General features: G+C 48.0%; 1 protein-coding gene across 2 annotated transcripts; it reads left to right on the top strand.

Moving 5' to 3' along the window:
* The first annotated feature begins 88,181 nt into the window (after nt 1–88,181).
* Nucleotides 88,182–287,197, top strand: LOC146871846 (macrophage colony-stimulating factor 1-like). Of its 2 annotated transcripts, XM_085651964.1 has the most exons (10): nt 88,210–88,543; nt 247,767–247,889; nt 263,904–263,966; nt 273,347–273,544; nt 273,981–274,152; nt 275,223–275,327; nt 276,768–276,898; nt 280,831–280,886; nt 282,179–282,228; nt 284,034–285,275. In XM_085651964.1, exons 1-9 carry the CDS (start codon nt 88,502–88,504, stop codon nt 282,222–282,224), a joined length of 936 nt encoding a protein of 311 aa, XP_085508090.1. In that variant the 5' UTR covers nt 88,210–88,501; the 3' UTR covers nt 282,225–282,228; nt 284,034–285,275. The 2 variants fall into 2 exon arrangements, with proteins under 2 accessions (XP_085508082.1, XP_085508090.1); XM_085651956.1 differs by having other exon boundaries at nt 88,182–88,543; nt 275,223–276,898; nt 284,034–287,197.
* Nucleotides 287,198–288,358: the final 1,161 nt, after the last annotated feature.

Raw genomic sequence — 288,358 nt, 5'->3', positions numbered from 1 at the left:
GTTCGATCACCCACACCTTCTGGCCAGGCTCCAACTCCACCGGATGAGCATTGTGGTCATACCACGCCTTCATCACTGCTTGGCTGGCTTCCAAGTTGTCAGAAGCTTGCTTCCACAACTTAGCCATTTGGCTCCGGAAGGCCAGCATGTAGCTCACCACGTCCTGGGGAAGCTTTCTGGGAGTTCTTTCCCATCCGTCTCTCACCAGGTTGAGAGGTCCACGTACAGGGTGCCCATACAAAAGCTCGAAGGGGCTGAAGCCCACTCCCTTCTGTGGCACTTCCCTGTAGGAAAACAATAGACAGGGTAGGAGGACGTCCCATTTCCTCCGCAGGCTTTCAGGCAGACTTCTGATCATGCCTTTCAAGGTTTTGTTAAACCTCTCCACCAGACCATTGGTCTGGGGGTGGTAAGGAGTTGTGAACCGGTAGGTCACTCCACACTCCTTCCACATGGCCCGCATGTACGCTGACATGAAGTTGGTCCCCCTGTCGGACACAACTTCCTTGGGAAAACCCACTCGGGTAAAGATTCCCATCAGGGCCCTAGCCACAACAGGTGCTGTTATGGTCCTCAGAGGTATTGCCTCTGGGTACCGTGTGGCATGATCCACCAGAACCAGGATAAACCTGTGACCAGCTGACGTTGGCGGATCTAACGGACCCACAATGTCGATGCCCACCCTTTCAAAGGGGGTGCTAACGACAGGAAGTGGTTCCAGGGGAGCTTTCAGCTTCACCCCTGTTTTCCCACTGGCTTGGCAAGACACACATGTCCGGCAGTAGGTATCGGACGACACTTTCATTTGAGGCCAATAAAAGTGTGGGACAAGACGGGCGAAGGTCTTGTCTTGCCCCAGGTGTCCTGCCAATGGGATCTCGTGAGCCAACTCCAGAAGGAAGGCTCGATAACGTTGAGGGACTACCAAGGCTCGTGACGATCCGTGTAGGGGTGCCTTGGGTTCACTGTAGAGGAGGCCATCCTCCCAGTAAACACTGTAGTTCCCTTCAACGTTCCCTGCTGCCTGGGCTTGGGCCTGACGCCTTAGCCCCTCAAGGGTAGGGCACTCCCTCTGGCCCTGGCAGAATTCCTCCCTGGACGGGCCTCCCTCCACGTGCCACTCAGCCGGGATGGGTAGGTTCTCCAGTTTGGTAACGTCCCCCACCGCAGACTCCTGGTCCACCACCTCCGGTGGCCTATCCGTCCTACGGGGTGTGGACGCCGAGGCAGGCTCCTCCTGTCCTCGGTTCTTCCCTTGACTGGCAGCTGGCTGGGCCTTTGTTCCAGGCTCCAGCCGAAACGAACTCCCTCTCCGGGTAGTCGCGGACCCTGTGCTCACACAGGCCCAGCATCTCAGTATGAGTCCGGTATTCCACCTCCTTCCAAGCATTGTGCTCCATGTCATTCCCCAGTAGACAATCGACTGGCACGGCAGGGCTTACGGCAACTCGAAGTGAACCTGCAACCCCCCCCCCCATTCAAAGGGAACCTCGGCCACTGGATAGTGGCCTGTTCTGCCGTCAGCCATCGCGGCTGGGTGGAGTACATCGGGAATTACCTGCTCTGGAGACACCAGTTGACTACGTACCATAGTCATACTGGCTCCTGTGTCTCTCAGAGCCTCCCCTCTTTGGCCGTTGATGGTGACCCACTGCCCATACTTTACGGTATTTGCGGGCACCTGGATCTTAGGAACCATCTCCCGTTCTCCCAGGGACACTAAAGTGACACCCGCCCACTCCCTTCCCTTAGTTAAGGGCATCTCCTCCCCGAGCACTGCACTAGCTACTCCGGGGGTCTTTCCTCCAATGGGAGGGGGTGGTCGTTTCAGGCACTTCGGATCTCCCTTATAGTGTCCAACGCCACCGCACTCGTAGCAATGGACAACCCTTGGCTGCTGACTCTGGCCAGGATTAGGGTTTCTGGGTGGGTTAGCCCTAGGGGTGAATCCTGTTCCCTTTCCTTGGAAATTATTTTGGGGGCCTTTGGAGAACTCCTTTTTCTTTTCCCCTCCCTCTTTCTTCTGAGGGGCGCCCTGTCCGGCCTTTTGAGTATCCCCTCCAGTCCCCCTTGTGGACACCCGGGTACTAGCCCAAATGTCCGCCTCCTCAGCAAGCTTCCGGGGACTGGTCAGCTTGCTATCCACCAGGTGTTGACGCAGTTCAGGGAAACATTTCTCGAGCAGGTGTTCCTTCAGTACTAGATCAAACAACCCCTCGTAGTTCCTCACTTCACTGCCCTGAATCCAACCCTCTAGTGCCTTCTTTGCATAGTCCAGGAAGTCCACCCAATTCTGTGTGCCCAGTTTGTGACTACCCCTGAACTTCTGTCTGTACTTTTCGGGTGTTAGTCCAAACTTTCTTATGAGCGCCAGTTTCATGGTGGGGTAGTGGGTCTGCTCATCCTCCTCGAGGGCCAATAATGCATCCCTACCAGCTGGAGGCATGTACTTGTACAATCCCCCTCCCCAGTACTTCTCTGGAACCCCATGGGCCCTTAACGAGACCTCATAGGCCGCTAGCCACTTGGCGATATCGTCACCCACCCCATAGCTAGCTACTATGTCCTTTGGCAGGTAGGGTTTGGGTTCCCTGGTGTACTCTCGTTCTTCGCTGCCACCGTTAGGTACAGGGTGTGCCCCGATTCTCAGGATCTGAAGATCTATCTCTTTCAGCCTTATCTCATGAGCCATCCTCTGTTCCTCCTTCTCTTTCTCCAGCCTTGCTAAGTCCCATGTGAGCTGTCTTTTCTCCCTCCGGTCTGTTAACTCCACTTCAGACAAGCCACCGCTAGAGGCACTGCTGCCCTTCCTGGAAAGTGTCCTGGGCCCCGCTAACAGGTTCCCCACCTCAGGTTGGTACAAACCAGCTCCCTCACTGTCGGGCTCTCTATCCCTGTCCTCCTCCTCAGCCTTGCTTTCTCGGCGTGCCTCCCCCCAAGCCCTTAAGCTGGTTTGGAGTGCACCCTTCTTTGCTCCTGGGGGACAATACACCCCCTCCCGCTGACAAAACTCCCTGAGTTGGGCCACAGTGTAAGTTTCTAAATTCTCCAGTACAAACTCCATCTTGCCCACTCAGGTCAGAGGACAGTTATTTGCAGTAACTATGCAGGGGGGTACCTTATATAATACCTCCTCCCACCACCAGAGTAAATTTGGAAAACAAAAACTCACAATTAGGAAGGCCGCTTTGAGAAAACTCTCGGTGTAGGCCTATGGACTACCCACAGTTATTGTTGAGTATACGTAGGCACAGCTCTATCCCACCACTGAACACCAATTATGTTGGAAATACTCCACTCCCACACCGGAAAGGGTGGTGGTAACGGGGTCTCTCCAGACATACACAGTGGTAGCTTGGCTCGAGTGGTCAGGAATCAGGCACCGTGCTAAGCATACGTCATACCCATACAATAACCATGCGTGCATCCGTTCCAAAAAAGACTCTACACCGTAAAAATTATGAAAATATCTCTGTTTATCTTCTTTTTCTCTTAGTTGCTGATTAAATAAATAATAACACAATCACCATATACAAGGCTTTTTCTGTGGAAGGGTACGTCAAATAAATACTGTCTTAATGATTCAATAAATAGGGGAGATCATAAATAATTAAGGCATAAATATAAGTGCATTACATACAGGCAATTAAATATTATGAGGCAATAAATACTGCAGGCCAATAAATATTGTGCGACAATCAATACTGTGGAACAATAAATACAGTGAAGCAATAAATAGGTTAAATACAATAAATACAGTGCTCTCAATAAATAATTGAAAGCTGACAGTGACACTCATAGAATCAGATCACATTTAGATTTCTATGGGCTGATTTGGCCCAGTCACAGCTTGTGGTTAGATGGATGGCTTGAGGGTGTCTACTCCCTGGCTTGGACAAGGCTGAGGCCTAAACTGAGGTAGATCAAGGGGGGGGAATTCTAGAGACCTGGCTCCCTCACTCTACACAACCCCTCTGAATTAGTCTCAGCTCACCCCTGGCACAATCAAGCTGGTTCCAGCACCTCTCTAGCCCCTAGGGTAGTCTCTCAGGATTCCACAGGGCCTTAGGCGCCCTCTATTCCACTTACTGCCCTTTTTCTGAAGCTCCGACGCCGCTGGAGTCGTGTCGACGCCGTGAGGCGGTTCCGGTTCGATGTCGGCGGCCTCGGCGCAATGTCAGTTCTTGACGACGCCGGTAGGCGGTTCCGGTTCGATGTCGGCGGCCTCGGCTCGATCTCGTCCTCCGGTTCGATGACGTCGGTCAGTCTTGGCTTGATGTCGACTTCAGGCGGCTCCGGTCCGATGGCGACCTCAGGTTCGATGACGTCGGCCGGCCTTGACTCGATGTCGACTTCCGGCGGCTCCGGAGTGCGATCCCCACTCCCGACCTCCGGTGCTCCTCTCCTCAGGTTCCGGCGACTCCGGAGTGCGACCTCCACTCCCGACCTCCGGTGCTCCTCTCCTCAGGTTCCTGCGACTCCGGAGTGCGATCTCCACTCCCGACCTCCGGCACGCTTCACCTCGGTCTCCGGCGACTCCGGAGGGCGGACTTCACTCCCCCGTCGACGCCGCTCACTCGACCTCGGGTGACTTCCTCCTCGACCTCTGGTACTCTCTACGACCTCCGTCGGCGCCCTCTCTCGACCTCTGGCGGCTCCGGGTACGACGTCTGCTTTTCCAGTCAGCGCCGCTTCTCCACCTCGGGCTCCGGGTCTCTAGGCTTCTCGACGTCGGACTCCAGGAAAACCAATAATCAGGTCAGGACTTTGCTGTTCTTTGCTTCTAAGGCCTGTTCCTGCTGTCCAGGTCCTTAAGATGGTTTTTCTTGCTTCTTCCCACACAGGGCTCCAGGCTGGGCTCAGTCAGTAGGGACTAGTATCAAGGGTGGGTTTATGGACCCCACTCCAGGCACAAGTTTCCACCCCTGCTGCCTCACTCCTTCCTCCTTCAGGTTTCTGCTGCTCTCCCTTCACCAGTCAGGTGCCAACTGCCAGCTCCAACTGTCAACTCTGCCTTAGCTTCCCAACATTCCAAACCGCCTCCAACTGTCACAGGGTTCTGGAATGTTCTGGAAGGTGCTGGTAGGTTCCAGTGGGTTCTGATGATGTCACAGGTGGCCACCATTTTGTGCTCCAGGCCCTCAGACAGAAGTTCCAGGGGTAGGTAAAATGGCTCCCTGAATCTGCATCAATACGAAAAAGTCTGGTGGTTCCCAAAAAGGAAAAATACTAACAGGGTTTGAGGCAAAAGTGGGACAAAATAAATAATGATGAGGAGGGACCACCCAAAGGGCTGACAGGTCTAACACCCCCCCGCATAGCACACCCAAAGGATTCGGGGGAGAAGCAGGGCACCAATCCTGTGTGGGCCAATCCACATCCCCACGCGGCCCGAAGGTGCCGCTGAACCCCCGTACAGGTTCGTGTGGGTGGGGGGGAGGAAGAAGAGGAGGGTCCCAAGCGGCAGAGAGGCCCCAGACAATTCAAGACCTCGGGCCTTCGGGGGCCTCGGGTGCCACCCGCGGGGCTCCCAGGCAGCCAGAGCTGGACGGAGCGCACTCAGCACATGTCCGCCATGATGGCTTGCTAAGGAATAAAAATGTTTAACTGAAAATTTGTGTTAAATTCTGGTCCGCATGGGGCCCTAGTGCTTGTGGGGCCTCCGGGGAACTACCCGGCGTGACTATGCATTAAGATGACACTGAATAGACCCCCCTACCAGGTTGCCTACCCTGTAAACACACTACACCCAGCAAAAGAACAAACTATGCAATCAAACTCTACACAGTGACAGATAGACAATGGAAAATGCTTAATTAGTTTAGGTTCAGAGTAATTTAAAGACTGTGCCAGTCTCCCCATTGAGCCCGACTAGGAAAACTAAGCAGCTGATCAAACAAACTCTTCAAACTGTTGAAAAGTATGACACCTGCCCTGCAGATTACAACATTGGAGTTTATCTCCTAAAGTAGCCCATTGTCCCAAGAGGACCTGCCACCTGTGAGAGTGACCCCATGGCATGAGACAAGCATTGGCAAAGCCAACTGGTTGCATGTGAGTGCAGAGATGTTGGCTTTGACAAGGCTTCTTTGTAAAACATTGTTTAGAAAAAGAAAAAATAATTCTAAACAGTGAAGGAAAAGAAAATCACATATCACATGATAGCTCAAAAATGTTTCACCCAAGAACCTCAGAATAGAATGTAAAAAGAATAAGGAAGTGTCTGAATGTAAAGGGAAAGGCTTCCCAAGACCGAAATGTAATGTCCACGGGATTCAGCTATTTGCCCCTGTGCACTAGCCTAGGAAGCAGATGAATTAGCCTCCAGGACATCAGCAGGGTGAGTGACGCTGGCAGCCCTTGCACCAACATCATGAACGCCTTTGTGTGCCAAAGCTTGGAGTTTCCTACAATAAGTGGAATGAAGGAGCTAAAACAAAAACAACCCTTAACCGCCGCTATTCAGCCATACCTCTGCAATAATATCCCTTTGCTGTGCTTTTACAGGCAAGTTGGGAGGGGTAGGAAGAAACACGGCGAGGAGTGCAGTAGTAGAAGAGGGAAAGAGCTAGCAAACGCAAGCCCGCTTATGGAGTGCTGAATGGAAAAGAAACAAGCATTGGCATAGCCAATAGGTCTCGCTTTTGGGACCTTCTAATTATTTAGTTATGCAGCACAATATCCTTGGTGCAACGACATCAACTTTTGCGTGGCTAAACACTTATAAGGTCCCAAAGGCGAGACCTATTGGCTACGCCAATGCTTGGTGTGGTTGTGTATGGTTGTGTGTGTGTGAGGTTGTGTGTGGGTGCGGTTGTGGGTGCGGTTGTGTGTGTGTGTGTGGATGCATGGTTGTGTGTGGGGTTGTGTGTGTGTGGTTGTGTGTGTGTGTGGCTCTGTGTGTGTGTGGTTATGTGTGTGTGGTTATGTGTGTGTGGTTGCGTGCGTGTGGCTCTGTGTGTGTGGTTGTGTGTGGTTGTGGTTGTGTGTGGTTGTGGTTGTGTGTGGTTGTTTGTGTGTGTGGTTGTGATTGTGTGTGGTTGTGGTTGTATGTGTGGTTGAGGTTGTGTGTGTGTGGTTGTGGGTGTGTGTGGGTGTGTGTGTGTGTGTGGTTGTGTGGTTGTGTGTGTGTGTGGCTCTGTGTGTGTGTGGTTATGTGTGTGGTTGCGTGCGTGTGGCTCTGTGTGTGTGGTTGTGTGTGGTTGTGTGTGGTTGTTTGTGTGTGTGGTTGTGATTGTGTGTATTGTGTGTGGTTGTGTGTGTGGTTGAGGTTGTGTGTGTGTGTGTGGTTATGGGTGCAGTTGTGGGTGTGTGTGGATGTGTGGTTGTGTGTGGGGGTGTTTGTGTGTGTGTGGTTGTGTGAAGTGTGTGGTTGTATGTGTGGTTGTGTGTGTGGTTGTGCATGGGTGTGATTGTGGGTGTGTGTGTATGTGTGGTTGGGTGTGGTTGTGTGTGGTTGTGTGTGTGTGTGTGGTTGTGTGTGTGGTTGGTTGTGTGTGTGTGGCTGTGTGTGTGTGGTTTTGTGTAGTTGTGTGTGGTTGTGTGTGGCTGTGGTTGTGTGTGTGGTTGTGTGATTGTGTGTGTGGTTGTGTGTGTGTGGTTATGTGTGTGTGGTTGTGGGCGTGTGTGGTTGTGTGCGTGTGGTTGTGTGTGTGGTTGTGGGTGTGGGTGTGGTTATGTGTGTGTGGTTGTGTGTGTGTGTGGTTGTGTGTGTTTTTGTGTAGATGTGTGTGGTTGTGTGTGTGTGGTTGTGTGTGTGGTTGTGTGTGTGGTTGGTTGTGTGTGTGTGTGGTTTTGTGTAGTTGTGTGTGATTGTGTCTGTGGTTGTGTGCGTGTGGTTGTGTGTGGGTGTGGTTATGTGTGTGTGGTTGTGTGTGGTTGTGTGTGTGTGGTTGTGTGTGTGGTTGTGTGTGTGTGGTTGTGTGTGTGTGGTCATGTGTGTGTGGTTATGTGTGTGTGGTTATGTGTGTGTGGTTATGTGTGTGTGGCTGTGGGCGTGTGTGGTTGTGGGCGTGTGTGGTTGTGGGTGTCTGGTTGTGGGTGTGGTTATGTGTGTGGTTGTGCATGGTTGTGGTTGTGTGTGGTTGTGTGTGTGGTTGTGTGTGGCTGTGTGTGTGGCTGTGTGTGTGGCTGTGTGTGGCTGTGTGTGTGTGGTTGTGTGTGTGTGGTTGTGTGTGGTTGTGTGTGGGTGTGGTTGTGTGTGTGTGGTTGTGTGTATGGCTGTGTGGTTGTGTGTGTGGTTGTATGTGTGTGGTTGTGTGTGTGGTTGTGTGTGTGTGGTGTGTGTGTGGTTGTGTGTGTGTGGTGTGTGTGTGGTTGTGTGTGTGGTTGTGTGTGTGTGGTTGTGGGTGGGTGTGGTTGTGTGGGTGTGTGTGCGGTTGTGTGTGCGGTTGTGTGTGTGTGGTTGTGTGTGTGGTTGTGTGTGTGGTTGTGTGTGGTTGTGTGTGTGTGGTTGTGTGTGTGGGTGTGGTTATGTGTGTGGTTGTGGTTGTGGGTGTGGATATGTGGGTGTGGTTGTATGGTTGGGTGTGTTTGAGTGTGTGTGGTTTTGTGGTTGTGTGTGGTTGTGTGTGGTTGTGTGTGGTTGTGTGTGTGGTTGTGTGTGTGGTTGTGTGTGGGGTTGTGTGTGTGTGTGTGGTTGTGTGTGTGTGTGGGGTTGTGTGTGCGGTTGTGTGTGGTTGGTTGGTTGTGGTTGTGGGTGTGGTTATGTGGGTGTGGTTGGGTGTGGTTGTGGTTGTGTGGTTGTGTGTGTGGTTGTGTGGTTGTGTGTGTGTGTGTGGTTGTGTGGTTGGGTGTGTGGTTGGGTGTGTGGTTGGGTGTGTGGTTGGGTGTGTGGTTGGTTGTGTGTGTTTGGGTATGGTTGGGTGTGTGGTTGTGGGGTTGGGTGTGGCTGTGTGTGTGGGGTTGTGTATGTGTAGTTGTGTGTGTGGTTGTGGTTGTGTGTGGTTGTGTGTGTGACAGTAATACTAAAAGCATATCAAAATAAAGGAGCACAAACATCGAGTTTGTGGAAAGACAAAGCACATTGTAAGTCAAACGGGCGCAATAAAGCATTAACACAACAACATGTTCTTTGATGTTTAATGTTCTTTGATTGAGAACATCAAATGGGCGCCGCGAAAGTGATCGCGGCCAAAAGTGAAAGTGATCGCGGGCGCTTAATGAGCATGATGAGGTTTGTCCTATGGTGCCTCTGCTCCTAAGCGCGCGTCCGCGCACATGCACTGTAGCTCTAGGCTGGCCATGGTAGCATTTTTTAGCCCTCACTAAAAGTCTCGCCAGGACAGCGCATGCGCTGGGTCAGGCGAGACCTAAAAAGTAGTTCCTTAAATGCGAGCAGTGGAACGATACAAGACAGCCAGTCAAAAGAATCGTAACGAGGATCTGCTTGAGAGTAAGGAAATATAACATAAGTTATATTAGTTGTGTGTGGTTGTGGTTTTGTGTGTGTGGTTGTGGTTCTTTGTGTGTGGTTGTGTGTGGTTGTGTGTGGTTGTGTGTGTGTGGTTGTGGGTGTGGTTATGTGTGTGTGGTTGTGTGTGTATGGTTGTGGTTGTGTGTGTGGTTATGTGTGTGGTTGTGGTTATGTGTGTTTGTGGTTGTGTTAGGTTGTGTGTATGTGTGTGGTTGTGTGTGTGCTTGCGTGCGGTTGTGGTTTTGTGTGTGGTTGTATGTGTGTGTGGTTGTGATTGTATTGTTGTGTGGTTGTGTGTGTGGTTGTGTGTGGTTGTGGTTGTGTGTGGTTGTCTGTGTGTGGTTGTCTGTGTGTGTGGTTGTCTGTGTGGTTATGTGTGTGTGTGGTTGTGTGTATGGGTGTGGTTGTGGGTGCAGGTGTGGGTGTGTGGTTGTGTGTGGTTGTGTGTGTGTGGGTGGTTGTGTGTGGTTGTGTGTGTGTGGTTGTATGTGTGTGTGTGTGTGTGGTTGTGTGTGTGGTTTTGCGTGGGTGTGGTTGTGGGTGCGGGTGTGGATGTGTGGTTGTGTGTGGTTGTGTGTGTGTGTGTAGTTTTGTGTGTGGTTGTGTGTGTGGTTGGTTGTGTGTGTGGTTGGTTGTGTGTGTGGTTGTGTGTGTGGTTGTGTGTGTGTGTGGTTGTGTGTGTATGGTTGTGGGTGTGGCTGGTTGTGGGTGTGGCTGGTTGTGGGTGTGGCTGGTTGTGGGTGTGGTTGTGTGTGTGGTTGTTTGTGTGGTTGTGTGTGTGGTTGTGTGTGGTTGTGTATGTGTGTGTGTGTGGTTGGTAGTGGTTGTGTGTGTGTGGTTGTGTGTGGTTGTGCGGTTGTGTGTGTGACAGTAATACTAAAAGCATATCAAAATAAAGGAACACAAACATCGAGTTTGTGGAAAGACAAAGCACATTGTAAGTCAAACGGGCGCAATAAAGCATTAACACAACAACATGTTCTTTGATGTATGATGTTCTTTGATTGAGAACATCAAATGGGTGCCGCGAAAGTGATCCCGGGCAAAAGTGAAAGTGATCGCGGGCGCTTAATGAGCATGATGAGGTTTGCCCTATGGTGCCTCTGCTCCTAAGCGCGCGTCCGCGCACATGCACTGTAGGTCTAGGCTGGCCATGGTAGCATTTTTTGAGCCCTCACTAAAAGTCTCGCCAAGACAGCGCATGCGCTGGGTCAGGCGAGACCTAAAAAGTAGTTCCTTAAATGCGAGCAGTGGAACGATACAAGACAGCCAGTAAAAAGAATCGTAACGAGGATCTGCTCGAGAGTAAGGAAATATAACAGAAGTTATATTAGTTGTGTGTGGTTGTGGTTGTGTGTGTGTGTGTGGTTGTGGTTCTTTGTGTGTGTGGTTGTGTGTGTGGTTGTGGTTATGTGGGTGTGGTTATGTGGGTGTGGTTATGTGGGTATGGTTGTGTGTGTGGTTGTGTTTGTGTGTGTGGTTGTGTGTGTGTGTGGTTGTGTGTGTGTGTGGTTGTATGTGTGTGCAATTGTGGTTGTGTGCGTGGTTATATGTGTGTGTGGTTGTGATTGTATTGTGTGGTTGTGTGTGGTTGTGTGTGGTTGTGTGTGTGTGTGGTTGTGTGTGTGTTTGTGTGTGTGTGTGTTTGTGTGTGTGTGTGGTTGTGTGTGTGGTTGGTTGTGTGTGTGTGGTTTTATGTGTGTGGTTGTGTGTGGTTGTGTGTGGTTTTGTGTAGTTGTGTGTGGTTGTGTGTGTGTGGTTGTGTGTGTGGGTGTGGTTGTGTGTGTGGGTGGTTGTGTGTGTGTGGTTGTGTTTGTGTGTGGTTGTGTGTGTGTGTGGTTGTGTGTGTGGTTGTGTGTGTGTGGTTGTGTGTGTGTAGTTGTGTGTGTGGGTGTGTGTGGTTGTGGGTGTGGGTGTAGTTGTGTGGGTGTGGTTGTGTGTGGTTGTGGTTGTGTGTGGTTGTGTGTGGTTGTGTGTGTGTGTTGTGTGTGTGGTTGTGTGTGTGCGTGGTTGTGTGTGTGTGTGGTTGTGTGTGTGTGGTTGTGGGTGTATGGTTGTGGGTGTATGGTTGTGGGTGTATGGTTGTGGGTATGGCTGGTTGTGGGTGTGGCTGGTTGTGGGTGTGGTTGTTTGTGTGGTTGTGTGTGTGGTTGTGTGTGTGTGGTTGTGTGTGGTTGGTTGTGGTTGTGTGTGTGTGGTTGTGTGTGGTTGTGTGTGTGGGGTTGTGTGTGTGGCTGTGGTTGTGTGTGGTTGTGGTTGTGTGTGTGGTTGTGGTTGTGTGTGTGACAGTAATACTAAAAGCATATCAAAATAAAGGAACAAATCGAGTTTGTGGAAAGACAAAGCACATTGTAAGTCAAACGGGCGCAATAAAGCATTAACACAACAACATGTTCTTTGATGTTTGATGTTCTTTGATTGAGAACATCAAAGGGGTGCCGCGAAAGTGATCGCGGGCAAAAGTGAAAGTGATCGTTGGCGCTTAATGAGCATGATGAGGTTTGCCCTATGGTGCCTCTGCTCCTAAGCGCGTGTCCGCGCACATGCACTGTAGCTCTAGGCTGGCCATGGTAGCATTTTTTGAGCCCTCACTAAAAGTCTCGCCAGGACAGCGCATGCGCTGGGTCAGGCGAGACCTAAAAAGTAGTTCCTTAAATGCGAGCAGTGGAACGATACAAGACAGCCAGTCAAAAGAATAGTAACGAGGATCTGCTCGAGAGTAAGGAAATATAACAGAAGTTATATTAGTTGTGTGTGGTTGTGTGTGGTTGTGGTTGTGTGTGTGTGTGGTTGTGTGTGTGGTTGTGGTTGTGTGTGTGGTTGTGTGTGTGGTTGTGGTTGTGTGTGGTTGTGTGTGTGTGTGGTTGTGGGTGTGGTTATGTGTTTGTGGCTGTGTGTGTGGTTGTGTGTGTGTGGTTGTGTGTGCGGGTGTGGTTGTGGGTGTGGGTGTGGATGTGTGGTTGTGTGTGGTTGTGGTTGTGTGTGTGGGGGTGTTTGTGTGTGTGTGGTTATGTGTGGTTGTGTGTGTGGTTGTGCATGGTTGTGGGTGTGGATGTGTGGTTGTGTGTGGTTGTGTGTGTGAGTGTGTGGTTGTGTGTGTGTGGTTGTATGTGTGTGTGGGTGTGGGTACGGGTGTGTGTGTGGATGTGTGGTTGGGTGTGGTTGGGTGTGTTTGTGTGTGTGGTTGTGTGTGTGGTTGGTTGTGTGTGTGTGTGGTTGTGTGTGTGTGGTTGGTTGTGTGGTTGTGTGTGGTTGAAGTTGTGTGTGGTGTTGTGTGGTTGTGGGTGTGTGTGTGGTTGTGTGTGTGGTTGTGTGTGGTTGTGGTTGTGTGTGTGGTTGTGTGTGCGGTTGTGTGTGTGTGGTTGTGTGTGTGGTTGTGTGTGTGGTTGTGTGTGTGGTTGTGTGTGTGTGGTTGTGTGTGTGGTTGTGGTTGTGTGTGGATGCGGGTGTGGTGGGGTGTGTGTGGATGTGTGGTTGTGGGTGGTTGTGTGTGTGTGTGGTTGTGTGTGGTTGTGTGTGGTTGTGCGTGTGTGGTTGTGTGTGTGTGGTTGTGTGCGGTAGTGTGTGCGGTTGTGTGTGCGGTTGTGTGTGCGGTTGTGTGTGTGTGGTTGTGTGTTTGTGGTTATGTGTGTGGTTTTGTGGTTGTGTGTGGTTGCTGTGGTTGTGTGTGTGTGGTTTTGTGGTTGTGTGTGGTTGTGTGTGTGGTTAGGTGTGGTTAGGTGTGGTTGTGTGTGTGGTTGTGTGTGTGGTTGTGTGTGTGGTTGTGTGTGTGTGTGGTTGTGGGTGTGGTTGGATGTGGGTGTGGCTGTGTGTGGTTGTGAGACCGGCCCCGTGGCGTGGGCCCTCCCGACCAGCAAGTTACCCTGCAACCACGCCGAACCTCGTTGATACAGCCTTCCGGCTCCCGCGGGCCAACATCCCGAGGGCCGACCAGATCCCCAACACGCATGCCCGGCCGAGGGAGAGCGAAACCCCCCCCCCCAAACCAGACTGAGAGGCGCCGATCCTGTCACACCTCTGGTCTCTCCCCCGAGGGAGGTTTCGATCGACCACCAGGCTCCCGGGGAGCAGGCGCCTCGCCCGCTGGGTGTCTGGAGTCCCTCCCGGACCCACCTGAACAGATCAAAGGGCCGAGCGACAGGAAACCCCGACACACCGCTCCCCAGGCACCAGACCCCTCTCCGCGAGGACCCCGGACTTCAAAGAGGAGGGGGAGTATAACAAGGGGTGCTGAAGGGACGAAAGCAGAGAAGACCTGGACTGACGAGAGCCTGCTGACCTGGTCGCGGCTCGATCGCTCCCCGAACCGAAGAACGCTACCCGAACTCTGAACCATCTGAGCCCTGCTGACGCTGTCGCGGCTCCCCGAACTCTGAACCATCTGAGCCCTGCTGACGCTGTCGCGGCTCCCCGAACTCTGAACCATCTGAGCCCTGCTGACGCTGTCGCGGCTCCCCGAACTCTGAACCATCTGAGCCCTGCTGACGCCGTCGCGGCTCCCCGATCTACGAACCTCCGGTGCCTGCTAAGTGACTCGCGGCCCGCTCCTCCAAGAGAAACGGCAGAGATTGCCGAGAGAAACAACATCCCCTCAGCTCGAGGATTGAGAGCTGTGCGCCGGATACCTCGCAGAGACACTGATTCAAAGACTGTCCCGCTACCCCTTTTCCCTCATCACGAGATCGCTGCCGCTTGTGGCATCAATTCTGCACCTGCCTTCCGGATCATAAAGATCCCTGACAACTACCGATAAAAGTCTATTGCCTTACAACGAATTACTGTGTGGTGTCCCTCTATCCGAAGAGAGAGTAAGCGCGGCGTGTGCGATCCTAGGTACGAGACCCTTCCAGGAAGGGCCTCCCCGCTCTTGCTCGGCATAACTCTGGGAAAGGTGGGCCTCCGGGTGGTCAGGAACGCATTCCGAAGCCTCCCCGGGGAACGCCTTCCAACATTTGGTGGCAGGCGACGGGATCCGAGCCAACACCTAGAGATCGTGCAGTAGACGGCTTACGCACTACCAAGAAGAAATGGAAGGAGAAACTTCCCTAGGTGCCGCAGGCACCAACCCGAGCACGACATTCCAAAAGGACCTGTTAGAATCTTATATGCACCGAGAACTGAAAAAATTTTGCAAAGACCTTGGAATCGCTACCACCGGACTAAGCACGAAAGAGGACTTCCAGGGGGCATTAAAAACCTGGGTCGAGGCGGGAACTCCCCGGACACAAACAGAAGGAGAGCCTCCCAACGAACTCGAGGAAAAGAAACGACAAAGAGAACACGAAGAAAGAAAACTCCAACTGGAGCACGAACGTAGCCTGAAAGAGATCGAGCTCAAAGCGAAGAATGCGGAGGCCAGACCCTCGGAAACCCAACCCCTCTCCTCCACCGTGGAACCAAAGGTCCACATCCCCAAAGACGTGGTGAAAGAATACTATAAGAACGACGACATCCAGCAATGGTTCAAAGCCTACGAAGTCGCCATGACCTCCCACCGAGTCCCGCAGAAAGACTGGGGGGCTGGGCTGTGGGGCCGGTTCCTGAGCGAGGGGAGAGATACCCTGCTGGACCTGCCCTCCGCGGTGATGAACTCCTACAGTCACATGAAAGAGGCCCTAGTAGCCAGATATGGGCTCACCCCTGAAATGTACCGGCAACGGTTTAGAGACTGCAAGAAGATACCCGGTACCACCTGGGTGGAGTATGTGAACTTTTACAGCCGGGCCTTGGACGGGTGGATCAAGGGCAGCAAGGTCTCCACCTTTGAGGAGCTGTTCGACCTAATCGCATGGGAACACTTGTCCGCTAATTGCTTTGTAGAGCTGCGCCAGCACCTCCTGGACAGAAAACTCACAGACCCTCGGAAACTGGCCGTCGAGGCTGACCGGTGAGTAAACACCCGGGCCTCCCGGGGCCCCGTGGGAGACTACAGTCGCCACAGTCAGGGACCCCCCCGCCAGAGGGGCGGAGGGAATCAAGGCCGGCCAAGGGAACTCCCTGGGGGATCCCCGCTCAGCCCCCCCAGAGGACAACCTCCGCCCTTTCCAGCTCCACGTCCGGCCAGCACCGGGCCACCGGGGAGGCCGGGGCCCCGAGTGAGGATCACCTGTTTCCGCTGCCAACAGACCGGACACTATGCCAGCGACCCTCAATGCCCCATGTACCAGCGAACCGCCACAACAACCCCGCCGGCTCGACAAATGGCCTCTGTAGCCCTGGGGGAAGAGATGGAAGACTCCGAAGAATGGGAACCAGCCGCCATGGCCTTGGTCTCCCTAGGGGACCGGGAGATGGTCCCCGGAACGTCCCTGCCCGCCAACACGAAGAAGTACCGACAGCAGGTAACGGTCAACGGTCACCACATCGAGGGCCTCCGGGACACGGGGGCGAGTGTCACGGCGGTTCATTGTCACCTGGTCTCCGAAGATCAGATCCTACCCGGCGCCTTTTGTCCCGTCATATCGTCAGACAATTCCGAGAGCTTCTGCCGGATGGCCCTAGTCCCCTTCGAATGGGGGGAGTCACCGGCAAGCTAAAGGTGGCGGTCCGAACCTCCCCGGCCGTGGACTGCCTCCTGGGCAACGACCTTGAGAACTCCCCGTGGGGACAAGTGGAACGAAGAGCCCATCTCGAGATGATGGGCCTACCCGAATGGGTATGCGCCACCACGCGCTCAATGACTCTCAGAGTGCCTTCCTCCGAGGGGGGAGAAGCCATGCCGCTAAGCACCGCCACCATCCCCGAGGTCCAGAATACGCCACCAGGGGCCAACGACCCCCTCCTGGACGAAACGACCGCTCCCGACGAAGGGTCCGTGCCTTCCGACCCCGAATCCCTGACTGAACTCGGGGACCTGCCAGAACTGGCCCAGTGGCACTGCGAAGGAGGCCCCTCCCGTGAAGAATTCTGCCAAGAACAATCCACCTGCCCGTCCCTCATTGGACCCCGACAACAGGCCGAGGCCCAAGCAGCAGGCGACCAGACCGGCACCCACTGGGTATACTGGGAAAACGGCCTCCTGTACAGCGAACAGAAGTCGGCCGAGTTGGGATCGGCCCGAGTACTAGTGGTACCCCTGCGCTTCCGAAGTCTCCTCCTGGGCCTGGCCCATGATGTACCCCTGGCCGGACACTTAGGCCAAGATAAGACCTACCAACGACTCATCACCCACTTCTATTGGCCCAAGATGCGAGCAAATGTGGAGGCCCACTGCAAGTCCTGCCCCACGTGCCAGGCCAGCGGAAAGAGTGGGGGCAAGCGCAAGGCTCCGCTACAAACCTTCCCACTCGTCAGTACCCCTTTTGAGCGGGTAGGAATCGACATCGTGGGACCACTGGACCCCAAGACCGCCCAGGGCCACCGGTTCATCCTCGTCCTGGTGGATCATGCCACCCGTTACCCCGAAGCCATCCCTCTCCGCACCGTGATGGCCCCCGTGGTAGGCCGGGCCTTGATGGGGATCTTCTCCCGCGTGGGGTTCCCCCGCGAAGTCGTGAGTGACCGGGGTACGAACTTTATCTCCCGATACATGAGGTCCCTCTGGCAGCAGTGCGGAATATCGTACAAGTTCACCACCCCGTACCGCCCCCAAGGAAACGGCCTAGTCGAGCGCTTTAACAAAACACTGCAAGGAATGATCATGGGCCTCGAGGAACCCCTACGCCGGAGGTGGGACGTCCTCCTCCCATGCCTCCTGTTCGCCTACCGGGAGGTTCCACAAAAATCCCTGGGGTTCAGCCCATTCGAACTACTATATGGACACCCCGTCCGGGGACCCCTGAGCCTGGTCAAGGAAGGGTGGGAAACGACTCCCCGGGGGACCCCTCCGGATGTGTTCCGATACATCCTGGCGCTCCGCAACCAGACCCGGAAATTCCGAGAACTCGCAGAGGCGAACCTCGAAGCTAGCCAGGAAGAGATGAAGCGCTGGTATGACCAGAATGCTACGCTGGTCGAGTTTCAGCCGGGCCAACAAGTCTGGGTCATGGCCCCGGTGAAACCCTGCGCCCTCCAAGATAAATGGACTGGACCCTTCAAGGTGGTCGAGCGGAAGAGCCAAGTCACCTATCTCGTCGATGTGCAGTCCCCGCGGAACCCCCTCAGGGTCCTCCACGTGAGCCGCCTCAAACCCCACTTTGTACGGACAGAATTGAGTTTGCTCCTGGCCACCGACGATGGGGCCGAAGAAGACACCGAGCCCCTTCCAGACCCCCTGGGGGCGAAAGAGACCGATGGTTCCGTGGAGGGGGTGAGACTATCAACCACCCTCACAGCCCAACAGTCCGACGACTGCCGCCAGCTACTAAGGCAGTTCGCGGACCTCTTCTCCCTAACCCCTGGGGTCACCAACTGGTGTGTCCACGACGTGAACACCGGCGACAGCCCGCCAGTAAGACACCGGGCCTATCGGGTCCCTGATCGGGTCCGAACCTGCATCCAGACCGAGGTGGCGAAGATGCTGGACCTCGGGGTGATTGAACCCTCCGACAGGCCCTGGGCCAGCCCGGTAGTCCTGGTTCCGAAAGCGGCTACCCCGGGTGTCGCCCCCGAGCTGAGGTTTTGCGTGGACTACCGAGGGCTCAATGCGGTCACCCGAGCGGACGCTCACCCTATCCCCCGTGCCGACGAGCTCATTGACCGCCTCGGGCCGCTCGCTACCTCAGCACCTTCGACCTGACTAGTGGATACTGGCAGATTGCCCTCACCGAGGGAGCCAAGGAGCGCTCCGCCTTCTCCACCCCGGGTGGGCACTACCGCTTTAGGGTGATGCCGTTTGGAATGAAGAATGCCCCGGCCACCTTCCAGCGGCTGGTGAACAGGGTCCTGTCCGGACTAGAGGGGTTCAGCGCAGCATACCTCGACGATATAGCGGTATTCAGCTCCCAATGGACCGAGCACCTCCAGCACCTCCGACAAGTCCTGCTGGCTCTGCGCCAGGCCGGCCTCACCATCAAAGCCAGCAAATGTCAAATTGGGCACGGTTCCGTAACCTATCTGGGGCACCAGGGGGGAAGTGGACAGGTCGCCCCCCTCCAACCGAAGATCGACGCCATCTTGTCCTGGGAACCCCCCACGACCCAAACGGAAGTCCGGGCCTTCCTGGGCCTCACCGGTTACTACCGGAGGTTTATTAAGAACTATGGCAGCATCGCAGGCCCCCTCACAGAACTAACCTCCAAAAAACACCCCAAGAAAGTACACTGGAATCCCTCCTGCCAGAAGGCGTTTGACACCCTAAAGGCCGCCATGTGCGCGGCGCCGGTGCTCAAAGCACCCGACTATGCCCAGGAGTTTGTGGTCCAGACGGACGCCTCGGAACACGGCATCGGGGCAGTCCTCTCCCAGTTTGACGACAAGGGCATAGATCGGCCCATAGCCTTCATCAGCCGAAGGTTGCTGCCCCGAGAACAGCGGTGGAGCACCATTGAGAGAGAGATCTTCGCAGTAGTCTGGGCCCTCAAAAAGCTACGGCCCTACCTGTTCGGAACACACTTCCGAGTACAAACGGATCACCGACCCTTGCGGTGGTTGATGCAGATGCGAGGGGAAAACCCCAAGTTGCTACGCTGGTCCATCTCCCTCCAGGGGATGGATTTCACGGTGGAACATCGCCCCGGGACGGACCACGCCAACGCGGACGGCCTGTCCCGATTCTTCCGCTTCAGCGAGGAGAACCCCCAAGTGGATGGGTAGTTCTCCCCGCCTTTCAGCTGGGGGGGGCATGTGTGAGACCGGCCTCGTGGCGTGGGCCCTCCCGACCAGCAAGTTACCCTGCAACCACGCCGAACCTCGTTGATACAGCCTTCCGGCTCCCGCGGGCCGACCAGATCCCCAACACGCATGCCCGGCCGAGGGAGAGCGAAACCCCCCCCCCCAAACCAGACCGAGAGGCGCCGATCCTGTCACACCTCTGGTCTCTCCCCCGAGGGAGGTTTCGATCGACCACCAGGCTCCCGGGGAGCAGGCGCCTCGCCCGCTGGGTGTCTGGAGTCCCTCCCGGACCCACCTGAACAGATCAAAGGGCCGAGCGACAGGAAACCCCGACACACCGCCCCCCAGGCACCAGACTCCTCTCCGCGAGGACCCCGGACTTCAAAGAGGAGGGGGAGTATAATAAGGGGTGCTGAAGGGACGAAAGCAGAGAAGACCTGGACTGACGAGAGCCTGCTGAGCTGGTCGCGGCTCGATCGCTCCCCGAACCGAAGAACGCTACCCGAACTCTGAACCATCTGAGCCCTGCTGACGCTGTCGCGGCTCCCCGAACTCTGAACCATCTGAGCCCTGCTGACGCTGTTGCGGCTCCCCGAACTCTGAACCATCTGAGCCCTGCTGACGCTGTCGCGGCTCCCCGAACTCTGAACCATCTGAGCCCTGCTGACGCCGTCGCGGCTCCCCGATCTACGAACCTCCGGTGCCTGCTGAGTGATTCGCGGCCCGCTCCTCCAAGAGAAACGGCAGAGATTGCAGAGAGAAACAACATCCCCTCAGCTCGAGGATTGAGAGCTGTGCGCCGGATACCTCGCAGAGACACTGATTCAAAGACTGTCCCGCTACCCCTTTTCCCTCATCACGAGATCGCTGCCGCTTGTGGCATCAATTCTGCACCTGCCTTCCGGATCATAAAGATCCCTGACCACTACTGATAAAAGTCTATTGCCTTACAACGAATTACTGTGTGGTGTCCCTCTATCCGAAGAGAGAGTAAGCGCGGCGTGTGCGATCCTAGGTACGAGACCCTTCCAGGAAGGGCCTCCCCGCTCTTGCTCGGCATAACTCTGGGAAAGGTGGGCCTCCGGATGGTCAGGAACGCATTCCGAAGCCTCCCCGGGGAACGCCTTCCAACAGTGGTTGTGTGTGGTTGTGGGTGTGGTTGTGTGTGTGGTTGTTTGTGTGGTTGTGTGTGTGGTTGTGTGTGTGGTTGTGTGTGTGGTTGTGTGTGTGGTTGTGTGGGTGTGTGGTTGGGTGTGTGGTTGGGTGTGTGGTTGGGTGTGTTTGTGTGTGTGATTGTGTGTGTGATTGTGCGGTTGGGTGTGGTTGTGCGGTTGGGTGTGGTTGGGTGTGGTTGTGTGTGGTTGTGGTTGTGTGTGGGGGGGTGTTTGTGTGTGTGTGGTTGTGCATGGGTGTGGGTGTGGATGTGTGGTTGTGTGTGGGTGTGGGTACGGGTGTGTGTGTGTGTGGATGTGTGGTTGGGTGTGGTTGTGTGTGTTTGTGTGTGCGCTTGTGTGTGTGGTTGGTTGTGTGTGTGTGGTTGTGTGTGTGTGGTTTTGTGTGGTTGTGTGTGTGGTTGTGTGTGGTTGAGGTTGTGTGTGTGGTTGTGGGTGTGTGTGGTTGTGTGTGTGTGTGGTTGTGTGTGTATGGTTGTGTGTGGTTGTGTGTGTGGTTGTGTGTGTGGTTGTGTGTGTGGTTATGGTTGTGTGTGGGTGCGGGTGTGGTGGTGTGTGTGGATGTGTGGTTGTGGGTGGTTGTGTGTGTGGTTGTGTGTGTGTGGTTGTGTGTGTGTGGTTGTGTGTGGTTGTGTGCGGGTGTGTGTGCGGTTGTGTGTGTGGTTGTGTGTGTGGTTGTGTGTGTGGTTGTGTGTGTGGTTGTGGTTGTGTGGTTGTGTGTGTGTGTGTGTGGTTGTGTGTGTGTGGTTGTGTGTGTGTGGTTATGTGTGTGTGTGGTTTTGTGGTTGTGTGTGGTTGTGTGTGTGGTTGGCTGTGGTTGTGTGTGTGGTTTTGTGGTTTTGTGGTTGTGTGTGGTTGTGTGTGTGGTTGTGTGTGGTTAGGTGTGGTTGTGTGTGGTTGTGTGTGTGGTTGTGTGTGTGTGGTTGTGGTTGTGTGTGTGGATGTGTGTGTGGTTGTGTGTGTGGTTGTGTGTGTGATATGTGTGTGGTTGTGTGTGTGGTTGTGTGTGTGTGTGGTTGTGTGTGTGTAGTTGTGGGTGTGGTTGGATATGGTTGTGGTTGTGTGTGGTTGTGTGTGTGGTTGTGTGTGTGTGTGTGTGGTTGTGTGGGTGTGTGGTTGGGTGTGTGGTTGGGTGTGTGGTTGTGTGTGTTTGTGTGTGTGGTTGTGTGTGGTCAGAGGAGCGACCTCTGACCCTGTTTACCAGGCAGGTCGCTCCCCTCACCGCCACGCAGCCCCCTGTGTGACCGCCAACCGCTGCTGCATTGTTTCTGCCTGCATTTGAGTGCCAGTGTCCTCCTTCTCTTCTGTTCCCTCGTGTGAGTGCCTGCATCGCCCCCATTGTACCTGTGCCTTGTTGCTGCCTGGAATTGTTCCTCCTTCTCTTCTGTTCCCACGAGTGAGTGCCTGTAATTGCCCCCATTGTACCCGTGTCCTTACTGCCTTGAATTGTTCCCCTCTCCTTTTTTTGCCCAGATTGTGATCCTTTTTTGCCTTCTGTTCCCCTGCGCACCGCATCTCCCCCTCGCCGCCTGTTTCCTGCCACCGCGTCCCGTAGCTCCGCCCCCCTCGCACCCCATTGGCCGCCCCGCACCCACCTCCCAGCTGCTCCTCCCTCCCTCTCCCACTCTTATGGAGGCCGCGAAGCGGCCGCGCCGCTGGCGCGCCAAAGGCGCGCCTAAGGCAAGCCCGTCTGCGCCCGTCCGCGCCTGGCCCGCGCCCAGCGCCAGACCCCCTGGCCCCCGCATATGCCAGCCCACCCGCAAGTCCTACAACACCGCCACTCTCATCGCACTCAACTCCGGCCGGATCCCCCGCTGCTGCAGAGCCACCCCAAGACGCACCCACGGACCATTCAGCTGCCATTCCTGCAAGTTCTCCTGCATCCGGCCCTGTACCGCACCCGCCAAGCCTAGCACCAGCAGCAACCACCTGAAGTGCATCCTGCTCAACACCCGCTCCGTCCACAGACACGCCGTGGAACTCTGGAACCTGATCGACACCACATCTCCAGACGTCGCCTTCCTCACGGAAACATGGATGAACACCTCCTCAGCACCCGACATCGCCATCGCCATCCCTGACGGATACAAGATCACCCGGAGGGACCGCGTCAACTAGACAGGAGGAGGCCTCGCCATCGTCCACAAGAACACCATCCGCATCACGACCAACTCCGACGACACTCTCACAGCTGCCGAACACCTTCACTTCCAGATACACACCAACCCCAAGACCACACTCAGCGAAGACATCACAGACTTCATCAGCCTACACGCCCTCCCCTCCGCTGACTACATCCTCCTAGGGGACCTCAACTTCCACCTGGAGAACAACAACGACAACAAAACCACCACCCTGCTGGACAACCTCGCCAACCTCGTACTCAAGCAACTGGTGAACTCCCCCACCCACTACGCCGGACACACTCTTGATCCAGTCTTCTCCTCCAGCAAGGACATCTCCTTCAGCCACGCCACCGGACTCCACTGGACAGACCACAGCTGCGTCCACTTCAGCTTCAGAAGAACCACGACTCACCACCACCCGCAACAGGCTCCCCGCAGGAACTGGAACAAGATCACCACCGACCAGCTCACCACATCACTGAGCCAGAACCATCCCGCCAGCTCAACGGACCCCAACCAAGCAGCCAACAACCTCACACAGTGGATCACCAACTGCGCTGACGACCTCGCACCTCTGAAAAACCACCCCAGCAGGCCCGGCAGCAAGAAAGCCTCCTGGTTCAACGACGACCTCAAAAACTCCAAAAAGAACTGCCGTACCCTCGAGAAAGTCTGGCGAAAAAACCCGACTACAGACAACATGACCGCCCTCAAGCACGCCTCCCACAAACACCACCAGCTGATCCACACCACCAAGAGGACAGCATTCAAGGAACGACTAGACAACAACGCACACAACAGCAAGGAACTCTTCAGCATCGTCAAAGAGCTCTCCATCCCCAGCGCCGGAAACAACGACATCACTCCCTCACAAGACCTCTGCGACTCCCTCGCCTCGTTCTTTCACCGCAATATCGCCGATATACACAACAGCTTCGGCGCACAGACCACGCACCCAACCACCGAACCGACGACCCCCACCACCACCCTCCGCGCCTGGACCCCGGTCAGCACCGAAGACACCATCCACACGATGAACACCATCCACTCCGGATCACCAACCGACCCATGCCCCCACCAAGTCTTCAACAAGGCCGACTCCGTCATCGCACCCCAACTCCGGGACATCATCAACTGCTCCTTCAACACCGCCACCTTCCCGGAGAGCTGGAAGCACGCCGAACTCAGCGCCCTCCTGAAGAAGCCATCAGCAGACCCCTCCGACCTCAAGAACTACCGCCCCATCTCGCTCCTGCCTTTTCCTGCCAAAGTCATCGAGAAGGCCAGCTTGCCGCCTTCCTCGAGACAAACGGATCCCTCGACCACTCGCAGTCCGGCTTCCGAGCCAACCACAGCACCGGGACCGCCCTCATCGCAGCCACTGACGACATCCGAGCCCTGCTTGACAACGGGGAAACAGCGGCCCTCATCCTCCTGGACCTCTCCGCAGCGTTCGACACTGTCTGCCACCGCACCCTAGTACAGCGCCTCAGCAACGTCGGAATCCAAGAGAGGGCTCTAGATTGGATCATCTCGTTCCTCGCCGGAAGAACCCAGAGAGTTCGCCTCCCCCCGTTCAGATCCGAGGCCACCGAAGTCATCTGCGGCGTCCCGCAAGGATCATCACTCAGCTCCACCCTCTTCAACGTCTACATGAGCCCCCTCGCAGCCATCGCACGCCAACACAACCTCAACATCATCTCCTACGCCGACGACACTCAGCTGATCCTCTCCCTCACCAACGACCCAGCCACCGCCAGAACCAACCTACACGAAGGGATGAAAGACGTAGCCGAGTGGATGATGAACAGCCGCCTGAAACTGAACTCAGACAAGACGGAAGTCCTCATCCTGGAATCATCACCCTCCACCTGGGACGACTCCTGGTGGCCCCCCGCCCTGGGCTGCGCACCCAAACCTACGGACCACGCACGCAACCTGGGCTTCATCCTGGACTCCTCCCTCTCGATGACCAGACAAGTCAACGCCGTCTCATCATCATGTTTCAACATCCTACGCATGCTCCGAAAGATCTTCCGATGGATCCCCACCAAAACCAGAAAGACGGTCACCCAGGCTCTCGTCACCAGCCGACTGGACTACGGAAACACCCTCTACACCGGAACCACAGCCAAACTACAGAAAATACTCCAACGCATCCAGAACGCCTCCGCACGACTCATCCTTGACATCCCCCGACACAGCCACATCTCCGGTCACCTGAGAGACCTGCACTGGCTCCCCGTCAGCAAGAGAATCACGTTCCGACTCCTCACCCACGCACACAAGGCCCTCCACGACCTGGGCCCCAGATACCTCAACAACCGCCTGACCTTCTACACTCCCACACGCCAACTACGATCGACCAGCCACGCCCTCGCCACCGTTCCACGCATCCGAAGAGCCACCATGGGAGGAAGATCCTTCTCCTACCTGGCAGCCAAGACTTGGAACTCCCTCCCCATCCACCTCCGCCTGACCCAAGACCACCTCTCCTTCAGGAAGCAACTCAAGACCTGGCTGTTCGAGCAGTAGCGGACCCCCCTCCCCCTAGCGCCTTGAGACCCTCCGGGTGAGTAGCGCGCTTTACAAATGTCTTGATTGATTGATTCATTGGTTGTGGTTGGGTGTGGTTGTGCGGTTGGGTGTGGTTGTGTGTGTGTGTGGTTGTGTGTGTGGTTGTGGTTGTGTGTGGTTGTGGTTGTGTGTGTGACAGTAATACTAAAAGCATATCAAAATAAAGGAACACAAACATCGAGTTTGTGGAAAGACAAAGCACATTGTAAGTCAAACAGGCGCAATAAAGCATTAACACAACAACATGTTCTTTGATGTTTGATGTTCTTTGATTGAGAACATCAAAGGGGCGCCGCGAAAGTGATCGCGGGCGCTTAATGAGCATGATGAGGTTTGCCCTATGGTGCCTCTGCTCCTAAGTGCGCGTCCGCGTGCATGCACTGTAGCTCTTGTCTGGCCATGGTAGCATTTTTTGAGCCCTCACTAAAAGTCTCGCCAGGACAGCGCATGCGCTGGGTCAGGCGAGACCTAAAAAGTAGTTCCTTAAATGCGAGCAGTGGAACGATACAAGACAGCCAGTCAAAAGAATCGTAACGAGGATCTGCTCGATAGTAAGGAAATATAACAGAAGAGGAAGGTGGGCCATTTAATGAGTAGCAAGCCAACAAGATGGACACTAAAGCCAACCAGCGGTAAGAGATGGCTGGCTCTAAGTCTAGTGTAAGCGGACAAGAGATGTTTCGCAGCCAGACACATTGTGCTGTCTAACAGGCTCAACCTCACAAAGGGAGTCTATCCTAATTGAGTATTCACCTCTTTCAATGATAATTGGTTTTCATGCAACAGGCATTTTTCACTCATTTGTCACTCCCAACACGAGAAAAGTAAACTCAGCAAAGGAGCTTATAGGTGGGCTGAGTCTAGAAATGCTCTTGGGGGTTGGGGGTGGGGATAGGTATTCCTTCCCTCTCCATTATTTAAATATTTACATCAACACAACAGAGATTGCTATGAACAGAACACACATGGGGAGGAATTTATTCTACTTTGGGATTTGTTAGCTTACGGCTGATAATGTCTTTAGGAATACCATGCGTTGCATTCACAGTGTCAGCACAGTGTTTCTGCTCTCAATGGGAAAAAGCATGCCTTAACATTTTCATTTTTTCAGTATACTTATGAGTGACATTCAGCAACTGTGAGTGACACTTTCTCGCGAGCAAAATAAAGCAATAAAGACCAGGGAAACATATAAATATCAGAATTTACACCCATTTGTGCAACCAAAAACTCACACATTATTGTACCAGTCGGTAGAAAATTAGAAAAAGAAAATCACAAAAAGTCAGTTTTTTCTCGCTCATTAGTTCATACTACAAACAGCAGGTAAACGTGCTTTAGAGCTTCGCGTAATGATACCTGACTGATACGTAAAATTTTAAAAAACTGAAAAGTCATGTTAAAAGTGAATACAAATGGCTTTATGTGTACATGAACAAATGTTAATATCCGGTATATTTTTTCAATGCTCACAATCCTTCCTACCTTGAAAAGTCAGGACCTGACCGACCTGAGAGGAACCAGTAGCTGCATCTGGCTTTGGGCGCCGTAGATAGAAAAGCACTGTATGAGCCAGACGACGGCTGGTGAAGGGCTGTTCCCAAGACTTTCCTTTCTGTCTGGGCAGAGAGTTCTGACCCACTCCGAACTGGAGGGGCACTGGACACTGTGGCAGGGTCTAATCAGTGCATCCATTGCAACAAAGAAAGCCAAACAGTGAGCACAGCTGGAACAGGCTCAGCACAGTGACGATGATGCTTTATAATAGCTTTAAAATAATTTTAAGCACATACATTGCACTTTTTAGGTCTCGCCTACGCAGCGCGCGCTGCATAGGAAAAAGACTTTTAGCGGTCGCTTCACTTTTGCAGGCAAAAACGTGCACGCGTTGCATTGCTTTCAATGGCAACGCGTGCACGTTTGGCGATTCCCTTGTGGGAACAAGCTTTGACAGATGGGTCCTGCTCGCTCCCGCAAGGGAATCCGGCGCAGGCCCCCTCCTCTTTCCCCTCCCCTGCTGCCTCCTCCTCTCCTCATCAGCGCGAGGCTCGCGCTTGTTGTTTCTTGATTTATCCCTCGTTCTAGCTTTTTGTACTTTTGACAGAAAGCAAACTTGTAAACTAAATATACATTTTTCTGCAGCAAAGGCAGTGTTTCAAACTTTGAAAAAGACTTTGGTTATCTGCTGGCCCCTTTTATTAGCTGGTCACTTGCTTTTTCATAGTTAAAAGTTACCAAAATGGAATACCCTGCTTTCACAATCAAGCAGAGGAAGTTGTTTTGTCAAAAGTTCAAGACCTGATGGTGATGAGGAAGGTGTGAAAAGCTGAGTGGTAAGTGTGGATTTTTTCAGTTTCACCACCTGCCATGGAGATTTAGTCTTTTGATGAAACAGTGTCTAACGATGCCATACCAGGTGTTCGTGTACGATTTCTTTAGCTTGTTTAGTTGTAGTTGTGGCAAATACAACACGATCTTCAGTGACAGTGGCAGTTCCTAGAACGCTATGTGCAAATTGGCCCTTTTTTCATGCTGTATTTCTTCATACATGTTATATTAAACTTTAAGCGCAGTAGACTTGTGTGTTTATAGTTGACGCGCTAAGACTGAATCTTGTTCTGCTTAGCCCCTTTCAGACGAGAACAGTTGTGATGTCTGCGGCTTCTGCTCTCAGTTGATTGAAAACAGTAATTTTAGGAGGCATTGTTGCCCTCTCTTCTTGGTGCTTTGACAGACTGATGAAAATGATTTCAGAGTGGCACCAGTGCAGGCTTCCAGCTAAAGCCTCACATTGTGCTCCCCGCATTCCGCTCTCAGGTGCAATGATCCCCTGGATTAGGTGGGGTTTCACTTTGCTGACAATTCAAAGGGAAGGTCTCTGGTTTGAGAGTTTCCTGAATAGGAGGTAAATCCCCTGGCTTTCCGACTATTACTACTAACTAACTTAACAGACACCACTCTTTTTCTGTGAATTTCTTGGAACCTTTGAATACTCGTATCCCTGAGCATTGCTCTGTTGGGTACCGAGACCTAGGCGCGACTGGCTGCCATCAACAACAATAATGTTTGACTTTTACAGGACTTGCTTGCTTTTGTCAAATAGTGAACCGTGTCACATCTTCCAGTTCGCATAATGAAAACAAACCGGAATTGGGTGAGAATGCAGGCTGTAGAAACAAGTTTTAGCACTAAAGCAAAGTGCCTTGAAACTGTGATCTACCATCTGCTTTATGAAGGATTTGCAGAGATAGTTGTGTACATGTGCACTCGGAGTGCGGGACTGAGGAGTGTTACCAGAGAGGCTGAGGTAATTTTTTTCTTTAATGTTATTACTTTTCTGTATAATTTGCAGATTTTTTGGCTACTTCCCTCTGCAAATCACCCTTCTACCGTGTAACTATGGGGATGTGTTTGTGTTTGGCTTCCCTTAGCTAAGACGTCATTTTGTCAGTTTTGTGATGCTATGCCAGAAAGATGTCCGAGCTCTTGTACCCACGTCCATTTATTTCTCCCTGCTGTAAGCAAGCAGGTGATATATAATATATATATATTTTTTAATATCTGCCTAAAACTGAGATAGTCCTGAAGATTTTCTGCTCATGGAGGTAAACATCACCGTGCTTTTTCAGACTCCCACGGCATCCTCTCGGAGCTATGGTTAGTGGAGCGGTTACCATTACCCCTAAAAAATGTGCACAGACCCGGAACTACATTAGTTGGGAGATTTATCTCAGGAAAAAAGGCAAAGGCTTTTGCATACTCCAAGGTGACTTGAATTATGCAAATTACTCCACACAAGACAAGCAACCCCACACAAGTGTCTGCAGGTGACAACAAGCAATCCTGATGCCGCACTGAGGCAAAGTGGACAAGACCAACAGTTTGGTCCATACTGCACTTGTTGAGACTTGGTTAGGCTGATGCACACAGTGCTCATCCTCCTATGTAACGGGACAAGAGAACTTAAAAAAGGAATTAATAAAAGGTAAGTGTAGTCACTCTGCATGGTCTAGATGCATTTTCTCCAGACGCACCTGCTAACCTTTTATTTTCAGCACGTGTTCAGGTTTCATGCTAGATTTAAGTTAAGGTGTCTGATTCAGCCCTATCCAGTTCATGTTATATGCCTATAGTGCAACCTCCACCGTAACCCAAGAAGGTTCTCTGAATTCTGGGACTATCTCGTATTGTAGACAGGACCATGGATTGCGATGTCTATTCCTGTTAGGCTGGGCCTGGAACAGGAGGAGACTCCTATGGATTCCCATTTGCTGGACCCATGAGTTACTTGATGAACCAAAGCTTTCCAGTAGAGCCTGCAGGACTGCGCTGTGTGAAACTGACATGTGCTAACTTTGCTAAACTGCTCGCTCCTTGTGAAGGGTTAGTTTATCTCCAACCCACTCCAGAGGCTATACTGGTGGTTCCCTCGTATCCTCTTTGTGTTCTCCCCAGTGGTCGAAGTGGGGGTTAAAAAGTTGGGGAACTGTGGGTGGAGAATGAGAGGGCGGGAATAACCTGAGAACTGGATCAGTGGGCGGAGTTGGAGGTGTGGCCAGAATGTACAAAATATCCCACTTTTTAGTATTTGTTTGGAATTTCACTGACCAGTTACAGCTTATTAAGATATTTAATTCAATCAATGGATACACATAATTATTTAATGTTTAATATGAGTTACTGACATTAAAATACAATCACAGATATGTTTCCAATCAAAGACTGTCCCAAATAAGCTTAAAAGTGGAAGCACAAGCCATTTGTCTCTGATCCATGGAGTTTCTGTCATCAGCACTTCTCCCATTTTCCACAAGAGCAGTTCAAACATGAATGGGAAAAATATTCTAGTTTGAAAAAGTTTTCTAAATAATTATGGCTCTGCCATATTTGCCACTTAATACAACATCTGCTATTTAATCTGACAATTTTAACTAATAAATTGTTTACAGCTCAAACGGATCAAAAGTTACAAAAAAAGTGACGTGTTGCTCCGAAGTGGACGGCCCTTTGCAAATGTTGACTGATCACCTTTCTCACTGTTGCGTTTGTATGTTACACTGGTACTAATAAGGTAAAATCTTTCCAGAGACTGTTAGCATATGTAAAAATGTCAAAATAATAAAGTGTCAGAAAATATACTGCATTACGTTGCAGCTTTTTTTTGCTGCATAATTTAGTCATCACTTTGGCGTAATGTTGTCTTCTTTTGCTGCATAATTCCAGTGGCCCAAAAGCAGTCAGCACATCTTAAAAGTGCTTGCGCATGAAGCAGAGAGAATGTGAAGTTTGCAAACTTAGTTTCGTGTGCGTGCAAATCCTGCTTTGCCAATCCCTGGTGAGTTGCAGCTACTACTGCTGAAACAATGCCAATGGAGGTACTAATGGGTGAGGCGGACTGGCCTTAAGGGCAGGGCTGGCTTTAGCGCTGGTGGTGCCCAGTGCGGCAATGTTTGTTGGTGCCCCCCAATGACCTCCTCCGCCACGGATTCCCTCAATTCCACCCTTTAACAGTGCCCCTCAAGTCTCCATAACCACACTCTCTCTGAGATGCATTTAATTTGAATTACAGTGCCACTCATACCAGTGTATGGTTTCGGAGCACTTTACATCACACGCACTACACAGAGGCAATCAATTATACGTGTGTAAATCACTGTATAGGAATGTTACATAAGACAAAGGCCTAAAAGGTGTAGAAGTCACATGACAACCATACTAGTGGGCAGTATAGTTTAAAAGTGATTGGTCTGGACAAACACAAACTCAGAATTTAAAACGTAATACCATGGTTTCGGGTTCTCTTTAATAATCAAAATTGATTTCTATTCAAATGAACACTTTTTGCAACATTAGGATAATCAAAAGACTGGGGGAAATACAATAACGCTCTAATTTATACCTTGCAGTTGACATGCAGCTCTTAGATGACAATAGCTCACTGTTCTATGTTAGGATTTTAACTTCTAAACTGCAAGTAACCAAAGATCTGTCAGACAAAAGCAGTAACCCACTGACCTATTTACATTATGTGCACTTTGTGATCTGCATGGTACATGTTCTTTGCAGCAGACACATTAACCCCCTGCGCAACCTCTCCATAAATCAAAACTTCCACTAGACAAAACTTTGCTCTCTCTAGGAAGAACATTAATCAACGGAGTTATCATAACATTTTTATAGTTGCCAAAAATTGCTGGAGGCCAGGAAGGAGGCAGCAAGCACTTTTAAAACCATAATATACTTGCCACCCTTAAGTCAGCACCCAGTGCGAACACACCGGTCGCACCGCCCTAGAGCTGGCACCTCAAGGGTCCTGTGACCTCAGTGACAGAGTCACTGTTGCTATACTGTGTGCTGCTTCATAAGCCTACCCGCAAGACTAGAGGTGAACTTCAGTATGGGTTGTGGTGGACAGGCCTCCAAGGTTAACCCACACTTGCCCCCACTAGGGCAAACCTGCTGGTGCTAAGACACCAGGGCTTCTATTGTCTTACTGGGCCTTCTTAGGCCTAGCATGGGAATGTGCTCCCTCAGGAGAGAGGACTGGTCAGGAAGGCTGAACCTGGTTCCCCAGATCCATATTCGGCAGTTCTGACCATAGTGCCACATCCTCTCCCCCAATGAATACCATACTGCCCCACTGAGAGAAACTCGCATGGCCTTCAAATACAACCCAATTGTGCCCTGCTATACATACCTGGATGCGACTCAGTTCAAATTACGCTCTAGACAAGAGCAATACGCTGCCCAAAAAAACTTCACGTAACAAATCTTCAAAAAAGCAAACCCTCATAGGGAATGCAATATTAAGTTAAGCATATGAAATGTAAGCAGGAGCAACATGGTTATCTTAACACTTTACACTCACTATTCAGAAATCAGTAAGTGCTTGTGACTGAAAAGTTAAGGACATGCCTAGAGGGCCCGGAAGGGACCCACTACAATGTCCATTGCTTATATCCTTACAAAGCGCAAGCAGTATGGTTTAAAAAGAACACATCCATGAACACCGAGCCGCGGTACGCATTTTGTTTTGCAATCCACCCATCAATCCGGCATTGCGGTATCTCCAGGAATGGTGCACTTACTCATTCAGGGAAAACAATGCTGTTCAAAGAAAAGATGAAACAAAAGTAGCGCTTCACTGGCAAACTCTGTATAGTGGTGCTAATGTGTTTGGGTGTGAATAAAATCAATCTGGCTGCTTTGTGAACACTGTCTTGCTTTATTTTTCATAGTTGAACCTTTTATTTCTGTCCGTCCGGGAGGCTGTACTTTGGAATAGATTAATGTCAGAAAAAGACAACATTTGCAGCAAAAGTATTTTTCTTTTTTGGTTCACAAGGGAACATACGAAAGGAGGAAAGAGAGGATGAGAACCGGTTTTCAGTGAGGAGGAGCGATACAGAAAGAGGGAGTAAGAGGAAGAAAGGGAGGGGAAGCAGCTGCCAGCGCTAGAGCAAAAGTGGACACTGTCCTGGTCTTCTCTGGCAAGAAGGAAAGGACAGAGGGGCATATCAGCAAGGCGAGGCGATAAAATTATTGCCGCTTTTGCGGACGTTTTCGGCCGAAAAGCGGCGATAATTTTATCGCCTAATTAGCAAGCTCACGCTAATGCGTGAAAACTTGCGTTAGCGTAGGAATTCCTAACGCCCAGCTTTGCATCTCTAATGAGATGCAAAGTGGGTGTTCCTGACCTGACATGACAGGAGAAATGTCGCTAAGCGACATTTCTCCTTTCATCAAGCCCCACGCTACAAAGCATAGCGGCAAGAAAAATAGCAATAACCCCGGTTATCGCTACTTTCTTTACGCCTGCTTCAGGACTGACTTAGCCATGATATCCTATGGAAGGGGGATATCATGGCTAAGTTTGTGAGTCCCTATCATCAAGCTAACGCCACATTGCGTGAGATTATCGCTGGGTTTCCAGCGATAATCTCACATTAGGCAGTTAGCGTGAGGATTTGTATCGCTTTTGAGATAAGCGTTGCTGATAGCATGCTATCTCAGCGATAAAAATCCACGCTAGCCGGCGATAATTATCTTAGCGCTAAGTGCGCTTAGCGATAATTATCGCCGGTTGTTGCTGATATGCCCCACAGTCCTTTTCCTTCTCTGCCCACCGCCCGTCCCGAACGGCCAGGAACGCCGATCCTTCTCTGCCGTCCTGGGACGCATTATTAAAATGGAAAAAGTAGGGGCACGGGATCTATTGATTTATAGAAGTAGGGGCACGCCGTGCCCTCTCGATCCCGCCCACTTCGACCACTGGTTCTCCCTGTCTCATGCTTTGCGTCCCGGTGCAGTGCTTGAGAGCGAGAGACACACAGCAAATCATATAGAGCTTTAATGCTAAGACCCTGAAAAAATTAAACATTTTCAAGCTGTGGGGGATTTTCTCCAGGCAACTACGGTAAACATTGTCAAGGCTTTTGCATCGGAAGAAACTCCGGGCAGAGGTATAATCAAGTGAGAACAAAGAGAAATGCTATCTGTGTAAACTGGGACTTTATTCCAATATCTCCTTTTTATGAAACATTTATCAGAGGATTAGCCAGCGGGCACCCTTGCCCTGGTATATTTTCTGTATAAGCTTTTGTTTTCATCAAAATACTTGATACTGTGTACAAAATAGTCGTAGAAGTCCAAGTGCCCTTGGCATTTCTCAGTGCCTGAAGCATGCAGTTAAAAAGCCATTTTGTCAGACTTCTGTCCACGCGGAGGCCACAAGCGCCTTGAGTCCGTGCCTGCTAGGCATGGGCTCTGTTCATCCTTCTGTAGCATAAGTGCATTATCAGTCCGCTGTTCGTTTTCTGCTAGTCCTATTAATTAGTTCCTCTCTACACTGATGTTCGACTTTACAGGACCTGTAGAATAAACCTTTTTTCTCAGAGATTTATATTTCTATCTGTAGAATAAATTCTGCTTCCCAATACTTCCACCAGCTCTTTGAAGCATCACTCAGCGTCACCACAGCATCACTCAGCGCCACCACAGCATCACTCAGCGCCACCACAGCATCACTCAGCGCCACCACAGCATCACTCAGCGCCACCACAGCATCACTCAGGGCCACCACAGCATCACTCAGGGCCACCACAGCATCACTCAGCACCACCACAGCATCATTCAACACCACCACAGCATCAGTCAGGGCCACCACAGCATCAGTCAGGGCCACCACAGCATCAGTCAGGGCCACCACAGCATCACGCAGCGCCACCACAGCATCACTCAACACCACCACAGTATCACTCAGCACCACCACAGCATCACTCAGCACAACCACAGCATCACGCAGCGCCACCACAGCATCACGCAGCGCCACCACAGCATCACGCAGCGCCACCACAGCATCACGCAGCGCAACCACAGCATCACTCAGCGCAACCACAGCATCACGCAGCGCAACCACAGCATCACGCAGTGCCACCACAGCATCACGCAGCGCAACCACAGCATCACGCAGCGCCACCACAGCATCACGCAGCGCCACCACAGCATCACGCAGCGTCACCACAGCATCACGCAGGGCCACCACAGCATCACGCAGGGCCACCACAGCATCACTCAGGGCCACCACAGCATCACTCAGGGCCACCACAGCATCACTCAGGGCCACCACAGCATCACTCAGGGCCACCACAGCATCACTCAGCGTCACCACAGCATCGCTCAGCGCCACCACAGCATCACTCAACACCACCACAGCATCACTCAGCACCACCACAGCATCACTCAGCACCACATCAGTATCACTCAGCATCGCCTTTGCACTTGTACACCACCACATCATCATCACTCAGCAAGACCTGAGTATCATTCAGCATCACCTCAGCATCGTCTCCGCACCAGTCCCCACCACCACCACCACCACCACTAACACTTCAGCATCACTCAGCACCACCTCAGCCTGCTCTCAGAATCGGACATCTGTTGATTCTTCCCTAGCGTCTGGCCGCTGCTAGTGTTATAATACAGGTACTAGTTCCCAACCTTCACCCTCTGATTGTTTATGCCCCCTCAAAAAAAAGCTTTAACAAACAACCATTGGAATAGGCAGAAACAAGTTGCCAGCATTGCAAGAACAAAAGAAAACGGAAATTTTTTATAGTTAATACTTTTTTTAATATGGTCGTTCAGTTGTACATAATGCCTTCTTGGTCATATATAAGGTAACAAAAATGCTTCTGACACTTTTTTATTATAACTTTTCAGCATGCTGCACATCAGCCACACTTCTCTACAGCACAGCTTGAAGACATTGGCAAAGTCAATAGCTCTGGCTTAACACTTATAAGGCCCCAAAGGCGAGAACTATTAGCTATGCCAATGCTTGTTAATATTAGGGTGATTTTGTCTGTTAAGGAAGACAAAATAAGCCTCATTTAGAAATTAAATACCAAACTGGACGTTGTAGACTCTCGGCGAACGGTGCAGCCACGCAATCTTGTATTTCATAAAAACAAACCACAATTTTGTAAAGGTGAATGTAGATCAAACTTCTACACCTAACACGGGCGCTTACAGCAGAGCGCCATTCTGTGAAATGTGCATTCTAGCACGTTTGAAGTTGAACTCGGTAATAGTTTCGAGGCTTCTACTAGATCTGTTCCCCTTCGCAAGCGACAAATAACTTCCGATCTGGCATATGCCTGCGTAGTGAGTTATTACAGCGTAGCTGGTAATGCTCTGGTAACAGGACGTAATTGCGTAACCGGAAACATCCAACAGTTTCTTCCTGCCACGTGATCTAGTGTCAGCCGAGGCTGTGTGGAGATGTTTGGAATCAGGCTGTAGCCGAACATCTCTTGCATAGAGCTGCTACGCGAATGGTAATAATGGGGCCCTTGTTATCAGGCATTCTCTGCAGCCTGTCGCGTCCTCATTTCCAGGGCCCGAGTTAAGTGCAAGTAAAGATCTGTGACATACGGAAATACGTGAGTTTGCATTTCAGTGCGGTGATGTGGACCACCACACTGAAATGCGATAGAGTCACTCCTGATGTGTGATACTTGGCAGGACTGAAGGAGGGAGAGAGACAAAGTGAGGGATGAGAGAGAGGGGGGAAGAGTGTGGGTGTGTGAGAGAGAAAGAGACAACGAGTGGGGGAGGAGAGAGAGAGAGAAACACGAATGTGTGTGATCTTGTGTAATGTAATTGGACGCTCATGTAAAGCGCTCCAATATCTTTCAGTAGAGGTCACACTATTTTGTTAAAACGGGAGGCCGGTAAAGGAGACAAAGGGAGCGACAGGGAGGAAGAGATAGAGATATTGGGGCAGTAAGTGAGAGACCCGGAGAGAGAGAGAGAGAGAGAAAAAAAAAGAGGGAGACAGGTGGAAAGAGACGGAGATAGAGGAGGGCTGAAGTGAATGGGATCGGATAAAAACCAGAGTTCCCCCTGAAAAACGTACCATAGCCATTTTTGCCTTCCCTTTGAAGTGTGGAGAGGAGAAGGCGTCACCCTTCATAACCACGAACGAAGCAAGATAAATGGATAGCACCCTCACTGACAACAGGAATCAAACCCAGAGACACCACTAAACAATATAAGAGGCCAGTAAACAACATCCTCCTCCGAGCACTCACAGCATCTCTGAAGCCACAACAGTTGAAAAAGATGGAAAACACGATGACCAGCTATGGACATGGTTCAGAAACAACTCCAAGGAAACTAAAGCATCGATCTGACCTCCACACAAGGGCCCTGTAAATCGCGAGTACTATGTCCAACATACTTGGGGGAAATAAATCAACCTAAAGGAACAAGAAAAACACAGCAGATAGCAAACTGGCCAGATCATCGTGGGAACTGCAGGACAACTGAAAAACAAGCAGCAAGGGGGATCTAACTATCCAGGATGGTTGGCTACATGGCAGACTGTCCGGAGACCCTACGCAAACACACAGACGCATTCCTCGTGAAACTGACTCTCCTGGGGGAAATTAACAAAGCCTAGGCGATTCCACACAGACAAACAACCACCAAATGGAGCCTAAAAGAAGCCATTAAGAACGAATTTGCACCAAAATAAAAAAAAGCACAAGTGAAACTATGTAATATACAGATTACAAATGCACCACTTCTCATCTAATAGTTACATTGGAAAATCGGAGCTACTAACAATATAAGCAAACTTTTTTGAAGACTTATCAATAATAGAACAATTAAGCAGTAACATTTTACATGTGAGCCAGACAATATTCCTGGCAAACATCAAACAACACATCACATGCCCTCCTAACAAACTCTGAGGATTCTTGGCTTTTTTGACTTACAAAAATCATTTCAATCAGTTCGGCCCCAGGTCTAAAAATGAAATTATTTCAGACCCCAAGTTGGGGTAACATATTAGAATGTAGGTATAACTCAGTCAGGTCTAATGGAGGGGGGCGGTCTTCTAAGAGAACTGTAGGGAGACCTCAGCCCTCCCCAATTTTTAAAGTGAGCAGTGAAAAGGGGCCACCGCACTAGAACTGTGAATGTTTAGGGGAACCTCCTGTCGAGGGGACGGGTGATAGAGACGTAGCAAGTACTCGGGCGCGTCTACAACTAACTCTGAAGGAGACTGGCCTAGAAACAAACTAACCAAACATCATCCATGTCTCTTTCAGAGAGATGCAGAAGAGCAGCAAATACTGAGATAGGTAGGGAGGGTAGACTAACTTCTCAAAGATTGACAATTCATAGCTCGCCTTGTGCCGAATCAATCGGTAACACCAGGGAGGTGTTCTTAATTTGCATCACAGTGGCACAAAACAAGAACTATGTCTGAGGGCAATTCAAACAAGGATGCATGCTACCATGGAAAGATGGCGACAATAGCCAATGTGGATAATATCTTCCAAAGGTGAGACTGCAGGTATGAAGATTCGCACTATCAGTATATTTGTGAAACAACTTTTTAGAGAATGACAATTTATTGAGCCAATAGCTATCTGGTTCGCTCTCCAATAGGCCAGATGGTGTAAACATGACAAATTAGAAGACAAAGCAGCCAGCACAGGTGGCTTCCACTGACAAGTTATGTAAATACATTTAGGTTCTCCTCCTCTACAAAATAAACAAAATAAGTCAGGTCAGATGTGGTTGCTAAACATTATTAACTGTGCCATGCGATTCCACCCCAACTAATCAAGGGTTTTCCCTAATCCAATCTCTTTGACAGGCATGTAACCCATCCTATGATCTTTAAAAGCCACAGAGTCCATGGAAGGCCCAGCCCAGAAGGGCTTCTGAAACAACTCACACCAGATTATGTGCCGGTCATAACCCATTTCATGGTCACCCAGAAGCAGGACTATTTGGAGACCAGTTGCCTCTAATGTAAAGAAAAAGGGTACCCTGCTACAACAATTATTTGCCCAAGGCAGGGATAAAGCAATTAAAAAATAATAAAAAAGTCAGGCAACTAATGATTCTATCTGAAAGCTAGAGGCACATACTAGGGTCATCAGAGAGACAAACAATACATTGAATAGAAAAATATATTATTTTTTATGGTAATAATAGAGGTGGATATAGCGATAAATCTATAATGTACAAATACATGATCTTAGTGATTAATAATGCAAACAACCATTCAAGCTCTACCAAACTCACACAATCATATTAATACACATCTCTCTTACATACTTGTGAAAACAACATTCATTGTAAAAATATACATTACAGCAGACTGATTATTTAAAAAGATGATTACAAAGTAGTGGCCTGATTTATATATTGTTCATTATTCTATGCATTTTTCGGCACATTGCCTTCATCAGGAAGCCACAAAATAAAGCAGTCTAATATATTATCTTCAAACAATAGAAACAGCATTGTATACTAGTATATGCCTCCAAAACTCTTAAAAATTCCAATTTGAAAAATCTATAAAGGATACAAAATACGGTTTGTGTGTAGAAAAGAAAGAGCCGCTAACCAAAGTCCAAAACTCTTTTTTAGCATGGTACACAATTCCATGCAGGTGTTACTCTGCAGTGATCCTAATAGTAAAACCATGCCAGAATGTTAATACTAGGGCACCAGTGCACATGCATGTTCATTGTTTCTTTGTGCACTTAATTTTTATGTGAGAATAATCCACATGCCAATCACCGTATTTAATCCCCCAATTAACTGTATATCATCTTTATGTGGGAGCAATTATCATACAAATCGCAGTGCTGGGGCCCTCTTGTGGGGTTATATAAGGGCTATAACAACGTTTCTCAGTGCACTCGAGTATTCCTGGATATTCTGCTTTAGGATAATTGAGGTGTAGTTAGTGTGGTGTCTTAAAGTAAGTGGATTAACAAAAACGGTGAAATAATGTAACCGTGATGTTTTACAGTCTGGTTTTTTAAAATTGTGAAAGTACTAAGCTATTTCCCGCGGCTTTCCTAAAACATCGCATGCTGAAGTAAATACAACCGTACTGCCTTTTGCGCTTGTTTAGTACATTGCATAGACCAGTAAACCACAATGAATAACGAATAATTTTTTTAAATGCACGAAGATTTGTTTTCGCTTACCTGGTCAAGTTAATGAGAACTGTTTTTTACCTTCATATTCTGGTTAAACTTAGTAGTCTGTGTTTCCTGATAAGAATGAAGTTTATAATCAGATCTGTTTTGATTTATACACGATATTTGATCTGTGCTATTCATGTATTTGTTTTCAGACCCCTGAAGAAGGGTAGCACATGACCCGAAATGCATTAGGTGGAAATGGAATTATAATTGAATGTTTTTGCTTCTGAGAATACAAGATGCTAAAAAAAGAAAAGTTCTTTATTTAAGAAGGAAATTGAATCATAAAATAAATGGTGGAGATTTATAAAATGTATGAGGACTCACATTGAAGTTATTTGATTATCAATAAGAGGAGAAAAATTTTGTTTCAATTTGAACGTGCACACATCTAAGGTAAAGGAGTTCCTGCCCCGCTTACAAATGGTTATATAAGGGCTGACATGGTAATGAGCTTAATACGTACCTGTATATTTTTCAAACTTACATTTCTTGGAGTAAGGTTATAATGATTTAAGTGGCTGAAAGTTTAAATTAGAAAAGCATCATCAATATGGAAAAAACGATGGAAAACTTATTGTTCAATAACGGACAGATTATTGCCTATTGCAGAACAATTACCCTATTTAAATAAAGATAATACTCATAAAATGGTCCGAATCAACTTGACTCAGGGGATGTGTGTGTGAACATATTCTTTACTGCTCAGAAGTTCTAAAGGATAAGAGAGGGAACCCTGATACATTTGATAATTTATAATGTAGATCACTAAACGATATTTATCAATGTCTAGAAAGTTATTCTTACCTACTGGTAGTGTACTGCAAAGATGTATCAGGAGGAACCATGCGGGTAGAAGCTGGCCAAGTCCTAGGAGGCCCTAGGTATGGAAGCACTATCTGTGTACTCGGAATTATAGAGAATGACTATAAGTAGCCATTCTCAATTGACAAGACTTATTACATTTATAAACAAAAATGGGGGGAGATGGAGATGCATTATTTTCTTTAAAAAAGTTACAAAAATGTATTGAAGAACACATTCAGCATCAGTATCCGCTAATCTTACCGAATGGTAGCGAAAGGCCAGTACACAATCGTAAAAATGATGAGTATTCAGAGGAAAATTGTTTTCTGATCAGTTCAATCTATATTATCGTAATAAAGAAAAAGAAAAAATGGAAATAAAGTCGGATAAGAGACACATATGTGTAGGTGTTGAACACGCACCTACTAAAGGTAATACTCAAGCTAACAAAATGTATTGTTTATTTGTTGAAAGCAAAAACGTCACCCAGTCCTGCATACACAAAAGGTAAAAAAAACGTATTCCAGGAGGATACTAGCCCAAATGAGAGCATATGATTTAGAAAAGTTTAAAAGTATATCTAAAATACTGTGAACAACGGACCAAAGAAACGTAAACATCATTAATTGGCAATCGCCCATGCGAAGGATATACACAGAGGCAATGATCTTAAGAAATTAAGTGCAAACACCAATAAAGCCACTGAAATCCCAGGGCCATAGTTAGGTATGCTTACTACACAGGTAACAAACGAAAATCTTGCACCGTTAACCGGCTTCTAGATACCCACTCCTGAGCCCAGAAAGTCCAAATATCACCAATCATACACCTTACTTGACAATAGCGTAAATCCAGTTCCTTTAAAAGAGTGCTCTGTACAAGTGCGAGTACCGTCGTGTAGGAGCGGTAACAATTGAATGCTAGGACGCCCATATATATATGTCTTCGGCGTCCAAATAGAATTTCCGGAAATGGGGGATGACGTCAATACGCAAAAGCGTAACCTGACGAAATACCCTCCATCTTAGACTAGTTCCGGATTACGTGTTTGTTCTGAATATGACATACGACAGAACGAATAAGCATTCAAACTTACTCACATAACGTCTAACTCCAAGAATGTAAGTACCTTAAGCGCCCAGATAGATGTCTCTTAATTCTCATTCTGTGCCGAAGTAAAGTCTCCTGAGTTGCGGGATATGGCATCAGAATAGACATTTCCGGAAATGGGGGATGACGTGAAAAAGCTAAAGAGTACCCTAGCGAAAAGCCCTCCATCTTAGACTAGTTCCTGATTAAATGTTTTCCTCTCAGTAAGACCTACGACAGTACGGCTATACATTGGTATAGTTGGAATAACGTATGGCTCAAAAAATGTGCAAATACGCAAGGCGCCCAAGAAAATGTCTATTACTATCTATTCGGCGCCAAAATAATATGTCCGATATTACGAGATGAGGTGAGCAGGCTATAACATCACCCAATAAAGATTCCTCCATATTGGAATGGTTCCGAATAAACGGACAGTTATTACACTTTCATAAATTACATACAGCAGTAAATGACCAAAACCACAATGGACTGTCAACATGGTAAAAGACATTCCAATTATGTCCCAAGACAGTGAAATTTTCCATTTGATAATGGTAAAAGATAAGGTTAGAGACCGGAGTTGCATGAGTGGGATGTAACCGGAACTCAAGAAAAACGATGCTCCATATTAAGGTAGTCACCAAAGTAAAAGGTGTGTGGAATGCCAAATAACAAGTAGACGAACAAGGCAACAATAAGTCCTATATCCATAGATGAAATAAATATACATTAAAATATCCAAACTTTATGTAGGCAGGGTGGACGTACTAAGCTTGAACGTAACAAACATAGGGTAAGCGACTAGTTATCAATCCGAAAACATAAATGAAACACAACGTGTATGAGCACATCAAGGAGACATTCACCCAAACGTTTACTAAAACAAGATAGCATTTAAACATTAACGACCAAAACAACGATCCGTTCTCAATTCAAAAGATGGAAAGACAGAAAACAGACAGGATCATATAGAGGAACAGCATGGGGAAATCAAACCCGAATACTTGGTCCCAAAGAGATGGAATAGGGACAGAGACATGTTATGGTTTGGCACATAGTGTACAGGTTCACTAGAACAGATTAGAACAGTACTTAGTGGACACAGTATAAACATGACAAATAGCTATAAATCAAAGACAAAAAACACACCCAAAGTTTTCAATTCATATTAACATATGCAAGTTACACAAACATAAGCGAAAAACATATAATTCGGGTATGAGTATTTAAGACTGAAAGGTATACAAAAACAGTTAATACATTGCAACACAGTTTTTTTACTGATAAGGAAGTCATCCAATAGAAAATGAGAGCAAATGTTGCGTTCTGTCAGATACACTCAGTATTTTAAAGAAAATAATGCATCTCATCACTATTGAAACCCTGTGTGACTGATCGTAGAGTACAAATCCATCTCGCCTCCAATTGTCTCAATCTGAGCTCTCTATCCCCACCCCTTCTGGCGGGCATACCAACATCAATGCCATGAAAACGAAATCTGGATCTATCTACACCTTCAACACAGTTGTGTGTCACTATCGCATATGTAGTATCACCATGTAGGGCAGCTCTGCGATGTTCCTGTATGCGAATTTTTAAAGGTCTAACAGTGCTGCCAACATACATTTTGCTACATCCACAAATCAAGACATAGACCACAAAACTGGTGAGGCAATTGATGAAATGATAGATTTTATGTTCTTTGTCAGAGTTGTAACTAAAAGTTAAGGTCTTGTTACATCCCAACGGGCAAATGTTGCAAGAACTGCAGGTAACCAGCCAGGCTTAGGTGGTTGAGATAACGTGTAGCTAGGGCAAAGATCGTCTCTAATTGTTCTACTTTTTCTGAAGGTCAAAGTTGGTTTTAGTGTAATAATGCTGTTGACACCAGGTGCTCCCTTGAGAATGGACCAATGTCTGTCTAGGATCTTGAATACCTCATGATTCAGGGTAGAATGAGTCGTGATAAAAGCAAGTCTCTCTTTTTGTCTGTGAGCAGATCTATTGGTGTTCTTAACATTACACTGGTTTCTCCAAATAAATTTAAAAAAAAAAAATTTCAATACACATTGGTGACATGTTATTTCGGGCTTCAGTGCTAGGAAGACTTCAATTCACTCTTATCTCTTTCTCACTCTCATTCAATCTTAAGTCTTCGGCTTGACAGACATCTAGGTTATGGTGTGTTGTCCTTCTTTGCTTTTTCATCATCTCTATCTCTTGTTCATTTTTCTACTTCTTCTCTTTACCTTTATTATTATGTTTGCGAAATAAAATATTTCATTATATAACATTTTGTAATGATTCGTTGTATGATCTCCAACAGCCTTGAAGAAGCCCATGTTTGGGCGAAACGCGTTGGCTGTGAATGTGACAGTATCGAATCATGGAATAAAGAAAATTTGAAACCTTACAAGTCCTGTGTGGATTCCACAACCTTCTTTGTACTACATTGTCTCAGTTAAATCGGTTTTGTGTTGCCTCTCATACTTTTGTGCGTATATTTATCCTTTATGGTCTTTTAAGCAGCTGGCCATTTGAGGTGGGCAATACTCTCACTACTGAAAAGTGACATGTCCAGGCAGTGCATACGTGCTTAACCTAGCTGCTTATTCTGTAAATTGTTAAATTATGAACACATCAAAAAAGACCCCACAGAACGATTACGAATTGGGATTACCAGCATGATTGAAGAAGCATTAACACATGATTGGGTTACTAAGAAAAAAGGAGAATTCATGACCAATACCCAACGAGTCGTACCCTATTTCTACACTATCCTAAAAATGTATAAGTCACTGGAAAACCCTCCAGGACGTACCATGGTCTCTGGTATCGGATCCATCCTAGAACCACTTTCAAAATTTGCAGGCACCTTTCTACACCCCCTGATACAAAATCCAATACCTGTATGAAAGCAGTACTTTGCCTACTCAAGGATCTCAACTTTGACCCTGCACACAACGTCCTCATTGGGTTAGATGTAGAGAGCCTACACACAAGCTTACCACACAAGTTAACCCTAGATATCCTAGAGGAGACCCTATATGGAGCAGAATGGCCCTACCGTACAACACAAAATATAGTCCTTGATTGCTGTAAATGGGCTTTGACTGAGAATTTTTTCAGGTTTGAAGACATCCTGTTCCAACAACGACATGGGACCAGCATGGGGAGTAGCTTTGCTCCAAGTGTGGCGGGTTTGTATGTTTACCACTTAAAACAACACAAGATTTTGTCAGACAACAACCCACACTGTGAAAAAATACTGGAATGGAAGAGGTACATTGACGATATCCTTATGGTATGGAAAGGCGACGAATTTGAAGCAAATTAGTTCCTCCAATGGCTCAATCTACAGGACCTATTCCTAAAATTCACACATACCCATGAGTAGATCAGAATTGGTGTCCCTAGATCTCAACATCTATGCGGCAGAAGGGACTTTTAAGACTACCACTCACATTAAACCCACTGCCAAGAACTGCCTACTGCTTTATGAAAGTTTTCATCCTCGCCACCTGAAAGAAAACCACCCTTTTTGCCAATTTTTCCCGCTCAGGAGGAATTGCTCAGAAATAAAGGATTATGAAACACAGGCAAAAGACCTATCCGAAAACCTCAGGAAGAGAAAATACCCTGCTAAGACCATCAATAAAGCAAAGAAAAGAGCAGTCAATAATCACAGGGACTCTCTTCTGGGAACATATGAAAAAGAGGACAGAGAAAAAGACAAAAGGCCCATCTGTATAACAACATTTAACATAGCATCGGACAAAGTCTCTAAGATAGAAAGAAAGCACTGGTGCATCTTTAACAGCGGGAAACTAAATATCCCACTACCCATGTTCTCACATAGAAGAGGAAAGAACCTCAGGGACATCCTAGTACACACTCGCCCAAAATCTCAACTCAAGAACAACCAACAGGTAATCAGTACGTTACCCACAGGCCATCACCCATGTGGTAACTGCAGTGTGTGCCACCTAGCAGCTACCACAAAGAAGGTGACTTTCAACACAGGAAGAACTTGGGAATTAAGAAAGTTCACCACATGCAACAGCTCAGGGGTGATATACATGATCACATGTAGCTGTAACCTACACTATGTAGGCATGACTACTAGAAAGCACGAGAATATGTGAGCACTGTAGCAACATCAGGTGCCACAGGGCAAGCACCAGGATGACGGCGCACTTTAATGAAAAGAAACACACCCCAAATGACATGCGATGGGTAGTGTTAGAACACATAACGGACAATTTAGAACAGAGGCTGCTGGAAAAAGAACAAAGATGGGTGTTCAAATTGCACACAGATACGACAGTTCTGAATGATAATATCCCATGGGAACAGTTCACAAGATGAAGTACACCTTGGGTACATTGGAGATACAGATATAATAATCCCAATACCACTCCGGGACTGTTTTGTTTACATCACAGATGAGGACCGGCCGGTACTCAAATCACTTCCAAGAAAAGGACCCACGAACAGACTCCCACGTGAGACCCCACATTGCTTTTGTAACTCCACTGGCATGATGCAAGGATCATGCTAATACTGAACGACCGCATCCACAGCCACACAAAAGCACAAGTCTAAATCCTACTTCCTTGCTATCAAACATAGGCTTCAGAGTAGTTTCTCCTTTCAGGAGACACCACACTAACTACACTTCAATTGATAATCTTTTAACTAAATATTGGAGGTGGACCAATTCAGGTCTCTACTTCCAATATGGCGCTCGAACCTTGCCAATAATGAAATGGCCATTTTCCACAACCTTGGTTCATAGTCTTTTTTTCATGCTCTTTTATGCATAGTCTTTTTTTCAGTTGCAGTAATCACCTCAAAAAATGGTGAAAAATTATTATTTACTCATCCTCCAGTGTTTACAATGCCACGAATTGAATTTTTTTCAACATTGAAAATGATCCTCCCAAAATGGGCCGGGCAATGTTCCGAAACACGGCGGCCATTTTCTTACAACCGCGGTCTAGTCTACTTAAACAACATCGGGCTGAAGACACGCTAATATGTGGTTCGCCCGGGTACGAGTTGGTGTCATTGACGGAGGAGTGCTGAGCCAAGTAAGATCTTTTCTTCCCTAACAGGAACCCAGGATCCAAGTAAAATGCTCATTTTTCCTCCAGGCCACGCTATGGGGAATAACTAACCAGTATTTCGCATTTACCCATGGCCCTTTCCATGACTCAAATACTTTATATACATTCTTCTAGGGTGACTACAAGCCCCTCCACCCTGGCAGTCCATGAGGCACAGAGTTGCCAAAACAGAAGTATGTTCTTTTGTGAACAGTATGTTTATATGATTGTTTGTCTTTTGATATTTGCTCACGAGTTTTTTCTCTTTTTGCCAATGTTTTTAACGATTAACCATGCTTTCTCACAATAAAGTAGTCCGATGTGTTCCAAGTTGTCACATTGGATACAAGCACTAATTAAATATTTTACTACTAAGAGCACCAACACCTACTATAGAGGAACGCATTGATTTAAGCACTGCATATGGTATGGACCTGCCCAGGTGAGAGGTGGGCAGGCCTTGTCACTTTATCTCCTTGAACAGATACTACGAGTCTGATATCAACGTATGTATTTAATTTTGGTGCTCACACATTAGGTGTGCACCTGTTCTTTATTATATTATTTCTTTGGTATAGGATTGTTTTTCTCACCGAGTGGTACGCATGGGGCTGGTTCCCATGTGGTCCTGAAGAAGAGGTTTAGGGGACACCTCGAAACATGTCGACCAAATACTAGGGATAGTATACACATAACAGTTACACTTCCTACTATTAACCCCTTTTTATCCATACCAACTAGAAGAAGGAATAAATGAATCACTCACTAGCTAGGTATTTTAGCATCACCATCACCACTCCCCCAACACTGCGCTACACATTTTTTCACAAAAAGTGCTCCTATTTAGTTCCGCAAGTTGCAGCACGCCCCAGACAGTAGCTGTCTGGCATGGCCCCAATGATGAAGCATGTCACCTTGGGGCAACCCTTGGTGAATGAGGGGACTCAAGAAAAGAATTTCCTCTTCTTAGATTCGGGCGTTGTTTCGCACATTTAGCGGAAGCCCTTCCCTTTGGTTAGGTTCTCAGATCTGTCATTTACAGATTCATTAATAACTGATTACATTTATAGACTATAGATTCCGTACCCGAGCACACATGAAATATCAAACAATAATTGTCATATAACAATATGAAACAGGACAGATTCGTTGGTGGTTGCACTTTAATTTTCTTTCTTCCGTTGGTCCAGCCAACACTTGTTTTGTCGCCCGGGAGTACCCGCGACTTCCTCAGGGCTTGTGAATATAGTACGGTGAAGATTCCACCTACTTGTGACCAGTTATAATTCCATCCCGGCCAATAGGCAGGGAATAAAAGTTGATTCCGTCAGGTCAGGGTGTATCCTGTGCATATGATATCACTGTGTAGTTGCTGCGGTGGTCTAATTCTTTCTTGAGATCCTATGGTCAGTAAGTAAACACTTTCGTGCTTTGGCATGTGTTCACGTCAATCCCCGGTCTCCAATGTGGCCGCGGCGTATCATAGGGTAGCAGAGAAGAGGCAATGTGCCACATGTCAGAAGATAGCTGCACTAGTTTTTGGTGCAGGATTGTAGTCATTTAAAAAATGGGGCCTTTTTGTTCAAATGCATTCACAAGCTTTTATCTCCATTGCTGGCAAACAAAATGTAGATTAACTCCTGCTCAAAAGTCTTAGGAGCTAAGATAAGATGCTACTCTCCATCCCCACTATAAGGTTTATTCTAAGGGTGGGAGTGCATTGTATGTCCTGGGTCCCATGATGTGTAATTCGCAGCAGAATTCAACCATTTATCCATGTTGTCCACCTTTAGATAAGTGTTAAAATTCCACTTACGCTAGGGGGCACATCTAAGTCCACATCAATAGAACAAATGCTTGGAGCGTACACATTTTAAGCGTACTAATCTATTCAGATTTGTTCAATAGGGGTGCAGAGATTGTTCTTCTTGACGTTCAATCCGCAATCTATGAATTGCTGAATAAAGGAAACATGGCAGTTTTAATGTGTTTAGATTTATCCACTGCCTCAGACACTTATTTACTATGGTGAAATGAATAAAAGGATTAAATATGTGGTGGTGTTGATAGAGGGGAAGGATTCATTTTTATCTTAAACAATCACTTATCGTAATTGTAGGCATAGGTATAAAGTTCCATAATGACGCCACTAATCCTCATGTGATTTCCACTAACTAACAAACCTGATGCTGATCACAAGTTTAAGTCAGACAGATATAGGGGTACAAAACCTTCCTATGCCTTAACAGAGACAATACAGAGTTATAGAGTATGTGTACAGAAAACACTCCTATGAAAATAAAGGGCAAGTATTGTGCTTTTGAAGTAGGAAAATAGTATCAAACCAAAAGAAAAGGTATATACATTAGGAGTAATATCTGGCTCTTCTCTTTCGGTGAGGAGCCAGGTTAATACTGTAGATTCGACTATCAATCAGAATCTACGGTTACTCTGTAAAGGTAGGCTTTCAATGGTTGAGAATGACCATGCAACCATCACCAGGGAAGTTGTGGGCTTGAAACTAGACTTTTATAACTCTATTGGTAGGAGCAACCAAACACACATTTTATATTATTCTGAAAGCAAATGCTAAGGTGGTGACAAATGTTTCTAACTGAGAACATATTTTCCCAACTCAGAAAACATCATTGGCTCCAGCTCCTAATAGTCATAGGAGGAAAATATAGGCCTATGGTTCAAACACTTACATTTATTATGGAAATTTTCTAGGCTATCTAAAAACGGATCCAACTTTATCAGCCAGAGGGGTTTCTTCGATTTTGCTTCAAAACCTGGATACCAGGGCTGAAAGCATGAAGGATATGGTGAAGTCTCCCCTCCCAGTTAGAAAGAGTCTTAAATCCCATCCTTTTGATGATTTGTCAGTGTATCTAATTCATCTTTTTCAGCAACACTCTAGTGCCTACCGGACTTTAATGAGTGGTTGACTGATAGCCGTAGGAACCCACAGAGTGGTTTGAAAGAAATGTTTAATGACTGCTGAGGCTCACCTTTGAGATCGCTGAAGGGGCAGACTCAATCCAAAATACATTCTGCCCAGGAAATGTGGTTGCTTCTTTCACCTCAAGCCATTTCTGAGGCTGGATGGGATAATGGAGTGGTCATGGGTTCATAACATGATGAACAGGTGTAGGAGAATCCATCATGGTGACACGCCCCACAACCAGTAACCCTACATGTTGATTTGGGTGTCAGCCAGAGCCATAGCCTTGTGGCTTTAATGAACACTGTCGTTCAGTCCGTTCTCTGAGTTATTAACTCATTTCTAGGTCTCGCCTACAGATGCATTGTTTAACATTCAGTGGGCTTACAGCCCACCCACAGCATACAATTAGATTTTTTTGTTGTCACTCTTATTTGCAAACTTTCAATTGCTTCACTCCCATAGGCTTCCCTTCATTTGTTCTGATAGCTCCTCCCTGGAGCATGGACAAAGTACATCTGTTCTTCTTTGTCTTTGTTTTTCCTTGTCTTTTGCACTATTTTATTTTATTTTATAAGCGTTCCATTATTCGTGGACATGCAATGTGCTTTCCTACTTTTAACGCGGCTTCTTATTTATGTTGATTTTACCACATCTGCCATCTCATTGCAACTTTAGTTACTTACACCCACAACTGGAATACTCTACGTCACTCTACTCTATGTCGCTCCAGTCTATGCGATTCCACTCTATGCCACTCTCCACAACTCCCCTCTAAACCACTCTACGCCACTCCACACCACTCCAATCTACTCTATACCACTCCACTCTGCACCACTCAATGCCACTCCACACCACTCTACTTCACTCTCCACCACTCAATTACATTCTACCCCACTTTTCTCTACTTTATGCCACTCTGCTGTAATCACTCCATTCAATTGCACACAATGCCAGTCTTCACCACTCTACTCTTTGCCACTCTACTTTAATTCCACTCTATGCCACTCCACTCAACTTCTTTTTTTTCTTCTTTTTTTCTTGCTTTTCAAAAAATACAAACAAACGAATATAATCATACTTCACGATATCACCATACAAAAATAGTCAGGAATATCATCCCCACTGCAATAGCAGCTAAACAAATCATCAAATTAAAACAACAACAAAAAATAAAAACCCCATGTCTCCATTGAGCAATAACATATTGGCATATGGAGAGACGAGGACACCACCGTGTCATTACACACATACTGCGGCCCCAACTTACCTGGCACTTCACCATGTACCAACTAGTCTAGGCCACTCTGTTCTTCCGCTGTTGCTCTCTTCTGCAGAAACTGCCTCAGTGGTTCCCATATATCCTTTGGCCTCGATACTGTTGGTAATTCCTCTGCATATGTTTCCAATACACCAAGTCTTTGATCCAATGTTCTATTTTTGGTGAGCACTTCCCTCCCCATGTGATGGCCACTCTGCGTTTAGCCATGAGCAGCGCTAGCCGTCCGAATCTGCCTTTCACCCCCTTCACATGTGGAACACAGCACAATAGATATACAAGTGGGGTGCACTGCAGCTCCAGCCCTGACATTTCCACTATATCCCACACCACAAAAGTCCAATACACAGCCACCTTTCTACACCCCCACGCAAGATGCAGTAAATCAGCGTCATGTTGACCACATCTCACACAGCAGCTAGATTCACGTAACCCATATCGATGCAACCTTGCTGGTGTATAGTACACCTGATGTATATATTTAAAATGTATTATGTGTAAGTTTCCATTCATGGCAAGTTTGCCAGTTAATCCACATATATATTCCCAATCTTTCTGTGATATCGGGGAAAGTAGGCAATGATTCCATCGCACCCAGCTTCTATCTGGCTCACTCTCACTCTTTTCCCGTATAAGTCTATATAATCTAGAAATCAATTTCTTAATGGTATGGGCAGTGAGTACCATCTGTAATGAGCGTAACGTGGGAGGCTCAAGTGGATAGGTGACATAGTGCTCTCTAACCGCATATCTAAGTCTATGCATCGCGAATCGAAACAACAGCGTGGGATTACTTATGTAGTGCAGGGTGTCTGTTGTGTGGAACGACCCTTCTGGGTATAGATCTTGCATCTGCTGTAGACCTGCTTCTTTGAGAAGCTGCATCGAGCTCACTTCGTGCGTCACTGACAGCGCAGCGTGATGTTCTATGTGCATGGCCGGGGCGTATATGGGTAACTTATGTGCTAGTCGCCCTATCGTCTACCATGTAGCGACCATTGGGTCTACTGCGTTAATTTCCGTTTGAGATTCCACGCTTCGTGTGTGTGATAATACTGTGCAGAGGCACTGGATAGGCATCTCAGTCTTCTACTGCAACATGCAGGGTAAATGCGTGCGGTTTTACCCAATAATACGCATACTGGGCCTGAGCACTGAGATAGTAGGCATACAAGTCCGGAGCCCCGAACCCCCCTGTATCATAATCGCTAGTAAGAACAGACCAGCTCACTCGAGCATGTTCGCCTCCCCAGACGAACTGAAGTAGACTTCTGCGGAGGGTGTCAAAAAATCCCCTCGACAGCACAATCGGAATGTTCATGAATAAATACGAAAACCGCAGCAGGACCACCATCTTTACTAGTGCGATACGGAGATAATGGCAAGGTCACCCAGACATCGACTTGCTGATCTAACGTGATGCAGGCCTGGCCATAATTTTCGCGTATAACTAAATCTGGATCTCGATTAATCCATACTCCAAGATATTTAATAGGTTCTGCGGACCATACCAACGGGAACTCCACATCAGGTTGAGTCGTGGATACCGTTAGGGGGACGATGCCAGGCCCGATAGTAAGCCAAATTGAACATATTCTCTGAGCAACTGCGCTAACTATCGAGAAGGCTCTTGAACGAACAGCACCATGTCGTCCGCGTATAGCGATATGGCTAATGAGCGATAGTTAAAATTCAGGGCCGTTTCTCTATGTCTCTGCCGTATAACGCATGCTAGTGGCTCCACCTCGAGTGCAAAAAGCAACGGGGATAGAGGGCAACCTTGTCGGGTGCCCCGCTCAATGTTAAATGGGTCGGACGTCAAACCGCACACCCGTACACAAGCTGATGGCTGTCCGTACAGTAGCATAACCCATTTTATAAAAATTAATGGAAACCCCATGCGCTGTAGTACGAAGAACATATATTTCCACTTGACCGAGTCGAAGGCCTTAGCGGCATCCAACAACACTGCCACAGCCGATAGACTCAGCTCCAATACATGAAGCATTGCGAAAATGGTCCGCAGATTGTACGATGTAGATCGGTCAGGTATCAAACCTGACTGGTCTGGCAGTATCAGGCATGGCATCAGAGGCTGTAATTTAGCGGCGAGAATTTTGGCAAAAATCTTCGCATCTATATTGATCAGCGAGAGCGGTCTGTAGGAGTCACACCTATCAGGAGGTTTATCCTTTTTGAGCAATGTTATAATCAGCGCTTGTCGAAGCGAGGGCGGCAGCACCCCAAAATCTTGCGCTTCGGCGTATACCTCCAGTAGGTAAGGGGTAACCAAGTCTGCATATGTTTTATTAAATTCAACTGTGTTGCCATCAGGCCCCGGTGCCTTCGCACTTGGTAGGGCCAAAATTGCGGCTTTAAGATCTTCTGCAGCAATTGGCTGGCTTAGGCATTCACTATGGGCATCCGACAACCAGACGCACGCCACATCCTCTAAACTCTCCATCTCAGTTGTTGTAGACACCCCCCCCCCCCCAGAGGTATATAGATGAGCATAGAAAGCATAAAATTGCTCAGTGATATCTAGTGGATTATAATGATCGGTTCCGTGAGGGTCCGTGATCTTATCAATATGAGGTTGTTCCAGGAGGTCTCGGATTTTGTTTGCTAGGTTGCGACCTGGCCTCCGCCCTTCTTCATACCTACGAGCCGTGTGTCTGCGCGATATATACCGTATCTCGGACTCAGCCAGTATTAGACCTGTCAGCCGTAGGGTGGTCTACCCCGTTTTTTTGCCCTTGTTGCCTCATTTTTTTCCGCCATCTTTTTGTTGGCCCTAGGTCTCTGGGCGCCTTACCACTACTAAACAGTGCTGAGGTGCAGGTGCTCTCTCCTAACAACATGGCTGCCACAGGCCCCTGCTACTGCGGAGTGGCCATTGCATACACATACTAGTGGTTAGGAGCAGGCTGGGACATTCTGATACAGTATCTTTTTCCATCCCGCCTTTCTGTCCCATAGACTATTATGTAGAAGCTCCTGGAACCTTCCAGCCCTGGGAGGGATTATGCTTTGCCGCCTTTGCAGGAGGGTCACCTGACCTGGGGGTATAAGAGAAAAGGAGGGAAACCTGACTAGTCAGTTGGGGCACCACTGGACCTGGGGGAACCTCTGCCGGAGCGTAGGCAGTTGGGCCTAGGGGAGAAACCTACACTACTGGGACTGACTGAGTCTAGGCCCTGCTGTACCCAAGTTAGATGAGGCACTCTACCTGCCTGCTGATCTTACCTGGTGAGAGGGCAACCCGGGGGACCATCTCCAGTGTGCTGCAGGGACCCACCCTGCCTCTGATGCTTGCCAACTCAACCCCCTCCTCCCCCTAAAAAACCTGCCAGGGGAACCTGCCATCTACTTTCCCCCTCAGACCAGTGCTGACCTGGACTGTTGCTGTGGGCCCTATACAATTGCAGGTAATGCGCTGTGCCCCCCAAGCGCTAGGCTGCCCGACCTGGACTCCTGAAGACGAAGCTGACTGGGCCTTAAGCGCGGGATGCCCCAAGCGCTGTGCTGCCTGAACTGTGCCCCTGAGGAAGAAGTTGCCTCCCTAGCGCTGTGCCTCTGCCCATTCAAACTCACCGGCACTGTGTGAGCTATTAGCGCTATGTCAACCTACGATTCCTGAATTACTGGGCCCTTGGGTGTGTGGCGACCTCCTTGCGCTGTTGTCACCGAGCGCTGCAAGCCCTGTTCACCGCCGCCGCCCAGGGATACGCGACCTAGCACTGTGGTGGTGGAAGCGCTATCTCCCCATCAACGCTGCCGCCGGCCCCTGCCCCTGCCCCGCTGAACAAAACCTGCTCCTGCGCCCGCCATCTGAAGAACCGGGGTTTAACCCAGCAGCGTCAGGGGCACGCCTAAGATCTTCGAGTTCACCTGTCTTGGTATACAGAGACACGGAATACTTCTGGATGGCATCAGAGACCAAGTTTATTAGCTGCAGCTAGTAACAGTGATCCTAGAAATACATCACGGTGTAAATTCTCAGGAGACTGCTCATTTTACTAAGGCGAGACGTCTCCTTTTATACCCAATATTCACATTATAAATGTACACCCACTGCACAAAATTCTAGCCAATAAGGTACATTTTCAAACAAAGTGTCACATAACAAAAACTCAATTTACAGTATCCCAACCCAAAAGTTAATTATTAGGAATGTCCCAAATTCAATCTCCACAAGCAGGACAAACCTATAATTGAAAGCATAACCCATGTAATGAAGAAACATAAAAAAAGAAACGGTAACAGATGCTGAACAAGATAAGGCATGTGCAAGGAAACTAAAAGTTAACGATGTCCTGAACATTGATGATGCTGAACAAGATAAGGCATGTGCAAGGAAACTAAAAGTTAACGATGTCCTGAACATTGATTGGCAATCTCAGACAAAGATCTATCAGGGAAATTGGCTTTGCGGAGTCAGTTTCAGGTGCAGAGGTCAGTTTCTTACAGTTCATTTCAGAGTCAAAAAGAAACCTAGTTAATGTATACATGAACTAAGAAGGCCAGGCCACTTTATTCGCCAGGCTACCTTCACAGGCCTACGTGAGGGCAACACAAAATGGTGGCACAAAACAAAATGGAGTCAGACTCGAGAATTACAGAACCTCAGACCCTCCTTTTGCCATTACGTAGGCAATAACCTAAGACTCATGTTAAACTAGGTCTATGTCGATATTCATTAGGTCATCAAGGTGTTGCTGTAGCATCATCTTATTATTCTCTACTTCTCTCGGAACAGGTCTCCGAACACACATAGTAGCACAAAGACTAGAAATGGCGGGACCACACTGGATGCAAAGACAACAAGAGAAAAGGATGGTTAAAACCACACCAAGGAATGTCAAAATCTTCCATCCCCATTTGGACAGCAGTCCCCAAAACCATCCCGTCAATGACCAGTCTCCTTCGTCTACATGGATAGACTCAGAGATTTTATACAACCTAGAGATGGCTTGGTACACTGTAGGGACATTATCTGGTATGTAAACACAGCAACTGGATCCAACCAATTTACATACTCCTCCTCGATCTGCAAGTATGATGTCTAATACCATACGGTTCTGCAAAGTCATAAGGCGGTCCGCTTGAAGCTCAGCTGTAACATTACTAAGAGCACCTGCTGTCTCATTAATAGTAGCTTCAACAACGCGGACAAGCTGTCGAATATGCCTACTATTGATCACAGGACCCCAAAAGGGCAAGAAGCCCTTGAAGAAATCTACTTCGTGTGCTGCGGTATCTTCCTTATTGAAGACACCTCTACCTTATCTCGTTCTATGATAGTCTGAAGCAGTAGTGTATGTAGGGGGAAGTAGAAACGCCACATAACACGTTCCTGAAAAATCAGGTGGCAACCATGTGTAGGCTCTGTCATGACAAACAAAATATGTGCCTTTAGCTGGCACAAACGGTGGAGAAGTCCGAGATGAATAGACATAGGTTTGAGCACACACACTCTTACCTAGCTGAGCTTTCGGATTCCGACCATTACCTTGAAAACAAAAGTGGCCTCGGCGGGGTACAATCCAAATAGGGGGAGACCTTTTTCGTCTCTCCTTCTCTGTCAAACTGGTACTATATCCAGTCACGTTCCAACCAACGTAAGCCTGCACCTCATCCTTAGGGATAGCATTATATGCATCAATATCTCGGATCATAGCTACTATTCCCCTTATTAAGGCACTATTGCTCGAGTTATCTTTAAGGGAACGCAAGGGGCGTACCTCATTTGCATAGATAAACGTGGTCTGAAAAGCCCACACAGACCCATTAAAAGAAAAAGGCAAAACCAAATATGGCATACCTTTATCTGTCGTATGAGGCATAAGACCACAAACCCAACGATTAGTGGTATTTACTACTAACTGATGCTGATGCAACAACTGTATAAACGAGTTGTTGACAAATTCTGATCTCCTTGTCTGTTCATGTTCAGGCAACGTATAAAACTGGTGCAAAGAAACAGTAGTGAAAGAAAGCATAGGTTGGGAGGTGGGTGCAGATGTCTGTTGTGTAGCATAGACAGTCCAACCCAAACAAGCTAATGTGATACTTAAAAACATCAAAAAGCACAATATTATAAAACATTTGCTATGTATCAATGTACAAAATCTTGTCTTAAGATCTATTCTCTCAACATCTCTTTCAGTTACAACAGACTCCATCCTCTAACGTGCTGCTCGTGGCAATTTTCCTTCTTCACTCAAGTGTTCGTCCAGGCGTCCTAGACGTCCCTAGAACCGCAGACCTTTCGTCAATACGCAATTATACCGCGACCCTGCAGCTGAACCCAGATGGTGGTTCGAAAAAGAAAAATAGTCTCTTGTCTGAAAGAGTGTAATTCACAAAAAAAAATCAAATTTTATTTGTCCTTTTTACACCTTAAGTTGTAGCGTTCTTTACCAGGCACAGTTTGATCCTGAAAGAGTGTCTCTGGGTGCGTAGTATCAAGTCTCAAGCACGGCGGCACAGCTTCTTGCAAGACTTTATCATCCGCACGTTCTGACTGAGTCCATTCCAGATGTGCATCGCTAAAAGGTACAAATCTCGGAACCCTTTCACTCTCGGAATTGGCAACACCTTCCCGGACCCACTTATCGTACGGTAAGGGCAAAGGTATCTTCTTACAATGGGTACCATGTACCCAGTTTTTCTTGCCGAGCACCTTAATAGCAGTCCGAGTTGATAACAGGCCTTGGTATGGACCAGTCCATCTTAGTTCCAAGTTTTTGACCTCTGGAAATTCTTGGTTAGAACCCAGTCGCCAGGTTGAATCGTGTGGCCTGCGTCTACAGAAACTGAAGGCAAAGTTTCATGGACCTGTTGGTGAAGAACACGCAATTTAGCAGTCAAATCATGTAAGTAGTCAACCAACATAGGGTACTCGATATCACTGTACTTCTTAGGCCTCGGCACACCCCAGACATTCGCCGGGCGTCCAAAAACAATCTCGTATGGGCTAAGTCCCACGCGAGAATGTACTGTCGTTCTTGTGGACAAAAGTGCCAATGGTAAGGCATCGGGCCATGTAAGACCAGAGCTTGCTTGCACCTTGGCCAACTTCAGCTTCAGAGTGCCATTATAGCACTCAACCAGGCCTGCTGACTGGGGGTGATTCGCAGCGTGAAACTTCTTTTTGATACCCAGACCCGCACATACTTTCTTCATAATCTGACCCACGAATTCACTTCCATTATCACTCCATACCATCCTCGGCAAGCCATATCTGGGAAAGAATTCTTTGAGCAAAACCTTGGCTGTAGACCAGGCAGTATTATCCTTTAGGGGGTAGGCCTCTATCCATCTGGAAAAGGCACAAACAACCACAAGGACATACTTCAAGTTATTGCATCTTTCCATATGAATATAGTCTATCTGCAGCACCTCGAACGGATACGTTGGAGGAGCAAAATGACCCGCTGGAGTTGGGGTTCCCTTTCCAGGATTATGCATCAAGCAAATCATGCAGTGTTTAACCAAATTCTCAGCACACTTAGGAATTCCACCATTCTGCCATACCGGAGCCAACAACTTACATATCCCTTTTGAACTAATGTGAGCCAACCCATGAGCCATAGTAACCACCGGAAGCACATATGCATCCGGCAACAACCATCGCTGGTGCTCTGACAACTCAACCCAACAGCCTGTTGAATCCAACATTCCCGTACTCTCTCTCCACATACTCAATTCTTTCTCAGTAGCTTCTGCCTGAATCATCTTCACACTTTGTTGTATCTTCACACATTCCTCCTTCCACAACCCATCTGGCAGGACCTGCAACATACATCCGACTCGTCACATCTTTCGCCGTTTCTCTCGCTACTTCATCTGCAAACGCATTCCCTTGACCCACATCATCCGTAACCTTCTTATGCGCACTACACTTCACTATCGCAATTTGGGTCGTCAAAGTAAGTGATTCAAGAAGTTCACTCACTAATTGATCATGCTGAATTTTCGTACCATGGGAAGTAAGAAATCCTCTCTCTTTCCACAAGCGACCAAAACTGTGAGCCATGCCAAATGCGTATTGACTATCAGTATAAACATTCACTCTCTTTCCTTTTGACAACACACACGCTCTAGTCAATGCTATCAACTCCGCTGCTTGCGCTGAATTCTGTGCAATACGTGCTGTTTCAACAATCGTGTGCAAAGTTGTCACAGCATATGCTGCAGTCGTCTCTCCATTCGGAAGCTTAAAGCACGAACCATCTACCCATAGGGTACCATCAGGATTCGAAAGAGGAGTATCTTTCAGATTAACTCTACCCTTCGTTTCCTCCTCTGTCCAGAGAAAACAGTCATACTGTTCCTGAGCATCTGTCTCTACAAAAACAGCAACAATGTAGCTAGATTCAATGTGTTGCACCGCTTGATGTGCACATGGCTAGCCAAAAGCGTCAACTCATAACCTGACAAACGCGCACTGGTAAGATGTTGAGTCTTCGTTCTATTCAATAGGGTATCCACTGCATGTGGGACCATCACAATCAATGTATTATCCAATACCAAACCAGCAGACTGTCGAATAGAAACAGCCGCTGCCGCTATAGCTCTTAGACAACTAGGCAACGTCCTAGCTACCGGATCTAAAGTAGCTGAAAAATACACACATGGGCGCTGCTTGTCTCCAAATTGTTGCGTCACCACTGACAACGCACAACCTTCTCTCTCGTGTACATAAAGTGTAAAAGGTTTACTGTAGTCGGGGGTACCCCACACCGGAGCAGAACACAATGCATCACACAATTCGGAAAAACTCTTCTGACATTCGTCAGACCAAGGAAGAGGGTGTGGTGTGTCCTTAAGAGTAAGTGCCAACAAAGGTCTCGCTAGCAAAGAAAAATTCGGAATCCACTGTCTACAATACGAGGTGATACCTAAGAAGGCACGCACCTCTCTCTGTGTACATGGCACAGTCATTTGGGCAATCGCTTGAATACGCTCTGGGGTCAATCGCCTTCCCTCCTTCGACAAGAGATGACCTAAGTAGGTCACTTCTTGGCGGCAATACTGCAACTTCGAAGGTGACACTTTATGATGAAGGTCAGACAGGTGTCGCAACAAAGAAAGAGTAACTTCTTTACAAATCTCTTCATCATTAGCAGCAACCAACAGATCATCAACATACTGGATAAGAGTAACACCAGAAGGCAATGCAAGAGTATCAAGCTGAGTTTTCAAAGCCTGACTGTAAATGGAGGGACTCTCACAATAACCTTGAGGAGCGAGCTTAAACCGGAAACTGTGGCCTCCAAAAGAGAAGCCAAAAATATCCCTACTTTCCTCAGCAATCGGAATACTGAAGAAAGCGTTCTTCAGATCAATAACAGAAAACCAAGCAGCTGAGGCAGGGATCATAGTCAATAAAGCAGTAATGTCCGGGACAACAGGAAACTGTGGCACAACGATCTTATTGACCTCTCGAAGGTCGATCACAAACCGATACACAGGTGGCTGAGAAGAGTCAGTACGCTTAAGGACAGGCAGAACAGGACTGTTACACACATTACCTCTTGTTTCTTCAACCACACCTTTCTCAACCAAATCATAGATAATCGCTAAAAGAGCTCTTTCACCATCACTGGAAATTTTGTACTGGGGAATGCGAGGTAATTTAGCATTCAATTTAAGGGTAACAACGTAGGGTGGAATCTGCAAGAGACCAACATCATTGGGACCTGTAGCCCAAAGTGCATCAGGGAGAGAACGCAGTTCCAGTGGAAGGCGATCCTTAGACAGATACATCGGGGAAATCACTTTCTTACCCACCGTAAGATGTACTCCTGAAGTAGAACAATGTAATGTCGCATGCAATCTTTTCAACAAGTCCAAACCCAACAGATTCTCGCCACAGCCCGTCGTTAGAATAAGGGGAGCCTCCAATTCACAGGGACCAATAGAAAGGGGCAAAGGACAAGAAACCGGATTACGAACTGGGGCGGCAGAAAATCCTACTGAAACATTGGTCAAGCCAGACAAAGGTGCGCCGGGGAGTTTAGAGTGCACGATAGAACTCTTTGCTGCACCAGTATCCAAAAGAAAAGGTTTTGCCACACCTGATGTAATCACTTCAACATAAGGTCCACTCTGGTCTACTGGAACTGACACTACTCCCTCCCTTTGTTCATGGCTGTCCTAACTATCATTAAAACCAGCACTCTCACTTCCAACATAATAATCATCAGTGTAGTACTGAGCGGACTGGACGGTCGGAACATTATGTTGGTCAAAATAATTCATAGAATTCTGAGGGGAAAAGGAACGTTCATTCTGGGGAAACGTACCACGTCCCCTACCCCTAGGTACTTCTTGGAAACCACCACGACCTCTCAGACCAGACATACCATTCGCACGCTGTAGCAAGATCGGGCAACTATTCTTGAAGTGACCTTCTTCTTTACAATAAGCACACTGATTAAGGCCTAGCGGGAGTCGCGAAGCAAAAGACTCAGGCTTCTGCAACAGTTTCTGAAACTGTGGGGGTTGCTGAAACTGGGAAGGTTGCTGAAACTGACGCTGATTAGGAAGAGGCAGATAAGCCTGCTGCAGAAGAACTTTCGTTTTTAATTCTCTAGTCTTCTTCTCTACTTTATCCTTCTCATCTTTATCTCTATTCTCATAGTGTTGTGCAGTAGCCAATATCTGAGCCGAAGAAGAAACAGCCCATGAACTCTCAGAGTCCTTTAACTTATTAGAAAGTTCAGGAAGTAAATTAAAAACAAACTTATCTACAAACAACCTCTGACCACCTTCTGTACTCATATCCTGACCACTATGATCAATGAATGTTTCCTCAAACCTAGTGAAGAAATCAGACACACTCTCGTCTTTCTTTTGTTTGCATGCTGCTAACTTGTTCCAATTCACCCGCAGAGGACGCATCATAGTTTTCATTAAATTAATAATCCTACCAGGTAGTTCTGCAACTAAGGGTTCAGGTTTGGCACCTCCTACCTGCCGACCATCTGCAGCAGTAATATTAACCCACGTATCTCCTAACTCTGGCGCGTGATCCTCGTGACGGATCTTCACCCACAAGGGTTGAGGAACTACATTACCCATCAACATATCTATGTCAGCTAAATTCATAACACACGCATCAACTGTCTGAGACAACTCCTTATAATAACCAGCAGGATTTTTACGGGGGTCAGGCAAAGTCTGCTTAAGAGCCAGGACCTCAGCTCTCTTCCAAGGGACATGCACCCACAATCGCTGAAAATGAGCCGGTGCAGCCACAATACCATGAGCGGCATCAGCCACAACTGCCTCTCTCCATACAGGGGGAACCTCTCTCATATGATACTGCTTCACTTTTCTCCTAATAGAAGGGTCAGGTTCGAAGAATGACTGAGGTGGAAGTCTAGACCTAAAAGTGAGTAGTGTCTCTACCGCTTCCTCAACATCGGAACCCACTATCGTCCCTTTAGCAAATTCAGACTGAACATTAAGCAATTCCAGTGGAATTGAACCCAACTCATTACCTTCCCACTCCTGACGATGGAAGGTACACATGACATCAAAAACATACCTTTGTTTTGGTGCCTCCCACTGTAGGAAGATATCCATAACCACTTGTGGACTGTACTTGGAGGTATTTGAAACCCATCTACGAGCAAGGAGATCTAACACTGCCCGCTCTTCGGGACCAGGGAGCTGACTACGTCTCTGCTTACGTTCAGAAACAGGGGTCATATTCAGTGACCCAAAGAAGGGAGACAAAAGACTAGTGACAGTCTCAGTCATTCGTTGCCGAGCAGAAGGAGAAGAAGTTGACATGAGGACAGGAGACAAAGTGTTTTGAGGTGACAGAGACGTAGGTACAGAAATAAGAGAAGTCGAAGATAAAGGAGTGTAAGGCAAAGGAGTTTGAGGCAAGGCTGGCGGCCCTGGAGGGGGCTGCGTCGGGGGAGGAAGAACCACCTGTGAAGCAACGGGTGGCTGAACAACAACAGGGGGTTGAACGACAACAAGGGGTGCAACAACTGGAGGTAATGGAGGTGCAGTAGCACCCTGCACATAAGGGGGTGGTAATCTCAGTAAATGTGACATCAAAGGTTCCTTTTCAGGGTCTACAGTCACATTTGAAAGGGGAGGTGGCAAAGCCGGGTAACATTTGTCAATGGCCATGCAATGTTGTCTATCTGACACTTCAATCGCACGATCTTCTTCATCTTCCTTAAACTGCCTAGCAGCTTGCATTACCGATATATTCCTTTCCTTCCTATCTCTCTTAGCTTGCTTAATTTCTCGCTGTTTGGCTTCCTTACGCCAAAGGCGGAAAGAGTCAAACATCGCCTGCCGGGCTTTCTTCTTAAATAGCGCAACTTCTAGGTTATCTAAAACATCTGATTCAAAACTACCATGTTGAGGCCATCGTAAAACACCATCTTTCGTTGTATAACGGACCCATTCTTCATTAAAGGTAATGGGAACTACACCATGCTTTGAATAGAGCTCATAAGTTGGAGTTCCAACCGGAGGTATCGGACACGAGTCCTCCAATCGGGAATCCCTGTTACAACTACAACAAAACCATTTCCTAAATTTGCTAAAACCAGGCATCTTTTAGCTCACTAGTCTTGCTTCAAACTTCAAGGGGTTATCAAAAATGATACACTCGCAAATATACGAACCCACCGGCTTCGACTATTGCAATGGCCAAATCAAAACCAAGAAACAAAACAAAGTCGTGGGAGCGACCCACTTATACTTAACCAAAATGTCTGTCACGCCACCAGAAGACCGTCTAACGTCTCGCCTTACAAATCATCACAAGAGGGTCCAAGACAGGGCGACAGTCAGGGCAGCAGTCCTTCGCAGCCGTCGGAAAGGGGAAGCCTCGCAGAAAAAAACCTTCGGTCCACGTCGACATGCAGGGGTCGATGAAGTGGCGGCCGTCCTCCAGAATTTCCTCACGGGGCTCCTCACAATCTTCGGGCTTGGACCAGTACCGCTGAATTCGCCCAACGTTGGGCGCCAGTTGAAGAACCGGGGTTTAACCCAGCGGCGTCAGGGGCACGCCTAAGATCTTTGAGTTCACCTGTCTTGGTATACAGAGACACGGAATACTTCTGGATGGCATCAGAGACCAAGTTTATTAGCTGCAGCTAGTAACAGTGATCCTAGAAATACATCACGGTGTAAATTCTCAGGAGACTGCTCATTTTACTAAGGCGAGACGTCTCCTTTTATACCCAATATTCACATTATAAATGTACACCCACTGCACAAAATTTTAGCCAATAAGGTACATTTTCAAACAAAGTGTCACATAACAAAAACTCAATTTACAGTATCCCAACCCAAAAGTTAATTATTAGGAATGTCCCAAATTCAATCTCCACAAGCCGGACAAACCTATAATTGAAAGCATAACCCATGTAATGAAGAAACATAAAAAAAGAAACGGTAACAGATGCTGAACAAGATAAGGCATGTGCAAGGAAACTAAAAGTTAACGATGTCCTGAACATTGATTGGCAATCTCAGACAAAGATCGATGAGGGAAATTGGCTTTGCGTGGTCAGTTTCAGGTGCAGAGGTCAGTTTCTTACAGTTCATTTCAGAGTCAAAAAGAAACCTAGTTAATGTATACATGAACTAAGAAGGCCAGGCCACTTTATTCGCCAGGCTACCTTCACAGGCCTACGTGAGGGCAACACAAAATGGTGGCACAAAACAAAATGGAGTCAGACTCGAGAATTACAGAACCTCACATCGCCACCGCGGCCCAGGACCCGCATACTGCTGCCACGCCGCTGGGTGAACTCACTGGGTGAAGTTCACTGTCCCCGGCGCTACATCGCGTAGGACCCGCCGTCGCGGCCCCCTAAGCCTGGGAGGGCCGCCGCGGTAGCAAGGGAGGCCGCGCTAGGGCGGAGAGTGACGTCAGCCGTCCTCTGTGCGAGGCGCGTCCCCATTGGTCCTGGGGGCTGCGCCCTCTGAGAGCTGACCGCTGATTGGCTCCCGCGGCCCTGCCCCCAGACCGCAGTAAACCTACTCGAGCCTGGGCCGAGGGAAGGCTCGGGAACCACAGAGAGCATTGATGCGGGGGCTCCGAGGAAAGCGGCAGCCCCGATCTCACCCCTCCGCCTGGGACGGAGCCGCGTAGGCCGACGGAGGCCCCAAAGCAGCAAGGTAACTGCCCCCCCGGGGGAGGGCAGAAACCCTAGGAGATAGCGGGGCTGCTGAAGAGCCTCGGGAGTTCGGAGAGGCAGCCCCGTAACCGCCCCTCCCCTCAGGGGGCTGCAACTGGGCCCCTGCAGGCCCCTCTGAACCTTGATTGTAGAAGCGGTTGGGATGGGCCAGAAACTATACCAAGTGTGGATGACTAGCCCCGTGAAGTGGCCCCCATTCGTAAATGTGCACCCCACAATGCCCCATTACCAAGAACCTTGTTGCCCGGGGCCTGAAGTTGTAGAGAAGAGTTGATGCTTGTTGTGGGCCGCAATGAATTTGGTCACCTAGGAGAATTAATTGCTAGCCTGAGGTTGAATAATCCATTGATTATAATTACCTGATTGTTACAATGAAATGCACTGTGTTACTTGCTGGAATGAATTGTTCGTTACACTGAAATACACTGTTTTACTTACTGTGATGAATTGGTGGTTGCCCAGAAATGCACTGATTTATTCCCTGTGATGAATTAACTGTTGCCCTGCGGTTATCTGGAATCCTTACCTAAATGAATTCAAGGTTATTGTGATCGTATCTGCATTATTCCTGAAGTGAATTGATTCACCGCAACTTGAGATAGATAAAAAAACTTGTGTTTTTACTAAACTACCTGTTGTGGTGTCCTTCATTGTGTGCGCATGGTTGAATCCGTGGGAGTGAGTGCTGCACTAGTGCTTTACACATTGCCTCCGGGTGCCTTCCTACCTCGCGCCAAGCTACCACGTCGGAATTGGTGACCCCAGTTCTAACATTGGTGTTCAGCGGTGGGATTGGGACTTGTGCTTGTGCAGCACCCTACAGGGATTCGGTGTGCGCGGCAATTGGGCACCTATCCTAACGCAAGCAAATTGCCCTTCACTGTCTGCTTGAGTGTATTGGCTCCTGTTTTTGACCTGTTGCCTACGTCCTAGTGTTTTCCCTTGAATTGTCTGGGGCCCCACCTGTCAGGATGGAGTTCGAGCTGGCCAGATTAGAAATGTACACGGTGGCGCAGCTGAAGGAGTTCTGTCAGGGGATGGGGGTGTCCGTCAGGCGAGGCGCCAAGAGAGAGGAGCTTCAGAAAGCCTTGAGGGCATGGGTATTAGCCCACCCGGGAAGGAGAGGAAACAAGGGACAGGGGGAGCCGGGCGCTCCGGGGGATCCAGGCGCTCGGGGAGAACCGGGCACTCCAGGAGAGTTGGACCTACTGCAGGTTGACATTAGTGACAATGTGTTGCCAGGGAGACATTCCAGGGCAGGCAGTAGTGTGTCAGCAGGGACTGTGTCGGTGGAGGAGTATGAGGACAGGAGTGAGGAGAGGCAATTGAGGTTGGAGCTTGCTAGGATGGAGAAGGAGAGAGAGGAGAAGAGGCTAGCCATGGAGGAAAGGAAGCTTACGCATGAGCTCAGCCTGAAGGAGTTGGAGTTGAAAGCATTGCAGCTAGGGGCGCAAGGCAACAAGAATGGTGGCAGCGTACCCGCTGAGGTTCCACGAGAGCCTAAGTTCTACCTACCAAAGGAGGTGATGGCCAGTTTTAGTGTTGGGGATGACGTAGATAAGTGGCTGGCGGCGTGTGAGGTGTCCTTGGTAGCCCATGGGGTGCCCGAGAGTTACTGGGGGGTGGCCTGTACCGGTACATGCCTCCCGTGGCAAGGGACACACTCTTGGCCTTAGACCGAGAGGATCGGACCAATTACCCTGTAATGAAGGAGACCCTGCTTAGGAAGTTTGGTCTCACCCCAGAGAAATATCGTCAAAGGTTCCGCAACAGCCATAAGCTTCCCACACAGAACTGGGTGGATTTTTGTGATTATGCACGTAAGGCCTTAGAGGGTTGGGTGCATGGCAGCGAAGTGAGCGATTACGAGGGGCCGTACAATCTGTTTTTAAGAGAACACCTCCTCGATAAATGTTTTCCAGAGCTACGCCAACACCTGGTGGACCGCAAGCTGACCGACCCTCGGAAGCTTGCGGAAGAGGCAGATACCTGGGTTAGCACCCGGGTGTCCCACAAGGGACCCGGGGGAGACACCCAGAAGGGCGGACAGGGTGCACCCCAGAAGAGAGGGGGGGGGTAAAAGGAAGGAGTTCTTCAAAGGCCCCCAAAATAGACCTCAAGGGAAGGGGGTAGGTTCCCCACCCCAATCTGGATCACCGAAACCCACTTACCCTGACAAGAGTCAACAGCCCAGAACTGTCCGGTGTTATGAATGTGGGGAGGTTGGGCACTACAAGGGGGATCCCCAGTGCCGCAAACTGCCCCCAGCCCCACAGGAGGTAAGAGCCCCAGGGTGGCTAGTGTAGCGCTGGGGGAAGAGTTGTCCCTAGATGAGGGGGGTGAGTGGACAGGCCTGACCCTGGTTTCACTGCGGGATAGAGAGATGGTCCCAGTGACGCAGTTGCCCTCGAACACTGCCAAGTACCAGCAGAGGGTACGGGTTAATGGGGAGGAGGTGGAGGCTCTGAGGGACACGGGTGCCAGCATGACGATGGTAAGGTGTCAGCTGGTGTCCCCAGAGCAGGTGATTCCTGAAGTATTCCACCAGGTGGTAATGGCTGATAACAGCCCGAGTCATTTACATATACAATGTATAGGTATTTATATAGCGCCGATCACCACTACGGGTATCTCAGCGCTCTACTCATACCGCTGAAGGAACCTTTCCTGGCTTTCCATGTGAGGTGTCCACTCCTGGGCACCCCCATGGTGAGGCCAGGCATCCCAGCGCTGTTGTGGCCGTTGTGGAGATTAAGCAAGCTATTGCCCAGAGTTGCAGCGTGGGACCCATGATTAGAATAGGCACTGAGGCGAGAATATCCGGTCTACGGAATTTATAGCCCGAGACCCTGCCGCGATGGGAATCGAACCCTGGTCCCGGACCAGTGCTCTGCATCGAGGTCTGCCACTCTAACCATTGAGCCACACTTCTCCACAAATTACCCCGTGGACCAAGTTACCTTTGAGTGGGGAGGAGTCTCAGGTCATTTGAGAGTTGCCGTCAGCCCTGCCATGCCAGTGGATTGTCTGCTCGGAAACGCTTTGGAACATACCCCCTGGAAGGAGGTGGAGTTCAACGCTCATGCTGAGATGCTGGGGTTACCAGGATGGACTTACGTAGTCACGAGGTCCATGGCTGCCCGGCAAGGAACTCAACCCGGGTTGGAGCCTGGAACAATGGCCCAGCCTAATGCTGGTCAGGAGGACGTTGTGGGAGATGCACCCTGCAAGATGGATGGGGAGCCCGCGGAGGTGACCCCGGAGTCCGCAGAGGTGGATGTTGTTCCCGTGGGGGACTTGCCGACCCCTGCAGAGTGGCAGGTGGAAGGAGGGCCTATCCGGGAGGAATTTTGTCGCTTGAAGGTATGCGGCGACAGGCCGAAGCCCAGGCGACGAACCAAGAGACCGGCAATTATCATATTTACTGGGAGGATGGTCTCCTCTACAGTGAGCCTAAGGCTCCGGTGCATGGGTCATCAAGGGCCTTAGTGACCCCCCAATGCTACCGGGCCTTTCTGATAGAATTGGCACATGAGATACCACTAGCAGGACACCTGGGTCAGGACAAAACCTTTGCTCGGTTGGTCCCACATTTTTACTGGCCCAGAATGCGAGTTGCCTCTGACACCTTTTGCAAGACCTGTAAGACTTGTCAAGCGAGTGGCAAGACTGGGACCAAGTTGAAGGTCCCTTTGGAACCGCTCCCAGTTGTCGGTACCCCTTTTGAGCGGGTAGGCATTGACATTGTCAGGCCGATGGACCTGGCGACTTCTTCGGGACACCGGTTCATATTGGTATTGGTGGACCACGACACCCGGTACCCGGAGGCGATCCCTCTGAGGACCATCACTGCACCTCCGGTGGCGCGAGCCCTGATGGGGATTTTTACCCGTGTGGGATTCCCCAAGGTCGTGGTGTCAGATAGGGGCACTAATTTTATGTCGGCCTACATGCAGGCCTTGTGGAAGGAGTGCGGAGTGACCTACAGGTTCTCCACTCCTTACCACCCCCAGACTAACGGGCTCGTAGAGCGCTTCAACAAGACCCTAAAGGGGATGATCCGGAGCCTGCCAGAGGACTTGAGACAGAAGTGGGACGTCCTCTTGCCCTGTCTGCTATTTTCCTAACGAGAGGTGCTGCAGAAGGGAGTCGGGTTCAGCCCCTTTGAGCTGCTCTATGGCCACCCCGTTAGGGGGCCCCTCAGTCTTGTGAAGGAGGGGTGGGAGAAGACTTCTACGAAGCTTCCCCGGGACAGGGTCAGCTACATGCTGGCATTCTGCAGCCAGATGGCCAAGCTGTGGAAGGAAGCCTCAGACAACCTGGAGGCTAGTCAAGCCGTCATGAAGGAGTGGTATGACCGCAACGCTCGGACGGTGGAGTTGGATGGTGGACAGAAGGTGTGGGTCATGGAGCCCGGAGAGCTTAGTGCCCTCCAGGACCGGTGGACTGGGCCGTACAACATCGTGGAGAAGAGAGGCCAGACCACTTAAGTCTTTGACCTCAAGACCCCCCGACAGCCCCATAGGGTGTTCCACATCAACAGCCTGAAGCCGCACCATGAGTGATCGGAGCTTGCTCTCCTCATGGTGACGGATGGGAGCGAGGAGGAAGAGAGCGAGCCTCTTCCGGACCTTCTGGCGACTCAAGAGAAGGATGGATCGTGGAGGGAGTGGTCTTCTCCCCCATCCTTGACCCCTGAACAACAGAGGGACTGCCGCCAGGTCTTGGAGCAGTACGCCTCATTGTTCTCCCTCACTCCTGGGATCACGCATCTGTGTACCCATGGCGTGGACACACGCGACAGCCCGCCCATGAAAACCAAGTCTTACCGGCTGTCCGACAAGGTCAACTCCAGCATCCAGGGTGAGGTGGCCAAGATGTTGGAGCTGGGGGTGTTTGAGCCTTCCAGCAGCCCTTGGGCTAGTCCGGTGGTGTTGGTGCCGAAAGCGGCCCCACCGGGCACCACACCGGAACTTCGGTTCTGTGTGGATTACCGGGGCTTGAACTCCGTGACTAAGACGGATGCTCACCCGATCCCTAGGGCGGATGAGCTGATTGACCGACTAGGAGCAGCTCGATATCTAAGTACCATCGACCTGACGACAGGATATTGGCAGATTGCCATGGCCGATGGAGCAAAGGAGAATACTGCGTTCTCCACCCCCGAGGGCCACTTTCAATTTCGGGTGATGCCCTTCGGGCTCAAGAATGCTCCGGCCACTTTCCAGCGGTTGGTTAACCAGGTGCTTTCTGGCCTAGAGGCCTTCTCAGCTGCCTACCTGGACGACATAGCTGTCTTCAGCAGCAGCTGGGAGGACCATCTGGAGCACCTCCAGGAGGTGCTACAGGCTCTACAACGGGCTGGCCGAACCATCAAGGCTAGCAAGTGCCAGATCGGACAGGGATCTGTCGTCTACCTGGGACACCTGGTGGGCGGGAGTAAGGTGCAACCCCTCCAGGCCAAAATTGAGACCATCTTGGCCTGGGAGCCCCCCAAATCCCAAACGGAGGTCCGGGCTTTCCTTGGCCTCACGGGTTACTACCGCCGGTTTGTTAAGGGGTACGGAACTATCGTGGCCCCTCTGACTGAGTTGACATCTAAAAAGCAACCCCGTAGAGTCAACTGGACGGTTGCCTGTCAAGAAGCCTTTGAAACCCTGAAGCATGCGTTGTGCACCGCTCCGGTGCTTCGAACCCCAGATTTTAATAAGGAATTAATCGTGCAGACAGACGCCTCTGAGCATGGCATTGGAGCTGTGCTCTCTCAACTGAATAAGGAAGGCCAAGAGCCCTTTGTGTTCTCTCCATCAACGTGATTGTGGCTGTTCAACAGGAGAGCTACTGGTGGACCTACATCAGAGTGCAGGGTGCATGTTCCTGGTAACAAGACCTTATACAGCGGTCGCTTGGCGTTTACGAAGCTTGTGTGGAACAACCAGCCGGGACTTGAAATAAGAAGATGCGCTCTGAGGTACCCAGTCCTATTCCCTGTTGGTGTGCGAGACGTCAGGTCAGGAAGAGCCATTGAAGCGAAGTGTGGTTCAAGTGGCCGTCAGTGTGGTTTCGGAGAGGAGGCTTCAGGGTGTCTAAGACGTCATTCGTGGTTCTGTCAGCTGCAGCGACTAAGGCATCGGGCAGGGTGCCGTCCCGGTGCCTGACCTGAATAGGTGCGAGGGCTATGTGGCACTACTCGTGTCGTTATCCTCCGCATGTGACAATCCCTGTGTCCCCTCAGTGTTCGGGAAGCGTAGGGGTCACGATTCCTGTCATCGTTAGCGTATCCTGCTGTTAATGCCTGAGTGAAGAGGTGCATATGCGGATTTATGCAACGAATTTCTGAGTGTCACTCGGAGAGCCAACGCGAGTGGTATCCCCTGGGCCCCCTCAGAGAAAGGAAGCGGAGGGGTGAAGTATTCCTCTCAGAGGCAGCGCTCCACCGCCTGAGGGCTAGCGGTGTTCTCCCCTGCAACTCCTTCCGGGCATCAGCCACTAGAGGGCCGTGTGATGCTGAGCTTCTTCAGCGGCGCTTCAGACAGGAGGGCGCATATTGCTTCCTACGTGTACAGAGCTCCGGCGCCCCAACCACGTGAGGGCCGGGCAAGTAGTTCGTCAAAAGGCCAAATTCAGCAGCGGTGTGGTGTCCAGTTCGGAAAAAAAAAAGATTTGGGCCAAGGTACGCGCCGTGTCATTGTCCATATGTCAAAGTGGGCAGGGTGAGGCGCTGTCCACGCACACCATCCAGAATAGAAAGCGGCGGTGATCTGACAAGTAAGACTTGGTGGGGGGAATGCAGAGTGTTGGCCACTGGAAGCATTTCGCTCTCGTGAACTCCCATTTAAAGGACTGACTGAGCAGTTTCAACTTGTTAACCCCCAGTGATTTCAGAGTCTGGAAAGGTGTGGAAGGGACATCAGCTATGTTGTTCTTTGCGCTTCATGAGGAACTAGTCTAATTCAGGGGTAGGACTGCAGGGTGAACTCTAGCTACACTACCTTTTGCGCACTCTGGTCCTCGTTGTTCTGGGTTGCGGGCCAGGGCGGGGGTACCCATTTACCCATCCCTCAGAGTAGTGGGGGGAACTATTTCGTTTCCAGTATGGGCACCCCAGGTATCAACCAGCCACCGTCTTTCCTTAATGAGTGTGGGGATCCTGAGATTCATTGGAAGGATTGGACAAAGTTTTTTGAATCTTATCTAATTGCTATGAGCAGGGAGAGATTCTCTGCTCTCCGGAAGCAACACATACTATTGCATAATTTGGGTGTACATGGACGCAAGGTGTACGAAACGCTACCGGAACCTGAAGTGGATAATGATGATGAGCTTGATAATTATGATGTGACACTATTGAAATTAGAGACACATTTTGGGGACAAGGTTAATGTGGTTCTAGAACGACATAAATTCTTTAGCAGAGTGCAAGGGAAAAATGAGTCCATTAACAATTATATTGCAGCTTTGAGGGGCCTCACCCAACTATGTGAATTTGGGGATCTTAATGATTCGCTCATTCGCAATCAACTGGTCAGGTGCACGAACAATAGCAGGGTTCAAGAGAAAATACTAGCTAAAAATCCCATGCTTAGAGAGGCTATCTCGATTGCACAATCTATCGAACACACTGCAAAATGTGTAAGGGAGATGAAAGGAAAGGAGGAGGTAGTCTCCGTAGTTAAAGCGGAGGCATGTGACAAGAGTGTACATAAGATTTTGGACAAGCGCTGCAACAAAGAGAGTGCCACAGTAAAACATTATACGGAGGGGCATGCGTTGAAATGTTTTAGATGTGGTAGCAGCAACCACCTTGCTAACAATCCAGTGTGTACTGCACGCAGTGTCTTGTGTAAGAAATGCAACAGGAGGGGGCATTTGGCACGGGTGTGCAGAGAGGGTGTGAGTAACACGGTTAGTGTAATTAGTACCCAGGAAGAACCGCAGGCCAAATTTGTGTTCCAAGTGAAAGACAGTGATACAGAGTCGAAGCCTGACTATCCCAAATGTGTTGTGCTAATTGATAACAAACCACTGGAAGTGTATGCGGATTCATGCTCACCTTTTACATTGATAAATGTCAAAGACTTTGAGGGGTCTCTAAAAGGGTGTAAAATGATGTTAAGTACGCCGGACATATCTCCGGAAGGTTACACGAAAGAGCCCATTCCCTTGGTGGGTATGGCAAACAGCCACATAAACTTTAAGGGGAGGTCCACGGTGGGCAAGGTGTATGTGGTAGAGTGTGGGGCCAACTTGTTAGGGTGGCAACATCAGAAGGAACTGGGGATCATTTTGGATCCAAATGATAAGAATCAAGTACTGCTAGTCAACGTTCCTGTCAGCAATGATCACCTACAAGAGGCGTTCCCAAAGTTGTACAACGGTGTTACTGGATTTTCAAGAAAAGAGCGGATAACATGATCTTTTATGCTTTTTGCTCTCTTGAATGAGTGCATAGGTGGGTTTGGTTGTTCATTGTCATCAGATATGAGTGACCAATGCCTATTGATTACCTTCCTAACAGCATTGCTTTGGGTGCTGAACGTGGTCACACAGATCATCCTCTCCAAAGTTCGGTCACTCTTGTCTTTAACAGCAAGTAAGACTTCACGGGGCTAAATCAAGCTCTCTTCTGTGCTTTTTTGACGAGCCCCTGCTGTTGACTTGAGCCTGTGCTGTTGAGGTGAGCATTGGATGCTTCGGCCAGCCACTGCTTCTGGACTGAGCCCCTGTTGCTGAGGTGAGTCCCTGCTGCTGAGCCCCTGTTGCTGAGGTGAGCACTTGATGGTGCGGTGATACACTGCTACTGAAGAGAGCTCCTGCTGCTGAGTATCTTGAGAGTATGCAACCAGCAGGCCTGGCTTTGCAGAGAAGGGACTAGAGTGTCAGGTTCGTGGGAAACGTTTGACCTGGATAGAGACATACCTGAGGCTTGTATTGAAGGGTACATCTGAGAAATACCATCATATACTGAATATATATGGAATATGAGATATACGACGGAACACTTCTGAAAAACACCTCATATATTGAGAGATACATATATGAAATACATCACATGCTGGGAGAACCATATACTGAACAAATCATACACTGCAAGACACTGGTGTACACTACTGGAATACATCATATACTGGGGGCACAACTGAGGAATTCATTCTATGCTGTAAGACTCAGGAGGGCTGAGACACAATACAGGAGCACATCATATACATGGGACACAACTGAAGAATTCATCATATATTTGGGGGCACGGGTTTTCTGGGAGATACCTGAATCGCATACTGGGAGACAGGTTTACTCAGAGACACACCAAAGGAACGCATCACACACTGGAGGACACAAGTTTGCTGGGAGATGTGCCTGAGTAACATATCACATACCGGGAGACACAGGCTGCTGGGGTTCGTATTGGAGGAATACGTCATGTATTGAGAGACACGTTCGAGAAATACACCCTACAGCAATAGACACAGGTGCACTGAGAGACGAATGTGCAGAATACGTCGCTTACCGTAAAAGACGGGCGTGCTGGCAGACACACCTGAGAAATACATGACATACATGGAGGGCACAGGTGTCGTGGGGTTGGTGTTACATCTGAGAAATGCATCCGGTTTTGGGAGACACAGGTGACTGTGATTCATGCCAAATTAATACGTAATCCACTGAGACAAGTCTGAAAATACATCATATACTGGTAGACGTGTGTAGACAGGTGTATTGGTAGACGTGTCTGAGGAATATATCATACACTTGGAGACACAAGTGTACACCAAGACACACCTGAGAATCACATCATATAAGGAAGCGAAGGTGTACTGGAACGCACGTTTGAGGAATGCAGCACATACTGAGAGACACAGGTGTACTGGAAGACAGCGCTCAGGAATGCATCATGGAGTGTAAAACATAGGTGTACTGAGAGTCAAGCCTGAAAAATGCTTCATACGCCAGGAAATTTAGATGTACTGGGAGACACAGCTGAGAAACACATCACAAACTGGGAGAAAAGGGTATACTTGGAGACAAGCCTGAAAAACACACCATATACCAATGAGACGGGTGTCCTGGGAGAGACACCTGAGGAATACATAGTATACTGGGAGACACAGGTATACAGGGAGACACAGCTGATAAACACATCATATAGTCGAAGAGGCAGGTGTACTGGGGAACACGCCTGAGGAACACATCTGAACTGGGAGACACACCCGAGGAATACATCGTGTTCTGGAAGACACAAATGTACGTGGGGACACACCTTATAAACACATCCTATAGTAGAAGAGACAGTTGTTCTGGGAGACACACTTAAGTATATATCTGCCCTGAGCGACACACCTGAGGAAGACAACTGAACTGAGAGAAGCACACCTGAACTGGGGAACACACCTGAGGTATAAATCTGAACTAGGAAACACCTGAGGAATACAACTGGGAGACACCCCTTGAGGAATACATCCATACTAAGTGACAAACCTGAGGGATGCATTTGTACTGAGGGACACACCTGAGGCCTACAGCTTATATACTGGAAGACACAGGTATGGTGGGAGACATGTCTGAGGAATACCTCACAGGAGACGCTGGTACACTAGGAGATAATCCTGAGGAATCAATTATACAACAGAGGCACAGTTGTACTGGGTGTCACGTTTAAATAAAAGTTAAATCACATCAGATTTGTAAAGCATACAGCTGCCCAATGGGCATCGCAGCACTAGAAGTAGAGTGTTCGCCAAAGAAGATAGCTAGAGTAATACAGTTCAAATAGCCATGTTGTCAAAGGTCTTCTATACTGGTCTTCATTGGCAGAGGTCCCAGCAAAAGCAGCAGGCCATTCCAGCTTAGCCCCTGCTGCTGAGGTGAGCACCTGATGCTGAGGCGAGCCCTGAAGCTGAGGGGAGCACCAGATGCTGAGGTGAGCCCCTGAAGCTGAGGTGAGCCCTTGCTGCTGAGGTGAGCCCTTGCTGATGAGGTGAGCACTTGATGCTGAGGTGAGCCTCTGATGCTGAGGTGAGGCCACTACAGGTCTTGGAGAACAGGTAGGTAAATGAGCGACTGCCATTTGTTGTCAACCTAATCCTGGGAGTCTTAAAGAGGAGACCATCAGATGATCTTAGGGTTCTGGGAGGACAATAGTGAGTGGGCCTGTTCCTCAGGTATTTCAGGGCCATCTTGTTGAAGGCTCTGCGCTAGGTCCAGAGATTTAAGGAGAATTTGATTTCTAATAGTCAGTCAATGCAGTCTTTTGAGAAGAAGCGCTATTAATGTTCTGCAAGGAATCTTTAGCTCTCAAACTGGCGGCTGGATTCTGGGTTTTCAGCAGGCGATCAATACCATAATTATGAAAGCCCAGGTAAAGAGCATTGGCATAGTCAATTCTGGATGCAATCATCACCTGCACTATGGTTTTAGGGATTTCCATGGGAATTAAGTACAAAATCTTTCTGAAGGCGCACAGCAATGAAAAACAGGTTCCAGCCATAGACAAAATCTGAGGGTGAAAAGACAACTCTTTATCGAATTTTACCCCAGATTCTTTGCTATCACTGTGAGCTCAGGAGGGGTTCCGAATTCGGTCAGACACCAATCATTTGGGCAACTCTCTGTGGCCGATCCAAAAAGCAGAACTTCAGTTTTATTGCGGTTGCACGTCATGCAGCTCTGCCTCTTCTGTTTAACCACGGACACCACATAATTTGAAAGTTTGTTGGGTTATATCGTTCTTTTTACCCCAATGAGAAAATCAGCTGCCCATCATCTGCATACGAGATAACCTGGATGCCATGTGACTGAATGATAGTAGTCAATGGGGCCATATACATATATGACTTGAGGCTGAAATGAATCCTATACTGGGAGACACATCGTGCACAAGACATCAGACTTGGAGAACTCCTGACCTCAGTTTGAAAGACACAACTTCAAGCACTCAAACACAGATCAAACCACAAACCTGTAGCAGTGGTGCTCGAACAATATTCAAAGTGGGGGCGCTGCCATTAATGTTATATCTCTAAAGTCATAAAGATGGTGAACAATCCAAGCGTCACCCAAAAAACAAGGGTAGCAAATGTGCCACACCAATTCAGTAGGAGAGGGGAGGGGTGTGGCATGTAGCCAGAGGTGCATTTCAGAGCACTGGTGAGATAGCACACTGTTGTTTACAGACAGCTCATTTTCCATTGCAATAGCCACTAAATGTGCACAGAAGTAAAGTGGTTCTGTCGTGAACCGAATTGCTTTCTTATTTACTGAATAAAAAACCTATCTATATATGTTTCATTAATTGTAAATGACAAATATTAGCATAAGCCATTCTGTATACATATATAGATAGGGGTGTATTCAGTAAATAAGAAAGCAATTCGGTTCCTGAGAGAACCCCTTTACTTCTATAACTATACACCAAGGTTCTGACGCGCACTGGGTTACCCCATTATACCAGACGACTACATTTGCATAACCATGCATTTTTACTGGTAAAACTACATAGTGCACAAATGATAATGTGAGGAAATCTGGTTTCAAAGAATATTTAACATTTATGCAACACCAAGTAAAAGGTTTTTATTTGTTTTGGTCCTATTGAAAACTTTAAGTCCATCAAACTTCAGAATTACAAAAAATGTGCTTCATTTGTGCTTTGTTAATTGCTGATATATTTTGAAATATGTGTATTGGTCATTTACAAGTTTTTATATGTTGTCGTGCGTTAAAAAAAAACTGAAATCCTACAGCCTTCCGTTTCCTTCCTGTACCCCAGCAAGACTGTCTATAAGGTCACTTCTACAATCAAAGAAATAAAAGTAAACGCATGTTTCGAATAAGCAGCATTTTGTCAGGAGACAGAACCTGACATTTGAACTTTGTCTCTGAACACTCAGCAAACGTAACAAGATAAAGACAAAATGTTAAAGCATCTTTATTGATCATTTTCCCTGCAGCACCCCTACTTTCAGAGCCTAAGGCCTGGAGTAGTGTGAATCTGCCAAAAAATGATGTGTTAGCTTCATTTATTAACGCGCCAAATTGTAAGTAAAGAGCGCTCTGTAGAATTGATCCGCAAGGCAGCAAACTAAAAAAGAAAAATCTAGTCAGCTCTCCCAAATTTCACCATGCAACATGATGTCTTCACAGCTTTGACAACAAACAAAGCATGTAGGATGGTTTTGAAATAACACTAAAACCATCGTCTATTGAAACCTTGTGGTTAGAGATGCTGCTATTACCTGAGACCCTGGTAGCAATTACTCGATCTTCAGAAGGAGTAGGGTTGACAGACTTTTTTGGAGTTTCAGGAATGCCATCTTTCCGGTCTGAGATTACACTTGACTTGTCAGACCAATTTGGGTCTAAACTACCGTTCATAATCTTTGGATAGACACTAGAGGATGTTATTCCGTCTGGTCCTATTTCGTGAATGGTTAACAAGTGTCTGGTGGTGTCTAGCAAGTAGATGCAAGTGCATGGACAGTTTTTTCTCTATCAGCCACACAGAACATGCACCTAACCTAGAAACTACGACTGCAGAAGCAGCTCGGGTTTACACTCAAATATATGAATACTGGCCAAGTGGCACTTAAAATCGCCAGATCGGACAAAGAAGCAACTGACACAAATGATGAATTGTGCTAAATTGAGGGCCATCTCGTAGAACAACACATTAAAAAACAGAAATGTCTAAATTTAAGATGTAGACACAACTGCTCAGCATCTCCACATTGTTGTGGTGGCTGAGAATGTAAGATATTGCTAAACAAATGTATAGAGAAAATCAGGAAATGTGTACTCTTGTCAATAACCTGAGTGAGTGTAGGATTGGCCAAGAGGTGATCCCAGAGAGACTCAAAATGGAGATGTTGTAAACACAAGAGCAACACTCAAAGTCCACCCAGTCCATCAACAAGGAAGTATGTGCTCAATGCAGCTGGAGGAATAGGAGACTTTACCCTGCACACTTTTACTCCGTGTGCCAATACCCCGCAGTTTTTACACAGAAAATTATTTTACAACGCAGGGCTTTACAACGCCATCCATTACAACGCATTCTCCATTACAACAAAATGTACTATTCTAACTCCACCGGAGCGTTACTTAGGGGAATGCGTTGTAATAGTTTGCGGTGTGAAGCCCTGCGTTGTAATAGATTTTGCGATGTCAAAAATGTGGGGTAATGGCACGCGGAGTAACGCATGTGGGGTAAAGGATGTTTCCACAGCTGGAGGGAGAGATAGGCTTACTATGGGGAAAGCCATTCCTACTAAGGGAAAGTGAATGCCTGCTTTTAAGGGGAAGGGGGCTTGCCTGCTGACATTGAAAGGTGCACCTGTTGGGGAGGAAAGTTATTCCCTCTTAGGGATAGGGTGTATGCTTGCTGGGGGCGGGTGGGAGGGGTATTCCTAATGAGAGAAAGGTACAGATCAAGGGAAATGAATGGCTAATAAAGGGAACAAGACTCCAAAAGTAGGGGAAGGTCTATCTACTGGAGTGAGTAGTAGTGTTAATTCATGGAAAGGTATGCTATCTTGCAAAGCATTAATACCCCCTGGAGGGAACGCAATTACACAAAATGTAATGTATTCTCAGGGCCATGGTTTTCCTCATACAGGAAAAAAGGTATGCCTACTGGAGGGAACACTACTGTTTGTGGCCATAGATCTAAATCAATGAATGGAGTGGGAAGAGAGCATGAGCAGCCTACAATGGGGGTAGGTAAGCCGACGCCCTGCATGAGGGCCAAATTATTGCGAAAATTAACTGTGATGCAAGCACCGTATATGTCACTGCATTTTGATAGTTCATTTAAAATACACACCAAGTGACAATTTAAAGAAAGTAGACACTGACTGGGGAACAATTCAAGCAGTTCAGGCCAGAACTTTCGATATTTGCAAAGTAAGTAAGTGTGAAGTTTGCCTAAAGAAGGCCATTTTCTGCCTCCAGCAACATGAAGTGGAAAGGTGAGGGTTCAGTTAGGGGAGGCTTTTTTAAAGTCTTTATTGAACTTGCAGATCATTAATTAACTGTAGCATCAATAACACGTATAGATTCAAAAAGCATTATCTTCCCATCATCCCTTGAGTTTTCATGGCCCTTTACCCCTCACCCCTCCCCCCAACCTGGCTAGATATTTCGGGTCATCCAAGTTCGTACTAGCATTTAATTGCATGTCTTACTTTATTTGTATTGTGTAATATTTCGGATCCCCCGATATTCCATCCACCTGCTCCATATTTTGCCCCATTTCTCTTGACATCCCTGGTTACGCTGGACCACTTTTTCGGCTGCTTAATACCAGTTAAGATCATTTTCTCAGTCTGTGACCCTGGGGGGGGTAGTACTGCCCCCCATGCCCTGGCTATGTTCCTTTTAGCAATTACTGCGGCCAATAGTAGCCCCTGCCTGGTATATTTCGGCCACTTGGTCTACCCAGTTATGCAAAGTATGTGTCCTGCACAGTCCCAGAGCATATGATAAAATGAACCCACCGCCATGCAACCCCTCATACATTTATTAGTACTACATTTCCCCATTTAAAATAATTTAGTTCTAGTTGTGTATGACTTGTGTAGAATTTGGAGCTGTATGAGGCGGAATCGCGCCCTCATGGCTACTTCTCTGGGACTTTGTATTGCTTCATCCCAGTCATCATCTAGAGCCCCAACATCTCTCTCCCACGCCATCTTCAAAGCCCCCAGTGTTTCCGGTGCATTATTCATAATTTTTTTATATATGAGGAAGGTGGCTTTTGTGGTCATCGGGTCTAGGAGTATTCTGTCTTCTAATGATGCGTAGTCGGGTACTTGCTCTCCCGCCGAAATATGTACAATGGGTGCATGTTGTAGTTTTAGATATCGAAACTGTTCAGCAAACGGCATTTGATAGTCTGTTTGTAGGTTCTGAAAGTATATCATGTTCTGACCTTTCCAAACATCACCCAGATGTTCAATGCCCTACAGCGCTCATGCACGAAAACCCGGCAACCCTCGTACCTCTTTCAGCAAGTCACGATGCCACAGAGTTCGCTGCGTGAGTGTGCCTTCCCATCCCAGAAATTCCGTCGCCTCCCTCCAGATTCTTATGGTGGTTTTTGTATGTTCCGGTAGCTTACTAGCATGGCTCTTACTATATAGTGCATTGGGGTATCCCCTCTGGCCCATGGAATAGTGGTCCATTTGCGAAAACCCAGTCTTTCAGGGTAACAAGTTGTGCAGCCCAATAGTACTTATGGGTGTCCCGGACAGCCAGCCCCCCTTCATAGACCCTCTTTGCAACTTATGCAAAGTGATTCTAGAGTTTCCCCTATTCTATAACAGTTGTCTCACTTGTGTGTCTACTTTACTAAAAAACTCTATAGGAATTTTGTATGGGGTATTTTGGAGGATATAAAGAAGGCAGGGCAGCGCCATCATCTTAAAGAGGGCTGCTCTGCCCATGAGCGAAAGCAGCAGCGTTCTCCAGTGTGCCACACCCTTCCACAATCTATGCTGTTGGGGGAAGAGGTTGACCTCCAGGAAGTCCGCTTCTGTGCGTGAGATCACAATGCCCAAGTATTTAAATGTATCCCTCACCTCAATGACACTCCCACCGGGGGGCATTGTCAGTAATTCCCCAGTTAGCATGAATGCTAGGGATTTATCCCAGTTAATCTGGTAACTGGAGTAGCTCCCAAACAATCAGAATATATGAAGAGTACGGTGGACAGTTGATCTGGGTTCGGTGACATATTATATTATATCGTCCGCATACAGTGATATTTTTTCCTCCCACTCTCCCCTCATTGGTATGCCTTCTACCATCGGATCCCTTCTTATCCATTCCGCTAGGGGTTCCAGGGCCAACGCAAAAAGCATGGCTGAGAGTGGACATCCTTGCCTTGTACCCTTTTTTAACTCGATCCGCCCGGAAACCACTCCATTCACCTTCACCCGGGCCAGTGGGTTCATGTATAGGAGTTTGACCCAAGTGCAGAATCTGGGGCCCAATCCAAACCCTCTATACTATCGAACGCCATACGGGTGTCCAAGGATAGCAGCAACGCATTGAGGTTCAGTTCGTCCCTGGACGCCTGCAGGACTCCATAGAATCACTGAAGGTTTAGTTGGGTACTTCGGTTTGGCATAAAGCCAGACTGGTCAGGGTGGACCAGGGTAGTTCTCACTCTGGTGAGTCTGGTTTCCAAGACCTTAGCGAGTACCTTAGCCTCCACATTCAGCAAGGAGATTGGCCTATAGGAGGAGCAATCCTCCGGTGGTTTGCCTTGTTTCTGGATCACCACTATCGTGGCCAGTCTTTGGTCTTCCGAGAGGTCGCCCCGGTCCAGTGACTCCTGAAGCATATCTAGCATGTAGGGGGCCGCCAGGGCCGTGATTCCTTTCTAGAGTTCTGCTGGTAATCCATTGGGGCCAACCACCTTCCCCGACTATAGGGCTCTAATTGCACTGCTTTTTTCCTCTGCTGTGAATTCGTCATCTAGGTCATTTCTGTCTACCCGTGACAACCCTGGGAGGTTGGAGTCCCTGAGGAATTCTATGCAATCTAGCTTAGATCTTGTCGAGGAGGGCTGGTATAACTGCTCGTAATACCGTACAAAAGCTGCAGCTATGTTATCACCCGTGTCGCAAGCTTCCCCATTAGGTTACTTTATCTTTATCTCCCAGTTTCATTCTTTATCCCATTTTCCCAGCCATGCCATAAGTTTGGTGGCCTTATCCCCTATTTTATATAGCCTCCTTTATTATGCTGCAGCATAGATCCTTGCCTTTCCTTGTGCTATATCGTGCAGCTCCTGTTGCTTTAGTCTGAGTATGTGGCTGATGTGTGGATCCACCTCGCCCGGCATCCCAATCGCAGTTTCTAGATTGGCAAGTCTCTTTCGAGCGCTTCGTACCAAAGTTGCCGCCCTTTCTTCTGTTACCCTGCAAGTGCCTGTACGTGTCCCCTTATAACAGTTTTATATGCTTCCCATAGCATTCTGGGTGAGTCTACGGTCCACTGGTTTTTATGGAAGTAGTGTTCTGTCCGTTCCCTTATGCTGTCCACGATCTTTTTGTCTCTGAGCAACCATGGGTCTAAGCGTGGCATTAGGACATTAGTTTTAGTGATCCCATCACCTGCACCTCAACTGGTGAGTGGTCCGATACCTCTCACCTTGTGAACTGCCTCTCTAAACCTGTTGGCTGTATAGTCCAGCCATAAGTACCCTCCATGTGAGGCCGAGAAGAAGGTATATTGCTGGGCTAGAAGATTATGTTCTCGCCACAAATCTACCAGCCCCAGAGATGTTACAAACTTTTTAAGAACGTAATTCCCTGAGTCCTTCCCTGAATTTGACAGTCTATCTCCAGAGGGATCCATTACTGCATTAAAATCGCCACCCAATACCAACACTCCATAGGGGAGTTCCATAAGGGAGTTCCCTAGTAGTGCACTTAGGCCAGGTAGTGTATTAGAGTGCAGTTTAGGCGGCACGTTTATTGAGCACAAATTGACTGCCTGGCCCTCCCACGTCCCCGCAATGGCCACATATCTTCCCAGACAGTCCTGCCAGGTTTTCTGGGGTGTAAATGGTAGCACAGTACAAATAAGGACACCCACTCCCCTCTAGCCTGTGGTAAAATCAGCATGTGCTGCCAACTTGTATCCGAATCTGTTTAGCGCTTTACATGTGTTACCCAGCAGATGTGTTTCCTGAAGTAGGACTATGTCTGGGACGTGTCTTCGTATGCATTGCAGTACCATCGCGCATTTAACTTTGATTCTCAGGCCATTAACTTTCCATGTTATTATCGCATAGGTATTCCACATTATGCGGGGTTTAGTGGATGGTTCCATTGACGTCATATCAGTGAGTCAGGTGTATATAGGTTTCCTCTAGTGGGATTCTTGGGTATTCTGCCATTGCTGCCCAGTCAGTGGTGTGGGGAGAGGTGCTGTTTCCTCCCTTCCCCCACTTACTTTCTCATCGTACCCTAAAGTTTTACATCTGCTATATACTAAATTAAACGTAACAATTTCTAACCCCCTACTTTGGAACTCTCCCGCCCTGCTACCCTGCATGGTGGATCCGGAACTTCCCACCCCCCCAACTTGCAGAGCGCCTGTTGACCCCAAACGGAACTAATGGGCATCCGGTGGGCTTAAGCCATGTGTTAATCCGCCCTCGAGCCTGCCCCGGTTCCCCATGATACTGCCGTGAGGCTCATTCTGCATCACCCTGTAAAACATTCATGTATCCACAATTTTAGGGCTAAAGTAAGTCCATTAGCGGCAAATACAAATATCATGCTTATCTGTGTCTCAATAGTTTGTCTCCTGTGCCGAACTCTTGAGATGGCAGTGTTCATCTGTAGCACAGTGTCCCTGGAGTTGTTCTCTGTCTCCCAGCTGCTGGTCCTAGTCCTCCCAAATCACTGGTCATCTAGGCTTGTCCGAGAGTCTACGGGTAGTGGGGATCGTTGATCCGGTGCAGCTTGCATTGCCTGGTCCACTGTTGCTCTTCCGCCTCCGTGCACACGTTGTTGTCCTCCCGCAGTTCGCCATCCATCAAGCCACTCCCAGGCCTCTTCTGGGGAGTGGAACGTCCACACTTTACCCTCTGCCGTCACGCGAAGGGTTCACAGAAACAGCATGGAGTACTTGATCTCTTTGGCTCTCAGTGCTTTCTTAACATCAAGAAAGGTTTGTCTTGTCTGTTGCACCTTTATTGTAAAATCCAGGAATAGAGTGATAGTTGCATTGTCTATTTGGATTGATAGTGCCCCGGTGCCACCTGCAGGATTGCGTCTCTGTCCTGATAGTTGAAAATCCGGGCAATGATGGGGCGTGGTGGCGCTCTGGGTCTTGGTGGAGCACCCGGAATTCTGTGGGCTCTCTCCACGGAGAAGTATTTGGACAACTCCTTGGGTTTGAGTGTCTTTAGTATGAGACCCTCAACAAACAAGACCACCACCGGTCCCTCCGCCCTCTACGGGACACCTATAATGCGAACATTGTTGCGGCGGGAGCGTCCCTCCTAATCCTCCAGCCTCGCTTCCAGGGCTTTGGTTGTGGCGGTGAGTTCCTGTACTTTCCCTTAAAGAGTTTTTGTGTCAGTCACTAATGCAGTTGTGACTTTCTAAACCTCCTTCACTCTGACACTCATGTTTCTCTGGTCTGCTCTGATGAGTGTTACTTCAGAGGTCACTGTGTAAATTTTCCCAGCCAGGTCTGACCGCACTCTCTGCAGCGCCGTCATTATATCCGCTAGAGTAGGCACCGTCTCTATTGTTGGTGCTGACGAGGAAAGGGCAGAGTCCTTCTCCACCGCATTGCCGCCCATCAACTCCCTGGGCATAGTGTACCTGTCCAATTTTGTTTGCTGGCCACTGCTGGGTCCTTTTACTCTCGTCATTATTCTGCCTCCTGTCGCATGTTCACCAAGGGGGTAGGATAGGCTATCATCAGTCCTCTCTGCCGCCTTCCCAGACCGCTCCACGTGTCTAGCCGCTTGTCGGTATTCCTGCCATGGCCTCCCTGGTAAGCACCCTTCTGACTGGATGTGTTTCCTAGATTTGGGCACCGTCTCCCAATATTGTCTATGCTGGGTTCTCTGCTCCTCACCTGCGGGGGTGTTCCCTCAATCCTGTCAATTCTGCAGCTCTGAGGGGATCTAAAGACTCATCTTTTCAACTGTGATACCATCGACCATCGTGGAGAATGCGCACACCTACTCTTATCAACAAGGACCTCCCCCTCTTTCTCGCCAATGCCCTCTCTGATTTCTATTGATTCCTTACAGCTTCTGCATCCGCTGTTACTACTCAGCAAGGCTGATGTTCTAGAAATCCTACGACATGGTCAGTCATGGACAGAGGAAAGTTACTGCTGCTCTTACATACCAGGCGTAGTCTAGGCACCCATGAAAAATAACTCAATTTAACCTTCTATTTCCAAACATGTTGAGAGGATTCTCTTTAGATGGACCATGTAGTCCATGTGGTATTGATTGCTTGAATATAAGTCAGTAGATGTTTAATCAGAACTTGCATCTAATCAGTCGGGTAGGTTTAATCAGTCAGTTTTCGTGGCTGGGAAGTCATGATGACTTAACATCTTTGTAAGCGTCTAGCTGATGGGGTGCTGGGGGTAGTGGGGAGCTTAACCTAATCTGATGTTTCATGATCCCAAACAGAATAGTAATGGCAAAAATAAATGTCAAAATAGAGTGGGGGGCTGTTGCCTCCCCCGGTGGGCAGTGTTGCTTTTAGGAAAATAATGTTTCCTCACTTTCTAAGCCAAGCATTGACCCCACATCCTATCATAATGCTGCCCTCTGCTACACTACTTATAGCAGACAGTAGGTATCATCATACCCCCTGCATTCACAAGAGCAGTACCGGAGGTCGTTAGTTCTCATTCTTCGCACCAAAAACATGGCTAGGCCTCCCCAGCACATCAGAGTCTCTCCCTCACTTCCACAAGAAGCTGAAGACCTGGCTCTTCAAATTCCTCTGAGAGGACACTCACCTACTACCTGCTCAAGGCCTGGATACCCTCATGGGGAATTAGTGCCTATATACAAATAAACATAACACAACATAATTGTGGCCTAGGAAAGATGGAACTCACAGCTTTACCCTACACTACTGTGTACACAGGGTGGACTTTAGAGTGGTGCGATGGGGAGGCCGCACTGGGCGCTGACGTGGGGAGGGGGCGCTGACCTTAGGGTGGGGTACTGGGATTAGCAATAATTGAAGATTTAAAAGCACCTGGGGCAGAGTCCCTTGAAAACAATAAGAATGTTGAGATAACTCTTGTGATTAATGTTCCTGCTTGAGAGAAAGAGCAGAGTTTTGTCTAGTGGCAGTTTTGACTCACCACAAAGTAGCGCAGATGGTTAATATTCCTGCTGCAAAGAACAGATCCGTGTGTTATGTGGATAGCTGAGGGGTGTATACAACAAGGCTGTGGGAAAACCTTCCCAGTGCCTGGAGGGTTTGAGAGGGTCCTAGTTTGGAGTATGACCTCTCATGCCAAAATGCTAAATCACAAAAAAATACTCCAAAGCTCCCGGGGGAGCAAGTAGGTTTTCAGGCGGGGCAGGACCCAAGACGGAGGTTTGACTACTGGGCTACCCCATCATGCCTAACGGTCCCTTGTGAAACGATTTTCCTCCACAGTATGGATGGAGAACCACGCATAACAGATTAATTATCTGTTACATTCATACAAGGAGCAGCTACTCTGCCCTTTATTTACTGACAGGATAGGGACTCCCCTTTACTGTTTTTGCCAGGGTGGATGACCATTGCCCTGAAGAAAGTCCAGGACCTACAACGCCGACTAAAGGACTGAAATATGTTGGCACTAGGGTCATAGGGACATTATATTACCACTGACCTGTTTTTTAACAGTTTTTAATGACCCTGACAGACCCAAAAATAAAGGGAAACCGGGGGTCTGTCTGAGGTTTTTTATCTTTAATCCCCCTGGTCTTCATGTATGATAAGAGCTCCCAACACTGTGGTTGAGCCCACCCCGACTTGTAGGCGTCAGGGTGACCCGATGATGATAGCTGAGGGGACCAGCGAAGCCGGCCATTTACCAGGGTTTTAAAACAAATGAAATATATGTAAGAGGGGCTATGGAGAGATGAGGGGCAGGTTTGCTTGGTGGTAGTGAGGGAATCCGATGAGGTCATTGGGGGGCAAAAATGATTGTCGCACTGGGCGCCACCAGCGCTAAAGTATACACAAAGATAATTTTCCTGTACTCAAATCCCCACCGTCTGCAAGCAAAAGGAATAACTGTTGGTCAGAACAACAGCTATGGGAAACAGGAGACGGTGGAAACATCTGGCTGTGCAACATGTGTCTGCATGCGCCCCTGAGAGACGCAGCCCACTGGCACAGCCGGTGGTGTCCGCTGCTCGAGCCACTGTGGCGTAATGAGCCCCCCATGTGTGGCGTAGGGGCTCTCTCCCTACCTGCCTGACGTCTCATGCCAATCAAGTACTCTTGGGGGATAGGGGAGGTGAGAGTGTCATGGGGAGAGGGGGGCTTGAAAGAGGGGGGTTGGAAGAGCTCAAAGTGCGTGATTAGAGGGATGGAAGGATGGGGGTGAAGGGAAGGGGGAAGAAGAGGCGCACAGGAGGAGGGTGAAACTTAGTGGAGATGAGAAAGCAGGCGCGAGAAAGACCGAGGGGCGGGCTGCAGCCTGTTTCCCGGAAAGCACATGCCCGAGCTGAGAGTTTATAAGGCGGAGCGCGGAGCTCCGAGCTCAATGCGAGCCACTTCAGCCCGATCCCCAGAACTCACCAGATCCCCTCCAAGGAAACAAGGACCCTCAGAGCACACGACAGTGAGACCCTTCAGAACTTTCCAACAAGCAGGACTTTCGGGACCCACTGCTAACCCCTGAGCGCTGCAGAAACCGACCTGAGCGCCCCACACCCGGAAACCCCGACATAAGGAAGGACTCTGACGCAGCCCCAACACACCGGAGCCACAAGTAAACCTACTACTCGGACCCTCGGAAACCAGGACCCTCCGGAGCACTCCGCACACTCCCATCATGGACCAAAGCACCCGGGACCGGCGGAGGAGCCCCCCAAAGGTGAGTGCGGAGGGGCTACGTGGGGCAGGGCATTAGTAAGTGCCCTTTGCGTCTGTGCTGCAATGCCGTGATCTGTGCATCAAGTAAATAAAACGGTACTGATCTCGAGGTCTGTGGTGTAATGTGGGGTATCGTGCAGAGATGCACTAATACCGTCAGGTGCGCCCTGTGCTGTAATGCGAGGATCGGCGCCGCCTTTTAGTGCGTAGATCTGTGGTGTGATACAGTGGACTTTGTTGCAATACGTGGGATCAGCACTTTACTAAGGAATTTTTATTTGGGTGGGCCAAGGGTGCATTTGGGTGGGCCACTGTCGGCTCGATTTGTCATATATATGTCTAGGCAGGGCTGCTTCAGGGCCCTCCTTTATCTCTTCTTAGTCTTACAAGGCCCAGTAAAACACACACTTTTCCAAATCTCTTTCTAAATATTATCACTCTCAAAAAGTGTTTTTTCCATGTAATGTTCCTTTGAAGGGAAGAGCAGGTTTCTGAGGTGGGAGTATTAGGCAAGTGACACTTCTCGGGCTCCATCTGTGCGAGCCTTCAAGGAGAATCCCTCTTCATTACTACCTCCATCTGCAACGTACTCCCTTACAGGCTTGATTATCCACTACTCCTCTCCAGTGCACCTTATCTCACAGCTGACCTTGGGCCCCAGCCCCATATCAGGGACCATCGGGCTCCACTTTCATTTTGCCCTGTAAAAACATTAGTAAAAGCACCTTCAAACTTAAAACATTGAATATGGCAGTAAATATAATTAGCACGCACTTTAAAGTATGTTCCACAGTAGCCCGTATGACCCGACTGCTAATTAAATAAACAAAAACAAAAAGGCTGTGACAGGATCGGCTTTAGCGCTGATGCGAAAGTCTTTTTAGGCGCCGCACCAATAACCTCTTTCTCCGTAAATACCTTTACTACCACCTTCCAACAGTGCCCCTCATCCCTCCATGGCCCCCCCTATTGACCTCCTCCTTGGATTCCCTCACTGCCACATGCCACAAGTGCCCCTCGTCTCTGCCTAGCTCCCCCCTCCACACCATGACCTCTTCCTCGGAATCCCTCACTGCCACCCCCAACAGTGCCTCTCATCTTTACGTAGCCCCTCTCTCATATGCATTTACTTTGTTGCATAGCGCAACTCGTATCAGTGTAGTGTGTGTCAGTACTTTACACCACGCACACATTATACAGAGACAATGAATCATACAAGTATGTAAATCAGTCTGCAGGGAATTTCACCAGGGGCGTAACAAAGGCCCCCGCAGCCCCCGCGGTGCAGGGGGGCCCCAGGCTTACCCATGCTGGAGGGGGCCCCCCTTAGCCCCTTAGCCCCTGCTGATGTGAGTGTGAAGGGCCCCTTCAGCACATCGTGCAGGGGGCCCTCTCACGTTTTGTGAGGCCTTTGGCAGCGGCTGGGCCTGAGTATTTTAAAGTTGTCCTCATGGGGCTTGGTTTAAACATTATCTCTGCACGTCCGCCTCGCCACTTAGACGAGAAATTCAATTTCAGGGGCAGAACATGGTGCCTCTAATAAGGTAGACTCCCTCATTGCGTTGGAGTAATGTAAATGCAAGCCAAGCTGTGACCAATTAAACTGCGTCATTTTGGTTTGTTTGCATGACCAGCACTTGGGTGTTTTCTACTTTTCCTGCACAAGCACCAATTTCCTCCAGTGTTTCTTAGACATTGTAATGTCATCCTCCAAGGAAACAGTTTACCCTCTTTGCAGACATGCCCCTTTGTTCTGTGTGTGCCCAGGGCACAAATCCTAAACAAGCATTTGCAATACAATAGGTCTCGCATTTACACGAGTTTGAGCTATTGGCATTGTAAATGACAATGCCTTTTATTAATGTGTTGTTTTTAAAACATAAATAAAGGCATTGTTATTTACAATGCCAAACGCTTAAACTCATGCAAATGTGAGTCCTATTGCATTGCAAATGGGTTCTTGCAATACAAATTTGAAAAAGCATTAGGAGAGAGCATGTCCTGTCTGCAACAGCAGGCAGGACAAAGCTATTTGAGAAAATGGTGCTCGGAGGCTGTAATTAAAGCCTACTGAGTAACAACACATGTAACAGGGGGTGTCGCCATGGGAGGTTATAAAATAAGACTAAGGAGCAGCAGCGGTTTCTGCCTTTGGGCGCTGAGGCGTTGTGCCAGTAATATTCTGGCCCCCTATTCAGTTTACTTGTTTAGTAAAACACTGACTCAAATTTAGTTATGACTATTGTACCTTTTTTTTTATTTGCGACCGCGGTCGCGGCCTGTGGCAGTCATTGTTATTGAAGGGGGGGTAGAGCTTCAATCACAGACATGTGACTTCACTATAGGAGTGGTGGTGGGTGGCAGCAGCGAGTGCACAGCACAAGTGTGCATGTCAGGTCGGACAGAGAATTTTTCCGGCCAGCCCGACATGCGCACCGGAGACTTGCTCTCGCTGCAGATTAGGAGAGCGGGGGTTGATCCATGCTGCTTCCCCGGTCTCCTACTGAGCGTCGAGTTCCCTTGCTCAAGCCAATCCTGGCTTTGAATGGGAGCAGCCTCTAGAATAGCTGAAAGAGTCTTCCGGCTTCTAATTGGGTAGAAGCTCGTGTGTCTGGCTCTGATGCGCAGTTTAGCCAGTTAGGAGACGGAGGGAAGTGTGCGACTGGCCTACAGACAAAAAGAAAGCATGTTCATGTGGAAGAGGAAAGCAGGTAAGTTCTGTGCTTATCATCCTCTTATTTCGTATTAGAGTATGTTTGTCTCTGTGACAGAGGGTGGACGAGAATGTCTGTGGAACTGTGTGTTAGTGTATCTACATCTGTTCATACGTGCTCATGCTTTTAAATATTTGCAGTTTGAAAACATAGGATAAAATATAGGACATGAGGCCTGGTGAGGGGTGTATTTCCTTCTGTTTATATGCTTGCGGGCTTTTAAATGTTTGCAGTTTCAAAACGTAGTATAAAATATTGGACACGGGGCCTGGTGAGCGGTGCAGCTAAAGCCACTGCTGAGATGAGACTTTCTTTATGAGACTAGTTAAATGTCCAAATAATATCGCACTATTTTTGGAAAAGACATTGAATTGGTGTGAGCAGAGAAATCTCTTGCAGCGACGGAAGAAAGACAACAAAGGCCCCTTCTGTTGTGTTCACCATTGTAATGTCATTTATTCCTGAACCTACATATCTCCCTTGTGTCTGGTTTTGTCCCAGCTGTACTCTTACTGTCCTGTGCAGGCTGCAGCCTTTTAAAATCCTGTTTCTTAACGGGCAATTTACATAGGTTTTCCAGTATATCTTTCTGATATACTTTCAGCAATACAGTGTCAACAAACAAAACTCGACATTTCTGACAGCCTTTAAAGCAAACCTTTTTAACTGAGTCTGACAGAAGAGTCCAAACGTTATGTGAAATATTCTAGTTCAGCTGTTGCACCCTAAGTATGCCACTGTTGCATGATGTTGAAGTAGTCATTGGGCTCAGTGTGGCCATGTCTGGGTCACTACATAAAAGTCATGCCCAACTTTTACGGCCCACCACTTTCAAATGTCACCAGCGCAACTGCTAAGGAGGGACTTCTAAGCCTATTAACCAATGAACAGTCAAAGTTTACAATGGACAATGATACAAGCCAATGAAAAGTATGAGCGGAGAGTGGGCAGAGCTTCAAGTCTTTACCTGAATACAGTACGCCTTGCAGAGCAGCGCATGCGCTGCCCAGGATCGACCTAAAAAAAGCCGCCACACCATGTAGCGAAAAAAAGCCGGGCAAAGGGAGCAGAAAAGAATCGGTGCCATCCATAGGATCGTAATTCACGGGAAAAGAGGCTCAAGGCTGCCCTTGATCCTCTCCCTAACGAACACCAAAACCCCACCCTTTCCTAAACGGGTGAATCCCTGCCTGCCTTGGACTGCTTCACCCACTCGAAGCCCCCCGGGGGAAAGCTGTCATGGAGTCTCCTCCCACGGGCGCCTCCATTTAGACCAGACTCCTTTCATTGCAGTGCTATTGCGTGATCTGCAAATTTAACTTGTTTTAAATTTTTTTTATTACATTTGCATTGCGTTTTTGGAACATATTTGGCTCTAAATCGGACTACTGTCTATATTACGAATTTACGATTAACAAAATGTGTACTTGTGAAGGGCATCGGGCAGGTTTGTGAGTGTATGTATGCGTGTGTGCATGTGTATGCAACCATGTCTGTGTAATCTGTGTACATACACTGGTTTCACGTGCTGACAGATTCCATATTAAGAATCAATGAACTCGAATAAAATGCTTTACTGCAATACAGCATTTTCATAAACAGGCCACTCTCTTATGTTTCACTCTTTAGAACAATCTGACGTGCACCTTGAATGTGGCAATAGACAATGTGATATAACATGCATGTAATTGTTCGCGGAGGGGCAGTTGCAAGAGCAGTGACATAAAAGTGCAGAGAGCACGTTCAGGGCATTTAAAATATGTGCAATACTCTCCACGTGCAGCACATGGCGCCTCAGACAGCAGGGAAACAGAACTGTTCCAGAGGATGAACGCGATATCTAATTAGCAAACTTCATATAATAGCAATTAACCTTCAGAAAAGAAAAATGCTTTTGCAATATGGAATCAGAAACAAGGCCACTAGGCTAACTCGTCTAATAGGGCACCTTTTGCCATTAAGTGAGCAAAATATATTCCAACGCTGGCCTGCATATTCACATCAAATTCTTGTGCCAACATCAAGCAATGAGACCGACAAATGAACACTGCCAAGAGTCCGCGAGGGCTCAGTCTCTGGTTCTTCCAGTATAGCCTTCAATGATATCCTCCCATTTCCAAGTTTGGTCACGGGATAGCTTTGTGAAACAAGCCCCAGGAAGTATTTGCTGGAGGGCTCCAGCCCGGGACGTAAATCATCAAGTCGAACCCTCTACAGGTGTCCCGGGAGCTGAGATTCCAACCCACCATCGCCAACATTCAAGAAAATCATGGGCATCGCTTACTGTTACTGTCTCGAAGAAGGGACTCGCGTTACTTTTCGCGCTCAAACACTCATCTGGCCAGCAACAAATCTCGCACGCGCTTGGTCAAGATATGGGTAATGCGCTGCGAGTGTGGGGGAGAGATAATGGCGGCCGGAGATAGCGAGGGTTGCGAGGAGTGAGGCGGCACTGGTAGCGAGCAAGCGCCCTCCGTGTTCACCGTGCCATGGATGTTTATCGCACGGCGAGGGCTCTGCGAGAAGGCACCAGCTTTCCTTGGCACACTGACTATGAAAATATTTATCTTAAGATGCCCCACCCGGAAGGTGATGCCATACCGCTCTGTGAGCCAAGCCTGCCCCATCCCACGAGCTGTCCTGGATACAAACAACCATTTCACAACCAGCACGGTCCCAAAAGTGAAAGAGGACCGCGCTGCAGCCGGAGCATGGGGATCTCTTATCTTTATGGGGCTATGTGTTTGGCCCCATAAAGATAAGAAACTGCTTTGCGACAGCAGCAAAGTAGGCGAGCCAGTCCGGCTCGGAGACAAAGGGCGTGAACAGAAAACCCTTTATTTCCAATGGCAGGCCACCGTTTAGCATAAACGGTGACGCAAGCCAATGGAAATGAGGGGCGGGGCTTAAAGCTCTTTTCTGAAAATCCTCTCCTACAAAATCTCTTGCGGAGCAGGGCTCTGCCCTGCAACGCACGCGAGACCTAAAAAGAAGTGGGGGGACTAACCTAGTTAATCAAAATGCAAGTGGCATCACGGCACGTGACATCACTGTGTGTGACATCGTGGCACGTGACATCACAGTAAGTGGCATCATAAGAAGTGACATCAGATCTTGAGCCCTCACATTTATGTTTAGCAGGTCTATCTTGAGTACATTGGACCACATTTCGAGTACACAGGGAAACCCTCCTGATTTAGGCAGAAGATTCACACTTTTTAAAGCTGCACATAAAACAAACTTGCCTTTTGTCTGCGTAAACTTCCTCTACCCATAGTGCTTTCCAAGAAAAACAGTGGTACTAAATTAGATTTATTTTGTGTAAATACAGGGAAAGGCCAACACATCGGACATTCTTACAGTGCATGCATGTCTCCTAAACAAAGTGAAAAGCTGCCTCCCTTCAGTATGTGTGAAGTGCTTACAAGGTGTGAGCCTTTGTTTCCCATCTGCTTCATTTGCATCCGGTGTGAGGCTCCTGACTGCTCCCAGCCAGGAGACTCCAACAAAAGGAGGCCTGATGACCCCTCAAATTCGGCCTTTGTTATGGGCCCAGCAGGAGTCTGAACTAAGAAAGCTCCCTCCCCGCCTGACCGTTGTTGTGATCGAAAGCAGACAACAACGTGCAGGCGCTGCTGAATGTGTCCTGCTGTTTGCAAATTACACCGGGACGAATTCAGGATATTTTTCAGTGGGGTTCAACTTCTTGGCAGGGTGGACGGCGTCCACTCTGTGAAAATAGTGGGCGGACGCGTGTACCCTCGACTCGTGCCCTGTATGTGCCGAATGTGCAGAGTGATAGAGAATGAAAGTGCCAGTCCCAAGAATGCTTTAATCTGAGCAGCTATCGGGGCAGCAGCTGTCTCAAAGGCGGCGCTGTCTGAAGCAATCCCAGGCTATGAATCCTGTTAGAGTATACTTCCCTGCCACCAAACCCAGCTGCGCCTCGCCTCGGCTCCTCGTGGAAAGTCAAACCTCTGCCGAAGATCGTCTGTGGAGTCATGTGTGTGCACGTGAGCGATCAGAGAGATGTGAGTGTAGGGTGAGAGGAGTGACTGTGAGTGCCAGGTAAAAGTGCTGGTTGAGTGATGTGTATGTGAGTGGAGGCTGTGAGAGATGTGGCTGGGAATGCAGTGCGAGAGGTGTGACTGAGCGGAGGGTGAATGATGTACCTGTCTGAGCGCCGAGTGAAGTTTAAGCCCATGTGAGTGCAGAGTGACAGCTGAGCCGTGTGAATGCAGTGTGAAAGGGGGGCCTCTGTGAATGCACTTCAGACCTTGTGAATGCAGGGTGTGCCTCTGTGAGTGCCGGTTAAGACGTGAGATAATGTTTATGCAGGGTGAGTGGTATGCCTATGTGAGAGAGGAGTCTGTGTGGAGGAAGGGTGAGAGGCGTACCCATGTTAGTGCATGGTGAAAGGTGAGTGTGCGACAGTGCATGGTGAGAGGTGAGCCTATGTGAGTGCATGGTGAAATCTGAGCTCTTGTAGATGCATGGGAGCCAAGGAGAATGCAGGGGGATATTTGAGCCCTTGTAAATGCAGGATGAGAGATAAATCTTGGTGAGTGCACGGGGAGGATGTTCCCATGTGAGCGCTCAAGGAGGGGTGTGCCTCTGTGAGTGAGTAGCGGTCTACCCATGTGAGTGCCGGGTGAGAGGGGTGCCTATGTGAGCAGTGAGTGAGTGATGTCAGTGTGTGTGTGTGCAGGGTGAGTGGTGTGCCTGTGTGAGAACTGGGTGGGTGGTGTGCCCACGTGAGTGCAATGTGGGAGGCGTGCTCGCTTAAGTAAAGTGTGAGTATTGTGAGTTCAGGGGGAGTGTGTGACTGTGTGAATGCAGGGTGAGAGGCACGTCTGTCTGAATGCATGGAAAGAGGAGGGGCTGGGTGAATGCAGAGTGAGAGACATGCCTGTGTGTAACGGAGTAGCCAGAAAATTAAAATATCCTACCACTTCGAACCAAAGCTCCTCTGTCTGTTCCATCCAAGCATCTATTCCTTCATCCTTTCACCCTCCCATCCACCTTCTGCTATCAATCATTTCACCTTTACATTCTGTCATCCATTCATTATTTCATCCAACTTTAAATTGTTCACCATTCCATCCATTGGCCATTTTATCCACCCTCTAAGATTTTTCATTTACTCTACCATCTTTTCACCCTTCCTCAGATTTCCATTTACTCCGTCATCCATCCATCCTCTAAAATGTCCCTTTACTCTGTCATCCTTTCATCCTCCCATGTATCTATCCTCTCACTTAATTATCCTCTCACATAACATATGTATTTGTAAAGCACACGTTCATGCCGAAGAGTATCTTGGCGTTGAATAACAGATGTTTATTGTTACCCAACTCAATGGTATTAATTTTATCGACCCCAGAAGGATGAAAGTCTGACTGGACCTGCTGGGAGTTGAATATGTGCTAATGAGGTCAAACACAAACCCCTACAGTTGACGCATTAGTCCACTGAGCTACCAGACCCACTCATTCACCTATCCTCTCACCAGTAATATAACAATAGCCCCTGCACACCCAGTGGTGCGGGGGGCAAGCTTCAGGGGGCCCTGGCCTGAGAGCTCCTGAATGGGTCCAGAGTGTGGGGGGCCCCCTCTATGTACTTTGCAGGGGGGCCCCCTCAAGTTTTGTTACGCCACTGAATTTCACATAAGCCAATGAAGATAACAAGGTGTAGGAATCACGTGTCATCCATACCGGTGGGCAGGCTCACCGGGCTTCAGCACCCCCCCCCCTTCCCCCGTCATGTGTGTCAGCCCGGCTGAGACAGCCTCGCGGGCTGGCGTCCGTCTAATTGCAGCCGGACCGAGTACTTCACAGGTCTTTAAAAGACCATTTACTCGTTAATGAGGCTTTTGTTGTGTTTTCACTCCTTCTTACAGCCACTCTGCCTATGGCTGGAAGACTTAGGCCCCCCCCCCCGAAATCTTTTTCAGCCCCCCCCCCGAAATTTGACTCTAATTGCTCGCCTGCCGGTGGGCCGGATATTTTACAAGGGTTTGGGCTGGGGAAACACAACCTTAGGATTTAAAGAGTATTCCACGGGGGTCAGCTTTACTGATAAAAATGTATATCTGCCCAAACATACTCATTTTAGCAACATTAGAATAATGAAAGACTGAAGAAGTTCTATATCACAAAACAAAAAAAGCGAAGTTCTACCATTCATGCCATTCATGTTTGTATGCAGCTCTTTGATGACAGTTCATAGCTCACTGTCCTATGTTAGGTTTGTAACTTCTGAAATGCAAGTAACACAAGGATCTCTGTGACAAAGGCAGTAACCCACTGAGCTTCCACATAAAATACAGTTCATCTACATATAAAAACTACTAACGGACAAATGATTGCTCTCCAGCAGGATCATTAATGCACACTTGTTTCTGTGATGTTAACTGCTCATGCTTGTGGTTTATACTTGTTTCTGTGATATGCACTGCTCATGCTTGTGATGCACACTTGTTTCCTTATATCCACTGCTCATGCTTGTGATGCACACTTGTTTCCTTATATCCACTGCTCATGCTTGTGATGCACACTTGTTTCTCTGATATGCACTGCTCATTCTTACGATGCACACTTGTTTCTGTGATGTGCACTGCTCATGCTTGTGGTTTATACTTGTTTCTGTGATATGCACTGCTCATGCTTGTGATGCACACTTGTTTCTCTTATATGCACTGCTCATGCTTGTGATGAACACTTGTTTCTGTGATGTGCACTGCTTGTGGTTTATACTTGTTTCTGTGATGTGCACTGCTCATGCTTGTGATGCACACTTGTTTCTCTTATATGCACTGCTCATGCTTGTGATGCACACTTGTGTCTGTGGTGTGCACTGCTCATGCTTGTGATGCACACTTGTTTCTCTGATATGCACTGCTCATTCTTACGATGCACACTTGTTACTGTGATGTGCACTGCTCATGCTTGTGGTTTATACTTGTTTCTGTGATATGCACTGCTCATGCTTGTGATGCACACTTGTTTCTCTTATATGCACTGCTCATGCTTGTGATGCACACTTGTTTCTCTTATATGCACTGCTCATGCTTGTGATGCACACTTGTGTCTGTGGTGTGCACTGCTCATGCTTGTGATGCACACTTGTTTCTCTGATATGCACTGCTCATTCTTACGATGCACACTTGTTACTGTGATGTGCACTGCTCATGCTTGTGGTTTATACTTGTTTCTGTGATGTGCACTGCTCATGCTTGTGATGCACACTTGTTTCTCTTATATGCACTGCTCATGCTTGTGATGCACACTTGTGTCTGTGGTGTGCACTGCTCATGCTTGTGATGCACACTTGTTTATGTGATATGCACTGCTCGTGGTTGTGATGAATACTTGTTTCTGTGATATGCACTGCTCATGCTTGTGATGCACACTTGTTTCTTTGATGTGCACTGATCATTCTTATTGTTTTTCACTTGTTTCTCTGATATGCACTGCTCATTTTTACGATGCACACTTGTTTCTGTGATGTGCACTGCTCATGCTTGTGGTTTATACTTGTTTCTGTGATGTGCACTGCTCATGCTTGTGGTTTATACTTGTTTCTGTGATATGCACTGCTCATGCTTGTGATGCACACTTGTTTCCTTATATCCACTGCTCATGCTTGTGATGCACACTTGTTTCTCTGATATGCACTGCTCATTCTTACAATGCACACTTGTTTCTGTGATGTGCACTGCTTGTGGTTTATACTTGTTTCTGTGATGTGCACTGCTCATGCTTGTGATGCACACTTGTTTCTCTTATATGCACTGCTCATGCTTGTGATGCACACTTGTGTCTGTGGTGTGCACTGCTCATGCTTGTGATGCACACTTGTTACTCTGATATGCACTGCTCATTTTTACGATGCACACTTGTTTCTGTGATGTGCACTGCTCATGCTTGTGGTTTATACTTATTTCTGTGATATGCACTGCTCATGCTTGTGATGCACACTTGTGTCTGTGGTGTGCACTGCTCATACTTGTGATGCACACTTGTTACTCTGATATGCACTGCTCATTTTTACGATGCACACTTGTTTCTGTGATGTGCACTGCTCATGCTTGTAGTTTATACTTGTTTCTGTGATATGCACTGCTCATGCTTGTGATGCACACTTGTTTCTCTGATATGCACTGCTCATTCTTGTGATGCACATGTCTTTCTTTGATCTGGTCTGCTCATGCTTGTGATGCACACTTGTGTCTGTGATGTGCACTGCTCATGCTTGTGATGCACACTTGTTTCCTTATATCCACTGCTCATGCTTGTGATGCACACTTGTTTCTCTGATATGCACTGCTCATTCTTACGATGCACACTTGTTTCTGTGATGTGCACTGCTCTTGCTTGTGATGCACACTTGTTACTCTGATATGCACTGCTCATTTTTACGATGCACACTTGTTTCTGTGATGTGCACTGATCATTCTTATTGTTTTTCACTTGTTTCTCTGATATGCACTGCTCATTTTTACGATGCACACTTGTTTCTGTGATGTGCACTGCTCATGCTTGTGGTTTATACTTGTTTCTGTGATGTGCACTGCTCATGCTTGTGGTTTATACTTGTTTCTGTGATATGCACTGCTCATGCTTGTGATGCACACTTGTTTCCTTATATCCACTGCTCATGCTTGTGATGCACACTTGTTTCTCTGATATGCACTGCTCATTCTTACAATGCACACTTGTTTCTGTGATGTGCACTGCTTGTGGTTTATACTTGTTTCTGTGATGTGCACTGCTCATGCTTGTGATGCACACTTGTTTCTCTTATATGCACTGCTCATGCTTGTGATGCACACTTGTGTCTGTGGTGTGCACTGCTCATGCTTGTGATGCACACTTGTTACTCTGATATGCACTGCTCATTTTTACGATGCACACTTATTTCTGTGATGTGCACTGCTCATGCTTGTGGTTTATACTTATTTCTGTGATATGCACTGCTCATGCTTGTGATGCACACTTGTGTCTGTGGTGTGCACTGCTCATACTTGTGATGCACACTTGTTACTCTGATATGCACTGCTCATTTTTACGATGCACACTTGTTTCTGTGATGTGCACTGCTCATGCTTGTAGTTTATACTTGTTTCTGTGATATGCACTGCTCATGCTTGTGATGCACACTTGTTTCTCTGATATGCACTGCTCATTCTTGTGATGCACATGTCTTTCTTTGATCTGGTCTGCTCATGCTTGTGATGCACACTTGTGTCTGTGATGTGCACTGCTCATGCTTGTGATGCACACTTGTTTCCTTATATCCACTGCTCATGCTTGTGATGCACACTTGTTTCTCTGATATGCACTGCTCATTCTTACGATGCACACTTGTTTCTGTGATGTGCACTGCTCTTGCTTGTGATGCACACTTGTTACTCTGATATGCACTGCTCATTTTTACGATGCACACTTGTTTCTGTGATGTGCACTGCTCATGCTTGTGGTTTATACTTGTTTCTGTGATATGCACTGCTCATGCTTGTGATGCACACTTGTTTCTCTTATATGCACTGCTCATGCTTGTGATGCACACTTGTGTCTGTGGTGTGCACTGCTCTTGCTTGTGATGCACACTTGTTACTCTGATATGCACTGCTCATTTTTACGATGCACACTTGTTTCTGTGATGTGCACTGCTCATGCTTGTGGTTTATACTTATTTCTGTGATATGCACTGCTCATGCTTGTGATGCACACTTGTGTCTGTGTTGTGCACTGCTCATGCTTGTGATGCACACTTGTTACTCTGATATGCACTGCTCATTTTCAAGTCAAGTCAAGTCAAAAAGCTTTTATTCGATATGCAAGATATCTTGTAAGCACATAAAAAATACAATAGACACATGAAAATCACATTTACAAGAAGCCAGTATGAAATGCATAAGAATATAAAAAGGGCATAAATTTCCCATAATAAATTATCTAAAAAAAGAATTAAACAGCTACTGACAATCTCTTGCAGCGAATGAGCCAGGACCACTTTAAAAATTTCGCAATTCCACACACAAAGAGGGGGGAAGTGTCCGTAGTTAAAATACGCAGGGCTTCAAGGTGACTACGTGTGCCCATATTGCGACAGAGGGGTTTCAACCAGACACCCCTGGGCCTTGCATAGTCCGGGCAAACAAATAAGACATGTGCAATAGTCTCAACCTTGCTAGGGCAACTTGCACAGTTGGGAGAAATGCGGGGCACAGGTGACCAACTCGATACCAATGCACCTAGGGGGAGGCATCCAACTCTAAATTTGAAGTAAAGGGCTCGGTCATAAGGGAGAGTTATCAAGTCCAGGTAGGGTTCAAAAGCCACAGTGTCTTTAATTTGCAAAAAGGCGACAGTCGACTTGCAGTGATTAGAGGTTGTATTTAACCGCTCCGCACACCAGTTCCAATAATGCGCCTTGACAGCTTCTTTTGTAGGGGCTGAACGTGATGACCAGCAGCCTCCTAGACCGACATTCTCCAAAAGCTTTTTGGTATCTCTAAGCCACTTTATTTTAGCCCAGCCCCCCAAACTCATAATTTCGCCCAAGGCAACAGCATAAGATTTCAATTCTTCACCCCTCCAGATTCTTGTCCATAACAAAAGCGGGCGAAGCTGGGCCTGGTCTTTAATATTTTTGCAGCCCATGTCCAACCGGACAGGTACGGATGGAGTACTCAGGGGGACGGAGATAAGGGATTTCAATAACTTACTCTCCGCTGTCTCTAGGTCTTTCAAACAACAGTGGCCCCACAATTCTGCCCCATACAAGGCTGATGACACTACTTTAGCCTTGTAAATATCAACTACTGGGGTGAGTGATCTTCTTGGAGAGGCCCTGAACTCCCTCATAAGGGCACCTCCCACTCTCCTGTGACTGAGGACCATTTTATCAATATGACTTGCCCAGGACATCCTATCCGTAATCCGGATGCCAAGGTAGTCGAATTCGGCTACTTTCTCTAGGGGGATCGAATTTAAAGTCGGAGGGCGGCCCAGTTTCTTAGGAGGATTTAGGACTAGATATTTTGTTTTATCCACATTTATTGTTAATCCTCTTGCATCACAGAACTCCTGAAATCGCGTTAATAATTTCTGGAGACCTTGAGGGGTCTTCGAAATCAGGAGCGTATCGTCCGCAAATAACAGGGTGGGGATCCGGACTCCACCGAGGTAGGGGGCGTCGGCTGGTTCTTGCTGAAGATATTTTACCACCCCATTCACATAAAGTGAAAATAGGGTTGGTGCCAAGACGCAGCCCTGCCTTACGCCCCTAGAGACTGGAATCTTCTCAGTAAATTCACCGTTTTTACCCCAACGGACCTGGGCAAAGGTATGGGCGTGAAGGCTGATAAGAAGTGACAAGATGTAAGGGGGTAAGCCCAGCTCGAGGAGTACCCTCCAAAGATCCTCTCGGGGAACTAGGTCAAAGGCAGTCTTCAGGTCTATAAAAGCCAGATAAAGCCTGCCCTTGCCCAGTTCCACCACCTTCCACCCCAATAATACCAGCCTAAACACCTGCTCAATTGTCCCCATACCAACCCGAAAACCTGCCTGAAAGTCTGAAAGAATTTTATTCTCCTCCACCCAATGGAGAATCCTTCCAAGGATAGCTTTACCTGCTATCTTTTGGGTGGAGTCGATCAGACTTATGGGTCGGTAATTACCTGGAGCTTCCCTGCACCCTTTTTTATAAATTGGGACCACCACCGCCCCTTTCCAGGATTCAGGTACTGCCCCACCCATCATGATGTCATTAAGTAGCGCTGCTATGACCCGTGCCCATTCCGCTGGGTATGCCCTCATAAGGTCTCCCGGGAGGCCATCGGGACCCGCAGCCTTGCGTGGGGCTACCCACCCTATAACCCCCTCAAGTTCTAGCGGGGTAAAGAGATCGTAGGCATGCGGTTCAATTATATGCGTAAGAGCCATCCCCGCATTACAATCCCCATCTGGAGGGAGGTATAAAGACCCAAAGTGCTTTACCCAGCTTTGTGGCGAGATGTTACAGGGTCTCATAAGTGCATCGGGGTTATTCCGTGCACTTATAAGTTTCCAAAATGCCCTTAGATCTCTACTTTTGCTGGCCTGGAGCAGGTCATCCCAATATTTATCTTCCCACTCCCTCCTGGCTAGTTTAAGAGAGTTATTGTAGGCCCTCCTTGCTTCCTGTATCTCAAGACGGGACTTAGCTTTGATCGCCTCAACTAACTTAGCCTTTAGAACCCTACATGGTTGGGAATACCAACCGTCGGGGGTTTTTTTAGAGAGTTTATTACCCAATTTATTGTGGTGAAGAGTAAAGACATTAGTCAAGGCATCTGTCAGGGAGACGAAGAGCCCACTCGCTCTGCCCACACCTTCCGAGGATGTTCCAAGGTTTTATACAGTATGGTTTAGGAGAGATCTTATTTCTTCTACCTTCCCCTCTGATAAAACCAGTTTGGCCCATTTAATTCGCCTACCACAAGGGGAGACTTCCGATACCTCAGGTGGTACTGCTAACTGGTTTATAGAATCCTTACTTGAGTGACGCCACCACTGAGCCATACTTAAAGAAAGCAGGTTATGGTCGCTATCAGCCGAGGGGACCACCTGCATGTCCTTTACATATGGCCAAAGACACACGTCTACTAAAAGATAATCTAACCTAGAGGTATGTCCGGGCCTATTATACGTGTGTGCGCCCAGCCTATCCGAGGGTGTCCTCCCATTAGCAGCCCTTAGATTGAATTCAAGGCTCAGGGAGTATAACTGAAGCGCCACTTCTGACCACCTCTTGATCGGTGGGATTTCCAGAGCCGGGATCCCCCACCTAGTGTCCTCCTCCTCTTGGTCGAGGGAGACGTCCGAACCCAAAGGCTCGAACGTACAGTTCATATCACCTGCAACCAATGTACGAGACTTATATGGGGTGTTGTTTAACAAAGTCTCGAGTAAAGATATTACAGGAGACTTTCTCCCGCCCACGGTTCCCCGGGCATAAACGTTATAAACGTTTAAAACAACTCTCCCTCTTTGGTCTATTAAGGTTATGTTTTGAATGTCAGGAGAACCTGTGGGGAAATCCATAATTCTGCAATCAAGAGATGCCGCAGCCCAGATAAGGAGGCCGCCGGCTGGGCGCCCCCTCCCTGAAGATGAGACATGCGCAGGGGAGAAAAAGGAGGAAAAACCCACCCTGTGGACCGGCACACAACTCCATGTCTCTTGAAAGAGGCACAGAGAGTGCTCGTCGACCTGTGTAGTAAAGTCAGGCAGGGGCAGCTTTCCTGCAATCCCCGCGACATTCCAGCTGAAAACCTTAAAAGCAAGGTCCGTCACAGCCGGAGTGCTCCAGGGCACCGGAATGTCCCCGCCTGAAGAGCTCCTCGGGAAAACGTGAGGACAGCAAGGGTCATGCAAGGTGGGTATAAGCTCACCTGTCCCACTTGTAGGATTACTTTTACTAAGTGATAATATTTCCACTGAATCTACTCTCTGCCCAGCTTCCAGTCAAATGGGTCCCGCTGACCACAAATGTTTCTCCCTGGTGTCCCCTGGAACCCCATTCCTATTCTGGTCAAGAACAGGGGGACTTAAGCTTCGACCGGTAGAGTCAATGATATGCCTGGGGTAAAAGAAGGAAAGGTCTACCACTTTAACCCCCGGGACCCCCATATTAGGAACAGGGGTACAAATCGATGGTACCACTCTTGGATCTTGGAAGTTTACAATTATACAGTCCCCCTCCTGTGTTTTTTCCCCATGTCCAACCCAGTCCACTCTACGGACACTCAGAATGATACCATCCACACCTGGCGGGATTGGCTTATTTGCCTTTAGCCAGTGGATACACTTATTCTTAAGTGATTGATGATTTTCCACCTGGCCGTCCTTTAAGGGAGGCACATTAACCATGACTGCCGCAAAGGGTTGACAGTCTGGTGGAAGGTTTACTGGGGGAATTTGTCGTACTTGTTTACTAGAGGCAAGTGAAAGGGTTGATCTAGTGGTAGGATGGGGGACAGACCTAGGGAATTTCTCTAAGGCTAACCTGCTAGAGTTGGTACATGCCTCTTGTTTTTTAGGAATTTCCATTATGCCACTCACTACCTGTGGCTGCTTCTGTCGGGGAGACTTAGGCTTATTTTTGTCGGGCTCTATCTGGGTTTGAGGACCCTTTTGCTGAAGTCCTGCTTTGGGACTTGGAGTAGATGTGGAAGCTAGGTTAGATGGGCTATTAGAAGCTCCCTTCTCACAACATAGTGGATGCTTAGAAGCTTGCTGAGATGAAGGCACGATCCCGCTTGCAACCAGGTTCTTAGCTTCGGTCACTCTACTTGTTTGTTTAACTGCTACTTTAAGTGAGTGAAAGCCATCAAGGGTTGATTGCTCGAGTTTGTCAATCCTATCCCCAAGGCCTTTAACTTGAGTTAGCAACGGATTCAAGAGTCTATAGACCTTATCAAGAATATTTTCTACCGTCGCTAAATCCGTAAACTTTAAAAGTTTCACACTATTTGGGCCAGAATGTGGCTCCTCAGGAGAGTTAACAACATCCTCAGGTATGGCCAGTTTATTCACTATAGCTTTGGCCCTTATGGTTCTCATACCCACACCAAAAGGCTTTCTTGAGTTTTGATAAAGCGCGGCCTGTCTAACTGGGCAGCCCCTTTTACGTTTACGAACCTTTTTGCTTAAGGGCCTATTCTCCTGTCTAATGATGGTTGTTTGGGAATTATTGGGGGACCTAACTATCTCCCCTTCTGGTAATCCCAAGTGCGAAGTGGGCGAAAATATAGGTTCCGCAACACTAGTGGCTTCACTTGGGACATTGATGGAAGATGATGCAATCAGTTTACCAAGACCATCAGGCTCCATGGTGACTATTGGAAATAGAGCAGCCAAACTTTCTAGCCTGCCTATATTTTGTTCAATGTCAACCAACTGGGGTGGGTTTGAGGAAGTACCAAAAACACTAGACGCAGTATCGCCCTGGAACTGGGTGCTGGCAGTTATAAGTGATGATTGAGCATCGCCCCCCAGGGATGAACGTCTCGAAGGAAGGTAGACCTCAGATAAACGCCGCTCAGACAATGCAATCTCCTTATCAATCACCGCCGCCACCCTGGTAATGAAGCGGTCCATAGTTCCAATAATGGGGCTTGCTGCATTTTGCCCCCTTACGCCTTCATTCCTTAACAGTTTACCAGAACGGGTAGACATAGTTTAGTGGGTACGAAACCGGAATATGTACTCACAGGTCTAGCAGAAGCAAAGGACGTGGCCCAGCCCAGCCTCCTTCTGCCTCTGACGGCCTCAGACGGTCCGCCCTTTGTCCGGGCTTCGTCCGGCGCGTCCCGCTCGCGTTCCGCGTAGCGGTTGCAGTCACAACTTTAATAAGGCGAGTGGGCGGGGGGAGGCACAGGTGTTGCGCCGCACGGGCTGCTGGAAGTCAGAGTCCCGTTAGGCGTTCTCTCTCCTCGGTAGTACCCCTCGCAGTACACCCCTCCTGGGGCGATGGAGCAACAGCCAACAGTCAGCGTCCTGGGAGGTTTAGAATGCGATGCGGGACCCGCGCCAGCGGGTTCCGCGAGTCGTTAAATCCTTCGCTGCAGCACGTGGGCGGGGGGAGGCACAGGTGTTGCGCCGCACGGGCTGCTGGAAGTCAGAGTCCCGTTAGGCGTTCTCTCTCCTCGGTAGTACCCCTCGCAGTACACCCCTCCTGGGGCGATGGAGCAACAGCCAACAGTCAGCGTCCTGGGAGGTTTAGAATGCGATGCGGGACCCGCGCCAGCGGGTTCCGCGAGTCGTTAAATCCTTCGCTGCAGCAGGTGGGCGGGGGGAGGCACAGGTGTTGCGCCGCACGGGCTGCTGGAAGTCAGAGTCCCGTTAGGCGTTCTCTCTCCTCGGTAGTACCCCTCGCAGTACACCCCTCCTGGGGCGATGGAGCAACAGCCAACAGTCAACGTCCTGGGAGGTTTAGAATGCGATGCGGGACCCGCGCCAGCGGGTTCCGCGAGTCGTTAAATCCTTCGCTGCAGCAGGTGGGCGGGGGGAGGCACAGGTGTTGCGCCGCACGGGCTGCTGGAAGTCAGAGTCCCGTTAGGCGTTCTCTCTCCTCGGTAGTACCCCTCGCAGTACACCCCTCCTGGGGCGATGGAGCAACAGCCAACAGTCAGCGTCCTGGGAGGTTTAGAATGCGATGCGGGACCCGCGCCAGCGGGTTCCGCGAGTCGTTAAATCCTTCGCTGCAGCAGGTGGGCGGGGGGAGGCACAGGTGTTGCGCCGCACGGGCTGCTGGAAGTCAGAGTCCCGTTAGGCGTTCTCTCTCCTCGGTAGTACCCCTCGCAGTACACCCCTCCTGGGGCGATGGAGCAACAGCCAACAGTCAGCGTCCTGGGAGGTTTAGAATGCGATGCGGGACCCGCGCCAGCGGGTTCCGCGAGTCGTTAAATCCTTCGCTGCAGCAGATGGGCGGGGGGAGGCACAGGTGTTGCGCCGCACGGGCTGCTGGAAGTCAGAGTCCCGTTAGGCGTTCTCTCTCCTCGGTAGTACCCCTCGCAGTACACCCCTCCTGGGGCGATGGAGCAACAGCCAACAGTCAGCGTCCTGGGAGGTTTAGAATGCGATGCGGGACCCGCGCCAGCGGGTTCCGCGAGTCGTTAAATCCTTCGCTGCAGCAGGTGGGCGGGGGGAGGCACAGGTGTTGCGCCGCACGGGCTGCTGGAAGTCAGAGTCCCGTTAGGCGTTCTCTCTCCTCGGTAGTACCCCTCGCAGTACACCCCTCCTGGGGTGATGGAGCAACAGCCAACAGTCAGCGTCCTGGGAGGTTTAGAATGCGATGCGGGACCCGCGCCAGCGGGTTCCGCGAGTCGTTAAATCCTTCGCTGCAGCAGGTGGGCGGGGGGAGGCACAGGTGTTGCGCCGCACGGGCTGCTGGAAGTCAGAGTCCCGTTAGGCGTTCTCTCTCCTCGGTAGTACCCCTCGCAGTACACCCCTCCTGGGGCGATGGAGCAACAGCCAACAGTCAGCGTCCTGGGAGGTTTAGAATGCGATGCGGGACCCGCGCCAGCGGGTTCCGCGAGTCGTTAAATCCTTCGCTGCAGCAGGTGGGCGGGGGGAGGCACAGGTGTTGCGCCGCACGGGCTGCTGGAAGTCAGAGTCCCGTTAGGCGTTCTCTCTCCTCGGTAGTACCCCTCGCAGTACACCCCTCCTGGGGCGATGGAGCAACAGCCAACAGTCAGCGTCCTGGGAGGTTTAGAATGCGATGCGGGACCCGCGCCAGCGGGTTCCGCGAGTCGTTAAATCCTTCGCTGCAGCAGGTGGGCGGGGGGAGGCACAGGTGTTGCGCCGCACGGGCTGCTGGAAGTCAGAGTCCCGTTAGGCGTTCTCTCTCCTCGGTAGTACCCCTCGCAGTACACCCCTCCTGGGGCGATGGAGCAACAGCCAACAGTCAGCGTCCTGGGAGGTTTAGAATGCGATGCGGGACCCGCGCCAGCGGGTTCCGCGAGTCGTTAAATCCTTCGCTGCAGCAGGTGGGCGGGGGGAGGCACAGGTGTTGCGCCGCACGGGCTGCTGGAAGTCAGAGTCCCGTTAGGCGTTCTCTCTCCTCGGTAGTACCCCTCGCAGTACACCCCTCCTGGGGCGATGGAGCAACAGCCAACAGTCAGCGTCCTGGGAGGTTTAGAATGCGATGCGGGACCCGCGCCAGCGGGTTCCGCGAGTCGTTAAATCCTTCGCTGCAGCAGGTGGGCGGGGGGAGGCACAGGTGTTGCGCCGCACGGGCTGCTGGAAGTCAGAGTCCCGTTAGGCGTTCTCTCTCCTCGGTAGTACCCCTCGCAGTACACCCCTCCTGGGGCGATGGAGCAACAGCCAACAGTCAGCGTCCTGGGAGGTTTAGAATGCGATGCGGGACCCGCTCATTTTTACGATGCACACTTGTTTCTGTGATGTGCACTGCTCATGCTTGTGGTTTATACTTGTTTCTGTGATATGCACTGCTCATGCTTGTGATGCACACTTGTTTCTGTGATGTGCACTGATCATTCTTATTGTTTTTCACTTGTTTCTCTGATATGCACTGCTCATTTTTACGATGCACACTTGTTTCTGTGATGTGCACTGCTCATGCTTGTGGTTTATACTTGTTTCTGTGATATGCACTGCTCATGCTTGTAATGCACACTTGTTTCTCTTATATGCACTGCTCATGCTTGTGATGAACACTTGTTTCTGTGATGTGCACTGCTCATGCTTGTTGTTTTTCACTTGTTTCTCTGATATGCACTGCTCATGCCTGTTACTTGCTGTCTGTCTGGCGCACACTTTTTCCTGTGATATGCTCCTTGTTGTGATGTATAGCTTGTTGCTGGAATGTGTACAGGATACACAATGGATGATTGTATACTATGGACCAACAATGCCACCGAGGAAGTCTAGCCCATAATAAACCACAACACAGAAGGCCAAGTGTCCTGGTAATGTCAACAATGACCTCAGTTGGACACCCATTGTTTATCTTTTAAATTGCATGCTTCTCTGGGTGCACTTGGAATGAAGGTTATTGCAAGATGACAACTGTCATGTTATAAAACACCTAACTAAATTAATACAAATGTGCTTTTTCAGCTGTTACATTTTCATTGAAAACAATGAATGAAATACTGGACTATACTGTTTGATTAGCTGTAGTAACAAGAGCAGAATTATTTCATTTATATCATATAGTTGAAAAAAATAGGTCTCGGCCCCCACGTGTTTTGCTTTCTTAAAAAAATACCTTCTGTAAAATGTAGAGGTGTTTGAAGCTTCTGCTGCACGGTTCTGCAAATAATGAGACCAAATTGCAATTCGCATCTTCAGGAATGTTGACCTTTCACAAGAGGGGGCTGATTCAACAAATAGTAAAACTTAGCAGAATGGTTTGGCTTGTCGTTATTGAAATGTACTGCGATGCTTAGAGACTAATTAGCTAGAAGCAATGGAATTTGACTCGGACTAGGCCTCCAATGTAATACATTCCCAATTGAAACCACTGCTTTTGTGTAATAAATATAGTCTTCAATATACAGTTTTGTACTATGGCATAGGGTTGTTTCCTGCAATGTAGGGAGTGGTAATGTGCTAAATTATTTTTTCTAGGATTTGTCATTTGTTGAAGTGACACACACACACACACACAACTCTTCTAAGTAGTATTCTATCATATACTGCGCGCTGCTATGATATACCACACTTGCATGTGATATGTCGCTGGGTGTGGTGATGTGCTAGCTGTTGCTATGATGTACCACTTTCCACTGTGATATGAAGCTTTCTTCTTTACTATATTGCTTCATGCTTTGGTATTTCACTCTTTAGTTTATTTTCCAATTTTGGTGGGATAAAACATCTCATGATGTAATATACCAGTCGCTTTTTGTCATACACAGTTCTGTCCTTTTATGTACAGATCTGTAGCGTGGTTGACAGCATAGTGATGCCAAAAGCTGTAAATATGCATGAAAGGCAGTGCTGTAAGATAGAGAAATGAAGAATACCTGAGTGGTTGCAGGGCACAGTGCCTTTTTATGCATCACTGAGCTACAATTTGCAGAGCTGCAGCATGCGTAGCTTCTGAAATACACAGCACTGCAGTATGCATGACTGTACCGAGACAAACAGATCTATTGCAAAACACGGATGCCTTACTATAGACAGTTGTGGTATACTTGGATCCTAATAAACCAATTTCAGTGTAAAAGGTTGAGCAGTAATATACATAGATGCAGAATGCATGGGTTGCTGTGCAGTTACACGGAGAGTAGTGACATGCCTATTGGCCTTTGCTGTAATACCGAAGGGGGGATATGTTGTAATATACAGAAGTGCGTTATGCGTGTATCTGTGTAAGCGGCGGACACCACCGGCTGTGCCAGTGGGCTGTGTCTCTCAGGGGCGCATGCAGACACATGTTGCACAGCCAGATGTTTCCACCGTCTCCTGTTTCCCATAGCTGTTGTTCAGACCAACAGTTATTCCTTTTGCTTGCAGACGGTGGGAATTTGAGTACAGGAATATTATCTTTGTGTATACTTTAGTGCTGGTGGCGCCCAGTGCGACAATCTTTTTTGCCCCCCAATGACCTCATCGGATTCCCTCACTACCACCAAGCAAACCTGCCCCTCATCTCTCCATAGCCCCTCATACATGCATTAATTTGTTTTAAAACCCTGGTAAATGGCCGGCTTCGCTGGTCCCTTCAGCTATCATCATCGGGTCACCCTGACGCCTACAAGTCGGGGTGGGCTCAACCACAGTGTTGGGAGCTCTTATCATACATGAAGACCAGGGGGATTAAAGATAAAAAACCTCAGACAGACCCCCGGTTTCCCTTTATTTTTGGGTCTGTCAGGGTCATTAAAAACTGTTAAAAAACAGGTCAGTGGTAATATAATGTCCCTATGACCCTAGTGCCAACATATTTCAGTCCTTTAGTCAGCGTTGTAGGTCCTGGACTTTCTTCAGGGCAATGGTCATCCACCCTGGCAAAAACAGTAAAGGGGAGTCCCTATCCTGTCAGTAAATAAAGGGCAGAGTAGCTGCTCCTTGTATGAATGTAACAGATAATTAATCTGTTATGCGTGGTTCTCCATCCATACTGTGGAGGAAAATCGTTTCACAAGGGACCGTTAGGCATGATGGGGTAGCCCAGTAGTCAAACCTCCGTCTTGGGTCCTGCCCCGCCTGAAAACCTACTTGCTCCCCCGGGAGCTTTGGAGTATTTTTTTGTGATTTAGCATTTTGGCATGAGAGGTCATACTCCAAACTAGGACCCTCTCAAACCCTCCAGGCACTGGGAAGGTTTTCCCACAGCCTTGTTGTATACACCCCTCAGCTATCCACATAACACACGGATCTGTTCTTTGCAGCAGGAATATTAACCATCTGCGCTACTTTGTGGTGAGTCAAAACTGCCACTAGACAAAACTCTGCTCTTTCTCTCAAGCAGGAACATTAATCACAAGAGTTATCTCAACATTCTTATTGTTTTCAAGGGACTCTGCCCCAGGTGCTTTTAAATCTTCAATTATTGCTAATCCCAGTACCCCACCCTAAGGTCAGCGCCCCCTCCCCACGTCAGCGCCCAGTGCGGCCTCCCCATCGCACCACTCTAAAGTCCACCCTGTGTACACAGTAGTGTAGGGTAAAGCTGTGAGTTCCATCTTTCCTAGGCCACAATTATGTTGTGTTATGTTTATTTGTATATAGGCACTAATTCCCCGTGAGGGTATCCAGGGCTTGAGCAGGTAGTAGGTGAGTGTCCTCTCAGAGGAATTTGAAGAGCCAGGTCTTCAGCTTCTTGTGGAAGTGAGGGAGAGACTCTGATGTGCTGGGGAGGCCTAGCCATGTTTTTGGTGCGAAGAATGAGAACTAACGACCTCCGGTACTGCTCTTGTGAATGCAGGGGGTATGATGATACCTACTGTCTGCTATAAGTAGTGTAGCAGAGGGCAGCATTATGATAGGATGTGGGGTCAATGCTTGGCTTAGAAAGTGAGGAAACATTATTTTCCTAAAAGCAACACTGCCCACCGGGGGAGGCAACAGCCCCCCACTCTATTTTGACATTTATTTTTGCCATTACTTTTCTGTTTGGGATCATGAAACATCAGATTAGGTTAAGCTCCCCACTACCCCCAGCACCCCATCAGCTAGACGCTTACAAAGATGTTAAGTCATCATGACTTCCCAGCCACGAAAACTGACTGATTAAACCTACCCGACTGATTAGATGCAAGTTCTGATTAAACATCTACTGACTTATATTCAAGCAATCAATACCACATGGACTACATGGTCCATCTAAAGAGAATCCTCTCAACATGTTTGGAAATAGAAGGTTAAATTGAGTTATTTTTCATGGGTGCCTAGACTACGCCTGGTATGTAAGAGCAGCAGTAACTTTCCTCTGTCCATGACTGACCATGTCGTAGGATTTCTAGAACATCAGCCTTGCTGAGTAGTAACAGCGGATGCAGAAGCTGTAAGGAATCAATAGAAATCAGAGAGGGCATTGGCGAGAAAGAGGGGGAGGTCCTTGTTGATAAGAGTAGGTGTGCGCATTCTCCACGATGGTCGATGGTATCACAGTTGAAAAGATGAGTCTTTAGATCCCCTCAGAGCTGCAGAATTGACAGGATTGAGGGAACACCCCCGCAGGTGAGGAGCAGAGAACCCAGCATAGACAATATTGGGAGACGGTGCCCAAATCTAGGAAACACATCCAGTCAGAAGGGTGCTTACCAGGGAGGCCATGGCAGGAATACCGACAAGCGGCTAGACACGTGGAGCGGTCTGGGAAGGCGGCAGAGAGGACTGATGATAGCCTATCCTACCCCCTTGGTGAACATGCGACAGGAGGCAGAATAATGACGAGAGTAAAAGGACCCAGCAGTGGCCAGCAAACAAAATTGGACAGGTACACTATGCCCAGGGAGTTGATGGGCGGCAATGCGGTGGAGAAGGACTCTGCCCTTTCCTCGTCAGCACCAACAATAGAGACGGTGCCTACTCTAGCTGATATAATGACGGCGCTGCAGAGAGTGCGGTCAGACCTGGCTGGGAAAATTTACACTGTGACCTCTGAAGTAACACTCATCAGAGCAGACCAGAGAAACATGAGTGTCAGAGTGAAGGAGGTTTAGAAAGTCACAACTGCATTAGTGACTGACACAAAAACTCTTTAAGGGAAAGTACAGGAACTCACCGCCACAACCAAAGCCCTGGAAGCGAGGCTGGAGGATTAGGAGGGACGCTCCCGCCGCAACAATGTTCGCATTATAGGTGTCCCGTAGAGGGCGGAGGGACCGGTGGTGGTCTTGTTTGTTGAGGGTCTCATACTAAAGACACTCAAACCCAAGGAGTTGTCCAAATACTTCTCCGTGGAGAGAGCCCACAGAATTCCGGGTGCTCCACCAAGACCCAGAGCGCCACCACGCCCCATCATTGCCCGGATTTTCAACTATCAGGACAGAGACGCAATCCTGCAGGTGGCACCGGGGCACTATCAATCCAAATAGACAATGCAACTATCACTCTATTCCTGGATTTTACAATAAAGGTGCAACAGACAAGACAAACCTTTCTTGATGTTAAGAAAGCACTGAGAGCCAAAGAGATCAAGTACTCCATGCTGTTTCTGTGAACCCTTCGCGTGACGGCAGAGGGTAAAGTGTGGACGTTCCACTCCCCAGAAGAGGCCTGGGAGTGGCTTGATGGATGGCGAACTGCGGGAGGACAACAACGTGTGCACGGAGGCGGAAGAGCAACAGTGGACCAGGCAATGCAAGCTGCACCGGATCAACGATCCCCACTACCCGTAGACTCTCGGACAAGCCTAGATGACCAGTGATTTGGGAGGACTAGGACCAGCAGCTGGGAGACACAGAACAACTCCAGGGACACTGTGCTACAGATGAACACTGCCATCTCAAGAGTTCGGCGCAGGAGACAAACTATTGAGACACAGATAAGCATGATATTTGTATTTGCCGCTAATGGACTTACTTTAGCCCTAAAATTGTGGATACATGAATGTTTTACAGGGTGATGCAGAATGAGCCTCACGGCAGTATCATGGGGAACCGGGGCAGGCTCGAGGGCGGATTAACACATGGCTTAAGCCCACCGGATGCCCATTAGTTCCGTTTGGGGTCAACAGGCGCTCTGCAAGTTGGGGGGGTGGGAAGTTCCTGATCCACCATGCAGGGTAGCAGGGCGGGAGAGTTGCAAAGTAGGGGGTTAGAAATTGTTACGTTTAATTTAGTATATAGCAGATGTAAAACTTTAGGGTACGATGAGAAAGTAAGTGGGGGAAGGGAGGAAACAGCACCTCTCCCCACACCACTGACTGGGCAGCAATGGCAGAATACCCAAGAATCCCACTAGAGGAAACCTATATACACCTGACTCACTGATATGACGTCAATGGAACCATCCACTAAACCCCGCATTATGTGGAATACCTATGCGATGATAACATGGAAAGTTAATGGCCTGAGAATCAAAGTTAAATGCGCGATGGTACTGCAATGCATACGAAGACACGTCCCAGACATAGTCCTACTTCAGGAAACACATCTGCTGGGTAACACATGTAAAGCGCTAAACAGATTCGGATACAAGTTGGCAGCACATGCTGATTTTACCACAGGCTAGAGGGGAGTGGGTGTCCTTATTTGTACTGTGCTACCATTTACACCCCAGAAAACCTGGCAGGACTGTCTGGGAAGATATGTGGCCATTGCGGGGACGTGGGAGGGCCAGGCAGTCAATTTGTGCTCAATAAATGTGCCGCCTAAACTGCACTCTAATACACTACCTGGCCTAAGTGCACTACTAGGGAACTCCCTTATGGAACTCCCCTATGGAGTGTTGGTATTGGGTGGCGATTTTAATGCAGTAATGGATCCCTCTGGAGATAGACTGTCAAATTCAGGGAAGGACTCAGGGAATTACGTTCTTAAAAAGTTTGTAACATCTCTGGGGCTGGTAGATTTGTGGCGAGAACATAATCTTCTAGCCCAGCAATATACCTTCTTCTCGGCCTCACATGGAGGGTACTTATGGCTGGACTATACAGCCAACAGGTTTAGAGCGGCAGTTCACAAGGTGAGAGGTATATCGGACCACTCACCAGTTGAGGTGCAGGTGATGGGATCACTAAAACTAATGTCCTAATGCCACGCTTAGACCCATGGTTGCTCAGAGACAAAAAGATCGTGGACAGCATAAGGGAACGGACAGAACACTACTTCCATAAAAACCAGTGGACCGTAGACTCACCCAGAATGCTATGGGAAGCATATACAACTGTTATAAGGGGACACGTACAGGCACTTGCAGGGTAACAGAAGAAAGGGCGGCAACTTTGGTACGAAGCGCTCGAAAGAGACTTGCCAATCTAGAAACTGCGATTGGGATGCCGGGCGAGGTGGATCCACACATCAGCCACATACTCAGACTAAAGCAACAGGAGCTGCACGATATAGCACAAGGAAAGGCAAGGATCTATGCTGCAGCATAACAAAGGAGGCTATATAAAATAGGGGATAAGGCCACCAAACTTATGGCATGGCTGGGAAAATGGGATAAAGAATGAAACTGGGAGATAAAGATAAAGTACCCTAATGGGGAAGCTTGCGACACGGGTGATAACATAGCTGCAGCTTTTGTACGGTATTACGAGCAGTTATACCAGCCCTCCTCGACAAGATCTAAGCTAGATTGCATAGAATTCCTCAGGGACTCCAACCTCCCAGGGTTGTCACGGGAAGACAGAAATGACCTAGATGACGAATTCACAGCAGAGGAAAAAAGCAGTGCAATTAGAGCCCTATAGTCGGGGAAGGTGGTTGGCCCCAATGGATTACCAGCAGAACTCTAGAAAGGAATCACGGCCCTGGCGGCCCCCTACATGCTAGATATGCTTCAGGAGTCACTGGACCGGGGAGACCTCTCGGAAGACCAAAGACTGGCCACGATAGTGGTGATCCAGAAACAAGGCAAACCACCGGAGGATTGCTCCTCCTATAGGCCAATCTCCTTGCTGAATGTGGAGGCTAAGGTACTCGCTAAGGTCCTGGAAACCAGACTCACCAGAGTGAGAACTACCCTGGTCCACCCTGACCAGTCTGGCTTTATGCCAAACCGAAGTACCCGACTAAACCTTCAGTGATTCTATGGAGTCCTGCAGGCGTCCAGGGACGAACTGAACCTCAATGCGTTGCTGCTATCCTTGGACACCCGTATGGCGTTCGATAGTATAGAGGGCTTTGGATTGGGCCCCAGATTCTGCACTTGGGTCAAACTCCTATACATGAACCCACTGGCCCGGGTGAAGGTGAATGGAGTGGTTTCCGGGCGGATCGAGTTAAAAAAGGGTACAAGGCAAGGATGTCCACTCTCACCCATGCTTTTTGCGTTGGCCCTGGAACCCCTAGCGGAATGGATAAGAAGGGATCCGATGGTAGAAGGCATACCAATGAGGGGAGAGTGGGAGGAAAAAATATCACTGTATGCGGACGATATAATATAATATGTCACCGAACCCAGATCAACTGTCCACCGTACTCTTCATATATTCTGATTGTTTGGGAGCTACTCCAGTTACCAGATTAACTGGGATAAATCCCTAGCATTCATGCTAACTGGGGAATTACTGACAATGCCCCCCGGTGGGAGTGTCATTGAGGTGAGGGATACATTTAAATACTTGGGCATTGTGATCTCACGCACAGAAGCGGACTTCCTGGAGGTCAACCTCTTCCCCCAACAGCATAGATTGTGGAAGGGTGTGGCACACTGGAGAACGCTGCTGCTTTCGCTCGTGGGCAGAGCAGCCCTCTTTAAGATGATGGCGCTGCCCTGCCTTCTTTATATCCTCCAAAATACCCCATACAAAATTCCTATAGAGTTTTTTAGTAAAGTAGACACACAAGTGAGACAACTGTTATAGAATAGGGGAAACTCTAGAATCACTTTGCATAAGTTGCAAAGAGGGTCTATGAAGGGGGGCTGGCTGTCCGGGACACCCATAAGTACTATTGGGCTGCACAACTTGTTACCCTGAAAGACTGGGTTTTCGCAAATGGACCACTATTCTATGGGCCAGAGGGGATACCCCAATGCACTATATAGTAAGAGCCATGCTAGTAAGCTACCGGAACATACACAAACCACCATAAGAATCTGGAGGGAGGCGACGGAATTTCTGGGATGGGAAGGCACACTCACGCAGCGAACTCTGTGGCATCGTGACTTGCTGAAAGAGGTACGAGGGTTGCCGGGTTTTCGTGCATGAGCGCTGTAGGGCATTGAACATCTGGGTGATGTTTGGAAAGGTCAGAACATGATATACTTTCAGAACCTACAAACAGACTATCAAATGCCGTTTGCTGAACAGTTTCGATATCTAAAACTACAACATGCACCCATTGTACATATTTCGGCGGGAGAGCAAGTACCCGACTACGCATCATTAGAAGACAGAATACTCCTAGACCCGATGACCACAAAAGCCACCTTCCTCATATATAAAAAAATTATGAATAATGCACCGGAAACACTGGGGGCTTTGAAGATGGCGTGGGAGAGAGATGTTGGGGCTCTAGATGATGACTGGGATGAAGCAATACAAAGTCCCAGAGAAGTAGCCATGAGGGCGCGATTCCGCCTCATACAGCTCCAAATTCTACACAAGTCATACACAACTAGAACTAAATTATTTTAAATGGGGAAATGTAGTACTAATAAATGTATGAGGGGTTGCATGGCGGTGGGTTCATTTTATCATATGCTCTGGGACTGTGCAGGACACATACTTTGCATAACTGGGTAGACCAAGCGGCCGAAATATACCAGGCAGGGGCTACTATTGGCCGCAGTAATTGCTAAAAGGAACATAGCCAGGGCATGGGGGGCAGTACTACCCCCCCAGGGTCACAGACTGAGAAAATGATCTTAACTGGTATTAAGCAGCCGAAAAAGTGGTCCAGCGTAACCAGGGATGTCAAGAGAAATGGGGCAAAATATGGAGCAGGTGGATGGAATATCGGGGGATCCGAAATATTACACAATACAAATAAAGTAAGACATGCAATTAAATGCTAGTACGAACTTGGATGACCCGAAATATCTAGCCAGGTTGGGGGGAGGGGTGAGGGGTAAAGGGCCATGAAAACTCAAGGGATGATGGGAAGATAATGCTTTTTGAATCTATACGTGTTATTGATGCTACAGTTAATTAATGATCTGCAAGTTCAATAAAGACTTTATAAAAAGCCTCCCCTAACTGAACCCTCACCTTTCCACTTCATGTTGCTGGAGGCAGAAAATGGCCTTCTTTAGGCAAACTTCACACTTACTTACTTTGCAAATATCGAAAGTTCTGGCCTGAACTGCTTGAATTGTTCCCCAGTCAGTGTCTACTTTCTTTAAATTGTCACTTGGTGTGTATTTTAAATGAACTATCAAAATGCAGTGACATATACGGTGCTTGCATCACAGTTAATTTTCGCAATAATTTGGCCCTCATGCAGGGCGTCGGCTTACCTACCCCCATTGTAGGCTGCTCATGCTCTCTTCCCACTCCATTCATTGATTTAGATCTATGGCCACAAACAGTAGTGTTCCCTCCAGTAGGCATACCTTTTTTCCTGTATGAGGAAAACCATGGCCCTGAGAATACATTACATTTTGTGTAATTGCGTTCCCTCCAGGGGGTATTAACGCTTTGCAAGATAGCATACCTTTCCATGAATTAACACTACTACTCACTCCAGTAGATAGACCTTCCCCTACTTTTGGAGTCTTGTTCCCTTTATTAGCCATTCATTTCCCTTGATCTGTACCTTTCTCTCATTAGGAATACCCCTCCCACCCGCCCCCAGCAAGCATACACCCTATCCCTAAGAGGGAATAACTTTCCTCCCCAACAGGTGCACCTTTCAATGTCAGCAGGCAAGCCCCCTTCCCCTTAAAAGCAGGCATTCACTTTCCCTTAGTAGGAATGGCTTTCCCCATAGTAAGCCTATCTCTCCCTCCAGCTGTGGAAACATCCTTTACGCAAAAATACCGGGGGGTAGGGGGGTCGAGGGGAAATTTAGAGACCTGCACGGAAAGAATCCCCTAATCACTAAATTTATACCAACAAGGAATCTGTGGGTCTAGAGACACAAGACTGAGTATTATTCGCAAAAAGACAGAGTGCTACAGAAAAAACAATCCTCATAATGAGGATGAAGTCCCATCACCCACCGTAGTGGCATGCTTCATCATCTGGGGCCTCCTCTTAACCACACCTGGTGTGGTTAACGAGCTACAACTCCCAAAGGTGAAAAAAGGAGGAGCTCACGGATGTTTTTCTTGATACTAACAGCCCGGAAAAGCAACTATATACCAAGACTGAAGCTGCCTAATGTGTGGTGAAAAAACATATGAAGTGCAGTGTAGAAAGGACAGTGTATTAAAATTGATTATCTAAAGAAAAATATGTTTATTGAGTATTTTTAGAATCAAATGATAAAAGCATGGTCAACATGTTTCAGCCAAGGTTGATCCCCACTCTTGGATCATGGCTTTCTTCAGGACCAATTTTAACTACTGCAACAAAAAATGCAAGAAGGGGTACAAATGTATCCCAAAGCAAGCATGAATTGAAACGATACCACCTACAGATATACCCACTCTTCAAGTAGTAAGCGGAACTGCAAGGGTTCAAATCAGTCACCCCTAATGAATCGGGGATAATCGCCTCCACTCCTGGTCACAACTCAGGGCGTGAGGCAGCGCTCTGGCCGTCGCTACCCCGGACGGTCTTCCTGAACGTGCCGTACGGTGCTTGCATCACAGTTAATTTTCGCAATAATTTGGCCCTCATGCAGGGCGTCAGCTTACCTACCACGATTGTAGGCTGCTCATGCTCTCTTCCCACTCCATTCATTGATTTAGATCTATGGCCACAAACAGTAGTGTTCCCTCCAGTAGGCATACCTTTTTTCCTGTATGAGGAAAACCATGGCCCTGAGAATACATTACATTTTGTGTAATTGCGTTCCCTCCAGGGGGTATTAACGCTTTGCAAGATAGCATACCTTTCCATGAATTAACACTACTACTCACTCCAGTAGATAGACCTTCCCCTACTTTTGGAGTCTTGTTCCCTTTATTAGCCATTCATTTCCCTTGATCTGTACCTTTCTCTCATTAGGAATACCCCTCCCACCCGCCCCCAGCAAGCATACACCCTATCCCTAAGAGGGAATAACTTTCCTCCCCAACAGGTGCACCTTTCAATGTCAGCAGGCAAGCCCCCTTCCCCTTAAAAGCAGGCATTCACTTTCCCTTAGTAGGAATGGCTTTCCCCATAGTAAGCCTATCTCTCCCTCCAGCTGTGGAAACATCCTTTACCCCACATGCGTTACTCCGCGTGCCATTACCCCACATTTTTGACATCGCAAAATCTATTACAACGCAGGGCTTCACACCGCAAACTATTACAACGCATTCCCCTAAGTAACGCCCCGGTGGAGTTAGAATAGTAGATTTTGTTGTAATGGAGAATGCGTTGTAATGGATGGCGTTGTAAAGCCCTGCGTTGTAAAATAATTTTCTGTGTAAAAACTGCGGGGTATTGGCACACGGAGTAAAAGTGTGCAGGGTAAAGTCTCCTATTCCTCCAGCTGCATTGAGCACATACTTCCTTGTTGATGGACTGGGTGGACTTTGAGTGTTGCTCTTGTGTTTACAACATCTCCATTTTGAGTCTCTCTGGGATCACCTCTTGGCCAATCCTACACTCACTCAGGTTATTGACAAGAGTACACATTTCCTGATTTTCTCTATACATTTGTTTAGCAATATCTTACATTCTCAGCCACCACAACAATGTGGAGATGCTGAGCAGTTGTGTCTACATCTTAAATTTAGACATTTCTGTTTTTTAATGTGTTGTTCTACGAGATGGCCCTCAATTTAGCACAATTCATCATTTGTGTCAGTTGCTTCTTTGTCCGATCTGGCGATTTTAAGTGCCACTTGGCCAGTATTCATATATTTGAGTGTAAACCCGAGCTGCTTCTGCAGTCGTAGTTTCTAGGTTAGGTGCATGTTCTGTGTGGCTGATAGAGAAAAAACTGTCCATGCACTTGCATCTACTTGCTAGACACCACCAGACACTTGTTAACCATTCACGAAATAGGACCAGACGGAATAACATCCTCTAGTGTCTATCCAAAGATTATGAACGGTAGTTTAGACCCAAATTGGTCTGACAAGTCAAGTGTAATCTCAGACCGGAAAGATGGCATTCCTGAAACTCCAAAAAAGTCTGTCAACCCTACTCCTTCTGAAGATCGAGTAATTGCTACCAGGGTCTCAGGTAATAGCAGCATCTCTAACCACAAGGTTTCAATAGACGATGGTTTTAGTGTTATTTCAAAACCATCCTACATGCTTTGTTTGTTGTCAAAGCTGTGAAGACATCATGTTGCATGGTGAAATTTGGGAGAGCTGACTAGATTTTTATTTTTTAGTTTGCTGCCTTGCGGATCAATTCTACAGAGCGCTCTTTACTTACAATTTGGCGCGTTAATAAATGAAGCTAACACATCATTTTTTGGCAGATTCACACTACTCCAGGCCTTAGGCTCTGAAAGTAGGGGTGCTGCAGGGAAAATGATCAATAAAGATGCTTTAACATTTTGTCTTTATCTTGTTACGTTTGCTGAGTGTTCAGAGACAAAGTTCAAATGTCAGGTTCTGTCTCCTGACAAAATGCTGCTTATTCGAAACATGCGTTTACTTTTATTTCTTTGATTGTAGAAGTGACCTTATAGACAGTCTTGCTGGGGTACAGGAAGGAAACGGAAGGCTGTAGGATTTCAGTTTTTTTTTAACGCACGACAACATATAAAAACTTGTAAATGACCAATACACATATTTCAAAATATATCAGCAATTAACAAAGCACAAATGAAGCACATTTTTTGTAATTCTGAAGTTTGATGGACTTAAAGTTTTCAATAGGACCAAAACAAATAAAAACCTTTTACTTGGTGTTGCATAAATGTTAAATATTCTTTGAAACCAGATTTCCTCACATTATCATTTGTGCACTATGTAGTTTTACCAGTAAAAATGCATGGTTATGCAAATGTAGTCGTCTGGTATAATGGGGTAACCCAGTGCGCGTCAGAACCTTGGTGTATAGTTATAGAAGTAAAGGGGTTCTCTCAGGAACCGAATTGCTTTCTTATTTACTGAATACACCCCTATCTATATATGTATACAGAATGGCTTATGCTAATATTTGTCATTTACAATTAATGAAACATATATAGATAGGTTTTTTATTCAGTAAATAAGAAAGCAATTCGGTTCACGACAGAACCACTTTACTTCTGTGCACATTTAGTGGCTATTGCAATGGAAAATGAGCTGTCTGTAAACAACAGTGTGCTATCTCACCAGTGCTCTGAAATGCACCTCTGGCTACATGCCACACCCCTCCCCTCTCCTACTGAATTGGTGTGGCACATTTGCTACCCTTGTTTTTTGGGTGACGCTTGGATTGTTCACCATCTTTATGACTTTAGAGATATAACATTAATGGCAGCGCCCCCACTTTGAATATTGTTCGAGCACCACTGCTACAGGTTTGTGGTTTGATCTGTGTTTGAGTGCTTGAAGTTGTGTCTTTCAAACTGAGGTCAGGAGTTCTCCAAGTCTGATGTCTTGTGCACGATGTGTCTCCCAGTATAGGATTCATTTCAGCCTCAAGTCATATATGTATATGGCCCCATTGACTACTATCATTCAGTCACATGGCATCCAGGTTATCTCGTATGCAGATGATGGGCAGCTGATTTTCTCATTGGGGTAAAAAGAACGATATAACCCAACAAACTTTCAAATTATGTGGTGTCCGTGGTTAAACAGAAGAGGCAGAGCTGCATGACGTGCAACCGCAATAAAACTGAAGTTCTGCTTTTTGGATCGGCCACAGAGAGTTGCCCAAATGATTGGTGTCTGACCGAATTCGGAACCCCTCCTGAGCTCACAGTGATAGCAAAGAATCTGGGGTAAAATTCGATAAAGAGTTGTCTTTTCACCCTCAGATTTTGTCTATGGCTGGAACCTGTTTTTCATTGCTGTGCGCCTTCAGAAAGATTTTGTACTTAATTCCCATGGAAATCCCTAAAACCATAGTGCAGGTGATGATTGCATCCAGATTTGACTATGCCAATGCTCTTTACCTGGGCTTTCATAATTATGGTATTGATCGCCTGCTGAAAACCCAGAATCCAGCCGCCAGTTTGAGAGCTAAAGATTCCTTGCAGAACATTAATAGCGCTTCTTCTCAAAAGACTGCATTGACTGACTATTAGAAATCAAATTCTCCTTAAATCTCTGGACCTAGCGCAGAGCCTTCAACAAGATGGCCCTGAAATACCTGAGGAACAGGCCCACTCACTATTGTCCTCCCAGAACCCTAAGATCATCTGATGGTCTCCTCTTTAAGACTCCCAGGATTAGGTTGACAACAAATGGCAGTCGCTCATTTACCTACCTGTTCTCCAAGACCTGTAGTGGCCTCACCTCAGCATCAGAGGCTCACCTCAGCATCAAGTGCTCACCTCAGCAGCAAGGGCTCACCTCAGCAGCAAGGGCTCACCTCAGCTTCAGGGGCTCACCTCAGCATCTGGTGCTCCCCTCAGCTTCAGGGCTCGCCTCAGCATCAGGTGCTCACCTCAGCAGCAGGGGCTAAGCTGGAATGGCCTGCTGCTTTTGCTGGGACCTCTGCCAATGAAGACCAGTATAGAAGACCTTTGACAACATGGCTATTTGAACTGTATTACTCTAGCTATCTTCTTTGGCGAACACTCTACTTCTAGTGCTGCGATGCCCATTGGGCAGCTGTATGCTTTACAAATCTGATGTGATTTAACTTTTATTTAAACGTGACACCCAGTACAACTGTGCCTCTGTTGTATAATTGATTCCTCAGGATTATCTCCTAGTGTACCAGCGTCTCCTGTGAGGTATTCCTCAGACATGTCTCCCACCATACCTGTGTCTTCCAGTATATAAGCTGTTGGCCTCAGGTGTGTCCCTCAGTACAAATGCATCCCTCAGGTTTGTCACTTAGTATGGATGTATTCCTCAAGGGGTGTCTCCCAGTTGTATTCCTCAGGTGTTTCCTAGTTCAGATTTATACCTCAGGTGTGTTCCCCAGTTCAGGTGTGCTTCTCTCAGTTCAGTTGTCTTCCTCAGGTGTGTCGCTCAGGGCAGATATATACTTAAGTGTGTCTCCCAGAACAACTGTCTCTTCTACTATAGGATGTGTTTATAAGGTGTGTCCCCACGTACATTTGTGTCTTCCAGAACACGATGTATTCCTCGGGTGTGTCTCCCAGTTCAGATGTGTTCCTCAGGCGTGTTCCCCAGTACACCTGCCTCTTCGACTATATGATGTGTTTATCAGCTGTGTCTCCCTGTATACCTGTGTCTCCCAGTATACTATGTATTCCTCAGGTGTCTCTCCCAGGACACCCGTCTCATTGGTATATGGTGTGTTTTTCAGGCTTGTCTCCAAGTATACCCTTTTCTCCCAGTTTGTGATGTGTTTCTCAGCTGTGTCTCCCAGTACATCTAAATTTCCTGGCGTATGAAGCATTTTTTAGGCTTGACTCTCAGTACACCTATGTTTTACACTCCATGATGCATTCCTGAGCGCTGTCTTCCAGTACACCTGTGTCTCTCAGTATGTGCTGCATTCCTCAAACGTGCGTTCCAGTACACCTTCGCTTCCTTATATGATGTGATTCTCAGGTGTGTCTTGGTGTACACTTGTGTCTCCAAGTGTATGATATATTCCTCAGACACGTCCACCAATACACCTGTCTACACACGTCTACCAGTATATGATGTATTTTCAGACTTGTCTCAGTGGATTACGTATTAATTTGGCATGAATCACAGTCACCTGTGTCTCCCAAAACCGGATGCATTTCTCAGATGTAACACCAACCCCACGACACCTGTGCCCTCCATGTATGTCATGTATTTCTCAGGTGTGTCTGCCAGCACGCCCGTCTTTTACGGTAAGCGACGTATTCTGCACATTCGTCTCTCAGTGCACCTGTGTCTATTGCTGTAGGGTGTATTTCTCGAACGTGTCTCTCAATACATGACGTATTCCTCCAATACGAACCCCAGCAGCCTGTGTCTCCCGGTATGTGATATGTTACTCAGGCACATCTCCCAGCAAACTTGTGTCCTCCAGTGTGTGATGCGTTCCTTTGGTGTGTCTCTGAGTAAACCTGTCTCCCAGTATGCGATTCAGGTATCTCCCAGAAAACCCGTGCCCCCAAATATATGATGAATTCTTCAGTTGTGTCCCATGTATATGATGTGCTCCTGTATTGTGTCTCAGCCCTCCTGAGTCTTACAGCATAGAATGAATTCCTCAGTTGTGCCCCCAGTATATGATGTATTCCAGTAGTGTACACCAGTGTCTTGCAGTGTATGATTTGTTCAGTATATGGTTCTCCCAGCATGTGATGTATTTCATATATGTATCTCTCAATATATGAGGTGTTTTTCAGAAGTGTTCCGTCGTATATCTCATATTCCATATATATTCAGTATATGATGGTATTTCTCAGATGTACCCTTCAATACAAGCCTCAGGTATGTCTCTATCCAGGTCAAACGTTTCCCACGTACCTGACACTCTAGTCCCTTCTCTGCAAAGCCAGGCCTGCTGGTTGCATACTCTCAAGATACTCAGCAGCAGGAGCTCTCTTCAGTAGCAGTGTATCACCGCACCATCAAGTGCTCACCTCAGCAACAGGGGCTCAGCAGCAGGGACTCACCTCAGCAACAGGGGCTCAGTCCAGAAGCAGTGGCTGGCCGAAGCATCCAATGCTCACCTCAACAGCAAAGGCTCAAGTCAACAGCAGGGGCTCGCATCAGCATCATGTGTCCGCTTCAGCAGCAGGGGCTCAGTTCAGAAGCAAGGGCTCTCCTAACATCAGGGGCTCACCTCAGCAGCACTGACTCACCTCATAAGCAGTGGCTCGCCTCAGCATCAAATCCTCACCTCAGCAGCAGGGCCGGGAGTTCAGCAGAAGGGGCTCGCCTCATCAGCAGGGACGAGAGTTCAGTAGCGGGGCTCACCTCAGCAGCAGTGGCTTGCTCCAGCAGCAACAGGAGTTCACTTCAGCAGCAGTGGCTCGCCTCAGTATCAGAGACTCGCCTCAACATCAAGTGCTCACCTCAGCATCAGATGCTGACTTGAGCTTCAAGTGCTCACCTCAGCAGCAAGAGCTCACCTCAGCTTCAAGGGCTCACCTCAGGAACAGAGGCGAAGGACAGCAGCAAAGGCTAGTATCAGCAACAGGGTCTCACCTCAGCATAAAATGCTCACCTCAGGAACAGGGGCTAAGCACAGCAGAAAAGGCTAGCATCAGCAACATGGTCTCACCTCAGCATCAAATGCTCACATCAGTAGCAAGGGTTCAGTTAAACAGCAGGTGCTTGCCTCAGCATCAGGGCCTGGCCTCAGCATCAGGACTCACCTCAGCAGCAGGGGCTCATCCCAGCTTCAGGGGCTCACCTCATCATTAGATGTTCACCTTATCAGCACGGGATTGCTTCAGCATCAAGTGCTCGCCTCAGCAGCAGCAGCCGTGGATCGCCTCAGCATCAAGGGGTCAGCTCAGCATCAGGGGTTTGGGCTTAGCAGCAGAGCCTCGCCTCAGCAACAGCGGTTCACCTCAGCAACATGGGCTCAGGTCAGCATCATGCGCTCACCTCAGCATCAGGGGCTCAGGTCAGTAGCAGGGACTCCCCTCAGCAGCAGGTGCTTGCCTCAGCATCAGGATCTTACCTTGTTCAGGGACATGCCATTTATTCTCACATTTCCCGACAATAAATGAAGTTTACCCAACTAAAGTGCTCTATAGGACTAGTGGGAGGCACTGTATGAGATGGATCATTAAACATTTACAAAAAGAAATACAACATTTTAAAAGGAGTTTACAATCAATCATAAATATCACTCAATTTGAGCATTGGAAAAGTTCTTTTTTTTTTTTTTAATTTTTTTTATTGTTTTGATCAGGGAAACCAAGAAAAACATTATTACAAAGAAAAAATCAAATAATCACTGCAGATTCCACAAATTGCTAAAGACGACTATAAATCCCGTAGTACAAGGTAGAAAACACGGAGGGTTACAGCTTCTACATTAAATCTCATCAATTTCCCATATCGGAACCTGAGACCTCTTTTTTTTGCTCTTTTCCCTTTACAATTATAAAGTGCCTTCTCTAAGTTAAAAACATGGTGAAATCTTGCATACCATTCCTGAAAGGAGGGTGGTTCGGCATCCTTCCAATGAGTTGCAATAATTAAACGAAGAATGGCAGAAGCCATGAAACAAAAATAAACTTGGGAGGAATGCATATATAAGCTATCATCAATCCCAATTAAAATCAGAGTAGGAGTTAGCCGTGCTAGGCCACCTGTGACTTGATTAAGAAAATTCTCTATCTTTAGTTTCAAGATATCGAGCTGACTACACCCACTAAACATGTGAATCATATCTGCCGGGCCCTGATTGCATCTAGGACACCGATCGGTTTCCCTTTTCCCCCAACTAAAGAGTTTAGCAGGGGTACAATAGAGCCTAAACAGAGTTTTAAAATGTTGAGCTTTAAGGTTAGCTGCGAGAAATATTTTTTTTGACAAATACAGGGACCTACAGATGTCCACGTCTGGGTCCCCCAGCAGGCCTGCCCAAACGCTTTCTGAGCTGGCAATATCGTCCTGGTTGGCATTCAACATAATTGAATATAGATCTTTTACCCGTGGCTGCTTATGCCCAAGCCAATCGAGTATCGGAATATTATCGAGTCGAGTTATTTGGGCCATTGCTATTTTAATAATCTCCCTGAATTGTAAATATTTGAAGAAGGTCTTAGTTTCTACCCCAAATTGGGTTTGAAGGTCTTCAAAGGATTTTAGCTCAGATTGCTCGAATAGATCTCCGATTACATTTATGCCAGCCTGTTCCCAAGTTTTCCCTAAATTATCATAAAATAAGGATGGGAACATAGACGAGCGCCAAATAAGATGATACCTGTGCAACTTAGGGATTCTCAGAAGTTTACTTGTTTTATTCCAGACATTCCAGGCGGTTCTAACAATTTTGAACCGCGTTTTTTTATAATAGCTCCCCTCTAGTTCCCTTAATAAAACACCTGATGCGCGATCCCCTAAAGCCAGCTCATAAATAGAAGGAAGAGACTCCCTGCTATGAGTCGCCGAAATAATTCCTACTCCGGTTTTAGGCCGAAACAAACTAATCATTTGCTGTAAAGTTACTGCCCAAAAATAATATTGCATATGGGGGATAGCCAAACCACCACGGTTTTGTGGCAAAGTCAACAACTTTATTGATCTTCTGATCTTTTTATAACTCCATATAAACTGAGAGAATATCCCTTCAATTTTTATAAAAAACTCTTTGGGGGGTTCAATTGGGATACATCTGAAAAGATAAAAAAATTTAGGGAACATAGTCATTTTAATGGTATTAGCACGTCCTATAATAGAAATGTATAATTTGTCTATACGCTTTAAATCAGTGCTAGTCTTGGTTAACAGCTGTGCTAGATTAATGTCCCAGATAGTTCCTACCACCGCATTTATTTTTATCCCTAAGTAAGTAGCCTCCGGGGACCTCCGAGCATCATAAAACAGGGTGTTATTCGAGCAGACAATCTTGGTTTTAGCTGTTTTTAGCCTATAACCAGATTGGCTAACAAATTCTGATGCCAAAGCCTCAATACGGACCAATGCGGCCTGGGGGTCAGGGGTAACTATGGCGATGTCATCCGCATAGGCTAACACTTTGGTATCAAATCCCCTAACTACAATAGGTTTGATAGCCTGATCGTTGAGCATAGCTCTAATTAAAGGATCTATATACAAAGCAAAAAGCATCGGGGAGCATGGGCATCCCTGTCTGGTGCCGCGAGCGATCTTAATTCTCCCGGATTCCATCCCCATCATTTGTATTTTTGCGAAAGGTTGAATATACATGGCCTTTATAGCTGTCCGAATGCGGAGGCCAAAACCATTAATACTTAAGATCTGCCATAAGAAAGCCCACTCAACCTGATCAAAAGCTTTCTGAGCATCTAATAAAATCAAGGACATTTGACCCCCCGTCTGTTCGGTGATATCGAATAGAGAAATCACCCGACGCACATGGTCAGTTGTTCCGCGAGCAGGAATAAATCCATGCTGCCATGGACTAACCAAGGAAGCTATTATTTTTGCTAGTCTACTGGCTATAACTTTAGAATATAATTTCTCGTCCGAATTTATCAAAGATTGGTCTGTATGAAGCTGGATCTTCGGGTGGTTTACCTTTTTTCAAAAAGACAATTATATTAGTGTCCTTCCAAGAGTGAGGTGGGGTACCATGATGCTGTACTGCTAAAAACAAGTCCAATAACATATACGCTAGCTCAGGCTGCAAAGCCTTATAGATTTCTATCGGGATTGCATCTGGGCCAGCAGCCTTGCCGGATGTCATAATCTGTAATGCCTAGATAACTTCTGCTAGTGTGATATCTTTTTCCAATTCCTGTATAATTGTTGGAGGAGTAATTAAGCGCTGCCCCGCTACCGTTTGAGGATCAATCTCAGATTTATAAACATCTCCATAAAATTCAGCAAAAACTTGAAGAATATCCTGTGGATCAGTTACTCTGTTCCCATCCCGCCGTTTAACCTCCAGGATATTATTAGTAGCCGTCCTCTGTTTCAATTTTAGTTCAAGGTGTCTTCCGGACATCTCCCCGTACTCATAGTTATCCCTAGCCCGTGTTTGCTATACTTTAGCATTCTTTTTGTTATATATCCCGTTTATTTTAGCTTTAACCCTAATCACTTCTAATTCAATTAACCTCGCTGCGTCCGTCTGTTTACTTTCGATAGTTCGCAGATGTAATTCCTCGTTCATAGAGAGATCAGCTATGAGTTGTTGGACAGCCACCCTATGCTGTTTCCTAAGATGACCGGCAATACTAATAAATTCCCCCCTTAGGCATGCTTTAAACGTATCCCAAACAATTTCCCTTGATGCACTATAACGATTTACCTCAAAACAAAAAATTGCTTGGTCCAGCTCCTAAGATGATCAAAAAATCCTTCAGTTACCAAAAGTTTCCTATCGAAGGACCATTTTATAGGGCGGTTCAGATGTTCCAGGAGCTCTAACTCGAGTATCAGAGGGTTATGATCTGATAACAGCTTGGGGAGTTTCCGTATATTGACTCGATCTATAAGGGAGGTAGATATAAAGAAGTAATCTAGCCTAACATATTTCTGATGGGGACAGGAAAAATAAGTATAACCAACATCTCCTGCTGCTTTTCGAGTCCACACATCGACTAATCCATGGCTCCCTGCTAAGGCTTTAAGGGCCTTAAATACCCGTGGCTTCCTCCCATCATACCTCCCAAAGAGATATCCGATATGCCTAAGTGGATATTAAAATCCCCACAAATTATAAGTGGAGAAGGCCAGGCTGCTAACTCAAGCTCCAACTCGACCCATAGATCAGCGTCATCAAAGTTGGAGCCATAAATTGTGCATAAGGTTACCCTGCAAGGTAAAAAGGCTATAGCCCATCTCCCGCACTTATCTGCAAGGGTTCGCTCCACCACAGGCATCCGAGTGGAGGTGTGGATAGCCACTCCTCTTATAGTGGTAGTCTGCCGTGAGCAGATCGCCTGCTTGTACCCAGGAATAATATTTAACCCTCTCTTCTGGAAAGGTATATGGGTCTCTTGTTGGCAGATAACGTCCACCCCCCATGAGCGAATAGCTTCTGCAGATCTGTATCGTTTACCAGCATCGTTCAACCCCCCTATGTTCAAAGAGCAAATTCTCAGCCTACCCATTGTAGTAATTTTTATTCCAGCGCAGTGACTTTAAACATTCCGATAGCTCAATATCAAACAAATTTTGACTCTTTTCTGATTTCCCTGAACTTTTTACTCCCCACCCTTCCCTGCTCACCCCACTCCCTAACCCTCGACTCCCCAACCCCCCCCCCCCATCCCTCCCACCCTGTAAGTGAAAGCAACAGACCTGCCAGGTCTGTGGTGGATGAATATTGTGCTCTCCCAAAAATGAGCAAATCTTGACTTAGCTAATACCCCCTATTTATCCAAAATAACGTCTCCCATAGCTATATGGCCCTATGTTTCTCCATTCTGCCCGCTCTGCGAGAAGAAAGAACAAGGAGGAGGGGGGCAGGGCAGGATATAGTGCTGGATCAGTTACACCTAAGATTTAGCCTTCCCTCCTGTATCCAGAAACTCTTTTGCCTTTATCTCGGACGTAAAAAACATTGAGAGAGATTGTGAATGATGGGAGCAAGATGGCGGCTGAGTGAGGAGCGACAGCCGGTTGTGCTCTCCCGAAAAAGATGTAACCATACTATGCGCAATGTAATGCAATGCCGATACCTCTAACTCAAGGATGTGGGACCCCTCCAAATGTTATCGCACAAATAATGGCTCTGGGATAACTGAATTCAGTGAGGATACTAGCAACTTACGCAACTGGGCTTCAGCATTAGCCCGATATACGGAACAGCTGCTTCTTCGTCTGGAGCGCGTTGAGAAGCTCTGTGCCTCTCTTGTGCCGGCCGCTGCTTCAATCTCCGCCTGCGCCATGGGGCCAAAGTTCATGGCAAAAAACAGACCTACAGCGGATCGCCAGGGCCCACCAGCATTACCCTCAGAGACTGACATCCCGGTTCGCGGACGCAAGCTGAAGCCCGGCGCTCACACGGAGGACTCGGCTGACAGGAAGGGGAAGGGAGGAGGCTCTCAGCCCCAGCCACACCGGTCCTCAGTGTCAGTAATCGAATTGCTCAGAGGACAGGCTGCTCAGGTTGCTGGCGCTCCCGGTCCCTCTAATAGGAAAAGTAACGGGCTAGACGGAGGAGATGGCGTCCCCAAAATGCCGGGCAAGGAGTCGAGCGGGGGCGAAGAGGGGCAGAAGGAGCCTGCGTCCAATATGTTACTGCATACGGTATTAGGTTTGGATGGTCAGACTAAGGAAGCACCCATGCCTTCAGATGAGGGGAACTGTCTACGGGAAGGAATTTTACCTCGAGACCCTCGGACCTATGCTTCGGTGACGGATAAACAGAATTTTTGTCCTGATCAGGCGCAGGAAGCCAGCCAGGGGCACTTGGTGGAGTCACTGGAACTCGGGGAAGGTGGGGGAGGTGGGGAAAACTCGCACTTTATACCCTCTGATCAGAAAACAGGGCTCCAGGCGGGTCTGACCGAAGTGTTGTTGGAAAAAGCTCAGAGCACTCCCCCTCAGATGACAGTCCAGGGGTTAAAATATAAAGGGAGCTTTAGGGGTCATCGGACCCCACGACGGGACTGGGATAAAGATCTGGATTCAGAGACAAATGACTTTTTTTCTTTATCTGATGCAACTTGGTCAGATGCTAGCTCAGACTCGGGCGGGGAGACCGTGTCCAGCGATGAGCAGGCTTCACAACATAAGGTTAAGCCACCCTCCGCCTCGGGGTCTGCAGCAACGGTTCGATCTCAGAATCTTTGTCCTAAGAGACTTGAGGGCCAAAAACAGGTGACCCTGAACTGGGATTATGCACTTGGAGACCAATTGATGGGTACTATTAAACCTAATTTAAATAATGGACCAGAAGCGGGGCTCAATCCGGCTCCTCCAACTTTAGAGTCAATTATGCAGTGCGTGGTTGCACACCGTGAGGAATCCCGGATCGAAAGCAAGAGGTCACAGAATGCCTACCGTAAACTTCAAGGGGTAATCAGGAAGGTCGCAAAGACTTGTAAGGATATAAGTGATCGTATGACCGATATCGAGTCTCGGACAGAAGTTTTGGAAATAGAGGTTGCAGGCTCCAAAGGTCAAGTGGACGCTCATGAGGCACGAATTATGGACATCCAGTGGAAACTGGAGGAGGGGGAAAATTACCAGCGTAGGAATAACCTGAGATTTCTGGGTATTCCGGAGGGAAGGGAAGGGTCTGATCCTCGTACCTATATTGCTCAACTATTGCAGGCCTCTTTGCCGGATCTGGTTGGCTGGGACTGGCATAAGGAGGTACAAAGGGCACACCGGGTCCCATTTTCCATCCGTCAACCTGCTCGACCCGATGCCAAACCCAGGGCGTTACTGGTCTATTTTGGGAATTTTTTGTTAAGACAAAGTTTATTTGAAAGAGCGAGACCAGAGGCCCAATTAAAAGCGGAGGGGTTTTCTTTTTTTGTCAGACCTGACTTCTGTCATGTCACTGTAGAACGCCGGTGGCGCCTACGCCAGATGATTAAGCCCTTTCAAGAGAAGGGAGCTCAGGCCTTCCTCTTAAACCCCGCTCGGCTAAAAGTAATTTGGAGGGATAATACGAGCATTGGAAAAGTTCTATATGTATATGATGTCCATGTATGTCCCAAGAGGGCATTTCAAGTGATTTCAATTGTCTGGGAGTCTTTCAGGTGGTATACTACCCATGTATTATCTTTTTGTCCATATCTCATCCCCGAATGCGTGGGGTCCTGCGCATTGGGGGCTGAGATACAGACAAGAAAGATAATACAGGGGTACCATACCACCTGATATTTGAGATTTGGTCGGAAGAAGAGACTTGACAAGGGACATGTGTACATACAACATGGTTATAAGTGTTTCAGGAATTGTCCTAACCCTGATGCAGTCCTAAGAGATGAAACACATTGGCTGGGCTGATTGCAATTTGTATAAATTACTCAATAAAATTGGATTTGACTATACACACAAGACTGCTGGATAATTGAATTCACTAGAAATGCCCTCTTGGGACATAGATGGACATTGTATACATATGCAACTTTTCCAGTGCTCAAATTTAGTGATATTTATGATTGATTGTACGCTCCTTTTCAAATGTTGTATTTGTTATTGGATTAAGTGTGGCTCCTAAGCACTGGGGTCACGAAAAGTTGAGCATAGTAGTACATGTAACATTGAAACAACACACTAGTGCAACATCAAATGGCACACTCAGCTTATGTTTAATATTTACAAAAGATAATTAATCAATGGTAGATGTTTTATTTTCATTTTGTACTGTGAACTGAAACCGAACATAATCGGAATGTTGCACCTTACATAGAGCCTTTGTTTTAATATTACAATAATTAACTCAGTGGGGAGTCGGCATCGGCTGCTATGGGCTGGTTTTAACTTTTACGTCTGCGGATGCTGTGCCACTAAGATAGCTTGGCTTGTTAATGCTCCTGCTTCATTGATGTGGCCCTGACTCAAAATGTGTCAGGTTTGAATTCTATAAGGTAGCATTTCTGCGAGGATTTCGCTCCTTCTTCATGGGAAGACAAGAAAGATCAAAAGTGATTTGCAGCTAGGGAGCACCTTCCATTCACACATCACATTAGCACCCCCCCATCCCGGATTGCTGAGCCACTACTCCTCCTAGCTCACATCCCCGAAAATAATGCTTCATGGAACATATTCAAAACCCTTGATGAAAAAAACACTCTAAAAATTCCTAATAGCCCTAAAACACTCAAACTACCTTAGCAACCCTCTGCCAGTGAATGTCTTCAGTGAGATCAAAATGTCTTTACTCCCACTCTGGACCAAGATAGTTAATGCCTCACTACTCCAAGGAACGATCGCAGACTGCCTTAAAGCTGGGCAGGTGTTAGACCTGGAGTACTTGGCTTGGTCTCCCATGTCTTTTTGCCTCTTGCTCCTATATTTTTGACTGTGTGCTGGACTATGATTTTGGTGGTTTGTGTATTCTGGGCACTTTACCACTGCTGAACAGTGCTAAGTGCAAATTGTTCCTGTGTAAATTGTGATCGTGATTGGTTATTCATGACTGGAATATTTGATTTTCCTGGTACGTCCATGTAAGGCACCCCTAAGGGCGCAGTCTATGTGAAAGGTAGTACATGTGCCGGTGTATTCTTCATGTCCTGATAGTGAAATGCTGCCAATTTCATTTTTCACAATTGAAAGGCCTATGCTCCCACAGGTTATCATTGGAGCTGTCTTGTAACATCTTTCAATTGTAACTTTTAATTGAGAAGAGATGGAGATTTGGAGTTTGGGCTCCCTGAGCTCAGAATAAAATATATATATATATTCTATTAAAGGTGTTTTTTAAATTGTGTGTTTGAAAATGCCACTTTTAGAAAGCGGGCATTTTCTTGTTTTACTATCCTGTGCCTCTACCTGCCTGTGGAATCAATGTCTGGTTTAGACTTACAGGGGCCTGTTTCTGCATTCACTCTAGACAGAAGCACAAAGGCAGTTGAGGTGTGCCCTGCATATCCCGATGACCCATCAGCAGGCTGACGGGTCTTCCTGAGTTAGAGTGGTAGAAGGAGTTGTCACTGACACCTGAATAGGGCTGTGCCTAGCCTCTCACAGTGATGTCTCCACCCCCCTGGAGTGTGTCTGGAGCTGAGACAGGACAAGGCAAGAACTTGTGCACTACAAAGACTATCTTTTGAGGTAAAGAGGTGTAAGTATTGGCCTAAAACCCCTCTCTTTTAGAACACTTCTGGACTGAGGACTCTGACAAGAAGAAGAGCTGTCAGGAGGAGTACTGCCTCTTTGCTGTGTGTTGCTTTGCTGGGTTGGCCTGCAGTTGCTGCTTCTGTCTGTGGGGAGTGAAAGCACTGGACTATCTTTCTATTTCACTTATCAAAGGAACTCCAAGGACTTGTATGTGCTTGTCTCCGGATTTCATAGAGATCCCCGGGACATCAAGAATCTCTTACTACCAACTGACTTGGGTGCTCTAAGTGACAGGAGGGTGCCAGTCGTGACCAAGGGCTGAGTGCGGTGTTTTCTGTGAGCCCTACACTCACTCGCTGCACTGAGCTGCCTTGTTGCCCTGTGGTTTTCCCTGACTTCTGTCAAGGCCACAGCACTGAATTGGCACTCACACACATTGTTGACAACATGCTAAAAAGGATCAGACAGAATCCTGCCTCCTTATTCTTCTTGACCTCTTGTCAGTCTCTGATATGGTCAAATATGACAGCCTCCTAGACCTACTTGAATGTATGATAGGGCTATCAAGGTCCGTCCTTAACTCGTTCGCTTAGTTTCTCCACAAAATAATTAAAAATAATCAAGGTCAATATGTCCGGATCCAACCCCACACAAGTCATATTACAGGTCCCACAGGGGTCCATGCTCTCACCCACTTTCTTTCACCTGTTTATGGAGCCTTTAACCGCATTGTTGGATTTATCTGACATCCACTGTTATATGTATGCCGATGACACCCAACTGTACTTTGAAATAATTTCCCCCGAAGATATTAGGTCTCTCAACACAACCATACAAAAAAAGAATTTGGCTGACATGTAACTACCTCAAACTAACCGCTCTCAAAACCGAATTCCTCCTTATCGTCCCACCCAAACCCTCTTCAGACATCGCAGAATGAATGAAACAACTAACAGCTCTAAACTGCATACCACCCATTATAGATTTAACAAACTGACTGGGAATAACGCTTGACAACAACCTGAACATGCCAGAGCACATCAGCTCTGCCACCAAAGAAGCAAACTTCCCCATGAGCATCTTAAGAAAAATAAGGCCCTTCCTACTCCCTGATTACTTCAAGTCAGCTGTTCAAGCCCTAGTAATTTCCAGGTTGTACTACGGAAGTGCAACCCTCTGCATCCTCCCCAGATTGAAGCTGGCGCCACTAAGGACCTCTCTTAACTCTGCTGCTTTACTCCTGATCTGAAATCGCTAAACTGGCTTCCATAGGAGGCTAGGATTCAATTAAAAATTGCCTACATGGCCCACAAAGTCATACACTTCAACACCGCGAGATACCTTGCAGAAAAACTGGAGCTATCGGGTGGCTGTAGAGCATCTAGAGGCACCAGCACCTTACTGCTGAAACCACAAATTCTATAGAAAGAAAACATATAACCAAGCCTACTCGGGTATTGCTCAGAGAATCTGAAACTCCCTACTCAATGAAATCAGATGGAACGGCTCAATTGCTTCATTCAAAAACGTAGTTAATGTGATACTGTCAAACAAATTTCTGCTTTAGAACTCACAAACTCTACTCCCGGACACATGTCTCATAGTCTGCCCTCATGTTTATTTCTCACATGTTATGTTTTTATTTTTGTTGCTTTGGACCCTGAGGTGGTCTCTCTGCAGACTCTGTTACACCTTGTTCCATTCTTGATGATGTTGTTGTCTATTCTACATGTCTTCTGATCATTGTAAGGTGCTCTGATACCAGCAAGGGTCATGTTTGCACTATATACAACTATATAAATAAATACATTAATATCTGGTTACCATGTCTACAGCGAGATCTTTACAGTGAAGGTCCGATGTGCCAGTCCCTTTCATACAGATTCGGTTGGTAGGTGGTGATACAGTGCCTACTGTGAATATATCCTTGTAACCTGCCGGTATATATTTCAGTAGGGGAGCTTGCCGCAGAAATCAGTGTGCTTCCTGCAGACAAAATGTTTGAATTCCTACTGGGGAGAATTTGTTTTCCTTTACCATTTTCAGTCTACAAAAAGTATTTTAGAACATGATAGCAATGTCGGCTGTTTCCAAACAGGGCATTTGTACTGCTGCTGAGTATTTAATAGGATTACTGCCCCCCACGACACTCAGCAAAAACAGAAATAGGTACCACCCAACATTCAGCAAAAAGAATAAGAAGAAAATTATAGTATGTTCAGAATTTATTAAGCATCACTATATGGAGGGCCCAGTGTACACGCCCTAAAGCTTCCATAAAACAAACATTGGAAAAGCCAATAGGTCTGTTCTTAACAGGCCTGTTTTTTTTGCAAACATGGATTAGGCATTAAAAGTAATTTTGTTGACGAATCAAGTTACAATGGAAAATACTGGCGGGAGTTTGCAAGCATGGACAGTGGCAATGAAACACCCTTACCCATTGGTGTCTCGTGAGCAGCAGCAGTGCTGGGCATACCTCACAACAGAGGCAGACATTCAACATTGGACTGAGAGGGACTGAGACCTGATGCTAAACGACATCTAGAAATCTCAGAAAGCCCCCACTCCCACTGAATATTTTATTGTAAGAGCAGGGCAGATGTGGTGGGAGACATCTGGGCTTCAAGTGCACCCTGGCACAACAGGTAGATAGTTCTAACCACGGTCTCTTTCAACGCTTTTCTAGTTCTTTTGATGCAAGTGGCCAAGCAGCCCAAAAATGATGTTATGGGCGATATTGGTCTCTAAAAGAGGCATCCCCATGATTCAATCACCGCTTCTGATGGACCATCATCAAGTCTAGGCTTCCATCTGCACATCACCAGCTGTAGGTACATCCAAGGCCATACCTGTGCTAGTGACCTTCCCACTGTGGACCTCAATGGAAGTGAAAAGGGAATGGGCCATTGTTTACACACTCCTGAAATACTGATACTGGGGGTATTGATAACTCTGGGAGTTAAAACATCTGACCCTTATGAGTTCGACTCTGAGGGTCTCCTAACAAATGAGGAATTACTAGGAGAATGTGTAATTCCGGGTCTGATTCTCCTGGTAATTCTCCATTTTTGACCAACTTTTCACCTGGAAATTCCAGCTGCTTTTTCAGCCAAAATCCCTCAGTGAAAGATATAGATTCACAGTGTTTCTGCAGGTCTCATAATTTTGATAGGGCTACTGACTGCATTTTCGACTCCATTTGAATCAAGTGACCTCTTGCAATGAGGACCTATGTCTTCTTAAATTATATAGAGGCAAAACCCATCAAGTGAGCCAAACCAACTACGTGAGCTTTCGTATACCATCAACACTGACTCTTACAAACTGTTTAATTCCATACAAGATTTTAAGGAACAGTAAATTAAGACCCACGATGGCCTGATGTAGCGTCTGCTCCTCTCATAGGCTGTGTCGACTCTCCAATGTCAACTGACCCATGGGTCTTAGCTAACTCTCTCAGACCATGTGTGGGGCGTTTTTATATTATATCTTTTGTTCAAAAGTTTATTGTTGCCAAAAACACAAATACTGTAGGAGTTTGATTATACATATTAAAGACTTGAAATAGAATCCGTAAAAAGTGGAAAAAGATCATGCAGTATTCAGAAAAACATCAAACCTTTAAGATAAAAACAAAAAAATAAAATACAACAAGACCCAAACAGTGATCAAAAATGTACCTTCACCCAAGGCGACTACAAATTGCACACAACATAGGAAGAAGGAAAGACAAAAAGATGTAAGAAGAAGGATATGTGGGTGAAATTAGAGAGATGCTAGATTAAGCATAGTAAGAGAGAAAGTGAAAGTTAAAAACCAAGTAAGCATTACAAGACATCTAAAACAAAATGAAGCAACGCAATGTTGAAACTGATTAGAAAAGAAACTCTAAATCCAGAAACTTTTTATTAAAAATCTCATTTACTGGAATTGAAAGAAAAGAAACAACTATTGACAAAGCCAATAGTTCGCGCCTATGTGAGAACTTTTGGCTTTGCCAATGACTTTTAGCCATGTTGTACAGAAGCGTGGCTGCTGTTCAGCATGGCTTAAATATAGTGGCTTGACATAGAGTAGAGTGATGTAGAGGAGTGTGGCATAGAGGAGAGTGAAATAGGGTGGTATAAAGTGGAGTGGTGTAGAGTGGCCTGGCGTACAGTAGCATAGAATGGAGTGACGTAGAGTGGAGTGGCATAGGGTACTGTGGCACAGAGTAGAGTGGAGTGGTGTAGAGTGGACTGGTGTAGAGTGGAGTGGCATACAGTTGAGTGGCATACAGTACAGTTGGTAAAGAGTAGAGTGGCAGAGTGGTGTGGAGTAGAGTAGAATAAAGTGCCGTCGAGTAGAGCGGCACAGAATGGAGCCGCGTAGAGTGGCATAAGGACAGAGAGTAGAGTGATGTAGAGTAGAGTGGCATGGAGTTGAGTGGCATAGAGTGGCGTAGCATAGAGTGCTGTAGAGATGCATTGTGTGGTGTGGAGTGAAGCAGCATAAAGTGGAGTGATATAGAGTAGAGTGGCATAGACTGGCGTGGAATGAAGGGGAGTGGAGTGGCATAGAGTGGAGAAGTGTAGAATGACGAAGAGTGGTGTAGAGTAGAGCAGCATAGATTGGAGTAGAGTAGAGTGGGGTTGAGTAAAGTGGAGTGGCATAAAGTTGAGTAGTGTGGAGTAGAGTGGTGTAGAGTAGAGTGTTATAGAGTGGCGAAGAGTACAGTGGCATGCAGTAGAGTGGCATCTAAAGGCATTGTGTAGAATGGAGTGGAGTGCGTAGAGTAGAGTGGCATAGAGTAGAGTGGAGTGGTGTAGAGTATAGTAGAATGGCGGAGAGTGGAATAGAGTGGTGTGAAGTGGCGTGGAGTGGTGTACAGTGGAGTGGAGTGGCATAAAGTAGAGAGGAACGGTGTAAAGTAGAGTGGAGTGGCATAGAGTAGAGTGGCGTAGAGCATAGAGTGGCATGGCATAGAGTGGAGTGATATAGGGTAGAGTTGCGTAAAGTGGTGTAGAGTGGCAGAGTTGAATGGCGCAGATGGGAGTGGCATACAGTAGAGTGGTGTACAGTACAGTGGCAAAGAGTAGAGTGGCATAGAGTAAGGTGGCGTAGAGTAGAGTGTCATAGAGTTCTGAAGAGTGGCATAGACTGGCGTAGGCTGGAGTGGAGTTGTAGGGGTGTGGAGTGGAGTGGTGTAGAGGAGCCTAGAGTAGAATGGTGGAGTGTGGCATAGGATAGAGTGGGATGGAATGGAGTTGAGTAGTTTGGTGTGGAGTAGAGTAGAGTAGGGGTGAGACGAGTGAAGTTGCAGAAAGTGGACTGATGTGGGGCAGAGTGGGGTGGAGTGGATGGCAGAGAGTGGAGTGGCATAGAGTGGCGTAGCTTAGAGAGGCATAGAGTAGAGTGGTGCATAGTGGCAATGTGTGAAATGGGTTGGAGTTGGTCGCGTGGTGAAGAGTGGAGTAGAGTGGTGTGTATTAGAGTGATGTAGAGTGGATTGGCATAGAGTGTAGTGGGTATATAATGACATAAAGTAGAGTGGCATAGCATGGGATTGTGTGGAGTGGAGTGCATAGAGTAGAGTGGCATAGAGTGGAGTGGCAAATAGTGGAGCTGAGTGGTGTGGAGTGGCATGGACTGGCATAGAGTAGAGTGGGGTGGCATAGAGTAGAGTGGAGTGCTGTAGAGTAGAGTGGCATGGAGTGGCATTTAGTAGAGCTGAGCGATGTAGAGGAGTGTGGCATAGAGCAGAGTGATGTAGTGTGATGTAGAGTGGAGTGTATTAGCATAGAGGAGCGAAGAGTGACATAGAGAGGAGTGGTATAGAGTGGCATGGCAAAAAGTAGCATAGAGTGGAGTGCAGTGTCTTAGAGTGGAGTGTCGTAGGGTAGAGTGGCACAGAGGAGAGTGGAGTGGTGCAGCGGGATGTTGAGTGGACTGGCATAGAGTGGAGTGGCATACAGTAGAATGTGTACAATACAGTGGCATAGAGTAGAGTAGTGTACAGTAGACTGGTGTAGAGTAGAGTAGAGTGGTGTACAGCACAGTGGAATAGAGTGGAGTGGCATAGAGTGATGTGGCATGGAGTGGTGTGGAGTAGAGTGGCATGGAGTGGCGTAGAGTAGAGTAGCATATAGTTGAGTGACATAGCGTAGTGGAGTGTCGAATAGGTTGGCATAGAGTGGAGAGGAATGGCATAGAGTAGAGTGGAGTAGCATAGAGTAGAGTGCCATACAGTGGTGTAGGTAAGAGTGGCTTGGAGTAAAGTGGCAAACAGTGGAGTGGCATAGAGAGCAGTAGATTGGCATCGTGGGGAGTGGAGTGGAGTGGCATAGAGTGGAATGGCATACAGTGGAGTGGTATAGACTGGAGTGGAGAGGCAACAAGTTGAGTGGCATAGAGTGGTATAGAATCGAGTGGCCTAGAATAGAGTGCCACAGAGTGGTGTAGAATAGAGTGGAATAGAATGGGGTGGAGTGGATTAGAGTGGTGTGGAGTAGAGTGGAGTGGCGTAGAGTGGCAGAGAGTAGAGTGGGCTTAAGTAGAGTGGAGTGGCATCAATTGAAGTGTTGTGAAGTAGAATGGAGTGGAGTGGCATAGAGTGGAATTAAAGTAGAGTGGCAAATATTAGAGTGGTGAAGACTGGAATTGTGTGCAATGGAATTGAGTGGTTACAGCAGAGTGGCATAAAGTAGAGAGGAGTGGGGTAGAATGTAATTGAGTGGCGGAGCGTGAAGTAGAGTGGTGTGGAGTGGCATTGAGTGATGCAGAGTGGAGTGATATAGAGTAGATTGGAGTGGTGTTGAGTGGAATAGAGTAGAGTGGAGTGTTGTGGAGTACAGTGCTTTAGAGGGGAGTTGTGGAGAGTGGCGTTGAGTGTAATGGCATAGACTGGAGTGGCATAGAGTATGCCAGTTGTGGGTGTAAGTAACTAAAGTTCCAATGAGATGGCAGATGTGGTAAAAGCAACATAAATAAGAAGCCGTGTTAAAAGTAGGAAAGCACATTGCATGTCCACGAATAATGAAACACTTATAAAATAAAAAAAATAGTGCAAAAGACAAGGAAAAACAGAGACAAAGAAGAACAGATATTCTTTGTCCATGCTCCATGGAGGAGCTATCAGAACAAATGAAGGGAAGCCTTTGGGAGCTAAGCAATTGAAAGGTTGCAAATAAGAGTGACAACAAAAACATCTAATTGTATGCTGTGGGTGGGCTGTAAGCCCACTGAATGTTAAACAAAGCATTTGTAGGCGAGACCTAGAAATGAGTCAATAACTCAGAGAACGGACTGAACGACAGTGTTCATTAAAGCCACAAGGCTATGGCTCTGGCTGACACCCAAATCAACCTGTAGGGTTACTGGTTGTGGGGCGTGTCACCATGATGGATTCTCCTACACCTGTTCATCATGTTATGAACCCATGACCACTCCATTATCCCATCCAGCCTCAGAAATGGCTTGAGGTGAAAGAAGCGACCACATTTCCTGGGCAGAGTGTGTTTTGGATTGAGTCTGCCCCTTAAGCGATCTCAAAGGTGAGCCTCAGCAGTCATTAAACATTTCTTTCAAACCACTCTGTGGGTTCCTACGGCTATCAGTCAACCACTCATTAAAGTCTGGTAGGCACTAGAGTGTTGCTGAAAAAGATGAATTAGATACACTGACAAATCATCAAAAGGATGGGATTTAAGACTCTTTCTAACTGGGAGGGGAGACTTCACCATCCTTTGGAAGTTCATTCCAATGACAAGGGCAAAGAAAGCAACGGGTTGCCTTTCTGTCCATATCCTTCATGCTTTCAGCCCTGGTATCCAGGTTTTGAAGCAAAATCTTAGAAACCTCTCTGGCTGATAAAGTTGGATCAGTTTTTAGATAGCCTAGGAAATTTCCTTAATAAATTTATGTGTTTGAACCATAGGACTATATTTTCCTCCTATGACTATTAGGAGCTGGAGCCAATGATGTTTTCTGAGTTGGGAAAATATGTTCTCAGTTAGAAACATTTGTCACCACCTTAGCATTTGCTTTCAGAATAATATAAAATGTGTGTTTGGTTGCTCCTACCAATAGAGTTATAAAAGTCTAGTTTCAAGCCCACAACTTCCCTGGTGATGGTTGCATGGTCATTCTCAACCATTGAAAGCCTACCTTTACAGAGTAACCGTAGATTCTGATTGATAGTCGAATCTACAGTATTAACCTGGCTCCTCACCGAAAGAGAAGAGCCAGATATTACTCCTAATGTATATACCTTTTCTTTTGGTTTGATACTATTTTCCTACTTCAAAAGCACAATACTTGCCCTTTATTTTCATAGGAGTGTTTTCTGTACACATACTCTATAACTCTGTATTGTCTCTGTTAAGGCATAGGAAGGTTTTGTACCCCTATATCTGTCTGACTTAAACGTGTGATCAGCATCAGGTTTGTTAGTTAGTGGAAATCACATGAGGATTAGTGGCGTCATTATGGAACTTTATACCTATACATACAATTGCGATAAGTGATTGTTTAAGCGAAAAATGAATCCTTCCCCTCTATCAACACCACCACATATTTAATCCTTTTAATCATTTCACCATATTAAATCAGTGTCTGAGGCAGTGGATAAATCTAAACACATTAAAACTGCCATGTTTCCTTTATTCAGCAATTCCTAGATTGCGGATTGAACGTCAAGAAGAACAATCTCTGCACCCCTATTGAACAAATCTGAATAGATTAGTACGCTTAAAATGTGTACGCTCCAAGCATTTGTTCTATTGATGTGGACTTAGATGTGCCCCTTAGCGTAAGTGGAATTTTAACACTTATCTAAAGGTGGACAACATGGATAAATGGTTGAATTCTGCTGCGAATTACACATCATGGGACCCAGGACATACAATGCACTCCCACCCTTAGAATGAAGTTTATAGTGGGGATGGAGAGTAGCATCTTATTTTAGCTCCTAAGACTTTTGAGCAGGAGTTAATCTACTAATCTACATTTTGTTTGCCAGCAATGGAGATACAAGCTTGTGAATGCATTTGAACAAAAAGGCCCCATTTTTTCGGTCTCGCCTGACCAAGCGCATGCACTGGTCTGGCGATACTTATTGAGAGGACTCCAAAAAGTGCTACCAGGCCAGCCTAGAGCTATAGTGCATGCGCGCGGGCGCGCGCACCGCGCTTTACCGCGATTACTTTCAATTTCACGGCCGCAGGGCCGCTTTGATGTTTGATCGCGATCACTTTCACTTTCGCGGCCGCTTGGCATAGCCAATAGGTCTCGCTTTTGGGACCTTATAAGTATTTCGTTATGCAACTGTTGCATGGCTAAACACTTATAAGGTCCCAAAGGCGAGACCTATTGGCTATACCAATGCTTGTTAAATGACTACAATCCTGCACCAAAAGCCAGTGCAGCTATCTCCTGACATGTGGCACATTGCCTCTTCTTTGCTACCCTACGATAGGTCAGTGTATAGACTCTTGTAATAATCTAACCTGGAATTAGTTGCGGGCCACCACTTCAGCTCTGTAATTAGATGATGGTGGGAATGATGAAAACACGATTGCATGATGCAGAGGCAACCGGTTCGCGGCCCAGCGATTATCCATGTTATGCCGAATATTCCAGGAAGGAGTGACCGCGTTTAGGTAAGGGTCATTTATAGTCTATAAATGTAATCAGTTATTAATGAATCTGTAAATGACAGATCTGAGAACCTAACCAAAGGGAAGGGCTTCCGCTAAATGTGCGAAACAACGCCCGAATCTAAGAAGAGGAAATTCTTTTCTTGAGTCCCCTCATTCACCAAGGGTTGCCTCTAGGTGACATGCTTCATCATTGGGGCAATCCCAGACAGCCACCGTCTGGGGCGTGCTGCAACTTGCGGAACTAAATAGGAGCACTTTTTGTGAAAAATTGTGTAGTGCAGTGTTGGGGGGAGTGGTGATGGTGATGCTAAAAATACCTAGCTAGTGAGCGATAAATTTATTCCTGCTCCTAGTTGGTATGGATAAAAAGGGGTTAATAGTAGGAAGTGTAACTGTTATGTGTATACTATCCATAGTAGTTGGTCGACATGTTTCGCGGTGTCCCCTAAACCTCTTCTTCAGGACCACATGGGGACCAACCTTTCCATACTATAAGGACATCGTCAATGTACCTCTTCCATTCCAGCATTTTTTCTCGGTGTGGGTTGTTGTCTGAGAAAATCTTGTGTTCTTTTAAGTGGTAAACATACAATCCCGCCATACTTGGAACAAAGGTACTCCCCATGCTGGTCCCATGTCATTGTCGGAACAGGATGCCTTCAAAACGGAAAAAATTCTCAGTCAAAGCCCATTTACAGCAATCAAGGTCTATATGTTGTGGTGTACGATAGGGCCATATAGGGTCTCCTCTAGGATATCTAGCGTTAACTTGTGTGGTAAGCTTGTGTATAGGTTCTCTTCATCTAAGCCAATGAGGACGTTGTGTTTGCAGGGTCAAAGTTGAGATCCTTGAGTAGGCAAAGTACTGCTTTCGTATCCTTTAAATATGTATTGTTGTTTGTATCAGGGGGCGCAGAAAAGCATCTGCAAAAAGTGGTTCTAGGATGGATCCGATACCAGAGACAATGGGATGTCCTGGAGGGTTTTCCAGTGACTTATACATTTTTGGGATAGTGTAGAAATAGGGTACGACTCGTTGGATATTGGTCATGAATTCTCCTTCTTTCTTAGTAACCCAATCATGTGTTAATGCTTCTTCAATCATGCTGGTAATCCCAATTCGTAATCGTTCTGTGGGTCTTTTTTGATGCGTTCATAATTTCTTTCGTCTGACAGGAGCCTCAGGCATTCACTTCGGTATGCCTCTGTGCTTTTAGGACGATGCCACCGCCTTTATCAGCAGGTTTTATTGTGATGTCCCTGTTGTTGGCCAATTCCTTGATGGCTTCTTGTTCCTTCTTGGTGGTATTATGAAATGTTTTTATGGTTCTTGGATCCATCTCTCCTACTTCTTTTAGAACCGCCTTTTCAAAGCCTAATAGTTCAACCGGTAGTGTGACTGATGGAGGTGTAAATTTGGATTTTGGATATAAGCCAGTCACCTCTTTGAATTTCCATAGTTGGTTTGTTTTACAAAAAAACACCTGTAGCTTAATTTTCCTTATGAATTCATTCAGCTCACAGCTAAATAAGAACTTATTTAAAGTTGGTGTAGGTACAAAACCGAGTCCTTTTTCTAGGACCATCAGTTGTGTTGTTGACAGGGTAGTTCCTGATAGATTTACTACTAGACTGGGTTGTTGCTGGTTGTCGGATAGTTCGGTGGGCCCATACTCCTCGTGTTCATCGTCATTTGTTCCAGGGGTTGTGGCCATTGCACTAATTAAATATTTTACTACTATGGGCACTGACACCTACTATAGAGGAACGCTTTGATTTAAGCACTGCATATGGTATGGACCTGTCGACGTGAGAGGTAGGCAGGCAATATGTATGAATCTCCTTGTCACTTTATCTCCTTGAGCAAATACTGCGAGTCTGATATCAACCGTATGTATTTACTTTTGGTGCTCACACATTAGGTGAGCACCTGTTTCTAATTATATTATTTCTTTAGTATGGGATTGTTTTTCTCACGGAGTGGTACGCATGGGGCTGGTTCCCATGCGGTCCTGAAGAAGAGGTTTAGGGGACACCTCGAAACATGTCGACCAAATACTAGGGATGGTACACACATAACAGTTACACTTCCTCCCTACTATTAACCCATTTTTAGGTCTCGCTGAGGCAGCGCATGCGCTACTCTGCAGACATTTAGTATATGGGTTCTCAAAGTGCTGCCACAGGCTTTTGGTGGCCTAAAGCTTGCGCACGTGAGTGTGCACGCGCGCAGCCGCCATCTGCCTTTCTGTCATGGCTCATTAAGCCTTCCAGCACGTGAATCATGCTCCTCCACCCCCTTGCTGTCTGCTCTCACTACCCCACTCCCTTCTGCCCCCTCCCTTCTCCCCCTCCCTCCTCGTTAGCTTGTTATTCCTAACTTCGGAAGCATCTGATGTGAATTCTTCAAGGAACAATTCACTTCCGACTAAGACAATGCCGCCTCAGACAGTAGACATTTTCTGGTGCTTGTTAGGTCTCGACTGGCGAACGCAGCGCGAAGCGCTGCTGTCCGCCAGCAAGATCTATTGTTGCTGACTTGCCTCGGAAGTGGGACAGGAGATGGGCACGCGCAGGCTCTTGGCGGAGTTGAGTTGGTGTACTCGCTTACAATGATGTGTACAGCCACGCGGTGTGCACATCTCCTGTCCTCCTTCCGCCCTCAGCAGCCTCATGCACTTTCACTTTTCATTTCCCCCGTCGGCTCTTACATTAAGCTTCGTATCTGTATTTAACAAGCATTAAGCACTCTGTCTTTAGAGGCGAAGATACAAACATTTGGGTAAGGCGGGGGGGGGCTAGAGTTACGAACCGTTACATCCCACACTCGAGCTTCTTCAACTGAGATACTCTGGGGATGTGGCAGCCTTCGTGGCCTGCTGTCCCATCCCTGCACGGGCGGAGGTTAACTTGTGGGGTGAACATGTTAGTGTACCAAATCTCCCCACTTGACGAAACAATAATTCCTTCCAGCTCACTCCCCTAGGTTTACATATTCATACAGCGCCACATACACATCTTTCGGAGACACATATGGAGTCTTTCTTTCCACGACACCCTGATCAGACGCGGATGTCAGGGGCTTTCACTGTCATTACTTTACCCACCCCTAACCTGTGTTAACTATAGAGAATTCCGTACGAACACCCCCCCCCCACTTGTGCTCCAACGGAGGGGAGATCAGACCCTTTCCCGTCAGTCTTTTCGCTGAGGGGAGGAGTGACCTTCGCTTCTTTGTATCCGAGGAGTCCTGCTATCCCTCCACCCAAGACCTTCGGAGAGGACACCTTAAGCCCTTGATTTTCCCAGGGGTCTGTACTCACTTTGGCCAGGCTCCACTGCCTCTCGGAAAAGCTGAGCGTGCTGGAAAGCAGGCCCGCGGCCTGCTCGGGGTATATGGGTTAAGGAGGAGGAGTCCAATCCCGGAGAGACAAGTCAGTCCGTCCCCAAGAACACGCTGCTTATGCCCGCCCCGAGTGCAAAGTCCGCCCCGCCAAGAACCCGCCCACCATCTTCCCAACTCCATAATGGGGGCAGCCCCAAAACGTGAAAACTCCTCCCCCGGCTCAACCCAGCTGCCTGTTTATGTCCTTGCATCCAGACAAGGGACCTCATACCTACAAGTCACGACTATTGCCTTTGTCAATGCTTGTTAGTTGCATAAGATAAATAAGCAGCAAGTAATACTTGTTGGAACTGCCACTTGCGCCTCTTCCCTGTCTCACTGATGACCGGGCTGACATCTCACTTTAGGGGGAGAACTGCGCGCCGCCCTGTGAGCTCTTTTATGGTTGTTTTAAGAATGTTTGAGGGGCGAAGCAAGACACATTTTGACTCTTTTTGACCAGTTAAACCTATACTCTAGTTTTGTGTGCCATCATGGAGGTTGAAATAGCATAAATGGGTGAAAAGATTCTAATAAGTTCCGTATGGCGCCCCAAACCATGTCTTACTTGGGGCCCCGCGGTCCTTAAGATGACACTGTGTCGCTGCTGCCCCCCTCCCCCTCCGCCCGCAGTTGCTGGACACAGCAAGAGGTCAGACCTGTCCATGGAGCACAGACTCAACGAAGCAGAAGGAATGAAGGCCACAGCCCGAAGCCCGTATCTTTAGGACAGAACCAGTAACTGGACAATTATGTGACAATAATCTAGTGATTTGGGGGGGGGGGGGCTATGCCTAAATAAACACTGTGTAATTGCAATTACATGTACATAGCGCTTACTATGCCTGACGAGGCATTGAAGCGCTGTACGGCGATTAGCACACTACTCTGAACCCAAGTAAGACCCCCCTGCTTTAAAAAGGCCCTCGTGTGCACACACAACCACAGGAGCACACAGTGTATTGCCTATGCACTGTGCTGCATCTACGGATCACATTCTTGGCCCTGGTTCCGAGTGTGGAGCAGAGCCCCGGTCCGTGGACCCGCATCAGAAGTCCGGTCTGGGCGATGATTAACTTGGTGCTCCTGCAACCCCTGCGGAGATCTGTCTGGTAACCAGCAGCGCCGGAAACTCAATGACATGTGGGATTTTCAGTAAATGATTAGTACCAAGAGAACATGACCGTGTGCATTCCTAGGCAGTAAACCCACCAAGCGCTGCGAAACCAGACGCACTGCTGATGCCAGCTTCCGGGGCTACGGCGCAATGGAAGATGATGTGGCCACCCCTCCCCTGTCTGGCTTCCTCCCTCACCTCCCCCCCCAAATTAAAGAGGGGCCCTGAGTCTCCAGAAAGCCACAGATATTCCTAGTGCTGTTGATCTAATCAGGCAGTGTTTAGGCGCTAAGAAAGACGTGGGCACCAGTAAAGCGATCGGTGAAACCAGGCAGTGACATTTCAGGCAAAAAACACTAATAATACATCTGTCTTAAAATAACCCCTATAATGTTTGAGCACCCTTTGCGAGTTGGACGTGGGCAGGGTCTTTCTTACGTTTTACAACAGGACGCTTTGTTTGGGTCAAAGTGCGCTGACCAGGGCTATAACTTAGAAAATGAACCATTTTATGAAGTGGCGCTTCGATGCGCCTGGCGAGGCGCTGAAGCGCTTTCACTTAAGAGGTAACATCCCTCGGGTGTTTTAAGACAAGGTAAAACATACATTTCAACTGATAACTCAAAGTTTAGAGGGAGCACGTTTTAAGCCCACTGAGAGCGACCGAGTTTATTTATACGCTTTTATATAGCGCAAACTTTACCCGAAGGTGTCAGAGCGCTTTACAATAGAACACGTTGCATTACATAAGGACTTCAGAGGACATGGATAACATAAAAGATACAAACAGATACACTCTAACGTCCCATAAGAATGGTAGTAAGTACATACGTCTACTCCAGATACTAGTGGTTAGACTAACATATATACAAGTTGCAAATTCACTCAAGATTACATTTTAAAAAGCGTGCAGCTGCTCAAGGCGCTACAAAGTTAGCTCAGCGTGTTGAGAGCGTGCTGCAACAAATGTGCGTGGTGCCGGTGGGATCACCGGCCAACATCTCACCACTTAGATACACAGTAAAAAATAAAGCTCTGACAGGTAACAATAAATGAAATATACTGCTATATTGGAAGAAGGTATCACCCCTGTGCTTGGATGCAGGTGCCACCCCCCGCCCTCACTCTTGGTTTTAATGTCTCCACCCTCTGTGCTTTTAACCTCAGTGTCCACGCCTTTCTCACTTAGACTTCACTGTGCTCCTTCACTTCCCAATTGATGTTTTTAGTCTGTGTAAGTTAATTAACTCAGCCTAGCCACTCATGAGAACCATTATCCACAACAATATTTGTGATGTCACACTCAAAAGTGCTTTCCAGGACCGTGAATTATTTATTCACTAGCTGCAGCCTGTTTCTCTGAAAGATCCAAACGCCAAGAAGGTATGGATAGCTGCATTGATTTGCTTTATTTTCCCCCACATTGCCGTTTACAGTGTATAAGTAAGGCAGGAAGGGTGGTTCAGGGAGGAACGGTGGAAAAGGAGAGAATGACGAAAAAAGGCTTAATAAGGAAGGCACATAAGGGATTGTTTATAGAATAAACACTCCATAAAGCATTTACAATGCAATATGGCATTGTAAATGACAATGCCTTTTATGTATGTGTTAAGAAACCTGCAAAGTGCTTGTTTACGTGCACCACTTGCAGGTTTTCAATAACACATAAATAAAAGGCAGGGTCATTTGCAATGTCAATAGCTCAAACTCTCGCAAATGAGAGGCCTATTGCATTGCAAATGCTTGTTTTTATCTTGTCTTCAGTTTTCCTTTTTGCTTCTACTACAATATCGCACGTTTTACATTCTTACTCGCGCATCGTGTTCTGGTCATTCTTTGGACACTTGGCATGTTTTTATTACCCTAATAACTTGTGTTTTAGCCCTGCCTGTGCACACCGGTATATTCTGTAATCATCACTTTTTTTGCTATATTTATCAAATATATCGACCACAAACGCTGTGTCTGATGTTCGTTTTGCTTCTCTCGACCCCCGCAGCACTGAATGCATATAAAGTGTGTGCTTTATGGCTCTAGCACAACGACACATTTTTATTTTATGTATACTTTGATAAAATTACACTGCTAAGCCTGTTATGCTTTGCGATTCTGCGCAGCTGCACACAGTCTTAGGAACTGCTTACAGTTTATACTTTGCTCGATGCACATGTTCACCCTTGTTTTAATATATTATATTTACTCTCTGTTCAGTCCTGGTCATTGGCTTTATGCTGGCTGCCTTTATGTGCAAATAGACACTGTAACGGTTTTATGTAAGCAGCGTGTTTTGCATAGCGCTGACATCCAACGTTTCAGACACTTCAAGGCGCTTTGCCTAAATCACAGTGGCCAGTGGCAAAGAGACACCTTGGAAACGCTCGCTGGCGGCACCGTGTACATTTTCAGAGCTGAGGAGCTAGGGATGGGAAGGGGGTTTGTCTGTGGTCTGTATTCAGTCAAGATACTGGACTAGCTCTGTGAAACAGGTAGAGTTTAGAATGGTTGTTTTTTGTGCACACCAATAGTTTTGCGCCTCTAGCTCGTAGGTATTTCCTTCAGTAAGAGTTGGAGCCCATTCCTGGCATGTGACACGTGTCACTCTGTCATGTGGCATATGCCACAGCTCATGTTACATGTGCCACAGATTTTTTACATTCTATTTCATGATTAACTGGACATAATGTCAGTTAATGATTTTCAAAGGTCTATCTTTCACTCTACTAAGATAAATAAATAAATAATAATAAAAAAACAATATACATTTTTTTTTTCTCATTTGGGGTTTGAATTCAACCTGTGTGAAACGGTACGCATAGCCCCTGTTATCTACCACTATGCCATGGGCTCTACTATTGAAATCTTTCCCCAAAAGAGTTTTTGTCATACAAAAAAGGTGCTGTCCTACTTTTATTTCCATGATCTTTTGCTTTTACATGAGACACATTCACTCTTGATTTCCATGCTTTATATACAAATAGCCCTTCCTTTTTTTCAGTCTGCTACTTGCCCCATGCATTTCTTATTCTTACACAATCATCCCCAAATTCTCATTCCACTAAATAAGGGATTTCTTTTATAGCAAACCTGTCCCCCCTCCCACATGCCACAGCATGCCATCAATGCCTGACATGCACTATGACTAAGGAGGCCATAATTCTCCCAGACAGTGCTAGGGGGTGATTAACAAAGGCACAGCTTTCATTTGTGGAATTTAGAAAACAAATATAAAAAAATTAAAAAAAGCGATTTTCCCCAGCTGGGGTTTGAACCCTGGTCAAAAAGCACTCAAAGCCCCTGTGAACTGCCACTGTACCATCTGTTTTGCTGGAAGTTTCAGCAGCCCAAAGCCTTTTTGTCATAGGAAACCTGTGCTGGTCCTTCTTCTATTTTCATAGTGTTTGGATTTTACATGCCAGAAATCCACTCTTGATTTCCATGCTTTATATACAAATAGGCCTTCCTTTTTTCAGTCTGCTACTTGCCCCATGCATTTCTTATTCTTACACAATCATCCCCAAATTCTCTTTCCACTAAATAAGGGATTTCCTTTATAGCAAACCTGTCCCCCCCTTCCACATACCACAACATGCCATCAATGCCTGACATGCACTATGACTAAGCAGGCCATAATTCTCCCAGACAGTGCTAGGGGGTGATTTACAAAGGCACAGCTTTCATTTGTGGAATTTAAAAAACAAATATAAAAAAATTAAAAAATCGATTTTCCCCAGCTGGGGTTTGAACCCTGGTCAAAAAGCACTTGGAGGCCCTGTGAACTGCCACTGTACCATCTATTTTACTTGAACTTTCTGCTGCCTGAAGCCTTTTTCTCATGGGAAAACTGTGCTGGTCCTTCTTCTATTTTCATAGTGTTTGGATTTTACATGCCAGAAATCCACTCTTGATTTCCATGCTTTATATACAAATAGCCCTTCCTTTTTTTCAGTCTGCTACTTGCCCCATGCATTTCTTATTCTTACACAATCATCCCCAAATTCTCATTCCCTAAATAAGGGATTTCCTTTATAGCAAACCTGTCCCCCCCTTCCACATGCCACAGCATTCCATCAATGCCTGACATGCACTATGACTAAGGAGGCCATAATTCTCCCAGACAGTGCTAGGGGGTGATTTACAAAGGCACAGCTTTCATTGTCTGCAGCCCGAAGCCTTTTTGTCATGTGAAAACTGTGTTGGTCCTTCTTCTACTTTTATAGTGTTTGGATTTCACATGCCAGAAATCCAACCTTGATTTCCATGCTTTATATACAAATACCCCTTCCTATTTTTCAGTCTACTACTTGCCCCATGCATTTCTTATTCTTACACAATCATGTATTATTTTTTTTTTAACTTTTATTTAACGTTTTGCACATTACAACCATACCATGACACAGCATGAGTATATCGAGTGACTTATACATCTAACAAGAGATCACAGGTCTCCACACCGTCTGGGCACGTATTTCCGTCAGAGAACCACGCCCTTGTTCAGTTCTGTAAATGATAGATGACCCCCCTTGTCCCCTGGGCCCCCTTCCTGGGGATAGCTTAATAGTGTTATACAACATAGGAAAGGCATACTTCTTGTAGACTTCACATTCCATCCCCGCAACCCTGATATGCAAATCCGATCCCCCTCTCTAGACCCCTGCCTCCCGCTCCAAAGCTGGGGGGTCCGCCGCCTCCGCGGCAGTCAATAAAAGGTAGTTCTGAAGGGGTCCCCAAATATCCTTCGGTCTGGACATTAACGGAAGGGTCTCGGCGTATGTAGCCAACTGTCCCTGGCAATAGGTCAGGTCATCAATCCACTCTTTGTATTTAGGAGCCCTTCCTCTACCCCACCTACAGGCCACCCTGCGCCTGGCCAAGAGCAAAACCATACCAGTGAATCTACGATGAGCCTTAGGGAGGCGCGCTGTGTAACCTAAAAGTGCCAGTACGGGGTCCCCCTCCACTGCTGCTCCCACCATCCTCCCGAGAGCCCGGAATACCTGTGTCCAGAAATCTTGTACCCTCGGGCATTCCCATGCTAAGTGTAGAAAACCTGCTCCTGGACGGTGGCACCGTTCACACCTATCGTTATCCGCCAGTGCGAAGCGAAACTTTTTAGCAGGCGTGTAGTAAAGACGCTGTAAGAACTTGTAGTGAATGACCCGTAGTCTACTACTAGCAGATACCCTTGCAGTTTGCAGGCAGCAGTACTCCCATTGTTCGTCCATCACCTCCCTCCCCAGCTCCTCACTTCATTGGGTCCGCGCCGTGCATTGAGGTCCCAAGTGGTGTGTGCGTATGGTATGGTATAGTCGAGACACCAGATGTTTGCCATCAGCCGATACCAACATCTGGTGTAGAGGCGCGAAGATCTCGGGCTCCTGCGGGAACCCTGGAAGAAGAGCACGTAGGCCCTGCCACAGCCGGATATATAGAAATGTATCTAAGGCCGAAGGAGAGGCCTCACCAAATATTTGAGCAAGCGAGCCGAACTTACCGCTCCGAAAGAGGTCTCCCCAAGTGGCAATCTGCACCCGGGCGCACAGTTGATGAAAGACCTTTTCCCGCAGAAGCGGCATACGTGGATGATAGGAGAGCAGAAGCTTCGGGGAGTACAGGAACGGCGAGCCACAGAGTCCCACTACATCATGCCACGCGTCCACTGTACACGTTACAGTGGTGAGCGGAATAACTCGGGTACGCCTCGAGGCCAATATCATTCCATCTAATGGGAGGGGGTCCGCCAACCAGTGTTCTGCAGCCACCTGTGGCATGAACGGAGGAGGACAGATCCAGTAATAGGCATAGTGGGCCTGCGCACTCAGATAATATATTTCGAAATCAGGAATGTCAAATCCCCTGCGAGCGTTAGGTTGGGTTAGCATGGACCATTTGAGCCTAGGCTGTTTGCCACCCCAGAGCAGCCTAATAAGTTCGGATCTGAGGGTTTTGAAAAAAAATCGCCCAGGGTGGTAAGGTATATTCAGGAACAGATACAAAAATTGCGGAAGCACCACCATCTTTATCAAGGACGCCCGTCCCGCCAGCGACAGAGGCAGGGAAATCCATCGGGTGACATTATCAGAGAGTCGTTGCACCGCAATGCCATAGTTAAGGCGGAGCAGCTCATCTCGATCTCTAGAGAGCTGTATTCCGAGGTATCGAAGATCAGAGTCGCACCAAGTCAGCGGGTAGTCTAGATCAAACCTGGCGGCTGCCGCGGTCAGCGTGAATACCTGCGATTTCCCCCAATTAATATGTACCCTGGATAGCCTGCCAAAGATGATAAATTCGCGGAGCAGTGGGTTAATATTCTGCTGAGGGTCCCTCACATACAATGTAATGTCCTCCGCATACAGGGATACCTGTATCTGACGCTGAATACACCGGAACGCCTTGTCACCGTGGCACTGTCTCAGCCTGGAGGCTAATGGCTCCATTGCTATGGCAAACAGCAGGGGGGAAAGCGGGCACCCCTGTCGCGTACCCCGGGTTATGGGGAAGGCTTCAGACAGGCGCCCGTTGATTAACACCCTCGCGGTGGGTTTGTAATACAATAGTCGAATCCAGGAGACAAAGAGAGGGGGGAACCCCATCCGTCCCAGGATCCCAAACAGGTAATCCCATTCCACAGAGTCGAATGCTTTCGTAGCATCAAGGAACACCGCGGCCAATGGCAGCTCCGGAGCCACGTTTTGCAAAAGGGACAAGAAGGTACGCAGGTTGTGAGAAGTATCGCGTCCCGGCACAAATCCCGATTGGTCGGGAAGTATGAGCCTTCCCAGTAGCAGCGACACTCTGTTGGCAATGACTTTTGCCAGGATTTTCATATCGCAGTTAATAAGCGATAGCGGCCTATATGAGTCGCAAGAGTCACCAGATTTGCCCGGCTTCAATAATGAAATTATGAGTGCTTCACGCATTGATCGGGGAAGTGCCCCAGCCTCCTGCGATTCCTCGTACACTTCTTTGAGGACCGGAGCCATTACGTCTATGTATGTTTTATAGAATTCAATAGGGATGCCATCTAGGCCCGGCGCCTTACCCGATTGCGTTTTCATTATTGCCTCTCGTATTTCGTCGAGTTCGAACGGTAAGCAGAGAAACCCACGATGTGTATCAGAGAGCCAACCCAGCGCAACATCACCCAGGAACTCTTCAAGATCCAGCGAGCCACTGCGCTGTGTGGTGTAGAGGTTGGTATAGTGCGTCGTAAACGTATCTAGTATGAGGGCAGTGTCCCTGAGTCTCTGTGCCGTCGTGTCCCGAATTTCCAAAATATAGTCAGTGAAGCGTGGTCGCCTAAGCACCTCCGCCAATGCCCTTCCCGGTCTCTCGCCCTCACCATATCTGCGGGCCTCCCAGTATCGTCCCCGGAATTTTGCCTCGCGCTGAGCAGTTTCCTCATAATCTGACAGTAGTGCACGAAAGTCAGCCTGCTCCTTACCCGTCTCACCCAGTTCCATGCGGTGCTCTAAGGCTTTGAGGTTTGTTTCCAGGGTCTTCAATGTCCCTTGTATATCCCTGAGCAGTCCGAAACTTTTGGAAATACAGAACCCCCTCATTGTCACCTTAAAGGCCTCCCAAATCATTTCCACACTATCCACCGAGCCCCTATTCCGTTGAAAAAAGTCCCTTATCTCTTCCCCCAACTCATGCTGAAACACTGCATCTAGCAGCGCTGTTGGCTGCAATCGCCACCTAGGTCTGGGTTTGTCATAGCCCGGTGGAGAAAGAGTTATCCTCACTGGACAATGATCCGAGAGCGTTCTAGCAGGCTGTGATGCCGCACTTAGCGACGGCACCAGCCCTCTGGTAAGGAGGATGTAATCTATTCTTGCCCACGTGGCCGCATGTGCCGTGAAATGTGTGCCTTCCTTGGCCTGGGGGGGAAAGTGTCGCCAAGCGTCTACCAGACCCCCCTCCTTTAATATGTTCTGAAGCACCCCTTGAGTGCGGCTGTAGTGGTGGTGGGTAGGGTTAGATCTGTCAAGTGCAGGGTTAATCACCGCATTGAAGTCTCCGCCCCATATGATATGAGTTGATCCTATGTCTAGTATCTTACCCCAGAGTGTGGTGAAGAAATCAGGTGTGTCTGAGTTGGGGCCGTAACAGCAGGCCAACGTAACCGAGTCCGCTCCCAGCCTTCCCCAGGCAATAACAAAGCGCCCCTGTGAGTCCACCACAGACCCTGCCAGGTCAAATGGCGTCTGTTTTTTAATTAAGATCGCCACCACCCGTGCATAGGAGGAGTATGAGGAGAACAGCCTATGCACCGCCCATTTAGCAGCAAACGCATTGGGGAGTGTGGGGTTGACATGTGTTTCCTGTAACATAGCTATATTGATCTGATGCCGATCCAAGTAAGCTAACACCTGCCGCTTCTTCCTAGGGTCTCCTAGTCCCCGGACATTCCATGATATGATCCCTAGTCGTGACGTGGAGGTCCCAACGCTCATGTCCCCTATGTGAGGCGGGCTGAGAAGAATATTATTGCTCCCTCCCTCGATCCCGGGCAGGGGGCCGGAAGTGGCCTCTCTTGTTTATCGCCCCGATTTGTGACCGTGCTCTCCTTATCTGGTACGTGCCTGTCTCTCAGCTCGTAGTGCTGTGTCGCGTACTCCCTAGCTTGTGTTGAACCCCAATGTTGCCCTCCCACTGAAGCAGCCCCAACTTGCCAGAATCACGTTTCCCTCCCCCCTCCCTCCCTTCGAACCACAACTTCGTAAATGCCTTTCTTGACATGCAAACTAGAACCAAAGGGGTTTGCCCGCTGGGGGGAAACTCTAGGTGGCAATCCTGAAACCCTCCGCCCCCAGAGTCCATGGGTGATGAAGTAGCCGAACCCTGTAGGGGACCGGGGGGGGGGGGCCCAGCGCCATCCTGAATAATGAGCCCACATAAGCGCACTGTTCAAGGCAAGGTGCAACAACGAACCACTCCTATCTTATCAAGTCAAATTTAACCAGCAGTTCTTTATGCTAGTCCCTCTCGTCTCCTCCCCGCCCCCTACTCGGGGCATAGCTGGTGGTGATATATATCAGTCTGGCGAGGTAGAGGGCCGCGGGGTAGCCGGCGAGCCAGTGCCGCCCCCAGCGCGTTTGAGGTGCTTGAGAAACTCCTCCACCTGCTGCGGGTTGGTGAAAAAGCGCTGTTTGCCCTGGTGGGTGATCCTGAGGCGCGATGGGTATAGCAGAGCATAGTCTATCTGCGCCTGTCCTAGCTTATTCTTTACTGCTAAGAATTTACGCCTGTCCTCCCGCACCGCAGCCGTGAAGTCTGGATAGATGGAACAAGTAACCCCTTCATAGTTGAGTTGCTGTTTGCTTCTAGCCACTCGGAGCACAGCATCCCTGTCCCTGTAATTAAGGATCCTTACGATGATAGGATGAGGCGTAACCCCCGGCGGCGGACGCGGCCCCAGAGAACGATGAGCGCGCTCCACAATGAAGTGAGGGGATATGTTCTCCGCACCAATGGCCGATAACAGCAGTTTCTCCATGTAGTATTCCAGTCGGCCCGTGTTGGTGGTCTCCGGTATGCCAAGAACGCGGATGTTGTTTCGCCGACTCCTCGCTTCTAAATCCTCATTCTTGGCAGCTATAATTTTCAATAGTTTGTCCATTTGTGCTACCTGTGTGGAGACCCTAGTGGAAGTATCCTCGGCATCCGAAATGCGACGCTCCGCCTCCCGTAGGCGATCCTCGTGTTTATGCAGTTTGTGCACAATGGCATCCATGCGCGTGGACATGCTGTCCATTTTGTCGGCAATGGTCGCAAATCCCTGCCTAACCTCCTGAAGGATCGAAGTCAATTCACCTGTCTTCTCGGTTGGGCCCCCAGCAGAGCTCAATTCTTCCGAAGCTGCCCGCTCCTCCTGCGGGGCGTGGTTTATCTTTTTCGCCTCAAACGTGAGGCGGGATTGTTTGGCGTCCGATTTCCCCATCGTGAGGGCTGCCCAGAAATCAGCGCTAGCCTCCACGTGCCCACTCCCACGAATTGCGACGAAGTCAAGCGCAGCAGCACGCAGTCCCCCACCACCACTCAGCCAGCGTGTTAGATCCGCAGTCCGGCTCCCCGCCAGTCCACACTCCGGAACTCCTCCCGCCGGGGGGGCAACCAACAATGCCAATCTCTGGGTTTTGTGGCCAGAGCGATCGGGGGAGCGCACTACGGGGCCCCGTCCATCTGGGCCGCGCCTTTCCCCAGTCAGCAGTTGCCACCCGTGTGCATTGTGCCAACAGGTAGGTCACCTTCGGTCCATGCAGCCCCACGCAGCGTTATGAGTCGCCGCGTCCTGCATAGCCCCCCCAGGGCGACCACGGACCTCCAGATAGAAGAAAGAATGGGGGGGAGGAGCGAAGGTCCAGAGGGCGGCGCTGCACCTCCAAAAGTCCACTCCTCTCCGTCTGCAGCAGCCAACTGTGGAGCCTCGACCCGCCGCCTCCGCCGCCTCCGCCGCCCGCCTCCCGGCACGCCGGCCAGGCAGCTCCAACGCAGGCCCCGAAGGGAGCTCTCAGTGCCGGGTGTCTCCCTCCTCCCTCGCGGATCTCCTCTCCCGGGTCAGTCCCGGCCAGTGGACACCCGCTCACCTGATGAAATCGCCGGGTCGAGCCAGACCAGGTCCGCTATCCGCCACCGGTACTAGGCCCTGAGGCCTCGCCGCCACGAGTGCAGCCGCGGCCTCGCGTTGGTCCTCCCGCCGGACTCAGCTCTGCTCGCGATCTCCTGTGAGCGGCGTCACGGCGCCCGCAGCCATTTCCCTGCTGCGGGAGCTCCCCAGCTGTCCGAAATTTCTGCCAGCCGCCCTCGGAGTGCCAGTCCGTAGGCACAATCGTGGGCAGCTCTCAGCGGTGCTTGTGAGCAGGATCTTTCGCGGATTTTAGGCACCGGCCGGCAGGAGCCACACGTCCGTGCGGCCATCTTGCGCGGCGCCACCTAGCGCCCCCCCTATTCTTACACAATCATCCCCAAATTCTCATTCCACTAAATAAGGGATTTCTTTTTTAGCAAACCTTTCCCCCCCTTCCACAAGACACAGCATGCCATCAATGCCTGACATGCACTATGACTAAGGAGGCCATAATTCTCCCAGCCAGTGCTAGGGGGTGATTTACAAAGCTTTCATTTGTGGAATTTAGAAAACAAATATAGAAAAATAAAAAAAATGGATTTTCCCCAGCTGGGGTTTGAACCCTAGTCAAAAAGCACTCTGAGCCCCTATGAACTGCCACTGTACCTTCTGTTTTGCTGGAAATTTCTGCAGCCCGAAGCCTTTTTGTCATGGGAAAACTGTGGTGGTCCTTCTTCTATTTTCATAGTGTTTGGATTTTACATGCCAGAAATCCACTCTTGATTTCCATGCTTTATATACAAATAGCCCTTCCTTTTTTTCAGTCTGCTACTTGCCCCATGCATTTCTTATTCTTACACAATCATCCCCAAATTCTCATTGCACTAAATAAGGGATTTCTTTCATAGCAAACCTTGCCCCCCTTTCCACGTGCCACAGCATGTCACAAATGTCTGATATGCACTGGCTTGACTAAAAAGGCCACAAATCTCCCAGACACTGCTAGGGGTGATTTACAAAGGGACATCTTTCATTTCGGTAAAATAGAAAAATTAAGGGAAATATTATAAAAACACATTTCTCCTGGTGGGGTTTGAACCATTGTAAAAACATATACTACACACAATTGTTTTTACACCACACTTTTTCTTCTTCCCATGTGCCACAGCATGTCACACATTTTTTACATGGATTGGCATGACTTAGGGGGCTCTTAAAAGCCATCGAACAAGATGGCCGTACTGCTTGTTAGCCCAGGACTATAAACCGCCAGAATACTCCTTCCTAAGTTGGCGAAAACTGCCTTTAAACACGTTATGCCCAACGTGACTCACCAGGGAGCTGATGAGACGAGTGCGGACTCGCTGACACCGTCTAAGTGATCACATGCAGCGCATCCCTGTTTTGCGGCCTACGACTGTTCAAGATGGCGGCAAAGATTTGAGCAAACCGGGTCTGCATTGCCTGGCCCTGCTGTACGGAATTGCTGCAGAGAGACCCCGGCTGCACCACTGCCAGGAACCAGGAGCTGCCCAACGCGGAGCTACACTACGGGGAGAGGGCCGCCCGCTGAGTGAGATCGGGACCGGCTGAGGTAGGCTTGCGCCAACGCTAACGCTAAGGCTGAGCTTGGCAGAGCCCACGCTGCTTCCCCTCTGAGACCTTGGGCCTCGGCTGAGGTGATGGGCCGCTCTGATGTGAGTTGCGAGATTGCTGATGCGGCTGGCTCCCCGATCCCCATTCGCACACTCACCTGGGGCCTGAAGGGGTCGAGAGGAGAACACTATTGCAACGCGCTGCTAGAAGGGCGCTGATAGACCTGTGCGACCTGTACAGCGCCGGGAGGCGGTGCATGGAATGGTGATGCCTTGATCCTGGGGCGCAGAGCAGCCTTGCTGCCTTGTAATACTCGGTAAGACAGGCTGAAGTGGACATTACCTGCAAAATCCCAAGCAAGACACGCTGCTTTTTGTGGGCCCTGGCCCTCTTCAGCAACACAAGAATCAGGGCGGAGGGTGAAGAGTTGGGCCGTGGCAGAGCCAGGGCTCGCCTAAATAACCGCACAAAGGCACAAAGGCACAAACTGGCCTGTATAACCGCCCAAAGGCACAAACTGGCGCCTGTTGACCTGAGTGGGATCTGCGCACCCTGAGGGACAAGAGGAGCTAGCTGCTGCATCCTGATCTTCCTGAGAGGCATACCGTGCCCGCTCATACCACGCAGAGGGGAGAATCATGGGTCCAACGGATGGCAAACAGGCCAAACTCCAATTCCCGGCCTGGAAAAGCACTACCAATACCACTGAAGACACAGACTCATGCCGGGAAGAGGAAAGCACAGCATCAACTACCCCACAAGATACAAATATAAAAGAACTTCTCCTCATGATGTGCCAAAGCCTCACTTCTATCGAGTCTAAAATGGACGCCATGAATATGAACATGGACTACATCACACAAAGGTTGGAGAAGCATGATGGCCGCATTACCTCTGAGTGCCGTGAACAACTCCAAGAGATGGATAAACTGTTAAAAATTATTGCTGCAAAGACTGAAGACTTGGAGGCGCATTCACGCAGGAACAACGTGCTTATAGTGGGGAACCCGGAGTCTATCGCAACTGGCTGCATGGAGGTCTGTGTAGAATGACTGCTGCTTGGGATCTGTGGCGCGGAGGCAATCTCCAGAGTTCTAGTGGTGGAGAGAACCCATCGCTCACTTGTAGCCAGACCGCCATGGGGCACGCCTCCGCGGCCCATACTGGCGCGGTTACTCAATTACAAGGTCCACAACTCGGTTCTGAGACTAGCAAGGGAAAAGCAAGAACTGGTTTACGAAGGGAACAAACACTCGATCTACCCAGACTTCAGCACGGCAGTACAAGAAGCACACAGGAAGTTCCTACCGGTCAAGCGGAACCTCCAGCAAACCAAGATACAGTACTTGATGCTCTAGCCCGTCAGACAGCGAATCCCCTACCATGGGATGACACACATCTTTAACACCCTGCAACAAGTTTAAGATTTCTTAAAAACTGTTAAGAGACGGTCACCCATAACTCGGGATGGTGATCCCGGCTCCCGACGGACGCCACTTGCTCCTGAAGAAGACTAAGGCTAGGTCATTGTATGGAATTGGTCACCGGCATCACTGGTAAGACTATACATTCCCTATTTCATTGCTAATCAGTTTGAAAATATGCGCCGGCCCTGGGGGGAATGGCCACACACGGACCCTGATGGATCCAGCATGGGCGGTGCTGCCGGGACTAATGAAATCGCCAAGCAATAATGACTTCCCGCGCATCCTCGCTCCTGCGAGGTGCGCTGACAGCCTCTCTGGTGCAGTCCCCCAGTGGGAATTCCCTGAATGATGTAGTGTGTTGAAGTTATGTTACTAATTGACTCAAATGTTAGTATTCTGCTTTCACCAGTCTTAGTTTTGTATAAGACACACCTCTTGCACGTTACTAAATTGTCATTAATGAGTCTTTTCTCCTGGCGGTGCCAACATCCATCCTTGCACAATACGGCAGGCAGAACACATAATGGGGGGTTTGGGAGGGATACTATTTACCTACGGGTTTGAGATGCCGGTATGGGTGGGGGGTGGTCTTACTTTTGATACACAGAGCGGTGCTGCACAGATTAATACTGAGCACATACAATTACAAAAGCATAGAGAACGATCCATACATACTCACCATGGCAGAACACATTGACCCCTCCAGTCCCAGAGAGGACAAGACAGATATAGCGGTGCCAAGAGCAGACAAGACCCACGTCTACTCTTCCTGAGATGGAACATTTAAGGACTCCAAGACCCTCGCAAACGCAGGCAGATCCTAGGATACTTAGACAGACACCAAGTGCAGGTGGCTATGTTGCAATAAACACACTTGGACCCTAAAGCAGCACCCACCTTTGGAAAGAAATGGGCAGCACACAGCTGCTTCTCCTCCTACTCGACATATGCTAGAGGTACAGCAATCCTCATCAAAGATAGCATAAGATACTGCACAAGATAGATACACTACAAGATACACAGGGCAGATTCATCGTGATGTGGGGCAGATTAGAGGGACACACAGTAACCCTTGTTAGTTGCTACGCCCCCAACATTGCCAGCTACTTTGACAAGGTATGGGGTCGCATATTAGCAATAGGTTCCACTTTCATTATATGGGGAGCTGATTTCAACTTAGCTCTACACTCTCTTTCCGATTGCTCACATGGCACCTCATCCTCACATCCACAGGCAACAAAACACCTCACGGGCATCATGGCAGATCACCAGCTATTTGACCCCTGGAGGTCCCTCCATCCATCATGAGGGGAGGGCACCTTCTAGTCTAGTGTGCACTCCAGCTGGTCCTCTATAGACCTATGGTTGCTGTCGAAGGGACTTAACACTTGGATCCAGGCTGTGACGCACTTGGCGCAAACCTCCCTAGACCATCCCCCCCTGCTCATGAGACTAAAGCCGCCGGACAATGAATCTCCATATCGTTCCTGGCGACTCCAGCCCACAACCTTGCTAGATAGAGCCTTCTGTGAAGAAATACATCAGGAAATTCTTCAAGTCTTCCCTCACAATAAAAACAGTGTCTCAACACTTGCATGTGTTTGGGAAAGCTTCATGTCACCAATCGGGGGCTATGTATAGCCATAAGCAGAGGGATCCTACGTTCCATCAGGGGAACACTAAATAGACTATAAAGAGACTTCAAACAAACAGAGGAGCTCATAACTTCCGCCCCTAGCCCAAAGAGAAAGGTTCAGCTTAAAGATCTACTAATTAAGTATTTCAAGGAGGCGGAACATGAATCTAAATTCCAATCTAAATATCATGTGGCCAGATCATTCTGTGAAGGCAGGCATCCCGGCAGGACTCTGTCCGACGCAACCAGACCCCCTAGATTCGCTAATCAGATTTTGTAAATAATAGAGGAGGAAGGCACTACGCATATCGAATCGCAGGAGATCCTTAATAATTTGACTGCCGACTATGCAAAACTCGCACGCATAGAAAAGTACCTCCAGACATAGCGTGCTACTTAGAGGACACTGCTCTTGGGTGGACCAACGACTCTCGCAGAGAGTTTCTGTCTGCCGATATATAGCGGATGACGAAATCCGGGCTGCAATAATGGGCCTGCATTCTGTCAAGGCCCCAGGACCCGATGGGCTCCCGGTGGACTTTTATAAATGTTACATAGACAAGCTAGCCCCCTTCCTTAAGCAGGTCTTCAAGGAGGCCAGAGAGATTGGAACTCTTCCCATGATATTGCGGCAAGCCATGATCACATCCCTGCTCAAACCAGGCAGAAAGGCCAGCAGCTTTAAGGCCTACAGACCCCTGTCACTCATCAACTGTAACATCAAGATCCTAGCTAAAGTCGTCACAAATAGGTTGACATTACTGATGGAGGGCCTGGTCCTCCCAGAACAAGAAGGTTTCATACCTGGCAGGGCCACCTCCCATAATCTGCGCACAACATTCGCATTACTGCATGACATTGACCCGGAGATCAGCGCAGCAGATATCTGCTTAGATGCCATTAAAGCCTTTGATTCCCTGAAATGGGATTACATGTTCATAATATTGGGTAGAATGGGCCTTCCCCAGCCATTCCTGGCATGGATAAAGCTGCTGTATGGCTGGTCTAAGGCCATTATACAGATTAACGGTCTATACTCCAATCCAACCCCCATTATGCGAGGCACACACCAGGGCTACACTCTGTCCCATTTGCTTTTTGCTCTCGCCATCGAACCCCTCGCGACCAAGGTACGGCAACATCATAGAGAGCATGCTATACCATACCCCTCACGTCAGATACTAATATCATTATATGCCGAGGATGTCACCCTTTATTTACGGGACCCATAGATTAGCCTCAAACCGATCCTAAGAGCGTTCATCAGATTTAGTTTCCTCTTGGGGATAGGGATCAACTGGAGTAAATCGCAGATTTTTCCCGCTCACGCCCAGCACTGTTCAGTTCCCATTGAAATGGTGCGAAATGGAAATAAAATATCTAGGCGTGATAATAACAAGAAATAAATAAGAAACGCTTCGCGTAAACTGTGGCACTGTGCTTGAAACCATCACTAACTGGGTGTCTCGATGGATCACGATGCCATTCCCATTGGCTGGCAGATTGGCCTTGATGAAAATGGTCCTATTACCTAAATTATTGTATATATTCAATAATATACCCTTTAACCCGCGACGCCTCTTCTTTGACACCCTCTGATCAATACTCATCAGACTAGCATAGGGCGATAAACAACCCCGAGTGGGATGGCGGACGGACCATGACGCAACCATGCCTAAATGGGGATTTGAGGCCCCAGATATGGAGCTATATTTTCTGGCTGCTCAAGCCCACTACACAATATATTGGCTCCCTCCGCCACCCTTTATGCCACACCTGGCTATCGAGCAGGGATATATGGCTCCTATGCCCACAACCTACTTTTTGGGAACACGCGTCCCTCGAGTAGCCTATCACACAGTAACCTGCACTAACCAAGCCTGGGATCGCCTAGCTAAAATAGTGGGCTGTATGCCACGAGATGCTCCGTAGGTGAGACCTAAACTGCTGGGGCGACCTTTACCGGGGGGTGTGTTCGGGGTAAGGCAGGAGTTAATGACTGGAGATAATGTCACTCCATTGGAGATATTTCTTTGCATAAGACTGAAACACAAACTTAGGGCCAATGTCCTGGGATTCCCTCAGGAACCCCCAACTCTATAAACACTACACACCCTATTCAAAGTGGCTGGACCGGAGCACGCGATTTCCTGCATATACTGGGCCGCACCGCTCGAAAGGACACAGCCAAAACACGGGGTCAGGGAGGCATGGGATCATGAGCTGGAGCTGTCCTTGATGGACTGGCGGTGGATATATTGCTGCACACAGACGTAAGCTATTATACACTTCAAATACTTGCATCAAACTTTCTATACACCCATTTGGCTGTACAAATACAAATTGAGAACTGACGACCTATGTGAGAGATGTCGTCATGCGGGGGCCGGCTTCTTACACCTTGCATGGCAGTGTTGCGCAGTTCATGGGTATTCGCATGAGGTGACTGCTGCTCTGTCCCAAACGATAGACACCCCTCTTGCCGTGTCCCCCCCTACTAGCACTTCTGGGCTACAAAGCTGAAGTACAAACATCATACAGAAAATTTGTAGCAATGAATCTGTTGCTGGCCGAACGGAGGGTGTCGTGCAGTTGGGGCAGAGGGCAGATCCCCAAATTTAAGAAATGGCAAGCAGGCCTTATGTATTGTAAGGATCAGTTAATGAACCATGCGGAACTCCTGCCAGCCTTGCCTTGTCTCGCCCAAGAGAAATCTGGGAGCCCCTGGTGGATTATCTTTTTAATTTTTTTTATGTAGCGCAAACTTGACCCGAATCCAATCAGGTATCAGAGCGCTTTACAGAGCACCAGTTACGTTACATGAGGACACACATTCATTTTTGTTAGGCACGGGGAGATTAAGTGATTTGCCCAGAATCACAGGAGGTTTAGTGTCGTTACCAAGACTCGAACCCAGTTCCCCCAGGTCCGAGGTCGAGCGCCCTAACCGTTAGGCCAACACTCAATATGAACCTGTGTGCTTTGGGTTTGGGTACATGAACTGGACATTCAGCTGGGGGCCCTGCGGGTGGGGAGGAACGCACGATAAGTGTATTTCATTTGTCTGTCTATGTCTCCTTAGGAATGTTGTGCCCATATCATAGTGAAGGTCTGTGCTTAATTAACAAACGCCTGTTAAAATGCTATTGCGATCCGCTGTAGATACTACATTGCAGAATTACCTCTAGTAGTAGGTATGCTTATTGTCCGTGCTGTGCATTTATACATTGCATTGATCTATGTTATGTTTCTATGTAAGTTGAAGAACCCAATAAACACATGTAAAAAAAAATGGATTGGCATAAGTTAATAGGCCACAAATTTCTCTGACATTGCTCGGGAGTGTTTACAAAGACATTCACTTTCACATCAGGAAAGTAATTAAGAATTTAAAAAATAGATGAGAGGCTAGTCCCCTGGTCAAAAAGCATAACGGCAAACTGAGGGCCCTTTTGATAAAATAGAGAGAGAGTAACAAGGGGAAATGACACAAGAAGGACAAAACAAAACTCAGTTCTTCCTCGGAGGGTCAAAACGTTTCATTATAAATTGGATTTTACTTAAATGTAGCAGTTTTATAATGATTACATTCTGGCAAAATGTACTTGAACAGACTGTAGTATCTTGTGAGTTAATGTTGACGGAACCCTTTTGAGTCCTGATTGTCTCCCTAGATACGTGAATGTACTCGTGCCCCTGGCTCCTGGGTGATCTATAGTTCCCTTTCTGAGGTAAAGGGAGGAAAAACAATGCACGGGAGACTTAGGTTTCAGGGACTTTTGGAGCCTTTTATTTTTAATCCAAAAAGAGAGGGGGGGGAAGGTTTTGGCTCTTGGTATTGATACTTGGTATTGTTATTCCGTAGTCCCAGGGTGAGCTCGGCATTTTTCGGATTGGAGAAACTACATAAAAAAAAAAAAGCCCTGCGGCCAGACAACAAGTGGGGTTCTTTCCTTAAATGTCTCTTGTGAAAGTTTCTCGGTCAGTAGATCTCTCTCTCTCTACTCTGGGTCCTTTGCTGTGGAGTCGCTCCAGGTCTGGTCAGCTTCTGGGTTCTGGGTGTCCGTCTCCTCAATCAGGGAAGCAAAGAAAGAATAAACAAGAGTATCAGGGCTCTCTCCCTCGGACAGAAGGGTCAACAGGGATTTGTGCTTCCGCCACCGGGTCCTAGCTGTGAGGTGTCTAAGTGAGGGAAGGCAGTATTGTGTCTTAGTGTGTTGTGCCCCGTATTCCCTCCCACCAACCCAGAAACCAAAAAGAACCCGGCACTTGCCTCAACCCACGAACCTCCTGGGCCGTGGGGAGGGGAGCCTCAGACTCCGCTTCCCTTGCTGGAGTACCGGACTCGAGGGCGCTGCTCCTAGAGCAGTAGTCTTTTCCGTGCTCCTCTTCCGATTCTGGCAGTCTCTCGACAACACCATAGCCATGACACTAAGGGGCCCATTACGATACGGCTCGGATTGCGAGCCACATCATAATGGGCCAGTTGGATTCCTTTCCAACCGCCTCATTTTGATGGAGGTGGTCGGAATGGAATCAGACCGGTCATTCCGGCTGGCTTCCGGCTGGCTTGGAGAGCCCGTCTGCCAGTCGGAATGCGGCATACAATCTCAAGGTTGGCTCTTTTTGCCCTTGTGATTATGATCATGGTTTCTGACATGGTTTCCATGCCGGTCTGTCGGAGATGGAAACCATGTTGTAAAGTGTGTTCGGGGGCCCCAGCAGGGCCCCCATTTGGTGCACGGCCTCCCATTTGAGGCTGCGAGGATCTCTTGAGGTGCCTACCAGGGGTGCAGGGATGAACACAGAACTTAACTACCGTTCCTTAGCGGTTTTATTGACACCAATCCATCACATGCATCACCAGGTAGGTGACACTGCCAATACAGAGGCTGGGTGCACAAGTCTGGGGCAAGTTCCATGATGTAACCTGTGTCACTTTATTTACTAGCATATGGGCTGAGGGTCGACAACACCATAGCCATGACACTAAGGTTCCCATTACGATACAGCTCGGATGGCGAGCCACATCATAATGGACCACTTGGATTCCTTTCCAACCACCTCATTTTGATGGAGGTGGTCGGAATGGAATCACCGGTCATTCCGGCTGGCTTCCGACTGGCTTGGAGAGCCCATCTGCCAGTCGGAATGCGGCATGCAATTGCAAGGTTGGCTCTTTTCCCCCTTGAGATTATGATCATGGTTTCTGACATGGTTTCCATGCTGGTCTGTCGGAGATGGAAACCATGTTGTAAAGCGTGTTCGGGGGCCCTAGCAGGGCCCATTTTGGTGCACGGCCTCCCGTTTGAGGCTGCGAGGATCTCTTGAGGTGCCTACCAGGGGTGCAGGGATGAACTACACCTTCCATTTTACTACGGGAGCATGCATTACGGCTGGTTTACGGACAAAATGCATGCTCCCATAGTAAAATATAGGAATGAGACAGAACAGTGTTTGGTCGCATCCTAATGGGGCGGTCGGGCCGACGACTGGGTGTCGGTCCCATAACTGAGTCAGTGTCAGGCGGAAGTGATAACGCCCAACATTCTCATGAGCCCCTATATCTTTTTGGAGTTTGGTGGGTGGCCATCAAAAACAATGTCCGCTGTTCACAATGCTTTTTGTACTTTCATAGGACCCATTGTGACAGCTGTTCCTCTAAAGGAACAGAGAAGAGATCATTGCTGGGCTGGAGGTTAACTCTAAATCTGGTCTGCTGTAGTTCATCATAGTGGCGTATGTAATTTCTTCCACCACCCTGACTGACAGACTACAGCCTATCAAACTATGCATTGGGCCCTTAAAGCTCAAAGATCTTTCAAATTAATACAATGTAACCTTTTCAGACAGGATACAACCAATATTCTCTCTGCTCCCGGACTAATACTTCATTCTAGGTGTAAACCCTGAGCTTTGAAGAACTTGTAATGTGCGTTTGCATAAAGTTTTGGAGCTTTTCTCTTCCTTGTTGTTTTGCAGAAGAGTTTAAAGTTGCTATGTGCTATGTGCTGGTGTGTGTAGGCAGGATTTAGGACAGCCTATAATAAACTTTCACAAACTTTGAGATTGTTGACAACTCTGAAAATCCAACAGTTGCATAGCAGGGTGAGAATTTAGTGTAAATAAGAACCGCATAGAGTACCTGTAAGACAATGAATTATTACTTTTGAGTTTGTAATGGGTCAGCAAAGTAATAAAGTCACAAACATTTTTGGTTCAAGCTAAGGTTTCAGTAATTTAAACCTAAACTAATCCCCTGGTAGATATAGCATGAAGCAAACAATGTCAAATTGAATTTGCAGGAAAGTGCATGCAGAAAGTGCCCCCATGCATGCATCCCATGGCCCTGGGGGAACCGGGGGCCCTGTAACACCCACCAAGTTGCCTCACCGCCACCCTTTATATGGGGGGGCTCACCACCGTGAAAACGTTGGATGTGAGGAAACTAGTAATATGCTTGTTGGTGCTGTAGAGGTACTGTCATCTTATTGTGGTCCTCAGGCCACCGATCCACCACCAGGGATCGCGGATCTCTGGTGGTTGTGGCGGTCCTATGGCGGTCTTACTGCCATCCTTGTAATACGGCAGTCCAACCACGGGTGTGGCGGTTACTGCACTGCCACCATGGGTTTGACGGTCCATCTAACCACCAAACTCATAATCCAGCAATAAGTCTCTTTTCTCAGAGGTCAGTATCCTCCATCAGAAAAGGCTAAAGGTTCTATCTGATGATGAGTTCCTCCAGCCTGGATACCTTCTCATAGAGGACCAGCAGAAACAGATTTCCTGCTGCAGAGAAGTTCCTTGCATGAGAAACCTTTTTCTTTAACCCAGTGAAGCTGCACTCTTGTGGGATTGGCTCAGATGGGTGCTCTCAGTTCTCCTATGGCTGGAAGTTCAAAACCATTCTATGTCCCAACTTTTCAGAGATTGCAGCAGAAGTCCAGTTAGCTGTCCCACAACCCCAGGGACAGCACTTAGAAGTTTAGGCTCAGACCTACTAACATTTTTCATTGTGGTTGTGCCACTTTTTAGAGCAGTCACAATTCAAAATGATATTTGAGATTTAGAAAGCCACTCAAGGACCAATTTGTGTCACCTTGCATGGCTCTGTAAAAAAACAAAAAGTGAATCACGTTGGTTCACACTGTGTCGGGTTGACGTTAAATGGGTGGACCATGAGCATTGACATACACCCACCCTTGTACTGTAATGCATTTATGATTTACTGAAGGTAGTAAACCTGATTTCATGTGAAAATCGTGCACCTACCTGTGAGAGCAGTAACAGGGTGAAATAGCTTAATTTTGCTTTTTTACTTCCTCTTTGCATCTGTGCTTTATTCTGCAGATCACATATTCAATCAATGAATCAAACAGGACTTTTTGATGCGTGCTACTCACACGTGCACAGGGGGAGAAATATGCAGCTACGTCTTACCCAAAGATCCAGGTCTTGAGGCTATTCCTGAAGGCAAGCAGAATGGGAGAACGTCTGATGCTGAGCGGGAGTTTGTTACAGGTCTTTGCCATGATGTAGGAGTAGGCTCTCCCACCCGTTCTGGCTCTGCTGATGCAAGGGGTTTCGGCAAGGGCAAGGTCTGCGAAGCGGTGGTTTCTCTTGGGTGCGTAGAAGGAGACTCTTTCGTAGAGGTACGGAGATCCGGTGTTATGGAGGGATTTTTAGGCATGAGCGAGTAGCTTGAAGGTCACTCTGTTCTCGACAGGGAGCCAGTGGAGGTTTCGTAGGTGCTGGGTGTTGTGGCCTTGTCGTGGGATGACGGGGACGAGTCTGGCAGGGGTGTTCTGGGTGGTCTGGAGTTTTCGGAGCAGGGTTTTTTTGATTCTGGCGTAGAGGGCGTTTCCATAGTCTAGTCTGCTGGTTATGAGTGCGTGGGTGGGTGACGGTCTTCCTGGATTCGGGGGGATCCATTTGAAGGTCTTACGGAGGATGCGGAGGGTGTTAAAACACGTGGGGGTGATGGCTTTGACCTGTCTGGTCATGGTGAGGGATGAGTCGAGTTTGATGCTGAGGTTGTGGGCATTGTCCATTGGTATGGGGGTTGCCGAGGGCGGTGGGCCACCAGGTGTTGTCCCATGTGGAGGTGGTGGGTATGAGGACTTCTGTCTTCTCTTAATTGAGCTTTAGGCAGCTGCTGCTCATCCAGGAAGCGACGTCTTTCATTCCTTCCTGGAAGCTTAGTCTAGCGGTGTCAGGTTCCATTGTGAGGGAGAGGATGAGCTGGGTGTCGTCGGGATAGGATACTATGCTGAGTCCGTGCTGCCTGACAATGGCAATCTTGGGGGGCCATGTCGATGTTGAAAAGCGTGGGGCTGAGCGAAGATACTTGGGGTGCTCCACAGCTGATCTCTGTGGGTTTGGAGAGTAATGGCGGGAATCTGATTCTTTGGGTTCGGCCGGTGAGGAAAGAGCAGATCCAGTCGAGGGCAGTTCCCTCTATGCCGGCATTGTGGAGTCTGTCGGTGAGTGTGAGGTGGGAGACGGTGTTGAAAGTTGCGGGGAGGTCAAATAGGATGAAGGCCGCCATGTGGCCCTTGTCGGGGAGAGTACGGATGCGTACACTTCTCCTTCTCTAAACCCACTGCACACACACCTACACCACACCCCCATGCAAGAATTGGAGCAAGGTCACTGAAGAACACCTCAACTCCACCCTCAACCACGTGCCCCCTCCCCCTACGACCAAAGTCAACTCTGCAGCTCACAAACTCCAGATATGGATCACCGACTGAACAGACAGGCTCGCTCCCCTAAGTAACTCCAACAAACAGTGCCCACGAAGGCCACCTGGTTCACCTACGACCATTTGAAAATCCAGACGCACCTGCAGACGTCTCGTGAAAGTTTGGAGAAACACCATGAGCTGTTCAACATCATACAGGAATTCACCAAACCCCCTAGCGAAGCCTCAGACGTCACGCCCGCACAGAACCTCTGCAACAAACTTGGCTCCTACTTCCATCTCAAGATCAAGGCCTTTTACGATAACTTCAACGAACAGATACCAGACTTCGAAACCTCACCTACCTCCAGCAATGCCAGCCAGCCTACCATTTCCGCATGGACCCCAGTCACTACAGAGGACACGATCATGAAGAACATTCACTCAGTATCCCCCACGGACCCCTGCCCACCGCACATCTTCCACAAACATGCCACCACCATAGCTCCTGAACTGTGACACATCATCAACTCCACCTTTGAAACCAGCATGTTCACCGACGACTGGAATCGTGCAGAAGTCAAGCCCCTTCTCAAGAAACCCTCCACTGACCCAACGGACCTAAAAAACTGGAGACCTATTTCTCTCCTCCCCTACGCAGCTAAAGTAACTGAGAAGGTCGTCAACATCCAGCTCACGAAGTTCATGAAAGCTAACTCCATCCTCGGCTCCTCCCAATCCGGATTCAACAGCAACCACAGCACAGAGACCGCCCTTCTGTCACCAGACGTCACCTTCCTCACAGAACGTTTGTTGTAGAGGTCATGGGAGGCCGTGACGTCTGAGGCTTCGCTAGGGGGTTTGGTGAATTCCTGTATGATGTTGTGGAGCTCATTGGAGTTGCTGGTGTTGACGAGGATCTTGTCCTGAATGAAGTTCCTTTTCGTGGATCTGATGCGTTGGTGGTATTCTGTCATGGCGTTCTTTAAGCTGGTCCATGCTTCCAGGGTTTTGGTGTTGCTCCAAACTTTCACGAGACGTCTGCAGGTGCGTCTGGATTTTCAAATGGGCGTAGGTGAACCAGGTGGCCTTCGTGGGCACTGTTTGTTGGAGTTACTTAGGGGAACGAGCCTGCCTGCGCAGTCAGTGATCCATTTTTGGAGTTTGTGGGCTGCAGAGTTGATGTTGGTCATAGGGGGAGGGGAACGTGGTTGAGGGTGGAGGTGGTGACAAGCTGCTTTAGTTCGATGTTGGCAAGGTTGTGCAGGAGGGCGGTGGAGTTTGGGGTCGCTGAGGTTGTCGAGGTGGAAATTCAGGTCTCTGAGCAGTATGTAGTCCATGGAGATGATGGTGTGGGGCACGATGAGGTCAGTGATGGTTGCGCCGAACGCAGTTCGTGGTCCAGGAGGTCTGTAGGTGAGGGTGCTGCATAGGGCCATTCTAGGGTTGGTCTGGATCTGGAAATGGATATGTTTTGTGGGAGTCCAGGAGTTGTTTGTGATGGATGTGGTGAGCCGGAGGGAGTTCTTGTGTGCAATGGCGAGTCCTCCTCCCAGCTAAGTTGAGAAGGTCCTTCCTCTGGATCTTGTATCCGTCGGGTATGGCGGTAGTGGTGTCGGAGGGGTTAAAATTATTATTCCCACTCCAGTAATTGCAACAGTAGGCAAAGTGCTGGATAGCGGGTAGGTAAAAATTACTATTCCCACTCCAGTGAGTGCAACATTAGGGAAAGTGTTGGATAGCGGGTGGGTAAAAATTACTATTCCAACTCCAGCGAGTGCAACAGTAGGGAAAATGTTGGATAGCGGGGAGGTATACATTTATATTCCCACTCCAACTAGTGTGACAGTAGGGAAAGTGTAGGATAGTGGGTGGGTAAAAATTACTATTCCCACTCCAGCGAGTGCAACAGTAGGGAAAGTGTTGGATAGCGGGTGGGTAAAAATTACTATTCCAACTCCAACGAGTGTAACAGTAGGGAAAGTGTTGTATAGTGTAACTGTGAAAAATAATATTTCCACTCCAGACAGTGCAACAGTAGGGAAAGTGTTGGATAGTGTAGGGGTAAAAATTACTATTCCCGCTCCAAAGAATGCAACAATGGAGAAAGTGTTGGATAGCATAAAGGTTAAAAATAACATAATTAATTTAAAAAAGTTTTTTTATAATTAAATAATGAATTATTAATGAATTAACAATACATTAATTAAAAATACCAATAAATCAAAATGTATTATTACTTTAATAACATTAGATTACTTCCCACCCTATTCCTCAATAAACACACAACCCACTCCACATAAAATGTCACATAATTAATATAATTATCAATAAATCAATTAATATAAATTAATTAACAATCAATAATTAATTAATAATAAATGAATTATCAATCTCCCAAAATAAACATTTATAATTACTTAATTACAATTAAATTACTTCCCACACTATTCCCATTTAAACCCAGAACGCGCTCCAATAATAATTAATACAATTAATATAATTATCAATTAATAAAAATGAATTACCAATTAATAATTAACAATAAATTAATTCTCAATACCAATACATAACATTTAGGTGCCGATTCCGATCCGGTAAAACCCGGGTACGAATGGTCGTACGGAGCGAATTTGCCGTCCGACTCGTACCCGGGAAAAACAGCTTACAAACTCGCAAGTACGATTCGCACAGAAATACCATTTCCGTACGAGTCGTAAAAAACACCGACCGGCAAAAAAATACATACAAATCTGAATCTGGACGGCGCATACGCGACGTCCGGACGGAGTCAGGCAGCGTTCTACGGACCAGCAAGTACGATTCGTGCCGACGTCACTCCGCAGGCAGCATTTTTTACGGGAGCCAAAAACTGCCGGGAAATTGAGGACGACGCGAACAAGGAGCCCCGGTATGCGACGGACAGCAATGGACCCCAACCTACGTGTCATCCCGGCCCTCATAGCCTACCACCTCGTGTACAGAAACCGACGCAGACGCCTCAGAAGGTCAGAACAACCCTCAGGGAAAAAGGGGGGGGGGGTGCAAGGGGCAGGAAATATAACCCACACCCCACAAATTACTAATACATCCTGCACATTCATTACCTCCATGGTCTGGTCACTTCGGGGGGCGTGTCCACCAATCCCACGTCCCGCCACAACGGAAGTGGACATGGACGCGTACCCGCCACCACCACAATGGTGGTACGGGACGTACCCACGCCCCCCAGAGCGTGGGTACGGGCCATACCACGCGTACCCCTACGTCACCGCCACAATGGTGGTACGGCCCGTACCCACGTTCCCCAGAGCGTGGGTACGGGCCGTACACGCGTACCCCTACGTCACCGTCACAATGGTGGTACGGCCCGTAACCACGTTACCCAGAGCGTGGGTACGGGCCGTACACGCGTACCCCTACGTCACCGCCACAATGGTGGTACGGCCCGTACCCACGTTCCCCAGAGCGTGGGTACGGGCTGTACACGCGTACCTCTACGTCACTGCCACAATGGTGGTGAGGCCCGTACCCACGCCCCCAGAGCATGGGTACGGGCCATACCACCATTGCAGTGGTGACATAGGGGTACGCGTGTACGGACCGTACCCACGCCCCCAGAGCGTGGGTCCGGGCCGTACCACCATTGCAGTGGTGACGTAGGGGTACGCGTGTACGGACTGTACCCACGCCCCCAGAGCGTGGGTACGGGCCGTACCACCATTGCAGTGGTGAGGTAGGGGTATGCGTGTACGGACCATACCCATGCCCCCAGAGCGTGGGTACAGGCCATACACACGTACCCCTACAGCCCCAACACATGATGGATACAAGGCGTACACACGCCACGGATGTAGGTGTACAGCTTGGTGCAGCACATCAGCTGTAAATTGGGGGTGGTGTATGGGCAGGACAGCAGTGTACCACAGCAAGGGCGCAGGTGGGTGGGTGGGTGCAGAGGACCCCCAGCAGTGCCCAGACATATGAGGGGTGGGTGCCCATCACTCCCAGGAGTGCCCAGACATATGAGGGGTGGGTGCCTATCACTCCCAGCAGTGCCCAGACATGTGAGGGGTGGGTGCAGAGGACTCCCAGCAGTGCCCAGACATGTGAGGGGTGGGTGCCTATCACTCCCAGCAGTGCCCAGACATGTGAGGGGTGGGTGCAGAGGACTCCCAGCAGTGCCCAGACATATGAGGGGTGGGTGCCTATCACTCCCAGCAGTGCCCAGACATATGAGGGGTGGGTGCAGAGGACTCCCAGCAGTGCCCAGACATATGAGGGGTGGGTGCCCATCACTCCCAGCAGTGCCCAGACATGTGAGGGGTGGGTGCAGAGGACTCCCAGCAGTGCCCAGACATGTGAGGGGTGGGTGCCTATCACTCCCAGCAGTGCCCAGACATGTAAGGGGTGGGTGCAGAGTACTCCCAGCAGTGCCCAGACATAGGAGGGGTGGGTGCCTATCACTCCCAGCAGTGCTCAGACATGTGAGGGGTGGGTGCAGAGGACTCCCAGCAGTGGACAGAGACATGGGGGGGTGTACATCATAATCAGATGACCACAGCTCCATGGGTGAATGTACGTATCCCTAACTTAGGACAATGAGGATAGTGCCATAACAACACATCACTGACAGCATTGTCCCACTCCCAGGAGGAAGGAGGTCTAACCCCCACTGCATGACACACCACATGTGGGTGTGAGGACAAATAACACATGCATACCCACCCCTGGCAGATGCAGCACAATACACACATTGAGATCATGCCACAAGACTGTATAGTCATGTCACTGCCTAACAAACTAAGAGAGCCAAAGAGAACACACACTGTCACGCACATCCCAGGACTGATAGGAATGTTCAGGTGCTGGCCTAGCCACCAAGCTGTTGTCTGTCATGGAAGGAATAGGGTGGAGTTCCCACAGATACAATGCCCACAATTGTGAGTCAGGTGTTCAAATACCCAGCAAAACAAGTACCATATGTGTACTAGGCTGGGATTACACACATGCATTGTGCGGAAAAGGGACCATTTATCCATGAAGGCATGGCAAAATACTCTATACACAAGTACAGTGAGTACCAACGATGGCACAGACAATGCAGGCGGACACATTGCTGAGCAGGCATGCCCAGAGTTGAAGGGATCCATCACCAGCCAAGGACATGTAGACACAGGGCAACACAACAATTGTGCAACTCTCTGCAGGGGAGATGTCAGGTGCCACAGAGGAAGGAACACCCCTTGGGACAATGTCTCCAAACACAAAGAGCATACACGACAAAGAATCTTTGCAGAGATCGCGTGATGGCACACAGATACCAGGTTCCACCCCATGAGCAGCAGACCACAACATATCCCTGAAACATAACACATGCCCACAACCCCAACTCCTGTAGCATCAGCATCAACATCAATACCTGAAATGCAAGACTTTTCCAAAGAAAAAGAAAATGCTTTATTCAGCATGAAAATAATAATGTGTAAACAAGACTATTCACAAAGGCCAATGGCCAGTCCATATCAGCAGTCCTAGGGGGGGGGACACATGGCCATGCGTCTCCCCTAGCTTGCCTGCACATCACAAGAGTGTTTCGTCGACTGGGGGGGGGGGGGGGCATCATGTGGGGAAGGACCAGGCACCGCAGGGACAGGAGGGGGAAGGGTAGATGTGGTGGGTGCAGGGACGGACGACTCCACCACAGGGGGTGGGGCAGCGCCAAAGGTGGAGGCGAGCTCGGCGCTGCACACTTCTGCCAGTTCTTCAAGCGTCTCCCCTGCACCCGGAGAAACAACAGGCCCCAAGGAGGGGGGGGGGTCAGAGGGATGTGTTGCAGCGCTACTGGGGGAGGTGGTGGACGGGCTGGGGGACTTAACTCCCCTACCCGTTGTGTGCCTTGACCGTTTGCGTCCAGGTGAACTAGTGGGGCTGAGGCCCAGCCCAGCAAAGTAGGCCTCCTTCTCAGAATCTGGGGCAGGGGAGCCAAGAGGAGTGACATCGGAGGGACTGGGGAGTGAGTCATGTGGACGAGGACTGTGGCTGCGTGCCTGCCTGTGTGCCCCAGACCCAGTGGGTGTGCCTGCTACCCCCTGAGTGTGCGTGTCAGGAGGTGTGCGCGTGCCCTTACGTGGTGGTGTGCAGCTTGTGTCTGGTGGGGTGCTTGTGTGTGGATGTCTGGGTGTGCATGTCTGGGTGTGTTTGGGACAGGCATGGGTGTTGGACTTGTGGATGGGCCAGGGGTAGGGGGGGGAGGCAGCGCTACAGGTGACTCGCTACTGCCGTCAGTGACGAGTCCAGGGACCTCAGCAACATCCGTTGGTCAGACATCGCTGATGACATGCCCTCCATGTACAACACCATCTGGGTCAGCAGTCTGGTGTGGCCACGGAGGACAGTCAGGATCGATGTCTGCCCAACTTGCAACTGCCGCTGAATGTCCACAGACTCGGCAGTGAGGGCAGCAGGGGGGACAGGGGCAGGGGGTGTGGTGCCTGGCACGAAGGAGACACAGTGTGGCCTAGCACGGACAGAAGGGACCCGAGCAAGTGGGAGGGCGGTTATGGGAATGGAGGGGGCGGCGAGAGATGTACTGCTGCTTTCAGCTCTGGGAGCAGCCTCCGCCCCCTCTGGGAGCTCAGCCTCGGACCCGTCTGCCTCGTAGTCTGTGTTGGTACTGGGCAGGTCCTCCGCCTCACTCCCCTCGCCCTCCGTGCCACTTGGTTCCGCCGACTCCTCAGCAGTGGTGGCACCACTGCTCGATCCCTCCTCCACGTCCGTGCCGGTGTCTCCCTCGGTGTCCTCCGATGATGCTGTGGGCAAGGTGAAGAGACAGGAAAAAATCAGTCACCTGTATACATCTGACATGAGTCCAAACAAAATAGGCAACAGTGCATATCAGGAAAGGCATCAGGAGTAACATCTAGGATACTACCCACATATGTAAGCCGTGCACTCCCCAGTTGGTTGACGCACCATGCCACTTGCAAACAATGAAAATTAGGACACAACAGCAAATGACTTGAATTCACAAGATCATGAGAAGCTAGTGTCTGGGATCAGTTGAGCACAGCAAGACTATGAAGGCATGCCACCTATTGTTCACTGGGAAACAAACAGTATTGTCGCACTCAAGGCCAAATACCACATGCCAATGCAGAAGGTGTCCCCAGACTCAGAGACCTGTGAGTACTTTTGACACCCCAAAGAAATACATTGTGACTCCTGGAGAATCACAACCCTTTACAAAATGGACATGTCTAGCATGTGTGAATGTGGCACTCTGTGAACACAACACACATGTGTCTGTATAGCAGAAGTCACACAAGGAGGTGCACACCAAACTACATGTACACAGTCATTGTCTGAGCTGCCAGACTCATTCAAATCAGCCACTGTTAGGAAGAAATGGCGTAGCGGTAAGTACATATACATGGCACCAGGGTGGCTGGATGACTTGACACTCGTAATTTTGTATCAGCAACAACCAAGGACTAACCCAAATGCTAGCACACTGTGGGAACATGTATATGTATGAACTCCAAACAAGTGTTGTCCAAACTGTGCATTACTGTAAAATGTGCCAGCGTGTCCCTGGAAAGTGTAAAGGTGGTGTCTTGTGCACTTCCCTGGGAGACATCTGTCATGCAGGCACATCATTGTCCTTCACAACCAAACAACAAGGTCAAGCATATGAAACATTGAGACTTGTTGTAGTGAGTGCCAATGGACATTTTCCCAGAGTAACAACTTGAATAATGTCATTTGTCACATGGCTATCCGTCACCTGATCACACAGATGGCTACACATATGACCTATTGACTGCCATCTGGAGTGGCACACATGTCCACACCCAGGCCAATGCATGAGCTAATGGGCCTGCAATTGTTTAGCAAAAAAGCCTAGCTGTACTGTGGGTTTCCCCTCATGGCAAGCCAGAATGTACCCACAGATGTCAGCACACAAAGTCACAATGTCCAACCAGGATACATGATTGCCAAGAACTGACACAGGCAAATGAAGCACCAACAGCAAGCACTGGCCAACATCACGGGGGCACTGCACGATGACTTTCTGTACTGCGAATCATCACACACAAGTCAGAACTGGCAATGAAACATCAGGGCGTGTACGCCCCTCCCGCGCACACCCACACATGCCTGAGTCAATGTGACTGATACCAATCAAGAAGTGAGAGCTCTTATTCAGGGTTACAATAACTGTGCTTGAAAAGTAGCTTCATTAACACGACATCACCTTGTAGGGCTGCCAAAACATATTGGTCACAAACAAACATCAACAGATTGTTGTGAATAGCCACACAGGCACTGCCCAGTGTGAGTATGCATAAGCAAACTGCTGTATCCCTGTCCAGTGGGCAAATGTATCACACATGTGAAAACTACTACCCAGGCCAGGGAACAATGCCACAGAGGCAGAGCCATTATGAACCCACAGTGAATGTGCACAGTGTTGGATGACACACATGAGTAGGAGGGCAGGCTGTGACAGGGGACTGTAGTGTGCACACTGCTCCATGGTCCTGGAATGAGCTGACTGTTACAGGAGCAACCGTCCCGGCACTATGCATATATTCCACTCATGCACATCATGTCTGAGGCCACAACATTGGTAATGCATGCAGCAAGTCTGTTCATTTGAAACCTCACACTCCTATGTTGGGACTCAGCATCAGTGGCAACAAATATGCACCCCCTAATGACTGTACAGGACAGGGCACAGGCAGACCACCCCCACACATGATGCTGAAAGCAGTGTGCACCTTCATAAACTGGCAGCCTAGATGACCATGTGCAATAGTGATCACACACAGACCAGGTAACACATGTCAAGGAGGGGATGGGAGGAAGAACAGCACAGGTTGACTGTGGGGGAACAGGATATGCACTGCACATATATACCCTGGTAGTGTCTCCAGGCGACTGAGCAGCAACAAAAGCTGGCGACACACAACAAACACACATGTACCTACCCCCTTCCTGCTGCTGTAACTCCCGTATCCGCCTATCCAGGTCAGGGAAGACCACCGCCAGGACACGCCGCATCTGGTGGGTCAGGTGCCGGCGCCCGCCATGCTTGCGAGGAGCCTCCTCCTTCAGCATGACCCGGGCGATCCTCCGGGTCCAGCACCGGATGTCCTGCCATCTCTTCCTCACTTGTGGCAGGCGCCGACTGTGACCCTCCGCCAATTGCACGGCATTGACGGCGTCCTTCCAGATCTTCCCCTTGTGGTAGGGGGATACCTGTGTGGATGACAAAGTGGGACAACATCACTACACCTGCACCATGTCACAGAGACACACATTTGAACATCTTAGATTTGTTGAACAGGGCATAGTATGCTGGAAAGTAATAGCACCTTAGTCATAGGGACTTTTTCCACTGGGGACGCAGCAATGCACTACATGGCATAGTAAGTACACAGGTGGCATGAGGGGTGCGAACCAATCCCTGATCATGGCACACACTGTGCATCCCAAGCAACACAAGGCTGATGGACAGCAACGCTAAGCAGTCACATGCGCCAGGCCACTGACGAAACATCAGCAGAGTACACAGACACACACAGGCACACATCAATCTCCTGCCATTGGCAACAGCGGATGCAAACCTCATTCTGCACATGTGCCACTTGCCACGGGGGGGTCACAGGTGTGGGGCTAGCTCAGCAAGTCAGACACACAGCACGGCTTACTTCACACATCAGATGGATTGAGCAGTTGCCTCCTCCATGCAGCTGTGGTGCAACACTCCACATAGACACTCATCCACATGACAAGAAACATTCACACACATCAATGTCCAGGGGGCGTACACATCATTTGGACACTCTCACCACTCTCACCACAGCTCCACTCAACTCTCACACACTTCTGTGGGTGCAGTCACCTGTCACACCGGGGTGACCACTGAATCACCGCAGGACAATAGAACAAGAATGCCCAAGAGGATTTGACATTCGGAATGTGCCATGCACTATGCAGTGAATGTCACAGTAAGCACAATGCAAGTGAGGAGTGCACACATGAACTACATCAAGCCCTGCATGAGAGACATAAGCCACCCCCCCCCCCTGGGACCCACTCCACCCAACATTGCATGTCTGTCACACCTGGCCACAATGCCAGAAGTGACAGACACAATAAAGGTGCACAGGCAAAGGTACTGGAGTCAGCACTCACCTGCTGCCCTGGTCGACCATACAGCCTGGGGTACTGTGGGAGGATCACATCCAACAGGGCCTCGTTCTCCTCCTGGGTGAAAGGCTGGGCCCTCTCCACAGTCCTTGACATGGTGCCAGAGGGAGAAAATACAGCAGCAGTGGTATCGACTGACATGTTGTGCAGGCAAGTGCCCTCTCATGGGTTCTGCCTGCCTTATATCTGCCTTGCTGGCCTATTTCATATACAGGAGTACAGAGTGATTGGTCAGACTCATTTGCATCCTACGTTTCCTCCAATCCCTTTAAACATACACCAGTGACAGCCTTTGCATCTTTCATGTCAAGTCAACAACCACTTTGCAACATTGTTAAATGTGGCCAACTGATTTTTCCAGATCACATGGTGTAAAAATTTGAACTTGAAACTCGGTATCCATGACAACCAGCATGCATTTAGGCCCTAATACTTGTCCCTCATGTCTCCCCATTGTAATTCTTAAATCCCCACACAGGTACGGCGCTTTTCACACGTACCCCTAGGGCACCATCACTACAGTGATACGGGCCGTACTCACGCGTGTACGGCCCGTATCACTGGGGCCTACGGTACCCCCAACGATAGTGATAGGCACGTACTAACACGTGTACGGGCCGTACACGCGTGAGTACGTGCCGTATCACTAGGGCCTACGGTACCCCCAACAATAGTGATAGGCACGTACTCACACGTGTACGGCCCGTACATGCGTGAGTACGTCCCTATCACTGGGGCCTACGGTACCCCCAACGATACTGATAGGCACGTACTCACGCGTGTACATATACGCACACCATGCCACATGTGGACTCACACGTTACATGTGTCATGATGTTTCGCAGATGACTTCCTGACATGAGGCAATGTCTGCATTGTCTCAGTGTCTGTGACATAAGTTTTTGACATGGACCCCTTAATGGAAATGTGTGTAATCTGACCATTTCCAGATAACATGTGACCTGTGCGTCTAGACTCCCGCCAGCTGTCTGTATGAGATGACATCCTTCTAATGCTGGTATGTGGATGTCTGTCACTCATGTAATGTGTCTGGCTTGTCACTTACACTGTCCAACAGCTATTTCATGGCATGTCACGTCAACATTGCCATGCAACTATTGTGGCTGGCTGTTCGTAGGAGTATCACCTGGCTGGCCCACGTGTCCTGGATGTATTGCACAGCACAGACTCTGTATTAAGCAGATGTGTATTAGCTGTTGACCATGTGCTCACCTCAGTGACATTGGTGTGGTAATGTACTCACTCTTCGTTATTCCTTCCAAATCTCTGCAGGGCACCGCCTCTCCCCAGACGAATGCCAGACCTGGATGCCATGCGTGAACATGACTGCATACGCATATACAGATTCTCGCAAGAGTTGATAGAGGACTTGACCCGCCGGCTTGCACCACACCTCCAACCACAACACAGCTCTGACCCCAAGGTGAAGGTGATGGCAGCCCTACATTTTTTTGCAACCGACACGTTTCAATTGACCCTAGCTGATGTCGGTGGCATGTTCCAGACTATGTTCAGCTGTGTCCTGAATGATGTTATAGAAGCCATGTTGTTGCACCTGGATGATTTCATCCATTTTCCCACTCGTGAGCAGTTGACAGGTGTCAAGGGTGAGTTCTATGCCCTGGGAGGGATGCCTCATGTAATTGGGGCCATTGATGGGACACATGTGGCTTTGGTACCACCACAGGCACAGGAGGTAGCCTATAGAAACAGAAAACATTACCACTCCATTAATGCCCTTGTGGTGTGTCTTGCTAACATGCTGATTTCCCATGTCTGTGCACGTTTTCCAGGGTCCGCACACGATGCATACATCATGAGGCGTAGCAGGGTGCCAGAAATGATGCTGCAGCTGCACGCGGAACGAGCATGTCTTGTTGGTGGGTATGCTCCGTTAGTCCTGTGTTCAGCGCTATCTTTGTTTCTTACGGCATCTCCTGACCCACTTCTTCACATGATGTTTCCATGTAGGGTACTCTGGCTATCCCAACATGCCATGGCTGATGACGCCTCTCCGCAACCCCAGAACAGCCGCAAAACACCGGTACAACGACACCCATGGGCAGACGAGGCGCGTGATTGAGAGGACGTTTGGACTCCTGAAGAGCAGATTCCGGTGCCTCCACAAGACCGGCGGCGCACTCCCATATGCCCATTGAAGGTCTGCAAAATCTTCATTGTGTGCTGCATGCTGCACAACATGGCAGTGGAGAAGGCCGTGCCACTCATCCTTGATCCGGATGAGCAGGATCATCCACCCGTGGAGGATGAAGGGCTCGGGCACGGGGCAAGTGAGGATGAGTATGAGGATGACGACATCCGGAGTCAGCTTATCCGCAACTTCTTCTCATGATGGTGAGTCCCTTTGTCTGAGTGTGCACGCTTTGAGCCTTGTGTGGCATGTGTTGCAATGTGTGTGTCGAGCTGACTGTGTGATAAGTGACTTGGAGGTGTGTTCTGATGTGTCATTCAAGTGATGATGTCATTCCACACATATTACCTGGGACACTAAATTTGTTAAGGGCATGGTGACAACATCATTCCTGTAGAGTACATGTACATGTCTGCGGTTTACTGGCTCTTTGCTGACTTGTTGTGTGTCTGTCCTCCCCAGGTTCTTGCGGCTGTCGTCTGCTCATGTCATCATTGCCCTCCTGCTATTTCTCATGAGTATAGCAACGTGTGCTGGATCAGAGTTACATGCACAGACATGGTGACAAGTAATTTGGGGTAAGGAGTGCAGCAAGGCATTTTGGGGGTGGTACGTGTTTGTGATATGTGGGGACTGCTCCTGTGCATGTTGTGTTACCATCCATACATGTCGACTCACCATGGGCCACATGACGTGTTGCATGGCTCCCATGAATTGATGGTCACCCTTCCTGGCAGTCATCTGTAATGGTGTGTGGATTCTGATGGAGGCATCAATGTGTGTATAACGGCTCCAAGGAACATACGGGATGCTAATGGTGGACATAGTGTGGGACATCCCCATATGAGGCTCAATGGGGAATTGTAGACTCTCCGTGTGCAGCAAGGGGTGTTAGGCTCAAGACCTTCACTTGTGTGCCAGCTCAGTGGAATTTACACATCTGTGTGTTGAAGGGGGTGTCCAGTGTAGGTCACACATGGTCAGCCAAATGACCTGTGAGTCTGTTCCAATTGATGCATTTCCCTTAGTGTGCGGCTGAGTAATAAAGGTGTTTGTCACACTCCAAGGTGCCTCATCTCTGTCAATGCAGGTCTCTTGCCACTTTGCATGCGGCATATCTGGCATAGTTGTGGAAGATTATGCATAGGAGTCCATGTGTAGTTTAGCAACATGCATGCCGTTGCTCATGGGTTAGGCTCCCTATTGGGCATGAAGTACATGGTCGTGTATGTTTTTTGGCATGTTGGTCCGCACAATGGGCCACCAACAGCTGCTGAGGGTGTGTCTCCTGTGCGCAGGTCGGCCTTCAGTTTCCTGATCCGGTGTCATGCTTCTTTGGTGATTGTGCATGCATTGTCTCTGGGTGTGCCATGTGACACTGGACACTCCTTACTTTACACATGCGCCTGTTGCAGTTATCCTTCTGACATCCTAGTCTTTGTGTGCAAATTCGGGCATTTTGCAAGGAGATGCCGCCTGCTGCTGCGGGCCCTGCAGCAAGGGCCCACAGAGTATCCTGATTTGGCAACACACACGCCTCCAGGATGCTCCTCACTTCCTCCCTCCACCCATTCATTTTGCTGTCCTCAGCTTGTCTATGCCACTGTTGCCGCCACGCGGTGCCGAAGGCTGGAAAATCAGCACATGCAAGGTGCACATTGCACCACCATCCTGTCCTTGCATTACCCACATCACACTACAGTCTGATGTATCAGCCACACTCCGAGCTATGTCCATCCGCACATCTAATGCCTGATGTCAGACATACCCTGGGCACACACACGACACCTTTGCATGCTGAGTGTGCAACTCCAACTGCCTACACTGCGCTGTCCCGCCTTCCAGGCCCTGTCACACCAACCAGGTCACGTCCCTAATACTCCCCACCGACTCTGTGGTCCAGCAAGGGCATGGGAGTGGGACTCAAGGCTTCAGCATGTAGTATGGTGTCATTGTCTGGGACATGGCACAGGTATCATCTCTCAGCATGTCAATCTACAGAGTGTCCAGGACCCCCCTCTCCACCATCACATCCGCAAGAGCCCTGCACAAGCACCCAGTACCACACACACAAGATGGTGTGCATCATGTTTGGCTCGCTCACATATGCCATGCTAGTCCACAGCATCTGTACCTCATGCTGCAACGCCCTCTGCATTATGCACATGATCCACAGATAGATCCACTCCAAGAAAAGACAGACCATTCCCCAGGTCCATGACAACATCCATGTCACATACTGCCCTGCCCTCTACGGAGCAAGTACATCCAACTCCCAGGAAACTGGTCCACTTCCAGGGTGCATCTGCACACCTCAGATTCAACACCCTGTGCCCCAGCCACCTCACCGTCCACCATGGATAGCTGCAATGGATCACTGTCTGCTGCAGGGTGACCTCCACACTCCCCACCCACACTCAGGAGGCAGTCCACAACCCCGACCCCAACCAACCTTGTACGTCTGTCATCCTAGATCCCGTTGGGCCATCTCCGTGCATCCAACCTTGCCCTGGCCACCGTTCTTCACATCCACCGTACTCCAGCATACAGGACATTGTTCTCCCACCTGGCCACACATACCTGGGACTCCCTCCCCGGGAACCTCCACATGAGCCATGACCCCTACGCCTTGATGATAATCTCCCAAATAGGTCTCTCCGCACAGTTTAGCAAGCCCCCCCTCAGCAGCCAGAGGCCATCACAGGTGAGTGTTGTGCTCCATGCCTACATTGAATGATACCTTGTGACCCATGTGTGTCCTGTACCAGACTCTGATCCCAGGGTATGGTTGGCTGGAGTTGGTTCAACACTCAGGCATAGTTTGACATTTCCATACACATATGTCGTTGAATGATGCAAAATGACAGGAACGTCTCATGTCCAAAGTGAAATATTTATTTACGGTGGGGTAAGTGGTTTGGTAGATACAATTGGGTGCTGTACCGGGGGAACAGAATCCAAAGTTCACAGGGGGAGATGGTATCCTTGGCATTGGAAGTCATCAGAGTCCAGACCACAGTGTTGGTCATCATTGGTCAGACTGTGACCAGCAAGTCCATGTGGCAGAGAATGTCATTGGATGAGGTGCTGCTGTTGCGCCGGAGGGCCAAGTGCCAGGCCAGGTGACCTGGGAGATGGGGATGGTCCGCTGACTCTCACGGTCTTTTCCGTGGACGACCCACCTTCCTCCGGGGACCCTCAGATGCAGGCCTTGACGATGCTGGGGACGCTCCGTCAGATAAATCCTCCTCCTCCTCCCTCCCTGTGTCTGGTGCTGGTCTACGCCTGGTGGCACAGGAAGGGTTTGCCAGGCTTTGGGCGATCTGACGGAGTGATTGGCTCACGTCCCTGTGCACCGCCAGGAGCTCAGCCAGTCTTGCCTCCATCCGTCCTTGGTGTTGTTGATGACTGGCATGATGCTCGACCTGCAGGTTCTTAATGTCATCGAGGGTCCCCTGCATCTCGGAGAGTCTTGACACGACCTGGTTGATGCCTCTGGTGTCAGGCCGGTATGAATCCAGGATGTTGCGTATGTGTGACATACCGGGGTCCTGAGCTGGCTGGTCAGGTTCGCACCTCCGCCTGCCTCCACTCCCACCACCCCTTCCCACTTGAGCCTGGCCTGCCGTTGTGGGCACATCGGGTCTACGGGACCCCTGAGGGATGGCATTTGCAGGGTTGCCTGCCTCCTCCTGGGTGCCCGGAGAACCTTGTCCCTCCTGGTCAGACTGGCTGTGTTGTTCAGTGTGAGCAGGGCTCCTGGGTGTGTCCTGGGATGTGGCAGGAATGGGGGTGGTGGTTGGCACAGATGTACCTGACGCAGGTGCTGCAGGGGCTTGGGCACCAGAGGGTCCAGGTTGGTCGGGGTCATCCACGGAGTGGTGAGAGTCGTCGCTGCCGGTGGGATCGTCTTCACGCGGTGCCTGGGACTGTGATTCTTCCCCCCCAGTGTTGGGGGGAGATCGACGACGTTGCCCTGTGTGTGAGAGAGAGACAATGTTAATGGTGTTTTATGCGACATCTATGTTTCATACATATTCAAGTTGACACATTTCCTCCAGGTAGTTGGATGTGCCTAGCATTCCTCTCAATGTCCACTTGGGGATGGGTATGTTGCGGGGGACAGATTGGGATGTTCTCCTGAGTGTTTGACCTGTAGATTGTTTGCTCTGATGCTTATTTGGCTCTGGATCGGTCTTGTTGTGTCACATGTCCATTGTGGGAGTGTGTAAATCCATTGCCTGCCCCGGGTGTGTGTGCTTGTGTTAGGGGGGGGGGGGGGTTGTGACCGGGCCTGCTGTTGTGTGTAGTGTGATTTGTCATTGGGTCTCCCAGGTGATGTGTCTGTCCCCTCATGGTGCATGCTGGCATGATAGTGAGTGTGAGTTCCTGTGCTAGATAGCTGTGCTTGTGGAGTTGATGTTTGAGTGTACAGTGGTCCCAGGAGGGCCTTGTACTGCATACAGCAGGGCCAAGTGTCATCTACCTTGTCAGTACTTTGCCAGTCCCTGTGCATTGTGCATGGTTATGTACCTATGCCATATGGGCTGAGGTCATTGGTGTCTGCATCTCATTTCCACAATGTGTTATGTGGGGCCCACCCTCCCAGCCTCCCGGACATCCAGTCTTGTGTTTGTGGTTGTTGTAGGCTTGGACATGGCCTTGCCTTGATTTGTGAAGGGTGCATGGTGACGTTAGTGGAATCAGCGTGGTTTTTGAGTGTGGTTTTTTGCGGTGAGTGCTTGGGGGACGTTGGGTGCATTTGGTGTGTATGTGGTGTGGACCCCATTGCCCCCATGTTACGTAAGTTGTTTGTGTACTCACCAGGCTCTGCGACTCCTTCGACTCCCTGTACTCCCACCGGCGGTAGCAGGGCCATCACCTTCTCCTCCCAGGGATGGTAATGTACGGGTCTGCGGGGCGGCCCACCTCCAGTGATGTTAGTCTGGGCATATTCTTCATTCATTTTCCTCTTGACCGCCCTGCGCAGATCGTACCACTTGGCTTGGCATTCATGCCTGGTCCTTCGGATGGGCGCAACAGCAGTCACCTTGTCGACAATCCTCTACCACATGGCAGATTTTGCAGATATTCTGGTCTGTCTGACCAATGTTCCAAACAGCTGTGGCTCGACTCTGATGACTTCGTTGACAAGGAGGTCCAGCTCCGCCGTTGTGAACTTTGGATTCTTGTCTGTGGGCATGGTGTGGGGTGTGGGTGTGGGTGTGGATGGTTGTGGGTGTGTGGGTGTGAATGTGACGGTGTGTGTGTGAATGTGAAGAGGGGGATGTTTGTGGATGAGGTTGTGTGAAGTTGTGTGATTGAAGGTGTAGTGGAGGTATGAGTGATGTGGAGTAGTTTCTCTGTGGAGTTGTTTCTCAGTGGGGTCTGGCAGCAGTGGGTCTGTTGCAAAGACTCATGGGTTGTGTGTGTGGGCCCTTTTTATTGGTCCATTTTTGGGTGTGGCTGTGTTTGAATTTTGGTAGGTGTGTTATAAGTGGTGGTTGTGATTTGGGGCCTCTGTTTGCCTGTTTGGATGTGCCAGGTCAGTCATTGAGATGTATTTTGTCATGTAGACGTGTTTTGTGGTGTTGTGCGAGTCGAATTGACCCTCCTAGTGCTGTTTTCCAGTGTTCTGGTTCTGTAACAGTCATTTTCGCGTAGGTACGATCCGTACATACGCGATGCTGGGTGAGGGTGCTGGGGTACGGTGTTGGAGTGCGGCGCGCACATGCGGTGGGGGTTCGGTGCGTACAGGTGCTGCCCTGGGGTACGGCGTGTACATGCGGGGGTACGGCGCGTACATGGGGGTAAGGCTCGTACATGCGGTGGGGGTACGGTGCGTACACGTGCGGCCCTGGGGTACGGCGCGTACATGCGGGGGTGCGGCGCGTACATGGGGGGTAAGGCGCGTACATGCGGTGGTTGTACGGTGCGTACACGTGCGGCCCTGGGGTACGGCGCGTACATGCAGAGGTACGGCACGTACATGGGGGGTATGGCGCGTACAAGTGCAGGGCTGGGGTACAGTGCGGACAGGGGGGGTAAGGCTTGTACATGGGGGGTACGGCGCGTACATGGGGGGGTACGGAGCGTACAGTTGCGGGGCTGAGGTACAGTGCGGACAAGGTGGTGTACGGTGCTGACATATTTGGGGGTGGGGGGGCTGTACGGCTCGTACACGGGCATGAGTTTACCCGTGTACATGTGTGCACCAGCGTTGGCTCCGTACGGGCCTTTTTACGTGCGATTGTGTATTCGGACGGACGGTCGGGATCGTACTTGCGCGCTCGGACTTGTGTTTTACGATTTGCACGTGAAACTGTCCAGATCACTTTCGTACACTTTTGCCGACGATATTCGGACGTGAACACTTTCCGACGCACTCTCGTAGACTTTTCCCGATGCTATTCATAGTTATTTTTCACGGACGAATCGTACTTGGCAGTTTGTACGGTACTTGTATGACTCGTACGTAAAAAAATACGGATACGGGTCGTATACAAATTATTTTTACCGGATCGGAATCGGCACCTTAATAATTACTTAATTACAATTAAACTAGTTCTCACCCTATTCCTCTATAAACCCACAACACACTTCTAAAATATTAACAAATTAATTGTTAATAATTAATAACTAACTAATATTCTTTACACACTTAACATAATTACCAAGAAATGATCAATTTATAACTAATTAATAATTAATTAACACAATTAACAATATAAATTAAATACAGAATTATTAATGAATTAATTTTTTATTTAATACATTTAAATTAAATTACTTTCCACCCTATTCCCCTATAAACCCACAACCCACTACGGAATAAAATTACACAAAAATTAATTAAGTTCTAACTAATTAATTCAAAAACATTCTTAATTAATATATTATAATTAAATTCCTTCCCACCCTATTCCCCTATAAACATACAACCCGCTACAGAACTAAAATACGCAAAAATAATTTAACATAAAATTCATTGTTTTAAAAAAATTCCAAAATACATTACAAACATTATGTAAACTTTTACCACATATACTAACACTTAAAACACCCCCCAAAAAATCAATATTTTTAAAAACTCTAATATGACTGTCAATATTACTAACTTTGATATTATTTAAAACGATATTTCTTACCTGCATTTCGATATTCTGAACCACTATATTTTTGTAAGTCGATATTTTGGCAACTCGATATTTAAAATTCGATATTTTGGCAACTCGATATTTATAATTCAATATTTAGACTGTTCACCCTTTTGAATGTGATATCTTTACTTGTATATGCAGGATTTTTGGTGTTTTATTCTGATAAATATTGGTTATTTTTCTAAACTGGTGTGGTGTCCTTTCGTAGTGTTTTCACTGTTACTGTGTTTGTATGTACAGATGCTTTACAAATGCTTTACAATTGCTTTGACTGCTCCAGTCACACTACCAAGGGGGTGGGCAGGGGTTATCTAAGCTGTATAATCACCCTACCCTGACTAGAGTGAGGGTCTCTACTTGGACAGGTTGGAAACCACAGTCTGACACTGTGTTTCTTAACACCCCAGTCCCCTGTGGATTTCGGCTCAAGACCTCTTTTGCACTGTTAGTATTTCAACTTTAACCAAAGAAAACAACAAGCTGTGAAACTTATTTATGTTCCATGTATTGCAAAAGAGTTGATGTTCAGAAACTGTATTTCTAAACAAGGAAGGATTTGTGTGAATCTTTATGCGCTGCTTAAGTATTACAAGCTCCAACATGAATGTACCATGTAAACAATCATATAAATATGTTGACAAGAATCGTAACTCATGGTATAAATAATTGGCCCGGCTAGATTTAATAAGTCAAATAGGAGGTACTATCCAAGTGCTACAAAATACCAATTTGTGCAATCATTCCTATATTGTGTGTTATTTGTGCAATTTATCATGAATGTGAATGATGAACAAATCCATGCCCATGAACTACAAAGTGTGTCATCATAAGATACTAAACGTGCTTAACTGCTGTTGTGTGTCATAACACTATAAGATACCATAAAGTTCTATGTATGGGCAGTATACTACAGAACACTTGCTTTTTGAGAGCTGCTTGTGCTCAATCGTTCATTGCCCCATGATAGTTGTTTAATACCCAAAGTTAGATTATCCTTCTACCAATCAGTGCCTAAATAGAGCCAGTGGTTGCCGGTGTGGGGCAGTAGCATTTATTTTTGGGGACCGGCACTTATTTTTTTTCGCATCTGTTGCTTCAAGATGGCAAAAGAGGGACAAAAAAAGGGGAAAGATAGAGAAAGAGAAAAATGAGAACATCACAAAGGGAGGAAGCAGGATAGGCAAGAGTGAAATAAATGGGCAGGTAAATGTGTGTCAGTGGAGTTAAGGTGCATCATGAGTTGTGAGACAACCAGCTTTGGTATTTCACGCACCAACTTTTAATTGCACGGCCCACGGGCTGCTCATGAAAGTTGCAGGTACCAGCACTCAGTATTTTACGAATTATGTGCTGCTACTAGTGCTCTCCTTAGGCTTTTCTGTGCATCACCATGTATCATCATCATGCAGCTGAAGTAAACGCCAATTGTGTTCGGTAGTCATACTTAATTACGCTAACTGAGCACCCATGTCTTATCATCTATGTATGTTTATGTATGTATACTTGCAAAGCAATTAGAAAACCAAAGCTTTTCTTCATCCTATAGTTATTTTGCCGACTGTAAGTCTGTTTCATCTACCAACATACACTTCATGATTCTTTATCTCACTCTTGCAGGTTCCATTTCATATCTGCTTTCTCTCTTTCTCAATATTTTCTGTCTTACTCTTCCTTCCTTGGGGTTTCACCTTTCTCTCTGGGCCAAAACCCAATGAAAAATATTTTCCCTTTCACCAAAAAGAGAGTCGCTTGATGCCCCACCTCGTGCCACAGACTTACAATACAGTAAAAAAGGGGGTGGTGATGGACGGAGCATCAGAACCAATCAAACACTCACACCCAGTCAACAGATCTGGGTTTGATCCATCACCGTTCTTTAGCCCACTCTGCCACCCCAGTTCAGACATGGCCATATGCAAATCAGTCTGACCCTGTGCCTGGCTGAAGATGGCTGAAATGCCAGAAACCGGTCCTACGAAGCTTGTTTCCGGTCCAGGGAAGGCATGGCTTGGCAGTTTGGGCTGGACTGTTCCCATGAGGCACAGGGTCAGACTGATTTGCATATGGCCATGTCTGAACTGGGGTGGCAGAGTGGGCTAAAGAACGGTGATGGATCAAACCCAGATCTGTTGACTGGATGTGAGTGTTTGATTGGTTCTGATGCTCCATCCGTCACCACCCCCTTTTGTACCACAGACTTACAATAAGCACCGATGAGCACATTTCAGTGTTTGTTTGACAAAGTGTCTTTGATAGGTTCACATTTAGGACATTGACATATTACACAGTAACTACGTGGTGATTTGGAAGGTTTTGGACAGTGATCTTAAGGCCCCACAGACCTTGATCCAGGCCCATGCTTCTGCTTACCCTGTCTTAATGGCACAATCTGGAGTGGCAATGTCAGAATCCAGAAACCACTGCCTCTTTCTTTCTTCTCTTCTCTCTTGCTTCTTCCTGCTATCTCTTTTCCCTCTTTGTCTTGACACCGTGAGGGTGACATATTTGCACCCCGGGTTTAGGAACAGTGTCCTCATTAATTTGGATTATCTGTGGGTGCACGGACACTGGACCATAATTAGCTCCTGGTCCCCCTTTCTTTTGTTTTGATCGAGAATCCTGTTTCTGTCAGCAATTCTCCAGGATGAGTGACACAACCTGCATATGAAAGGTGGCACTTTTCACTGCTTAAGCAGGTAGAAGTGGTAGTTGATGAGGTAGATTATTCCACTGTATGGCAATATATTCGAAAACAACCTGACAAAATAACTGGAGCTAAACAGGGGTGTCACATGGCATAGAGGAAGGCCTATCAATGAATTACCCTAATACTTGAAATAGAAAAGGGACTGCAGTTTTTTTAATTTATAGATTTATAAAGCGTGCAGCTACCCAACAGGGTTTCCCGGCGCCGACAGCGGAACAAGCAAGATAGAAGCTCAGTTGGCATTAGGCCTGGCTAAAAAGAAAAGCCTGGAGCTTTTTACGGAAGGCAAAGAGGGATTGACAATTCCAGAGTTCTAGTGGAAGAGAGTTCCACAATTTTGGTCATGGGAAAGAAAATGAACGGACACCCATACGGGCCAGCCGTACTCTAGGGACTGAGAAAAGGAAAAGATTAGCAGATGTTAGATTGCAAGAAGGTCAATAGGGCTTGACAAGATATGGTATGCATGTGGGGGCCAGGCCGTGCTGAGCTCTAAACATGTAGCAGAGAGCCTTAAATTCGAAACACTTGCCAACCCTGAGCCAGTGGAGTTGATAGAGCAAGGGGAAACAGATGTGTGGCGAGGCAACCTATAAAGTAGGCGGGCAGCTGCATTCTGAATGAGCTGGAGACGGCGTACAGAGGTCTTGTCCCCACCAAGATACAATACATTACCATAATCGACCCTGGAGATCACCAAAGACTGCAGGACAGTCCACTGAGCAGCAGGTGGAATTAGCCAGAGAATTTTCTTTAACCTCTTGCGGACCACAAAGCAGGCCGAGGTGAGTCCCGAGACCTGAGCAATGAGAGAGAGCTTGCTATTGATGGAAAATTCCAGGTTCTTAACCTTAGGAACCGGGGTGGGTAAAGGTCCCAAAGATACAGGCCAGTGGTTGTCTCCCCAAAGCTCAGGATTGTTCCCCAGGATGAGCACTTCCAGTATAGAACCATTCAGCCTGAAAGCTTTGCTGGACATCCACAAGGAGATGTTACACAGACCATGTTTAAGTGAAGAAGGCTCTTGATGTTGAGCAGATGATAACGAAAAAATAATCTGCGTATCGGCAACGTATAAAAAGATGGTCAACCTAGATTTTTCCACAATGTCTGCCAAAGGGCGAACGTAAAGATTAAAAAGTGGAGGACTCAGGAGCGAACCCTGCGGAGCTCCAGATGTCAAGGCAACATAGTTAGATTTCACGGTGTGAGAAAAGACTTGAAAGGAGCGATCCTCCAAAAAAGAAATCAGCCACTGCAAGGCTACACCTACAATACCAGAGCTTACGAGGCACTACACCAGAATGGAATGGGATACCGTATCAAAAGCAGTGCTCAAATCCAAAAGGATGAGCGCTGCTTAGCCCCCACAATCAAGCTGCTGCCTAAGGTCCTCCATGACCCCCAACAGAGCTGATTTGGTACTGTGACCAGGACGAAAGCCAGACTGAGACGGCTGAAAGAGCTTATGTTTCACCAAATGTGCAGAAAGTTGAGAGTTAATGTGTTTTTCCAATATTTGGAAAAGGTGGAGAGAAGAGATATAGGCCTGTAGTTAGACCAGCAGAGGGGATCTAAATCAGTCTTTTTCAACAGTGGAAGCACCAGAGTGTGCTTCCAACTGCGAGGCAACTGGCCCAGATTTAGGGAGGAATTGAGAAGCTGAGCAATCACCTCAAGTGAAGGCTCATCCAGGCATCTGAGCTTGGAAGGAGGGAGAAGATCAAGTGGGGAGCCAGACTCGATGTTTCCAATTATATTTATCAAAGGAATTCAATCAATTGGGAGCCAAGCCTTAACTTGACAAGATTCATCAGATGCAAAATCAGGGGGAACAGTCACAACATTGTCAGAAAGTTGAGTAGTGGGAAAGATGAAAGATGAAGTTGTCATGAGAAGAGGAATCCAACTCAAGCTCACGATGAATAGTCACAACTTTATTATGAAAAAACTGTGCGAGTTCATTGCAATGGTGTAATGGAAGAGAGGGGGATGGCAAGAACATATTGGATGCAGAAAGTTCGGACACAACTTTAAATCGGGTTTTCTGACAATTATGGGCGGATGTAATGTTATCCGTATAGAAGGAGGCACGAGCAGATCTGCAAAGAGCATGATATTGTTTTTGGTGCCTATAGATAAGTGGCTTTGGCCTCTGGCACATAATGCTTTCTCCACAGTCTCTCCTAAACTTTACATTGTTTTATTCCAGCTCTAAGGGAGTCAGTAAACCATGTAGCAGGGGGAAGGACTCTAGATTGGGATTTAGTAGAAAGGGGAAGAATGGAATTGATAGCCTCAGACAACCAATGATCGACAAGTAGCTTGTCCTAGTCCAGTTGAGAGGAAATGGAAGGAACAGTCTGCCAAAGCAGCTCATTTAGTGCCTTCAAATCAAGTAGAGACCAGTTCCAAGTTTTCTTTGGCAAGGCGGGAGGGCGAGGCGAATAAGCCAAGGAGAAATCAATAAAGAAAGGAATGGCAAGGTGATCAGACCAGCCTAGCTGAATGGGAGGAGCAGTGGACACAGTAGGAAAATTCGAAAAAATAGGGTCCAAAAGATGACCTCCTACATGGTAAGGTGAGGAATTGATGAGTGAAAGATTCAGGGTCAACAGATTGTCCAAAAGAGTTTGAGCAGATTTATTACTAGGATCATCAAAATGAAAATTCAAGTCCCCAAGCACAGAAAATGTGCCACACGAAGAACAAGAGGGGCAAGTGATTAGGTCAACAGGGAACCCCACTTTTTAGATGGACCAGGGGGACGGTAAATGAGGGCACCACAAAAGGTAAGAATTGTGGAGAATGGGATAGAGAAAAGTAGGGCTTCACAGTTGGGAATCGTGAGTGCCTCAATTTTGCAGTTATAGATTATTTTTTAAATAATTGCAATTCCTCCACCATTTTTCAGAGGTCTATTTATACCTAATAGAGCAAAATTCTGTGGTAGTGCCACAATCACATCTGGTATGAACCTGTTGTGGAGCCAGGTCTATGTTAAAAAACCACATCTGGATCCATGTCAACTAGGAAGTGAAATGGGTGCAACTGGTGTTTGGGAAGGGAGCGACAATTGAGACTAAAACATCGGAAAACCCTAGATGAATGTGATCCTGAATTGTCAACTCTGGAAAGGTGGGAAGTCTCCCCTTCGAAAGAAGGGTGGGGGCCAGGCTGGGAATAAGTGGGGAAGATATTTTCAAATAAACAATGAGAGCAGAACTGATGCTGGCATCAGGGGCAAGAACCTGACAAACATCATTAGGGTGAATTTAAAACTCCTAAGATCTTGAGAGAAGAAAGTGAGTTGAGGCTGCAAGCAAAAATGAGCAGGGATTCTGGCCCCTGGTCCAGGCCGGACGCGGACGGGTGCATATGGGCTGGCCTTAGGCACGCCTTCGGCGCACCAGCGGCGCACCCGCCATGGCATGGATTTAAATAGGAAAAACCCAGAAATGCTGTGAAACGCGAGTCTGGCTGGTTCGGGAATGCCCTCCACCCAATCGGCACACAGCAGCGGCGAAACGGGGTGGAACCAGGAAGAAAGAAAATTCCTCAGCGTGTGGAGGTGAGAGCCCATCAAGTAAAAATACAAAAGTAAATGGTAATTAGCCACCAGTTAAAAAGTTAAAAAGACAACGTTATAAAATCAAACAATGGGATAGCGTACAGCAACAGCGCAACTGACCTCACTCATGTTATTGGATGCAAGATCCTTTAGGCAAAATACAGGAACTAAGAAGCTGCTTGGTTGTTATCCAGGGTTTTAGACTGACCAGTAGAATGTTTCAAATGCACTTTTCTTACATAATTGAAAATATTTAGCAATCCTATTATAGAGAACACACAGAGAAAAATGAATAGCTATTTTGTGGCTAACAGACTTGAAAAGTAAAAGTGTTTTGAGGCATGCAAAATACATATAAAATTGTGGCAGAAGCTATTCAGAAAGAGTGTGCGAGAAACATATTTATGGGACTGGTCTCAGAATGAAAGAGAAGGAGGGTTATTTATTTACAAAGCATGAAAAGCAAGTGTGGATGAAATTTTGTATAGCCAACGCATCAAGAATTCTGTTAAGGACACGAAGGTGAGGAATATGCTTCTCATTTCTTTACTACTAATTTCAGAAGCCAATCTCAATAAAGTAAAACAGAATCTACATTATCCATGTTTCCCTGTACCTCCCATGTCACATGCTCCAATCATATATGAGCTACCCATGTAACTGTGGAAGTCACCATTTTGTGCCCTCTTTCTTTGTTAGATTAGTCCATAAGAACAGAATATTCCAAAGGGAAACAGGGTAAAAGTCACCAAAGATCCATACAGCCCAACGTGGACTCAAAACTTCCAGTTGATCCAACAGGGATGTATAGCCTCAACCACAGCCCGTGACTGAACTCTGCAATGGATTAAAATTGCAGCGAGTCAACACGCCATATATAACTCCTCTCAAAGGAAAGAATTCCAAAGCAGAGTGCACCTCACAGCTGTTCTGGGAGTTTCCTGAAATAGAGAGAGATCCCCAAAGTAAAATCTGGCATCATAAATATAAAGCATAGACTATTGCCAAAAATCACCAGGTGGGAGAAATAAGACAGAAACAACTCAATTTTGTATAAACATTAGCTATAACAATACACTTTTAACAATTGAATTATAGTTCAAAATCAATTGCATCTAAAAGGTGAGCCACGCCTCCGTATACTTAATAGAATTGGAAATTCTTGATGCGTCATCTAGACACAATTTCATTCTATGTCAGGACCGGAGGCTCCGATTATGCTAGTTTAAAGTCATGTTACCACCACAGATGCCACATCTACAATAGGTTTATAATAGTATTTCTTACATGTAGACTCAGAGATCCAGTCTGACGCTCTTATGATGTCTTCTACATGAGAGCCGAGTGCATATGATTTGGATGCCATGGCTCCTCTGGCAGAATGCGCCACAAAGACAGAAATGTTGACGCCTGCTTCTGCCAGTAGTCATTTCATCCACCTGGCTGAGGTAGCTGCAAACACTGTTTTTTTAGGGTTTTTGTAAGGCAATAAGTAGTTGTCCTCCAGCCTCCTATCACAAGTAGTGATTTCATAATCCTTTAAGTATTGCACCACACTTAATTTACTACTGTTTGAGCAACTTGGATAGGTTACCAACATGGAAATAGATTTGGTGCGGCGTGTGATAGTACAGGAAATGCCATCCGGAGAAGTGTGGCTCAATGGTTAGAGCGGCAGACTCTGATGCAGAGATCTGGCCCGGACCAGGGTTCAATTCCCGCCTTGGCAGGTCTTGGGCTGAATTTCCCCAGACCCGATAATTCTTGCCTCGGTGCCTATTCTAATCATCGGTCACACTCTGCAACTCTGGGCAATAGCTTGCTTAATCTCCACAATAGCCCCAACAGCGCTAGGATGCCTGGTTTCACCTTGGGGGTGTCCAGGAGTGGGCACTTCACAGGGAAATGCCAGGAAGGGTTACACAGCGGTATGTGCACAGCGCCAGAGAGACCCTTTCGGGGGTGTGCGGAGCACTATATAAATGCACTACATTTACATATGGAGAGAATACTATATCTGATAGATCCAATACTCGTAAGTCCAATACCCTTTTATAGGAAATTAGACATAATAACATTGTGAGCTTGGCCCGAAAGCTGTTTGCACGACAAGTATTTGTTTGCAGGCCATTGCTCCAAGAATTTGAGAACAACATTCACGCCCCAAATGGGTGTATACTTGGGTCTCGGAGGGTTAACCATACGGATAACTTTCATCCATTTGCAGACTAGAGGGTGTTCATCTAATAGTTTACCCTCTTCTGGGAGGTGTCCTGTGGAGATTGCTGATCTTAAGTTGTGAACTGTTTGGTATGCTAAACCTGAAGATGCTAGTTCTGATAGAAATGTTATTACTATACAATGTTGTGCCCCCACGGGATCAACACTCCATGTGTTGCACCAAGCACACTATCTCCTCCGAGCTAAAGAATATCTTTTATGGGTGTTATCTGGCCAGGCCTGCCTGATGAAGGATGCAGCTTGTTGTGAAATGCCTTGGGTATGCCAGTTTTGCGTGAAACCATCCAAGCCACCAGCTCGAGTTGACCTGGTAGATTCAATGGGTGAGGAATACCTTCCAGGTCTAGGAGGAGATCCGACTGAACTGGGAGCAGAACTGGAGGCGCACTCGCTAGAGTTAGAGCTACTGAGAACCAAGGTTGCGCTCTCCAGTAAGGTGTTACCAAAATGAATTCTGCTCCTTGTCAACTGATCTGTGACAGGACACAGGGAATCAGCAGGAATGGGGGAAAGGTATTGCCTCTGAACTGATCCTAGTCCTGGATAAATGCATCTGTCACCTGGGCTTCTGGATCTGGGCGCAAGCTCAAAAAATGTGTCAGATGCCGATTGGGTCATGATGCGAACAGATCTATTTCACACGGGCCCCACAATCTGTTCAGAGCTTGGAAAACTGAGTGATTCAGTTTCCAGTCGCTGAAATCTTGTAAGTGTCTGGAGTTCCAGTAGACTATGGTGTACCTCTTGCGTGGTAGGTGCTCTACTATGAGGGAGATGCAATGATCGAGTCAGAAGGGACTGAAGTCCTTGGCAATCTCGTCTTGTTGACGTAGTGGACTGCTGAGATGTTGTCCATTCTCAGTAAGATATAATAGTCTGTCTTTATCGGGGAGAGACTTCTGAGAGCGAAAGAGCCTGCCAGGAGTTCCAGGCAATTTATGAGGAGCCTGAGCTCCGCCTCCGACCACCACTTCCCTGTCGACATCGTCCCGCACCTCACTCCCCAACCCAACCGGCTGGCATCCAATTCGATCCCTATTTCTGGCGAGGTGTCGAAAATGGCTCGACCATTCTCGGATTCCATGTGGTCCAACCACCATGTTATCTCTGTTCTGGCTTTGCCCATCAGTAGGACTTGTTCTGTGTAAGATAGACCCTTCCATAAGTGTTGGATTTTTAATATCTGAAGGGGTTCTGTAATGGAGGGGACTGGAAATATGGCTTGTATCGATGAGGCCAGGAGTCTCATGATTCTGGCAATCTACCTCAATTATACAGTCTATTTGCACAACGCAGACCTCAATTCCCTCTTGATATTGCAAATCTTTTGGGTTGGAAGGAGCAATTGTGTTCGGGCTGATTCTATCTGGAAACCCAGAAATGCCATTTGCTGGACTGGCGATAGGAATGACTTCTGGGAGTTGATCAGGAATCCCAGCCTCTGAAGAAGTTGTATAGTCCATGATAGATGAGTCCTGAGTGTCTGATGGTCCTGGGCCATCAACAGGAGGTTGTCTAGTCAATTAGACATACTCCTCAAGCCCTCAGTGCGTCTACGACTGGTTTCATCAATTTAGTGAAACACCACGGGCCTATGAGAGACCGAATGGAATGGATTTGAATTCCATGCACTGTCCTCGTCATATGAACTGTAGAAACCATCTGTGAGGTGGGAATATGGGGAAAGAGAGGTAGGCATGCTCCAGGATCAGACGGACCATCCAGTCGCATTCCTGTAGACTATCTCTTAGCAAGAGAATTTCTTCCATTTTGAAATGTCTGTACATTATCCAGACATTGAAATTTTTGAGGTTTAGGACTAGTAGTGACCTCTGCCCTTATTTTCGAACAGAAAGATGGGTCCCATGAACCCTTTGGGGTGTGGAGTTGTCAGGCATATTGCCCCTTTGTCTAGGAGAGTTTGAATATAAAAACTTGTTGTGTTTGGAAAAAATACATTTGTCTTGGGGGGCCAGACTGAGTTGGAGATTCGTAAAATTCCAGTTTGAAGCCCTGATTGGTCTCCAGTACACATGGGTCCATGGATATGCATTTACAATTGTGGTGAATAGCGACACTCTTCCTCCCTATATCACTTCCGAGAAGGGAATAACTCATACCAGTATATCTTGTGTTCTGAAATGCATTCTATTGTCTGTGTCTGGATCTGTGGCAGAATCTGGGGTGGCCACCTCTGGGTTGAGTGTGATAGAATGTGGGATCTGGTTGGTCTCCATACCAACCACCTTTGCCGTAGGCATAGTAGCTTTGTTGAGAGCTTTGGTGGGTTCCACAGCCTGGCGCACCCTCCATGGCATCCGGTCCTGACAAAAAGGCCTCTCCAGAATACTCTTTTTAGCGAAATTTGGACCTTGTATATAGTCGAGTAGGTGGCACAAAATCTAGACAGTTCCTTAACAGAGGAGCCCCTGAATAATAGGCTGCCGGCCATTGGGCTGGCTTACGAATTGGATAGATCATTCAGTTTAGGATCTATTCTCATCAGGATAGATCTCTGGAGCTCCGTAGACATGGTGCAGTTGGTGTTTCCTAACATGCAGACTGCTCACTGAGCCCAGCCAATCAGATCGTCAGTACTTACTGGGGAGTTGGACTCTTTGACTTAGTATGCTAAGTCTAAGATCTTAGTCAAGATTCCTGTCAGGTCAAGTAGTTTATCTTGGCACATCCGACATGAGCGATCCAGACCCTTTTTCAGATCCCTTGCGTATTTTTTCATAAAAGTGACCATGATAGGATCTACCTCTGGGGTGTCTGCAACCTTACCCGCCAGGTCTGGGCGGGTGCACTCCATGTGGAGGCATGCACGTACCTCTTTATCAAAGCTCTGCCATAGATGGGTATGAAGGTTTTCCTCAACCCCTGGAGGGGGAACCCACCCTACCGGAGGGAGCCCACCCTCATGCGACAAACTGGCTGCTTTCTTCACTGAGAAATCAAGGCTTAAAAACATTGAACTCGCCTCCAAGAACGAGCTTCTGCCATCTGGGTCTGTTCCACCCCTTGACCTTTTAGAAAACCGCAAACCTATCAGTCTGATCACCAACAACAATGCATCATGGGGCACCTTTACCCCTTTCAGTGAAAAAGACATCAACAAGATTCTTCAGAATATCAACCCTTCTAACCATTTCAGCGGCCCCCGGCCCTCTTCAAAGAAATCAAGAAAGTTCTCATCCCTACCTGGATAAGGATTGTAAATGCTTCACTGTCACAAAGCATGATCCCAGATTGTCTAAAAGCAGCTCAGGTATCAACGATACAAAAAAAAAACTAACGCAGATAAAGCTGACCTCAATAATTTCCGCTCTATCTTCAACATCCCCACCCTAGCCAAACTCCCAAGAAAAATGCGTACAATCGCAACTTTGTGCTCACATTGAGAATTTCAAACTCCTGAACCAGCATCAATCTGGCTTTCGGAAGGGGCACAGCACTAAATCGGCTCTCACTCACGTTCTGGATGACATTTTAAAAATGCTTGACCAAAATTAATCCTGCCTCCTAATCCTCCTCGACCTTTCCTCCGCATTCGACACGGTCAATCACGACAACTTCCTATCCATTCTGAAGAACAGGATGGGCTTCTCTGGTAGGGCATTACAATGGTTCTCGTCCTTCCTCCACCATAGATCACAAAGAGTTAAGGCAAACCACTCCCTCTCCCAGACCTCCCCAGTTCTCATGGGTGTACCGCAAGGGTCCTCCCTATCTCTTATACTCTTCAAACTTTTCCTGGAACCATTAGCAAACTCACTAAATTTCATGAACATTTTCTTATATATGTATGCGGACGATACACAACTCTATTTGAAAATCTCCCCCCCCCGGATAACATCATCTCACTCGACTCTACCTTATCGTCTACTCAAAATTGGTTAACTGAGAACCATCTCCTACTCAACATCTCAAAAACTGAATTCCTTCGCATCTCTCCTCCGAACCACATCCCCAAAGTAGACCTTTGGATGAATCACCTCACGGCTTTCAACTGCACGCCCCTCATTATAGACTCAGCCAAATCTCTCATAATCACCCTGGACAAGCACCTGAACATGAATAATCATATCAGCAACATGCGTAGAGGAACAAATCACTTGATGAGGACACTTAGAAATATCAAACCATTCCTTCCACAAAACGATTTCAAGCAGGTGGGTCAAACGCTCGTCTTACCAAAATCAGACTATGGCAGCGCTATGCTCTGTGTCCTTCCCAAATACACCATGGCTCCACTAAGGGAGCCATGAATGTGGAGGCCAGACAGGTTACTGGTACCAAACGAAATGTGCACATATCCCCAGTCCTAAAATCTCTGAAGTGGTTGCCCTACGAAGCTCGAATCCAGTTCAAGATTGTCGCTCTGGCACACCAAGCACTACACTTCAAAACTCCCAGGTACCTAGCGCAAAAACTTGAATTATCCTGCGGGGGAGAGCCTCAAGAAGCACTAACACTTTCTTCTTGAAACCTCGAATCTTTAGGAAAAAGAGAAGTTGCCTGCGAACCTTCTCCGGTGCCACCCCAAAGATATGGAACTCTCTGCCACCGTATATACGCAGAATCTCCCTAACGGTTACTTTCAAACGGGAAGTCAAAAGATTCTTAATGAGCACATTCCTTCCTTAATTGGGTTAGGGTCACCTGCACTAGGTCATTGATCCAACAACCATTGGACCATCTTTGGATGATGCTCTTGTTAATCTCATAGTGTGCCCCCCGTTTAGTCCGCTAGGTACCTGCTTACTGTATTATGTTACTTTGACCTATTCTTCTTGTAATTTTGTGATTTTTTTTGCTTTTATTCCTACTTAAGGTCAATATTGTATGTATTACCCTCCTTCCATCCTTCTGGTAAAGCGCTCAGATATCCTTCAGGATACTGTTCGCGCTATATAAAACTTCATAAATAAATAAAAATAAATAAATTGACTCCCTGGGGTGAATTACTTCGGTGGGCTCGAATTGGAGCACCCGAGGGGTAAGGACTGGAGACCATTTCCTCTTACTGGGTCTTGTCTTCTCACCCTCATCACTGTCCTCAGTGTGGGAAGAGCAGTCTGAGTCTAGGGCCTCTGCAGACTGTGAGCTGTGAGACTGAGAGGACTCTCCCTGTGGGTTGGCGCTATAATAGTGTTCAGTCTGTCTCTTGCGCCTTAGCTTTTCAACAGCCTCTCTGTGTACCTCTGGCTGTGATTTACTCTTGACTTTGTTCTTTTTTGATGGGCCCACCTCATTGTTGGCCGGAGGAAGTTGGGGTTGCCAGCCTTGTTGGCATGCAAACTCACACAGGTGCCCCATGAAGGGACCTAGTGCCCGTACCAGGGGCTTAATCACAGATCGATGTACACTGCATTACAGTGCATCCACAAAATCCAGCTCTAGCTGGTCATCCCCTTCTTCATGGTAGTTGATTGCCGCCACCATATAGGGCTCCCATTGTGCAATTCTCTCTGCATGCACACACAATTTACTGGGAGTTGAGAGAGTAAGGGGGGAGTGGAAAAAACCCTGCCAGGCCAAGGATTGTGCCTTAATTTAAATGTGAAGGGAGCTTCCTGCACCAAAAAACCCACTCTATTCAGAGCCTATGCAAATGTATATAGCCCTGCACACACTTGTGAGAAAGGGTTCAGGGGGAGCATTCACCCCTGCCACCACATACAGAGCTGGGTCACGTTATATGTAGAAAAAGCCAGCAAACGCTCTGATCAATATCCCTGAGCATCGCATTCGATTTCTGCACATGCGTGTTGTGTGGTCCTTGTTCACAAGTAAAAGATGCTGCGCACATCAGCGAGACGTGCGCTGTCCTCTCCCCGCTCCACTGAGGCAGCAAGCAGCGTCGGAGTCCAACCGCCGTAAGTGTTCAAAAAAATGAAGGCAGAGCCCCAGAGCTGTAGCGCACGCAGTGGGTGATTGGTAACCTTACCACTCCTGCCCGCATAGAACCGCAACACGTAGAAAGCATGACATTCACAGCAAATAGATGTATGAAATACCTAAAATTACAGCATAACAAGCATATAGAAAAGAAGCATTCTACGCAATAGAGATATGAGATATCTATAATTATGGCAGTACAAGCATAAATAATTAAACTGCACTTATCTGGCTGTGAAGCAGCAAAGAAAGAGGACACACAATGGTGACGTGTACAGTTATATGGGTAGCTCATATATAATTGGAGCATGTGACATGGGAGGTACAGGGAAACTTGGGTTATGTAGTTTGTGTTTTACTTTATTGTTAATGGCTGCTGAAATTAGTAGTAAAGAAATGAGAAGCATAATCAGAGCCTCCGGTCATGACATAGAATTTGTGGCATGTAAAAACAAAATGACATAGAAATAGAAGAGGGATGGCAACACTCCTTCCATGACAAAATGGCTTTGGGCCAAAATATTCTTTTAGGACAATAGATGGTACAGTGGTACCTTTTAGTGAGTATGAGAGCTTTTCAACAAATGTTCAAACCCCAGCTGGGAAAATTCGATTTTTATATTCTTTTCTATTTTTTTCTATTTTACCCAAATGAAAAATGTCACTATGTAAATCACCCCTATCAGTGTCTGTGAGATCTGTGGCCTTTTTAGTCAAGCCAGTGCATGTCAGACATTTGCTCAGGCCTACCACGTGGGATCCCTAGCAGTTCTGCATCCACCACCGCTCTGCTCCTCTGGTGCTGCCCTGGGGAGTCTCCAGGCCCTGTTCCAGGGCTTGTAGCAGGACAGGAGGGGACACTCTAGGTCTCTGTACACTACCGCTTGGTCAGTGCTGTCGGCTGGGTTTCTCTCTCTGCTCCGCAACATCGTCATGGGCGCAGCCATCTAGGCTCACCTTCCGGCTATGGTCAGATTTTGTTATTCCCACGTTTTTGGTCTTTGGGACGGGTTTCTCCGTCTCCAAGACGTACCTCACCCTCTGTATGATTATGAGGGCGCGCTGCAGAATCTGTCCCGTTCAGGGGGTCAGGATGGCATTCAATGGCGGCTGGCTGATAGGAGCTTGCACGCTGAGCTGTTCACTCCATAGGCGCCAAGCCACATCCCTCTAGGGAAATTCAATTTTTATATTCTTTTTCATTTTTTCTATTTTACTCAAATGAAAGATGCCCTTTTGTAAATCACCCCTAGCAGTGTCTGGGAGATTTGTGTCCTTTTTAGTCAAGCCAGTGCATGTCAGACATTTGTGACATGCTGTGGCACGTGGAAGGGGGGCAAGGTTTGCTATGAAAGAAATCCCTTAATTTGTGGAATGAGACTTTGGGGATGGTTGTGTAAGAAAACTAATTGCATGGGCCGAGTACCAGGGTGAGAGGAAGGAATTGCTCTTTGTTTATAAATAACGAAAATCAAGTGTAGATTTGTGGCATGTAAAAAGAAAAACGGCAGGGAAACAGAAGAAGGACATCACCATTTTTCCAAGACACAAAGGCTTTGGGCAGTATGAATCTAGCCAGAACAGATGGTACAGTGGTAGGTGACAAAGACTATGAATGCTTTTTGACAAGGGTTCAAACCCCAGCTGGGGAAAATCGATTTTTATATTCTTTTCTAATTTTTTTTCTATTTTACCCAAATGAAAGATGCCCTTTTGTAAATCACCCCTAGCAGTGTCTGGGAGATATGTGGCCTTTTTAGGCAAGCCAGTGCATGTCAGACATTTGTGACATGCTGTGGCACGTGGAAGGGGGGCAAGGTTTGCTATGAAAGAAATCCCTTAATTTGTGGAATGAGACTTTGGGAATGGTTGTGTAAGAAAACTAATTGCATGGGCCGAGTGCCAGGGTGAGAGGAAGGAATTGCTCTTTGTTTATAAATAACGAAAATCAAGTGTAGATTTGTGGCATGTAAAAAGAAAAAAGGCATGGAAACCGAAGAAGGACATCACCCTTTTTCCAAGACACTAAGGCTTTGGGCAGCAAAATCTAGCCAGAACAGATGGTACAGTGGTAGGTGACAAGGGCTATGAATGCTTTTTGACAAGGGTTCAAACCCCAGCTGGGGAAAATCGATTTTTATATTCTTTTCTATTTTTTTTTCTATTTTACCCAAATGAAAGATGCCCTTTTATAAATCACCCCTAGCAGTGTCTGGGAGATTTGTGGCCTTTTTAGGCAAGCCAGTGCATGTCAGACATTTGTGACATGCAGTGGCACGTGGAAGGGGGGCAAGGTTTGCTATGAAAGAAATCCCTTAATTTGTGGAATGAGACTTTGGGAATGGTTGTGTAAGAAAACTAATTGCATGGGCCGAGTGCCCAGGTGAGAGGAAGGAATTGCTCTTTGTTTATAAATAACGAAAATCAAGTGAAGATTTGTAGCATGTAAAAAGAAAAACGGCATGGAAACAGAAGAAGGACATCACCCTGTTTCCAAGACACAAAGGCTTTGGGCGAGTAAATCTAGCCAGAACAGGTGGTACAGTGGTAGGTGACAATGGCTATGAATGCTTTTTGACAAGGGTTCAAACCCCAGCTGGGGAAAATACATTTTTATATTCTTTTTTATTTTTTTTTCTATTTTACCCAAATGAAAGATGCCCTTTTGTAAATCACCCCTAGCAGTGTTTTGGGTGATTTGTGTCCTTTTTAGTCAAGCCAGTGCATGTCAGACATTTGTGACATGCTGTGGCACGTGGAAGGGGGGCAAGGTTTGCTATGAAAGAAATCCCTTAATTTGTGGAATGAGACTTTGGGAATGGTTGTGTAAGAAAACTAATTGCATGGGCCGAGTACCAGGGTGAGAGGAAGGAATTGCTCTTTGTTTATAAATAACGAAAATCAAGTGTAGATTTGTGGCATGTAAAAAGAAAAACGGCAGGGAAACAGAAGAAGGACATCACCCTTTTTCCAAGACACAAAGGCTGTGGGCAGTATGAATCTACCCAGAACAGATGGTACAGTGGTAGGTGATGAAGACTATGAATGCTTTTTGACAAGGGTTCAAACCCCAGCTGGGGAAAATCGATTTTTATATTCTTTTCTAATTTTTTTTCTATTTTACCCAAATGAAAGATGCCCTTTTGTAAATCACCCCTAGCAGTGTCTGGGAGATATGTGGCCTTTTTAGGCAAGCCAGTGCATGTCAGACATTTGTGACATGCAGTGGCACGTGGAAGGGGGGCAAGGTTTGCTATGAAAGAAATCCCTTAATTTGTGGAATGAGACTTTGGGAATGGTTGTGTAAGAAAACTAATTGCATGGGCCGAGTGCCAGGGTGAGAGGAAGGAATTGCTCTTTGTTTATAAATAACGAAAATCAAGTGAAGATTTGTGGCATGTAAAAAGAAAAACGGCATGGAAACAGAAGAAGGACATCACCCTGTTTTCAAGACACAAAGGCTTTGGGCGAGAAAATCTAGCCAGAACAGATGGTACAGTGGTACGTGACAAGGGCTATGAATGCTTTTTGACAAGGGTTCAAACCCCAGCTGGGGAAAATCGATTTTTATATTCTTTTCTATTTTTTTTTCTATTTTACCCAAATGAAAGATGCCCTTTTGTAAATCACCCCTAGCAGTGTCTGGGAGATTTGTGGCCTTTTTAGGCAAGCCAGTGCATGTCAGACATTTGTGACATGCAGTGGCACGTGGAAGGGGGGCAAGGTTTGCTTTGAAAGAAATCCCTTAATTTGTGGAATGAGACTTTGGGAATGGTTGTGTAAGAAAACTAATTGCATGGGCCGAGTGCCCGGGTGAGAGGAAGGAATTGCTCTTTGTTTATAAATAACGAAAATCAAGTGAATATTTGTGGCATGTAAAAAGAAAAAAGGGCATGGAAACAGAAGAAGGACATCACCTTGTTTCCAAGACACAAAGGCTTTGGGCGAGAAAATCAAGCCAGAATAGATGGTACAGTGGTAGGTGACAATGGCTATGAATGCTTTTTGACAAGGGTTCAAACCCCAGCTGGGGAAAATCAATTTTTAAATTCTTTTTTTTTTTGTTTCTATTTTACCCAAATGAAAGATGCCCTTTTGTAAATCACCCCTAGCAGTGTTTTGGGTGATTTGTGTCCTTTTTAGTCAAGCCAGTGCATGTCAGACATTTGTGACATGCTGTGGCACGTGGAAGGGGGGCAAGGTTTGCTATGAAAGAAATCCCTTAATTTGTGGAATGAGACTTTGGGAATGGTTGTGTAAGAAAACCAATTGCATGGGCCGAGTTCCAGAGTGAGAGGAAGGAATTGCTCTTTGTTTATAAATAACGAAAATCAAGTGTAGATTTTTGGCATGTAAAAAGAAAAACGGCATGGAAATAGAAGAAGGACATCACCCTTTTGTCACAGAAATTCTACCTAGAACAGATGGTACAGTGGTAGGTGACAGGGGCTATGAATGCTTTTTGACAAGGGTTCAAGCCCCATAGCTTATGTATTTTGAATTTGTTATTATATTTTTGTTAATTTAACCCAGATGGAAGATATATCTTTAAACTATTCTACTAGCACTTCTGGAGGGTTTATAACACAATTATACCTCAAACAACATATCCACAAAATGTGACATGCTGTGGCATATGTCATGGCATATGCCACATGCCAGACTTGGGCTCCAACCCCTTCTCATTTCCTTTATTCACGGGTTGTCAAGCACTGTTCCTGGCATGCCTTGAACCACTTAGGTTAGTGTTATTATTAAATTACACAGTTGTGTGTGCTTTATGGCTCTAGCACAACAACACATTTTTATTTTATGTATACTTTGATAAAATTACACTTTTAAGCCTGTTATGCTTTGCGTTTCTGCGCAGCTGCACACAGTCTTAGGAACTGTTTACAGTTTATACTTTGCTCGAGGCACATGTTCGCCCTTGTTTTAATATATTATATTTACTCTCTGTTCAGTCCTGGTCATTGGCTTTATGCTGGCTGCCTTTAAGTGCAAATAGACACTTTAATGGTTTTCTGTGAGCAGCGTGTTTTGCATAGCGCTGACATTCAACGTTTCAGACACTTCAAGGCGCATTGCCTAAATCACAGTGGCCAGTGGCAAAGAGACATGCGTGCTGACGGCACCGTGTACATTTTCAGAGCTGAGGAGGGAGGAATGGGGGGGGGGGGGGCGTTGTCTGTGGTCTGTATTCAGTCAAGATACTGGACTAGCTCCGTGAAACAGGTAGAGTTTAGAATGGTTGTTTTCTGTGCACACCAATAGTTTTGCGCCTCTAGCTCGTAGGTATTTCCTTTATTCATGTGTTGTCAAGCACTGTTCCTGGCATGCCTTGAACCACTTAGGTTAGTGTTATTATTAAATTACACAGTTGTAGGTGAAACGTATTCTTTTCACTTTTCTGTGAGATTACATTGATGTTATTTTTGTTGAGCACACACCAGGATGACTTCGTTCCCTTTAAGAGCGTCTCAGGCTGCCCTACAGACACAGCCTTTGTGTAAAGTGATGTTTCTCACAGCAGGAGGCATTGGCGCACCCACAATACGGGCACAATCAAGAGCAAGACATGCCTGAAGCAGCAATCTGGGTCAGACAAAAAACAGGCCTGGCCCAGTAACAGTCTGTTTTAAATTCAAGATTGGGTGCAGAGATACATGCTTTGCTTTCAGGGTTATTAAACTGCGATCATATTCTTGGAGCCTGCCAATCCTACACCTTCCTATATATTTTTAAAATATTTATTAATTTTCAGTTAAACTTATTACAACAATAACTAAACAAAACCACAAGTGCCAATTTCAGAAACCACGACCTTCTACTAGGCAAACCGCTACTTCAGGCCACGCAGAAATATAGAAACCTCAATGCCGCTCTTTTTGCATCCTGATGGCATCGGTACCAAAGCTGCAAGACCAAAACATTGCGGGAAACTGCTTAATTACCAATCTATTACAGTGCATTCCCCTGCCTCTAACTGAAAAGTACACCATTCGGACCCGAGAGGGCTTATTACCCGCTACATCAGGACAAAGTTTCATAATACAATTTACATGGTCAAGTTGGTCATGGTCGTATCACAAGAGCGGTCACTTTGTATCAACTGTTGTGTCTGTTTCTAGTGCGATATGTATTCTAAGCTAGGCATCAACAATATTACGATACAACCGCACAGTGTGCATACAAGTCTGACAAGCGTATCTTTGTCTGAGGAACAGTCTACACATTGAGTCACTGTGCCACTTCTAAAAGCCTGGATCCGAGATGGGTTAAATATCTTTTAGTTTCATGACAACATCAAAATGTTGCTAATAAGCACATTGCAAACATTCATCTAAATTGGAGTTGCTAAGAACTCTTCTAATAAAAGTAGGTGAGACTAGTCCATTTTGTTATACTCCAATTATGGTGTTCTGCTTTTTCTCAGTTTAAGGTTGGTTCTTTTTATACTTTTCTTGTGCTAAAGTCTAGCAGTCATCTAGTTTTAAACATGTGTTGCAGAGCATCAAATTGACAGCACCTTAGGGAAATGATACACAAGACCCATGCTTGACCCATGCAAGAGCGCTTCAAGCAGTACGTTTATTATGTTTAATATACACTTTTTCACTAGGCTGTTCTTTTCAAACTAAACCATTCACAATACACAACTTAAGAGCCATGGCATTTCATGATAGTTGTAACAGGGCATTAAGTGGAATGAAAAAACAAGCATTGGCATAGCCACTACGTTGAAAATGCGTTTAAAATTTAAGGCTAAAACTAGATCAGTCTCTACCTATGAAAGACCACATTGCCGCGACGACCAGCTCATGCTACTATAGCCTGCGTCTGCTGCGCAAAATCCTCCCCTTTATGCCTACTACCCATCGCAAAACCTTGGTCCAGGCTATGGTCATCAGCCGCCTGGACTATGGCAACTCCTTGTTGGCAGGGGTAGGAGAGACTTTGATGAGAAAACTGCAGGTAATTCAAAATACTGCAGCTAGAATGGTACTGAACTGCCCAGTGGGCTCCGCTGCGGCGCCCTTATTGCGAGAACTCCACTGGCTATCAGTGAGAAAGAGATCGTTCTTTAAGATCTGTTGTCTCACTTATACATAACTTAATGGAAGAGGTCCCAAATACCTCCAAAAGAGACAGACTAAACACGTACCTAATAGAAACCTTAGTGCCAGGGCGCGGGGTCTCTTACAAGTACCTCATATAAGGCTGTGTCGCTCTGGAGGAAAATCTTTCTCGTATCTAGCACCAAGATGCTGGAATGAGTTACCAGATCCCCTTCGCAAAATTGCTATCTATAGCACATTTAGGAAACGGCTAAAAGCCTTCCTATTCTAATCTCTCTTGCCTCTTTTTTAGTCTCAGGAATATTTCTAGTCAAGCGCCAAGATGCCCCCGGGTGAGTCGAGCGCTATAGAAGTATATATAACATAACATAACAATAGGTCTCGCCTTTGGGACCTTAAAAGTATTTAGTTATGCATCACAATATCGTTACTGCAACAACATTAACTGTTGCATGGCTAAACACTTATAAGGTCCCAAAGGCGAGACCTATTGGCTATGCCAATGCTTGTTATCCATACCAACTAGGAGCAGGAATAAATTAATCGCTCACTAGCCAGGTATTTTTAGTATCACCATCACCACTCCCCCCAACACTGCACTACACATTTTTTCACAAAAAGTGCTCCTACGTAGTTCCGCAAGTTGCAGCACGCCCCAGACAGTAGCTGTCTGGGATGGCCCCAATGATGAAACATGTCACCTAGGGGCAACCCTTGGTGAGTGAGGGGACTCAAGAAAATAAGTTTCTCTTAGATTTAGGGCGTTGTTCGCACATTTCGCGGAAGCCCTTCCCTTTGGTTAGGTTCTCAGATCTGTCATTTACAGATTCATTAATAACTATACACAGTATTTGCAGTACACTACCAGTAGGTGAGCATAACTTTCTAGACATTGATAAATATCGTTTAGTGATCTACATTATACATTATCAAACGTATCAGGGTTCCCTCTCTTATCCTTTAGAACTTCTGAGCAGTAAAAAATATGTTCCCACACACATTCCCTGAGTCAAGTTGATTCGGACCATCTTATGAGTATTATCTTTATTTAAATAGGGTAATTTTTCTGCTATAGGTAATAATCTTTGCGTTATTGTACAATAATCTTTCCATCATTTTTTCCATATTGATGATGCCTTTCTAAATTTAACTTTAGGGCACTTAAATCATTATGCCCTTACTCCAAGAAATGTGAGTTTGAAAAATATGCAGGTAAGTATTAATCTCATTACCATGTCAGCCCTTATATCACCCCACAAGAGGGCCCCAGCACTGCGATTTGTATGATAATTGCTCCCACATAAAGATGATATACAGTTAATTGGGGGATTAAATACGGTGATTGGCATGTGGATTATTCTCACATAAAAATTAAGTGCACAAAGAAACAATGAACATGCATGTGCACTGGTGCCCTAGTATTAACATTCTGGCATGGTTTTACTATTAGGATCACTGCAGAGTAACACCTGCATGGAATTGTGTACCATGCTAAAAAAGAGTTTTGGACTTTGGTTAGCGGCTCTTTCTTTTCTACACACAAACCGTATTTTGTATCCTTTATAGATTTTTCAAATTGGAATTTTTAAGAGTTTTGGAGGCATATACTAGTATACAATGCTGTTTCTATTGTTTGAAGATAATATATTAGACTGCTTTATTTTGTGGCTTCCTGATGAAGGCAATGTGCCGAAAAATGCATAGAATAATGAACAATATATAAATCAGGCCACTACTTTGTAATCATCTTTTTAAATAATCAGTCTGCTGTAATGTATATTTTTACAATGAATGTTGTTTTCACAAGTATGTAAGAGAGATGTGTATTAATATGATTGTGTGAGTTTGGTAGAGCTTGAATGGTTGTTTGCATTATTAATCACTAAGATCATGTATTTGTACATTATAGATTTATCGCTATATCCACCTCTATTATTACCATAAAAAATAATATATTTTTCTATTCAATGTATTGTTTGTCTCTCTGATGACCCTAGTATGTGCCTCTAGCTTTCAGATAGAATCATTAGTTGCCTGACTTTTTTATTACTTTTTAATTGCTTTATCCCTGCCTTGGGCAAATAATTGTTGTAGCAGGGTACCCTTTTTCTTTACATTAGAGGCAACTGGTCTCCAAATAGTCCTGCTTCTGGGTGACCATGAAATGGGTTATGACCGGCACATAATCTGGTGTGAGTTGTTTGAGAAGCCCTTCTGGGCTGGGCCTTCCATGGACTCTGTGGCTTTTAAAGATCATAGGATGGGTTACATGCCTGTCAAAGAGATTGGATTAGGGAAAACCCTTGATTAGCTGGGGTGGCATCGCATGGTACAGTTAATAATGTTTAGCAATCACATCTGACCACATCTGACCTGACTTATTTTGTTTATTTTGTAGAGGAAGAGAACCTAAATGTATTTACATAACTTATCAGTGGAAGCCACCTGTGCATAGCAGTGTAAGGACTTACAATTGCGCATGAGTAGGCTGGCTGCTTTGTCTTCTAATTTGTCATATGGTCTGGTACGGCCTATCGCCCCCTTCTCCCCCCATTGTGACAAAAACCAATATAACCTTTTGTTTGGAATAGGGGGTCGTTGACCCCCGATCGTATTTATTAACAAACACACAAGATTATATATACAATAACGCAGAATTGCCAAGACAGGATTCGGTACATTTGTTTCATTCCTAGCTTTAACAAAACTCTAATACATAAATGTTCCTATCCTAGTCTAAACACAATGGTGATCACATTTCTGCGTATTCCTTCGGGCCTACGGCAAGGTCAAATGCTGGCCCCTCCCCCTTTAATCCAGATTGTCCCGTGCACCCCAACCGGAGTGCGCATGCGCAGGGGGCCCAGCTGACCCGGAAGTACTTACCCCCAGGCAACCCCCATACGTTCAAGACTTACTCCATAAAGGGGCCATGCAGACAGCGCAGCTTACTTACGCCCGCGTGCGGGGTGGCCAACCAGCCAATGGAAAGCGTAACCCCCCCTTTGTCCCCGCACCGTTCCAACCAACCGGTTGTAACTGCCCCTGGAGTCTGGTGAGAGCCACATGTCCCTCCCCTCTGGGTGCCCCATGTCATAAGGCGCCCCAAAAGATTAGTCAATTTAGTCTGTCCAACCTATGACCTTACCGCCCGCCACGGAATACCGCCTAAATCACGACAAAAAGGCATTTATACACCACATACTTTATCAATTAGCACCCTGTGGAAAAAACACATAAAAACACTTTTACTTCAACAAACTCATATTTCAGGGATGGTGGGTGGGGAAAAAGAATTAGTTGTCCTCCCGAGGGAGGAGGCACACGCGACGGGTGCGCTGCCGGGGGGAGCAAGAGATCGCCCTTCGCGCTCCCCCCAGCTTTAAAGGACCTGGAGAGTCTCCCACGCCCCGGAAGTGGTCCGATCACTTCCGGGGCGTGGGGGAGCCTCATCTGACCCGGAAGCGATTCAATCGCTTCCGGGGCACGGCCCCTATCCAAGGCGGGACCACGGAGGGGCAGGATACGGGGGCACGGCCGACCGCCATAATGGCGGCGGGGCCAGCATCCCCACCTTCCTCTATGGTCTGGTACGGCCTATCGCCCCCTTCTCCCCCCATTGTGACAAAAACCAATATAACCTTTTGTTTGGAATAGGGGGCCGTTGACCCCCGATCGTATTTATTAACAAACACACAAGATTACATATACAATAACGCAGAAATGCCAAGACAGGATTCGGTACATTTGTTTCATTTCTAGCTTTAACAAAACTCTAATACATAAATGTTCCTATCCTAGTCTAAACACAATGGTGATCACATTTCTGCGTATTCCTTCGGGCCTACGGCAAGGTCAAACGCTGGCCCCTCCCCCTTTAATCCAGATTGTCCCGCGCACCCCAACCGGAGTGCGCATGCGCAGGGAGCCCAGCTGACCTGGAAGTACTTACCCCCAGGCAACCCCCATACGTTCAAGACTTACTCCATAAAGGGGCCATGCAGACAGCGCAGCTTACTTACGCCCGCGTGCGGGGTGGCCAACCAGCCAATGGAAAGCGTAACCCCCCCTTTGTCCCCGCACCATTCCAACCAACCGGTTGTAACTGCCCCTGGAGTCTGGTGAGAGCCACATGTCCCTCCCCTCTGGGCGCCCCACTTCATAAGGCGCCCCAAAAGATTAGTCAATTTAGTCTGTCCAACCTATGACCTTACCGCACAGGCCTGCATAGTAGACCGACTATCCGGCCCCCCCCAAAACCCAAGGTCATACTTACCAGTGAACTCGCTCGAGCCACGCTAAAATGTTGCCCAAGAATATCTCATTGCCCAAACGCGACAGGTGCACCCCATCTTGTACATAGCATAAGTCCCCTTTAATGCACCCATGGGCAATTACCTGCAATCTGGGGGTCCTAAACAGCTTGTCTATCTTATTATTAATCCTCTGGGCCGAGTGATTGAGCGCCTTCACCGATACCCCTCCCCGCCACTGAGGCCTTGGTATCATGTGTGACCACACAATGACCGAACCAGGGCAGCGCCTGGCCAGCCATGCTGACTCTGACAGCACCGTTTCCAGTAGGAACCTCCTATTCAGGTGCACCAAGTCGTTACCCCCAGATGTAGAATTATAGCATCGGGAGGAGTGTCCAAAGAAGTGAGCATGTGACCTATCCGTTCCCTGAACCTGTCGAAACGCAGCCCCCCATGGCCGAAAAAGGAGACCCTGACACCTAACTGCTTTGCGCGCGCAGCCCCATTACCTGCCCTGAAAAAACTCCCTAACCGAGAAACATATGAGTGACCAAAAACACACACTTGACGTTCCAACTTTGCATCCGGGGAAATCGCTGTTGCCTTGCCTGTGTCCCGCTCTCGGTGAGGCGTCGCTGTCTCGCTTCCTGCGTGACAGGCCGAGGGAACTGGCGGTAGAAGAAGAAAAAATACGCCATCAGTACTATTGTCGCCAAAAGTCATAACATATCAACTCGCACATAGCGCCTGAAACAGTTGGAGGCCCACCGCCCAATCCTCCGCACATCCCCTTCCCCAAGACCCCGGGCGACCGCCTCGGTGGCGGCACCTATTCTGAAGGAATGTGTCCCAAAACTACTGGGGTCCAGCCCCGCCCTGCCTATTGCCTTATCTAAAACTCGTTTAAATTGGAACTTTGTCAGTGAATCCCCCCCCGCATGCATTAATAATGGCCCCACCCTATCACTCGGGTTGTATGGCAGGAAAGCCTCCATATGAAAAACCGGGCAGCAGGGGTTGCCCGGTGCCCGTCTGAGAAACACCACTTGCCCCCTCCCTTCCTGATCTGTCTTTGATCGCCGAATTGTAACCTGCAACGCCCCGTTATGGAAGTGTATGTCACCGAGCTGTAAGCCACCCCCCAGGTCCCTTTTGTTCTTAGCCACCAATTCCCCTATTCGAAAGGCCCCATAAAAAGCCAAGCTAAAGGCTGCCCTGAATAATAAACCTTCCGTTACATTGGTGCAAATCTGCTCTAACGCTGCCAGGACTCATGCCAAGGTAGTCAACCCTATCGGGCGCCTAGTGTCAGGTGCAGACCCCTGTAACCGCTGCCAACCCTTCAATGCCTTGCGCACTACGAATGCCTGAGTAGGATCCCGCCTGCCGCCCATCTGTGCAAAAAACGAAATGGCTGCCATGTGTCTCCTCGCCGACCCCACTGACTTCCCTTCATCCCGCAGGGCTTGCAAGAAAGAGCACACCCCGGCCGAATCGGCCCAATGCGTCCCACCCTGGTCTCTCAAGAAATTACAGTATGCCCCAAACGCCCCTTCATATGCTTTTCTTGTTCCTGGCGCTAGGCTCGCTGCCACCAAGTCCGGTAAGTGAGGGCACCAATCTGCCAGAGCTGTTCGGGGAAGGGCGTTGGGCGTGGTGCTGCTCCCGGGAGATGAGTTCTGAAAACCTGCATCTTGAAACGAGACAGAGCGTCAGCAGCGTGGTTCAATACCCCTGGGACATGTTTCGCCCTAAACTGAAGATTCAACTGCAGGCATCTCAAAACTATCTCCTTAATTAAACACAAGATCATCCTACATTTTGCTGACTGGTTGTTTATGCATTCCACCACTGCCATGTTGTCAGACCATAAAACCACTGCTTTATTGCGCAGTTGCTCCGGCCAGACGCACAATGCCACCCAAATGGGGAACAATTCCAGGAAACCAATGTTAATGGTGAGTCCATTGTCCACCCACCATGTGGGCCAACGCTGTGCCACCCACTGCGTGCCCAGAATGGCGCCAAACCCCTCACTGCCCGCGGAGTCTGTCATTAAACCCAAGTCTGCGCAGGAAGTGACTGGGCCGGGCCACAGGACAGAGCCATTGAAATCCCGCAGGAATGCCAACCAAATACGCATGTCCTGCTTGACCTCAATGCTCAATCTGGTGTGGTGGTGTTTCTGCTTAAGGCCTGACATTGCCTGTGCAATGGATCTTGAAAAGGGGCGCGCCATTGGTATGATGCGTAATGCAAAATTTAACTGCCCTACCATCTGTTGTAGCTGGTGCACCGTTACCCTTTTAGCTTCCACACATTGCCTCAGTGCATCCCCAAACCTAATCACTTTGTCAGCGGGAAGCCGTGAGCAACCCGCGACTGAGTCCAGCTCGATCCCTAAGAACTCTATAACCGTGGATGGTCCCACGGTTTTTCCTTGAGCTAGTGGTACCCCAAAACTCCTCATCAACGCACAGAAGTGCTCAAGCGCCTGCCCACACCCCGTGCTCCCTGGTGGTCCCAGAAAGAGGAAGTCATCTAGGTAATGCAGCACATGTCTATGCCCTGTCACTTGCCTGAAAGACCACTCTAAGAACGTACTAAACATTTCAAAATAGGCGCACGACACCGAACACCCCATCGGCATGCACATGTCCATGAAAAACTTGCCCTCAAACTGGAAGCCCAGGAGGTGAAAATCGCTCGGGTGAACGGGCAGCAGCCTAAAAGCAGACTCTATGTCAGATTTCGCCATCAATGCCCCCGGGCCCAGCCCCCTCAACATCTCAATTGCCTGGTCAATAGATGCATAACGCACAGAGCAGAAAGTCTCATCAATGGAGTCATTCACCGACTGCCCCCTTGCTGCTGATAAATTGTGAATTAGCCTGAATTCTCCTGGTTCCTTCTTAAGGACTACCCCCAGGGGGGAACACACAAAGTTATGCACGGGAATCTTGTCAAAGGGCCCCGCTACTCTGCCCAATCTGCACTCTTTTTCAATCTGCCGCCACCCCAGCGTTCTGATTGACTGACAATTGGTTCTTACAAAACGAGGGACCTACAAAATCCGCCACAGGGATTCTTAACCCCTCTCTGAACCCCCTTATTAACGTCCTTGCTGCGGTCGTGCACTTATATCTGTTTAACCAGGGTATCATTGCGTGGAGGAGAATGGGTGACCTAGCTCCTTCAATCTGACTTTTTGGCCCCCCTATCCCTCTGCTTTTTAAGACATTTCGCCTCGCCATGCCCTGAGTTGCCACAGAAACTGCACGTGTGCCTAAATATGCATGTCCCTTGTGCTCTACCGCAGGTGCGCCTGTTGAAATCCCAACAGCATCCCTTCTTCCCTGCCCCCCACCTGGTGAAGCTGAGGGGAACGACCGAAAGGGCTGCGGCTTCGGCGGGTCACTCACAGCCTCTGCTGTAAGACCGCCCACATGATCCAACCAAGAAATCCCCTCCACCTGATTCCATTTTAGCGTTGGATCAGATGACCTGATGCGTCTAAATTTTTTATCATAATCTAACCACCCTGAGCCTCCCTTAGTCGCCTGCGCCGTGCTGATCCTAGACATATAACAGGCCATTGCGGGCGCCTCCTCTGGAAAACGCTCCGTCCTCACCGCCATGTAAATTTTGTAAGCCAGCATCTAATGCCTGATGTTCTCTTCCACCCTGTACCTCAACATCTCAGTCGCCCATTCACGCGCAGGCATATAATCCTTCTTCCTCCTCATCTCCTCCCTCTCAACCTCATCTATCAAGAGTGAAAAAATGTCAATGTATGTCCCCTTCCATATCCTCTCCTTCACCTCCTGCGACAAATGGCGTGAGAGAGATTCGGAAGATGTGCGCGCCTCGCCCATGCCCAACAATGGCAACGTCTGTTGCTTACCATGCGAAGGTCCCACGGTGTCTTTGGGGGCCCCGACCGCCGGCACTTCTTTAGGCTTGGTTTGATCGATAAGCTGTCTTGCCTTTTCCAACGCGTCCGCCCCGACCACACCCGCTGCACTCACATTCAACCCTGGCATCCCCCCGAGCCAGGGAAGCACGGCTGCTAGGCTGTAGACAAAATCGGCGGGAAGCGTTGGTACCCCCCCGGGTGCGGGCAGAACAGGTAACGGAACATTAGGCACCCCTGTCCCTGGCAGCGCCGGTGCGGGGATATGATTCACAGGCACTGGAGGTGAAAGACCGGGCACCGCAGGGACCACCAGTACCGCCGGTGCGGGCACCGGGTCCACAGGTGCCGGTGGTGAGATACCGGGCGTTGGCGGGACCAAAGGGACAGACCCTCCCACTGGTTCTAAAGGAGAAGGCTCGCCTCCTGGTGTGTTGGGAGATGCAGGTACTGCAGGCAAAATTGGGGGGCCCCCACTCCCAGGAACAACCTGCAGCGCTTTCTTCGCCCTACTCTTTTTTGGCAGGGGAGGGAAGGCTTCTCTGGGGGGTAATGCGTCCCTGTGTGACCTCCCCGGTGGCCCCTCCTGCGCGTCCAGCCTCTCTGCCAGCTGCGCCATGGTGTTATCCATTTCCCCTATCTTCCGCATCAGGGCGTCTAACACGCTTGCGATACCAGGGCGCCGCTTGCCTCGCTTAGCTTTAGGTGGCATGACTAACCTACAACATGTTAGCACTGTTACCGCAGTTTTGATGGAGGAAAACACGACCGGCCACAGCACCCACGCTACCGGAGCCTCAAATACTGGCTAGTCCAGCAAGGCAGGTGAGCACAGGCTCTAACAAGCTTGGCTCCCAGCAGCGCCGGAATGCAGGCCCCAGTCGAGTCCTCAGGCACCCTCTGTGACGTTGAAGTCCCCCTCACAAGCGTTGCTGTAAGCCCTCTGGTCACTCGAGGTGTGTGAAGCAAAACCGGCCGTCACTGCTGCACCTGCTCGACAAATTCCCCCAGGGCTCGTCGATTTCCAGAGCTCGTCGATGCCACAGAAACGGCTCCCTCCGCGATGTGTGCACCGCTCCTGTAACACAAATCAAAGCAAGGTAAAATGAGACCCCCGCGGGCGGGGGCGCTGAAGAGCAGGTCCGGCCACTCCGCTTCCCAGAGCTCGTCAATTTCACGTGCGCGTCGATCGCGTCCAGTGCTGCCGTTCGATCTCCGATGAGTGCATCGCTCGACACCCTGTGGGCTTCCAAGATAAGGTGCGGGGCTGCGCAAAAGAGAAGGCAAAAGGTTAATCCGCTCCGTATTCTCTCCCTCGCGACCTCCGGGGAAGCGTGAGCTGACGACAAACGAAGAAATCAGGAAATTGGCGAAAGGCAACGTGCAAGACTGCGGCTCTATAATGGGTTCCCCCTCGCAACACTGCACTAAAAGAGAAAAAGAAAAATAATTAGTTGTCCTCCCGAGGGAGGAGGCACACGCGACGGGTGTGCTGCCGGGGGGAGCAAGAGATCGCCCTTCGCGCTCCCCCCAGCTTTAAAGGACCTGGAGAGTCTCCCACGCCCCGGAAGTGATCCGATCACTTCCCGGGCGCGGGGAGCCTCATCTGACCCGGAAGCGATTCAATCGCTTCCGGGGCACGGCCCATATCCAAGGCGGGGCCACGGAGGGGCAGGATACGGGGGGCACGGCCGACCGCCATAATGGCGGCGGGGCCGATGCTGGCCCCGCCTTCCTCTGTTTACACCACCTGGCCTATTGGGAAGGGAATCAGATAGCTATTGGCTCAATAAATTGTCATTCTCTAAAAAGTTGTTTCACAAATATACTGATAGTGCGAATCTTCATACCTGCAGTCTCACCTTTGGAAGATATTATCCACATTGGCTATTGTCGCCATCTTTCCATGGTAGCATGCATCCTTGTTTGAATTGCCCTCAGACATAGTTCTTGTTTTGTGCCACTGCGATGCAAATTAAGAACACCTCCCTGGTGTTACCGATTGATTCGGCACAAGGCGAGCTATGAATTGTCAATCTTTGAGAAGTTAGTCTACCCTCCCTACCTATCTCAGTATTTGCTGCTCTTCTGCATCTCTCTGAAAGAGACATGGATGATGTTTGGTTAGTTTGTTTCTAGGCCAGTCTCCTTCAGAGTTAGTTGCAGACGCGCCAGAGTACTTGCTACGTCTCTATCACCCGTCCCCTCGACAGGAGGTTCCCCTAAACATTCACAGTTCTAGTGCGGTGGCCCCTTTTCACTGGTCACTTTAAAAATTGGGGAGGGCTGAGGTCTCCCTACAGTTCTCTTAGAAGACCGCCCCCCTCCATTAGACCTGACTGAGTTATACCTACATTCTAATATGTTACCCCAACTTGGGGTCTGAAGTAATTTCATTTTTAGACCTGGGGCCCAACTGATTGAAATGATTTTTGTAAGTCAAAAAAGCCAAGAATCCTCAGAGTTTGTTAGGAGGGCATGGGATGTGTTGCTTGATGTTTGCCAGGTATATTGTCTGGCTCACATGTAAAATGTTACTGCTTAATTGTTCTATTATTGATAAGTCTGCAAAAAAGTTTGCTTATATTGTTAGTAGCTCCGATTTTCCAATGGAACTATTAGATGAGAAGTGGTGCATTTGTAATCTGTATATTACATAGTTTCACTTGTGCTTTCTTAGGTCTCGCCTGGCGAACGCAGCGCGAAGCGATGCTGTCCGCCAGCGAGATCTATTGTTGCTGACTTGCCTCGGAAGTGGGACAGGAGATGGGCACACGCAGGCTCTAGACGGATTGGAGCCTGTGTACGCGCACGTGAACACGCGCGATGTGCACATCTCCTGTCCCCTTCCGTCCTCACCAGCCTCATGTAATCTTTTTTTTTAAATGCGCACGAGCGCTCCAAGCGTGGAGCGCTATAAATGTACAACATGCAATTTCTTTCTTTTTTTAAATGCACACGCGCGCTCCAAGCATGGCGCGCTTTAAATGTACAACATGCAATTTAAAAAAAAAAATGTTTAAATGCACACGCGCGCTCCAAGCGCGGCGCGCTTTAAACGTACAGCATACCCCACTTACCAGCTCTTATTGGGACTCCGGCTGGTCCAGGGATGGCTAATGCAACACTTACTTTCTTCGAATACTTTTGGCACAGGCGTAATCGCCGTCGCCACTACATGGACCACAGTTCCTTGGGGTAACATGCTGGTAGGACGAGCAGAGTGCGGCCAATTGGATTTTTTGTATTAAGGCTCCCTTGAGCCATTGGTCTGACAAGCCCCGGATCATCACCTGCGCGCCATGAGTGGTACTTTACCTGATAATACTCTTTTGGCAGTCTACGCGGCAACCCCACACACTCACCTACTCCCTGCTGACGAGAGGCAACTACCTCGAAACACGTGTCCAGGGATGGCTAATGCAACACTTACTTTCTTCGAATACTTTTGGCACAGGCGTAATCGCCGTCGCCACTACATGGACCACAGTTCCTTGGGGTAACATGCTGGTAGGACGAGCAGAGTGCGGCCAATTGGATTTTTATTTACATAGTTTCACTTGTGCTTTTTTAGGTCTCGCCTGGCGAACGCAGCGCGAAGCGATGCTGTCCGCCAGCGAGATCTATTGTTGCTGACTTGCCTCGGAAGTGGGACAGGAGATGGGCACGCGCAGGCTCTAGGCGGATTGGAGCCTGTGTACGCGCACGTGAACACGCGCGATGTGCACATCTCCTGTCCCCTTCCGTCTTCACCAGCCTCATGTAATCTTTTTTTTTAAATGCGCACGAGCGCTCCAAGCGTGGAGCGCTATAAATGTACAACATGCAATTTCTTTTTTTTTTAATGCACACGCGCGCTCCAAGCATGGCGCGCTTTAAATGTACAACATGCAATTTAAAAAAAAAAAATTTAAATGCACACGCGCGCTCCAAGCGCGGCACGCTTTAAACGTACAGCATGCCCCACTTACCAGCTCTTATGGGGACTCCGGCTGGTCTCGTGTTTTCAGTGGCTCACTGCAGCACCACGCGGGGCTCCGTCTTACTCACAGGAGCCCCGCCTGAAATCCTGTTTTGGCCGCACCATGCGGCGTTCACTAAGGCGGGGTGGGCTCCCGCCGGACTTCTGCTTTTCTTTTTTTGCCTTGGCCGCTTTGGCGGCCCCCTCCCTGGGCTGCACGATGCAGCACTCATTAAAGTACGGCGGCTTTTGAAGTCCGCACGCGCCGCCGCCACTGGGCACGAGCCGCAGTCGCAGAACACGCGAAAGTTCCAGTTACAGTGCATGCGTGGGCAGCCCTCGCCCTCCCAGGTCTCCTCCCCGGCCAGGATGTGGAGCTGCTTTCTGGCGGAAGAAGCTCGTTTTCGTGAGCCTCGGCATCACGGTTCAGCAGGGAATAAAAGCACAGCTGATTTCTCCCATCTCCAGAAATGCCACTACAGTTCGCTCGAAGATGTCAACATGTCTTAGGCGGCCAAGCTGCCTGGCAGCGCTTGACATCAGAGGTTACAGGCGCAGAAAACGAGTTTATGTTCCACTTGTGGGTTTCAGCGCATCCGGAGGCTTCCTGGCTGGACATGGCAGGCACATCCCTCCTCGCGAGCCTGTATGTACACTTCTTTTCCACATAAAGCCATTTCCAGCTGAGGAGTCAAGATAGCCTATCAGGAAAATTGTCTGTGATAGTTGTACAGCCGGGGGCAACGTGGGGTCAGAGCGTCACACGCGCATTCTTTGCAGAAGAAAGGCTGCAAAACATTGCTCTGTAAGCGCAGTTATCCTGATTTATGATCCTGCAAGATGGCTGAGTGAGCTGAACACTATCTACAGACAACTGCTCTGTGGTCCAAAGGTCACCAGCCGAATCCTGGTAAGGCCAACTCATCCTTCCGAAGTCGGTAAACAGGGCGCCAGTAAAATTGATGTAAGTAACAGTGCTGTTTCCAATGGCGGATGTGCTATATGGAACACTTTATTGAAGAAAAATATATCTATATCTGTATACACCCACAAGAAAACTAAAATGATAAGAACAATGTTGTTATCATTTTATTTTTCATTATTGGCTATGTAAAGCAGGTGCAGGCGGGGCTGCGCTTCCAGCAGAGCAGGGGGCGGAGTGGTGGCACCCTCCTAAGTGCACATGAGGATTTGGTCAGCCGTCTTAGGTCGGCCAAACCCTCATGCGCACTTGTCATGTTCTCCACCGGGCTGTGTTGTACAGCCCGATGGAGAACATGCCCAGCCTCATATAGCCTCAAGTTTTAGGTCTCGCATTATTAAAGTTTGAGCTATTGGTGTTGCATTATTTAGCAATGCCAATAGCTCCAACTTTAATAATGCGAGATCTATTGCATTGCAAATGCTTGTTTTATTTTGGTGAAAATTCGTTCTCAATGGCTTCTTTTAACGGCTCCATTTGGTGGTTGTTTGTCTGTGTGGAATCGCCTAGGCTTTGTTAATTTCCCCCAGGAGAGTCAGTTTCACGAGGAATGCGTCTGTGTGTTTGCGTAGGGTCTCCGGACAGTCTGCCATGTAGCCAACCATCCTGGATAGTTAGATCCCCCTTGCTGCTTGTTTTTCAGTTGTCCTGCAGTTCCCACGATGATCTGGCCAGTTTGCTATCTGCTGTGTTTTTCTTGTTCCTTTAGGTTGATTTATTTCCCCCAAGTATGTTGGACATAGTACTCGCGATTTACAGGGCCCTTGTGTGGAGGTCAGATCGATGCTTTAGTTTCCTTGGAGTTGTTTCTGAACCATGTCCATAGCTGGTCATCGTGTTTTCCATCTTTTTCAACTGTTGTGGCTTCAGAGATGCTGTGAGTGCTCGGAGGAGGATGTTGTTTACAGGCCTCTTATATTGTTTAGTGGTGTCTCGGGGTTTGATTCCTGTTGTCAGTGAGGGTGCTATCCATTTAGCTTGCTTGTAATATACAGAGATGCAGTATGCATGGGTGGTTGTGCTGTAACACGAAGTTTAGCATCATGCATGTCGGCCTTTGCTGTAATACCAAAGGGTGGTAATGTTTTAATATAGAGAGCTGCATTATAGGTGTATCTGTGTAATATACACACAGGCAGTATACATAGGTGGCTGTGCTGTAACATGAAGACTTATGGCATGCATAATGGTCTATGCTGTAATACGGAAGGGTGGTTATGTTGTAATACAGAGAACCGCATTATGCATGTATCTGTGTAATATACAGATCTGATGTAAGTATTGCTGTGGTATATGCTACAGAGCTGCACTCTGCATTTAAGGCTGGGCTGTAATATACAGAAATGAAGACCACATGGATGTACCATAGTATGAAAGGTTGGTTGTGTTGTAATACACAAAGCCGGTGGTTACTGTAGAGTGCCACCTGGCCTCTACGCGTTTGTGCGTACGCATTGCGCCCCTCGTGATCGGGGTATATAACAAGCATTTGCACTGCAATAGGTCTCGCATTTATAAGAGTTTGAGCTATTGGCATTGTAAAATTACAATGCCTTTTATTTATGTTTTGTTTTTAAAACAAATAAAAGGCATTGTCATTTACAATGTCAGTAGCATAAACTCGCATAAAAGCAGTATGCGGCGTGCAGCAGTGTGCGGCGTGCAGCAGTGTGCGGCGTGCAGCAGTGTGCGGCGTGCAGCAGTGTGAGGCGTGCAGCAGTGTGAGGCGTGCAGCAGTGTGAGGCGTGCAGCAGTGTGCGGCGTGCAGCAGTGTGCGGCGTGCAGCAGTGTGCTGCGTGCAGCAGCTGCGTGCAGCATGGAGCAGTGAGTAATGCAGCAGTGTGTGGCATGCAGCAGCGTGCAGCAGTGTGCTGCGTGCAGCAGTGTGTGGCGTGCAGCAGTGTGTGGCATGCAGCGGCATGCAGCAGTGTGTGGCGTGCAGCAGCGTGCGGCAGCATGCGGCGTGCAGCAGTGTGAGGCGTGCAGCAGTGTGCGGCATGCAGCAGTGTGCGGCGTGCAGCAGTGTGCGGCGTGCAGCAGTGTGCGGCGAGCAGCAGTGTGTGGCGTGCAGCAGTGTGTGGCGTGCAGCAGTGTGTGGCGTGCAGCAGTGTGTGGCGTGCAGCAGTGTGAGGCGTGCAGCAGTGTTTCATGTAGCAGTGTGAGGCGTGCAGCAGTGTGCGGCGTGCAGCAGTGTACGGCGTGCAGCAGTGTGTGGCGTGCAGCAGTGTGAGGCGTGCAGCAGTGTGAGGCGTGCAGCAGTGTGTAATGCAGCAGTGTGCGCAGCAGTGTGTGGCGTGCAGCAGTGTGTGGCGTGCAGCAGTGTGTGGTGTGCAGCAGTGTGTGGCGTGCAACAGTGTGGTGTGCAGCAGTGTGAGGCGTGCAGCAGTGTGAGGCGTGCAGCAGTGTGCGGCGTGCAGCAGTGTGAGGTGTGCAGCAGTGTGAGGCGTGCAGCAGTGTGAGGCGTGCAGCAGTGTGTAATGCAGCAGTGTGTAATGCAGCAGTGTGCGCAGCAGTGTGTGGCGTGCGGTAATGTGCGGCATGCAGCAGTGTGCTGCGTGCAGCAGTGTGTGGCGTGCAGCAGTGTGTGGCGTGCGGCAGCGTGCGGCGTGCAGCAGCGTGCGGAGTGCAGCATTGTGAGGCATGCAGCAGTGTGAGGCGTGCAGCAGTGTGAAGCGTGCAGCAGTGTTTCGTGTAGCAGTGTGAGGCGTGCAGCAGTGTGCGGCGTGCAGCAGTGTGCGGCGTGCAGCAGTGTGAGGCGTGCAGCAGTGTGAGGCGTGCAGCAGTGTGTGGCGTGCAGCAGTGTGTGGCGTGCAGCGTGCAGCAGTGTGAGGCGTGCAGCAGTGTGAGGCGTGCAGCAGTGTGCGGCGTGCAGCAGTGTGTAATGCAGCAGTGTGCGGCGTGCGGTAGTGTGCGGTGTGCAGCAGTGTGTGGCGTGCAGCAGTGTGGTGTGGTTTGTAAACAACAAGAAAAGCGGACATCAAAGGAAGGGTGGGAGGGAACGAGCATATGGGGTGTGAGTTATAACGAAAGTTAATTGTTGTAAGAGGGGATGCAGGAAGTGAGGCCGCTGTCGCCGGGATCGAACCACAGGCTCTGCCGTCCGGAGTCCACCACTCTGACCACTGCACCACGCCTCTCCCTCTCTTTTGAAGAGATACCTCTGTGTCGGCGATTTGTATGTGTTGATGCATAGCCACGAGTGTCTGCGCTTGTGAAAGCGTTCCTTATCTTGTGCCCAGGATAATAGCCTTCTTTGTTTGTTTACTGAGAGTTTAGAAGTGTGATGCGTTAAGTGTGTTTCCCACAGATGTTGCGAGGCCAGTTCTCCTAAAGCCTCACTCCTGTTTCATTGGTCGAATGACTGTGCCACTGCATTCCATACAGTTCGCAGTATCCACTACCTAATGTCTGCTATTCCATGTCCTCTCTATTCCTCTTCCGCTCCCGGCAAATGTTTGTCACCAATCTTAAAGAAAAATAATAATAATAATAACTGTAGGCTCCAATTCGCAAAGTCGTCACGGGTGAACACACAAGGGCGGATTTCCAGGTGCAATCACAAGCCGGCAAAAAAGGGGCAAACATTACATGTGCTGCCACTGATTTCGCATGTTGGCTAAACTCCAAGGAATTGTATTCTAATCGTGTTTGTTCTTTGCATTATTAGACTTATCCAAACATAGCAAAATAAAGCATAAACTCAAAAGCAACTGGCCCTTGTTTACATCCGCGTGCGCTAAATAGTAGTTGCACAAAACATCACGCCCAAACAAGTGCTTGCTAAATCACTGATTTGAGCATCAATCCGTGTGATTGACAAAAGGTAAAAATAAACAAGCTGTTACCATGATTCTTTCTTGCGCACAATCGTTTAAACAAACAAAAAGCGACGGAAAAAAACTCTCACTGAAACTGCACATGCACAGAAATAAAAAGCATCTAATTAACATAAAACAAAACAGCGCACACTGGCCTAACGTAAGCAAAGGATGTGTGTGACTTTAGTCATTTCACTTTGTTTTACGTATATCTAATCACCTCCTGTTCGGCCATGTCACTGAGTGGTGGAAACACTGAACGAGCAAGGAATGAAACCACGTATGTGCCAGCATTTTGGAAGAGGAAAAGCAGGGAGCCTTAAAAAAACGATAATCGGGAGAATGTATTTTCTTCATCGATTTGTATCGAATCAGAAGCAATGTAGACTCCAAAATAGACATGTTTGGCGTAAAAAAATCAGGTGTATCCCTCCTGAATCGGGTCTCTAGGCATGTATGCAACAATTATATAAAACGTGATCATATATTACATCCGCTACCGCGGGTCCCCAGAGACAAGAAAAAACTAGCTCACTGGGTGTGTCGGCGGCCATTTCCAGGGTTAGGAAGGAGAGCATGTTGCGTCTATGGTAACATTATTATGGGGCTAAATGCGCATTCTGTGTGGTTTCTTAACCGGATCACAGAGCAAGAGACAGTTAATTGGGTCAATACGACACCGACCGTCGTGTCTCATGTGCGGCAGGGTTGGGAACCCTTCACACGCGGCAGCGATAGCCACAGGCGTGATTCAGGAATAATTTCAGGGACGCCAGGAGTGTGGTAAAAAAAAAAATGGAGAGCTATTGGCTTTGCAAATGGGATAGAAATGTGCAATCCGCCTGGTTTTGTTTTGAAATGTATTGACTCTTGTAGCAATCGCGGCACGGCTTAGATTTAGATGTTAAACGCTAAAGCGTGGTGTGTTGCCATTGCTAAAAAAGTTACTAAATCGAAAGGTTTGTGGCTGCCGTATTTTTTTCTATTTATTTACTATTGTAGCAATCCTGGGACGCTGCGCTTTAGCTTAATATGTGTAAAGCAATGCGTGCCGTGATTGCTATAAAAGTATATCAACGGAAAACAATGCACCTTCCTCCCGCCTTTGTTTTTCTATTTATTGACTTTTGAAGCAATGACGGCATGCCGCGCTTTGGCTTTAGCTGTTTAAAGCTAAAGGGCGGCGTGCCGCCATTGCCACAAGTCACTAAATAGATAATAAAAGTTGTGCGCCTGCCATATTTCTTTTTTATTTATTTACTTTTGTAGCGATCGCAGCAGATAATAGGTGGCATTGATGCGTCATGTTAAAAATTCATTATGTGCTTTGGTCACGTCAGGTTTCAGCCGCAAAACGAATTTGCTGAACGGTGTTGTCACGCAAGCTCCCAAGTTAAAGATAGGAAAGTAGACCTTATTTAGATATGCCATGGTGAGTGTTAGGAAATCTCAGGCTCACATGCTCCCCAATTTTACTGACCAGCTACGCCCGTTTGGATGTGAAGGCGGCAGTAGGGTTCTGAAGTTAAAGTAATGAAAGGGAGAAGGCTTTGGAGCAGGGTCAACTTTGAGTTGAGGATTGCCTGGATGTATAAGGTGTAAGCCTGAAGCCATGGGAGCCGGTTGAGTTCAGGACACGAAAACACCTCTACGTGAACCATCCCGATGTGGAAGAAAAAAAACACACACACCCCCCAGCAGATGTCAGAGTGCAATTTAAACAAGAACAAGCGGCCACGAAAGTGAAAGTGATCGCAATCGCGATCAAACATGAAAGGAAACGAATGCTTTCAGGCTGCCAAATGGTGCGCGCGCCCGGAGCACATGCACTGTAGTTGGCGGCCTGAAATGCACTCGTTTCCACTTCCAAAAGTCCCTTACTATAAGTCTCGCCAGAGCAGCGCTAAAGCGCTGTCTCAGGCGAGACCTAATAAAAGGGCCAAGGTCGCACGTGACCTTACGACCGAATCCAAACTACGTGTGGCTGTACCTCATTCCTGCGCCAAACTAGGCTTGGGCCCAGCATAAGCCCCAGCACACTACAATTACCTCCTCACCTCAAGTGCTACCTCTTTTAGCATCAAATGGAAATATCCCACCCCCGTGGCATGCTAGCGTCACTCCAGAGCACAGTGAACATCCCAAGCCAGCAGCGCCCCCCTCTGGACAGCGCTAAAAGTGAAAGCGGCCTCGAGGCACTCAAGCACTGGGACGCGTGGAGGGAGGTGTCACCTTAAACCCCTGAGGCAGCCCGAGGGTTTCTGGGTCATATGAGGTTGGACTCATAGTTTATTTTTTTATTTGTTATTTTTTTCAGTTTTCTATACGCAAACCTGGCCAGAGGAGACTCGAGCGATTTTTCAGAGGGTAGGAGATCGGGTCACATATTTTCAGAGTCACACATCGTCAAGGGGGTTAGGGCTCGGCTCGGACTCGCTTCTACATGTTCCCGGACACGAGGCCAGCATGTGGCCTGGCCTGGAGGCCGATATCCGTGCCTGGCAATGAGAATTGTGCAAAGCAAGCCTCTAGCAGGTAAGGAATGAAGCACATTACTGAAAATAAAGGTACCCCAGCATGTGGCCTAACGGTCAGAGCAGACTGTGGAGCTGGGGAGCCAGATTTGAGCCTCGGCGTCGGTTCAATATCTTGTGATTCTGGGCAAATCACTTAATCTTCCCGTGCCTAACAAAAACGAACGTGTCCTTGTGTATGGTAACTGGTGCGCATGTAAAGCGCTACCTCCGAGTCGAGTTCCCACTATATAAATCTGCAAAACAAAAACATATGCGCCATTCTTCTCATTAACAAACACAGGTACTTTTACTAAACAACACAGTGGCCAGATTGCGCTGCCCTCATCTCATACAATCATAGTAGACCACGAGACACCGGTCCATGAACCATCCGTTCATGGTAGGAATTGGGCCCCAATTCCGAAAGTGCTTCGGTGCCGCATACATGGTGGAAAGACGGGGCGTGAAAAAGAAGAAAAGAAAGTTGAGACTCCAGAGAGCAGGAAAATGTGGAGGCTCCAGGGGTAAAGTCAAAGATTAAGTACGACAGAAGCTGAGCCGCGTGTGGAGAAAGTGTCAGTTGTCAGGGGGTTGTTCGGGAGGCACGTGCTGTGAGCGAGGGAGTGCGAGTAACTGAGGGAATCTCAATCAGTGTTCATAGAGCACACAACAGACCTGGCTGCCTCTTGGTAATACACCGATGGCGCACACCCTCAGCCCATCAGCCGGCAGACATCCTGGTGTAGTATTCACAATGGTTAGGTGGGACTGCCCGGATTTCATCAAATCATGTGTATATCAAATTGTAACCAAAGTACCTGCTTCAAGAAAGAACATTATCGCAAATTAGACATAACTGAGGGAAATGTCTCATGAGGCAGAATTCCTGAAGATTTGGTTTGGCTGCCTTAGTCTAGAGAGGGGATTGTGTCAGAAGAAAGAAGGAAGACAAGGGAGCTAGATTTACTGAGTGGTTGTGGGACGACTGGGCACGGCCAGCGTGTGTGCAACAAAAAGGAGAAAGCATTAACACTGGAAGATGGCTTCAAGGGAACCGTGGAAAGCGTCTACAAACGCAGAACTGGAAGGAGGAAAATAAATAGTCTGACCTCATTGCGGAAGACAAGAAACCGGTTAATCCAGCATGGAGGTAATGATATTTGAAGACATTGAGACCGGAGCTGATAGCAGGAATATAAGAATGCGAGGGAGCATCAAGGGAAACTAGGGCAGAGAAAGAAGGTGACAGTTAAAAAATGTGTGGACTTTCTGTGGCACACTAACTCCACATTCACCAAGTCTAGGACACCCCGAGACTAACCTAAGCCCTGGCACTTCTGGATATTGCATTCTAGCCTCCCTCCGCCCACCTTTCCCCATTTTCTTTTTTTTTTTTGTCAAAATTGTTTTTATTAGCTTCAAAAAAGGCATAACAAACAATACAGATCAGGACATGTGTCTCGTAGCCGAGTGGACCGGCAAGCATTCATGGATGCAACATCAGAGTACCGACCCTAAACAGACCCCGCAGAGGCGAGCCTCCCCCATAAAAACTCACGCTAATGGAGGGGTACAGAGAAGCTAAAGTAGGGAGAGGATGCAAGCCCGGGACTTATATCCCGGAGACCCCCATTGGGCATTAATCGGGTCTAACCGTCCTACGCCGGCAAGTACTCAAAAAAGCTCAGGCCAAACCACCCGCTGACACTGTGTCATGAAGCTGCAAAACCAATTTATATCTCCCCCCCCCCCCAACTCCCCACACTCCCTCCCGCCCCACCCGCCCCACCCCACAAAACATAAGAGAAAAGAAGGAAGAGAAAGATAGGAAATAGAGAAAGAGATGGGAGGGGATCCGGTAGAGGGCCCGGAGTTCCGGTGCTGGGGCAAGGGAGGGGCGAGGTCCCTCCAGAGCGGGCACAGGCCAAAAGGCTCCCCCAGGGACCCCGCGACAGCGAACCACACCATTAGGGGGTGCCACCCACAGCCGCTGCGTCCGCCTATAGCTGAACCAGCTGCAAGCCCCTTAGCTGGGGCGGACATACCGCCGTCGGCAAACCACTAGAAAGGAAATTCACCAGGGGGCCCCACTTAAGTTCAAAGGTGGCATAGTCATCCCTGAAGATGTCCGCCATTCTTTCCAGGCTCAGGAGCCTCCAGAGGCGGGCATGCCACATCGAGGCCGTGGGAGCCGCCTGCTTCTTCCAATTGGCCGCGATAGCCACCTTCGCCGCCCCCAGGCACAACCACATCACGGCCTTATCTGCTCTGGTTTGGTAGCGCAGGGAGGGATCTCGGAGGCCCAACAGTGCCGTCGCCATGGAGGTGGGGATCGGGTAGCCCAACATAGATTTGATTTGCGCCAGGATCTCCTCCCAGAAGGGTCCACCAGATGTGCTGAAAGTCCCCCAGCAACCCACAACCCCTCCAGCAGCGGTCAGAGGTACCAGGGAAAATACGCCGCAATTTAGCTGGATAAAGGTACCAATCCACCATTACCTTCATGTGGGCCTCCTGCAATTCAATCGAATGGTTGTGTTTAGATATGTCCGACCACAGAGCCTCCCACTCCCGTTCCTCAATTGCTCTAAGTAGCACCTCTTCCCATCTAGCCTTCAATCGCGGGGATGGGGAGACCACAGTGGCCAAAAGGTGTCCATAGAGAAATGAGATGGCTCCCCTCATGGTGGTGGTAGTGCGTACAAATCTTTCAAATGGTGTCAGGGGCCTGTGGATTGCCGCCTGGACCGCCTGTGATTGGAGCCAGTGCTTGAGCTGGAAGTATCTAAAGTGTTCCGTTTGCGGAAGGCTAAAGTCGGTCCTGCATTCGGAAAAAGACATCAACCGCGACCCCCTAAAGAGATGTCCTACCATTAAACACCCCCCCTCCTCCCAAGCCGCGAAGGGCCCCCTAGCGAACGCCGGCGGAAAGGCAGCCAACCCATGAATAGGGGTGTGGGGGGAAGGGAAAGTGGTCCACCGCTCGTCCGCCGGCAAGGTGTCCCAAACCCGCAACGTCGCTTTGGTGGGCGTGCTGATGTACGCGTTGACCGATCTCTCGCGTTTCGGGCGCCATGCTATATCCCATATAGTCCGACCCGCCACCGACCTGTCCATATGAAGCCAATGTTTATCCGATTCTCTCTTCGACCATTCTATCAATACGTGCAGTTGCGCCGCCTTATAGTAAAGGTGGAAGTCGGGGAGGCCCGCACCGCCCACAGAGCGAGGCCTCCGCAGCATGGAAAATGACAGGCGGGCTCTTCCCCCCTGCCAGATGTAGCGAGAGCAGAGGGAGCGCATGGTCGAGAAAAAAGAGAGGGGGACATCAATTGGGAGGGCTTGAAATAAATGGAGCAGTTTCGGCAATATTGTCATTTTAAGCGAATGGATACGCCCCATCCAAGAGATAAACAATGGCTTCCAGCGCGCTAGATCGGCCTTGATGTGCGTAAGCAGGGGGGGGAAGTTGGCCTTATATAGGTCGTCTACGGAAGGGGTGAGCTGAACTCCCAGATACTGGAGCGACGTGGCCGCCCAACGAAAAGTCGTGATCTGCTGGATGTGCAAGAGCTCATCACCCTGAAGCGTAAGATTAAGGATGTACGACTTATCCTGGTTAATCTTGAACCCCGCCACCTGTTCATAACGACGCAGTTCTGCGTGGAGAGACGGGAGCGACGTGGAGGGGTGCGTGAGGGAGAGGAGTACGTCATCTGCAAATAGGGAGATCTTATGGTCCTCTCCCGCGAATGGAATCCCCGTTATCTGCGTGTTGTGTCGAATGGCCATTGCCAGGGGCTCAATGCTCAAGGCAAACAGGAGGGGGGATAAAGGGCAACCCTGCCTGGTGCCCCTAGAGAGGGGGAACGGAGCCAAACAAGTCCTGTTAACCTGAACACGCGACGTTGGGATCTGGTATTTGGCCTGAATCATGGCGATAAAGGCGTCCGCAAAGCCCATCCGGCGCATGGTGGAGAAGAGAAAGCCCCAGTCCACCCGGTCGAACGCTTTCTCGGCATCCAAACCAACCAGGATGGCCGGCAAGTGCCTCCTAGAGGCTTTTTCTATGAGATGTACAATACGTCGTGTGTTGTCATGCGTTTGCCTCCCTGGAATGAAACCTGATTGGTCGGGATGTATCAGCGCTGTCATAAGAGGATTGAGCCTAGCGACCAGAATAGAGGAATACAATTTAGCGTCTAGGTTAAGAAGCGCAATTGGGCGATAAGAGGAACAGTGGTCCCTGGGTTTCCCCGGCTTCGGGAGGACCGTAATAACCGCCTCCGCCATAGATGGAGAGACCACCCCCTGAGTGATGACGGCGTTGAAAAGAGCTTGCAGGCGTGGAGCCAGATCCGGCGCGAAGGTGCGGTAAAAGAGGGCGGTAAGGCCATCGGGACCAGGGGCTTTATTTAATTTGAGCGCCATGATGGCCCAGGTGACCTCCTCCAACGAAATGGGGGCGCAGAGATCCGCATTGGCGGCAGCGGCAACCTGGGGGAGCTGTAACCCCTGTAAATAATCTTCTTGCGCTGGACTGTCCAAGGCATCCGACGAGTACAACTTGTAGAAGGAGCGGAAGCAGTCCGCCTTCCCCGCGTCGGAGCGAACCACCACATCCGCTGGATCTCGTATCCCCTCAATATATTCCCTATCCCGTTTAACTCGGAGTTGGCGGGCCAGGTGTCTCCCGATCTTGTTCCCCTGCGTATACGAGGTGTGACGGAGACACAAGAGAGTAAGCTCAGACCTGTTGGCGTAGATAGACTTCAGTTTGCCCCTCAGAGCCGTAAGAGGCCGCAAGGTGAGGCGAGACGGCTTGGCCTTATGGGCCTGCTCCGCCGCTCCCAGCTCTACCTCCAGGCGTTCCCGTTCCGCTGCTCTCTGCCGGTTGAGCGCGGAGTTGAGTGCGATGCACTTACCCCGGAGAACCGCCTTAAATGCGTCCCACCGTATCAGCTCCGAGGTCTCGTCCGCGCCGTTGAGGGCAAAGTAGTCGTCGATAGCCTCCCTCAGGGATGCGCGCAGCACTATGTCCCTAGTGAGGGAGGCAGGGAAGTACCACTTCCGCGGCCGATCCCAGGGGCCCGTCCAGTGAAGTGTGATCGTGACCATATTATGGTCAGAGATGGAGAGCGGGAGAATCCGGGCATCTCGTAAAGCCCCCGACAGAGAGCGATTAATAAAAATATTGTCCAACCGCGAATATGACTGATGAACATGCGAGAAATGGGTGTAATCCTTCGTGGAAGGATGAAGGGTGCGCCAGGCGTCGCAAAGGCCCAAATCGGAGAAGCGCTGCCTAGAAGCCGCGGAGAAAGTTCCCGACTCCGCCCTCTGGGAATGCGAGCTATCCAACCCTGTGTGCCATACCAGATTAAAGTCCCCCATCAGGACAACCGAGCCCTCCACAAACTGTTCCAATTTCGAACAAAAAGTGGACAAGAATCCCGCCTGACCCGTATTGGGCGCGTAGAGGGAAATGAAAGTGCAGGTCTGTCCCCTCAGAACCCCCTTCACCATCACCCATCGCCCCGTCTTATCCGAGCATACCTCCAATGGTTGGAACTTCACTCCGCTATGAAACAGCAATGTTACCCCCCTGTGTTTGGTGGTGGCGGAGGAACTGTACATGAGTGGGTACGACCTATGCCTCAGCCTGGTGTCCTCCCCTCTACGCAGATGTGTTTCCTGCAGTGCAACTATGTCGAGGTGGTGGTCCGATATGTACTTCATCACCCTCTGCCGCTTCTGGGGGGAATTAAGCTCCTGGACATTCCAGGAGCCTATGGATACAGCCATCGTGTATGTGAAGGAGAGTAACCGTCAGCAGTCCAGCCCATAGTGTGCCCCTCCGCTCCTCCACACCCTCCCCCCGGACGACCCCCCCGCCCTCCATGTCAAGAGAAGAAAGGAAGAAAAAGAAGAAAGGGAGAGAAAACAAAAGGAATAAAAATAACCAAGATACCCCAACTCTACACAACATCCAAGTGGGAATCACTCGGAGGGTCATGGCAACCCGCCCACCCCCACCCCGGCAGCAAATATATCACTATGCAGAGAAAAGAAATGAGGAAAGCATCCTCAACTGTTGTTCCTAGGCCCCCCGCCAGGCCCATACCGGTAGTCCAGTGTCCAGCGATACTCCCGCTTCCATCATGGCCACCTGGCCCGACAAGGCAGTGAGCAGGCGAGGCCGCAGGAGTTCACGACAGGTGTACAGGGACCCCCTCCGCTTGTTAAAGCATTCTCCAGATGGCGGCACCTGCGGAGTCACCTGGGCGGTGCCCGACCCACCGTGGCCCACTCTCCGGCCCTCGCCCCGGCTCCGTCAGATGTGGAAGTCCCCCCCTCCGCCTGCTCTCCTTCTGATGGGGAAAGTCCCAGAATGGCCCTGCCGGCCGCCAGGTCCGTCACAGTTCGTTGCTTCGTCTGGTATTCAAATGAGAGGCCAAAGGGCAAAGTCCAACGGTACCTAATGTGCTCCACTCTCAATTTGGCAGTCAGAGGCCGAAAGGACTGGCGCCTCGCCAATGTCGCCGGGGATAGGTCTTGGTACAGCGCGCACGTAAATCCCTTGAACGACACCTCCGCAGACGCTCGGGCCGCCGCTAGGCCGGCCTCTTTGATTTTGTAGGAGTCAAATTTAGCCAGTATGTCTCTCGGCCTCCGCTTATCTCCCGGCGCCAAGAAGCCCACCCTGTGTGCCCGGTCAAGTTTGATCTTGAGGGTCTGCGGATTCACCACCTCCGCGAAGAGGCCCTCCAGGAATGCCTCCAGGTCTGGACCCTCCGCCCGCTCTTCCAGGTGGCGCACGCGGATGTAATCGCGACGGGCGCGATTCTCCAGATCTTCCGCCTTGAGCTGCGTTAGCGTCAGTTGATCTTGGAGGGCTTGAATCCGGCGCGAGTGATCCGTGGTCCTGCCGTCCAGATCCTGATGGCTGCCCTCCAACTCCACCACTCGTGTGCCAACCGCGTCGACGTCTTGCCGGAGGCCGGATAGCTGGTCGCGCAAGTCCGAGAGCAGCTGGTCAATCGAGCGCTGTACATCCCGGCCTATCTCCTCCCGCAGCTCCGCTTTGAAGTCCCGTAGTGAGGCCAGGAGGTCCTCCTTAGTGAGCGCCATCTTGCCCGGTGCTTCAGCCGGGGTCCCCGGCGGCCCCCTATCCGCTGGACCGAAGAAGGCTGTGACGGAGGCGTTGCGTCTTGCTTGATTCTTCTTAGCAGGAATATGGCCGCCCCTGACCGGCTCCGTCCGCAGCTCGCACGTGCAGGGCCCCCCGGATCAGCACCCGGGGCCCCAGCCCGCTCCGACAGCACACCTCTGTCGCTCCTGGCCCCTCTCGCCACGATCTCCGGTGCGCCTCCGGGGACCCGCCAATCGGTGTTGGTGCGACGGGGAGCCTCCTCCGGCCCCCCCGTCCAATGCCAGTGTGTCCCCTTGCAAAGGCTCTCTCCGTCGCCCGAGGGGGAGGCGCGCCGCAGACGCTGCGCCGTCGAGAGCCCCCTGCTCAACCACGAGGGGACGGCCCCCCACTAGCGCTTCCGGGTAGCTGGGACACGGAGGGCGGCTCACCCGCCACCCCTCCGCTCGTTCAGGCCATGCTCATGCATTCTCTTGGGGCCGCCTGGTCAGTCCTCCTCCCGCTCCTCACCGTCGCTCACTCTCCGCTCTCAGCTCAATGTGGCCGCTGCAGCGAGAGTCCCGATCTCCGTGGAGACCGCAGCCTCGAGGGTCCGCTCCTCTCCCCCTCCGGGTCCGCGCCTCCACGAATGCACCCAGCGAGCCGCAGTCGCACTCGTCCTCAGGCCGGGCGCGCGGGTCCATCAGCCACGCCCGGCTCGGAGCGCCGATCTCACCATGGGAGCCGCCATCTTGCTCATCGGCGGCGCCGTCGCGGGTCCCGGGCGCTCCGTCAGCCTCTCAGCGGGATTCGGCCCGGTCTACCGGTGCCCATCAGTTCGCCTACGCATACGGAGAGCGTTTGTCCCGCCCAGGGACCCAGGAACAGCCTTGTAGCCGGGGTAAGCCCGGGGTGGTGCGAGAGCCGACTCGGATCACGTCCGATCGGCTATCTTGCTCAAGCCACGCCCCTTCCCCATTTTCTTACCTTAGATATCTTTACTTTCCTGTTGTATGATTGTTATTTCATTGTTTTTGAGAACTGTCCTAGCTTTCAAGATTGTTCTTTCTTTGCGATCTGAGGGCAGTATATTATAATGCTCTCCTGTTTGTTTCAATGCCCTTTCTCAGTTGCACACTTCACCCAGTGTTTTCCTGCAGTGACAACAGTGTTCATTTGGTAAATCTAGTCCTTGTTTTTGTCAAACCATCAAGGTGAGACTAAGAATAGTCTGGTCCCTCCAAGCTCATCTTTCTTCATCATTGAAAGTTCAAGTGCTGACTCAGCCCCTGCCCCTCTAGCACCCTCTTCAGTCTGCTGGATAAAGCCACCTACCCGTCAGCGACCTCTCCATCAAATATCCAATGCTGCTTTTCAATGTGATGGATTGCGGCATCAATGACGAAACATCTCATAGAACCTGCTATATTCTTCCATGTTTGTTTTATGATAGAAGATTTATGTAGTAAAATCCAAGCATAAGTGGACCATGGTCTCCGATAGGCATCTAAGTGCTTTTATCAATCAGTAATCATATCACCTACTTGGCATCACTTTTGCAGTGTCAACTGAATCAAGCAAAATCAAAGAGCGACACAGATAACACATGCTTACACCGCTTTATGGTTTTTGGATGGTAGTGTGCCAGGGTATATTAGATGGTTTTCTGCCAGACATTGAGATGTACAGACGATGTGCCCGTGTACACAGATGTGTTGGTATTGTGCAAGTGTTTGCTGGATGAAATTTTTGCATGTTTCTCCGAAGCACATGCTGGCACTGTGCCATGGTTTAGTGGTGCACTGTCTTGTCTCATAGCAGTATTCGCCCAGTGGAGCTGTGAGGCCCTGTGCCAGTATGCAGTGACGTGTACCAAGGCACAGTGATGAGTGTGATGGCATTCTACCGACATACAGTGACAGGCTTGCTGGCACTGCACCAGGGTGGGTGTCAGTGGCGTAACGAAAAGTGAGGGGGCCCCCCTGCAAAGTAAGTGGAGGGGCCCCCTCCAGACTCCATCAGGAGCTCTCTGGCCGTAGTGCTGTGCTGAGGGGGCCCCTGGAGCTTGGCCACCCCCCTCACCGCGGGGGCTGCGGGGGCATGTGTTACGCCCCTGGGGGTGCTGCGTTTACAAATAACTTATGGGTTTAAAAGACCCTGCTGCAGAGTTCCTTGTCTGACAAGCAGTTTCAGCCAATAATAAAAATGTCAGGATAACGCTGGTTAATAATGTTCCTACTGGAGAGAGGTAGAGTTTTGTCTACTGGCAGTTTTGACTCAAAATACAGTTGCACAGTGGGTTGATATGCTTGCTGTAAAGAACATGCAACATGCAGATCATAGAATTGTATTTTAAATAGCTCAGTTCATTCCGGCCTTTGTCAAAGAGATCATTTTGTGACTTGCACTTCATAAGTCACAATCTTAATATAGCACAGTGAGCTATGAACTGGCATGAAAGAGTTGCATGCAAACTGCAAGGTATAAGTTAGAACTTTCTGACTCCCCCGGTATCTAATTATCCCAATGTTGCTAAAAAGGATTTGGTTGGGTATGAAACCATTCTTATTAATAAAGCCAACCCCAACCAGTGTGTTACTTTTACATACTGAGTTTGTGCTTCTCCAGACCAAACACTCTTAAAATATAATGGCTAGCTGTCTGGATGACGTGAATCCTACACCTCATAGTCCTCTTCATCTTATGTAACATTTCCGATGCACTGATTTACACATGTATGAATCATTATCTCTGTCTAATGCTTGTGTGACGTAAAGTGCTCTGACACCCTGCACTGGTATGAGTAGTGCTATAAAACAAATGAAATACATGTGAAGTAGGAGCTATGGAACACTGAGGGGCACCGTTGGAGGGTGGTAGTGCGGGAATCTGTGAAGCAGTAAGTCATTGGGGGTGGGTGCCAACAAAGTTTGTCGCACCGACCCCCACCAATCCTAAATCCGGCCCAGTGTCTAGGAATCAACCAACGACCAAAAGTAGCCTTTTCGATATTTTAAAACAGCGCCTCTTAATCCCTTTTAATGTACAGAAAACAATATTGTTCCGGCGAGTTGATCGTAATACAAACAGGATTCACTGATTCATTTTTAAAGCGCTCTTTAAAGTGTGCAACCACCATATGGTTTCTGCCCATGGAACACATTGACTGTCTGTTCAACAAGTGCTATCTTGGCATGGGCATGAGTTAAGTAAGATCACTGCAGGTGGAAAACGTAAAATGGCAGACGTGGACTTCTTTATTTATTTTCATAGGTGTACGTCTAACTTCTGGAAACGTGCGCTACAAGAAATGAGCAACTGGTGAAACGACACACTGGTTGAAAAAGAAACAACCTTTCTATAACCAAAAAGATCTTAAGTGCAGATCGAGTGCTAAATATCTGCAGCATGTATTCATTGAATGTATTTATTTGCATGATCCACCACGGTGTGGTAGTTAATTTCATAAAACATTAGCTCTACCGAGCTTTCCGTTAAGCACCGAACTGACTATAAAAAAAAAAGAATACACTATAGTGCTAGAGAATAAGACGAAGAAATACAATCACATCAGAAGTACTGTATTGACCAGGGAAAGAATGCATAAGGGTTTTTTGGGCACCTTTTACTTTTGTGTTGTGCGCTACATAGTCATTACTGTGCAGACACGTTATGCGTCCTATGCTGAAGCATTCGGCTTGGAGTTTAGCGTGTGTTCTCTGTGAGAAAGAGTGGGACAAAGCTTTCTATGCGCATATTATGTTTAATTTTAGGCGCCCTTTAATCTGTGTTTGAAGTAGTGAAAGTTACCGTAATGGTGACTCTGGACAGGTAATCGAGGGAATGCAGCGCAAGGGACTCTTATGACGGTCTGTACACCGGAAGTGGAATCTTTTCGAAATCATATTTGGACCTGCTAGACATTAGCTAAGGTTTTAATAACCCTGCAAGTGAAAACAATCTTTCAAAGATTATATACGTTACTAATGAATGCGGCTAGTAATGCTGTTTTAAGGCAAGTTCGTTTCTGAGACTGAATTTATAGTAAAGTAGTTTACGGATTTAAATTTGACAAATGTATTGTTTTGGAAGAGAGTGTGAGACATTAATGTAGACCGAAACCAAAATATGTTTAATCGTATCATCATCAGTGTTAGCATTATTATTTAGTAATTGCAATTAATGGTAAAACAGACAGCCCAACGAGAAGCGCAAAATATGATGTCTGGCAGAGACGTCATGAATGATGGGTTTATATACCAATTGCAGCTGACAGCATCACAACGCTAGCAACTATTGCACCGTTAATTGTCATAATCATTTATAACCTCAGAAACTTAACTTTTGTGGGAGAAGTGAACTGGAACTTTTGATCTGCAGGGTTGCAAGCAAGTTTCTGTAGAACATTGACGAATTCGAATGTGTGCCCTCTTCATAGAGTTCACCCGGCCCTGGAGAAAGGGCTGAGTAGAGAGCTCTGGGCGCTGGTCTTGTGTGAAGCGCTTACCTTCTTACTTAAAAGCTGGCTCTCAACATGCTGTTGAGAGGGCCGTCTGTGCATCTGGCAATTGTAAACATGGTTCCCAGGTGTGGCAGTGACCCTACTGTTACATTTCTGGTCTCTCAAGGCACCACCCATTACATCCCGTGAAGAGAGCGCGATTCAATCACAGCAGTACAGGAGTCCCGGGTCTGGACGAAATGTAACAAAAGGCATGCATGCTAGAAATAAAGTTGTAGCAATCTAGGCCCAGAGGCGATTTCCATGGCAACCATAGTCACCTCGTCTCTGGACCTGGCTTGTACTGCCTGGAACACATTTAAATAAGTAAACATACGAGCAATGGGTGCGCACTTGCCGAATTCACTCTAAACCGCCTTGACAAATGGAGAGGTGATCAATATGCGCTATAATCTTTTTTTATAGCAGCGATTCGGGGACATGTTTTCAAATGCATTAGGCTAACCCATGATGCTTTCAAGGCTGGGCCATGCTCCCCACCCAATGAGTCAGGACCTCTCAGGCCGGCCCCTGCAGAGAGCCAGAGGAGGACCCTCGAGCTCGCCCCCCCCCCCCCCCCCCCGCACAGCGGAGGCTGCAGGGGTTATTGTTACGCACCTGGTGGGTGTATGCCTGTCTCACTAGGCACTGTCTGTGACCCGTCCATGCCTCGCCCGGGCCGTACCGTAGGGGGAGCTGCTGAGATTCAGTGCACTATGATGGTTAAGTGCCAGGAAGCCTCAGCTAGGCCAGAGGGCAGAGGCAGCCTTCCCCACGCTGCTCAGTGTACAAATACTTCTGTTACCTATAAGCCAGGACTGCACTCCCGCAACTTAGGCGATCACGTGGTTCGCCCAGGCCAGAGCCACTTAGAATGTTCTGTGATTCCAGGGAGGACTGCAGGGAAGGGAGAAGTGTGTGTGTGTGTTATGGGGGCTTTGGGTGATGGGTAGGACAGGTACATGAGGACTGGTGTGCCGGGAACGTGGGAGTTCTTAGCGGTCTGACTTGCTGTGCAGAATAAAGTCGGTATTTAGAGTGGGCAGAGGGCGACTAGGTGCAGTGACAAGTGAGCAGGGATGCAGACACTGGGTGCAGGAAGTGACGCCACTCTCATGTTCCAACCAGCAGACTGAGGGTTATGTGTGCTTTTTCTCCACAGGTGCAGATGGGGCTTCACGCTCTCCTCCGTATCACGTGTATTCTGAACTTTGTGCTCTCCGCATCTGGAAGTAACTGTGGTAACATCATCACCCCCAATCACCTGGCCTTCATGGAGGATCTGGTGAGTGCTGCCTGGCGTCACATTACTTTATTAGGCCAAAGCATGAAACGGAAACATTAACGTGTGATTACTCTCTCCCCGAGTACCTCACTGCTTCTCAGAAGTGCAGGCAGTCGCCCTTCAAAGTAATTTCCATGTCCGGTCGAGAAGTGCTGGTACTCAACTTCTTAAATGAAAGAAGTGCAGGTACTTGGTAGGCGGCGTGTGGCATCGACTCTGTCCTCATGCAGACATGAGGTCACCCGAGGAGCCACCCACAAACAATGTACCTGATAAGCTGAGGTTTATTTTATTTTATTTATTTTATTTTATATAATGCGTTTTTTGATAGCGCGGACTTTACCCGAAGGTGTCAGAGCTCTTCACAATAGCAGCAGTAATGATACATACGGAGCAAAAATACAAGTGAGCATGTTACAAAATCAAATGGTACGTTACATGAGGCAACAGTGACAATTGTGCAAGTATCAAGGGCAAGCAAAATACAAGAGGTAGCAAACGATACGTTACAAACGGAAAAAGTGCCGTGTGCAGGTTACAAGAGCATACAAAGTACACGTAGAGGTAAAAAGAAAAAAAAAATTGCAATAAATGGCCGACACTCAGAACACTAAAACAAAAGTTACGTTACATGAGGCAGTGGTGGCCGTAGTGCATGTATCAAAAGCAAACAAAATACAAGAGGTAGCATACGATACGTTACAAAAGGAGAAAGAAACATGTGTGCAAGTTACAAAAGCGATCAAAATACAAGTAAAAGTATAATACTGCAATATATGGCAGACACTCAAAACACAAAACACACTGAGAAGGCACTTCTATAGGCTTGGAGAACAGAATTTCCTATAATGGAAGGACTTCCTTCAGAAAATATAGGGCGTGAATTAAATTTGGAAGTGTCTTTGAAGGAGGAGAGATTTGAGGTCAGTTTTGAAGGCCTGGGAAGAGGTGGTGGTCCGGAGCTGAGGCGGAAGTGAGTTCCAAATTCTCACCGCGTTGCCTGAAAAGGATTGGGCCATCGATCTTTCCTTCTTGAAAGTGGGAGGTTCAAGCAATACATTTTCTGCATTCCGTGATGGTCTGGAGCCACCAGAGAGTTTCAGTTTATCCGCCAGGTAGTGAGGGGAGGATGAGTGCAAGGCTTTGTGGGTGATACAGGCAGTCTTGTAGATAGATCTTGCCTCTATGGGAAGCCAACGGAGGGTGGATAAAATGTGTGTGATGTGGTCGCTTCTTTTGGCCCCATATATGAAGCGAGCTGCTGAATGGAGAACAGACTTCAGGGGGGACAGGTGGGATTTGGGGAGGCCAGTAAGAAGAGAATTGCAGTAGTCCAATCTGGAGAGAACCAGCGATTGGACCAGGGTTTTAAGGTCGTGCTCCGGGAAGAAGCGACGAATCCCCCAAAGAAGGCGCAGTTGGTATCGAGCAGACTTTGCAATGGAATCGATGTGGGAGAGTAGATTGAGTTTTTTGTCGAGTATGACGCCAAGGGATTTTGCGCTCTCGACAATGATGGGTTTATTGTTCAGTAGATTAATCTGATCCATCCATGATTGCACTGGGGGAGGAGAGAGTGAGGAGGAGAGGAGGAGGAATTCAGTTTTGGAGGGATTCAGGACCAGTTGATGAGTTAACATCCAGTTTTGAATGGAGTCGAGAGTAGAGCTTAGGAGGGAGAGATCGTGAGTGGAGGCCACCTTGAGGTAGATTTGAGTGTCGTCCGCATATAGATGATAGTGGATCCCGGATTTACTCAGGAGATTTCCCAAGGGTTCTAAATAGAGATTGAACAGTGTGGGTGCAAGTATAGAGCCTTGAGGGACACCTTGACCGACCGCTAAAGGAGATGAAAGACTGTTCGCTATTTTGATCATTTGGGATCTATCAGAGAGGAAGGAGGCAAACCATTTGAGCACAGTGCCCTCCATGCCCATTCTCTGTTGCAGAGTGTTAAGGAGAGTATTGTGATTGACAGTGTCAAAGGCTGCAGAAAGGTCAAGAAGAATTAGAAGACAAGACTCCCCTGAATCGAGTATCCGCAGTGCGTCATCAATCACTAGCAGCAGGGCTGTTTCAGTGCTGCAGTTTTGAATGAAGCCGGACTGGAAGTTGTCCAGAAGATCATTGTCCTTGATATGGCGAGAGAGTTGTTTCGCTACACATTTTTCTGTGATTTTCGCAAGAAAGGGTAGGTTAGTGATGGGACGGTAGTTGTTAGGGTCGTTCGCATCAGCGGTGGGTTTTTTAAGCAGAGGGGTGACCTGCCCAGTTTTGAAGGAAACAGGAAGGGAGCCTTGACTGAGGGAGAGGTTGACCAGAGTGGTCCAATAGGAGAGAGAATGGGTATAGAAGTCGATGGCAATGGCACTAGGGATGGGGTCAAAAGAATGGTTAGAGGGCTTTGTATCGAGGATGCATTTAAGGAGGGCATCTTCAGAGATGGGGTCAAAGTTCTGCCAAATGGTTAAGGATTTGCGCTCCTCTGTAGGGGTAGGATGAATGACCTGATCTACAAGTGATTTCACCTTTTCATCAAAGAATATAGCGAATTCCGCTGCTTTCTTTGTGGAATCCTTCAATTTGGAGGTTGGGGGAGAGCTGTTTGGGTTCTTGATGAGGTCGAATAGTTTTTTGGGTCTATTTTTGGCTGAGTCAAGGAGGGATTTGAAGTGCGACGCTTTTCCAAGGAAGATGTGCTTGTGGTACTTGGATCTTGCTGAACGAAGCGTGGCCAGATTTTCTGTGGAGGGCGCTTGTCTCCATTGTTTCTCAAGGACTCTTAGGTACTTCCTTTCTTCATAGAGGGATTTGTTGAACCAAGGTGCTGAGGGAGTGGGCCTTTTCTTTTTGCTTTGCAGAGGAGCGACATTATTGATTTCGACTGCAAGGACTGTGAGGCATTGGGAGGTGAGTTCGTTAACATCTAGGTCCAGGTCTAGCCTTGGAAGTGATAGCAAAGCAGAATCACAGAGGGTACTGAGGTCAATGTTTTTAGTGTCACGGAACCAGGAAGTAGCCCTCTTAGGCTGGCCGAGAGTTATAGAGTGTGATAGCTGAAGAGAGAATGGGATGAGGAGGTGGTCAGACCAGTCTACATGAATAGGGGTAGCGATGGTCAGGAAGCCTGCTTTAGAAATGACAAGGTCCAGGGTTGAGCCCTTAGAGTGTGTTGTTTCAGTGCAGTGTTGGATAAGATCGTTTGCAGAGAGGAAGGTGGCCAGTAAGCTCGCATAGGTGTCTTGAGATGAGCCCCAGTGGACATTGAAGTCACCCACGAAGATCTGATTGTCACTTTGCGAGTATTGGTCGCTGATGCAGTCCGTGAGTTCCTCCATAAACGAAGGGCTGCTTCCAGGCGGGTGGTAGATAACATGGAATCTGAGAGGAGAGCGGTGGTGCAATTGAAGCTCAAGAGATAGGCATTCAAAAGTGTGGAAGGAGCTGTTAGGAAGAGCCTTAAGTTGAAGGGAGTTTCTAAAGATGACTGCAACACCTCCCCCAACTTTGTCAATTCTGTCATTTCTAAGTATAGAATAGCCTGTGGGTACAAGGAGATCAAACATAGAGTGAGAGGTATCGTTGAACCAGGTCTCTGTGAGGAAGAGCATGTCAATATTGTGCAAGTTGATGGTATCGGATATTTCAAGTCTGTGTTTTATTGCAGATCTGCAGTTGTGGAGCATACAGCGCAGCTCTGTCGCGACTGTTTTGGTGACGGGGCACTTGGGCTATGAGGGGTGATGGGGATATTGTACCTGTATGAGGGTGCTCTGGAGGGCTTAGGTGGACGAGTGGTTCTGACAGAGGAGATGGTCGGAATGGTGTAGATAGCAGGGTTACTGGTAAGTGAAAGTGGAAGAAGGGTGGCATTCGAGTGCTTCTGAGAATTTGCAGATGACAGGCTATGCTTAGCTATTATGGGGTGTGGGGGCGAGGTGCATCTCGTGGGAGGGCGAGTGTTTTCCAAAGGAATTGAGGTGTATGGAAAAGTTGAGATCTTGGAGCTTAAAGCTAAAATGGTAGCTTCAAGTTGGGAGATGGAGGTGATTAGAGAGCCTAGCTTATTTTCCAGTGAGAGTAAGGCAGAGCACGGCATGTTGGGTGACTCGATGGAGACTGGAGGAGGTGCACTTGGCGGTTGAAGGCAGGGAGAGGTGGGGGAGCGGGAGGGGAGTAGGGGTATAGGGATCAGAGGTGGGGAAGGGTGTTGGATGAGAGTAGGAGTTGGTGCACCAGGGGTGGAAGGGGAGTTGTCTTTGTTGGCGTTGCGAGACGGATAGGAATTAAGGACAAAATTAGGGGGCGATAGAAGAGGAGCGGGGCGGTGGGGCGGAGCGAGAGGGGAGGGGTGTGGGGAGTCATAGGGATGAAGGAGGTTTGGGAGGAAGAGACGGAAGTGGGTTGGAGAGGTCCTGGCAGCTAGGTGAGGTGGTGGCTGTGAGGATGCGGGTATCTGGCAGAGTGGGGAGGGTTGGGAGATAGGGAAGTTGAAGAAAGGAAGTGGATCAGCTCGGCCCGAGAGAGGGAAAGGATTACCAGGGGGGGAAGGGGGGTAGCACAGCGTTGCTGGAGGAGTGTGGGGAAGGGGAGAAAATGAATGTGTTTGTGGGGACATTGGGGTACATAGTGAGGGGAGGGGGAGGAAAAGAGAGGAGGAGGGAATAAGGGGAACGTAAGGAAAGTTAACTAGGGGAGAAGGCTGGAGGAGAGGTGGTCTAAGGAAGGGGGTGGCAGAAAGGGATAGGGGGGAGGAGATGAGAATGGAGTGCCGGGATGGTGCAGAATGGACGAGGAGCGTGTTAGCTAGAGGTAAGGCGTCGTGGGCCGCGCAGAGGGAAAGCGGAGGCCACTTGAGGAGTCAGGGAGTGAGCACAGCGCAGGGTAAGATACACCGGGCTGTGTCCAGTGGCGAAACAAAAATTGAGGGCCCCCCCTGCAAAGTAAGTGGAGGGGCCCCCCTCCAGACTCCATCAGGTGCTCTCTGGCCGTAGTGCTGTGCTGAGGGGGCCCCTGGAGCTTGGCCACCCCCCTCACCGCGGGGGCTGCGGGGGCATGTGTTACGCCCCTGGGGGTGCTGCGTTTACAAATAACTTATGGGTTTAAAAGACCCTGCTGCAGAGTTCCTTGTCTGACAAGCAGTTTCAGCCAATAATAAACATGTCAGGATAACGCTGGTTAATAATGTTCCTAATGGAGAGAGGTAGAGTTTTGTCTAGTGGCAGTTTTGACTCAAAATACAGTTGCACAGTGGGTTGATATGCTTGCTGTAAAGAACATGCAACATGCAGATCATAGAATTGTATTTTAAATAGCTCAGTTCATTCCGGCCTTTGTCAAAGAGATCATTTTGTGACTTGCACTTCATAAGTCACAATCTTAATATAGCACAGTGAGCTATGAACTGGCATGAAAGAGTTGCATGCAAACTGCAAGGTATAAGTTAGAACTTTCTGATTTCCCCCGGTATCTAATTATCCCAATGTTGCTAAAAAGGATTTGGTTGGGTATGAAACCATTCTTATTAATACAGCCAACCCCAACCAGTGTGTTACTTTTACATACTGAGTTTGTGCTTCTCCAGACCAAACACTCTTAAAATATAATGGCTAGCTGTCTGGATGACATGTGAATCCTACACCTCTGTAAGACCTGGGGTCTCCAGGCCCTAAGGGAGTAACGTGACTCGAGCGGCTGGGCACCCAAAGGCCTATGTGTTAAGCGACCATACAACACACACATCCTCTGAAGCAGTAAACGCACACAATAAGGGACGCCACACAGTAAGGTGAATGCAAAGTAATCAGATTTATCTAATCAAAGGAGCACACACAGTATTCTTGTAGGGCAATGTATCTTAACTTGTACACATTAACATTTGCATTACAGCATCTCCTTACGGTTACCTCAGCAATCCCTGCAGTAGGAACTTCCCTAGTGCTGCGGGCCATGGCCTGCACACGTGGCGCTACTGGTGTCTACGAAGAAACAAAGGCACATGAGCATATCGTGGCATTACAGCTCTTCTTGTATACCTGGAACCTTAGGCACCCCTGAGCATAACTTGAGGTTGAAGCGCTGATCGTTTACCGTAAGGACTAGGCACTCCTAGGCATATCGTACGGAGAACGCGTTACCCGCCTGCCTAATCCCATGAGCACTTCCAAGCCTACCCTGAGGATAAAGCGTTATCGGTACACGGAGCGTACTGCACTGCTGGACACCCTTTAGAGATGAGGCGCCGCTCATACACGGAGCGCCTTGCACTTAGGACCTCAACTGGAGGATACACGCTATTTGGACTTAGCACGCACTGAGCACTTGTGAATACACCATGTGGGGTCAGCGCTCCTTAGACATAGAACGCATTGAGTATGGATGCATACAAATGACGGATCAGCGCTACTGCAACATAGAACGCATTGAGCACTGGTAAATACAAATGAATGATCAGCGCTACTTCAACATAGAACGCATTGAGCACTGGTGAATACAAAGGAATGATCAGCGCTACTTCGACATAGAACGCATTGAGCACTGGTGAATACAATTGAATGATCAGCGTTACTCCAACCTAGAACGCATTGAGCACTGGTAAATACAATTGAATGATCAGCGCTACTCCAACCTAGAACGCATTGAGCACTGGTAAATACAATTGAATGAGCAGCGCTTCTTAGACATAGAACGCATGGAGCACTGGTGAGTCCTGCGAACGGCAGACCCCAGGAGAGGGTAATCCCACAGAGGGGGAAAGTCACAGTCTCTGCATGCGGTGTCGCTCCCACTCGGCAGGGGCGCACCGGGCCTTCCCACGACTCCCGGGGAGCAGGGGGGGGGGCGAGTCTCAGGCCGCCACTCGGCCGCGCTACCTCCCAGCCCCCGGGGGTTACCTTTGTCTCGTCGCTCGGTTCCGCTCCGGGCCCTTCGTCAGATGCGCGCAACGGCGCGGGACACTCACGGACACTCGCTCCTCCTCCTCACGCTGCGACGGCAGCGGCGGGGCCCCGGGCTTCTCCGCAGGCCCCGACTTGGTGCTGACACGTCCCTGAGGCCTACAGGCCGCGGCGGTGATCGCGTTGCAGGTCCTCGCACCAGGAAGGGGGGGTCACAAGTTAAGCGGGGGCTCGGCCAGCTCCGCGCTCGACGGCAGATCCGTGCAGGGGGTCCCAGGCCAGGTCTGGCAGCGCAGGAGACACAGCGCCAGTACCTGGTCGATCCCCAGCAGTCAAGCAATCAGTCGTTTCATGAAGTTGCAATATTCAGCTTTGACATCAAGTTTCAGGATTCCGCTTTTGTAGTTTCAGTATTCAGTCTTTGCGGCGCAGATGATACTGGCGCCCTTGGGGTTCTGTTCCTTGGGGGGTAGGGGATGAGTTGGCGACTAGGTCCTTCCTAGTCAGGCTGGGCAGAGGTTCCCTGGGTCCTCCTACTGCTGGGCAAGATCAGTGGGTTTCACAGGATCCCTCACTCACTTAAGAGGCAGCACCTAAGCCCTGTCACTCTCAGAGGCATGAGTCCCTGGCTAGGCCCTACTGCCTAAAACTCCTGCATGGATTCTCCAGCTCCGCTTTACCCCACTGGCCAACTGACTGGAAAAAGTTCCCCCCCTCACTTAAGTAGCCCTAGGTCAGGTGACCTCTAGCCAAGGCGGCAAAAGTAAAACCACACCTCCCTTCTAGAAGGTTCCAGCACATTCCAGGAGCTTCCCCATTCTACCTATGGGACAAAAAAGGCGGGCTGGTGTCGCAACATTGTTGTGGGGTTCCAGCCAGCTCCTGGCAGCTAGGGTGCTATTAATAAAGACCACTCTGCAGTAGCAGGGGCCTGTGGCAGCCATCTTGGGAGAAGGGAGCACCTGCACCTTAACACTGATTGGCAATGAAAAGGCGCCCGGAGACCTAGTCCAACATAAAAATGAGGGTGGAAAAAAAATGAGGCACGATCAAAAATAGATGGGGAGACCACCCTAGGGCTGACAGGTCTAACAACCTCATAGTCCTCTTCATCTTATGTAACATTTCCGATGCACTGATTTACACATGTATGAATCATTATCTCTGTCTAATGCTTGTGTGACGTAAAGTGCTCTGACACCCTGCACTGGTATGAGTAGTGCTATAAAACAAATGAAATACATGTGAAGTAGGAGCTATGGAACACTGAGGGGCACCGTTGGAGGGTGGTAGTGCGGGAATCTGTGAAGCAGTAAGTCATTGGGGGTGGGTGCCAACAAAGTTTGTCGCACCGACCCCCACCAATACTAAATCCGGCCCAGTGTCTAGGAATCAGCCAACGACCAAAAGTAGCCTTTTCGATATTTTAAAACAGCGCCTCTTAATCCCTTTTAATGTACAGAAAACAATATTGTTCCGGCGAGTTGATCGTAATACAAACAGGATTCACTGATTCATTTTTAAAGCGCTCTTTAAAGTGTGCAACCACCATATGGTTTCTGCCCATGGAACACATTGACTGTCTGTTCAACAAGTGCTATCTTGGCATGGGCATGAGTTAAGTAAGATCACTGCAGGTGAAAAACGTAAAATGGCAGACGTGGACTTCTTTATTTATTTTCATAGGTGTACGTCTAACTTCTGGAAACGTGCGCTACAAGAAATGAGCAACTGGTGAAACGACACACTGGTTGAAAAAGAAACAACCTTTCTATAACCAAAAAGATCTTAAGTGCAGATCGAGTGCTAAATATCTGCAGCATGTATTCATTGAATGTATTTATTTGCATGATCCACCACGGTGTGGTAGTTAATTTCATAAAACATTAGCTCTACCGAGCTTTCCGTTAAGCACCGAACTGACTATAAAAAAAAAAGAATACACTATAGTGCTAGAGAATAAGACGAAGAAATACAATCACATCAGAAGTACTGTATTGACCAGGGAAAGAATGCATAAGGGTTTTTTGGGCACCTTGATACTTTTGTGTTGTGCGCTACATAGTCATTACTGTGCAGACACGTTATGCGTCCTATGCTGAAGCATTCGGCTTGGAGTTTAGCGTGTGTTCTCTGTGAGAAAGAGTGGGACAAAGCTTTCTATGCGCATATTATGTTTAATTTTAGGCGCCCTTTAATCTGTGTTTGAAGTAGTGAAAGTTACCGTAATGGTGACTCTGGACAGGTAATCGAGGGAATGCAGCGCAAGGGACTCTTATGACGGTCTGTACACCGGAAGTGGAATCTTTTCGAAATCATATTTGGACCTGCTAGACATTAGCTAAGGTTTTAATAACCCTGCAAGTGAAAACAATCTTTCAAAGATTATATACGTTACTAATGAATACGGCTAGTAATGCTGTTTTAAGGCAAATTCGTTTCTGAGACAGAATTTTTAGTAAAGTAGTTTACGGATTTAAACTTGACAAAAGTATTGTTTTGGAAGAGAGTGTGAGACATTAATGTAGACCGAAACCAAAATGTGTTTAATCGTATCATCATCAGTGTTAGCATTATTATTTAGTAATTGCAATTAATGGTAAAAGAACGAGAAGCGCAAAATATGATGTCTGGCAAAAACAGCGACGTCATGAATGATGGGTTTATATACCAATTGCAGCTGACAGCTTCACAGCGCTAGCAACTATTGCACCGTTAATTGTCATAATCATTTATAACCTCAGAAACTTAACTTTTGTGTGAGAAGTGAACTGGAACTTTTGATCTGAAGGGTTGCAAGCAAGTTTCTGTAGAACATTGACGAATTCGAATGTGTGCCCTCTTCATAGAGTTCACCCGGCCCTGGAGAAAGGGCCGAGCAGAGAGCTCTGGGCGCTGGTCTTGTGTGAAGCGCTTACCTTCTTACTTAAAAGCTGGCTCTCAACATGCTGCTGAGAGGGCCGTCTGTGCATCTGGTAATTGTAAACATGGTGCCCAGGTGTGGCAGTGACCCTACTGTTACATTTCTGGTCTCTCAAGGCACCACCCATTACATTCCGTGAAGAGAGCGCGATTCAATCACAGCAGTACAGGAGTCCCGGGTCTGGACGAAATGTAACAAAAGGCATGCATGCTAGAAATAAAGTTGTAGCAATCTAGGCCCAGAGGCGATTTCCATGGCAACCATAGTCACCTCGTCTCTGGGTCTGGCTTGTACTGCCTGGAACACATTCAAATAAGTAAACAGACGAGCACTGGGTGCGCACTTGCCGAATTCAATCTAAAGCGCCTTGATAAATGCTGTTTTAAGGCAAATTCATTTCTGGGATTGAATTTTTAGTAAAGTAGTTTACGGATTTAAACTTGACAAATGTATTGTTTTGGAAGAGAGTGTGAGACATTAATGTAGACCGAAACCAAAATATGTTTAATCGTACCAGCCCAGCATGCAGCCTGAAAAGACCAAGCCAACAACTGGAAGGCCGGCCACCAGGGAGGGAGGGAGGGATGTAAGGAATGGGACGAGGACAACGGGACCAGGAGTAATGAAGATTACCGGTAAGTAATAGGACATTACCCCCAGGTCCCTCCTGTCCTCGTCCCATTCCTTAACAAAGTGGAGAATACCAAAGCAGAGAAACCGGTCTTCTGGAACCCCACCAACGCCAAGAGCACCAGACCAAAAATCGGCACCACACAGGAGCAAAAGGAGCCCACAAGAAGGAGAAAAAAACACAGGCAGGAGCACGCAACCAAGCATGCCCCCAACCAAGCGGACAGAGCCGAGACCCCAAAACCAGCAGGGGACGACCAGAGAAAAAACACAAGACCCCCCCCAGGCAAGCCAGAAGGAGGCCACACACACAGAGCCAAGCCCCAAGGGATCAACCAGAGGGGCCAAAACCAAGCCCCCCTACCTCCCCAGGAACGACCAAAGTAAGGCCAGGGGAAGCAGGCGCGCCCCAACAGAGAAACGGAGCAAGAAAAGGGCAACCGACCAGGGAGAAACCCCCCCAAGGGCGAAACCCACGGAACCAGGCACCACCAGGCAGCCACCAAACCAGGGACCAAACAGGCCAACCCAGCCAACGGCCAAGAGCAGAGGAGAACAGACTGCACAGGGCAGCAGGGCCGAAGGCCCAGGAAGGAACAAAACAGAGGCAAGACACGACCAACCACTGAACCACCCCAACACGCCAGGGGAAGCCATCAGAAGAGTCGCAAAGACCAAAGAGGTAAGAACCGGACAAGCAAACAGGCAACCACCCAGAGGAACAGCCAGGAAGAGAAGGGGGCAGGGAACCCAAGCAAGGCCCCCCCACCAGAGGACAACCGCAGCAACAGGGAACCCGGAGGCCACAAACCCACAGAAGGACCAGGCCACAGGGCAGGACTGACCAACGGCCAACCCCAGCCGAGACAACGAAGAGCCACAGGAACCAAAAGGCCAGCCCACCGGGAAAAGAACCCGGGGTACAAGAAATGGCCAGGCCCAGAGGCACACCCCCAGAGCAGGAGACACCGGGACAAGAAGCCCAGCCAACAACCCACCCAACGGAGGCCAGGGAGAGCAAAGAAGCCCAACCCGAAGCAGACCCGGCAAAAAAAGGGCATCAAGAAAGACAACAACAGAGGCCCAACACGGAACTGAGGATACCAACACCCCAGAACCAGAAAGGAGGAAACAACACCAACCAAGAGCCGACCAATGGCCAGGAGGAGAAAGGAGGACACCAAGAAACCACCGAAGGTGAACCCCAAAAGGCAGAAGGGCAAAACAGGAAAGACCAATCAAGTAGGCCAACAGCCCAACCCCCAAGAAGCCAGCCGGAGAACCGGCAGGCCAACCAGCCTGGAGGCACACAACACAGCGCCACCAGGACCCGGAGGGAGAGGCAAAAAGAACCCCCAACCAAGAAGGGGCACAGAGAGAAAGGCACAGCAGCCAACCACAGCCAGGCCATCCCGAGAGCGAAGAAGCAGAGGGAGGGAGCCCAGCAGCCCACACCACGGACCCAGGGCCACAGTAAGCCGAAAGAACCGGCACAGAAACGGACAGAAGACCAGCCCAGGACCGCGACAAAGCCCAAGAGAAGGAGCAGCCAGGAAAGGACCCAAGCAGGGGCCAAAAGAGGACCCCAAGCAAACAAGGGCCCCACAGCATAAAGCCCGACACAACCAAGCCGAGAGGCACACCAGCGACCCAAACGCTCAAGCGAACGGGAGACCAAAAACAGGGACCGCAAGGGCAAACCCAACAGAAGCAGAGCCCAGGCCCCAAGAACACACCGGAACAACCCCGGCACCAAAAAGGAGAGGAGCCCGGAGAAGCCAAAGGCGCACCACCCAACAGGGGAGCAGGAACGAACCCAAACAAGGGGAGAAGGAACACCCCAGAGCCAACAAGAGAGCAAGGGTCACTGATGCCACAGGCTGAAAACAGCCCGCGTGGGAGCACAGGCCCAACAACAGGCCCCAAAGCGATAAAACCAGAGCCCTAGACCCTAGACAAGCCAACCGCAACCCGAAAGCGGAACGAGAGGAGCGGGAAGCAACAAAGCAGCCCACGCACCAGGGGAGGCCGACACCCAACACCCATAAGCAGGGAAAGGGCAAGCAGACAGGGCAGGGCACAGGAGCTGGGCACCCGAAGAACAAGGGGCCACCCACGGCAGAGGCCAAGGAAGACCAATGACACCCAGCTATCACAGGAGGCAAAAGGAGCGGCAGGCGAGAAGGCAAGCCCAGCAAGCCACACCCAACACCAGCTAGAAGCCACCAGGACCCCGACCAGCACCGCCCCGGAGCCAACAGCTCAACAAGGCCAAGGGTCCACCAGAACCGAGGAAGGACACAACAGCCCCCCCACGTAAAACAAGGGGGAGGACCCAGCGAACCCGCGGAAGGCAGATACTGCATGCACGGGGCAAGCAAAAGCAGCCTGAAGGACACAAGAAGCGCCCAACAGCGAAAAACCGCAGGCAGGCAGGCACCCAGACAGGCACGCACCGGGCCCAAACCCACAGAAGGGCAGGAACCAACGGGCGGAAGAGCCGCAAGCAGCCAAAGGAAGCCCAAGAACTGCAAGGCACCAGCCCAGGTGCACCCCAAACCAGGCACCCACCAGGGCCGACCAGGGACAACAGAAGCCCGCAGGGCAGGACGGCCGGAGGCCCAGAGGACAGAGCAAAGAGGCCACAAGAAGAAGCCAACAAACCCCGGGAGAGACCGCCCAAAGCGAACCACGGCCCAGCAAGCAGACACCATCCCAGGGAGGAACCAGAGCCGACCCAGCCAAACCACAGGGCGGGCAGCAGGCGTAACAGAAGCCAAGACCGCAGTCCAGCACATGCAAGCAAGAAGCCGCCAGGCAGCAAGCACCAAGGGCACAGGCCAACGGGAGACCCACAGGAACCGACCCCCATCCCAGACGCCAACCAGCAAAAAGCGCCGAGCAAGCGAAAATCCAAAAGGCTAGGGAACACACAACCCAGGGATGAAGTCCCGAAGTACCCGCCCCCCCTCCCCCCCCCCCCCCCCCCAGGCAGAACCCCCCAAAAAAGGCAGCAACCCAGGGGAAACCAAGGCCCAAGACAGGACAGCAAAGGCAGGGGAGCCAACGGCGCAGGCAGCCGAAGAAGCCGAAGGACCGCCAGGACCCCGGGAGCAGGGGGCAGCGGAGGCAGAGAACCAGGCCGGAGACACCAAGGGCCCCGGACCGAGACAGCAAGCCGATCCATGCCACACGCAACCAGCAAAGCACAGAGGGCCAGTACGCAGGAACAGGCGCCAGCAAAGACAGGAATCCACCAGCACCGGAAGAGACCCGAAGACGACTGGATCCAACAGCACCCAAAAGAAAGCAAGGAACCCAGATGGCAAGGCCCAGGGAGACCAGCGGAGCCTAGTGCAAAGACATAGGGTGGAAGAAACACAAGCAGGAGGCCCCGGGTTCAAACCCTGGCACCACCCAGAGGCCCAGGCGTACATAGTGGCAGCGACCAGAAGGCCAAGCAGGCAGCAACCCAAACACCCTAAGAGGGCATGGGGCAGAGACACCACCCAGGGCTGCAGGCGAATCCTACAGAAAGACGAAGCCAACCTAACCCAGAAAACCCAGGCGAAAAAGAACAGAGACGCCGCAGCAGGCAGCGGTAACCACAAGCGCGTGCATCAACGTCACAGGAACGTAGGCTGCAGCGCTGTCCCCGTCAAACAGCCCAAGCCCAAACCTGCCAAACCACAAACAGTAGAACGTGACACTGCAAATGAAGCCACCGCTAAGGGACACGCATCCCAGCTGAATATAACATACTCAAATGACACAAACACGAGTTACAGTACAAATGGGATCATGTTCGGAATCACAGGATGCGGAGCGGATGCCAAGCTCAAACCTGCAGGCACAGGCACGAAAGTCGGTAGCTCCAGCCGCACGCCACAACCTCACCCACTGAGAAGAATAGGTGCACACAGGAAGGACGGCCAGAGGAGACGCAGGCGAGTGCAGAAGCGGGGAAGCAGCCCAGCGGAAGAGCACCTGCACCGCATGCATGCCAGCCCGGCAGGCCAGGAGGACGCGGAAGAGGACGGCGAGGACAGCCCAGCAGCCCCGTCGAGACGTCCAGTGAAGAATCCATCAGGTAAGTCCAAACACGTCCCAATCTGTCGGAAGACAGAAAAAAATAACAGGCTGCATGCTGGGCTGGTACCACTTATGTACTCCCAGTGGGAGGGAGTGGGTTGGGTATCCTAGCATGCTCCTTTTCTTTTTTTCTGTCGTGGAGATGGTCATCTCCACTTTGTTAAGGAATGGGATGAGGACAGGAGGGACCTGGGGGTAATGATGGGTTTATATACCAATTGCAGCTGACAGCTTCACAGCGCTAGCAACTATTGCACCGTTAATTGTCATAATCATTTATAACCTCAGAAACTTAACTTTTGTGTGAGAAGTGAACTGGAACTTTTGATCTGAAGGTTTTCCACCAAGTTTCTGTAGAACATTGACGAATTCGAATGTGTGCCCTCTTCATAGAGTTCACCCGGCCCTGGAGAAAGGGCTGAGCAGAGAGCTCTGGGCGCTGGTCTTGTGTGAAGTGCTTACCTTCTCACTTAAAAGCTGGCTCTCAACATGCTGCTGAGAGGGCCGTCTGTGCATCTGGCAATTGTAAACATGGTGCCCAGGTGTGGCAGTGACCCTGCTGTTACATTTCTGGTCTCTCAAGGCACCACCAATTACATCCCGCGAAGAGAGCGCGATTCAATCACAGCAGTACAGGAGTACCATGTCCGGACGAAATGTAACAAAAGGCATGCATGCTAGAAATAAAGTTGTAGCAATCCGGGCCCAGAGGCGATTTCCATGGCAACCATAGTCACCTCGTCTCTGGACCTGGCTTGTACTGCCTGGAACACATTCAAATAAGTAAACAGACGAGCACTGTGTGCGCACTTGCCGAATTCACTCTAAAGCGCCTTGACAAATGGAGAGGTGCTCAATATGCGCTATAATCTTTTTTTATTGCAGTGATTTGGGGACATGTTTTCAAATGCATTAGGCTAACCCATGATGCTTTCAAGGCTGGGCCATGCTCCCCACCCAATGAGTCAGGACCTCTCAGGCCGGCCCCTGCACAGAGCCAGAGGGGGCCCCCTCGAGTTCGCCCCCCCCCCCCCCGGCACGGCGGGGGCTGCGTGGGTTATTGTTACGCCCCTGGGCTGGCTGTGTCCAGGGGACAGGGAGTCAGCTGGTTATCTACAGAGACTGGGGCGGTGCTGTCTGCTGAATAAGAGGAGGGATACTGGGCACAGCAGCATTCAAAGAGAGTAGGAGCTGGATGGTACTCTACATACTACTGTTAAACAGCCCTACCATTTTTTTATGACCTTTTTCACAGTTATTTTTCATATCACTTTAAAAAGTAACTGATTAAACCATACCGTTATATTTAATTACACATTCGAGTTTTAAGTTTGATTTGTGCTACTGACAAACTCAGAGATCGCTACACTTTCATCTGGTTTGACAAAACCCTCTGCTTTCGGCCCCATCACCCGAGTGATCACATTTCGGTGTGCAGGATGAGAGTAACCTGTCTCTTTGGTTCCCTTCCAGATTGGCAACCAGCTGCAGACCTCCTGCAATGTCACCTTCAATTTTGTGGATTTGCCAAACATGGTAAGTGAATTCTAGGTTTCTGATTGGACACTGAGTCATATATTAATTAAGAGGACGGGTCTTGTAGTGACATGGAGGGATTGCCTGGTGTAGTGCACTATGGAGTCCCTTGAGACCACCAGGTTGTTTCACGTTATACCCACCTCTGATACAGTGTGCCTGTGTGTATTCTTCAGTTCTGTGTACAGGCCAGGCTTGCACTGCTGTGAGTAATGTGGGTCTACCTCAGCTTGAGTGTGAGGTGTTCCCCCATTTGTGGAGCGTGTTTGTGATATTTAGGGATGGTCATGTCTTATGTAAGTAGGAGTGGACTCATCATGTGATGCATTGCCTCTTTCCTGTGGAGGTAGTGGACTTCATATGGCTGATACTGGTCTTTGTTGTGGAGGGTGATCTTTACAGTATCATTTTTGGAGTGATTTTCTCTTAAAAGTGGCCTGTTCTTGTTTTGAGGGTATCTTTGAGTTATTGGCTTTGTTATGTTACTGTTAAGGTTATTTTAAGCTGTTTATTTGCTGTCTTATTTAGAAAAGTCTTTTGCTGCTGAAGGCGGTGTCTTCTCGTTACGTGCAATCTGTTGCTGATGAGAGCAGAGTTGTGTTGTTGAGGGTACTCTAGTTTTTTATGTTTGTCAGTTCTTGTTGAGCATGGTCTCCTGTTGTTGAAGGCAGACTTGTTTGGTTGTTGTGTGCAGACTCTCCAGATAACGACTGTTCTCGTCTTCTTAAGAGTTGTCTAGTCCTGTTGTTGATGGTGGTCTGGTGTTATGGGGGAAGCTTTTGTTTTTGAGAGCACTCATGTCTTTTTGAGGTATGTTGAGGGGAGTATTGTGTTGTTGCAGTTGGTCTCCTCTTGTTGAGTGTGGGATAGTGCATCGAGGGCATGGCGGCGCTGTACCGCGCGTAGCCTCAGGTGATTCTCCCATGACCCCGCCCCCCTGTAATGGCGATCGGAAGCTCCAGCATGCGAAACTAGCGGCAGCAGTGGCCGCGGCGGAGCTGTTTTCGCCGTTTTTAACCATGATGGTGAGGCTTCCCTAGCAGCGGATTGTCTGCAGAAATGTCATAGGTAAAGGGAGACTCAAGAAAAGACAGCGTGACGGCCCTGGCTTTCCTGAGAGAGGGGTTCCTCCGCTCTGGAGTGCTGGACGACTGGTCGGGTGACATGCAGATCCTCTACAGAGAATTATCCGAAGAATAGATGCGAAGTGAGGTGAGGTGGCTGCAGCCGAAGGGGCTTAGAGGATTTGGCCTTGTAGGAGAGTTTTTTTTTTTTTGGAAAGTTACAGCTTGGACAAGGGAGCATTTATCCGGACTGTCTTTGAAGCCTGGAGGTGAAAACGCTCAGCTGTGTAGGGCTGCACTCTGTATAACGGATGTATGACGTTACAACGCATACTATTACAACGCATACCTTTACAACGCATTTTTTACAACGCACAATCCATTACAACGCATGACATTACAACGCAGTACACTACAACGCATTTTTAAAAACTACCTTTACAACGCATATCCATTACAACGCATACTACCTTTACAACGCATAATATTAAATTGCATTTAAGGTAAGTATTAGATAGTATAGGGTTAAAAATTACTATTCTAACTCCAGGGGGTGCAACAGTAGGGTAAGTGTTGGATAGTATAGGGGTAAAAATTACTATTCTAACTCCAGGGGGTGCAACAGTAGGGAAAGTGTTGGATAGTATAGGGGTAAAAATTACTATTCTAACTCCAGGGGGTGCAACAGTAGGGTAAGTGTTGGATAGTATAGGGGTAAAAATTACTATTCTAACTCCAGGGGGTGCAACAGTAGGGAAAGTGTTGGATAGTATAGGGGTAAAAATTACTATTCTAACTCCAGGGGGTGCAACAGTAGGGTAAGTGTTGGATAGTATAGGGGTAAAAATTACTATTCTAACTCCAGGGGGTGCAACAGTAGGGTAAGTGTTGGATAGTATAGGGGTAAAAATTACTATTCTAAATCCAGGGGGTGCAACAGTAGGGAAAGTGTTGGATAGTATAGGGGTAAAAATTACTATTCTAACTCCAGGGGGTGCAACAGTAGGGTAAGTGTTGGATAGTATAGGGGTAAAAATTACTATTCTAACTCCAGGGGGTGCAACAGTAGGGTAAGTGTTGGATAGTATAGGGTTAAAAATTACTATTCTAACTCCAGGGGGTGCAACAGTAGGGTAAGTGTTGGATAGTATAGGGGTAAAAATTACTATTCTAACTCCAGGGGGTGCAACAGTAGGGAAAGTGTTGGATAGTATAGGGGTAAAAATTACTATTCTAACTCCAGGGGGTGCAACAGTAGGGTAAGTGTTGGATAGTATAGGGGTAAAAATTACTATTCTAACTCCAGGGGGTGCAACAGTAGGGTAAGTGTTGGATAGTATAGGGGTAAAAATTACTATTCTAACTCCAGGGGGTGCAACAGTAGGGTAAGTGTTGGATAGTATATTACTATATTATGCGTTGTAATGGTATGCGTTGTAATGGTAGTATGCGTTGTAATGGAATGCGTTGTAAAGGTAGTATTTAGAAATGCGTTGTAGTGTCCTGCGTTGTAATGTCATGCGTTGTAATGGATTGTGCGTTGTAAAAAATGCGTTGTAAAGGTAGTGCGTTGTAAAAGTTGCGTTGTAAAGGTTGTTCCCCCTGTATAACCTTTAGAGCTGCATTCTGGGCATTGGAGTCCGGTAGAGATTTGCTCAGCTTTATAACGACAAGCCTGCATAAGGAATCAGTAAGGTGCTGAGATGAAGGCCCAATAAAGATATAACCTTGTCAGGACTCTGGTTAAAGGACTTAAAGGCTTGAAGATTTAAAGGCTCAAAGGCTCGGACAGTGTAATCTTACTACCTTTCCTCGGGGGGTAGACCCTTTGATACTCCCCATTGGCATACTCCACGGCAATTATTGCGGGCGCTCCAGGGTTCAAAACTTGATACCGGTGAAGACGTCTCAGTGAAAAGTGTGTGGCGGAATAGAGAAATCCAGTCAGAAAGAGCGGTTACCCCTGTTCCTGAAAGAGGACTTTAGGTCGTCATAAAATCCCTGAGCCTGAGCTTCTAGAGATGGGGAAGTTACTGAACACCCGCCTGGCGAAAGCGAAGACCAGCCGACTTCTAGCTAGAGGCTAAAAAAGCAGCCCGTTTAGTCGCTGTAGAAGGTACCTCTCCCTCTCCACCTTCTCATTTCACAGACTCTACGGCTGAGACCTCGGAGGGGGAAATAGAGGAAGAAAGCTCAGCAGTTGATAGGCAACAGCTAGCCTTTTCAGATCAGAGTGCTGTTAAAAATTCAGACACTACAAATATTGCTGTCCCTTCGATAAGTCTACAAGCAGAAGGTGAAGGCAGTATACAGAAGAAATCGAGAGACAAAAGCGATAAAAGGGCGACCAAGCAATTCCCACTCTTTCAGAAAAAGGTCACCAAAGATACAGAAAGCCCTCAATCGCCTCAATCACCTCATGAGCCCATGATCTCTCTAGATCCTGCTTTCCCTACACTACCAGCCGAGTTAATTTATTGTGCTCCATCTAGTGTTCTAGGCAGGGGTCCGGACTTTCCATCTATTACTCAGAGCCAAGAGCTCAGTGGTGATCCCCCGGAGTTAAAGAAGGGATTAATCTCGGATCAGAGATTTGATAATCAGGCTAGCTCTGCCAAGAAAGCGGGTTTAGTTACATCAACTGTGGCCCAAGTACAACAGGAGGAAATAGTTCGGGAAGTAGTTCGGGAAGGGGAATCAAGATCTGCCCCACCTTCCCCAGGGGCCACAGCTGTAATGCTGTCATCTACTCCCAATGTTAATACTGTTCTGGAACCTAACCGACTTATAGATCTGTCTGGAGATTTTCAGATGAGTGTCAAGGACATGTTAAATCTGATTCTAGAAGAAATCCGAGATATGAAAAAAACTCAGAAGGTGGAACTGGACTCCTTGAATCAACGTTTGGAGAAAATGGAAAATATTATGGGTAGTCTCCCTGTTAAGCTTCAGGAGGCAGAGGAGAGAATTTCCGTATTGGAGGACCAGTTACATAAAATGACAAAAGAGGTCAGAGTAGGAGCTAAAAGCAAACAGGTGTTGGAATCTAAACTGGAGGAGCTGGAAAACCACTCACGTAAATCTAACCTTCGCCTGGTAGGCGTACCTGAAGGAATGGAAGGGTCGCAAACTTTAAGCTGGGTCAACACCTTCCTCAAACAAAAAGTTATTCCGATCTTCCAAGGAGACCTTACAATTATGAGAGCCCATCGCATCCCTGCTCATCCTTTCCCTAATTCAACCCTTCCACGCACGATCCTGATCAACTTTGCAGATTTTCGTATAAAGGAAGCAGTTCTCACAAAAGCTATTCAGCAGAGACAGTTCTCAATTAACGAGACTATTAAATGTAGAATCTTTTCGGACATGTCTGCCGCTGCTGCCCGCCGCAGGAAGGAGTTTGTGAAAATGCTGCAGCTATTTAAGGCGAAGGGGGCACAAGCGTCAATTGCACAACAATGTAAATTGCGAGTATTAGTGAAGGGAAAGTTTTTTTTGTTTACGGATGTTGATGAGGCACAGGGTTTTCTGGAGAAGATTATGAGGGATTAGAATGGTGTTAGGTTGATATAGTCAATGTTCTATATTCGGCCCTTTTCCAAGATTTATGGAAATAGGAGTAAATTCGATATAAAGCTCTTCCTGTAAGGAGAAAAATTAAAAACTTCCTTTTCTCCTCTTTTCTCTTCTCTCTTCCCTTTCTTCTTTCTTTACTCTTTTTGTTTCGGGAGATTAACTTAGAGGGTTTTATCATAATAGCAAGGCTCCTCAGAAAATTGAATCCTGGAGGGCAAAGGAACACGCATCACAGTGCTGGGGGGCGAGGAAGTGGTAGATTCACCAGGGTGTAATAACATGACACCCAAATTGAGTGGGGGTTGGGGAAAGTGGAAGGAGCGGTGGAGGGGGGATAGCCTACTTTTCTGGGGGTGGGATGGGGGGCTAAAAAATAGGGAAAATGTAGCCGGTAGTTTCAATGATTGGTCGGTTATTTTGTATGTTACATTTGTACTTTTTTTGGAATGTTACATTGATTGGTTCTTTAGATTATTATTTTTTTTTTTAAATGGCTAATAGGCTAAAAATAATTTCGCTCAATGTTAACGGCCTGAATAATCGGAAAAAAATGCGAGCTATTGAAGCATGGCTGAAAAAAGAAAATCCTGAAATTATTCTGTTACAAGAAACTCATATCTCGACTATAAAAATTTTTACATTTTCAATGTTTAAAACCTGGGCCATCTACAGGGGTTTTTCATCTGCCTCTGCATCCCATAGAGGGACTGCTATATTTATAAAAAAAGGCTTACAAGTAGAGTGTATTATTTCGGGTAAGGATCAACTCGGGAGGTGGTGTTCGGTGACATGCTCTTTTAGATCCAAGCCATGCCCTCTGACATTTGTAAGTTACTATGCACCAGTGGAAGATGACGCCAAAGTATATGACAATCTTTTTCTCTCTTTAAATCATGTTGTAGGAGATTTGATTGTGGGAGGGGATTTTAATATATTGATGAATCCACATTTGGATTCCACAGTCCAAGGGAAAAGACAGACAAAGCCTAGGTCTCTTAAAACATTGAAAGACCATTCGGATATGCTAAAGCTACAAGATCCTTGGCGAACAGCATTTCCGACTTTAAAGAAATTTACATGTGGATCAGGTCGGTTTGGCTCTTCCTCACGCATTGATTTTTTTCTGATCTCCCAGAACTTAGATTTTTGTCAACAAAATTTCTTTTTCAATGGGTTTTCGGATCATGCAATGCTATCTTTGGAAATCCACGTGGGCCCTGGTTTAAAATCACCTAAACGCTGGTTATTTAATAAGTTGCATTTGAATGATGCCGAGTGGGTAAAATTTATGGATTCTGAGATCAGACAATTTTTAATCCAGAACATTCATTCCGCAGAACCAAATATAGTCTGGGATACACTTAAAGCCTTTATCCGGGGACTAGTAGTAAGCAAAGAGGCAGTTACTGCCAAAAACGCTAGGGTCGAGAAATGAAAATTTGAAGATAAGATCCATATGTGCAATGCGGCCTTTTTAAAGAATCCCTCTTCCACTACCAAAGTACAGCTTGAACAAGCCAAGCGTGAGCTCTGTACTCTATATAGTACTCAAAGCGAGATCTTTTTCCAACAGTCTCAGCAGAAAATTTATGAAGAGAGTAATTTTACTGGTAGGTTACTGGCATGGCAGGCCAAGGAACAAGCAGCTACGAATCAAATCAAAGCATGGAATTGCCCATGCGTAGCAGGCTTTACGGAGGATCCAGGTGAGATTAATAGCATTATGCTCGCACATTATCAGACCATTTATGGCCAACTTCAGTTAGTTGATGATCTGTTGTTGAAAAAGATTCTGCTTGAATATCAACCGCCCATGTTGATGGAAACAGATAAAAATCTTATGGCCCGCTCGTTTTCATTAATCGAGTTGGAAGAGGTGATAAAGAGCTTACCTAACGCTAAAGCATGTGGTCCAGATGTCTTACCCGCCGAAATTTATAAAAAAATTTTTAAGGCGTTCGGTGAATTCTTTCTCTCCTTGATAAATTCTATGCTAGAAGGGGGGGATATTCCAGAATCTTTTAAACAGGGAAATATTGTTAGTTTTCCGAAGAAGGGTAAAAACAAAAGGGATCCCAACTCTTATCGCCCAATTACACTGCTGAACTCGGATTACAAAATTGTCACAAAACTTTCATCCCTCCGGTTCAACAAATATGCGGCAAAACTGATACATGTCGACCAAAATGGATTCTTGGCGGGTAGACAGTTAGCTACCAACACCCATTTTCTCGCAGAAGCTTTGGATTTTTTTGAAATTCAGAAGATCCCCGTGCTAGTTTTATTGTTAGACGCTGAAAAAGCTTTTGATTTGGTGGTTTGGAAGACATTGTTTTGTATTTTGAATTATTTTAATATTCCAACGTCTTTTATACTCTTAATTCAGAATCTGTATAAGAATGCAGTGGCAAATGTAATCATTAATTCGACCGTGGTAGGGTCCATTGATATTAAGCGTGGCACTAGGCAAGGATACCCTCTATCTCCAGTACTATTCGCCTTTTTTATTGAACCCCTGGCAATTGCAATACGGAACTCCCCAGATATACTCCCTCCAATTCCGACTTTGCCGTCTTTATGCAGATGATATTATGCTTTTAATTAAGCCTACAATAGAAGTACAAATCAAAGTCTTCAAACTATTTGAGGACTTTGAAACATTAGGAGGGTATCGAATAAACAGAGCTAAGACGGAAGTTATACAATGTGGGAGAGCTGCCTTCGACTTACATCCAGATATCCAAGGCTCAGTAAACCTTAACCCAAAAAGATATCTGGGAATTCTCCATTCAGCGTCGTTCGCAGATTTATTTAAACTAAATTATATGCCACTTTTAAGGAAAGTTCAAGGGTTATTGATTCGTTGGAATATGCTTCCTCTATCCATGTTAGGACGTGTTGCTCTTATCAAGATGTCTATTTTACCATTGTTTAATTTTCTGTTTTCTTCAATACCATGCACTTTATCAGCCTCGTTTTTCTCTCAGGTTGAGTCCATGTTTACAACTTTTGTTTGGAAAAAAAAAAAAACGTTTAGCACTTGGCACTTTATATGAAGATGTAGATCATGGAAGGCTTGCACGCCCGAATCTGAAATATTACTATGATGCATATTGTGCACAGTATTTATCTAGGTTCAAGCCTCTACCACAAATACATTTTTATTGCAATTTTCTTTTAAATTTAATTTGCACTGAAACTCAGATTAACTCTCCCATGTTATTGTTCAGGTACCCAAAGCTGGTTCGATATAAATGTCTCCAATGTATTGTTAAAAGACGGCAGGCCTTCTTTAAAAAATATTCTATCCCAGCAATTAATTCAGCCACCTTAATAGAAGAAATCCTCCCCTTAATAGGAATTAAACATCCTACCCACCTGACATTAAAGTGTGCGGAAGTCGGGTACCTTAAAGTATCAGACTTCTTAAGGGATGGTAACTGGATGACGGTAGCAGAAATATCTCTAGGGATTGCTAAGAATTTTATTTTGGTTAACTCTTATGGTTGTTTATATAAATATCTAACAGAAATAAACCCCACTTCTTTTATGACCCAAAATCAACTTGTAGAGGATTTGTTAGTTAAAGCAGTGAATAAGAATCCAGGTGCTTGGAAAACATTCCTGGCTTCCTTCAAACAACCGGATCTTGAGTCAAAAGCAATTAAGAAATGGTTAGATCATGAGAACTGTGTAGTTTCTCCTCAGATTTGGTCTACAATTAATAAGTTAAATTTCTGCACTCTAAGAGGGGCTAATTGGCGTAGGATGTTATTTTTTAGTAAGTGGTTATTGTATCGAACTCCCGCCGTTTTAGCTAGGATGTTCACTAACCAGTCCTCTCAATGTTTTCGCTGTATGAATTATACACACGCCAACTGGTCACATATTATGTTGAGTTGCCCAAATATTAATATTTATTGGACTGAGGTATTTTTTTCCTTAGAACAAGAGTGCAATATAAAGCTTGAGGTTAATAGTAGGCTAATTTTACTTGGATATGACCCAGATCTTCCCTTCTCGGAATCCATGACGAGGTTGCTCTATATAGCAACAGCGATCGCAAGATCGCTTCTGCTACAAAAATGGCGTTCGGATTCCATACCCTCAGTTATGAAATGGGTTCAGAAGATGAGGAGGGTCAAGAAGAGCGAATATATCTATGCCGCACGCATTGGAGGCCTTAAGAAGTTTGAGAAAATATGGGGTACCAAGTTCGATTTTGATTATTAGCCATGGGAGATATATGAAATTGCTATTGAAAACTGATTGAGTTATGGGAGGCTTGAGCTTGTTATGAATTTTACTAAAGTTGCCTTTAAGATAACTTTTTGTCTTAGATTGTTAAATAGGCTGAGGATTTGTAATATTCTGTGATTCTTTTTTTTGTGTTGTAATATGATATCATGTGTTTACTCCGGCTGCAATACATTTTTTTAACAAAAAATTTAAAAAAAGAGTGTGGGATAGTGCTAATAAGAACAGCATTTTTATATTGAGGGTGGTCTTGTCATTTAGAGGTTGGTTTCTTCGTATTGAGTGTGCTTTTGTGCTGATGAATGGCAGACATATTGCTGACAGCAGACTTGTCAGTTTCAGGGTGATCAGTCTTCCTAAAAGTGGTCTGATCTTGCACTTTAGAGTGTTTTGGTGTCTTAGTGAGGCTTCAAGTCATTCAGGATGGACTTGTCTTGTTGATAAACGAAGAGCATGCAGTTGATTGCTCTGTTTTTTCCTCAGCACACAGATGACCAGCAGAAGGCATGTTATGTTATTCGTGCCATTCCCTGGGTGGGGAGGATTTTGAAGAGACAAACGGAAAGCTATACTTTGAGCTCCACCAACTTTAACCACTCCATCGAGCTGAAAAAATTATACGACAGTCTTCTTTCAGAGCAATGCCTTCGAAGAGATGAACGCTCCACAATAGACGCAAAGGTGAGCAGCCGAGATTCTGGGTGAGAAAGGAGAGAGCGAGTACTAGAATTGTGCAAAGCGCCGCCATTTGTTTTCGAGGATCTTTTAATGGTTCTATATTTAATATTGTATTATCTAGTTTGATGTGCTGTGGTTTATTTATGCTAACAATAAAGAAATCATTGACGGACTTTCTCAAAGTGGTAGTCCAAATCTCATCCACATACACTAACCTGATCGCAAAATATTCATAGCCAATGAAACATTTTTGTGCTGTTTTTTCTAACCCCGCTCTGTTGTACTTGCGTAATGGTTTGTGAATCTCTCTGCTTGTCTGTTCTTGTGTGAGGCAGTATGCACACCTGACATCTGCTTTGTTGTGCTTCTACAAGATTATGTGCTCTCTTACCTGTTCTGGAAATTCGTTTTGGTGACTATTGGCCTTTCCTCTCTCCAGAGATGTTCCCGAACGTACTCAGTGTCTCCCATGGACATGCTAATGATCGTGAAGGATGTCTTCATTATCACTAAGGAGCTCTTGGGCAAAAATCCTGTGGAATGCGCTAACCCGTACGACACATGCAAGGACCTCGATGATGAAGAGCAGCCTGAAGCTATCAGCACCACAGGTAAGAGCTAATTCTCTCTCTAAATGCTGCTCTTCTGTGCTCCATCTAAAGTCTGACACACAATGAACACATTCAGCCTCATTTGGGCAAATTTGAATTCTGGGCCGTTACTAGCTTGCCCATGGAACAGGTTCAGATGCAACCTCACATGGCTGTGGGCACCTTCATTGGTGTGGCATCACTATCACATATCCAGGATCCTGATCACTTGTCCAGGGGCACCTTCACATGTCTGAAGGCACCTTCACATGTCCGTGGGAACCTCTATAGGTGTGAGGTCATATGTCTATGTTCCTTATCATATACCGATGGGCCCCTCTGCAAATCTGGAGAATCCTCGTCTATTGACGATCCCACTCACCATGGGCTCTGAAAACTATTTGGAATTATTTTCAAATGTATTGGGGCTCCTCTGTGAGTGACACATTCAGATACTTAAGAGGGCAGGTTTTCTCAACAGAAAGACATAAATCTGGCCTCCGTGCCCAGTAGGCTCTCTCTAGCCAGGCATAAAGTCCTGACTTCCTGCCGGAATGAGGCACGTTCAGTCTATGAGGCCTGCTTCTTTGTGCTAGTAGATCCTTGGGTTGCTTGGCTGCCACCAGACATGTAGGGTCTTGCTATCCATCTAATGGTGTCCCTGTATATTGTGAAGCATGGTTTTGATGGTATGCGTGCTGGAAAAAATAACCCAGTGAAGTTTTTCTAAGGTCGGGATTAAAATGTTTAATTAGACTATGCTGGTGCTTAGACAGTAGCAGCATGCATGTCATCTTCTGTCTCTATCATCTCTCCCTTTCTCTTTTAATCCCCTCTTTCTTCTCCCTCACCCTATCACTCTTATTGTCCCTCTGCCTCTTTCTCTATCTTTCTCTCTTCGCCGGCTGAACATCGTCTCCATTCCTTCTAACAAAGTCTGTTACCTTCCCTTAGCAGTGTAAGCCATTAGCCATGGTCTGTTACATCTTCTGCTGGCTTCCTGTTTTTCCTTCATGATAATACTGCATGTCTGTTCTTTCTTCTGCGCTGTGAGGCAAGTGACTCCATGGCTTTCTGTCTGATTGTTTCAGGTCCTGCTCAGTGCACCTGCAGCTGCCCCTCGCCTAGACCCACTGGCTCTCTCCTCACGCCTGTGAAACCCGGTTCACCACAGGAGCATAGCAGAGACCCTACAGGTATGAAGGAGAAGATACCCACCCTTCACTTGCCTACAGTCAGCAAAGAGGGAGGGATCAGGGTAGCCCGAACTACGCCAAACATCCCTGGGACCCCCGAGAGCCTGAAGGCCCCTGATGTCCATGAGACTCTAAGGACGCCCACAGTCGTTATGTCTGCATCCACGGCGGAGCCTGAACATGTATCCATATTGGAAGCCCACAGGCCTGGGCTCCTGGGCACAGAGATTTACACAGGCTCTACACTTGACGCAGATCACCAGTCAGCATCTGGGTCAAACAAGAATGTACAGAAGGACCATGGATCCCAAGCGACTGAGGACTCCTCTTCAGATCTTGGTGCCGGACATGGTCGCCTGCTTCATACCCAGTCGGGAGACTTCATATCTGGGTCCCCCACCACCTTCTTTGAGTCTAGTGCGAGGCCCAGAAGTGCTGTTACTGAAGAGGCCATCACTGAGCAGGCGTCCACAGAGGAATGGAGCTCTGAAAGCACAGAGGTCCCTGTGTCCGTGAGTAAGGAGGCAGCACCTCACCAGTCATCTACAGTGGACAGGACTATTTTCAGCTCGGAGGCTCCTGTGTCGGTGAGTGAAGAGGTTCTCTTTCATCAACCATCTACTGAGGACAGGGCCACTGTCAGCACAGAGGCCCACGCAACATACAGTGAAGAGGCAGCCCTTCAGCAACAATCCACTGATGACAAGACCATTGGCAGCTCAAAGTCCCCTATGTATGTGAGTGAAGTGACTTCACTTCACCCGTTATACACTGAATACACAGCTACTGTCTCCATGGAGGACTCTGTGTCTGTAAATGTAGAGTCTGCCCCTCAGCGACCATCAACCGAGGACAACGTCATAGGCAACATAGTGGTCCCAACACCTGTAACTAAAGACTTACGTCAGGAAACATCGACTGAGAAGACACATGGCCTTCCCATTACTGCCACTATGTTAGTAAAGAATGAAGATGACCTTCATGGAATATCTGATCCTCTGAACAGCCTTGTCAGCACAGAGGCCCCTGCGTCTGTAACTGAAGAAACTTCCTCTAATCAATTACCCTCCGAGGAATGGACCTTTAGTAGCACAAAGGCAAGCACATTTGTGAGTGAAACTTCTGTCCCTCTCAGGCCATCCTTCACGGAAAGTACCATGGGAAGGGCGCAGATCCTCATGTCTGTAACTGACAAGCAGGGCAGGGAAGTGTCGAACACTCCCAAGTCTAGCAGGTCCAGCACCGTGCTTCTTACGTCAGAGTCCACCAAGGCAATGCCGAGGCCAGAGACTGTTGTGAGCATTCAGCATGCACCGCTGAGGCCTGCAGCCCCTGGTGTGTTTCAGGGTAAAGGGGAAGGGAGCCTGCAATCTGATGAAAGAGGGGAAAGTTCTGCTGGCCCACACCATGACTCTAACCTACTCCCTCTCTATGGCCCAGGACCAGACAAGCCTCCGATTCCAGAAGACGAAGAGTCTATCGTGCGCGCCCATGTGTACCTAGTGGGGCCATGCATTGTGGGACTCCTTCTGGCACTGAGTGGACTTTTCTACTACAGGCATCAAAACCAGGTATGTTACTATGTTAATGCTACCTCGTCTGCCTGTCTCTCGTGAGTAGTTGTTAACTGTTGTGGTGTTGAAAGTGGCTGCTTCCACTGTGTAATTGTTGAGAGACACTGTCGCCATTATCTGATTAGTGAGGGAAGCTGCCCCTGGTGGGGGAGGCAAGTCCTAGCGTGTGGCATCAGGTCAGGTCTGTCCTCTGCTGTCAATCAAGACTTGTATACCTTCCATAGTGGATCCAAACGGCTGCTTTAAGGCACAGGTACTGCTTCAAGGCAAAGAGAGATGTACATTCGCAGATCAGTTCCAAAGTTAATAGGTCTTTATAAATGATACTGTTTCTAACTAATTTCGAAACAGAAAGTGATATTTTTTCTGTTGAACTATCTTCGGCAAGGCATTGGCACTACCAAAAGTTTTCTCCCTACCACTATTTGTGACTTTTGACAAATGTAATTTAATCAGCATTGACTTGACAAGGGTTCATCTCTAAAAGCCAATAATCAAAGTAGCGGCTGTATTTTTTGGATCTTTTGTATACAGTAAGCCTATGCATATGGACTTGGTGTAGTACAATCTGGACAGTATGATCCCTTGTGGGAGAATTTCCTTGTGTTTGACATCCAAGAACGGCAAGGTTTTTTGGCTAGCTTAAATTAATAGTTATATTTTACACTGTCCTAAAGAGCATGTAGTGACAATACTCGTGAATGTTTCAGTGCTGGAGCTGCCCATAAAGTTTACTCTGAAAAAGGCTGGACATGTGATTGGTGCTGCTGCTGGGACACCAACGCCCAGATGCAAGATCTATCGCTTAGCCCAATTCAGCCGAAGACTACTTTCTCCCTTTGCATAATGTCCAGAAGGCAGCCATGCACCACTGAGAGTCCCCTCCTGCTCTCTACAGCTCTATGCTATCCCCATTGATCTGAAAACCAGTGTTTGTAGTACACTTAGACAGGAAATGGGAGCTGGAGCAAATAACACCAACAGATACCCAATGCCACTGGTCGCATTTATCATTGCGGAGCATAATCGACACTGGCAAACCTTGTGGTTACCCGCGTTTCAGGAGTTGGGATTAAAACCAAATTCCAGCCATTCAGGTTGTGTATACCCTTCCAAAAAAGATGCATGCCAAGTTTGACCTGGCCCTTGGAAGTCAAGTACTCCATCCCTTTTCTCCATGAGTTTCCTGTGGTCCACCTTGTTAAAGCCTGCTAAGTCAGACCTCTATATGCTCAAGTCACCTGCCCGCAAGAGTCTCAGGATGTCTCTGGCTGGGTGCTCGCCAATAGAACTTTATCTGCAGGTTGTTACTGGGCTATTTCTCATTTCTTCATGCATATTTGTCAGGATTGGTAGTCGGGAGATGGGCTTGAAATTAATGGGAAATTTGTGAGTCGAGGCATGTCCTCTTGTTAGGTATGAGGCACCATGTCATCTGGTGAGTGACTAGGCAAGGTATATTCTCATGAGGTAACACTCCTTTTGATGTGAGTTGAAACATCTTCTCTCGTGAGCTGAGGCATGTACACATCAGATGTGAAACATGTCTTTTATGAAGAGAAGGCTGTCTTGAGAGGAGTTTAAGAAGGGCCTCTCCTGTTAATGCAGGTTTTTCATATTAAGATGTGGCTAAATTGAAAAGTTATATCCTACCACTGCAGAAACTTTTGTCAGGAAAGCAAAAGCCTGAAAATCATTTAGCAGCATGTTCTCTCTTGGACAAGTGAAACAGCATAACCAACCACACCCCAGTGGCTTTGATACACCCCAGCAACCATTACCTCTAAGGTGGAAAATCTGATACACCAAAATAAGCCTCGCCCCAGTGGCTGCGGCTGTGAAAGTGATGCACTAAGAAAATCCCCACCCTATTGACAGGGAAACACCACTGTGCCCCACAATGAGAGCTGAAAGATCCCAACTCGCAATGATCCTCACACTCGTGGATTGTCAAATATAACACTCTTCGCTTTTCTATGTAGATTTTTGGTGTGCTTCTCAGACGCACCCTGTTTTAGTGGCTTCAAAGTCTTTGCCAGTGAGTGGCCTGCTATAAATATCTGCTCCTTGCAGGTTGTGTTCGCTTTGGAAGTATCCAGTTTTCACTTCCATTTCAAATGATCTATGTCTGGTATTTGCAGGTCGCAGGGAACTGTGTCTTAGCTTCTGATATGTTAGCTAATATTTATCTGGATTCCACATGCATGTTCAGACAGTGTTTGCGTGTCCTTTACAGGTCATTAGGTTCTGTGTGTATGCATCATATAGTGCTGGATTGGGAGTTACCCAGTTACCACTTCTAAATGGCACACATTGGCTTTCACAGCTTGTTGGGACAGGGGTGCTTGGCAACTTGATGGTGCTTGCTCTGGGGTATGCTATTTCCCCACGCATGCTAGATTTTACATTGTAACATTCATTATACCAATGGCTTCGAGTGAATCTCGTTTCTATGTGCTAACTTACAGGCTGTTGGAAGGTGTGGAGGGACTGGGCATATTTTACTGATGGTTCTTGATGCGCCTGGTTTCCACATGATTGTTCAACTGTGTGGGTCTCTTCCCTACGGGTTATTGGAGCCATTGTGTTCTGGCCCTGCAGGCTAAAACTTAAGGGGTTGAAGGCATGCCCATTTGCAGAGTTCCTTGTCCCCGCCAAACTAAAGACAAAACTGCTTGAATTTTATAGAGTAGTTCTGAGTTACATTTTTACTTTCCATACACATAAACCATGAGTTGGAGAAACCCCTTTCTGGCAGTAGTAATAGCAGCATAACACAACAACTAAACATCACACTGGATTGCACCATCCTGGTGTACAAAATTATGTCAACTGCCCAAAACCACCCTAAATCACCCTTTCAGTGGCTCCCATGACCCACCACTAAAACAGAAAGGCTCCCATGACCCACCACTAAAACAGAACACACTGATGCTGACTCACCGCTCCTACTCCATGGACCGCATCAGTTACCTTCCCTGTGACAAACACCCCCACTAGACAGTGTAGAGGCACCTGCCCTGTGACTAACACCCCACCTACATCAATGGAAAATCAGGAATAGATCATTGTTCTTCTTCATAAATAGCTTCTGAGGGAGCAATACTACCAACAAATAACACAAAAGGAGACATAACTACACCACCTATAGCCCATGTAAAATCTCCATCAGGAACTCAAAATGATGAACTGAATCAAAACTCACGAATGCATTTACATAAATGGTCTGGGTGGGTGGGAGAGGACACGTTTGTGAGTCAGACTGAGGATCTGAACAAAGGTGCACACTGCTTCTGGCATGAGTGTTAACCCAGGTGCCTCCCAGGTGCTCTTGACCACTGCTACATCACAACCTGGAAGTAGTTGGGCCATACGCCCAGACGCCGGATGTGGCCATTAGAGTCTTAGAATGTTTTAATTTTCCACTAAGAGGTCCAAAGCCACCCCCGCCTAAATGTGCTGCTGCTCATACTGTGCTTCACATTGTCTATCCAGTACCCTCTACAGAACAGTACAGTGCAGATCCATGTGCACTGGTACCAAATGGGGCTGACTTAGGCTATATCCTGTTTCTTCATGATTGCTATATTTGCAGATCTCAGTTCATTGCCCAGTTTTGTATTTCCTATTTCCATGTGTCTCGGTACTATCCTTTAGTACTGACTTCAGCTGCACCAGTTTCCCCAATAATGTAAAATTGCGCCAGTTGGTTTTCAATATGATGTAGAGATTTCTGTGACTGGCCACCCTGGATTGCTAGTTTTTAGAAGCATTTGGTTTTTATTGATTTTTGTGTAGCAGGTCTTAGTATCTGTTCCTGATTTTCTGCATTAATGTATATTGTTATAAATAATGCACTTCTTTTGGGGGTGAAGCACTTTTAAGACTTGAGTGGCACAAAATATAATATTTTGTTCTTTCCCAAACAGATTTTAAGGCGAGAGCTACAGAGAACGACCTTCAGAACAGAGCATCAGGAGGAGAGGTGAGAAAATTGACTTATATATAGTGTTTATGTTTGCGGGATTGTGTAGGGAGCTGGTACCTGGAGATAACTAGGTGGAATAGACAGATATGTAGGCAACAGGCGTGGGACTGGAGCTAGTGGAAGACAGAAAAGACGAGACGAAGACAGAGATGAAGGGTAGTGCAGAAAGGAGGGATGATGAAAGAAGAGGGGTGGAGAGGGAGAGAGAAAGGCTGGGTGGAGGTTGAGGTGAGAAGGAGGCAGACGAAAGAGAAGATGGAGCTAGCAAGGAAAACTATAGAAGTGGGCCCCGAGGGGCTGTGGGGTTAGTTGAGTAACAGCGAGCTGAAGTGCTAGACACCAAGGGAAGGATGAAAGAAGAGAGGTGGAAATTGAGAGGAGGATGTAAATGAAAATGGGACAGGAGCAGATGGAGTGGAGAGCTGGAGGTAGCGGCCGAGACCTTGAGGGGGAGATAATGACTGAAGGGGATAGAGGCAAACAGGCACAAAGATAGAAAGGGGAACAGACCATGTCAGCCGCGGGGGAGTATGAGAGCGAGAGGTGGGTGGAGACATGGAGAGATGGGGATGGTGGAGACAGAGGAGGAGCGTAGAGAAAAAGAAACTGAGATGTGGCGGGGGAGAAGGAGGCCACGAGGCAATGATGAAACTGGAAAGAAGGAGGAAGCAAGTAGGGTAAATAGAAGTGTAGGCTGGCTGGAGACAGAGGTGTGGAGGGGGACATGTATGCAGCGGGCAAAATGGAGACAGAGGAATAGAAGGTCAAATACAGGACCAGGAGTGAAGAAGCAGTCTGGAATGGAGAGGGGGAAGCGAAAGGGAAATAGAAGCTGGTCAGGAGGAGACAGAGACACGGAGTCAAAATGAGCACGGGAGTCGAGGTGGAAACTAAGACTGGACATGGGCTATAGATACGGAGGTCGAGGTGGATCGGAGACAGGGAGAGGGAAATGTAAATGGGGCAGTGTGGAATGGAGAGAGAGAAGGATCAAGATAGAGGTGACGGCAGAAAGAGGGCAGATAGGCGTGAGAGGGAGGGAATGTAGATGAACGTAGAAAGAAAGAGGTAGCACAGAGATAACAGAGAGATAGAGGAGAAGGTAGCAAGATGCGGGGAGGGTGGCAACTTGAAGATGGAGGCTGAAGGTGCCATTCTCAAGGCCTTTTATGGGATTAGTGAGCTCCTGGGCGCGGATCACTGTTGGGTAGAGATCTTTGGATTCAGTGCCTCTTCTCTGGTTGGGGTAAGCTGCGGACTGAATGCCTTTGCGCTTTTCCTCCCCTTAGGCCCCTGAACTTGCCAGAGATAGTCCGGCTGGAGATGGAGGAGTAAGGAGGTAAGATGTGAGCTACTGAATGAGCCAGTCCATTAGTGGTAATTGAGGGCGAGGGACGAGCGAGCCTGTGATTGAGAATGAATCCAGTGCAACACCCAAACCACTAAAGAGCCTGCGTCTGCCCCACTTATGCAATCCTTCCATTCAGTGCTTGAAATGGAAAAAAGGAGTGCTGGTACTCTGTACCAGAGTACCTGCTTGTTTCTGAGAAGTGCCGGTACTCTCCAATTAGAAGTATAGCTTTTCTCTTGAGAAGTGCCAGTACTCTCCATCCCAAAATAAAAAAGTGCTGGTACTCCGTACCTTTATTGAGAAAAAAGAAGGCTCAGGTCCTAAACCTCCAGGACCAGACCACTGTATACACAAGAAAAAGAGAGTGTGTCCAGAAGGAGTAGTTCGGACGCATTAAAGAGAATTCCCCAGATTACCAGTTGCTTATTTCAAATCATTTGGATTAGCAAAGCAATTCAATATTTTTTCATGTATTGGAAAGGAGACCTTCCCTTCACCAAACACCACATTTACAAAAACATATTTATACACAATGTTATATTCCAATCGAAAACACAAAGTATGTACACAAAAAATAACAAGTGTAACAAACTTAAACGTTCATAAAAAATGATATTTAACATTGAAAATACAACACCAGTCCTAGTTTTAACATACAGCACCAAGCGGACATTGAATTCTTAACTGTACATTGTTAATTGTCCTGCCTAGGCCAAGAGACCGGGGGTAATGTGTTCAAAATGATGTTGCCTACACACGAGGAAAGGATTTTTATTACTATATTCCTCAAGGCATAATTTATACACCATCCCCTGAGCTCGTAAAAGCCAACACGTTTCGAATCCACAAAATTCATGGATTCTCCTCAGGACTTGGACAAGGTTGGTATCTTGAAAGCGGCGCGGTATGCGTCCGCCCCGTGTGTATAGGAATGGTTGAAAACCTCTTCTGAATGCCTGACGGTTCGATTTGGAATGTGACATAAAATCTTTACTTTTAGATCCCAGTTGCCACAACCACTTTAAAAATCGTCCTGACGGCTTGATAGTAGTCAGTAATTAGCACCTCACTGCCAGGACAATCAAGTTCACTCCGTAAGGCAATTAAAACGACGCCCATTCCGATTCAATACTTCTTTAAACTTTATCTGGATTACATTATTTCAGAACATTCACCACACACCCGATGTCTGCTACAATTTAACGAGCGTTCCTGACAGTACCGGCCCATTTAAAGCACTGCTTCCATTACCCCTTGAGTCTGGTCCAGAAGGGTATCGGAGGCCTCCAACTCCTCCCGTCCCACCCCCACCCCCTGGACACCAGAGGACACCCCCGCCTCCTGTATCCATCCCCGGACGTCAGAGGACATATTCAGCTTCTGTGTCTGTCACCTGGATATCAGAGCCCTCCAGAATCTCTACCCATTGCTATCTTGGGACTCGCTTTGCCCCTCTCCTGTAGCACAACAACGTACAACCCATTTCAGCAGGGCAGCACGAAAGGCCAGAACCAGCATGATGAGCTAGAACACAGTTCAATGTCAGAAACCAGCGCAAAGAATAAGGACATAATACAAAGAGTTGGAAACAGAGCAAAGAGTTGTTAGGGCTGACTGCAGCCACAGCCCTCGATTGCAAGGACTTTCCACTCTGCTTTTAACCCCCTTCTTTACTTCAAATGTCTGTGTGAACACACTATGCTTGTGTGCCTTGTGGTGTTTGTGTGTTGATATACAAAGTGCCTAGTGGTGTAGAAAGTGCTCTAACTCGCTGTATCATCCCTTTCTTACAGCTGCCATCTCAGGGTTCATGTTCAGAAGAATGAGGGTCGCAATGGCAACCACTCCTTCCAGATAAGAACTGGCACCTTGAGGAAACTGAGTGGGAAGGACCCTTTGAGACCAACCTGGCATGGCGTTAACACGATCCCAACCCCATACACATTTTGGGGAGTGCCAACGGGCAGAATCAGAAATGTGTCTTCGGGCAAACCACCACAAGGGAGCTGAGGGCCAGTTCGAGGGCAGGAGCCATGCCTCGTTTCCATGAGAGAGACCACTCTGCCCCAGTCCTGACTGGTCCTCTTTAGAAGCATCCCTCCAAATGACTCTCCGGACACTGACCTGCTCCCTAGGGCTGTGCGCTTCTGGGCCCAAGGACTTCCTGTTCCCCAGGCGCAGTGCAGCTCCATCTGAACTGTTTGCTATTTATATCTCCTCAGCCGGCAAAAAAATGTCACCCTGGTGTTTCAGCGAGGAGAGACTTGCCCAGGCAATGCGCTAAAATTCCAGAGCTTGCTGTAGCTGCCAAGTCGATCCTGTTTTAGCCATCAGCTTGTCACACTGCAAGGCGCGGGCCCACTACATGGCGCGTGCCCGCAGTGGAGCACTCTGGGAAAACATGTGCGTGACCAACCCTCCTCCTTAACCCCTTCGCTGCTAGGTCTTTCCCCCCCTGTGCTAAGCCTTTTTTTGGCTATTTGGGGTAGAGCGCGCTTAGGCCCCTGTAACTTTTTGACCACATAAGGTATCCATGCCAAATTTGCGTCCTTTTCTTCCAACATCATGGGGATTGTAATGGTACCCAGGGTTTGTGGATTCCCCGGGAGGGGTCCCAGAAATTAGCCACAATACAGCTAAAATTTGAGTTTTTTCGGAAAAATTGGAAAAAAGGGCTGCAAATAAAAGCGTCTCGGTTTTTCCCTGCAAATGTTATCAAAAAAGGGTTTGTGGGGCTGAAATCACCATTTTCCCAGCTTTTAGGGAATGACAGACTTTTGTCAGAAAATCAACATTTTTTACACAGTTTTGGCATTTTTCTGGGACATAGCCTATTTTTGCTATTTTTTGTGCTTTTAACCTCGTTCCAGTTAATGGGAGAAATGGGTATGAAAGCAATAATGGATCCTGGAAAGCTATACATTTTAGAAAAGTAGACACAATTCTGAATTCAGCAAGGGGTCATTTGTGTAGATCCATCAAGGTTTCTTTATAGAAACTAACAGTTAAATATAGGAAAAATTGGAAATTAGTTGAAAAAAACAGCCTTTTGTGTCAACGTTTTCACTTGTAGCTTCTTCTAATTATAACAGCTCTTTGAAAGCAATATACCGTTACATCCGCTGGACCTTTCTGGTTGTGGGGATATATAGGACTTGTATGTTCACCAAGAACTCGACGAACCCAGAGTCAAAAACTGAGCAGCAATTTGCAATGGCTTTTTATTATGTACCGGGTATATATCAATTATTGTGGGAAAATGTATACATGGAAAAATCGGTATAAAAGACACCTATGTATTTCTGAAATGGGAACAAATTATAGAATTTAGAAACAGTAGATATTTGCACAGTTTCGAAATTGGGAATACTCATACTAGCATGAGAATTATCGGTCATTTTTCAAAATGACTTATTTTTTACACAATGTCTTTCATTTGGAAGGCAGAAATGCATTGAAAGTCAATAGGTAATAACAGTTGCTTTACAAATTTGAATTACCCTGAGTCTCCTGATAAAAATGGTACCACACTTGTGTGGGTCGGCCTAGTGCCCGCGACAGGAAACGGCGCAAAACGCAACGTGGTCACACCTCTAATTCCGCAGTGAAAAATGACCCTTTTTTGGCAAAGTGCCTAGCTGTAGTTTTTGAACCATAGCTCTGCCGGAACCGAGGGAAACCTAGCAAACCTATACATTTTTGTAAACTAGACGCCCAGGGTAATCCAGGATGGGGTGACTTGACTGCTTCCCACCAGGCTCTGTTACCCAGAATCCCTTGCAAACCTAAAAAATTGACAAAAAAACACATTTTCCCCACATTTCTGTGGTGGAAAGTTCTGGAATCTGCGTGGATCCACAAATTTCCACCCACCCCGCGTCCCCCAAAGTCTTCCGAGAAAAATGGTACCTCACTTGTGGGGGTCTGCCTAGTTCTCGCGACCGGAAACGGCGCAAAACGTAACGTGGTCACACCTCAAATTCGCAGTGAAAAAGGCCCCTTTTTTGGCAAAGTGCCTAGCTGTAGTTTTTGAACCCTAGCTCTGCTGACACCTAGGGAAACCTAGCAAACCTATAAATTTTTTAAAACTAGACACTCAGGGGAATCCAGGATGGGGTGACTTGACTGCAACCCACCAGGTTCTGTTACCCAGAATCCCTTGCAAACCTAAAAAATTGGCAAAAAAACCACATTTTCCCCACATTTCTGTGGTGGAAAGTTCTGGAATCCGCGTGGATCCACACATTTCCACCCACCCCGCGTTCCCCAAAGTCTTCCGAGAAAAATGGTACCTCACTTGTGTGGGTCGGCCTAGTGCCCGCGACAGGAAATGGCACAAAACGCAACGCGGACACACCTCAATTTCGCATTGAAAAATGACCCTTTTTTGGCAAAGTGTCTAGCTGTAGTTTTTGAACCATAGCTCTGCCGGCGCCTAGGGAAACCTAGCAAACCTATACATTTTTGAAAACTGGACACCCAGGGGAATCCAGGATGGGGTGACTTGACTGCCTCCCACCAGGGAATGTTACCCAGAATCTCTTGCAAACCTAAAACATTGTTAAAAAAAAACACATTTTCCCCAAATGTCTGTGGTGGAAAGTTCTGAAATCCACGTGGATCCACAAATTTCCACCCAACCCATGTTCCCCAAAGTCTTCCGAGAAAAATGGTACCTCACTTGTGTGGGTCGGCCTAGTGCTCGCGACAGGAAACGGCGCAAAACGCAACTTGGACACACCTCAGTTTCGCAGTGAAAAATTACACTTTTTTGGCAAAGTGCCAAGCTGTAGTTTTTGAACCATAGCTCTGCCGGCACCTAGGGAAACCTAGCAAATCTATACATTTTTAAAAACTAGACACCCAGGGGGATCCAGGATGGGGTGACTTGACTGCCTCTCACCAGGTTCTGTTACCCAGAATCCCTTGCAAATCTAAAAAATTGTAAAAAAAAAAACACATTTATCTCACATTTCTGTGGTGGAAAGTTCTGGAATCTGCGTGGATCCACACATTTTCACCCACCCCGCTACCCCAAAGTCTTCCGAGAAAAATGGTACCTCACTTGTGTGGGTCGGCCTAGTGCCCGCGCCAGGAAACGGCACAAAACACAACGAGGACACAGCTCAATTTCACAGTGAAAAAGGACCCTTTTTTGGCAAAGTGCATACCTGTGGTTTTTGTACCTTAGCTCTGCCGGCACCTTGGGAAACCTACCAACCCACACATTTATGAAAACTAGACACCCAGGGGATTCTAGGGAGGTATGGCTTGCATGAATCCCCCAACGTTTCCTTACCCAGAATCCCCTGCAAACCTCAATTTTAGCTGAAAAATGCACTTTTTTCACACATTTTTGGGTGTGAAAGTTGTGGCATCCCCGGGCTGACACAAATTTCCTACCACCCAGCGTTCCCCCCGGTCTCCCGATAAAAACGGTGCCTCACACGTGTGGGAGGCACAAGTACCCGCGACAGGCATGGGCCCAAAGCGTAGTGAGGCGACATCAAAATTGCCTATCACAAAACGACCTGGTTTTGCAAAGGGGGTACCCTGGGTTTTTGGCCCGGTGCTCGGCGTCCACCTAGGGAAACCTACCAAACCCACACATTTCTGAAAACTAGACACCCGGGGGATTCCAGGGAGGTATGGCTTGCATGGATCCCCCAACGTTTCCTTACCCAGAATCCCCTGCAAACCTCAATTTTAGCTGAAAAAATCACTTTTTTCACACATTTCTGTGTGGGAAAGATGTGGCATCACCGGGCTGACACAAATTTCCTACCACCCAGTGTGCCCCCGGGTCTCCCGATAAAAAGGGTGCCTCACACGTGTGGGAGGCACAAGTACCCGCAACAGGCAAGGGCCCAAAACGTAGTGCGGCGACATCAAAATTGCCTATCACAAAACAACCTGGTTTTGCAAAGGGGGTGCCCTGGATTTTTGGCCCCGTGATGGGCGGCCACCTAGTGAAACCTACCAAACCCACACATTTCTGAAAACTAGACACCAGGGGGATTCAAGGGGGGGTATGGCTTCCGTGAATCCCCCAATGTTTCCTTACCCAGAATCCCCTGCAAACCCCAATTTTAGCTGAAAAATTCACTTTTTTCACACA

The sequence above is a fragment of the Triturus cristatus genome, chromosome 1_1 (assembly GCF_964204655.1).
Source record: "Triturus cristatus chromosome 1_1, aTriCri1.1, whole genome shotgun sequence".
Taxonomy (NCBI): Eukaryota; Metazoa; Chordata; class Amphibia; order Caudata; family Salamandridae; genus Triturus; species Triturus cristatus.
The sequence above is the reverse complement of the archived record's forward strand: the minus strand, read 5'-3'. Positions and strand labels throughout refer to the sequence as shown.

Coding starts and splice junctions, on each gene's coding strand:
- LOC146871846 (XM_085651956.1), top strand. CDS start 88,502: ATGGACCAAAGCACCCGGGACCGGCGGAGGAGCCCCCCAAAG. Junction 88,544..247,766: donor GGCGGAGGAGCCCCCCAAAG/GTGAGTGCGGAG, acceptor TTTTCTCCACAG/GTGCAGATGGGGCTTCACGC. Junction 247,890..263,903: donor TGGCCTTCATGGAGGATCTG/GTGAGTGCTGCC, acceptor GTTCCCTTCCAG/ATTGGCAACCAGCTGCAGAC.